This window comes from Acipenser ruthenus, chromosome 10, assembly GCF_902713425.1.
Source record: "Acipenser ruthenus chromosome 10, fAciRut3.2 maternal haplotype, whole genome shotgun sequence".
Taxonomy (NCBI): domain Eukaryota; kingdom Metazoa; phylum Chordata; class Actinopteri; order Acipenseriformes; family Acipenseridae; genus Acipenser; species Acipenser ruthenus.
Genome location: NC_081198.1, coordinates 17,393,251 through 17,679,244, shown reverse-complemented (window position 1 = coordinate 17,679,244; position 285,994 = coordinate 17,393,251). Strand labels below are relative to the sequence as shown.

At 38.2% G+C, this 285,994-nt stretch overlaps 9 protein-coding genes and 1 long non-coding RNA gene across 11 annotated transcripts; 7 read left to right on the top strand and 3 right to left on the bottom strand.

The window, feature by feature from the left end:
* Positions 1–7,305: 7,305 nt before the first annotated feature.
* Positions 7,306–10,191, bottom strand: LOC117404194 (CCN family member 1-like). Its single transcript, XM_034006982.3, has 5 exons — positions 9,934–10,191; positions 9,435–9,648; positions 8,762–9,115; positions 8,429–8,631; positions 7,306–8,309 (listed from the first exon to the last, which is right to left on the bottom strand). Exons 1-5 carry the CDS (start codon positions 9,979–9,981, stop codon positions 8,007–8,009), a joined length of 1,122 nt encoding a protein of 373 aa, XP_033862873.1. The 5' UTR covers positions 9,982–10,191; the 3' UTR covers positions 7,306–8,006.
* A 10,253-nt stretch (positions 10,192–20,444) lies between these two features.
* ddah1 (dimethylarginine dimethylaminohydrolase 1) lies at positions 20,445–85,076 on the top strand. The gene is made up of 6 exons (XM_034021250.3): positions 20,445–20,928; positions 66,817–66,916; positions 68,744–68,817; positions 69,956–70,075; positions 78,076–78,219; positions 82,092–85,076. The coding sequence occupies exons 1-6, from the start codon at positions 20,635–20,637 to the stop codon at positions 82,206–82,208; spliced, it is 849 nt and encodes a 282-aa protein (XP_033877141.1). The 5' UTR covers positions 20,445–20,634; the 3' UTR covers positions 82,209–85,076.
* Positions 85,077–87,702: 2,626 nt separating this feature from the next.
* On the top strand, positions 87,703–93,387 carry LOC117404703 (B-cell lymphoma/leukemia 10-like). The gene is made up of 3 exons (XM_034007619.3): positions 87,703–88,444; positions 90,185–90,473; positions 91,045–93,387. Exons 1-3 carry the CDS (start codon positions 88,394–88,396, stop codon positions 91,422–91,424), a joined length of 720 nt encoding a protein of 239 aa, XP_033863510.2. The 5' UTR covers positions 87,703–88,393; the 3' UTR covers positions 91,425–93,387.
* Positions 93,388–93,782: 395 nt separating this feature from the next.
* c10h1orf52 (chromosome 10 C1orf52 homolog) lies at positions 93,783–97,907 on the top strand. Its single transcript, XM_034005608.3, has 3 exons — positions 93,783–94,369; positions 95,525–95,729; positions 96,329–97,907. The coding sequence occupies exons 1-3, from the start codon at positions 94,088–94,090 to the stop codon at positions 96,484–96,486; spliced, it is 645 nt and encodes a 214-aa protein (XP_033861499.1). The 5' UTR covers positions 93,783–94,087; the 3' UTR covers positions 96,487–97,907.
* Positions 97,908–116,054: 18,147 nt separating this feature from the next.
* On the bottom strand, positions 116,055–118,954 carry LOC131738143 (uncharacterized). Its single transcript, XR_009329674.1, has 2 exons — positions 118,656–118,954; positions 116,055–117,401 (listed from the first exon to the last, which is right to left on the bottom strand). It is a non-coding gene; the product is annotated as an uncharacterized LOC131738143 (long non-coding RNA).
* Positions 118,955–118,976: 22 nt separating this feature from the next.
* syde2 (synapse defective 1, Rho GTPase, homolog 2 (C. elegans)) lies at positions 118,977–161,063 on the top strand. 2 transcript variants are annotated; one of them, XM_059031898.1, is made up of 7 exons: positions 118,977–119,340; positions 128,415–129,128; positions 136,531–137,627; positions 147,286–147,412; positions 155,333–155,514; positions 157,386–157,617; positions 160,481–161,063. In XM_059031898.1, exons 1-7 carry the CDS (start codon positions 119,208–119,210, stop codon positions 161,005–161,007), a joined length of 3,012 nt encoding a protein of 1,003 aa, XP_058887881.1. In that variant the 5' UTR covers positions 118,977–119,207; the 3' UTR covers positions 161,008–161,063. The 2 variants fall into 2 exon arrangements, with proteins under 2 accessions (XP_058887881.1, XP_058887880.1); XM_059031897.1 differs by having other exon boundaries at positions 118,977–121,398.
* Positions 161,064–172,361: 11,298 nt separating this feature from the next.
* dnai3 (dynein axonemal intermediate chain 3) lies at positions 172,362–207,382 on the bottom strand. Its single transcript, XM_033999700.3, has 23 exons — positions 207,108–207,382; positions 203,091–203,247; positions 202,444–202,494; positions 196,583–196,767; positions 195,774–195,878; positions 194,638–194,784; positions 194,023–194,222; positions 193,489–193,605; positions 192,295–192,485; positions 191,835–191,959; positions 191,345–191,434; positions 191,079–191,171; positions 185,858–185,980; positions 183,963–184,036; positions 183,558–183,708; positions 183,316–183,412; positions 181,812–181,939; positions 181,592–181,655; positions 180,234–180,364; positions 178,133–178,337; positions 177,364–177,455; positions 173,852–173,974; positions 172,362–172,921 (listed from the first exon to the last, which is right to left on the bottom strand). Exons 2-23 carry the CDS (start codon positions 203,209–203,211, stop codon positions 172,778–172,780), a joined length of 2,757 nt encoding a protein of 918 aa, XP_033855591.3. The 5' UTR covers positions 203,212–203,247; positions 207,108–207,382; the 3' UTR covers positions 172,362–172,777.
* A 1,566-nt stretch (positions 207,383–208,948) lies between these two features.
* Positions 208,949–222,789, top strand: LOC117404088 (mucolipin-3). Its single transcript, XM_034006796.3, has 14 exons — positions 208,949–209,172; positions 210,209–210,438; positions 210,980–211,153; positions 213,439–213,592; positions 214,179–214,263; positions 214,863–214,959; positions 215,234–215,333; positions 215,455–215,567; positions 216,401–216,550; positions 216,853–216,954; positions 217,046–217,168; positions 219,781–219,987; positions 221,380–221,510; positions 222,470–222,789. The coding sequence occupies exons 1-14, from the start codon at positions 209,094–209,096 to the stop codon at positions 222,501–222,503; spliced, it is 1,779 nt and encodes a 592-aa protein (XP_033862687.1). The 5' UTR covers positions 208,949–209,093; the 3' UTR covers positions 222,504–222,789.
* Positions 222,790–226,611: 3,822 nt separating this feature from the next.
* mcoln2 (mucolipin TRP cation channel 2) lies at positions 226,612–247,708 on the top strand. Its single transcript, XM_034003898.3, has 14 exons — positions 226,612–226,732; positions 229,681–229,837; positions 230,534–230,707; positions 231,119–231,272; positions 232,215–232,305; positions 232,410–232,506; positions 233,776–233,875; positions 234,544–234,656; positions 234,961–235,110; positions 235,865–235,966; positions 236,054–236,176; positions 237,415–237,621; positions 237,947–238,071; positions 245,727–247,708. The coding sequence occupies exons 1-14, from the start codon at positions 226,686–226,688 to the stop codon at positions 245,761–245,763; spliced, it is 1,677 nt and encodes a 558-aa protein (XP_033859789.1). The 5' UTR covers positions 226,612–226,685; the 3' UTR covers positions 245,764–247,708.
* A 20,096-nt stretch (positions 247,709–267,804) lies between these two features.
* LOC131738142 (lysophosphatidic acid receptor 3-like) lies at positions 267,805–282,170 on the top strand. The gene is made up of 3 exons (XM_059031895.1): positions 267,805–268,088; positions 269,694–270,450; positions 281,215–282,170. The coding sequence occupies exons 2-3, from the start codon at positions 269,715–269,717 to the stop codon at positions 281,523–281,525; spliced, it is 1,047 nt and encodes a 348-aa protein (XP_058887878.1). The 5' UTR covers positions 267,805–268,088; positions 269,694–269,714; the 3' UTR covers positions 281,526–282,170.
* Positions 282,171–285,994: the final 3,824 nt, after the last annotated feature.

Sequence of the window (285,994 nt, the reverse complement as noted above, 5' to 3'; positions counted from 1 at the left end):
ATGTTCTTCCTTCTCATTTACAGAATATTCTCAAAGTCCTGTATCATTACTTTGTTTTAATTTTATTTGGGTGCGATTTTTCTGCTTCCACGCTATAACACTTTAAATTCACTTCTTGTGTGCTGCTTTATTGGGAACCCCCTGGGCTCCTACATAAAACAGAGTCCTAAAATATGCTGCATGGCAAGTGAAGTCAGTCTGGATAAATTAGCGTTTCCTTAAAGTGAAAATAAAGTCTGGAAACTTTGTGTGAATGTTATTATATTAAGGAAAAATCTGTCTCCAAAAAACAATATTTTCCGATATTTTCTGTGTTCAAGGTACACCCAGTTAGCAGGAAAATGCATAGCTAACAGAAAATTGTGTGGGCTGGAAATAACATTTATTTTGAACTAACCTGTTTCAAAACCATGTGTGTAGCAATGGTGGTGGGTGTCTTTTGCTGCTACATTTGACAGTTTTCCTGAAAACTAGTATTAACAAAAGCACTGTTTTATCACCACGTAAATATATGCTTTTATGGGGCTGTCACATTTAGTTGAATACAAAATGTTTTTTTTTTTTTTTTTTTTTTTTTACAGAATTAGTCTTTGTAATACATTTTGATTGGCTGTGTCTCTGAGCGTAAACAGTCTTGCGTGCATAATTTTTGATTGCTGCTTTAAAACAAAATAAGCTTGACCACAGTTAGGATTTGTGGTCTGCGTAAATATACAAGAGAAGCAATAACAGGTATTGTGGCACGCAAGGTTCCCTTGAGAAGTGCACTGCTGTGTGTGTGCTAAACCAAGGATTATTCAGTGCGTAATGGAAAGGCAAGGAAGCTGTAGTTTAAGCGCTGCTGTGCGGTTTAATAAACAAAAAAAAATCAAAAAGTTGAACAAAACACTACTGCTCACAGAGCAAAAGTAAAAGGTCAAACAAAAACAAATCTTGTACACAATAAACAATTACAAAATAACCGGCACAAGGGCCAAAACAAAAGGTTTAAACAAAATCCCAAAAACATAGCCTGGGCATGAGCCTTCACTACAGTTTTTCCAAGAAATAAACACAACTCAAATAAACACATTCAATTAGCTCCAGCCACATTCTCACATGTATTTTGGCCCATCCCTACCAACCATCACCAAATCACCACAAAAGAATATTATTATTTACAGGCAGGGCGCTCCCCGGCCACAATATGTGTAAGTATCAAGTCAGTCCACACCTGCAACAGTGTGCCATTACATAACGTGATGGGTGAGCCATGACAACAAAACTGGAGTAGCCAACTGTGTGATATACCCCAGAAGAGTCAAAAGGAAGCAGTAACGACAGAAGCTGTGTGACTGATATATTTTCACAGTAAGTTGTGACCGTGACCATGAGTGTGGTGTGAATGTGACTTTCTCGTTTGGAACAGTGGTTCTCAGTGGTTGGTTTGTTTGTTTGTTTGTTTGTTTGTTTTAGTTTTTTTAACCTAACCCAAATATGTCCTTCAGAACTACATGATTCAGGCCATAGAAAATAGAATTTCATTGAATGTATTTGTTGCAGTTGTTCTTTTTCCACTGGATATGATTAAAACAATAGGACAAGCGTTCAAGATTTTAATACAAATGCATATTGGATAGACATCATTGTGTGATTTGTCAATAAATTAATAGATTTTTCATGTACAATTTTCATTCTCTGGTTGTTGGTGTATGATAATGCAGTATCAACAAAAGATGTTAAAGCTCTACAATTGACAACCACAGACAATTGGTGCACACCCACACATTTTTTTCAGTGAAGTTATTTTTGTTTCTATATTTTTTCTTTTGGTGCTAGTTTAATAACTATAGTTTTATATTAATTTCTTTTGTATTTATCTAAGAAAATGTGTCTTTGCTTCAAAAATAGGGCTCTAAATGTGGTGTTGACATTCCGCACAACTATTCTGAAAAAGTATGGAAGTTGCATGAAATGCTAAATGTCTGTTGACAAAACAGACGAGTCCCGCCTGCTGTGGACTCCGAATATTATTATTATTATTATTATTTATTTCTTAGCAGACGCCCTTATCCAGGGCGACTTACACTTGTTACAAGATATCACATTATTTTTACATACAATTACATTATTTTTTATTTATTTTTTTTTACACATTATTTTTACATACAATTACCCATTTATACAGTTGTGTTTTTACTGGAGCAATCTAGGTAAAGTACCTTGCTCAAGGGAACAGCAGCAGTGTCCCCGATCAGGGATTGAACCAACGACCCTCCCGTCAAGAGTCCAGAGCTCTAACCACTACTCCACACTGCTGCCCCGAATAGCCATGTGAAGTCTTGCGTTCAGTTTTTCACTCCCTCCAGCAATGCTGAGCAGTCTCCCTAGCAGTAATGCAAATGATGTCCCTAATGTAGTGTAGACCAATGTTAACATGCTTTGGATTACCAATAAGCATCATTCAAGTAACCTCAAAATCATGCAACCTCTCCTTAGATCTGCATCTATTGCACTCGAAACAGTTCTGAAGATGTTCTCGCTTAGCAAACAGGATCTTTTCATTTTTCCTAGTTGGCATCCATTTTTTAATGCACCATATTTCAATAATACAAATTTCATTTTCTGTCGCCACTTTTTATAGACCCTTTTTTTATTTTGATTCTTGCATGTGAAGACCTAATACTACTGCCCTAATACTACTGCCTGGAAGCAGCATGCACAATAAGTGTGGGTGTGTGTTTTTTTTTTTTTTTTACAAAAGACGATGTGTTACTGTAAAGGCTATTGCTATGGCTGCTGGGATTAGTGCAGTATAGGTGGAGGCTGTAATTTGTAGTTCTGGGTCGTTTACACTCAGTAGGCCCGTTCAATTGCTTTCAGGTCAGACAGGCACGTCACTGTGGGACCAACACACAGGCTGAGAAGAGCTATCCACCTTTCCAAAAGCTCAGCTCCCAACAGACTTCCATCTGTTTCTGAAGCTGAAGTCAATTCTCAGGGGACAAGATGTCTCAAATTCAAAAGTCTGTCAGAGCCTGGCAGACTTAGAAGCCACAGTGAAGCTTGGGGTCAAAAACTGGCTGCATGGCTGGTATGTAATGCATTGAAACTCACATGGGAATTGGTTGCTAGTGTTTATTCTGGTTACTTATTTACGCACTGTTGCATCATGAAAAGCATGTCATACATTTGTATTATTTTATTATAATTTGAACAAATGTAGACATGGCAGTATTGGTGACTGTATGCCGTATGAACAGGGCTGTCAAACTCATTTACTGGAGGGCTGCAGTGTCTTCTGGCTTTCGTTCCACCCAAGCTCTCAATTACTTTTGATCTAATTATTTGATTAATTGGACAAATGTTACACTTCTTTCCATGCCTCACAATGTTTTATAGGTAGTGTATATTGAAAGTGCATTTTTTAAATCATAAACTGTAAAAGACCTTGAAAAAATATGACATATGTCCAATTAAACAAATAATTAGATCAATGATGTTGAGAGTTTAAGTTGGAATGAAAACCAGAAGTTTGACCCCCCTGGGTTAGAGCCTATAAGAAGATATTTAGGGAATGAGAAATTTAGGGTAAAACCAGACGATAATGTTTGAAGATTTGAGCAATAAGCGTTCTGTCCCCTCACCAGAGGCCAGCCAAGTCAATTTTGTATAATTTTCCTTTCATTAATCCCATCTCATCAATTCCACTTGTGTAAGTTTTTGGATATTGAAAGACTGTGCTGGGGAATTGCATCATTGCTTACATCTGAAAGCCATGGTGTGTGATGCACATGGCTGCGCCCTTTAACTTGTTGAACTCTAACACCAACTGCAGGGTTCCACACCCTCGCAGAAGCTTGGCCGGAGCAGAGGGGATTACATCACTGCCTTGTTAATGTTTTTGCGATGGAAACACTGATTGATTGCATTGCACAACAAGGAGAGATTGTTAGTACGATTTTTCTATTATATATGATTTACAGACTATAGGCAGGGCTGTAAAATATATATGAAATACAAACAATAATTATACAGATGCCAGTTTAGAATGTGTTTGAGTTGTTTAGCTGTCAAATAGAGGTTGACTTGCTGTATGATCCTTCTAACAGTGAGTGGCAGGTTAATAGCTATTGAGCTGTAATTTCCCATGAGAAATGTTGTCTATTTATTACAGTACATATACAGCCAGAATAATTTTTAGTTGGGTGTATATTTGTTCAAACTTTGTGAGCCTCTTGATTATGACTGGTGAAGGGTATTGGAAAGGAATACATTTTCAACATGTAGCTGATTCAGGGGCTGGTAAACGGCAAAAGGTAGTAATTTGAGGACCCTTGGCTTTCCCAGTGCAGTTACTGAACTGCAGGCAGTACATGCCCATCATAAAAGGACAAATTGAGCTGTCATAAGTCACAGTTATGGTTCATACTGATTTAAATGTGTTTCAGCAAAGTAATCTTGAAGATTGATTTGAACTGTTCTGCTTTCACTCTCAAGGGGAGGGTAAACGTAGATGACGTTCTGTAGAAAGCCTTGGGGTCTCAGTTTACTGTATGTATAAAAAAAAAAAAACAGGCAGTGGTTTTAGTCAAACAAAATCTGAGAGCTATGCTCAAAACAGAAGTGTTAAGCCTGGGGTATGCGGTGGCTACATTGTTGAGAAATGGCAATGGAAGCATTATTAAGCATCCTTGTGTGGGAAGTTCCATACTGTTCGTTCTGTTACAGGTGGTTTTCAGTATAACTAAACCTTTTCACTCCCTGGGCAATAAGCTCTGGGCATATCAATGATACTGATCTTTTTCACATTCCCTACGGTTATGTTGCCGGGAATGCTTTGTTTTTGTTCACAAAAACTCACGTTTCCAGTTATTATTATTATTATTATTGTTATTATTTTTATGATTGTTATTATATACATTGCTTAATCAAACATACACTGTGACTCTGTTTAATTATCTTCAAATAACATTTTGGTATCTATGTGTCATTCAACAATATGATTTAAATTGCTGTTCTTTTTTAGGACAAGTTGAAAGACCAGCATTGTTAGCCAGCATTAATCATAACATGCACATTTTTCAAAGACCACAAGAGGGCTCAGTGAATCAGCGCTTCTCTGCAAGACAGAACAACCATGTTCAGGATACCTGCAGGCATAATATGTACTCTAAATAAAACTTCTGTAAAGTAATCACCAAGACAACAGTTTTAAAAAAAAAAAGATAATTGCAGAAGCCTCCAGTCTGTAGTAATGATGACTGTGACTTGGCTTCTGTTTGTTTTCTAAATGTTTTCCAGTTTTTTAGGTGAAAGTTAAAGCTGAAATCTGGGAACTGCATCTTGTGTCACTGCTGCACCATGGGCAATGCATAAACAATGCACTTACTTCCAGGAGGTAGTCAGCAGATTTTGTAATTGTACAAATATCAGACATAATTATTTTTTAATAATTACTTCCATTGCTGGCTAGGTCTCACTTTGCTGTTTATCTGTAGGCAGGATGTCAGAAAAGCTCATTGGAAACAGGTGACACCCAGTAAAACTAAACTGAAGATAAGGAAATATTTTATAGTCAGTATAGCTTTTACCAGCATCTGCTCCAAAATATTTTTGTCATGCGAGCGAGCGGTATGCATTATGTAGAACCTCTGTAGCCTTTTGCAAGGATGAGCCCTGTTGACCTGGCTTATAAAGGTTTATGCGTCTGTTTTGATACAGCTCAGCAGGAATAAAAGTACTTAAGTGTCCGTGCATTTTTAGAACGAGCCCAACTTTTGAAGTGAACATCATGTTGGTCTGAAATATTTTCCAACATCTGCTGCCCATCAGGTTATCTGCGTTCCAAGCCACTTGAACATTCCAGAGTGGTTCCATTACCTGGATCAAAACTCCTCCTGTATTAGAACACTTGATCATGAAGCAGGGAGGAATTTCAATCTGCAGCTAATCTTAACTTCAAACCAACAAGCATTGGCTTCCTAAAGTCACAGTTCTTCATTACATATTTCAGGGTATTTGTAGAAATAGGATTAAGTCAACTTGTCATCCCCTCCCAAAACCTAGGAGGAAATAAGATTACAATTGCTTACTTTTGGCTTAAAACCCCAGCTAAAGCTAAAATATCTTCTGATGCGTCATCGCTAATGCCTTTACAGTATTTTTATTTGTCCGTTTTAATAGTCGCACAGTTATGGCAGGCATCTAGCCTCTAAACCCCGCTCAGACCAATTTGCTCACTTCTTATTGATACTCTCTGTATAATAGGATAATGCAATTTAATTATGAAAGTAGCTTTTGTTTGGCTTTCAGTCCTCATTGAAAAAGTACTTGAAATTCCCGGCATACCTCCCCACTTATGACCATGTTTACTTTTAATCACTGGGTTATTAGGATTAGTGAAAAGCATTGCTTCAACTGATTTGCTGAAAGCAAGCTACCTCCTTGAAACTAGGAAGGCATTCTTTTCACACAACTTCATTTTTTTATTTTTTTTTTAAAGCTTGCAAGCAGATGGGAGTGTGGAAACGACTCGAAGTTGTATAAGAACTGAGAAGCCTTGCACTTCAATTTATTACCCCTTTTTGGGACACAGTTAAGGCATGCCACATGTTAGTTAAATTGCACCTTCTCTTAACGACAGAAAGCACATTCTCTGTTAACAAAAGTTTGTTTTAGCTGGGCCCCTTGTTTTATTGTGATCTGATATACATTATGAATTGTGTCTGTTTTTCACTTTGGAAAGTGCAAAAGTTATTATTATTATTATTATTATTATTATTATTATTATTATTATTATTATTATTATTTGTTTATTTAGCAGACGCCTTTATCCAAGGCAACTTACAGAGACTAGGGTGTGTGAACTATGCATCAGCTGCAGAGTCACTTACAACTACGTCTCACCCGAAAGACGGAGCACAAGGAGGTTAAGTGACTTGCTCAGGGTCACACAATGAGTCAGTGGCTGAGGTGGGATTTGAACCGGGGACCTCCTGATACACCGAAAGTCTTTTTTTTTGGGGGAGGGGGGGTCCTTTCATCAGGATATCAGGACATCTGAAATGAATAAGGAATAACTTGGGACCAACTTAATGTGTTTTAATATTAATGAAACGGGAAAATAAATGATCTGGAAGCGTGACATGTCTACTGTGTTTAAATGTAAGGTGTTACGTAACTTAGTAAAATAATAGTCTGATTGGATTATTTGGTTTAGTTCCCATTTACTTTGTTACCAAGTACAAACCTGTAATTCAAACCTGACTTTGAATTCCTTATCAAAGCATACTCAAGTAAGTCATACATTGCAAAAAAGGAGACTTTAGTTTCATAAATAAATTCTTTTATTTATAACATATAAAATTAAATCCTTTTGACAATTTATTCCAGTATGACATTTAATATCAAATAAAAGTAGCTACATTTTGATAAATAAGAAACATTCATTCATTATTTACAAGTCTTATCTCTGCTTTCTCTTTCAATGCTCTTGTGGAAGAGTTGTTTGATAGCTGCCACATACGTGAACACATGTGCTCACACTGGGAAGGAATGGGACCACTGACTTGTGTCACATAAGTTCAGTGTGGTTTCTTTCTCAGGTTACAAAACATAGTACAAACATTTAAGTTATAAAAAATGATCTACAGTTTGGGTCATGTGTTAGACTTACAGAACAAATATATACATAATTTTATAATATTAACAACTTTTTTTTTTTATAGACATACAATGCTTCTGAACGAAGCTATAAAAAAAACAATGCTCCAGTATTATGAAGCGGTTATTTAAAAACAAAAAAAAAAATAACAATGCTGTCATATTCTCCAGCTTACACAGTGCACTTCATTCAGTCCTCATATTTAGTTCTTAATTCCGTGGGAATTTAGTTTGAAAGGAGACTGCATACAATTGTCTGTTTTGTATTTATTTAATGTTTTAGTCCCTTCTGTTAGGTCTCCTCCGCTTCAATGGACGTGTTGTTTTTTTTTAGGTTTGTTTGTTTTATGATCCTGCTGAACTCAGTCTAGAAACTTGTGGATGTCATTGTTCAGTCTGTAGAAGGGGTAGGAGGCTTCATTAGTGTGAGGGCAGTTGTGGTTGCATTTGCAGGACTGAATCATCATGACGCTCTTGCTGAAGGTCTCGCCATCCTCGCAGCGGAACCTGACCTTTACAGTCCTTGTCTGCTGGGGGCTGCAGCATCTCCCATCCACGCAGGAACCACAGTACTTAGGACGGTACTTCTTCAGACTCGAACACCCTGCATAAGTGAACTTCACTGCTTGCCTTGATTTCTTGGTTCTGGTGCATTTCTTTCCTTTCTGTTAAAAAAAAAAGATAAAGAAAAATCTGTTAGTTGTAAAATACAAATTTTTTCTGTTCTTTTTGCTGAAATCTGATTTCTTTCTTAAAATCCTAAATTGATTCTGACTCTACATACCTTTAAATTGGCATATGCTGGTTGACTGCACGGGCGAACTTCACAGATGCGAGTCTCCTTCACCAGCTTGCATTCGCTGTTGTCATTGGTGACTCTGGTGGAGATACCAGTCCCGCAAGTCTTGGAGCACTGGGACCAGGCTGTTGTTTGAACGATGCACTTCTGACTTTCAAACATGTGACCTTGAGGCTGCACTCTGAATGCTGGAAAACACAAATAAGAAAAAAAAAATCTTAGAAATGTGTAACCATCACAATATTTGCATGCCTCTTCCTTGTAATAAACAAGCACCTTAATAAAAGTTGCATGCAAAACTGTGCTTTATGTACCTACCAGGTAGGGACTTGAGGCCACCTTGGACCAGCGCAATCAGCTCATTTTTGTTGGTTAGTTCACTTTCTGAAACGTCCATGCCCATTTCTTTGCTGAAGATCTTATCTAGCTGGTCTGTGGAATCGGTTTCTTTGTCTTCATCGCAAACCCATTCTTCACAGCACTTTCCAGGCACCTTTACCAGCCTTGGATTTGCACAGCCCAGGTTAGGCAGGGAAAGCTCCTGGGGGCAAAGAGGGATGCAGCCCACAGCTCCATCGATACACGTGCACTGGTGCTTGCAGTTTGGCTGAAAACTCTCTCCGTTCTGGTAAATCTTGCTGTTGTACTCACAGGGTCTACCCTCAGATCTGGCTGTTAAGAGGAATAAAGAAAGCATGTTATTGCTAAATTCTTATATAACCCAGTAGTTTTAGGTGTTCAGCTTTTTGTCCTGTTCACCAAAATGTATTGGAAAATGTCTGCAGCTCCCTGGAGAGGCAGGGGGAGTGAACAAGGAATCACTTTTAGTTGAGTTTCGACTCTGAATAACATTCCAGACCGCTGAAATCACATGCCTTTCTGCCAAAGCTAAGAACAACACGCAATAACCATACATGGTCTAGAGATTGCTGAACTTTTGAGCTAGACTGACTTTTAAAACAATATTAGTAAACTGGAAACTGCAGCTTACCTCGACAGATGCCCCTTTGAGCACCAAAGCTGGCTCCGAAGTTGCACTCGAGTCCCTTGGTGTGGTCACACGGCTCCGTTTTTCTGCAATCTTCATTGAGTTGTCGGGCACAGACTTTACAGCAACCACATCCGTCCAGCACTAGGCTGACTCCAGGGGCGCACTTGGGTACCTCCAGGGGACACTGGCATTCAAATGGGCAGAATGAAATTACCTGTGGTCAAAACAGGAAAAGAACAAAAGTTAGTGAATTCAAATCCCGATCAAAAAGCACTGATTTGTTTAAAATTAGTTGTTTAGATACGTTTTTAATTAAATCGATCGAGTTTAAATCTTCTTTCATCCACATGCTTTTGTCCTTGTATGCAACTATAAACACGTTTTGTATGGGTTAGCAGTAATCCAAAATCCAAGCACTCCGATATAGATATTTAAAGATGTGTGGATACACCACTAGCCATAAACACAACAAAAAAATAAAACTCGCTGTCAAACTTACCACATTCAAGCATCCAAAAGTAATCACGGCGAGTGATAAAATGAACATGTTGACCTTTTTGTTTTTGCTGTTAGAAAGTAACAAAAAAGGTTTCTGTTCTTTCTCTTTTTAGCGAGGTGGCTTCAAAATAAAAAGCTCAGGTTGCTCGCTTCTTCTCTAATCAGTCTCACTGATAGTAGTAGTGGTAATAGTATTTAACTACTTTAAGAATTAGTTCTAGTTGCAGTTGATGTTGCAGTCTGATGAAACTGCTCTGCTCAAGTCCTTATATACTGTAGTGCAGCGCGTGCCCTCCAGTGACGTCGGTTTTGGCTGAGTTGCACAGTTCCGAAAGTATTTCAGGAATGTTTCTTGGCGCGTTTTCCATCCTAGTGAAGCACCTCCCTGTCTAACTTTTTTTTCTAAAATATTTTTTCCTCCTCAAATTAACTTCTCTCAATTCTTCCTTAAGTATAAGACGTAATACAGGTACCAGTTAGCCTTTAACATTTATGTTTCGCATAAGAGACAATGATGTTGTCACTGTGCTGAAGTATTTTACAACAAATTATGTAACTTTTATATGGTAAAGTATATATTATGTGTGCTGTATTGCTCTTTATTGATTTGTTCTTACTGAAACTGAACTGGCTTTCTGGGTTATGTCTGTTTTTTCTTAATGAATGTATTTCTTTTTGTGTAAAAGTTCATTTCTATTGGCATAAAAAGTGGTTGCATGATATATGCAAGGCAATGCTTGGGAAATCAAAATAATTTGCTATTTCCAAACGTTAGACGTCCAGGGTCATGTTGACTCCAAACAGAGAAGAAGCTATTCATTGTGATGTATGTTTCTTGTGAATCCATGACTTATTCGCCGACTTCCTCTGCAAGAAGACCCCCCCCCCCCCCCCCCCCCCCCCCCGTAATTATAACGTGCGGTATATAGTCATTAAGCCAGTCAACCACCACGTTTCTATGTTTTCTTATAAATTATAAATAATACGCTTACATCACACTTGTTTTATTTATTTATTTTTTATTTATTTATTGTAATTAAAAACCAATTATTGCAATTGCCTATGTTTACATTTAAAAGTAGCTACTGTAATTCAAGGGTGGGGCAATACAAACTAATGTTCTATTCGCATATTCTATACCAAATAATAATTCTACACGTTTATAATACTGGAGGTATAGAAAGAAACAACGTATTCACAAAAGAAACACTTTCAAATTCTTAAATATTTTCCAGCAGGGGCCTTGGAAATAAAGAGAAGTTTACAAGTTCTATTTTTGGCTCCTTTCCTCTTTATTCCATTGTGCTAAGCGATTCCAGATGGAGACTCAGACTCCAGACGTAACAATATTGCCATATTTGGTATGGCAGTAGCCTGCATTATTAACATATTTCTACTTCTGTTAGCCAACCACAAAGCATTCCTGACAGCTTAAAGGGTTGTTAAATATGTTCCCCATAAAGGAAATTCTTTCGCGTTCCTTTGGTTAATTTGGTTTTCACGCAATCTGCCCATCACAATCTAAAAAAAAAAGCAAAAAAAACAGTATGGTCCCATTTTCCATATAAATTGTTGGTTTGGGGAGAAAAACTAAACAAAACAAAGTACAGTAGTATAGTCTACTAGATTAATGTCAAATAAGTGACTTTCCATATAAGAATTCGCAATCCTGATAAGAACAGAATACTTTTCTCCAGGATTTGAACTAGAAGGATGACGTTTTCCAAAAAATATGTTTGTATTTAATCCCGGGTTCCAGGAGTATTGTGCGTTTGAGAGATACTAAACTACATTTTTGCAGTCGGCATCATTCAATGTAGTATATAGTCGGCTGTAATGACGCAAACTAGGGTTTGAAGGATTAAATGAGCGGAAGATCTTTTTTTTTCAGGCGTCAGTTTTACGCCTGATGGTAAGCGATTGATGCAAAGTATCACGGTAGATGCTTCAGAAGGGGTCAAAGGGTGAAGCGTATGGGTATCACTGGTGAGTTTATTTATTTGTTTCCAATTTTTTATATTTTTATTTTAATTCTCTTTTATGATTGTAATTAATTGTGTTGATATACAGTTTAATAAACCGCTAGTTATCATAACTGCTAATTTAATACCACTTTCTAACGTATGCTTTTGCATTGAAGCAATGTTAAAATCAATTTGCTGAATGTTCGTTGATGTTGCTACTGTTTTATTAAATGGTAGTACTATTATTATCCTCAACAGTTTGAAAGTAAATACGGTTTAGGAGTGTTTTCAGTTTTACAGAACTTTGTTTTTCTAACTTCCCGGAGAGAACACTAGATGGTGTTGTACAATGAGTAACGTTTTGAAGTATTTTGTATTAATAAACCGCTTTTAGTAAACTGCTATAGTTTTCATTGACCCACATTTAGTGTGGCGCTAATTGGTTAACGATATTGTGGCATTGTAATACAATACAGCAGCCCCTTGTAATGAAGACCTGTGAATGGTGATTTTGATTAGGAAACCAAAAAGAGTAAAAACAGAAAGTAAACACACTGCCCCCCAATGCTTGTTGGCATGCAATTTAAGACTTGTGGACCATAGCGACTTTAAGCTTTAATTAAATCCTTCATGCTTGCAAGTTTCGCCAGCTATGCAAACAGCTTAATAAATTGTCTGTCAAGGGGATTGTGCTTTGTTTTACAGTAAGTGCAGGAAATGTCAGTGGGTGCTGCCTGGTTACTGTATATTTCAATTATAGCCTGTCGTTTAGATGATAGAATTCTTGGTTTGTGCAATGCTGTTTAATAAAGCTATTACAGGCAGGTTAGTGACTGTCAGTAGTAAACATTCTGATACTTCACAGAATAGCAATCCTGACTTTAAATGATGCCAACTGTTACAGGAAGCATATTTAAGATATGGATCGCAAAGGAATATGTAATCCTTTATACATAAAATAGACCCCTTGCCCGTTTTATAAAATTATATGGCAAGGCAATGTATTCAAAATGTAAAGGTGTATGTTTGGTTGTGCTGTATTTTGACTGCAGTTTGTAATTAGCAGTTAGTTGATTCACAAATACAGAAATGCAAGAACATGTATTCCTCGGTACAGATATGAATGAGTTTGCAGTTGTTAGGTGGGCACTGTATTACCTTTCCTCTGCCTTGCCTCTGTGGATTACCTTTAAACTGTTCTTTAATGGGCTGGTATATACAGCATGATGTCTTCTGGCTAAAGCAGTAAATAATATAGGTACAGTAGAACCGTTTGTCCAGACCCATTTATCCCCTTTATCGGAACACCCAAATACATTGTATTGCCATTTCTAATATATAATACAGGGCAATTCAAGGCTTGTATTAGGGGTCATTGCTTACAGCTTTTTTCTATGACTAACCATTTTAATAAAACAATTGCCAGACGTTCTCAGGAAGCTGACTGTTTGGTTAAAGTACAATGATGTCTGTTTGACACAGTGCTTAAATTCCTTATTTTCCAGATGAATGCATGCTTTAAAAACAGTCCTGGTATTGTAGTCAGCACAGGGTAAATGGAATAAACTTCATTATTGTGCCGCGATCAAAAAACATTGCATATTCAGGAAACATTACAAGTCTTGGAAGGAGTTTTTCAATGCGGTAATGGCAAGAATAATATTTTCCTGGCACATTCCTGCTGAATCCCAATAGAGCACTTCTTTTCCATGTCAGACATTGGAGCACATATCCACTGCACTTTATAGTCCTCTTACATTATTATTGTATTAACTAAGCATAGTTTCCTAATACAATAAAGTAGGTCTCTTTCTTGCTTGGCGCGCACAAGTTTACATTGCCCTTGTGTCGATGACTTCGTTTCTAAGGAGAGAACTATGGAAAGCGTAATTATTCCTATGAAACTGAGAACATTTTTGACTATTTGCTCCCGTTCAGCTTGATGCTGCTAGCTTTAAAGCAAGTTCTCTTATACTGGTGAATCATTACAGAGCCTTTTCATTTTTCACAATGTATTCTTCAAGACAGCAGGACAAGAAAATTAAGATATGCCTCTGGTCAAGCCTGTCGGGAGAAATGTGGGGCCCCGGTAATTCATGTAATTTGTCCCCCTCACCCCTTTCATCAGCACTGCCTCTGGTGCTTTATGTACATGGCTTGTATACTAATTGAAAGTATGATGTCATTATAGATTTGGAAGAAAAGTTGGTATCATTGCTACATAAAGGCTTGGCTTATACCAAAGCCTCTCAATCAAAGTTTCAAATAAATCATAGGGTTAGCTAAAATTCCAAACCTTTTTGCAAGCATTCAGTTTAGACATTAAAGAGTAAGTACTATATCTTCAAATTTGTTCCACTGTCTTTTCATGATGTTTGCATTTTGATATAATTTGTGTAGAGTTTTGATCTGAGTCAGTAGCTGCTCTTCAGTTCCAGTTACCAGCCATAAACATGTGTAGCGCAGGCTAGACCAACCATTGCACCCTATAGTAGTAAGAGCCAGCGCCATCTAGTGCACAGATACAATGTATTGGGAGCAATGCAAAAGCAGACTTGATCCACAGTACTTGTTCACTAGAAGGTGCTGGCTCTTTGGCGGAACTAGTCTGTGTTACTCGAACTTGATTGGTAGCATAAGCTGAAGAGGAGCTTGTCAGAGCATATTAGCCCAAATAAAAAGTAAAACACACACACGCAGAAATACAATTCTTAAGTAATTGAAATAAGAGCCACTCCAAACGGTTGCAAACAGAAAGACGGCTTTCAATTATAAACTGTTCAGTTTTAATGCAGATGTTCACATGCATGCACATTACATAGACTTTTTAAATGTGTAATTTAAAATGTATTGTTCAATTTCCATTGCTTGAAGTTCTAAATGTCTATGAATTTTAAGTAATGCTGTATCTAAGAGAATGTAATTTAATTTTACTTACAGTGCTCATAAACACACTAATTATTTCCATTGCTAATTGGTCGCCTCACCATAACAGACCCCAAAACTGTTAGTACTATCTGCATTGCTGGTGTTTATAAAGGATTACTGGTACCTAAGTCGTACGTATTTTAAAGACCTTATTAAAACTGTTGAATAACCAGCAAGTAAAAGCCAATCTTTTGAAAGTGACTGACACATATCCTGTTAAAGGGATTGAGTTTTCCCTGTGAATTCACCAGCTGTCACGGGACAACAACATTTTAGTTTTCAGCCAGAACAGTGACTTTTTTGTTGTGGCATTAACTGGGTATATATGGAGGCTCCAGTCTGAGTATGCAGGGGTCTCAAAAACAATCCTGGTGGGTACCGGCAGCCAGCTGGCTTGGGAAGTCTGAAGTCTGAAGTGCCAGGATGCAGCATTACTCTCACACCTCCCTACTGTGATTGGAGGGACCCATGGGTGGACAAACAAATATTGCCTAATAGCATTGGAGTGGCTTCCTAAAAGCAACAATTCTCTAGAAAGCAGATGGAGGTTTCCTGAAAAAGTAACTTTAAGGGAAAGGAGTTAAAGAAAATAAATAAATAAAGTGCTTTGGTGCAGAAAAAAAAGATAACACGATCTGGAAGCTTCCTTGATGAAAAGTGTTTTACTGTATATCACGAAGTCACATGAATGTAGGGTCGTATATTATGTCTGCTGTCTATATTAACTATAGATATTTTAGTTTACTCTCAATTTGCTAATGTACTGTGACAGGCTGTGTGAATCAGTGTTTCAAGCCTCTAGATACAATAGCAAGCTAATAGTTTTACTCTGAATGGAAAATACGAGTTACACTTGTGGAAAATACTACTTATCCAGCTCCTAAGTTGCCAATACTATTCACTTTGACATCTTTTTAACACTCCAGTTGTGTTGGGATCACTTCGATTAAAGCCAGATTACACACTTCCTAGGAGATGCTGTCGACTCTCGCTTTTGATCAAGAACCAGATCATATTAAGGTGAACATGCCTTGATGAGACAGATACATTCCAAGACTGTATTTGAAAGAAACAAAGAAGATAAACCTTAGGATATGCTGGTTAACCAGGCTGTAACCTTACACTCTTAGAAGCTTTAGAGAATACCTGCTTTTTCACTACTCCTATGTACAATAAAGACTCTTTTTACAAATGCTTCTGTTATCTGAATCTGAACAGCCCTCAGGTAACTGGTCTTGATGTGTGCAAGTGATACAGAAAAGATCTAACCAGCCTGTATTTAGACTGTCCATTACATTTTACAATTAAAAAGTTTTGAAACCACCATTTTGCTGTCAGAACTTCTTATGAAATATGCTTCTATTTATATGAAATATACTTTATTGTGTGTGTAGTAAGTTTGTATTAGACTGTATTTATGCAGAAGTGCAGTTGGCCAATCGGAAGTAGGCTTTAACCACCAACCGTTTTAGTCCTAGTTGGCTGGCTAGAACAGCAACATAAATACGCTGTCATTGGCAAAGTCTAATGCTATGGCCAAAAGTTTTGCATCACCCTATATAATTAACTAATTTTGCACCATAATGTGGAATGAAACCTACTGAATAATGTTGCGTTAACATATTGAATTGCATACCACTTTGTAGTTTTCAATATATTTAATGAAAAACGGACAAATTAAAAAATGTGACACTTTGAAATAACACAAAGTACTGTACTACAATTTTGGCTTCCGGTAGACTTTTGCAATACCATTTATGAGATTTCTTTGATTACATGATGTAAAATAAAAGATACAATTATGTTCATGTAGTGCTTTTTTTTTTTTTAAATCTCAATCCTAAAATTCTAGGTGATGCAAAACTTTTGGCCATGGCACATTTATAATACAGGTTTTAAGGGAACAGTATGCAGAATTTGGACGATTCCTGATGCAAACTGAAACACAGGAGCCACATTCTAGCTGTACATTTAGCTCGAATGTATGAATTGTGACTAATCTGTCAATGATCTTGATGTGTGTTTTTGGTTTCAAGGCATTTGCTAAACAGCTCCTGGACTGTACACTAAAGAGCTGTTGCAGTATTTGCCTGGCAAGTGTGCAAGACTGCTTCATTTTGGCTCGATGTGGAATTTCAATTTCAATCAGTTTAAGTGGAAACAATAAACAATAATGGCTAGTTTGTCAGAATGCAGACAAGCTACGAAGTAAATCTCAAAATGAATCCTGCTGCATTTTAATTAAATTAGGAAGTTGGGAAGACCAATGCCTGGACATTCTGGTAGGACACTGAGAGACTCAAACATCCAGACAGTTAAATAGGCCTCTGCTGTGTTACAGAGGTCTCGCCGAAATTAAAAGAGAAGGAAACATGTGTTAATGCTTGATTGGTATCCACAATGAGGCCTGGAATAATTCACTGCAAAACACCTGCAAACAAAGAGACTGTTTCACACTTTGTTTTTCCCAGTTGTGGAATGGAGGGTAGTGCAGCAAATCTTTTAAATTGACATACCATTGCCAAATGTTTTGAAGACATTCCACACAGTAAACAGTTTGAATTTCTGTAAACATAGCCTTTAGTAAAATTGCACACACTGTTGACGAAACAAATGCAGAGCCACACCTGCTGTGGAATTCTGTGACTTGCATTCATGCTCTTTCATAAATCTGGCCTGTCTCTATTATGTTAGCCATGCGAATGACATGGTCTGAATCTGTGCAGCAGGGTGGATCTGAAAAGATTAGCAGATTACAAAGAAAGCATAGCTCTAGTACATTGCCATTGAAAAACATAGGTAATAAAAAACATAGTTAATAAAAAATACAAAACTGAAGCACACCTGTCCAGAAACAAAAACACACCTGGCCTTGGCATGCAGTGTACCAGCCAGATGCTAACAGGAAGATGTGCTCAGTTAATAATTTAAAGTTTTTCTTCCTTTGTGAAGAAGCTCTGATGTGAGCAGATGGTTTTGAGTTGTTGATGTAGATTATTAGCTCTTCAGCACACCAGATGTCTACAATAGGCTTCCAATAATCTTCAGTTAACATAGGAATTCTACAACAGCCAAGAGAGAAGAAAGCAAGAGAAATGTCAAGAAAAAAAAAATACAGTTCTGAATAAAAATGTTTGTTTAGTGATTCAATTTCAAGTGTATGTGCTTGACCCAAAGGGGATCCTATTAAGAGAATCAAATAACTGTTTAAATAAACTGAGATAATGAACTTTCCCCATTAACAATAACGTGTGATTGAGGGTCTAAATTAATCCACTGTAGACACAAAAAGGCAGCACAATCAAGGAGATTAGAAACATCCCCATTGACCTACACATCATTAAGGGATAGAAGAAGGCCATGTTGGGTTTGGGCAGAAGAACTGAGAAAGACCACTACATACTGTCCACAACGCCACCTTTTAACAGACAGTAATAAAAAGAACACTAAAAGGACTAAATGTCTCAGCCAGAAAAACACATCGGGGAAGAACAAGACAAAATTCTGAAAGCACATTCTAAGCCACCACAACGTCTGATCGGGCTGTTCCTGGTTATCCCTACATTTCTATTAAGATATTGATTCAAAGCATGTATGCAGAAGTATAAAAAGATATGTGTGCCAAAAAAGAGGACAGAATGCAGAAGACTAAGGAATGTGCAGAACACTGAATATCATTGGAAATTTATGAGTGAATCGGAAACAAAAAAAGGAAAAAGAAGCAGCCCCTCTGAAAGAACTCTGGAATGTTCTTCAAGTTGCCAGCCTGGAGGAATGTTCCACAGTCATGCATAGTTTTGAAAACATGAATGACAGTCTTCCATAAAAGACACAAGCGAAGAGGGGCAAGACACAGAACTAACTAGCTTTAGATTATTATAAAGAAAATGTTTTTTTCTCTTCATAAATGTGTGCTAAATACATGTTTAATGAATGTGTAACAAACTTGTTAAAATACAAAATGATTAATTATTGTAAATGTTCAATTATGCATAACTCAAAGATGCATTTTATGTTGTACTTAGTTAAATTAAACTTTGTTACATTAAAGAAAATAAATACTGGCTAGTACAGGAATATAAACATTCATACTGAAACTACTATGGGCAAATGTTTCAACATTTGCCAACCAGTCTGGGCAGCAGTGTGGAGTACATGCATGTCTCAAGTAACCAGTGTTAGCATTTTATATTATTTTTATTATAAAAATCACTTGAACTGCATTCACACTAGTACACTTTCAACAACTTTAACAACCAGTACTGGGCTGAAGGTATGTGTGACGACAGAGATAAGCCGCAGTGTGGTTAGGGCTCTGGACTCTTGACCAGAGGGTCGTGGGTTCAATCCCAGGTGGGGGACACTGCTGTAACCTTGAGCAAGGTACTTTACCTAGATTGCTCCAGTAAAAACCTAACTGTATAAATGGGTAATTGTATGTAAAAATAATGTGTAAAAGATAATGTAATTGTATGTAAAAATAATGTAATTGTATGTAAAAATAATGTGATATCTTGTATCAATTGTAAGTCGCCCTGGATAAGGGCGTCTGCTAAGAAATAAATAATAATAATAATAATAACACATTTTCCTTGTCATAACATTACATTGAAAAAGAAAGTTAAGGTGTGTTGACAACATTTTTTTTTTCGTACATACATAAACAGCTGCATTTTATTATTTTATGAGTCTATATATATATATATACCCCTGCATAACCCTTGCCGTGCTATAAATAACTGGTATGTGTAAACGTGGCTCATCCATGTAAACTGATAAGTAGATGTTGCCAACCAGTCTGGAAAAACAAAATCATGGTTGATGAGTTAAATCTTGCAGTTTTGTAACTGGTTTCTGCAGAAATGACAGTCCTACCCTGAAAATTTCAATTCAGTTCCAGATTTTGCTAACATTTACACACACGTGCAGGTGGTATTTCAGTATTTCAAGTTGTTCACATTCTGCCCATATACTGTGGATGAAAGTGCCATTTATTTTTCTTATTAATCATATCTTAGTTTAAAACTACCATGCCCAGTCATACTGAGGCCTGAGCATTCATTTTTTCCCAGCATTTTGTTATTGTTGATTTAAACTGTACAGTAGACCTGTTAAAGAAGTACTGCGCAGCACGCTCTTCTGGTATCGGTGCTATCGAATACTGACTGAACTGTGATATTTTCACATAAGTATTCCATTGCATTGCATTGTCACGTGTTTATAATCCAAACTTAGTGCGCCTTCAAAAACAAAGTCAAACAGATAGTATTAACAGGCGCGTTGAACTTCAGTATTCGCAGATAGTTGATTTGCGGAAGAATCTGCACACTTAAGTCTGTGAAGTGGCAACACGAATCACTATAATACCAAATTCATGCCAATAAAATCAATGTTATTTATTACAGGAAGTACAGGCAAAAAAAAAAAAAAAAAAAAACAGTGCAAAAAAATAAATAAAAATAATGACATTACAAATGAAATCTACGTCCATCCAGAGAACATCCAGCATCCACAAGCCGTCTGTACTGTGCTATTATTTGCACCTATGTAACGAAGTTTAAACCTGTGGGCCATGATTTAAAAGCATTTATTTTTCAACTGACTGGTTGTGCAGATCAATTACATTTGAGACAAGTGCTCACGTGACAGTTTGTTAGTAGGCGTCACTAGCCTAGCGCTCTCGTGCATGTTGATCTGGTCGTCTTGCTGTGTGTCAGTTTGCAAATTAAAGACACGAATCAACTAAAGCAAAAGGCAGCTAACGGTAGTTTTTTCTTTAATTTCCGAAGTACAATTCAGAATAGATAAACATGGCTGAGTTGATGGCGGGTTTCGGAGCGTTCACCCACGCTCTTGTTCGGGGTATCGCTTCATCCTTACCCAAAGAAGCGCTGAGGATGAGCAGTGCGGAGGTGGACCTGGCCCGGGCTCAGCATCAGCACGAGATGTATGTTGGGGTGCTGAAGCACAAACTCGGACTGCAAGTGATCGAACTGCCCGCGGACGACAGCTTGCCAGACTGCGTGTTTGTAGAGGACGCTGCCGTGGTATGTGGAGACACTGCTCTCATCACTAGACCTGGGGCACCCAGTAGGAGAAACGAGGTAATGTTTTTATTATAATGACAAATAAAAAGGAGTGTTAGAACGGTAGATAATGCGTGCATGGGAAACCACGCATTTTAATTAAAATGTGTTATTAAATTAAAAGTGTAGGTTTTAAACTTTTAGATATTTTGTCTAGATTGTAAACGAAGGTCTGTTATGCATGTGAACTGCTAGGAGGAGTTTGCAAAATTACCTGCTTAAAATGTGAACTTAATGTGTTTATTATAGTTATTTTTATATAGATCACTTATTATTCGTTATTATGGCAACGGTCTGTTAATCAGCAACATGTAACGCCCAATTCCAAACAAAGGTGTGTCTGGGGTCACACTCAGCAAGCCAGTATCAACCAATACAGCCATATTTCGTCATGTTAATGATCAAACTGGCTACTCAGGGAAAGACGAGATAAGAGAGGCTTAAACACTTGGCTTATTATTTATTTCTTAGCAGAGGCCCTTATCCAGGGCGACTTACAATTGTTACAAGATATCACATTATTTTTACATACAATTACCCATTTATACAGTTGGGTTTTTACTGGAGCAATCTAGGTAAAGTACCTTGCTCAAGGTTACAGCAGTGTCCCCCACCTGGGATTGAACCCACGACCCTCCGGTCAAGAGTCCAGAGCCCTAACCACACTGCGGCTTATCTCTGTCGTCACACATACCTTCAGCCCAGTACTGGTTATTAAAGTTGTTGAAAGTGTACTAGTGTGAATGCAGTTCAAGTGATTTTTATAATAAAAATAATATAAAATGCTAACACTGGTTACTTGAGACATGCATGTAGAAACATTCTCTACTTCTACCGTCCAGTTATTATTATTATTATTATTATTATTATTATTATTATTATTATTATTATTATTTATTTCTTAGCAGATGCCCTTATCCAGGGCGACTTAGTCGTAAACAAAAATACATTTCAAGAATCACAGTACAAGTAATAATACAATTAAGAGCAAGATAAATACAATGACTTTGGTTCTAGCAAGTACAAGTATGACAAAATGTTGTAACTGTAAACGTCTATTTCGTTCCTAAAGTATAGTTTTGTAAAACATTTTAAAATATTAGATCTTTTTTTTTAAAGTTAAACAATACTTTGAATAGAAACAGAGAATATGTAGTAAATTGTTCATTACACAGTGTTTCTCCATTCAATTAATTAGTTTCCTGCATTTCACCAGCAGCAGTTGCTTCTTATCACGGTTTTTAATTTTAAATTTTTAGGAAATAGCAACATTATAATATCCAATAATGTGTACTTGACGGAATATTGATCTATATGTGAAGAATTACTTTTTCATACATATATTGAGATATTGTCCTGTGTTCAACGGTAGTTAAATCTGATGTTTATACCAGCATAAACCCTGTACTATAATCTTGTTACTTTAACATATATTGAACAACTCTAGTCAAACATGTCGATAAGATGACTTGACAGCATGTACATTACAGCATGCTTGCTAGTTATGCTGTTAAGTCTCATTTCTAATTAAATATGTGGAGGGGCCAGAACAACTTGGTAAAAGTATAAGTTACAGTAATGGTCCTTTTTATCGCCCGCTGGGCCGCACTTACATTGTTTCATGTATGTTGAGAACCACTTCTCCAGTTGTCCTGAAGCTTGGTATTTAGTTTAAGCTGTTGAGAGTGTCAGATTCTGGGCACGTTGTGTCTGAAGGAGGATGGGTTGAAAAGGTAGCTGGAATCTAATGGCTGACTAAGCTATTGTGGGAGCATTGCTTCACACATTTTACTTGAAAGGCCAAAGCATTTTTCTTTTGTTTTCTTGTCATGATTTATCCAAGACATGCTGATGAAGAGCCTGACACCCTGGGATCCTTCAAGAAGCTGCTTGATGAGATTCTGGGATGAATAAGCTACTAACAACCAAACAAGCAAGATGGGCCGAATGGCCTCCTCTCGTTTGTAAACTTTCTTATGTTATTAATGTATATAGCGTCATATTGTGCAAAGGCATTTTACAGTAGAATACAAAATGTGTAGCCACAATAGAATGCTAGAAAAAAGACTAGTGTTTAATACGAATGGAAACAGGATAGTTTCACAGAGAAAATGCAGCATGGTTGTAGTAACGACCTCCCAGTGTCAAAGTCTGAGCATCTGAAAATCTAAGCAGCCACCTGGGAAATCAAAGCATTCTTAAGGAATCAGTAATAACATGTAGGTGTGATGAGGGTGATATTTTGATTAACCTAATATAAAAACCAGTGCACGCAAACACACACACACACACACAGAGGGCTCTAATCGTGTAATAATCACACACTACCTGAACAGTTAAAAGTATTTGTATAAAATGGAGAGTTTATTGGATGATAGCTAAATGCAATCCAAAATCTGTATGGGAGGCTAGTTAAGTGTTGTGAAGATTGGTGCAAAGTCAAGACAGTTATCGTGTTCACCATAATGAGTGTGACAGACAGACAGACAGACAGACAGACGGATGGATTGGTACAATCAGTGCATAAGGGTTTCATTCAGTGCATGCAATAAACAAATGTGGAGCAATATATATTTGTTATTTAATTAACATACCATAGTGGTATAAGAACCTCCAGCTATATACACTTTATATTTAAGTATATAAAATGCATAGATGGGTTTGTAGTTAATTTTAGGATTACAGTAGAACTTCCGAGTTACGAACCCCTTGGGAATGGAGGTTGTTCGTAAGTCTGAAATGCCCGTAACTCTGAAAATTAGTTTTCAATTGTTTTAATAAATGTGTACACCTGCTATCTACACCCTCAATCTGAAGAATAATACAGGGATACAGCACAGTAATACAATAATCATATTGTTATGGTTCTAAAGTCTTTAAAACATTATTATACATGGAAATAAGGCTAAATTTAAGTTACCATTGAAATCGTAACTGTAGACATAGCGCTTGTTTTTTTCTTGACCCAAGCAGAGGGCTTCTGTACTCTGAGTCTCAGCATAATGTAACGTGTTCAGAGTTTCTATCAAGATGGATGTACAATTATGTTTTATTTGGTCTGTCAAGCGGTGAATGTTAAATAATACAAATACACTTGGTAACAGTCCAGTCCTGCCAGTATAAATGATTACAGTTATTGGGCATTTTTTTTTCCTTTCAAATTAAAATAATTAATTGTAGTTCTAATTGTAGGTTTATGCACAAGATTGCTGTAGATTAGAAGTGAGTGTTAAAATATCTAAATAGAGAGTGTTGCTTTTCTTTTAAGGAGTTTGAATTTGTATGGCAGCAAAGGATTTTAAAACCCTCCCTTAAAGCAGCAGGCTTTATAACAGTTAAAGCTGACTTCAAATTATTTGTGCTACATTGCCTCTGCACGTTCATATTTCTTAAGCCAGTGGGAGAGAGAACTGAAACTACATTTCTGTTACATGCCAAGGTGCAAAGTTTAAATGAATTCACACTTCAATTTAGTTTTGCATTTACAAATGTACCAGTACCAGTTCCCAGTTCCCTGGATGTTTCTCCCCTTGATTGGAATGGCTGTAACTTTTCAGGTAATTTCAGTCAGTGAAGGTTAACTTCATTAGCATTCACTGCTGTGTAGTGAAGATGAAGGCCATTTCAAAATTACTTTTTGATTAGTAAATGAATACTAATGCATTTATAGTATATTTAACTTGGATCAATGTATGCATTTGGTCTTCAAGGTATTGACTGGGGAGTAAGAACGATGATATATTAATTTTGTTATCATTAAGAAGCAACAGTCTTCTGTACTGAAACCATTGTCCTTGTTTATGCCACAGGCTGGCTCATTTTATGTTAGTCTGTTGACATTTTGAATTAGGCAGCTGAGGGGAGTAGAGCCTGCTGCTTTGCACATGTGATCTTTGGACTGTAGGCTAATGTCTAATAGTGGCTCATAACAGGGGGTTATTTGTGTTGGTCAATTAATGTAGATCGGTGGTTTTCAAACTTTTTAGGCCCCGTACCCCTTTCCAAAAAATCTAGTCTATCGCGTACCCCCATCTGTCATAATATATCGATGAAAACTGAAAAAAAGGTATTTTCTAATTACTAGGCTTAAGTACTTATTGTTGTTAACTGAAATTATATATGTGTATATATATATATATATATATATATAAAAATAAAAATGCTTACCTACCAATGGACGTGCCTGCTTTTTATCACAGATTTCAGTAAAACTGCACCCTGATTAGTAAACAATGCAGCTACACAAGGGTATGTTGTTCTGTATTTTAAAATGAATGAATAGGACATCAAGTTACAAAATAATTTGAAGCTACAAAAGCTAAATTTGATGAAAGTAGAAAGGCGACACTTATATCATGCAGTCAAAAATGACTTTTAGCAAAATGCTTCCATGTTAGTTTTTAACTAACATGGAAGCATTTTGACATATAGCATCTAGAAAGTTTACATTCTAGAGGTAAGAGAAATCCCCATTAAAACTCTGGTCGTAGATGTGCACTGCATGAGCCTGAAGTTTTACATAAAAATTAGTCTTTTTTTCTTTCCTACAGTACACCATATATTGTACTACCTAGTTCCACCTAATTGAAAGCATCACACTATGATCACATTGTTCTGCTTGGTTTGTTTCATTCCATTTACAGTACAGTATGTCTTCTACTGCAGAGCCCAGCAAACCGAAGAACACTTATTTCTAGCCCTGATAATGGTGACAAAAGTAATACATCAAGCTTAATTGTATTCAGATAGAATTAATACTTGATTTTGAAAATGCATTGGTTTGCACTCTCCACTCACTTACAGTACTGCACGGTGGCTGTAGGACAGGGTGGTCTACTTTTTCGTCCAACTGTTTGATCTTTTGTATTGTATTTTTTTTAATTGTATCTTCAGGTTTGGCAAGGGCTGCATGTAAATAGCATGCTTATTGTATCCTGTAGAGATGTAAACACAAAATGGAGACTGGTATTGAGAGGCTGAATTCACAAGATCTGGACCATGTGAATTATATTAACTTATTGAATGCTCAGTTTTGCTTACAGTCGGTTATGAAACAGATAACTAGCCTTTATGATATTCACTTATGTTTTAAGCTGGTGACAACCTTATAACAATTGTGAATGAAGCAGACCTTGTCTGGCAGTATTTTCTGGTGTAAAGAAGTAGCAAATACATGTATGTCAAGACCAATACACAACATCATTTAAATATGTTTTTTTGAAAATGTCAGAAACAAAGAAAAAACTTGATCTAGAAAGAATTGCAGTGATGCTCAATCAGGAATTCTTACAGTAATGTGCAAGGTTTGTCCCAGCTCTGGACACAAAGCTTGTACATACAAGCTGACCAGGAAAAAACAAACAAATTGTCGACTCTTGGCTGGTTACAGATTTGATCTTCATTAACCGTTTCCTTTTTTATCCCATTATCCTTGGCAGTATCTACTGATAGACTGCTTGGGTGGAGACTTTATGATTACTTTGCATTACAGTCTGCAGTACAGATTTGTTATTTGTTTTTTAAAGGGAAAACATTACAAAAGTTTAAATGTATTGATTCTGATCAGCAGAGAAATCCATTAACCTTTTTCACACGTGAGCATAATTTACTGTTGATAAGTCGTATTACCTTATGCCAACAGGCCCTGAGGAAAAACAAAAACGCATTGAAATATTTATTTTAAAAATCGAAGCCAGATGGACAGTAACTCAACTATGGTATTGCTGATCCTCTCCATTCTGTACTATTTAATGACATATGCATGGGCAAAGGCTAATGTAATCAATGCAATTAAACACTTTCAACAGTAAGCAAGCCTTGCAAGGAATTGCTGAATCATAAAGTTCTTTCTAGCTTGTTTTATACCATTTGTAATGATTTAATCTCTTGCCCCTTCACGCTGGCTAAATATTTTCGTCCTCAAGATGCATGTTCTCTTGTAATATTACAGGTGGACAATTCTGTAAATCTGCATGTTCTGGGGAGTGCCATCCTGTAGGCAGTGTCTCCCAGTAGCTCCTGAATAGCAGCTACTCATTGAATAGTGGCTGGCTACTCTCCAATTACAACTGACTGGCACTTCCTATGATTGACTTGTCTTGTGCCTGTGCCTGCCATCTCTTCATGGTCCAGCAATGGCACCTCATTGACTGTTGACTGTCATATCTCATTGATTAGTGCCTGGCTTCTGATCTTTAACTGGCCATTAACTAGTGAATTGCACATCTTATTGGCTACTGACTGGCCTTTCTATTGACTACTAAAAAAGCATCATTGCTATTGACTGGCATATCCGTATATTCATGGCTGGCATTGACTGGCTGGCATTTCTCATTGACTAGCGACTGGCATCTCTAATCATCAAAAGATCTTCCAAAACTACTCAAACTCCCTGGGTGGCCAGATTCAGAAGTCCTTGCGTGTTTGCTTGATCATCCTTCAAAAGCAAAGAAAATGTTCCGGTACATTTATTTTGTTATTCAGCCAACAGTAACCCCCTTATGAGTCTAAATGATAGGGAAATACTTTTCCATTTAATGCTGCTTAAAAATGCATCCCCTGTAACTACAGTATGCTATTATGCCAGACAAATAGTTTTCCATTTAGTTTTACTTAAACAATTTATCAGCTGCTTGATCTGGTACACTGCACATATGAACCATTAATCATGACTTGCAGACAGGCCCAATCAGGACAAGCAATTGTAATCCCCTGTTTAACAATCAAGTTACATTGAGTGACTCAATACTTGAAAATTCACCATGCAGGTTGTTACTTGGAGGTTTTAGCTATTATTGTGGTCATAGAGACACCTGATTTTAATAGGACAAACAGATCACAAGCATAGGAGTTTCCTAAACTGATTGTATTACAAACCATACCAGTGGCTTTTGAAGTATGTAAACCACAGGCCAGCCTCATACCATGTACTTCAAAGAAGCAAACTGAATAACTAAAGTGCTACCTGCTTGAAATGAACAGGAAATGTAGGTGTGTATTCCACTATTCTCATTTTTATCCTAATCAAATCAGATAATTCTCATATGCTGTAACACATTAAAGAATAAATGAACACACTCAGAGCGGGTGTCACAGATCCTCAGCCTTGTCATTTCTAGCCGGCGGCTAAATTGCCTTCTACTTTGCCAGATGAGCTGCCTAAAATAGTTATTTAAAAATGTTTACAGTGCTCGTATGTTCCCGTGAATAGTATTCAAAATGTTTATTTTCTTCCGGTAAAATAGCGCAATTGCCCAAATTCACTACGTATGTAAGTCGAGTAAAACATTACTTCTATGAGGGCATTTCGTTTCTGGAGTTATGTTTCCATGGACACCGTGAATCGCGATGGACCAATAGGTTTCAAGCTTACAAGCGATTGTTGGTGATGAAGGCCGAACTGTACAATCATATACCCGAGCCAGTAACTGTACAGCAGTTACGAAATTGTATAAAAAAATGTTTTAAAACAAACAACCTACGTTTTCTATGTAAGATTGTCTTTTTTACTTGAAGTGTATGAAATACAGTGAGTAAAATGTCTTATGCAGTGACTTAGAAGATCGATCTGAAACCTTGCATAGACAGTTCATTCAGGAAACGATATTTGCATTGCACAATTAATATTTTTGTGCTTTCTTTTGCTGGTTCAGTCTTTTATTAAACGAAAAATATCACTATGAGCTACAAGATGTACCGGTCAGATCTTTTGCTGCATAATCAGTTGTTGTAAAACTGTGGTCAAGTAATAATATTGACTGTTTACACACAACATGTATATACAGTTAAAAAGTACACACACACAAGAACACACACATGCACGTACAAATAGGCATAAACACATACTGTGATTGCACGGTTTTGTAATTATTTTTCATAGACACATATAAGTAACACACTTGAATCCCTTTAAATCTGGATGCCTAAAATCATAAAAAATGAACAAAGTTATACATTTTGGCTCCCTATTAGGCACATATTTAGGCCCAGGATATTCAGTTTTAGACCCCTGCAAAACCCTGAAATTCGTTTTGGTGGGGTAAAGTGTACCCTCCACCCAGGCTGGCTGGAGAACCCCCATAGCCCCCTGCCTTCTACTTAGGATTTCTAGCCTCCTACTATTAATGAAAATGAAAAGACTGGATCCCGATTAGCACTAATCTTGGACTACCTTACCTACAGTAACAATAGGCCTGGGAAAGCAGCGCTTATGACATGTGAAATGGGTTAATTTATTCCACATTTAAATGCTGTTGTAAGTGTTATACAAAAACATATTGTTTTCTCTTTGAATTTATCCTTGGTATTGAAGATACAGATTCATTATGCCACTGGCCTTTCTTCAATATTGAACAACAAATCTAATTTACCATACAGACATCTTTACCAGACGATGAAAACAGTATCACTACACATCAGAAATAGAACAATGGACCAGGTTTTTCTCCCCTCCATCTGGATGAATATAAAACCTAAATTGCTACTGAAGCAACATTAACATTGGGAATCCTCACAATCACACACATTTGGTAAATATGCCCTATTCTGTCTAAAATGTTCTGTCTAAGGGGGCTGTGTGGTCCAGTGGTTAAAGAAAAGGGCTTGTAACCAGGAGGTCCCCGGTTCAAATCCCACCTCAGCCACTGACTCATTGTGTGACCCTGAGCAAGTCACTTCACCTCCTTGTGCTCCGTCTTTCGGGTGAGACGTAGTTGTAAGTGACTCTGCAGCTGATGCATAGTTCACACACCCTAGTATCTGTAAGTCGCCTTGGATAAAGGCGTCTGCTAAATAAACTAATAATAATAAACCAGCACTAGCATTTGTGTCTGGTACAGAGCTTTCTCTTACGTGCTTTGCTGATGTGGTGTAATTATACAAGTGCAATCTCCCTGCCATTCACTTTCATTGGGATTCCAAATCCAGTTACTCGGCAATAACACTACCCAGTATAGTTGAAGCATCAGTGACTGAAACTTCTACCTTGCTTGTGTACAAAATATCATCTTCTCACACTCTTTATGCATCCAGTAGGGATTTAGAGTCAGATCTGTGTTATACCCTGACAAAAAAAAATAGCTATGGATTCTGTCTTTGCAAATGCTGGAGAAACTTTGAAAATTAGTGTTTAATAGTTATAGATGAATAATTTTTTTTTTTTTGAAAATCGGTTGAATTTTTTCTTTCAACATACTGTTCAGGTCATAGTATTTAATTCCATGCAGAGAGATGCTGGCCATTACGGTAGTTACTGTAGACTTAACAGGAACGGCACTTGGTGTCGCTTGTCATTAGCTACGCTTAACACACGGCTTGTTTGCTTGAGGTTATTCTGTCGTATCTTCTTTTGTTTTTATTTTTTAAGGTAATACGCACATTGGAAAAGGTGAAGAAGTGACATGTTGATTGCTGTTCTTAAAATATAAAACAGTGAGAAATGGCCATCAAATTACACTGGAAAAGTGTGATTGGCAGTTCAGCAGGTACTCTCCAAGGAACAGATTCATGAATGCAGCAGTTGGCTGTGGTTGAAATGATTTAGCTTGGAGCTGACAGGCGGTGTCTTAATGCTGGCATGAGTCTTTGTTAAAAGGTGCAGACAGCCCATCTCCTGCTCGAGTGTTCAATCAGCTTGAGGATGAGGTGAGCCATTTTAGAAGAGTGATGAGCTTCTCCAGGAGATATTGCAATACGCTTTGAAGGAGTACAATCCAGCATTCTCTACCCTCTTATTTGGACTCGCAACATTTTCACTGGCCGTCCTTTTTATGTGTTGAAGATATACTTTCATTTGGTGATTTTTTTATTAGGTGACCATGTTCATTGTATAACATTCTATAGCAGAACTGGATGATACAAAATGGCACTAGAAATATATCCATTTAGAAATATATCCACCACAAACAAAAGCATGGTTGCGCTGAGCCACCAAGTGTCCCGTAGAGCTGGGTTTAACCACCATTGATAATGTGCTTGTATGCTGCCAGGCAGGCATGTGTAACCTTGGCTTGTCTATGGCCATAGGCACTTTAGTGTGGGCTGTGCTGCACACCAAAGTGCGTCAGTCTAGTATAATCGATTTAGACTTCACCAGTTCCAAATAAATTTTCCCAGCGATAACACTACATGGTATAGTATGGATAAATAAACTCCAGGAAGGGCCTTGTTAACAGCATAGTGACAGTTACCCGACATGAAAATCCAGGACCACATTTTTAATTAAAAAAATGTAACACTTCATGGCTTACCTACAGACAGTAGTATATCTTGGAATAAACCATATAATTTCAATACATTTATAAAATAAATAGTGTCGCCAGTTGATATCAGTAGCTGGTGTATTCTGTTTTTTTTATTTATTTGGAATCGGCAATTATTTTGTTATCCGAAACGTGTGCCGTCAGCCGTCCGCTTCTTTTCACTCTGCAGGCCCATCATGCAGCCACCTCAGAGCTACAGCATCGGAGGACCACGCAGCTCTGGGGCAACTTACAGGCAGGCCTGCAGGCGCCTGGCCAGACTACAGGGGTCACTGGTGTGCGGTGAGCATAGACACACTGGCCGACCGAAGCCCTCCCCACCCGGGCAGCATTTGGCCAATTGTGCGCTGCCCCCTGGGAGCTCCCGTCCACGGTCAGCAATTGAATAGCCTGGTCTCAAGCCGGTGACCTACAGGCTATAGGGCGCATCTGGTGCTCCACGCGGAGTGCCTTTACCGGATGTGCCACAGGAGCCTCCAGCTGGTGAATTCTAGCATTACCTGTATACTAATAGACCATTATATATTATGTTTACAATGTCTACAGAAGCTATATTTAGGCAGGCTATCAGAACACTTACTATAGATGATATAATGCTGTATGTTTAGGTCCCACAAGATTTAATATCTTGCTGTACAATAAATTGTGATATCCATCATTGTAACAGGTAAATGCTGTGCCAAAGTAAATCAAAGTAGTTTTCCTTCTAAGGCTTCTCTAAGTGGATTTTAGGCAGTTTGTTCTTCCAGGTTTGTGGTTTGGGCAGATACTGCATATTGCACCTCAGACCTGCATGGCCTGTTCTTGTATATGATGGTAGGTTTGGGTCTATATGAAATTATATTCACACAGTTCCTAATAATAATGATGATAAGTGTCTCCCATTATCACACTGACACTGTTATCTGCTCTGTTATTGAATGGTATTTTGTCATATACTTGTACTTGCTAGAACCGAAGTCATTGTATTTTATCTTGCTCTTAATTGTATTAATACTTGTACTGTGATTCTTGAAATGTATTTTTGTTTACGACTGTAAGTCGCCCTGGATAAGGGAGTCTGCTAAGAAATAAATAATAATAATAATTAGCAACCTTGGTGGAGCCCAAGGGTTAAACTACTGTATACTGTGTTCCACTACCTGCTAAGGGTCAATTCACTAATTTATTCCCTCATTAGAAGTTTCATTCCACTGTCCTGCCCAGAGTAGACAGGGCAGTTGAAATGTGGTATTCCATGTGTGTTTTTTTCTGTGGTTATATTTTTACAAATATGGTAATATCAATCAGTAGCATACAATACATAATCCCCAGCCAAGGATACAAATCACACCATCACTATGAAAAAGTAGGTCACCACAGTATTAGCTTAATCTTACAGCATGTAACAAATGGCCATGCATAGTTTCATAAAAACAGGCAAGTGCTTTCTAAGATATATGACCTCCATTAGCTTGGACAATCAGGTGGCAGTAGTACTGTGAAAAAACACTTCACATTCACCTAAATGCATTATATTTTAGTGCCGTATTTTATTATTTTTTTTACAGAAATTACATTGCAAACTCAATTGATTTGCCCTGTAATTTATTTGGAGGTAAGTTTAAAAGAGCAACATTTTAGTAAAGGTGTTGGGTAGCTGGTAGTAAACAAGTCTTGTAATAAGCAGTTTGATACTAAAACAGCAATCAATGAATGAGAAAGATACCAAAGCTGCAGAGGTACAAGTGTTAAGACTGCAAAGAACAGGACTTAGCCTGGAAAATGGATTGCGTTGTAATGTAAATGTGTCCCGGAGGATATAGGGTGACTGGGAATGTTGAAGCTCCTCCTGCCCGTGCAATATCCGGGCCCCAGTATAGTGCTCAGAGGCCAGGTATCCGGTCGTGTCTGGGTAAGGTGCGTACACTTGATCCGCCGCAGCTGAAAATGATATATTTAATTGGCATGTAAGGAATAGAAGAGAAATAACATTTTATACTGTCTCATTTATCAGCCCCCGAAGGCCATACAGGCCAAACAAAGATGTTATTTGGTTGTCAAGAGTTTGGTTCTTCATAATGCTTACATGTCAACAAGTGTTCATACCAGTGAGACCCCTGCTGAAAAACCTTGGGATTGATGAAAAACCTTAACCTAGACCACTAGATTTTGTTTTGGAGGGGAGGGAGGGGGAGGGTGCTGGTGACGGATCAAGATTTTTGCACATGGCTGACAGCTATGCCACCTAGACTTAAGGGCTATGCACACTGGGAGCGACACGAATACAGCACGAGTACATAAAAAAAAAAACACAACTGTAGCTAGTCATGAAAAGAAAATATTGTCTGCTTTTGCTCCTTTTGTGGAGACGAAAATAAAATAAATAAAACAAAGAAATAGTCTGGGTACATGTCACAAAAGACGACCGGAGTGGGCGGCGTCAGACCAGAAACAGGAAGTAACACACAACAGACAGAGACAGTGAGGTTGGTGAAGCTGAGCACTTGGTTGTGCTCAGCATTTAATAAACAAAATAAGAGAACACAAAAACACAGGACACGGCACTTTTTGCAAGGATAATATTACAAACATTTTAAAAAAATAGAAAAGCATAGAACAACTTACTCAAACAGGAGCAGTTTTGATATGTATGTCAATAAAGATGTATTAATTTGTATTTAAGTTTGTCAGGGATGGGGTTAATTCCATTCCTGACAAATCCAGAATGTGGCTGGATCTTGATAGAATAATTGATCATCAATCAAGTCCCAGCCACATGATATAAAAGAGAGTCCAAATCCTTTGTTTGTTGGAGGAGTTTGAAAAGAGACGTTCAGCAAAGACTAATGCCGAGCCTGAACACAGATAAGAAATACACTGTGATAACATTGCTTGGGTGTCTTTGGTTTGTTGTGTTTTGTTTAACTCTTTATTTTGGCCCTTGGCTCCTTGTACCTTGTTTATTTGATAATAAACATGCCCTTTCACAAGATCCCTGAGACTGTTCAGTCTTATACTGCAGGATGGGTTAATCAACTGTAAACTCCTAGGCATGAACACTGCCGCATGTTAAATGTATTCTGTTGTCAATGTTGATTACTGCAGACTACAGGGATTATGTGATCAATTCTGCAGTCCATTACCTCGACAGTTGTATTAGTATAAGTATTCATACAGACAGCTTTATTATCCCCTGGTAACTTTGTGTACCGCTGGTAAAACTCTGGGGACAGTTTGCCCAAGACCAAAAGGAGATCATCTAAAAGCCAAGTGTCCTTGGACAGCAACTTTTAGGAAAGTCTCTATGGTGGAAATGTACACTGTATAGCACATATACAGTGTAGAGTAAACAAATTGGGACAGTAGAAGAATGAAAGTGCTGCAGGATTGGCTGTGTGGTCCAGTGGTTAAAGAAAAGGGCTTGTAACCGGAGGCTGTGTGGTCCAGTGGTTAAAGAAAAGGGCTTGTAACCAGGAGGTCCCTGGTTCAAATTCCACCTCAGCCACTGACTCATTGTGTGACCCTGAGCAAGTCACTTAACCTCCTTGTGCACCGTCTTTCGTGTGAGATGTAGTTGTAAGTGACTCTGCAGCTGATGCATAGTTCACACACCCTAGTCTCTGTAAGTCGCCTTGGATAAAGGCGTCTGCTAAATAAACAAATAATAATAATAATAATTTCAATAGTGGCGGTCCTACACATTGAATATTAACAAAGGGCCATGCTACTGTACCTCATTGCTATGGTGTAAACAGCAAGCACAACTATTCGGTCCCAGCTCATTCCTCAGGGTGGTTCTCTTCGTGGCCTCTGTCATACAGTAATACCAGAAGACATCCTGTTTTTAACTGGTTAAAGCTTATTGTATTATCAAAAGCTCATTGTTTTCAATATTCCGCCTGTGAAGTCTTTGATATTGCGTCATACTAGTGCTCAGTAGTATAGGCTGTACAGTAGAATGCTTATCTAAGAACATTTTGTTTCAGCGTTAAGCCAGGGTGAGGCCTTGACATGAGAACAGTACGTGGGTGTTTTTTCATGGAACTCCTATAATCAAAGTGAACGAGAAGACGTGTCCAATAATCTGGTTGCTTTCTTGTAACTGTATTTATCTCATAGCTTAGTTTTCAAATAGGTGAGGTACAAGACAAAAAAAATTGCAAGGTGAGGGGAAATGCAGCTCTCCAGAGCATGTTTTTGATGAAGTATTTCATTGGCAAGGGGATCGGAAAAAAGATTTCAGCACTTTATTTTCTGTGACAAATGCAGTACTTTTTTTTCTTGTGGAAGCATTAATCCATCAAATTGATATTTGAGTGAAGAACTGCAGAGTGTTTATGAAATGATGAAATTCCAGACATGAAAGGAAGTGCCCCAGTTTTTACAGAATAGAAAAGGAATCTGCACTTTCTATTTTGAGAGCTCCAATGAAAGATGGAAACTGTTTAGATTTGTAAGCATTCTTTTCTTTGCGGTTGGAAAAACCATTTTATATTTACTTTGGAAGACAGGTACTTGAATTACCCCTGGAGCAGATTCACAGCAGGAAGGATGATGCACATTTTAAAGATACTCCCAGATAAAAAACACTGTCTCTGTGTCTGTGTGCATCTCTAAAGAGTTATATAAGGGGTACATTAACTGGGCTCTTTTAAACTTGACACCCCGATTCCATATCTTTTAAGATAATGGTCTTAAATGTTAAATTTAAAGGATTTTAAAACATAAAGTATTTTAAATGTGTCTATTTATAATGGTCGAGCTATTTAAAGAATTTTTTTTTTCCCAAAGTATTTATGACTAAAATACAGTTTGATATTCATGAAAACCAACCACAGTCCTTCTGCCTAGAACAGTTTCATCTTTATGGGATGAAATTGGAAGGGTTCAGGGGGAATAAAACTGTTGTGCCTGGAGGGGATGTAAACAAACAAGACAGCCAACAAAGTCTGCTACTCTGCACTAAGAGGACTAAGAACTATGGAGGAATAAAAAAAAAAAAAAATCATCATACTTTCTAATTTTGAAGTTTAACCATACTGTAGTATTATTTCAGTTAAAACTAATAGTTTCATTTAGCTGTCTCATGCATTCCATATAGCCATATACATGATGTTGATTTAGGATTATATAGGAGGCTGTGTGGTCCAGTGGTTAAAGAAAAGGGCTTGTAACCAGGAGGTCCCCAAATCCTGGTTCAAATGCAAACGGTTGTCATGCTGATGCACTGGGGAGACCGCACTGTGGTTGATCCCCGGAGCCAACATCGCAGCCATTGTGTGTGCTGGTGCGCTGGGGAGGCAAAATAAGCTGATCCCTGGAGCCAGCATTACACTTCAGCCATCAACACCAGGCAGAAGGATAGCTACATCATTATTTCTAAGCTTAAAGATTTATCCAGATGCAAAGATGATTTCCTCTAGTGTGGCTACTGTCGGAACCGGATAAATGCAGAAACTCTGTTTATTTCTTAACTCCAAACATCCGTAATCTGGTCCTCAATTGCTTGAGTCTTCGGTTTCCTAGCACTTGAAACTAAGGGTTGCATTCTTTCTTGTTCTGCTAGTCCATCACTTACAGTGGTGACAGATGCAGTAGTAAAAGGAACAGATTAGTGTGTTTCATGTAGGACACTTGTTGCTTGTTTGACCCACTCATCCCGCTGGCTCATATCATAGTTCTGAATAGATCATAAATATAGGCAAAGGATTTTAATCAACAAGCCGTGAAGACCAGCACTGCCTCAAAAGGAATGAAAAATGTACCCCAAATGCAATCCATTACAGACTTACTGGGATAGATAGGTGTAGTTTTTTCTCCATTGGTGTCTGTGCAGTGTACTACTTATCTTGGCTGTCACCATTGTGTATTAATAACAGAGTACTGTACCAATAATACAGTCTCCCAGTGAAATAGGGTTGCCTTGGTGCCCACATCCGATTTAGCAGTTATTTCATGGTTTGTTTGTAGTAATTTTGACTGCTAGGATAACCACTGATTTCATTGCCAAGAACAGTTCCTTTGAGAAATGTAGCCACCCCCTTCCAGTGACAGTAACAGCAGAGATGTGAACTCTTGACTTGCTGTAGAGGGTGGGCGTGCTGCTGTGTCCCTGACAGTCAGTCCCCTGCCTCAGCCCTGCAGTCATGTCAGCCATCTGGTTTCTGAATCGACAGTGTGCAGGCAGAGTTTATTTATGGTCTCAGTGTTCAGCAGTGTAATGATTTCCAGTATGAGGAAGTTCTGGAATGATAATGACAAAAACATTCCTGTTTATCTCCCAGTATACAGTACTTATTATACACATTGAATTTGTTACATTTAGTTTTAAACCCACTTTGGTTTTTAATCCAATTTCTGGTGGTGTTGAAATGATTATATTTCAAATTAACTAATATATATTGTGGCAGAGTAGGGGGAGGATGTGGGCAGGGCAATGGCCCTGCACACTAAAAGATGTGTGTTTTGTGGTTGCCGACGCACAGCCACAGGTGAAGGTAATTGTTAAATTGGTATGGTGTGATTTGTTTTATTGAAAGTGTAGCCAGGTGGTAATGGAATGATTGGGTGTCATTCCCCCTGGTCACACCCTATAAAAAGAACCAAGAATGAACGTTTGGTGTGGGTTGTGTAGGGGAGTGTAGGGGGAGCAGAGAAGGAGAGTAACGTTGAAAAGCGTGAGAAAGGTACCATGATAGCTGCACTTGGGTGCTGTTTTTTGTGTGTTTAAGAGTTCTTTGTGTAGTTTTTTTGTTCAAACTGTTATTTTGTTCCTGTGTGTTTGATTTTGTTTGTAAATAATAAGTGCGCAAAAGTGCTTAACTGGAGTTACTGTGCCTGGGTTGCTATTTCTGCCCCTGGCCAGCCTTGACCACCAGTCATTTTACCACTTATGTATGTATGTATGTGTATATATATATATATATATATGGACCCCCCTCCCAAAAAAAAAAAAAGATACTATTCTTGTAGTTGGTACCACATCACTAACGCTTAGCAACCAGCGGTTGGGGTGAAAGCAATCTATGGTAACCTATGGCATCCTATAAAGCCTATGGCAATTACAGCAGTTTGTGAACAGAAGAGTAGCCTATTATATATTTAATTCAAGCGACAACAACAAAATAAATAACAATAATAATAATAATTTAAAAATCCACTTGAGACATGTACAATTACATGGACAGACTGTCAAATGTCGCTAAGGAAAGATATGCAAATAAAATAATTAACTGTATTTCTTCACATTTTTTGTCTATATTATCTCAACTTGAAAATAATTGATGGTATACATAAGTTTATATAATATGTGAGCCAATTAGATTGTTTATACTCCCTCTCTGTTTATATAGGCTGTATGTTATTGACATCCAAATATCACATCAAGATATACGAGTCAGTCACAAATATTTCAGGTACAAATACACACATCAATTAACATGGTAAATATCCAAGGTGACTCACAGGGTTTATCAAGCACTATAATACAATCTACATTTAAAAATATATAATTTGGTGGTCTGATTTTCGAGTGATTTTTATTTTACCAAATTTGGGTGAATGTTTATAAAAAAATCGGGTAAGATTATTTAATAAGAAAATTTGGGTGTAATTATATAATGAAGAAAGAAAGAAAGAATAAATTAAATATTTGGGTACAAATTGGGTTTTATTCAGAAAGAAATAAACATATCTAAATGCTTAAGCACGAAGTGCAGCAAGAAAAAACAACCAAACAACCAAACAAAAACAATACCAGCTTTAACTACGGTAGCTTTTTAAAAACGAATTCCCAGACACAAAAGGCTTGGACCCCAACGGGTTCGTTATAGCGAGGGTGGACTGTAAAAGAAGTAGCAAATCAATATAAATGATTCACTGTAGTTCCTTTTAAAGTAAACTATTAATTTTGCTCTGTCAGAAAGGAGACATCAGGTTAATTCAGTTAACTTATGAGACGCATAGAAACTTAAGTTCTTACAATTTGGTGTCCTGAGTTCAAGTAATAAGTACAACTGTTTTTACTGTAGGTTTACTGTAGCAGATAAAGGGCCAAATACATATAGCATGTAATCCAGGGCAGTATTTTCTGAAGACAAAAATAAACTGGTAATGATATAAACTAAGCCTGAAGTTTTGTAACATTACCAGTTGTTGTTTTTTAATGTTTTAATTTTTAATTAATGGAAAAATCAGATTTAATAGTTTATGGACGTGTAGTTTTAACTCAAATTCGGGCAGACTAAACTAGACGGACAGTTCCTGTGGAGCAGTGGGATGCCTCGGATTCCATTTTTAGACCCCAGAGGGAAACTGCCCTCTCAAGGCAGCCAGATCAAGATCCGGAAACTCTTTACATTCCCATCTGCAGTCACCTGCTGGGCTTCTGACTTGGAGCAACTGAGCGTTCAGGGTAAATGCATCCAGACTGCACAGCACATGCTGCATGTGATGAGCAGTCAGCATGGCAGCTTTTTAAAAAGCACAGCATTTAAGAAACGTTGCCTTATATGCCCATGTGATGTATCACCAGATCTATACATGCCCTAGATTTCTTGTCCACCTGGCTTTTTCTAACAGCCCTTTACCAGGTGTCTGATGGAAATAATAATAGAGGGTTTGCTGTTTATGTGCAGTGGGTCAGATTAGCCCATTTGCCCACTTCATTGTATCTCATGTCATTTGAGTGAAGTTTGTGATGCAGAGATGCTGCCACATAGCAAATATAATCCCATATCTTCTAATTTACGTGGTGAGATCAAACCAGCACAGATCTTGCCGTGTTTACCTATATTCCACAAAACCACATGTGCAGTCAGCCTGAAGTGCTGCTAGATCATATAGACCAGTGGTGGCCAATACATGGATCGTGATTTTTGGTGGATCTCGGGGCAAATCAGAACAAGCACTAACACATACAACAGTTTTTGTTACGGCTGGTGGGGAGACTTCTGTGTTGTCCAGTAGCACAGATGAAAATATCCCGACAGTTTCTGCACATGAGACTAAAAAAATGCTTGTGCAAACGTACATTTTTAATTTAGGCGCACGTGTGCGACTAGAAATTCTTAAAGGTTGACTATAAAAAATAAATGTGATTTTTTTTTTTTTCTTCAGCTGAAAGTATATTAAAAAAAAAAAACACACAGTTGGAGCTAAACTCTCATAGCTCAAATCATAATGTATTCTGGGAATGTAGTTTATTGGTGTCCATTGCCCACTGTTAAGCACACATTAAAAACTACAAATCCCATACCCTGCCAATTTCACTGATTTATCAGTGCGATGGCTACTTGTTTTCAGACAGTTTGAAAATTTGTCAAACCAAGAGGAAAATAACAAATTATTTTCATGTGATTGGAGAGGTTTCAAAAGAAAACCGCGATGAACAAAATACAGATATGTCGGTGTCTTTACAAGAAATGAGCAATGAAGGTATGTCAGAAGATGAAATCGAACAGGGAACTTCGAGAAGGGCTGTTAATTACAGCGTGTTCACAGTTGACGGAGAGTAGCAAAAGAACATACAAGTTCAACCAACAGTGGCTAAAAGATTTTCCCTGGCTAAGTTTGACAGTGTTTAAAAGTAATCCATGTTTTGCACATTTTGTCAAGATGCAGAGGAACTGATGGCAGGCAAGACTGCATTTTTAACAGGGAGCCAGAAATTTAAACGTTAAAATCTATTAAACACAGTGCTTCAAAACGGCACGCAATGTGCGGAGAGGCAAACATCCAGAAACGTCAGCCAGACCATCCCACTACCATAAACAGGTAAGTAGCACATTCTGAGGAAGATGCTGCCAGCCAGTTAAAAATCATATAAGTTGGGGAAAAAAAGTTCTCCATTATAATTTTGTTGATGCAAAAGTATAGAACTGCACAAGTGTTATGTAAGAAAGGAAGGAAAAAAAGATTTGTAGATATTCAACAATAAATTTGAGCAAAATTGTATTTTTTTTGTGTGCCCCTAAATTTTTCAGTGCGTGCCTACATTTTTTAACTTAGGCAGACATGTGCCTAAAAAAAAGTTAGCGTAGAGCCCTGCCTACACCAGGTTTCAAGACTCAGATGAAAAATGCTGGTAAGTTTCTGTTTTATTACTACCTATGCTTAATATTAAAAATACTTTGATTGTGCGTTTGTTACGTTTTTGTTGTGGGTGTTTTATTACGTATTAGAAAACGATTGAGTGCGAACAGCCAATCAGCTTCCAGATCTAGTGGGCTTCTATTTTGCATAGATGCCCGCTGGAACGTTGAAGTACTTAACTGTGAATTCAATTTTAAATCAGTCCGCTCATAAATACCGGCTTTTTCCCTTAACATTCTAATCTACAACTAATCTGATAACCATAAAAAGCTACTTAAACATCCTTTCTGACGCTGGTCTAGAGACAAGAGAAATCATGTCTATGACAGGACACCCTCCCTCAAAAATTGCAAACCCTGCTTCAGTTATTTTCGCAACCGCCAATCCACTCCCTGCCAGTGACTTACAATTGTTACAAAATATCACAGTACAAAGTATCACATTTATAAAATATCACATTACAGAATATCGTAATACAAATAAGCAGTTATGAAAGTATTGCAAAACATTTACGTGAAGACAACATTTCACACTTAAATAACGAATGAAAAAACAACTTAAAATTACTTGAAAGAAACTAGAATTGCTTGACCGTTCTCCATTCTGCAAGTGCAGTACTCTTCAGTTTTGGATATAAATCAATTGATATTTATAATTCTAATAGTAATTCTAATTGAGAATTCATTTCCATGACAGTCCCAAGCAGAAGGTCAATTATCGACAAGTAATGACAGCTGCAAGTTAATTCATGCTATTTATTATAAACCATATTGTACTTTTAGGTTGTAGTTTGTAGTGGATAACTTTTAAGTTGTAGTTCCCGTTTAGTGTGAGTTTTGGAGCACATCTGCCTCAGGGTAATCGAGGGGTTGATTTGAGGGGTGTTTAAACACAACAATATTGCCGGTTCAGTGCCGCTGTTTACCCCCATTTACATAGAAGGCGGATATTCTCCCGTTAACATAATTTGCTAGTGTTCGGTACCGTGATCAAAACAATGATGCTTTTTGGTACCTGCTGTGGTATGCATGATATTTTTCACTATACTTTCTAAATATCACAATAGACTGTTGTCACATAAATCACAATGAACCTGTCCTTTGGGGGCTCGGCCACTCGCGTTGTTGTGAACTTTTATCTTGTGGTGGTTGTCTTTCAGTGATTTTAATTTAGCCATCACTTGCTTTTTATTACGCACAACACAGCGTGTCATTAACTTTTCTACTATTGTGGAATGCACAGTTCCATCAAGTCGTGCATTTATCTCTTCTTCTGCTCAGATGATCAAAACCTCCCTTACTACTTTTTTGGACCAATTACTGCCTCAGTCACTTGCCATTTTGTTGGATTTATTTCTTCAATCAACACGTGGCGGAACAGGAAATTGGGTTTACTTGGGAAAAATGCGGCAAAATGCAGTGTCAGTGGCAGCATTGCAGTTTACATTGAGAAAAAGCCGTTTCAGTACCGCCACAGAGCTCTCTCAACCACCTCGAAAGGTGGTTCAGTTCCGGCATAAAGTGTGACTGCTTTTTACCGACATTTTCCATGTGTACTGAAAGTGATACCGCATCAGTGCCAGCACAGACACAGCAATTTGCTTCTGTGTAAACATGCCTTTTAGTGAACCCCTGTCTATCGGAAATTCATAAAACTCTTATCTGCCTTTGAGCCCTCTTGATTAAATTAGACATGAGTCAAGACTTGAATTCACATAACCGAGATGTCACCTCCTTGCAGTGACGTCACAGCATTTCAGTGGTTACCCTCTGACAGGAACAACAAAAAAAAAAGAAACCGTAACGTCAAGCTCATTGCTGGCTGCAGATCAGGCGCAGGCCTTGGCAGAGACTGTTGCCGCTGAGCCGGCAGCTGCTGCAGCTCTCGGTCTAGTGGGCTTCCCTACATGGGAAAAGAGTCTATAGGAAATACCTGCCCCCCTCCCACACCCGGACACGCACATGTATATAAACAAACAGTGCTGAGTCAGTCACAATAGCCACAGTTGTCTACTGTAGCTATAGTCTCACTACTTAACAATCCTCCCCTTATTTGGGTAACCCAGAGATGACAAAATCTTTAAGGTAGTTTTATTTTGTGTAGATGCATTCGTTGATGTATTAATTTTAACTATACTAAATGTTGTTTTACAGGGGTTGGACAAAAAAGTTAGAAACACTTTTGTGCACATGTAATCCGTGGCATTTTATGCCTGTTATTATTAGTTTGTAAAAGCTGACACTTTCATATCTGGGAATATCTGTTCCTATTACTGTACATAGATAAATGAAACAGAAGTAATGGTAACACTAATTGAGATTTGGTAATGTTAAGCTTTAGTTTGAGGTGGTGTAATTAATACATAGTACAGACTGTGAGCTCCTTTACAGTACGCTGTTGTGCACTTTGTTAGTCTTGGACATCCGGAAGCATTTTCTGTTCCAGAAATTACATTAGTCATTTTTTCTGGGGCTTGCTGAGCTTGGCAGTACATTAGTTTCAGTAGGATTTTCCAGTCCCAGCTGCTTATAATAACGCAGAGGAATCCAAACTTTGAAAGCGTTGTTTTGGAAAAAATAGTCCACTAGCTGAAAAAAATATGTGCAGAGGCGCAGGTTCACATTGCTATCATCTGATGTCCTTATATGGTAAAATAGTTAGTCAGTAACTTAGTAAGTATGTGCATCTTTTATAGTATAACAGATAATCTAGTATTTCTACTGGGAATCACATCATCTATTTTGCAGGGAATTTTAAGATAAATAAATAATAAAAAATAAATAAAAGCTACAAATTTAGCTGGATAAGTACCCATTTTTTGATAAGGGATTCAGACTGGATAACTAAGAAAACACTCACGTGAATTATGTGCTAGTAAATGTGCAGTATTGTATAATGGACCTGTTGTGATTTTAGCACAGATAGTCCCATGCTTTATCGGTCTCACCAGGTCTGGACACTGCATCTCAGCTATATACCTGAAGCAAAAGGAGTGGCTGGAACACCTGCAGGCTCTCCATAACGTCTGCCTGTCGGATCTTGAACTTGCTGTGCTATATATAGCTACAGCACAGACAGGCAACAATCTGTGGCCAACTGAAACTTCTGTGGAGAAACATGGCCTTTACAACTTTGCCGTTATTTGCTGCAGCTGTCTAGGGAATAGGGGGATTCATTCATACGCATTAGTATAATAGCACAGTATGTGCACTTGAGTCCTATGCATTTACCGACATCCTCAATATTAATTATTCTTTATAAAATACTTAAACTACAACTCGTTCCATGGAAGTGATATAAACCCTTAGGGAGAATATTGTAAAGTAATGAAATGGAATAAAGAGAGGACACACAAAGGTTCTAAGTGGGTAATGCAGAAAGAATCAATGCGTGAGGGATGACATAAATACTAAGTTACTTTTTTGAGTTCCCCACAGAAACCTTAGTGTTTTTTGTTTGTCCCGCTGTGACAGGTGGCTTGCAGTGTGCAGGTGTAGTTGGTGCAGTGCTCAGGACTAATACACACAAGACAGTAAAAGTTCAATAAAGCTCCTTTATTTGGCTGGGTTGCGTGTCAACAACACTTAAATAATAAGCACGGGCGTTATGCAGCAATGTGTATCGATCCGTGTGAAACCAGGGTTTCAGTCCTGAAACAATAAGACACTAATAACTAACACACAACACAGACGCGGTCACTTCTCCAGATAGTGGGTGCTCTTGTGCAGGTGTGGTGAAGGACAACAGTTTGTGAAACAGTAGTGCAGTGTAGTCCGGGTTTGGTGCTGGCTTGTAGTGACAGCTCCCACTTAGTGTTTAGCCATCTAACAATGAAATGCCAAAACAGTTAATACAACAAAACAAACAAAACACGAAACACTCACGATAATAAATTACTTCTGTCTCCTATACGGGTCCTTTCAACCACATCAAAGGAACAGATTACATCGTCACATCCCCTATTATACCTTCAGTCACGCCCTCTGCGATAGCTAGTTCAATCACGTCTCCTCCAACCCATGACTGACACTTCACGTACCGCATTAGGGCGATGACTTCTGGCATTGTGACTCCGCCCCCTTCCTGGATGGCTGGCTTCCAACTGACCCTGGAATGAACTGCCAAACCATCCAGTCCGGGGCACATTGTTCCTGCTACACAGCGCCCTCACAGGTCAGGAGGGAGATTGTTGACTAAGATTCATTCGCTGTCTGTCACACCCTGTCTGTCTGTCACACCCTGTCACAACGAGGTCCTATTGGAGTATTTCCGGTATTGGAATCTGTCACTAGCAGTCGTGAATGCGAGTGTTTTGCAATATTACTGTTGCGCTGTAAGACAGACCTACCTTGGTGCAGAAAAAAAACATATTCAGACAAAATCTTTACAAAAGATGAGAAATTGTGACATCGAAGGCACAAGGACCTATTTTCCGATAAATATATACCGTAAAAACCGGTGTATAAGTCGCCCCCCCCTTTTTGAGACAACAATTTCAGGAAAAAGCCTATAGGTCACACCGGTGGTCGATCCCCCTTTTTAGGACCTCCTAAAAATACCAAGAAAATAGACTTATACAAAGGTTTTTACAGTATTTGATCAGGGTCCCTGGCACGGATAATTTGAATGCATCTTTTTTCTTAATTTATCTTTTTCTTCACATTTTTCAATTTAGTTTTTTTTTGGTTGCTTTTAGTACCTTTTGTATATATGGCCATAATTCCTTTATTATCTAATTTGTTAAACAAAAAAAATCCAAAAAAATCCATGTTCTCTACATGTTGAGGTTTTGTTGTACAGTACACTGTCCGATTTGAGCAGGCCATGCTAAGAGAAATTTTTAAACAATAAATGTTATTTTCTTTAAAAGCATCTTTTTCTGTGTTTTTTTTTTGTTATCTGTACTAAACAGGGTGAGTCTCAGACTATTTAACTTTTTTTTATGGAAGCCTAGTGTGTGCACATTCATTTCATGTATGACATGTACAGTACCTGTAACCTTTACAGTTAGAGTTATAGCCACAAATCTAACAACCATAAACATCAGGCGAAAATAGCTTGGACCCTAAATTAAATGAATGCTTTGGTCGTGTCCTGTTTTTAAAAACGCAAAACAACCCTGACCCTTGGGGTGTAGGAGATTTATAAGGCTGTCAACACAAGTGGTGTTTTGCTGACAGATGACAGGAGCCTGGCAGCCTTTGCCAGCTTGTCTTTTACTTTGCGCTGTCCCTCCACCACTGCGGGTCACCATGCTTGGCAGGCTGGCAGCGACTTTTCAAGCAATATGACAGTGCAAAGGGTGCTGAAGTAAAAGTGGGCGAGCTTTGAACAGCACAACCTTGGCTTCAAGCTCTCTTATTTACAGCTGGCTTAGTTACATCTCTCTTCTTAGCACAAGCCTGACCCTGATTATTTTAAGGGTCACAAACTGTATTGAATTCATTACTTTTAAAAGACACCGTTTATTTGTAGAATACTTATAGAAGTCGCTGTTCGTTGATAAGGGATTCAGACTGGATAACTAAGAAGACACTCATGTGCCAAACATTCAAGTTTAGTACACTGTAATAAAAAAGGAATACAAATTAAGTTTCTTTGGATTTTTTGTGTCACATAATCGACATGGGTGTATCTTTCAGAACAAGCTTCAATGGGGTGAGGTTGGATGGAAATAACGGCTCTGTCCATGAAGTTACTTTTGTAATACATACTAAAAAAAATAATTATATTTTAGTGTCTTAATTGAAGATGAAACAGTAGGAAAGCAAAACATTGAAAAGGTAAATCAATCTACTGCCCTGTGTCCGAGCCACTTCTCTGTACTCGACTTCCAAAGATAATTCTGTGGAAATGCTGTCCCGTTTCTCCCTCTGTGGGCAGCGTGTGGACAGAGCCCAGCATGTACCTCCACATATCATGAGCAAACCTGACCACCAGTCTGCAAGAATAAGACTGTTCACAAAAACATCTTCATCTGGTCTGGCATTGCTCCTTGTGCTTGTCCAGGTCTTAAACATTGGTAATGCTGAGTTATTCTGCCAACTTGCACACTGCCTTTATTCTTCAGTAAACGCTTCAGTATCACAGTAAGAAGTCTGATCTTTAGTGTGAACTTAATTTGTGCGCTTGCTATTGTGGAACTGCTCATTTAAAACATGTGTTGTATATTAGTCTTGCAATATTGTACCTATTTTTTTAATTAGTTTCCATGGCTCATGGTAACCGCCTATCTGTTTTACCTGTATCATTGATATTGTATTAATTTACTCAGGGATTCTGCACACATTGTCACACACTGTGTACATGAACTTATGTTATGTCGGGGCATTGCTTGCCTCGCTCTTAATACTCTGTAAATAGAAGCAAATTGGGATTTTTCTTCCCTTCAGCGGTTGATGGCTTTAATTAAACGTTGTTGTTTTTTTCCACATACACCCTACACTGTATGAGTCATGTTTAAAATGATTGTCAACTTGGTTGGCTGATAAATGAAAGGAATATGCATAAGAAGAAAACAAAACATTATTTTTGTCATTGTTCCCTTTCCTGGGAAAATTCCTCAGTGAAAACGTATTGTAATTAGTTAATTTCCACCAGCCAGCACAGTATTGTTTCTGTTTCCTGTCTCCCCTTTTGTGAATGTACACAGATGACAACAATTATGGTATGCGCATTTTATAAACCACACATAGAAAGTGCCAAGGCACTCTGTTATATAATAGCCCAGGAGCCAATGGGGCAAAAGGCTTAACTCTTTAAAGACCAAGCTTTTGACCTGTTGTCATCCTTTTGTTCCATTGATTTCATTGATGAATCCATCTTTTGATGGTAGACTGCTGAAAAAAAAAACTGAACCTCAAATAACAAACATATTTCATAGCAAATTTGTGAAAACCTCCAGATGCAGCTGAATCAGCTACACTGTACTTTGAACCAGTACACAGTTATTACTTAAAGGGAGATCTTCAGTATTCTGTACATGCCCTTCCATTCATTGTATGCCGTGCTTACTAAATATTCAAGCAAACATTGGTTCAGAAAACATGCTTCCCCACCTCAAAAAACTAAATTAGTTTAGTTTAAATAGTTAGTAGTAATGAACTAAGTACAATCATACATACTACACATACTGTAATATTGTATTAAACAGTAATACATTATATACTAGTAAAATGTAGATGGTATAAAATATCCATTCTTTTAACTAGTTCTCCTGTACTCTTCTACTATAGATGATCTCTTAATTCAGGTGACCAGTTTGAGTGGTCTGATAAGTGCAACTAATTAAAAAAAGCATACTGTACTGTTAAAGTCACTTGTCAAGGCAGATGAATGACGACAGGACTGCAGTACATTAAGGAAACATTTAAATAATTATTGTGGCATATCTTAATATCCGCATCCTTAAATAACAATAACACGGGAGACAACGGCTGCTCTGAACTTTTGAATTATTAATTTGATGTACAAAATGCATTCCACCTCACAAAATGCGATGAAATGCCTTCATCTGGGAAGAGAAATGTGTGGCATGGAGGACTAATGTCTTAGTGCGCTGACCTTGGAGAGCAGAGTTCATGGAATGAGGCTGAAGTGGCTGGCTGTGCAAGGGAGTTCAGTTGGCTTCAGCACTCTTTTCTGAGTGATTCTCCTTGTCACAACTGTTCTCTACAGCTATTTTCCTATTGGCTGCCTAAAGAGAGAAGCTGGGCATGCACCTTGTGCTGAAGAATGCAAAGAATTTGAAGAATGGGCCATTTTTAAAGAGGGCTTTGACAGCTATGTGTTGTCAAACAACTGTTGCCTTAAAATAATGGCATTTTTGTAAAACCTGTGTAGACTTTCTCTGAATTCATTTCCAAATTCACTATTTTTTGTTCAGGGCAAGTGAGAAAACATTGACCTACCTTATTGCATCTTAAACAAGAGCTAGACAACTGTCTGGCTTTCCTTAAGGTGCTAAGAGGAGTTCACACCAGTGCAAAAACATTTGTGCTAATGCTTCAGTCTGCTGACATTTAGCCAAGTATAACAAATGTTGAAAAATAACAACTCAAACTGCTCAAGCGTGTTCTGCGTCAGATTACATTTTCATGGTCATTTTTCTTTTCCCAGTCCCCCTTATCTGTAACGATGTCTGCAATCATTATGTGTGGTTCTTTTTGCAGTAATGTTTTACTGTTTGATACAGCCTGCTAAGTTGCTGTGGCATGAGTTATCAGTTCTGGTTGCCAGCCACATGTTCACTAGATGACATTGGTATTTTGGCTAATGTAGCCTGTGTTACACATTTCTACAGTATGGTTTGCAACTAGAACTAGAGCAGCTTCTGAACTTGGGCCAAAGAACCTTAGCACAGACCACATGAAAAAATAAAAAATCCACAATGTCATTGTTATTGGAGTAATTCCAATAAGAAACGCTCTGAATGAGACAGTTAAAACAAACAAACAAACAAACAAAAAAAGAATTATGAAATTGTAACTTGAAGCTTATTTCCATGTAATGTGCACACTTAGTTTTCTGAATTTGTAAATGCAAAATGTTGTAATTGCAAACCAATGCAGTCCAGCTGTCAGTATAATTAGGAACAAAACACTTTTGATTGTGTTTCAATTTCAATTGATCAAATCCATATCCAGCACTGTTGTTCAAAGGTCATGTTTTGCTATTAAATGAAGACTAAAGTTTTACAAAGTGGCGTATAAAATATTGTGAAGTGTTTGGGTAGAATTAAGGCACTGGGCCTTAATACCTCAGAGGCAGTAACCCGCTGAGGAATGGACACATATCCTTCCATTTAAAAATGTATTATTTTTTGTTAATTTAGTAGTCGCCAATTGATTTTTTTTTACCCCATTTTTCTCCCAATTTGAAATAGCCAATTATATTATTTTAGGCTCAACTCACTGCTACCACCCCTGCGCTGACTCGGGAATGGCGAAGACGAACACACGCTGTCCTCTGAAATGTGTGCCGTCAGCCGACCGCACGTTGAGCTGAGGACACCCTGTCCGACCTAAGCCCTCCCCAACTGTGCTCAGCCAGTTGTGCACCGCCCCTTGGGAGCTCTTGTCCACGGTTGGCAGTGGAATAGCCTGGACTTGAACCAGTGACCCCCAGGCTATAGGGTGCATCCTGCACTCCACACGGAGCGCCTTTACCGGATACGCCGCTCGGGAGCCCTGTTCCTTCCATATATTTTTTTTTTTTGTCTTTCTGCAATTTGGTAACCTCTTTTCCTGTATGACGAGACTGAGACTAACAGTAATGTGGTTTTTGGAACCCATTCAAGCAGAGATGCTTGGTATTCCCATGAGAGTCTGGAAAGAGTATGTTTCCATTACAGTTTGTCTAGAAGTGAAGCTGCTTCATTATTTCTGTAGAGAGGCCCTGGCAGGTTTGGAAACGTAGCTCTGTTAAGTAGGTGAACGCTTCAGCAGCAAGTCACTAGGAAATGACTGGGGAAAAAAATGTATTTTCTTTGAAAGCTTTTTTTGTTGACAGTTTGTAGGTGAACGGATATTGGGAAAGATGAATTATCGAGTCACAGGGAGAGAGCACTGGTGAACTATATTTGGCATGTGTTTAAACACTAGAGATTTCTATCTACATTCTTCTAAAATAAATCTTCAAATAGCATTGAGAAGAATTTATCCAAGAGTGGATTTATTTTTAGATTGGATTATTCTTCCAGATTGTTACATAGCATTGTATCAACATCTGCAAAAGAGCTCCAGAAAATGCACTAGAAACTCTCCTTTGCCTTTGCTTTAGGGATCCATTTTGAAGTGGGTGTTATTTAAGAGTTCTTGATTTTGATTATTTTCCAGAACAGAAAATGGAGGTAGACAAGGTCCTTTCAAAAGGGAGGGGAGGATAGTTTGTTTACATTGGGATACTCGTTGCATAATGAGTAGGGAGATTAGCCAGCACTGGAAGGAGAGACCAGGCCTGAATGCAAGATTTCACTTGCCAATAGAATGGTACGCACTGTTATTAAAGCAAATGATTCAGAGAAATGTTTTCTTTTAATTGCACTAAAAGGAACAGGTGATGATTTCACATTTCATGCAAGCACAGCTAATGTATTTACATCGCAGGAAGATAAGTTGTAACAGCACAGCTTCCATTAGCTCAAGGCCCATAGAGCCACCATCTATTACCAAAGCTCTTTACATTTTAATGAGGTTGGCCTGAAATACATAATCTGAGGTACTTAACCGGCAAACAACATCATTAATTTAGAAGCAATCAAGAATATTTCACTATATTTAAAAGAAACAATAGTTTTCTAATTTGACATTTCAAAATACTTGGACAGCCTGATTTTTTAACATAATTTCCATTTACTATAAAATATCTTGCCACAGTTTCTGGGAAAGCCCTTATAAAATCAGTGTTTAGGGCCATTACTGTAGCTAAATTCAGCATTTCATTTCAAGAATGGTGACCTCTTTCTGTATTTTTTTAATCACAAAACAGTGGATTCATAGTTCACTTGCCAAGATGACAAGATTCTGCCAAAATTAAAACTCCAAGTAAGGCTACTGATTTTTCACGATTGCGGAATCACGGACGGAATCGCGGAATTAGGCAGTGGGAACGGAATTTGCATTTTGAGAATGGAATTCTGCTTTGCAACTGCACAAATAAAAAAAAAAAAAAACGCTGTTATTCTCCTATAAAAAATAATGGATTGCTTTGAAAACTACACTACCCAGAAGCCCAGCGATGACGCTTGTATAAAACATTTTTGTATGTTTATTTGGATCATTGGAGAACGAGAAAACAGGTGGTTTTGTGAGCGTTACGCTGATGGACTGTCTGTCTCTGTTGCGGCACTGCCTGTGTGCTGTGCGAGTCAAGTTGTTTAAAAAAGCAACTAGTTGTTTTGTGAGAGTTCTATTCTGTGAAATAATGTTGGAGTTGTATATACAGAAAAGTGAAAAGTACCTGAAAAAAAGATCGTCCACTCCCCCGATTTAAATAAACTTAATTGAATTTATGTTTTCATTTATTTAGTTATTATCGCAAATCTGTTACTCCGTCACCCGCTCAACACAAGGAAACGACACGGTGGTTGAGGTGAAACCTTTAGTTTTATAACTTCTTATTTCTAATTTATCATTAACTCCTTAATAATACTACGTACTGATTTTTAGTGTTTTTACTCGTGTTGCTATAACATGGCTCTTTCTACTCTAGCTACTGTAGTAAGAACAGAAAATTGTGAAAATTGTAGAAACGGGGAAAAATAAAGAATTGGTCATTTTGAAAAATGGAATTTGCCGTTCCCAGGAATGGAAAATCAGGAGCCCTAGACTCCTACTTCCTGTGTTGAAATTTAACTTTTCATGCCTGTGGGAAAAGCCTAACCCTGAAGTGCGAGGCCGTGTGCCGTGCCGTGTCAGGATGTGTACTGTTGCACTGCTAATTAATAATACCCAGAGTCAATATTGTATAATAAAATAGGGAGTGGGAGGTATATGTTTAGTTTTGAGTTCGGTAATGTACTTCTCCATTGGTGGGGATGTTGTACATGTAAAAAAAAAAAAAAAAATTCTCACTGGCTTGCCATCTTGGATTTGGCTCCTGACTTCAGCTGATTAACAAGTAGATACCATTACTTTACTAGCTATAAAGCAAGCCCATCCACATAACAGGGAACAATTAGGTTCACAAGGTTTAAGATTTGATCAATCAAAACCACAAACACTAAGGACTGGTGACAGGGCAGAATTAAACAAGCATAGCAAGTTATCTGCAGCAGGCTTCAACTTAAATCAAGGAAAAGCAGTAAAACAGTGGGTCAGATTTAGACAAATAAAGCTCTTGAACCTCTGATGAAGACATCAGTTTTGAGTTACATGCTGTGTGTATATTGTAATCAAGCTGTATCATTAACTTTGTTTATTTAGTTTGAAACGCAGCGTATTTTAAAGTTGAGGTGTCGTGAGTAGTCTCCTGCCATGCTTTGGTTTAATCAATTGTAGATCTGTCCGGTAATCCATAATTATTTCCCTAAGATGTTTTGTTTTAAATATCAAAAGCAAAGGCAGATGTTGGCTAATCTAAATGCTAGACCATGATCCATCTCTTATACAACTGGTAGTGAATATGCTACCCATGCAGATGTTCTATTTCCTGACAAAGGAAGTTACTTAAGTTACTTATGGACTTAAAAAATACTCCATCACACTTCCAGTTTGACACTTTGTAACCTTACCCTAGATCAGGGGTCGGCAAGCTTTTTGTGCAAGAGAGCCGAACTGAATGGAAATTTAGAGCAAGTGGTCTGCAAAGAGCCAATCAAACACACAATGTATGTACTTAAGTGCAGGAAAAAACGAATTGAAATTGATTATTGCACTTACAATGTCTGCTGCTGCATCGTTTTGCTCATTTCTTTGAAGTCCGGTTCATAGCTGGTCAAATTTAGCTTCTTGCAAGCATTCAGGCTTTCTTCTGTTAACCTTCAGCGCAAATTGTTTTTCATGTGATTCAAGTGGGAGAATGCCTGTTTGTACATATAGGTGGAGCCAAACATCATAAAGAGAACAAAACTGACATTATGCATTCAGCTAAAACAAGAGTTATCAAGGGAATCTAGTTGCCACAATGACATCTGTGACTAATTTAGCTAAATAAAGGCTTGTGTTGGTTTTGGTTTGGCAGGGATGGAATAGTATCAACCACTGTATTCTGTGGGCTGGTGTATCGCTGTGGCTGGTCTTCACACAGCTAGGCCTGCAGCATGTTTTGGCATCACTGCTGATAAAAGTATTTTAGGAAAAGGCCAAGATGACCTTGAAGGAGTTTACTAATGTGTCAGGACAGTTTCTGAGTAAATTTGCGTGCTCGTTTTTGCTCAGGTGTGGCCCCTAATACCCCTTCTCCACTGGCACACCCGACCCTTGAGGGCTCGGTACGGTACATGTACGGGTGCTTCTCCACTGGCTATTTGTCAAGCCGAGCAAGAACCAAACCGTGAAACTCCAGCTTCACAAGACGAGCCGAGCCAGGGGCAGGGTTAAGGATTTTCGTCATTACATTGCATCAGTCAGTGCACTCCACAAAGAAAAACAATAAACATGGCGGGCAGCGAGTGTGATGAGAGAAAAGTACAGCCTTGGGACGCTGAGGAAGTGCAGGCTCTAGTTTCTCTGTGGGCAGATAGAAGTGTTCAGGAAGATCTGGAGTCGTGCATCTGAAATTAGAAAGTTTATGCCCAAATTTCTGACGATTTGAAGCAAATGGACATAAACCACAGTTACGGTACACTTCACTCACACACTCAAAAACACAAACTTCTACCAAATTTCTCATCCTTGACCTTTATTATATTAATATAAAAAATTTTCTAAATTCTAAAATTATTTACAAAAATATAGTTAAACAAAATATAGCTGTACCATACATACAACAACGGCTCTCGTTGCACTCATGCAGCTTTTTTTGTTAAGCACCCAAACAAAAAACTAAAAAACAACAACTATCCTTAAATGGGATATCTTTGGCAAATCATATTTTTAAAACCACCTTTTTTCCCCTTCAACAGAAGTAATTGACCTTTAGTAGTCGATATAATCAGTAAAATGTATGGATTATAAAGACATTCCTAAATATATTTACAAAATATAGTGATACAAGATACAGCTGTACCGTTGGTCTATTAATTTTTGAACACCATTTGTTTGCACATATTTTGGCAAACTGAGTTTATTAATAGCAATAATTAATAACAACTGTCTTTCGTCGCATGTGACGTCAGTAGCACATCTCGGCTCTGAAGTGGAAAAACAACCCAGGCTCTCCTTAACCGCACCGTGAGGGCTCGGGTGTACAGTGGAAAAGAGGCATAAGGTTTGAAAACCCGTCTTCTGTACCATTTTCAAAGCCCCCCTTGTGCAATGATATGTTTTCTTAAGCGTATCAAAGTACAAAAGATGGCTTAATAAAGCTGTGCTCTCTTTGGCTCCTGTTGGAGTCCCCCATGTTTTATTTCTCTTTCTTCAGCCAGTACTCAATGTAGCACGTGTGCTAATCCTGCTTTGCTGAAGCTGTGTGACAGGTGTGTGTGTTATGAAAAGCAACATACTGTGTGGTCTGAGAAACCAGCTTCCCAACATTTCGCAACAGTGTGTCTAGCATACCTTCCTCAAGGAAGTTTGTATTTAGATGCAAACTGTCAAAGTATTTCAAGATGGTCTGATGGTACAGGTATGTCAACTGTTTTCAGCTTCGTCTCATTTAATTCTTTGTCTACCCACACTCACATGCCTGGGTCTGTTGGTTCAAGTTCATCCCAAGTGGTCCTAATTTAGAGTTGGTGAATGAGGATGTCAAGATTGGTGTGAAGTGGCAAACCAGAGAGTTGGGGGGGCTGTACAATTGTTCTTGTTTTTTCCCATTGCATGTATTGCTTTATTTTGCTTTTAATACCCACTCTCCATGCAATCATAATACCCCCCTTGGCTTTTTTTATGTTTGAATGTATTGTTGGCTAATGCACCACTGAGGTCCCTTGGCATATTTATGGAGCCTGCACGGTTTGTGGTAGAATGGAGGCACATTCTTCATGGTAATATAGTCTAAGTTAATGGAAGTAAGTACTTTCTTTTTCCTATAGTGGAATGACACTGATATGTGTATTAGTTTTACTCTGGTACACAGTAGAGGAAAGTCTGGCTGTTGGCAGGAGGCCAACGCAAGGAGGGTGAGGAAAGCTTGTGTTTTGTAATCGGCAGTGGAGGCTTTTTTATTACTTTATTTATCATTTTATTACTGATGTAGTATTTAAGGTAGGGTTTCCGTCTTCTAACTTGTTGCTGTTTTGGTTCCTCAAAACAACACTCATAATAAGTAGGGGTGAGATGATACACTAAGTTCACGATACGCGTATTTTTTTTATTTTTTATTAAGCAATTTATTACATTCTACAAGTATTTGTTATAAGGGCAGCCAAAGGTTTCACAAAGCCAGTCAGTATGATATTCATAGAGGTGTATATAAAGCATGTGTATACAGTCACTCATCAGCACACTCATTCCAGCATGCATAATGAGTTGGGCACGTTAATAATTTTGCAGTATGAAGAGAGAGTCATACAAATGTCAGAATTCAATAAAACCACGAATAGCAAACAATAACAAAACAAAAACAAAAAAGGTTGATAGAAAAACTAACTATATGGTGATAAAGCAGTACATGTAAAAATAATGGGATGATGCAATACATGTGGACACCACTGTAAGCAAGGAAGCAAACAAACAAATAAATAAAGGTGGTACGCACAGTCACACTCCTGATCTTGTCCTATTAAACTTCAAAGTATGCTGTGGTAGACGCGTTTCCTGTGTGACGTTTTTGAAGTGTATCATCAGAATTGGCATGTAGGGATACACATTTTTTTTGTTCCTAGTGTCTAGCCGTATTCAAATACAAGGCTCAGACTGATTTGATTGCCCCATGGCTTATTATTGCCGTGAGCTATCCCGGAAGAGAGATCTCGTCGACATTAGAGCAGTCTGGCACATCAGGGTTTAAAAAGAAAAGACCACAAATGTAAGTACAACAGAGACAAGGTAACAAACAAACTTTTCTTTTTTGTGCAAAGTAACTGTAATATTATTACTCCCATTAAAAATCGAACTTGTTATATTACCTTGTTATTGACAAAAGTAATATTATTACAGCAACACGTTACTTAAGTAGCGAGTTAGCCCAACTCTGTCGAACACCATAGTGATGTATAGAGGGTGGACAATAAGGCAGGCACAGTACTCTAGGTGGACAACTGGGGCCCCCTTTTTCCCCAACATGTTGGATATTACACCACCTAACACCTGACTTGATAACCATTCTATAAGAATATAAGAAAATACTCCCCCTTTAAGAGCCAAGGCACAATTACAGCATTTCAGTTCTGGTGGCAATGTGGTTTATGTCCAAGTCACATTAGAAGTAAATGAAAGCACTGTTAAATTCTATTTTATTTGCACAGCCCTGCCATCTCGCGCCTGGTTTCTGTTTCACTAGTGGGCTCTTACTTTCAGAATACAAGGACTCAAATAAGTATTGAACTTCCCCTGCTAGTTTACGGTGCTGTACCAGTGGGACGTTTGCCCCTCTTACCCCAGTCAGACAATTTGCTTAAAATATCTTGCTGTCAAAATAATAGTGAATCGTTCACTTTTCAAAACTATGAAAATCATTACAAAGGATCCATTCCCTGGTTAGAAAATGGGTTACATCAGGAGGAGTGCATACTGGAGATAGTGCTTATAAAATCAAGCCAAGACTGGAGCCATGTGTGGATTTCTAATGGAGCATAATGTGACACGATAAGAGCTGCCAGTATTATTATCATTAATATGATTATTATTATTGCTGCAGACTTTACTGTGGGAACCTTCAACCGGCGCTCTACCAATTGTGCGCCGACCCTGGAACTCCCGTCCGGCAGAGGAATAGCCAGGCCTCGAACCGACGACCTCCAGGCTATAGGGCGCTACTCAACGCGGAGTGCCTTTATCGGATGCGCCACTCGGGATCCACATGACATCTGATTTTTAACTACCTAAATCTTCCAGTACGCTTGGCATGCAACTGATAGCATTGCTGGCTTGCTGGCTTTCAAGTGTCTTTGTAAATGCATCATGTTTTCTCATGGCTGTGGGGTTTTCCTGGGAGTTCAATTAGAAATCCCTGGCACCTTTTCTGCCTTGCCATTGTTTTTACACGCTGCCAGCAGGTGGATTGATGTGATGAGCTGCACACAAAGAACTGATTTACACATCTTCAGTTTGCAGGAGGCAGGACAGATCGACTCTGTCTGGAGGCACAGCTTCTTGTTCAAAATGTTGCTACATTGATAAATATCTTGTGGTATAGCATCAGAACAATGTTGCAGGTAGAGTTGTGTGGATGTACTTTGCCTTTTAAAATGAGAAACCCAGCTGGCAGACGTATTCTGGTAAACAAGTTTTCTTTATGAATCCCATGAGCACCAGTATAAACCACATCTACATTCTTCCTGAGGTTGCTCCTCCATGGAATTCTCTCCCATTCCCCGTCTTGATTTCAACACATCGCTTTCTGAACACACACGCTCTATATCTTCTCTGGTATTTAAGTGTAGACGTAACCACAGATTTGGTCAGGAATTTCACTTTTTAGAGGTGAACTGTATATTGAAAGGTTTCTTCAACATTTTCTATTCAATCGTTAGACCTGTTTGACATCTCTCTCATAAAGTATCTGTTCCATTCAAAATGATTTGGAAATACTTACCAGCAACCACATTTGTTCTTGTGTTTAAATATTACCAGGTACATATAGTTAAAGCAAAGGTCTTTCCAGGTGTGTCTTTTGATTTTCTAAAGTGATTACTACAGTTAAAATAGCTCACACAAGGTTTAATCTTTTATGAAATCATGTTAGATCTTTGCTTCAGTGACTGTTTGAACGATTTTCTTTAGGGCTACCAGGGAAACTGTAAGTCCACTCACCAGTTGCCTGTTACCATAATGGGTCTAAATCTGTGCAACATTACAGTTAATATACCACCTTTGGAATTCACCTTAGGTCACATGAAAAATGAGTTATCACATTGGCCTTCAGTGGACAGGAACCGCTTAAAACATATAGAACAAATGAAGATACTAGAAGCGTGTCTAAAACAGCAAATCACACTAGTGTGCGCTCACAAAAGCTAAGATTATTTATCGTGTTTTAAAAGAAACTGTTTGATACAATCTGCAATTGTGTGTGTTTAGTTCCTCCAAACCAGTTTGTACACACATTCTCTGATCAATTCAACAAATTGTTCACAGGATCAGCGCCACTGCTGCCCAGATGGGTGTTAAGAGCCATGTAATTAAACTGGGCAGCAGAAAATAACTTTAATTCAGCTCGAGAGAACATGGATAGAGCTTTATTTTAAAAAGCCAACAATCGAAAAAACAGACCGTTAAATCAAGAAAGAGTGTGAGAGAGAAAGAACTGCTAACTAGGGATAGAGGAAGTTGCGATTTAATGCAAAAACTGATTTAAGATATATAATTGACTTCATTATTGTCCTCTAGTTCAAAAGTAATAACAGTCTGTCATAGAAACAAACATCTGTACAAGAAAACATATACCAACTGTAGGGTACAGCAGACCTGGGGTCAGTTATAATTATAATTGCCATTACAGCAGCATTGTTTGCTGAAATTGTAATTACAATGTTATTTTGTCAATTACAATGAGTTAAAGTTATGCTGCAGTAATTACAATTATACTTACAATTGCACTAAAAAGTTACATAACTAGCTCCACACATTGGCATGCTTACTCTGTTTTTTCTACCAAGCAGTAGTCACAGGTACAAATACAGAAACATCCCACATGGCGTTTTTTCAAACAAACAGGGTCATTAAAAGTGGTTGACGAGAAGAATGTTCGCTCAATGTAAAACCCAACGTGGAACTGTGAATGATTAAGCTTGGAAAAGTGTGGAATTGAACTGGAATTGATCAGTTATCTGGTAATTACAATTACGCAGGTGTGCCTAGGTTTAATTACAATGACATTGTAATTGCAATTAATTACACAATTGCAGTTGTAATTGAGCCCTGGTCTGGGATACAGTATGTGCACTGCAAGGCTGGACGGATTGTGAGGATTGCTTTCAGAAGTCAGGCTCCTGGTGATGTTTTTGCGGTTCAGCAGTGCACCACTGTCCCCATGGGGTTCCTGTTGAGTTATAGCAGGAAAGGGTTCTGGAAGATTTAAACCTAGAGAGAGTGAGGATGTTGTTGTTATTTGATATTTGCTCATTTGTTGTTTGTTATTTTACTATCACCCAGGGAATATAGTGGAGGCACCTTTCAATCCATACATCTTGAACTGCCCATCCAATTGTGAATAGGCATTTCTAAATTCTTCAGCATTCATCCAGGTAACCTTCAGCTGTTTGTTTTTTGTTTTTTTTTCAGAATCTCAGCCATGGTTACCTTGTTTTGCATGAGTTAGGACTTCTGGATAGTCTAATTAAGGATATGTTTAGAATGGAATTTTCTGAAACTTTGCATGGACACTTAATTAACTGTTTATATTTTTGGAACGGCTTGTCTGTTTGGGATGAAATTGTCCATTAGCAATAAGATAGGAGTCTATCCCACATGATGTGAAGAGATTTAGCGGGCCAATCAACACTTTAGGTGTTCAGGCACCCTGTACCATAAAGAAGCTTGCCTTTTTAAAGTCAGAGACAGCACAGTTACAACATTAGCATCCAGACAGCTGTGAAGAATGCATCTTTGTTGTAGCTTCTGTGAAGTATTGAAAGTCATCACTGTAGGTTAGCACAGTGTCGCAAGTTGGGTTTGCTGCAGCAACCTGTCATCGATTGTAGAGAAAGCTATTTATTTGTATGAATAGACAGTTCAATAGATGGTTATAATAGTTAATCATCCCCCAAGGAGGATACATGTCCCAGCACACAGGAATACAGTGGAGACATTTGTATGAGGGTATGTCATACTTCGATTTTTAGCATCTATCATGCTTTAGTTTTTAGGTGTCAATTATCTGTTTATCATGCTGTGATAAACTTGGGTAGTTTGGTGAGTTTCAGAATCTGGAGATAAAAGAAGGATGTAAAACATGCTGTTACTGTACACTTACAGAACATTTATACACACATCATATGGATGGAGGTAATTGGGATCTATTTTTTCAAAGATGCTTGTAGTTCTGATTTTGTTTTTAGAGATACTGCTACTTCTGGTATTATGTACTGTACAGATTCCCCTTTTTGTAAGAATATAACTTGATAGTACTGTAATCTAATACTATAAAAGGCATTGTTCGACTACAGCTTTACACCTGAACAGCACACATTATACAGGATGGGTAACACTTCCTCTTCGCACACTGTATTTAAGCATGACCACAATAAATGGATTATATCGAAGTAATACAGTTTTGTGGTGATCCTGCAGTTTATGCAGAAGTGAAAGGCAGATAAAGTCCATTTTAATGCAATTGGGTAGTAAAGCAGCATTACCAGGTAAACTTCGGCTGAGCTTATTTTACCAGGTATTCTTCTTCTTGTGTAGATTCAGTTTGCATATGATTTTCTGTTTCAGTCATCACATCCTGGTGACTATTTAAAACTCACAATGTAAAGCACCTCTGTGGTGCATGTCTAATCTCATGTGGTGCAGGTGTACCAGCAGTACTGAGAGATGTTACTGAAACCACAAGGCGGTACAGGCTTCTGGGCTGTAAAAAGTCAAGAGTAACCTTTGTAAACAAGCAGACATGATAAACAAAGTTATTCCAAAAAAACAAGAAAATCACAGTAGTCAAGTTAACTGTGATATTTCAGACATGTGCCAAACTTCTTTAAAAGTTTCTATGATGCAGTTAAAGATTTTTTTAAATAGGGCAGGTGTAGTATTACATGACTCAGCCATTGTCATTGAGTTTCTTTCTTAAAGGAATGCAGAAAGTATCCCCCCCCCCCCAAGCTATAGCAACATTAAACCACTTTTTATATACTAAAATAGTGTAATTAAATGATTGAGACAGCTCTGCTCTAAACTTAATGCATGGTTTCACTTTGATCATATCTGCACGGAGGGGATAGCTTTAGTTACACTGAATTCCATACAGAAAGCAGAGTGGCAGCCACATTGTGGGCTCTGCAAGTGAAACCTGATAGCCCTTTGTTGAGACATCGGAATGTGAGTGTGTGGCATGGTTTGGATGCTTTATCTGGAAGAGGTTTCTTTTAGCAATTTGATGCAATATTATTCATTCAGGGTTCTATAAAAGCCTTGGTTAGATTGCCTGTTCTGCTTGCTTTCCCATCTATTCAGGAATGAACAAAATGTGAGGTTGGCTTTCAACAGGCTTCATGAATTTTAAATGCTTTTCAGATTCAAAATGGGACACACAGCGTGTGGTCAGTGTAAGACAAGTATCTGGCAGCCAGTGCAGGTATTATGGGATATTAGGTGTCTCGGAGGTAATGAATGCTTTGCTTATCCAGGTGCATTCTTGGCCCATGGTGCATGTCCAGACAAAATAGAGTGTGTTTCTCAGTCCAACATGTAACAATTGATCGTTTTGTAATTGTATGCAGAAAGTATTCAGAAAGGTTCTTTCTCAGCATGCTTGTGCAAGAATTGCATTTCATGTCATCATCTTTATCAGTGTAAATCTGTGCTGGTATTTCATGACTGGTCTAATTATTATACCTGTAGACTTTTCAAAAGCTGGTTTCCAAACTGATTTGTTTGCAATTTTCCATGGCATTAGAAGTGTTAAAGTCTAACAGCAGCTTTTAACCTTTTACTAAAGATATGTCCTAAGCTGATGTATTGCCATTTCCCATTTCAATAGAATAAATGACAGTGATGTGGACCCTTTTAGATGATTCAGTATTCCTCATTCATGTATTTGACCCCTGTTGCTCCACACTGCTGCAACTCACATACTGACTCAAGAGGACTGAAGATCAATGGGAAACCTCAGTTTCCGCTGTCTAATCCATCACCTCTTAAGCAGCAGATGTTGCCAAGCTACTGGCCACTGGAGGTGAGAGTTAAGCCTGACCATGAGGGTCCCCCTGACCATGAGGGTCTCCCTGACCATGAGGGTCTGCCATAGTTAGAAACCAGCACCAGTAAAAAAAATCCTGGCCTGTGGAAATGCAATGGCCAGTACAGTACACCTATGGGTCTCCAGCCATATTTGCTAGCACTGTATAGGAGAGCAAGGAGAGCAATTTTAGATATTTTAACTATTAGTGCAGCCAGGCCCTGCAAGATCTTCTTTGATTCTGTGCCAGCTAGCCTTTACTCATTACTTTTGTAACTAAGATATTTGGGGAAATGATTTTGGTTCGCACTAGATGGCACCATATTGAGCATTTTAATTCACATCGTTTCATTTCTGTGTATACTTCTAATTGACTGACTGGTGGTCAAGTGCACATGAAGGCCATTGTGGTGTTGCTGTGTATGTCTCAGATATGTGGCTTAGTTTACTGTATATGCATTCCTGTAGTTGATTGTGGATCTTGCCCTGACAGTGATAACTTCTGGCCCTGTGCATCTGACACATGGGTCTCATCAGGATTTCCTAATCATCTTTATCCAAGGTAACAATTTTACATAAAGTACAGCAAGTTTATCAAATATGTGCTGAAAATGTTGTTCTGGACAACCCCAAATATTACCTAGGAAAGAGTCACAGTAGAGGTAGTAGCAGAGGTGGTAGGTCTTTTTACCTGCAGTGTAAATAAAAATTACTACAGTTTCCAGCAAAGAAACTATGTTTTTTATTCTTGAAAGTATAATAAAATGTGTTTGTTTGCAAGTGAACCACAATTTGAATCTCTTGCAAGTGAAATAGGTATGAAAGTGCTCTAAATGACACGTGCCTGCCTGAGGTCCATTGGTTAGTAGAGGGTATTGTATCTTACAGGATCGGATACGACAGGTTCTGCTGTACTTAATAAAGCAATGGTTTATTTACTTTTTCAACTTTTCGTGTAATGAGTCTAGATATGTGTATTGGTGCTTCCTGTTACCCATTCAAGTGCTTTAAAAATTGCCTTGCTGATTGGAGCAGTATTGTACTCCATACAGTACAGTACTTCCTACAGTACTTCCTGCGCAATCATGCATGTCTGTGGATTCACAGTTCATAACCAGATTTAACAGATAAATGTATAAATTAAAACCCAATGTTTTTTTGGCAAATTGCTTATGTAAATATATGACTTGGACAATTCACCTCCAGAGGAAAACTGCAATGGCTATTCCCAGCACACCAGTGGTTGTTTTTTTGTGAACCTTGATGGTATGGACCAGTTGCATTGCAGTATGTCATTGGAGATATTGTGATAATGATGTAACTGTTGCTAATCCAGAAGATTTAATCTGAAGACTGAAGATGTGAAAGCAAAGGACCCTGCATTCTGCATGGTGGGGCAGTGCACTGGTTCGCATTGACTGATGAAACGCCTGTGATTGTGCTTTAGGAACAAAATAGCTTCCCCCCTAAGTATTCTATTTCCATTTGATTTGTACCAGGCAGATAGTATTACGGAAAGACAGCAGCACTTTCATTACTTAATGAAGAAAACATCTCCATTGTAAGCTGCTGTAATAGAGTACGTGAAGGGTAAGCCTGAAGTTCTTCACACAGGTGCTGTTATCTGTCATTGTGCCAGAGAGCAGAACTGGGGCCCAGGACATAATAGTCTTCCAGCCCAGCCTTCCAGAGCAGCAGCTTCTCTCCCACATCATTAACACAGGAGAGACTGGATTTCAGGGGTAGAGGCTTTTCTGTCTGGGTGAAAATGTGGTATTTCTGTTTGGCAAAAACAGCAGTTCACCTGAATGAATTCATGGCTTGGCTCGTTGTGTTGAAAAGAAACAGAGGTCTGGAAGTAACTGACTCTTTTAAATGTCTGTTTTATATGCATTAGATCACTGACTGGTGTTCAAAGAATTTCTTTGGGAAAACTAGGGAGTCATTTTAGGAATGAGCTGAAATATTTTATCTTCTGTCAGTGAAAGCACTGCACTACCTAATGTTTAATTAATTTTCCTAAGGCTTCAAGAAAGCCAAATGCAGATTTATAATATCCTCTGCAGAGCTCTGAAAGGCATTGAGGGAGATTGAGTGGGGTGAGGATGGAGAGCTTTGTCTTGAAAATGTGTCTGTAAATCTTCAACACTTGAAGTTTCTTTTATATTTGTTAATTGTTTTGTATTTCTTTAACCTCCACTGGTCTTACAATGGAGCCAAAAGCTAATCAACCTAGCCCATTAACAATCTTTAAACATGATGAACGTTATGATACACTACAGTATATCTTGTTGTACCTTGCATTTTGCTTAAAGAAATCAGGGTTCTCCCCTGGCCTTTTCAGCCGTGTGGGCCGTCCGGCAAAGTGGCTGTCACCGCCCGGCTGAAAAAACCGATCCGCCAGTCTTGCAGATGCTACTGTGCCTTTAACAATAAGGATTGATTGGGCTTCTAGCAGACTAGATCTGTTGTGCGTTGCTGGGTGAAAAAAAAAATCTTTGAACCACATGACAGCTGTGTTACGTCTTGCGTCTTGGCTGTAACATTTAACTAATCGGAGAGTTGAAGGGGCGTGTTTTCTGTGTTTAGCACTTCGAGAGGCTAAAATGACTGCTAAACAAATAACCAATTATTTTCAAAGCAAAAATAGTGACAATGAATGTAGGGGGTCAAAATAAGTCAGCAATAGGCGCAATCCACTGCCTAATACTATATTTGCACCAGCTACTTTATTAAAGAAAATATTAAGATTATTTTCAGGTATTATCATTCAGTCCATTTTTTGTCGTATTATTGTACTGTAAGGTGTATATAGTACATAATAGCTGTACATATGCACCAAAAAAAAGCGCGTTTTCCTTTTGTTATGATATCGTAAAAATATGTACCCAGGTGCTTGTGAGAGATATTGGGGGTTCATGCATAGAGGATGTACGCCTTTAAGAAGAAATGCGTGATGGGATATCAGCTGAACACTCGTTAGCGGATATACAAATGCTTAAGTGCAGAGGTGCTGGATTATTACATTCCGGTTTCATGCAACAGTTATGATGGTGACCAAATGTGTGCAAGTACTGTTGTGTACAAAAAAAAAAAAAAATAAATAAATTGTTAAAATTAACAGTTGCATTCAAAAAATGTAGAACAGTGAAAAACAAAATTTGACGTGCATTAACAAAATGCCCTGAAAACTTAACATAAAGAAAACAATTTAAATTGAAGCAATAAGCTCAATAATTAAGCTTAAAAGGAAATGAAAAGGTTACCATGTTTTTTTGTTTTTTTTTTGTGAACTCCAATAACCTACGTTATCTTTCCCCAGTCAAATCGCATAGTGCCTAAATAAGCACGGTTATTTTACCATAATAAAAAACAGTAATGACAGTAAAAACAGTAATTATATATTTAAGGTAAGGCTAGTTTATTTTTCCGTTAAATGTGCTCCCGGCTGTAATGTTCTGCTGCCCGGCTGTACAGAATTCCTGGGGAGAACCCTGGAAATGTACAAGTTTGTGGTTATTTTGGACACTCTCCATATTTATATTTAATGCATACAAGGTTTTAAAAGGTAGGGCATTCGCAATACCAACATGTTAAATAATATACTGTATGTAACATAAACTAAATCTGTGCCTTACTTAGCAACATTAGCATATTGACTGGTTAAGTGTTGGTTTAATCCTAGAACTGGACCTGTTTCCTAAGGAGGTCAGATAATGAATTCTGTTCCCATGATCATAAGTAAATACTAACAAGGTACAGACAACATCCATTGCTATTAAATTCTAATGGGACTAGTTTCTGACAGGTGGAATTGTGTTTACATTAAGCCGCTGTACTGTAGGTCATATTAATTTAAGTCTGCAAGTCACTCTATATTCCTAACAACCTCTGATGAAGGGTCCCCCATTTTTTTTGCTTTGGTGGAGTTATCTGTCTGTGTTTCACAATCTGAAATGTCATGTTGTTACAGACTGAAGCAGTGAGAAAAGCCCTGAATGACCTTGGCCTCAATATAGTGGATATGGCTGATGATACCGCCACGCTGGACGGTGGAGATGTGCTGTTCACAGGTAAGTACTTTTAGTCATGCCACTTTTTTTTCTTTTACAGAATGTTTATGCACTTTTCAAATTATACTACAGCTCAAAACTGTGTCCTCTTTATATCCCAATTCTTTCACTTCCTCAGCCTTCGAAATGGGGACAGATCCTTCATGAATGAGATGTTCTGTCTATCCAATCTATTCAAATAGAATAGGAGTAGTGATTGTGGACATTTTAACACTCCCTTCTACACAGACTCCTGCTAATTCAGACCCCGGCAGTCAAAACCTGTAAATGACCTATAATCCAAACCACACTATTAAAATAAAGTGCATGCTGATAGCAGCTGAAGAAACCAAATGTCACTGTCAATCTCATATTGTTGAGTAAAAACCTTCACAGCTGTCTCCAGACCACGTTTCCACTGCCTTTCCCAGGTATAGCTCAGCTGGCCGGGAATATATGCAAGCAAGCAAAGTTGAACTATCACCCTTCCTTAAATGCGCTTTATTTGCTCTTATCTGCCCCCTATTTTACTGCATTTAATCCTTTACTTCAGAATACTGTAATCTGCCAAGTGTTTAATCTGTAGTATTTTGTATTTAATCATATCCTGATGTAACTATCACTTATCTGCTGTATTATTGAATTGTATTTTGTCACACTTGTACTTTGCTTGAACAAAAGTCATTGTATTTATCTTGCTCTTATTGTATTACTTGTATTTTAACACTTTAAATGTATTTGCTTACGATTGTAAATCGCCCTGGATAAGGGTGTCTGCTAAGAAATAAATAATAATAATAATAATAATAATAATAATAATAATAATAATAATAATAATAATAACAATAATGAACAAAGTCGAACAAACATTTGTGGCTGTTTTTATTTTCAGTCTTTGCACAGCTGTCAGTAGTCTTAATTAAGTATTAATGAGGTTTCATCACACAATAAGAGAAAAGCTGTGTTCAACAGTTTGCCCCTTTAGCACACGCCTGCTGATTTTGACGTACTTCCGTATAGCACAGTTTAGCCACATTGGGTGAGGTGCGATATGAAACTGTACTGTCTGATGCTCAGCTATACCTCAGCTACACCTCTCCCAGACCGTCCAGTTTAGCTATACCTGTGGAAAAGCAGAGGAAACGAGGCATAGAACATTAAACAAAGACCAGGAATTTTTATTACAGAACAGGGTCCAGTCCTAACTGGTTCAAATTAGCCAGAATCTACTGTATTTTAAAAACAAAAAGCAAATTCCTGTTTGCATCAGCTTTAGACTGCACTGTGATTGGTCCTGGCTAGCCTAAGGGTGTCTGCCTGCTCTTTTTATTATGTTTTTATAATGGCTGTAAAGGTCAGCCTAAAAAGATTTCTATTAGGATTTATAGGGAGCCAGTAGCCCTAGAATCTCATTGCCCATTGTTTGGTACCTCCACATGTTTCATTACTCTGTGGTGGGGAATGGTTTTCCTCTGGGGCAGTGCTAAGGTTTACTGTTCCACAGATGTATTAGTGATCTGGGTTACTGTGCAGAGCTGTTTTAATTAAAAATTTAAAAAAAAAAAACCTGCATACGAGTTGATTGTTTGGTTGTGAATTACAATAAATCATTCATAGCACAGCGTGTGGAACTTATTAATACACATACATAATTCACGTCTAGTCATACTGCTAGATGTATTGACTGCTTAATGAACTGCACCAACACGTTTCCTCATAGGTTTAGTTTACTGATGTGTGACTCACAGTATCATAGCAACTGAATCTATTCTGTTTTAATTGTCTAGTCAGTACATTCTCTGCCAATTCGCACATGGTCATCTGGTGGTGATTTTCATTTTAATGTAGGTAGAGAATTCTTTGTGGGCTTGTCGAAAAGGACAAATCAGCGCGGTGCAGAAATTCTTGCGGATACTTTCAAGGTCAGTGACAACATTTAAATGATCCAACCTGCAATATAGGCACCACATTTTTTGTGCGTAATGCACAGTACTGGCACAAATTATGGAAACAACAAATGATTTACAGCAAGCCTAGGGAGGATTGCATTGTCCATTTTTCCTCTGAAATCCTTTACTTACTAAGTATCCCAGAATAGATAACTGGGGATGGGGAGTTTGTAGCCGGATAACTTTACTCAGACTACTTGCTCGCTAATTATCTTCTTATCCCTGAATAGATAAATGGTCTCCTCTTTAAAAATATGCTAAGGATTTTAATGAGCAATCTGTCTCACAAGTTCAATGGTACCCTAAATATGATTCATTTACTAACAATGCTGAATGACTGGGTGGAGCATTTGTTCGCTATCTTACCCAAAAAAGGATTTTCCTGAGTGGTCACTGCCCAGACAATGTAGTGTTGTCCTTAACAGTCCTTAGCCAGTAACCTTTTCTCTTAAACGTAAAAATAAGAGAGAATGTCATACCCAATTATTCTGCATTGTGGGAGAGAATGTTCATTTAAAATCTATTGCATATTTTCAAAGAGGAGACGATTTTCTATTCAGGGATACCAAGATATTTAGTGAGAAAGTAGTCTGAGTGAAGTTATCCGGCAACATATTTTCCATCCGCAGTTGTAGAGAACATTTCGGTGTACCATTCTACTTGACATGTCTTGCTCATTATAATATGTAGCATATTTAAGAGGGGATGATTATTTTTTCAGGGATACCAATCAAGGATCTGAGTGATCATCATATACTGCTGCCAAAACCTTGTATTGTCAGTGTATGTATTATTGAAGGCCCAGCTAATGTATGTAGTAATTGTGATTTAGAAAAAGATGCACATTACAGTATGTTCTGTTTTAGTTATTACACAGTCTCAATCCTGATGAGTTTTCCAGTATTAACTTACTGCACTAAAAAAAGCTTGCAAAGAAATTGCAATGGCACTTTGCTGTTACAGTAAGTGGATATAAATATTTTTTTTTTATTTCTAAACAGGAAAATGTATTTTTTGTATAAAATATGTACTTCAGTCTGTCTGTTTTGTAATATAACAGCTTGGTGAAAATGTTTTGTAGTTTCTTTATTTGATCTTGTTTTGGTTTCAGGACTATGCTGTCTCAACAGTCCCTGTCTGTGACAATTTGCATCTGAAGAGTTTCTGTAGCATGGCTGGCCCAGGACTGATCGCTATTGGCTCCAGTGAACCTGCACAGAAAGCCCTGAAGGTACTGCATTCTAACAGTTCTGATTAACAAACATGCCAACTGAATTTTTATCTGAACCAACAATCATGAATATAATGTGCATGTTATTGCTTTTTACACACTAGCAGAATGACATTTGAATGTCAAAATGTTAAACAGTTTATTATGTTTTGTTCAGTATGTAGCCTTTATGATTAGCTAAAGCCGTCTGACCTGAATAATATATTAGTGCTGGGTATTTGCAGTGTGCTGGCACTGCTTCAGGTTATGCATATTTCATGTTTATAATTCAGATATTTGTCAATTTCTAGGATATACCAGCACTAGGCAGCTCTATATGCGAGGTGAAGAATTTGAATTGTGTTGTGCTTACTGCCATACTGTGGTATGCTATCCCCTCCCACTCAGCTGAGTTAATACAAAAGGGGCAGGAAACCCTATTCATTGAAAAATACAGAACAGGGATGGAAATAAGACTCCTATTGCATGGTGTTCAGGCTTTTCCATTGCCGACCGTGGACGGGAGTTCCCGGGGGGCAGCGCAAAATTGTCTGAGCACTGCCCGGGTGGGGAGGGCTTAGGTCGGCCAGGGTGTCCTCAGCTCACCGCACACCAGTGCCGCCTGTAGACTGGCCGGACGCCTGCGGGCTTGCCTGTAAGCTGCCCGAGAGCTGCGTGGTCCTCCGATGCTGTAGCTCTGAGGTGGCTGTATGGCAGGCCTGCAGAGTGAATAGAAGCGGACAGCTGACGGCACACGTTTCAGAGGACGCGTGTGTCTGTCTTCGTCTCTCCGGAGTCAGCGAAGGGGGTGGCAGCGGTGAGCCGGGTTGAAATAAAAAATTATTGGGCTTTCCAAATTGGGGAGAAAATGGGAACACATAATTGCCAATTCTAAATAAAAAAAAATAAAAAAAAGTTGTTACATTTGTTCCAGGTGGTATTTCTTTCTGATGTATTTGTTACATTCACTAGATGCAGAACATTGCAAGAGAACATGTTAATGGTTACACTCTGGTGTACCAGCTGTACTTAGACATTTTTCAGAACTCTACAGAGACCACAGAAGGCTTGCGAGTACTGAAACAGAAAATGACATACAAAGTAATTCTATACATGAAGAAGAACACATAAGGTAAAATAACTGATGTTTCACACACGTACCAAGTCCCTCTTTAAGAGACACTATTGAAAAAATAAGGGAGGTGTTGTGGATCAATGAAAATATGACTGTGTTGAGCTCCAAGGTTCTTAACCTAGTATAATTATTTGAAATCTTAGTATCATGTATTGCTTGATAGTGCTTGGGTTATACAGAAACACCCAAAAGTTTAAAAACTGTACTGGCAGGTGTTGGCTTGAAGTTTGGGCCTGGTTGTGAATCAGTACAGTACTTGATGGGAAACCAGTCAAACCAGGTATGCCTCCAAAGTGACAGTTCATGCCCTGTGAGACTACCGGAATGGGATAGACTTTAGAATTCCAGCTGAAAAAGGAGGACAAAATAAATACATTTTGTTCTGTAGACCTTTGTCCCACTTTTTAAAGGCGCAAGTGAAGTCACTCACTCATAAAGTAAATACAGTATATGCAAACTGTGAAAAAGAAGTCCCAGTGATGATGGCAATTCTTTTGATCTTGACAATGACATCACTCTGCTCATTTAGCTAGCTCAATAATGCACATAGCATTAGACTGATTAGACTTGCTTTTACCAAAGTCCAAATACCTGCTGTGTTACTCATACCAGACAGGCCTCCCGCTGGTATAGAAATCTGATAAGCTTCAATGAAACAATAAAGAATGGCCTAATAGAAAGTGAGAACAGCTGGATAGTGACGATGATAGCAATCGTGTGGTTGTTCTTATTTAAGTTGATAACAGTTCATATCAGAGGCCAGAAAACTCTCCATTCACATTCTAAAAAACAGCCTGTGAGCATTAGTAACAAACCTGAGACCAATCACCACAAGCTGATTGTAGTATCTGTAGCACCATGTGGAAAACAAGGAAAAAAGGGACAAAAACGACATTAGCAGAAATACAATGTACATTCTATTCAATCATTGACATTTCATAGCAAAAAGACTCTCGGATTGGAGAATTTCCAAGATTACTGTTTGGTTTGGCAAATACTGACGATCTCTTGAAATTCAGGTTATGTTTGCTTTATGTATGTAATTCCTGTAATAATAAAATAACACAATGATGGGAGAAAATTGCATTCAGGTCTCTCCATTCTTGCAGTGTAAACAAGAAAGGTGTTTTCCACTGTTTCAATACCAAAACTGTTTCAGCCAAGTTGTTGTTTTTTTTTCTTTTTTTATAAAGAAGACTCAGTATGAAAAAACTATTTTCTAGAGACTGGACAATAATTGGTTGAAATCGCCATCTGAAGGGAGATTTTTCAGTGGCATGTTACATACAATTTGAATAATGTTACCAAGAACTTCACAGTACAGTTTACAATTATCCTAGGATTACATTTTAACTATCCTTGTAGTGGTGCCAAATAACAAAACAACTGTTGTCATTGTTATTTGATATTTTTTAAAGGATTTTAATGTAATCCTAGGTGTAATTGCACTGTATACGATGTGTATCTGATGCAGGAGATGATGTACTGTCGGCTGTCTCTTTAATATACCAATGCTTTTAGGTGGCATATCTTTTGTATTCATCTCAGGTCTAAAACAAAAAAATGTTTTTAAATATCCTTCAGATATCCTTCTGAAAAAATATCATCACACATGCAGCAAGGGTTAAGATCACAATGGGTCTTGTGAACTGCTGTCTGTTACAAGCAGGAACTGTGTTTCTGAATCTTTGCTGCCCCTGAAGGTAATAAGGTAATAAGCAAGAAAAGAGGCAGCCCTCGCTGTCGGTAAAAGGCTGTCCCTGCAGAGAATGACCTGCACGATAACAATGCAAGTTTGTGCAATGTAACATTGTGTCTGCCAATGCTGGAAGTGCCCAGGGGAAAAGGGTTCAGAATCATGTAGCCTTTATCAGTCACGGCATTTTATAATCGTCATGTTTGTTTATATTTCCAAAGGAAGCCAGTGTACAGTAAGTAGAGGGCTTTCTCGGAAAAAGGACTGTTTATAGCAATGGTATTGCTTAGTGTATAAAGGGTATGACCCTGGCTACCATTGCCAGTTTGTGAAAATAGTTTGTTAGTTCTCCTGTAAAGGCTGGGACAGACGTACGCGGCGTGATGCCATTGGCTATCAGGCGACATTGTACTGCCAGTATCGCTGGCAATTTTATTGAATGGTGCTGTACAGACCTGAGCGATATAATACAGCAGTATCGCAGTGTCGCTGAGCGGTGCCGCTCAAATCCAATCCAGAGCAATTTTTGCAATTTGCTGGGCTGTACCGTTTGTGAATTAACGTCATGGTGACAACACGTGCTTGACAGGAAAAATCACGAATGACAAACTGTTGTCTATGGAGGTGTCCAAGCACCCTGAAGTATTTGATCCCTCCCATATTTCCTACAAGGATGCGGCGATGAAAGCAAACATCTGGGAAGCCATTGGAGCAACAACTGGACAGTCAGGTCAGTATTTTATACATCACTCTTGATAAGCATCCTTCCTGTAGCCTATTTAGTAAACACTAAACATAAATCGCTGTTCCCTCACAGTATCAAATGATACCGTTATCACTTTTTGCCTTTTTTTTTTTAAATCATTTCTGTAGTTCACTACTATTTTTACTAAATAACTGGCTGAGACGGTAAAAAGATACATTTGTTATCACTTTAGTAATAGCAGGCTACTTGCTGTCAGCAGCGTAAGTTTTCTTTGCCATATAGGTGACAGAAAAACAACTTTGATATAAAATACAAGTGTTTTTATTTCGTAGATTATATGGGGGGGCATTGCAACTATGACCAAAAGTTTTGCATCACCCTATAGAATGAACTGATTTTCTTCATAAAGTCAAATGAACCCTGCTGAATAATGTTGGCATACTGAATTACACACCGCTTTGAAGTTTTTCATATACTTAACGAAAAACTGACAAATTGAAAAATGTGGCATTTCGAAATCTAACATGAAATACTGTACTGCTATTATGACTTCCCGTAGCCACTTGCGATATAATATTGTAGTTTCTTTGATTTACATGGTAAATAAATCTTTTTTTTTTTTTTTTTTTTTAAAGAATGTCTCAATCCTAACATTGTATGTGATGCAACTTTTGGCCATAGCTGTTCATTTATATTCGAATACACAGCCTACTGTGTGGTATTGCCAGCTACCATTCCATTTTTTTACAGTGTTGTAGCAGAAAGCGTATTGCATACCACTCGTGTGTGCCCTGTTGAGGGCTAGCAGTATCGCACTGCAAAAATGCCCAGTTGTGCCATGCCGTTCCGCATATGTGTGTTCCGCCTTTTAGTCTTCAATATCAGACTAATGAAAATCCCAGGATGGTGATGGGTATATCCTAATATACAGAACGTTTGTCATTTTGGGCTTGCCAGGACTAAGGTGGTGGATTCAATCAAATACGGCATCAGCTGCATTTATTTTCTGTAGCCTTGAAAGTATTACTAATGTATGGAAATAGAAACGTACATGATGGAAGTGCAAAACCAAACAATCATGCATATCTGACGCTTACTGTGCAATACCATGCGTATAGTCCAAATGAAATAGGATATGCAAACTGACAGCATCTGCCTGAAATTCTCTCTTAAAGAATTGTTGCAGGGTTGAAGATCGGGATAATTATCCCTGCAAAGACTTGGAATGGTCTGTCTAAGTGCATGACTCAGCTCTTAGAAAAACATTTTTGTGGCGCACTTACCAATTATTACAGTGCATCTCACTGGCTTGCAGTGTTCTTGGATCAGATACAGTATAGGCAGCTAAATGAATATTGCATTAATCAGGATTAGCTGTGAAACTGTCACACCCTCACACTTTTAAATCACACACTGTAAAGTTGGTGTCATTTCTGGTTTGTAGAAAGAAAGCAGAAAAGTAATAAAGTTTTGAAAAGGATACAACCTTACTTTAATGATCATGCGAATTGAAGGGACTAACAAACCAAAGTGTCCCAAGTTCCATTTCCAACTTTCACAGATCAAACGTATACAAGGGATAATGGCAGTTCTAGGGCAGCTACAATGGCAAGCCTCTGGTAAAAAGGCATTAAGTATGTGAGTTCATATTTTGACACACTGGTCATCCACTGTAGTACCATGGTAACATACATCAGTGTTAGGGATGCACCAGTCGTTCTATTACCTGCATTGGTCAGAGCACTCTGTCATGGGTGTGGCGGCTCACTGTATGAAGTGCAATCAATACTGTCTTTGTACATTTTGTTTGTTGTCGCAAAAAAGCTAGATTCTCAAAGCTATTTACTCCAAATCGTCATGAGCACAATTTTTTTCTGATTGTAAAAAAACACCAATTTAAACGAATAATAAATTAATTAATACTATATTCAAGACCCTGAATTAAAAGTGTTATGCGTTTATTTCTGGGTTTGGAACTTTATTGGGTGTGTTTCCCCCTTCTTATTGTTTATTTAGGTGCTTCAGAAAATATTTCCATATAAAGCTTTTTTGAATGTGAGCTTTTCTGTATTATTTCTAATAGTGCACTAGTTTTTCATGGTAACTGCAGTATTTCATGTTTACAGTGTTAAACAGAAGTGCAATACTAATAATGCTATAGAATTTGTAAAAAGCAGACGTTAAGTTTGAAAACCCAGATTTATAAAATGTAGATTTTAGTGTAGTGTAACCTCCTACCACTGAGAGGCATCAGGGCTTGTACATACTTCAAGTTCAACAAGTCACATGACAGTTCTGGCAGAATGTGTAACCAATCAAAATACACACAACAGGTAAAATGTTTGTTTTCAGTGTAAATCTTAAATCATTTTTTGAGTACACAGAAATTCTAGTTTTACAATTGTATTAAAAATAATAATAATAATAATAATAATAATAATAATAATAATAATAATAATTGCAGTAAAAATTTGCTTTCACAATCAGTGTCTGCTAATTATTGATATGGAGTACCGGTAATCAAAGTCGACCCAGATCACAATCCATGCATCCCTGTGTTCTATATATTAAGACCACTGTGCCATATGTCTTGCTGGAAATGCTGTGTTCTGCTTGGGTTTACACACAAAATACCCCAAAGGCATTTTTCTGTATGGCTATTCATTAAGCAGTACCTCACTTTTTGAAATGCTTTTATCAATCTGACAAGGCTCCAACAATATGGCATTTAAGGATGTTTGTTTTTCATAGGGAGAAACTAAACCCCCACTAAAACCCCACTCTCTAGCTGAGGCTGGAGTAGCAGCAGAATCACACATACTGTGCCTACAGTCTCTTGGTGTCACTTAACTCATTGTCAGGGTTCAGTTTGTCATCCTCGCTGGTGGTACAGTATATCACATGGTGTATGAAGGTAGAGTCAGACACTTCAGTACAATATTAGTAAATTGCAGTAGTTATTAGCGGAGATCTTTACTGATTAGACTAACAGTACCAGACTTTAGTAAGACTTTTATCTTCGATTGCCATCAGTACTGTATCTCTCTAGCCCTTGAAGTCACCCAGGCGTCACCAGGAAGCTTGAAGCTCCTGTTAAGCATGTTTGCATACACTGGGACATTGGGTGACTCTGTGGAACATACACTGCTGGTTTCACAGACCCTGAGTAGCACTGATCTTGGACAATGAAAGTTAATATTGAACCTAGCTGACAGAGATTGAATCACAGACATTGAGTCCCTTTGTGTCTACCGGTTTAAGTATTCTGGAGAGGGTGGGTTGGGACATGGTTGTTCTCAGTTTATACGAGTGCCACTGCCCTGTGAGGTTATAAGAAGTCTAGTGACTCAGTGCAGCTCTGTCTGCTGGGTTGAGAGACTTGATAGCACACCGTGATAAGTCACATTTGTTCCATGCAATTACTTTACTATTTCCTGGCTTCCAGCAAGGTCACTCATATTTTCCTCCTGTCTAAAAACATATATATTGGAAAGAATAATAGTCCCAGACTGCAGTGAATTAAAGCAATTGATATATGCTAAGTCGTGATCTACGATACCACACACTGGCACCTGTCAGAACCTTTGTAATAAAGAGAAAGTAGTTTGGTATATGAAAGTCTTCCTTCATAGCACAGCTTTAATAAAATTTGAAGCAAAAATGACTTGCTGTTTGCCCGACATGAAAAGCCTCTTGTAAGACAACAGATTCATCCTATTCATCATAACCAAGCTCTCACTGTGTTTTTATTGTTTGAAGTTGATAGCATGACTGTACAGGTTGACATCACTTAATTGAAATGTACTAGTTAATTGAACTGTCTAATTAACAGTGTGTCTTTAAATGGTAAGAATGCAAATATTTTTAGTAAAAGTAAAGATACAGTAATTCGATATCACAATGGGAAAATAGATGAAGCTAATGAAATATTACTTTGCAGGTTTCACATTTTCCTATATTAAAGATGCACCTGTTTTTTTTCAGAGCAATTCATTAACCAGCATTGATCTCTTTAGTTATCGTACTTTTGATTTGGTATGCCTAGTAACCCAGTCTTCCAAAACATACAGGGATGAACATACCCATTGTCAAGACAATGAAAACAAGTGAGTCACAGCGGTTGGTTTCTGAGATAAGCGTGGACAAGTTGCAATGGCAACTAACGCTTATATATAGCTTCCTTACGAAAACCCCAAATTTTCAGAATTTCTGCAACCTCCACCTCCCAGAAGCCTATGAAACGTAACACTTTTTTTAGTCTTCATTAAAGGATTTCTCCTCAGGTAAGTATTGGTTGTAATGAGTATGTGTGTGTGTGTGCTGTGGTCTTTTGGTTAGGATCAGACGTGAGTTCCAAAACTAATCAGAATTTTTTTCACAGGCAATAAATATAGAAGTTAACATATTCATTCCTAAAAGGGCGCTTTCAGTCAAAGTAAATAAGCTTTCATGTAATGGTATGCAAATCCTTTGTGTTTTGACAGATCATGCAGCAGATGAGCGACCATCGCTATGACAAGCTGACAATACCAGACGACGCAGCAGCAAACTGTATCTATTTAAACATCCCAAACAAAGGCCATGTTGTCCTGCACCGCACACCGGAAGAGTATCCTGAAAGTGCAAAGGTGAGTGTTAGAAGAAGCAGTTTGTAAGGTATCGTTTTGTTCTGGGTGAGTTGCTTACTTGTGTAGCCCATGCCCTGCATGCATAGTGCTCCTACGCTACACCAAGGTAGACCATCACAAGCACCCATTGACTTCAGAAATGAATACTAAACAAAAATCTAACTAGAGCACGGCTGCTCAACCCTGGTCCTGGAGGGCCGATGTCCCTCCCGGTTTTTGTTCCAACTGTACCCTAAATTGTTTAATTGGATCAATTAAGTGCTTATAAGAAGCTTACTTGGTCCAATTAATCAATTTAGTGTACAGTTAGAACACAAACCAGGAGGGACAGCAGCCCTCCAGGACCAGGGTTCAGTTAGCCATGAGCTAGAGTCTGGTTCTGGCTATTACTCAACAAACAAATCCCTGCAAAATATTTTTTTTATATTAAAACTAAACCTCAAAGATAAATTAGACAGCACCAGAAAGTAACAGTCAGTAACACTTATTTTTTAAACACACACAAAGTTCTGTAACACTTTAGACGTGGTTGATTATTATTGTTTTTTGTTGTTTTTTGTTTTTTTAAATACAACCATTTGGGAACATCCCATTTTGACAGTTTACAGTTTGTATATAATATATTATGAAACAATAATGCAGAACAATTAGCACTCCATAGAGTTTGTCCAGGTAGACTTCCTTTCTGTTTCCATTATCTCTTGGCCCGAGTTCTGAGAGGACAGACATCAGGTGATTTATCCTGTAGAGGAATGGGCTTTATGAACTGTTGAAAATTCACTTGAAACAGTAAATGTGTGCAATGCTAAAATATTCCCACAACAAGAACGGGGTAGAGACATGAAAGGATAGCATCTGTTAAGCGTATAAACAATTTTGATTTGTACATTGTGGGGGTGAATTTTAACCAGAGATGTTTGAGATTTTTTGTGATCCACACGGGGGTTTTGTAACTGCTGTTTCAGGAAGTGCGCTGCCTAGAAATTGGTCATCAGTGATAACGGGAAACATTGCAGTGGCTGAGCAGGCAGGCGTTTTTAAATACTAAATCATTTTAGCCTCTGCTTTCCCGACATCTTACGTGGGTTAAGCCCTTCATAAAATATGTATGCTTTATATTTTGTCATATTAATATTACTGACTTCAGCTTTGTTTATAGTTAGTGGAGTAGTCAGTGTAACAGTATGCAATCTGCATTGCTTAACTATTTGTCCATTATTGAGTCATCTATCTTGGTTTCCGGTGCCGTAAATGATTCACTACAAAGTCTTGAGCTTCAGTGCTCCTTCACTATAACGCTGTAGGGGGAGGCATCATTCATAGACTGCTCCATATGGGTTCCTGCTTTAGAATGAGCATGCAAGTGAAATGGCATTGGGGGGGGCGAAATGGAAGCAATGACCATACATCCTTAAACCCCTTTCACTGCCGTACACTCTCATACTTGCCCACATTTTTAACCCTTTGGTAGCCAGGCTTTCAGCAGATATTGTGACTGAGTTCACCCACAGATCTGTACTCCATATGGAGGCTGTGTGGTCCAGTGGTTAAAGAAAAGGGCTTGTAAGGAGGTCCCCGGTTCAAATCCCACCTCAGCCACTGACTCCTTGTGTGACCCTGAGCAAGTCACTTAACCTCCTTGTGCTCCGTCTTTCGGGTGAGACGTAATTGTAAGTGACTCTGCAGCTGATGCATAGTTCACACACCCTAGTCTGTAAGTCGCCTTGGATAACGGTGTCTGCTTAATAAACAAATAATAATAATAATAATAATATGATAGCAGCTGTCTTGGGCCTAACATGTTCAAGGTACCTCAAGCTCTAGTTGTGCCTCTCCAGCACACTGTCTGATTTCACCATCTCCAAGGCAGACAATCCCCCATTCATTCACTGAAACCCATGCATTCTTAAAACAAGTTAAAGTCCATCTGGATCTAAAACTGTAGTACAGATGGCTAGCATATTTGTAAGTAGTGCACGAGTGCACTGAGCAGCAGAACTGCCACTGTATTTTTGTTATCGAAAGCAGCCTTGTGATTTTAGAGTTTAATGTCACGTGAAACACAGATTAAACTCCCCCTAGCAAAAGCAAATGAAACCAATGTGTATCCCATGAACTCTGTTGGACCACCAGAGACTTGTTTTGTGTTCATCTATCCCCTGTTCATAGTTAAGTTTACTGTATTATGTTACTTGATGTGAGCAGTTATCTGGGTGCCTCAACACATTCGCACCCCAGAAGAGTACTTTTGGGAAATACCAGAAAAAAATGGGCAATCATTTTTTGGGGAAGTATAAAAACAGACCAGATAAACACACGATATTTGGTCGTCTAGAAAAAAATAATAATCTAAAAACACACACTGAAGAATCCCCTAAATATGAGCTTTATTCAGTTACAGAATTACAAAGTGATATAGGGCTATTTCTGTACATCAGTGCAGAAGAAAAAAGTGGCTCTTGAGAAACATGGCAAAATGGACATATTTGAGTATGGAGTGCCTGGGGGATGAAAAACCTGACCGCATTAACATGGCTTACAGTTTTTCTTTAAGCAAGAGATGTCTATAAGATTTATATTCAGGCTTCATGCCAAACATTCTACCCAGAAATCTCTTGATTATTTTTGATTTTTTACAAAAAAAATAAAAACATAACATATTAAGCAACAGGATATTTATTGTTTTTGTTTGTTTGTTTTAACAGTGAAGGGTTAACTACATATAGCATTTAACAAGGAATGTTGGGGCTTTGTAATACTATATAGAATGAATACATTTTAACAGTAACAAGGTTCCAATTGGAAATACAGACCGCAGTATATAAAGCAATAGTATACAATTGATTTAGTAACGTTATGATCGTGGATCAAAAAGTTTCCACTTCAAAGGTTTTTTTTCGGTCAAAGTGGTGTAATCAGAATGTTGTTAAAATAAGAACAGGGCTTTATTGCATAACCTAACTGGAATTTCCAAAGCTACAGAGTATGTGGCTGTCCTGGAAAAGCACAGCTAGATTGAAGTGTTCTGGCTTGGAACGGCTGTTGGAAAACACAGTAGAAGGGCCATAAAATGACCATTTGTATTACTAGTTTTTTATTTTATTTTTTTTACCCCTGTTTTCTCCCTATTTGGAATGCCCAATTATTACTTTTATCCCTGTTCACCACTGCAACTCCCACACCGACTCGGAAAACGGCGGCAGACACACGTGTCCCCCGAAATGTGTCCTGCCAAGCCGTCTTTTTTCACGCTGCTGGTCTACAGCGAAGCCACCAGACCCATAGTGCCGGAGGACAACACAGATCTGAGTGGCTTCTACAGCAGACCCGCAGGCGCCTTATCGGCCACAGGAGTCGCTGGTGCGCGGTGAACCGAGGATTACCCTGCCGACCTGAACCCTCCCCACCCGGGCAGCGCTCGGCCAAGTGCGCCGCTCCCTGGGAACTCCCTGCCACGATCGGTCATGGCATAACCTAGACTCGAACCAGAGATCTCCAGGCTATAGGGCGCATCCTGCACTCCACGAGGAGCGCCTTACTGGATGCACCACTTGGGAGCCCCTGTAGGGAACTTTCTAATGACAAACACATTTGGATAAATTGATTGGTACTGTCTACATAAGAAAATATGATTGTTAATGATCAAGTATCACAAGACAAACCTTTCAATTAATATGGTGGTGCATGTGTACCAATAGCAAATCTACTTTGCATTGTGTAATCAAATATCAGTATCATTATAGAAATACAGATTTCATGAAAACAGAATAACACTTTGGAGCCTGGTTCATTTAAATCTTTAAAATCTGTGTATGATTTGATTTTTGGTGTAATTTAAAAAGGTGGACTGTTGAACTTTTCTTTTTTCCCAGGTATTTGAGAAATTGAAGGAGTACATGCTGATTCCCGTAGCTCTCACAGAAACCGCGAAGGTAGATGGAGCTCTCACCTGCTCATCTATTCTCATCAACAAACAACGTGAAATCTGACACACAGCGAAAGAAGTTCCTGCAAAATGGCAAAAAATTAAAAATGATGTTTGGTACTTGAACTTGTGCCTATTAAGTGACCCCTGTGCTTTTAAACTAGTCTGTCACTGTGCTACTGACCCCTGTTTACAGTCCTTAAATTCAAGTAGTGATGTCTAGATACCCAGAGATTAGGATGGCTTGATTGCTGATGTATCTGTTTTTAATGTATTCCTGCCTTTTGAGGTTTTAAAGAAATAATTGTTATGCATTTCCTGACTGACTTGCTCACATAGTCATGTGTCTGCAGCACACCACCATCCTGACTGAAACATGCACACATATAAGGGACTAATGTCCCTAAGGGCTCTGTGAATACAACCAAACTCATGGCTTAGGTGTGGGCTAACCAGGCCTTCAGAGGTGAAAGGCTAGTGAATTGACATGTGGTGCCACATTGCCTGTAATAGTTAGTCAGTGAGGATGACAATACCTTGAATTCTAACACCTACATCTTGAAGAGCTCAGCCTGTCAGCTGAGTGATGCTCCGGCAACAGTCAATTTGTTTAAAAACAGTACAGTGTAATAATGTAATGTAACAGAGCAATTAACAAAATGTAACGAAAAACAAAGTTATACACCCTAAATACAATATTGGCCTAAATGTTAATGCCAACTAGCACTTCATAATATATAGTGTTGGGCGATACCAAAAATGTGAATCAGGATACGATACCAATTGATGTATCACGATACTCGATACTGTCAAGATACTATTAATTACATAAAGTCCCCTAGAACAGAAAGTAATGTAGTAAGCAAAGGGAAGTGAGTAAAAACACCCAAACGTGTCCCTGGTTTATTGTCCACTCTTAACACATAAATCAAACAGCGCGTACAAGACATGCAACACAAAAGTTATATCAGAATGTCCAAAATCAGATGTCATTTCAGTTTCCCAGCCACTGCATCAATATTCAGTACATGAAAAAGCTCACAGTTCATTAATGTATTGAAAAATAAAATACATATTCTGATGAAAACAAAATAATTCAAGTGCATCTAATTAAACAATTTGCAGACCAGTGTTTTAAAAAATGCACACTTGAATAAATGTACATTACTTAAGTGATAGTGCCTGTCGATGAAGGCTCTACCGTGTGGTAGTTGACCACCACTGGGGTTTTGTGCTCAAGTCAAGGCTAACTACCACACGGTAGAGCCTTTATCGAGAGGGCACTCGCTATTAGAAAACAATTTTTCTCATTATTTTCTTTAAAACCACTTTTGGCTTTTGTCGTTGCAAAGTGTTGATTGGCTGGTTTTGGTGGATAATAAAATACATTTGGACCAATTGTGTATTATTTTAGTATTGGCTTCCAATCAAAATGAAAATGCTGCCACTTGCGGGGAATGGTTTTAAATGCGATGCTGTGACATAGCAGCGGTCTAGTAGAAGCCTGCTAGAGCATGTGCTCCATTTATTTAAATAACACCTGGCAAAATTAGTAGGGATTTTGGTAGGCATTATGTAAATTATCATTTTTTTGTTTAGTTTTTCTTTTTTAAATAAATACATTTAAAAATGCTTAGCTCTTCAAAACAATGTTTATTAAATAAATAATTGTTTAACTAATAATATTAAAATATAATATTAGGTTTTTTTTTTGTTGTTGCTTTAATAGGTTAACCACACTTTTGTATGTGGGATGCATTTGCACCTCTTTCTGCCTTACTGCTGACAAAGGGTTAATTTACAAGAGCTGTCATTTGTATTTGAATCGAGTGTTGTTTTTAGCTTGATCTGAAGACCTCATTTTATTTACTGTTTGAATATACATTATTGATATGAGGGGGGGTTACTGACTGCATTATTGAATGAGCTCTTACTTAAATACTACTATACTTCCAACAATGTTGTGGAGTTGTGTTTTTTCACAAGCAATCTGTTAAGCATCCGCAGTTTTAAAGCATGTGCATGTCAAATCATTGCAGTATTGTCTCCACTATACTACCGCGGCGCAGTTAATGGCCCGATGCAGGTATCGTGATATATGGGTACTGGTATATCACCCAACACTATTACAGCTGAGTTCTTCCATTCAGGATGCAAGACATCATTGTGTTGAGACATGGAAAGAATTTCATTGGAAGAATTAGTTTACTATAAATAAGCCAACTTTGTTTTATTCCTCTGCACATTTTTGGTCGAATTTATGACAATGATTTCATACAGTCTGGCACTGCTGGAACAACAACATTAAAACCATAACTTGTGACATAAGCTATATTTCATTCACAAGGCACTTGGCAGTAGAAAGAAATGATACCACAGATTGGACTCTATCCAACCTAAAACTCACACTGTAAAATATTGAACAGATGTCAGAGGGTTTGGGTCACAGAGCATCAGATAGGACAGCCGGCCCCACGTAGCATCCCTGCTTGTCAATAAACACTTCTACTTACTTCAAAATGTTTTGTGTGCATGATAATCAAGATTTGGCTGCAGAATCTAAAGACCCTGCAGGAAATACTAAAATGTGAATCCTTACAATGTTTGTTTTGAGATATATGAAAATGAAAAGAAAGACTTATTTCCGCTGGTTGATTAGGTAAAGGTACTTGGTTTTTGATTCCCTCCTGCAAAAATGCATTCAATTGCATATGCTTGCATGCACACACACTAGATAGCACTCCACCACCATGCTGGAGTTTTGAAGACACACACATTAGCTGAGAATGTGTAAGAAGTGTAGGAACATGTTTTCATTAGATCTTCCTCAGGATTACTTTGTTTTGTGCCAAAGACTTTAGAGCATTTGTATGTGTCAGGGAGATTTATTTGTCCATTTTAAATTCTGAGTTAAATAAACTATTATCCAGTGGCTAATTTGTTGTGTGTTTTTTTGTTGTTGTACAGCCTGCATTCTAGTTACAGGGGTTGAACATGTATTCTGTAATATATGAAAGCTGCATCTCCCAGTTACAAATCACAGCAGAGCAAGACATTTGTTGTGTTTATTTTGAGCAGCCATGCTTCCCAAAATGTACACAGAATGCAACTTCAACCATTTGAATTATCAGCCTCCTAAAGTGAAATCTTATCACCCAACCTTCAGGGTACTAAATTGATTCTGATTAAAAAGTACAGAGCATTCCCACAGTGACAGCATGAACATGAACCAGGATTAAACACATACAACTTGTGTCATACTGCCATCTAGTGGTTAAAAATAAAAATTCAGTGGCTACACTGTGTGAGGCAGGGCATGCCTAAAGAAAATCAATTTTATGGAATTATTTTTTGGCTTGTGATCTAAATAAATCCTCATATTCTTTTCTTCTAAATGATCTGCTGCTGTAACTTTGTAACACCAAATAGCTGGCAGGTTTGCAGCTTTGAGAGGAATCAGATTCCCTTTCAAGTAATGTGTTCAAAATGGGAGTAAACTTCTTACCCTCTCTACAACAGTTGAGGGGCTGTAGCACACACATATACTATACATAACAGTTTATTAGAGAGCAGATTAGAGAATAAATCAGATGAGGAAACAAGTAAGTGAGCATTAAGTAAGTGAGCCGCTCGGAGCAGCTTGTGAAATAACCTACTTAAAAGTTTTGCTCCCTCTGAGCAGCTCAGCTGCAGAGCAGATTTCATCCATGATCCGAGTGTGCAAAAAAAAAATCTCGCTCTGAGCCACTCAGTTACTTAACATATACAAAGTCTCCCTCAACATGGTGAGGCACTGACTACAGTCAGGCGCACAGGGCCAGCGAGCACACCTCAGCCCTGACCTCCACACCCGCTGCTGAATGGCCCTCTCAAGCTGCGAGTGCTGACGATGCTCCGTTGTGATCTGATGGAACAATTATGTTGCAAATAAAGAAAAAAATGAACATTTCACGCATAGCATGTGCTTTATGTGTCCCTGACTCTTAAAGACTGAATCACTATTCCAGGTTACGATTTGGCATTTAACTGGTGCATAAAGCTGTCATATGTGTCAGATACATGTGTTCATGTGCCAAAGCAGGTTGCCAAAAGGTTCAGATAAAGAATACCACAGATGGAGTACTTTGGCAGTAGTAATTAATCTGACTTACTGCTACTTTCACTTTAGTTTTTATGTCACAGCACAGTAAATTTGTATTTTATTAGGATTTCCTGTGCCATTTGGCACCTGAAGCAGAAGAATAAAAATCATAAGGGCTTAAAGGCCCTAAACATTCTTGCAAGTTTCATGTTTTGCAACCTGCACAACCTGTAAGTATTTTTAAAGTTCACTTCCTGTGCAGTAGATATGACCTATTCCTACTGCACAGGAAGTGAATGTATAGGGTTGGATCATACCAGTGTAATAGAAGGTAGTGAAATACAGAGATGGTGTTGCATATATCAGTAAAATACAGTTACATTATTATTATTTATTTCTTAGCAGACACCCTTATCCAGGGTGACTTACAATTGTTACAAGATATCACATTATTTTTACTTACAATTACGCATTTATACAGTGTGGTTTTTACTGGAGCAATCTAGGTAAAGTACCTTGCTCAAGGGTACAGCAGCAGTGTCCCACACCTGGGATTAAACCCACAACCCTCTGGTCAAGAGTCCAGAGCCCTAACCACTACTCCACACTGCTGCCCCTATAAATTATGATTTATAGATTGATTCTGTTTTAGCTGTAGCACAGATATGTATTATAATATCAAATCTTGATATTTCCTTTATTTTTTTCTTTATAAAGAAATATAAAACATGTATTTTAAATTCTTTTTTTTAATCGAATTTTGAGCTTTTCTAGTTTAAAGAAATTCTCAGTTTGCTCACCTTAATTTCAAGCAACTGTTACTGTTTCACTTCCTAGGGAAAACAAAAATGTGGTGTCAATTATTTCAGGTGAAATGCCTAGTAAAGTACAAACAGAACTATTTAACCTAGTAGAACACAATATATTCGATTTTTAAAGGAAAATACAAAATACGGGCAGCAGTGTGGAGTAGTGGTTAGGGCTCTGGACTCTTGACCTGTGGGTCGTGGGTTCAATCCCTGGTAGGGGACACTGCTGCTGTACCCTTGAGCAAGGTACTTTACCTAGATTGCTCCAGTAAAAACCCAACTGTATAAAAGGGTAATTGTATGTAAAAATAATGTGATATCTTGTAACAATTGTAAGTCGCCCTGGATAAGGGCGTCGGCTAAGAAATAAATAATAATAATAATAATATATGTTTGCCATAACATTAGTGCTTTCAGAACTGGACATTTGAGACTTATAGCACATTGTGGAATAGTTCTGTTAGTTGCAACCACTTCAAGGTTTTGTATTCAGGTATCTTTGTTAAAGGTTTGGCATTTGTTATTCTCTAACTTTCTGGGAAGTTTACGCCCATCACTGAAGTGCAGTTTCATGAATGTGGAACAATCTTTGTACGGGTCATTGATCTCCCTCTGGTGGCTGATTAGTGGTATGACCGATCATTTCACTTTTAAATACCACTCTGTAGGTCCAGCAGTTCAAGCCCTTCCCTGGTTAGTGTGAGGTGAGCTCATGTGATTATACTGAATGGAATGTGTTCAGTTGCATCCTCCAGGTAACACCAAAACATGTACATTAAAAAAAAGAAAAAACATATTGAAAATAGCAACGTTGAAAAAGGAAGCGATATCTATACTAAGTATACATGAGTTGAAAACTAAACCATTTGAAGAGATGTTGTATGGTCATGTAAAAATCCCAGAATACACTAGTCAAGTGTCTAGAATAAGCTAGGCGTATACATTGGGTGGCGTTTTAAAATTGAGACATTTCTGACAGTCAAAAAAAAACTGTGACAGTAAAACAGTAACTGTGCTCATTGTCGCCGCCGGTTTGTAGTACCCGCCTGAACAAAGGAAATCGTGACTTCTCATTTTCGTCATTGTTTGAAGAGGGAAGTCTGCGTTTTTTCTGATTGGACACAGTTGAACCATTTATGAACTTTCAATCTTGAAAGGAAAGAAATTTATTTTACCGTGTGCTGTAACACCAAGGAATTTCTTCTCCGAATAATTTATCGGTACACGTATTCTTTTGTGGTCAAAGACCACTGCGGTACCTGTACGGAGGAGTTTTGAGGTGAGACTCGGAGTTCACTGTCGTGTCGAGTAGGTGTTGCTGTGTCTCTACTAACCCCGGAAACCTACATACACTATACAATGGATGTACCCCAACTTACTGAAGACGAAATGGCTGAAGTAAAAAAGGAAGTAAGTACAAATAATAATAATAAAAAAAACAAAATTAATATCTGCTAGAGGGTGGATTATTAATTGTGTGGTCAAGGATAATGCCAGTATATAGCACCATACATACCCTGTAAAGTAACTGCATGCTAAATACGTGAAAGAGGGGCACTGTATGACTTGCTGGAAGTTTTTATACTACATTTAGGTAAGGAAATAAAGAAATGAAAGTAAAATAATGTTGTTTGCATTGTACAGAACCTGTATCAGTGCACTGTAACCCTAAGCCAACGTGTTCCATTGACCCCCATTCTTATCTAACGATGCCTAAATTGTATATTTTAGTACAAATTGCACAGTGAAACAGCCTTAATGTCGTCACTGTAACGTGTAAATGGTCTTTATGAAAACAGGAACTCACCAGAATGTGTTATAGCAGAAAATAAGAATTTGCATGTACAAAAAAAGGAACATCACACAACATAACACGTATTACTACTGTACCACTTACAAGCTACCACAAATGCACATCATTTCAGAACAATTCTGGAATTCAAAGTAATTGTGGCCCATTTCATACAGCATGTGTTTTAGCTCTCAAGACAGAAGGGAGATGAAGGGCATAGGGTTTGAGACCCACTTTAATCCAAACCTGTATATTCATTATTATTATTGAAAATAATTTGCTTTTACATGTACACATAATACAAAACAACTGAAGTATGCTTACCAGCCATATATAGATTGCCAGAACTTACCTTTTTCTCATGCATGTAAAAACAAGGTGATGGATTGCTGGTGACACACCCAACCATAGACTCATTCCTGACATTCAACACAATAGGCCCAGGGGGATCTGTAGACAATGTTAAGTGATATTCATTCAGCATTCATTTTCCATCTCTTCCTAGCAATTTAACCATGTTAGTCTTAGTAATCAATTGACTACTGTGCATTTATTTAACAATTTATTTATTTATTCAATTGGAAAATTAATCAACTAAAACAATAATGAGTCACATCATAGAAATGATTTAAATCTCAATATTACAAATGATTTTTAATTAAAAAAAACACAGCTTTATCTGTAAGTTTTTTATAATTTCCAAAGATTTTAAAAGTGTGTTTTTATATATATATATATATATATATATATATATATATATATATATGTGTGTGTGTGTGTATATATGTATATGTATGGTGGTTGATGCTGTATGTTTACCTTTTAACTGTTATTTTATCATTTATATACTGTATACTTAATGTATTAATGGACAGTGAAACAGTTCAACACCAACTATTGCCCACTATGTTTTATTTTTCACAAAACAAGTGCACATTTTCAGCAAGAAGCAACAAGTATGTATTTTTACCATAGGAGCCAAAGCTGTGAGACAGATGTTACTGATTCACAATCTGAAAGGTCTCCTCCTTGGATCAATGTTCATGAATATTAAAACCACAATGCTGATGGAGATGCCCTATAAATAAATACACAGTAATATCCTTGTACTGTATTTACAGTAAATGGTTATTGTTTATCAAGCTCTGTTTATTTTTATACAGCACAGTTTTATCACATTCAGTACTTTTGCAGGCTCAGCTAATGCCACAAACCGCAGCGCTTTTGTCAGCTCAAACTAATAGCAGTCCTACCATGTGCATGTTCTTTTTGTGTGTCTTGATATGTCAAGCTATTTTTACTGAAGGCATTCAGGAGTGTGCATTTTGCATGAAAGAACTTGTCTGTTTCGTGTGCAGGCTCTAGAACGATTGAGACCATATCTGTGTGATACAATCATGGCTGAAAGACATTTTGATTACCTGCGTGCCAAGAAGATCCTCACCAGAGAGGACACAGAGGAGATCAGCTGCAGAAACACAGGTAAAAAGAGGACTGGAAAGCTGCTTGACTATCTGGCGGAGAACCCAAGGGGTCTGGACACTCTGATTGAATCCATCCAGCGTGGGAGAATCCAGAATTTCATCATCACTAAGATCACTGATGAAGTACAGAAGGTCAGAAATGAAAGACTGGAAAGCATGAAAGGTACTGAAGTATTCTCCTGTCTTGAAACCTAACACTCAATGTTATAAGGTTTCATTTGAAACACAGCCTGTTGTTTGTCTGGTTCAGAGGCCCTGGTTTGCCCTAATCCTAGACTACCTACTCAAAGATTAATGCAAATCAGGGTCTGTGAAACCAGCCAATTTAAAAAAAAATCTTTTTCAAAACCGGTGTTATTCAATTCTGCATTACTAAAGCAATGAACAACATTTGGTAAGCAATAAACTGTCCAAATAACAAGAAAGCAAATGAACAATGAACTGAATGAATTCAGTGGCTTATGAGTTTAATTTAACATTTACTGAATGGCAAAAAATGTAGGCAGAAGTGTGTTTTACTGTCAGCTTTTGTTTTTCAATCAACATGATTCAGGAATATATATATATATGTTCAATTGTGTATTTTGTTTTTACATATCAGTCTACATTAATGCATTAAAGAGCAGTAGCAGTAGTAGAGGGGAACATTGAAGAAAGCTGTGACTTAAGGGACTTAGTGCAAATCTTTAAAACAGAATTGTGGGCTTAGTCTTGTTCTGTGTTCTGTTTTGCAGTCAGAGCCACCAGCTGCATGCCACCCAAGTGTATGGGTGCAACAAACAACCTCTCCGGAACATTTTCGTATGATTCCAACTATGAGAAAGGAAGAGATTCCACCTTGCTGTTCCATCCTGAAGGGGAATGGAGTCCTGGCACATCCACTGCTGTTTGCTCAATTAATTTGCAATATGGATCCATGTTGGAAAAGGGAACTACAGTAACCAGTAGCAGTGTGTCTTCCACGCTTCCAAAGCCTGGAGACCCGGGGGCCCCAGCGCTCCCTGATGAACTGCAGCCAGAGCCCGAGGGGACCTGTCGAAGCACCAGCAGTGATGCACAGTTTCAGCCACTTCGCTCGAGGTCTGTGTCATCATCACAGCCTCACTTTTCCTAGGAAGAAATGATAACCTCTTTTCTCTCTGAATTTAGGGTGGTTGTTGGGATTCTGATGTATAAATAACCTGTACAGTACCTTGAAAAACTAAGAAATCAAGCTTTGGATTACATTTGGATTACATTATGGTACCACTATCCTTTTAGGTGCTTTTAAAAAGTACCAATTTCAAAACAAACAATAACTGTAATAAAGATAACTGGTTGAAGGCATATACTGCTGTTGTTGTATAATTACACAGAGTTATCATAATTCTTTGGTACTTTTTAAATACTGCTTTTTAAGTGGCGCTATAAATGAATCCCAGTCAAGTTAATAAACATTTCCCCTTATACCTTCATAACCCGATGAATTTACCTCATCACACATTATTCTTTTTGTGGTGCAAGAACCTGTGTTATCTGACCAAAATGAATTCAAGGTCCAAGCACTAAAAAGACTACAGTATCTTGCATGATTATAAATGAAAATACCAACAACCATTGAGACAAAGGAGGACAATAAACTCATGCAATATATCACAGGAATATTTAGTCTGCCCAATACAAGTGAAAATCTGTGTCCCTGACTCTTAAAGACTGAATCACTATTCCAGATTACGATTTGGCATTTAACTGGTGCATAAAGCTGTCATATGTGTCAGATACATGTGTTCATGTGCCAAAGCAGGTTGCCAAAAGGTTCAGATAAAGAATACCACAGATGGAGTACTTTGGCAGTAGTAATTAATCTGACTTACTGCTACTTTCACTTTAGTTATTATGTCACAGCACAGTAAATTTGTATTTTATTAGGATTTCCTGTGCCATTTGGCACCCGAAGCAGAAGAATAAAAATCATAAGGGCTTAAAGGCCCTAAACATTCTTGCAAGTTTCATGTTTTGCAACCTGCACAACCTGTAAGTATTTTTAAAGTTCACTTCCTGTGCAGTAGATATGACCTATTCCTACTGCACAGGAAGTGAATGTATAGGGTTGGATCATACCAGTGTAATAGAAGGTAGTGAAATACAGAAATTATGTTGCATATCACATCAGTAAAATACAGTTACATTATTATGATTTATAGATTGATTCTGTTCTAATTGTAGCACAGATATGCATTATAATATCAAATCTTGATATTTCCTTTATGTTTTTTTTTTCTTTTCAAAGAAATAAAAACATGTATTTTCTGGTTCTTCATATCGAGGGTTAAAAAAAGCTAACTTTGGCCAATGTATAGCATTCTAAGAAATATATTTAAAATCAGACATGTAAATGTTGATTCATCATATATCTTCTAAAGCAATTATTTCTTTAATGTTTAGGTTTCTTTATATTTAAGATTTGATTGATTAAAACTAGCTTTTGCTTTTCCACTCTGCAGGAAACAGTCATTATTTGAATTGCCTTTATAGTATTTTTACTGGCTGAATAATGTATTAATTTACATTTAGGGTTAGTTTCTGGTGTTAATACACTGCGCAGTCTATATTTTATTAAAGCTATTAAAAAATGTTCAAAGCAGAGAAAAATATATTAGAAATAAAAATAAGAATTATTCTTAGTTTACAGTTAAAAATCTTCTATGTTATTTACCCATTAAGTGCTGCTAGCATACCTAACAGTGTACACTTCTGAGGTACATCACTGTGTGTAGGTTTACAGTCCATATATGAAGAGACATCCTTAAAGCATTTTTATATCTATCATTATATAATCCTACAAGAGTTCTGACATTTGCAGAAATTTGCATTGGGGTGTGAACTTGTTTGTGGATTCTGTTCACTGTCAAAAGTGAATACAGTTAAACCTCTATTTATGGTTGCCTGACGTTCAGAACTAAATGGTCAGTAACCTGTGCTTATTTTTCACTAAACCGAATGCAAGTGAACATCTATTTAACATCTTGTAAAGCTGTCTGTTCTGTGCTTGGGACATGCTTACCTGCATGTATTATAATAAATATATTATTAATTGAAGAAAATGACTTTGTGTATTTTCTTAAGAAACATCGGCACTCACTTTTAAATCAACATCATTGATATTGTTAACAAAAGTATGTTTCAGTTTCACTTCAGGTCTTATGGTCTGGTACTAAGACCACTTTTTTTTAGAGGTGATGGAATTTTATTTACCAATTTGGTAAGATAAATATTCTTATAAAATACATTTTATAAATACAGTTGTATTGCATTCGTTGTATTATATATTATTTCAGCGGTGGCCAAAGCCGCAAGCGCCTCCCATTAACAAATGGCTGACCTAGCCGTTCTGCTTTGGTAGTATGGCACCACTGTACTTGCGGAATGGGATAATCATTGCAATATTGCAAACTAAGGGAACTGGATGGGGTAAAATATGCAGTAAGCCCGTCAGAATTATTAGACAATAGACTCTGGGAAACATTCCAATATTTTGCATATGTTTAATAAAAAATAAAAATAGTGACGTGATGGTGGAATATGTCAAGAACCCCTCAATGAAAAACGCGGTCTGAACACTTTTGATCCCGCAGCCACACCGTCCAGGGGTTGGAGTTGAGGAGCTCACGTGACCTCCGCGAGTCCTGTTTGTAATGAAATCCTGGCGATGGAGTGATGTCGGTGTGAATTTATACTGGTACTACACCTATTAAATAATAAGCGAAGCAGCGTCTGCGTCTGTCTATCATTTTCAAAATGGCTGAGAAAAACCAGGACCCGCTGAGCTATTTTGCAGGTTATGGCAGCAGCTCTGAGTCAGAAAGCAGCGATTCCGAGGAGGAAAGTAAGACTTCGGTGAGAAATAAGAACAGCAATACCGCTGGAGGCGCACAAGGGAATAAACCACCTGCCGGTGGATCCGCCGCTTTACCTAAACCGGACGAACTGTTTAAATCTGTGTCCAAACCTTCCTTCTTGTACAATCCACTCAACAAGCAAATAGACTGGGAACGACACACCGTGAAAGCGCCGGAAGAAGTAAGGAATATTTATTTCGAAGTCTATCTGTCCGGCTACTTTATTTTAAATGGGCTGTATGAACTGTTGGTTTATTTATGGTGGTACGTACAGTATGTACAAGAAGAAATCATAATTCAACAAAACTTTTTGTTTTTAAGTCCAGCCAAATTGATCATTTGAGTAGACAAGTCATACGTAAATGAAGTGCTTTGTGATTATGGTAATGATTAGGGCTGGTGACGAAAGTTGCGTCCAACCAATCGGGACATGGATGCCAATGACGTATTATGTTTAAGATGATAATGATGATGATTATAGATTAATGTGAAATAATGAACTTCGTATCATAGGGTTTAATTTAGTCAATTCAAATATAATGATGAGGTTCTGCTTTGCTGTGTAGCTCAAAATAGTTATCTACTGTATTTGTATTGCAGCTTTGAAATACAAACATATACATATAAGGACTGAATTAACTTCATACCGTTTTAAAAATCATGCATAAAGGAATGTACAGATACAGTACTTGATGGACGTGGAGCATATTTGTTGTATCCACAAAAGATCAAGATTTTTGGTCTGCGGTCAGCATGACATCTTGACAAACCTTAACTAAAAAAACTCCCCCACACACATTAATTATTTTTTATTATTATTTATTTCTTAGCAGACATCTTAGCAGACTTCTCAGCATGACATCTTGACAAACCTTAACTAAAAAACCTTAACTTACAGTCGTAAACAAAAATAAATTTCAAGAATCACAGTACAAGTAATAATACGATTAGGAGCAAGATAAAAATACAATGACTTTGGTTCTCGCAAGTACAAGTATGACAAAATAACATTCAATAACAGAGCAGATAACAGTGTCAGTGATAGTTACATCAGGATATAATTAAATACAAAATACTACAGATTAAATAACACTTGACAGATTACAGTACTCTAAAGTACAGGATTAAATGCAGTAAAATAGGGGGCAGATAAGAGCAAGTAAAGTGCATTTAAGGAAGAGTGATAAGTGTCCAGAGGGGGAAAAAAAAGAGGTAAATGTGTAGTAGCCTCCAGATACCTGAATGTAATGACTTTTGCAGAGAGTACACTTGTCATTACACATTTCACTGTACACATTAAAAAAGCTAATTGCCATTCTTCTATTTAAATGAACAGCCAGCAAAGGAATTTAAAGTATGGAAGACCAATGCTGTGCCCCCACCAGAGTCATACACCACAGAACAGAAGAAAAGTGCGCCCCCAGGAATGGACATGGCAATCAAGTGGTCCAACATGTACGAGGACAATGGGGATGATGCCCCACAGCCTGCAGGGGAGCAGGCCCGGTTTCTACCTCCAGATGAAGAGCCCTCTGAATCAGGTACTGTATATGAAACAGTGCACACATACCATGCTGACATTCCTTTCTCCATTCATAAAAGTGATATAAAAAGCTTTGATAAGCACCGCTCCTAAGTGTTCATTTGAATTAGTTGAACACGGTTTCAGACAGTGATAATGAAATGATACACAGTATAACACGACAGGGTGTATGTCGTTGTGAGATAGCAGCGCACCTTGGGTGTGTTAATGTCCCACAACAACACATACCCTGAAGTGCCATGATGTGGTTATATAATGACTATGAGGTCATTTGAAATGACAAAAAAGTAAAACAAACAAAAATTGGTTTTAAGGGAGCATGACATTGCATAGCCCAGTGGTTGTCAAACCTTTTGGACTCTTGTCTGTGGTACTTGATGCCTCGCTCTACCCACCAGTCAGATGCACAGTGCCATCTAGAAACTTCGACATACCAGGAGGTGTCAGCAGTAAGATTTGCTTTAAGTTAATATATATGGTTAAGATATGAATAGGAGGATGATCCTTTCCATGTATAATTATAGTGCTGTCTTCAGCAGCTGTACTGTACATAAACACACATGTATTTTGCTATCGTTGTTGTTTTGTTTGTTTAAGATGATGATGACAAAGATGAGCCTTCGTCTGCTAAGAAGCGGAAAGTGGAAACCTTTCAGCAGAAGGAGAAAAGAAAACGTGAAGCAGGACAAGCCAGCACAGAGCAGAGCTTTGTAGAGGAGGAGAAAAGGGTTCTCAGACAAAATTTTAATTCTTAGCGCTTGGAGACCAACAGGACTTTAGCCTGAGAGCGTGGGCACGTGTTGACCTGCCTGTGAGGCTAACTGCAGGCTTACATTTAATTTTGTAAGTGTTCTTACAGTACGTAGATGAGAAACATACAAGGACTGCATGCTGTATTTGCACACATTGTTACAAGAGAAGCCTTTTTACTATACGCACCTTTATGTTGTAAAAAATAACTTTTTTTTTTTTTTTTTTTTTAAATAGAGGAGAAGTTTAATGTAATATTGTTGATTACTGCACGATTGACCATGAAACAGGCACAACAAATACTTTGGGGTTTTGTATCAAGAAGTAGAACTTGGTTCCTTTCAACTACTTCCAACTTAAAGGAGCTAACACAATAATTCCAGTAAATCTTACCTGATATGAACAATCCCTTCCTTGGTCTCACATTTCACTATTATAATACCTATTAAATTTAATTTTTTCGTAGCCATTAACGAACAATAATTTGCTTACTGCTTTTGTACATTTCTGTGGTGTGGCGGATGCAGACATTCAAAAACATAAGACATACTGTAGGTAATTGGTTATATATAGGTGCCTTTCACGTAGGAAAATGTGAAGCCTATCAAGTGATGGAAATTCACACTTGTGAAATTCATAATAGAGTGTAAGAAGTCATGAATTCATTGTGTTGTACAGCAAGCTGTCTCTGCAGTGTTTCCACCCCCAACATTGTACTGTATACTGCATCTATATGAGTTTTTCTGAATCTTGTAGCACAGAATACTGATGTACTGTAACATTAGAGGATTTGGTTTCACTTTCAGAGGTTGTATTTGTATTCTGCTGGGGCTCTCTGTGTTTTTTCCAGTTCAGACATGGTCATTGTTTCCTTCTTTTTATATGCATTACATTGTTGATTAATCAGTTGTATTTCAGATCCCATCACTAAATAACACATTTTATAACACAAGTGTTTTGGAATTCCCCGTCACATTTAATCAGATTCCATGGCTGATGCCAAGTTTGCTCTTAATAAAAAATAAACTAAAAAAATAAAACTAGCGAAAACAAGGCAATACAATTATGTAACTGTTCCCACCTGTATCTAAGTTGCTTTTTGTGAGGTCAGGAATAATTGGGTATACGTTTTGTATAGTTTTGAGTCAGTGTTGTACTTTTGATAAGCAAAGCAAATTCTATGTATCTATAGTTCAGCTACCACAGACAGGGCTGTCCTCTGACTGATCCACAAATTGGTCAGATGTTTTTATTTTCCCAATGGTGACAGGTAGCACATTTACCTTGTAATTTATTTACAAACCAGTGATTCCAGGATTTCACATTATATATAATATAATATCATACCCCAGAAGCCAGAATGACACCTTGATATGTTTGCACTCCCTTGTGACTGTCTGGCTGTGGGGTGAGATGATTTATATAATTGTTTTTTCTTTACAGTACTAAAAACATGCAGTACATGTATAGTGTTTCTCTCTAAGTGCAAGTAGCTGAAGTGTTTTTATCTGATATAGTCATTAGGTTTCTGTGTCGTGAACAGCAGTACAACACCATGGTTATTTGGCTGTCCTTGCATTCTTTCTCTGAATGCTTAGCAGTATCTGCTAAGTAATAGTAAGGCTGAATCTCCCTCAAGATGTGGTGATCTTATTGGAACAGGTAAGAAGAATCCAGTCTTTCCTGGGGTATCATCACTGTGTAAATACACCATTTGCAGCCAAAACTTGGCTGTGCAGCATGTTTCCAAAGGAATAAATTCATTTTTGAAAAATGCCTGTTATGTTACCTATAGTGCAAGAAGAAAAATCTGCTTGAGTTGTAGCTTAACATGGAGTTATACTAATTCAATGTTGCATTTCCTTCATGTAATATTGCATGCATTGTTTTAGTACATAGTTCATCGGCTTTAGCTGTAACATTGCTTATCAGACTTGCCTTGAATACAAAGTTCCAAATGCTTAAATGTTACCACTGACTTATGACTCAATAAACCATGTTAAAAAAAATATTGTCAGTTCTTAATTACTTTAGTCAGCCGTGTATTCTTTTTTTATATTTTATTTTTGCTTAATATTAGAAAATAATGATAGTGTAGACTGCAGTATTACATCACAATGGAGCTCATGTATTAGGGCTTTAGGTTAACAGCAGGTATATTTTTTAAAGCACTAGCTGTATTTATAATAAATTCCACTAGGTGATGCTAGAGATCCTTTTGCAGACCACTGCAATGGTACATAAAGCACAGTGACAAGTTGTGCTGTGTGTCTTCCTATTTAAATGGTCATCAAGGATTAGTAACACATTTTTCACATGTTTCCCTCTCCTGAATTTATAATCAAAATGTAATGTTCATGAAGCAATGCTCTGTTTGCTTAGGGCACTGCTGATCTTCTATCAGAGATTCATCTAACTTTATATGTTATATTTACTGTGTCTGTGAACTGGGGGGAGTATTGTAAAGTTAGAAGTTTTTGCTGATAAAGCTACAGATCCCCATGGTTCAGAGAGCCCAAGGGTGTGTAAAGTGTGTTTAAAATGTATCCTTGCAAGGGTGAAATGTATATATGTTTTAAACAAGTTCTATACATTTAGACTAGGACTGTACAGGTATTGTCAACCATCTGTATTTCTGTATACAAACAGACTGTAACTAATCCTGCATGGCCGCTGTAATCCTTAACTAACAACAATTAAACTGGGTTTAGCACATGCAAAATCAAAAAGGGCAGGGTGACATTTGTAGTAATGATGCTGGAGGAATGTGGAGAATCCCATGGGTTTCAATCTCACTGAAAGATCAAGTCATGGAGGCAATCACAACCTACCACATTTTGCCAAAGCCAAAACCCCATTACAAACACATACTTATTGTAGTTCGGCAAACCCAATAGACTTTTTGCTTTTGGGGGAAAAATAACCTTCTTTTCTGGTAGGTTATGGATGAGTAATATAAAGCTTGGAAGTGTGAATGTTCTCTAAAAACAAACGCTTTCAAGTTATTTATGCCAATTGTTCGCTTTTGTTATTGTCCTTAGGGACAATAACAAAAAAACAAATGCAATTTGGGAAATAACCGCGGTTGCCTAGGCTATTTCCTAATATAAACTTTTATATTTTAAATCATAGGCCAAAAGACAGTGTTTCATGTTGCATGTGCTACTGCAAAACTACATTGTGTACATGCAGCTGTCGACTGTAGAAGGATGCAAGTAGAATCTTGTAGAACCAGGCATACTGCTTTGTAGAATTAGCACTTTGTATCCCCAGCTCTATACTGAGCAGTACAGTCTGTCAAAGCCAGTTCAAGGGGTTGCTTTGTACCTGATCCAAAACATAACATGTCTGAATGCTCTTTATTGTTGTTCTGTAAATCAAACTAAATGCAGCTGTGGGTGATTGGTTTGATTGCTGGGTCTTTTTTTAAAGCTTGTATGACAGGACACTTTAGATTTTTGTAAATTATACTGTGATCATCTACATTTTGCTAACATTTAATTTCTTACCTGTTTAATATCATATTGTGATGAAAGATACACAAGTGATCACCACTGGTGTAAATAACTAAAAGTATGTAAAGAATATATTCTGTGGAGAACAAAAAGTCTGCGAACAGCAGGCTATACTATGTAAGCATGTGGAAAAAGAAACACCACCAATGAATTATTCTTTCAGAAAACAAATTGGTGCACTGGAGCCCCAAAAGCCTTTTTTTTTTTTAAGTTTCAGACTGAGTTTTGTCATCCTTATTGCAGTATGAATTGGATTATTGTTGAGTAGGAACGGAAGCCAGATCTCGTATTCCCACACGCTGCCAACCCGCCATATCTGTGCTTATTGAGCAGTATTGACAGGCAGGACTTGACGGAAGGCTTCAGGGTCTCTTGGCTGGAAAGATGCAAAGGATTAATTGAAAAAACTAGAAGGAACTTTATGACTTCATCCTGTATTAAGTAATAATGTTAGATTAAGACTTTTGTTGGCACTTTATTTTACACAACACAAGTCGTTGGGCATGTTTACAAAGTTATTAAAGACCATCAGGGTTTTTTTTTTTTTTTTAAAGAAAGTACTGCAAGTTGAAAGCTAATAATATAATGCCACAAACCCTTTCCAATAGAACCTATTGGCTTTGCAGCGGCCGTAAAATAATTCTGTGTGAATTAGAAACAACGTATTTGAAGTCCTATATCATATGCAATTGTAGTGATTGTGCCTGGAGCAGTCCAGGCTGGTTCCTGAGTCATATACAGCAAGGCTCTGTAGAGAGGCTGGGAAACCTGTAGTTTTCAGAAGAAGCCAGATAGAATGCAAACAACAAATGATGTTGTGCATGCATGCGTGCGTGCGTGCGTGTTAACATGAAATCAATCAATATATTCATATACCCCAAAAAAACACAAATTAGTTAAAGCAGTATAACAACTTCAAAGTACCAGTAGTTCTTTATCTTTGAAAATATTTCTTCATACTGTAAATGTAACCTTATCACAAAAGCAGATCTCTAAATTGAGAACTGTGTTTTATAGTTTAGGAAATAATGTGTCAAGCTGTTTGGGGTTTTGTTATCTGTCAAAACAGGTACTACAGTAAGTCTATACAACAGGTGAGTGTTGTTTTTCTTTTATCTATAGTGCTATCAAATAATAAGCAAAGATCATTGCACGTCCTGAAATAGTTACGTTCAGACTCGTAGTAACTGTGTAGCGATAATGAGAGGATTCCTTTGCTATCTCTCATCAGACTAACAGATGAAATACAGGTAAATATGCATTTGATAAAATTCTTGTATATGCCGAATCTGCCTGGCCTCGTCCAAATTGCATTCCACCAGTATAAAGGCGGTGATCTTATCTTTATTTATAAATCTAAGTTTTTGTTCTGCCTTTTACACTTCCCAAATATTACTGTATACAATTAGATCTGCTGGTGTATTTATCACTGGCAGGTATCTGTTAAGACGAGGGCATGCCCATCCTTGCTTCCCAAAAGTCTTCAATAGAAATGCATTGGTTTAGAAGTTTTCATTTCTTAATCTACTACTCTATTTGTTCTCAAATCCAGCTTCCCCTCCTGCTTTGTTTCTTTTTTTTTCCGTCTCTGGTCCAATGTGGCTAACATAACAAGTAAAGAAACCAAGTAAACACCAATGTATTTTATGAAACAAGTGGGGAGGGGGAGGAAAGACCAAGTACCTTCAAATGTTATTTTAATATATTTTGTACAATACCTCATTATTTGATGGTGTTTGTAATCATTCTGACTGGCCCTGGTTCTATAGCTGCACTATTTAATCATTATCACTGTGGCAGGGTGAAAGCCCTGCAGATGTAAATAGTGTGTGGAGGAATGTAAGGTTGGCAGGGATGGGGTTAAATTTATCCCTATCAACATACAGGTGTGGCCATTCCCCAGTTAGGTAATTGAGTGCTAATTGGGGAATGGGTACCTGTATAAAAGGGGAGAAATTGTTCGTTTGTGGAGAAGGAGTTAGGTGAGTGGAATTGTAAAGGCCTGGTCACACGGGCGACTTTTGTCGACGGCAACAAGACGAACACATTTGTTGCCTGGGTGTTGCCTTGCAGTTTGCGGTGGTCACACGAGAGACAAGCATGCGGTCGACAAGCTGGCAACACACAGGCAACAACGTAATGCAACCCAATCATAATGCATGTTTTTGTCACGAGACCTATGATGCAAATGAAGATTTCGATATAAAACTATTAATTACACCAAACCCGTAGTTCCTTCTTAATTAGATAAAAAGGTGTTCATTAGTAGAATCATTTAGTCAGTAGGCCTACATATTTAATATGCCAAACATTGTTCTTATTGTATGACTTATATTGTAACACTTGAATGTATTTGTATTTGCTTGCGATTGTAAGTCGCCCTGGATAAGGGCGTCTGCTAAGAAATAAATAATAATAATAATAATAATAATAAATATATCGATATTCATTATCCTAAACAATGTTTTTAATTCTGTACTTTTAATTCTAGTAATGGTACTACATTCATCCGACTTTGTAGTATACTGTAGTCTAAACCAAGCTTCTAAACCAAGCAATGATACTTGCAATCTTAGCAGTGTCTCACGAAGATCATTTCAACCGATACAGTATTTTGATAATGGGTTTGAAGGAAACTCAACGACGCCTAGAAGTTTCAATATCTCAATTAAAATCTGCAGCACGATAGTTTACTTTTTCTCAAAGTAGTTATTTTTAAGTTATTTACAGTATTTTTTTTAGGTAAGTGAATAAATATTTTTTTGTACAAACTCCACGTTAATACTCATTCATCGGAAGCTTACTTAACATCAAATAACATACGTTTTTAGCATAAACTACATTTTAATGGTTTTGCTATTTTATTTGTCCCGTGCCAAAATAAACCACTCACCTCTACTCTTAACTAATAGCCTGTATCTGGTAAATATATTTGTATTTTAAGCAATATAACCGATCATTCTCTAATTGTGTTTACCACCAGCTGAAGAAAGTACTTTATTTATTTTACACAATACCATTTTTATAACAAACTGCTGCACCACGTTGTTTTGAGCAAATTATAGATCTTAATAATAGAATAACTCATACTGTGGTATATATTGTGCAACTTTAGGGTTCTTTTAAAGTTTTTAAAAGTCTTTAAAAAAAATACATAAAATTGCTATGCCTTTTTTCAGCTTTTTTGTGTAGTAAAATATGAAATGCGAAAGTTCAAATCATTGTGTGAAAGGAAGTGTTTGACAGCGCCTGGATACACAATCATTACACAACAGAAGCACATCGGTGGTGGGAATGCAAAGGGTCTTGTGCAGGGCTAGTTGTTTTAATATACATATATATATATATATATATATATATATATATATATATATATATATATATATATATATAAAAGTTCCCCCTTCATCAGGGCCCCCCTTCAGGGCATTGGGCCCAGGGGAAATTTCCCCGTCCTCCCCTACCTCTTGGTGTGCCTGATTGGGGGTTAATGTAGGAATGACAGACATACTGCATAAATTAATTTGAAATAAAACATTTTAAAATATGCTACACGTGTATTTTATTATTGTAAGATAAATGTATTCTGTCTGACATTATGGTCTATCCTTATTATCATGTGACACTACAATCAAATTTGATTGACTGGTATTGAAAGCGTTGCCCTCCTGTTGCCTGAAAAATATAACGTCGTCCAAAGTGTGTCGGTGTGTTGCTGGGGTGTTGACCAGAGTGGTCACAGGATGCGACAAGCCGACAGCACCGGTCACCCCGTTGTTGCCGTCGACAAAAGTTGCCCGTGTGACGTGGCCTTTACTGTAGCTGTGTTGTGTTAGTGGATAGTGAAGGCGAATGGGCAGTATACATTGCATTGTTTGTGTAAACCTTTTGTTGTGGCCCTCGTGTCTTTTTGTTTGTGTTTGCTTATTAAACGTGCGCAATTGTGCTTGAACTGCAGCGTACGGCCATATTAAGGGAAACGCGAAACATATATTCAAATTACAATTGAAGCTACGTTCTCTTTAATAGTGGATGGTTTGCAGTTTGCTGACTGTTTCTAAATGTTTTTCAAGACTTCCTGAAACTACGCGCTGTACTGTTCCATTATCTTCCATCCCAGCTGGCTGCCTATCCTTTCAGACTGTATCTCAGACTTTAGGAGTAATAAAAGAATAGGGGCGAGCGTGCACAGCCGAAAGACAAGAGATCTTGATTGTTTTGTCAGTGACTTTCAGTAGCAGACTGGTACTTACTGGGATACAAACAAAGATACACAGCCGTGTTTACCTTTTAATGGTTGCCAAGTATTCCGGGGGAAAGTGCTGCCGGTATGGGTTGTTTGGAATGCTTCGAAGCAGCTGAGGGGCTCCGCAATGGGGACTTCGCTAGCACTCACACGCGATCGATGGGCTCTCTTTGCTTATGACAGATGTTCTCTTGAGCAGTAAGCCACACTGCATACAATGCAAAACAGATGTTATGAAATGCTGTTTTCCGGTGTCCATTGAGATTGTTCGAAACTGTATTCAGTTTAAAAGCCGTTCTTGTTTGCTAACTGTTAACAACTAGCCGATTAACACGTTTGTTTTTTAAGGTCTAGTTGGCAGTCAATTATTTATAATAAGAAATACCCATTACAATAAAATGTGTAATACAACAACAAACAACCAGTAAAACATGGTAACACTTTATACATTTATAAACATGGTATCAACTTTAGAATTATTTTATTTCTAATTATTTCTAATAAGATAAATAACGACTTAACAAATACAGTTTGTGACAGTATTGTTTTTTTTGTTACAAAAGTAATCTTACAGATAATATATATATATATATATATATATATATATTAAAGGAAAAAGGAGACTGTCAAAACTTTCTTCAGGGAAAACAAACTGCAGTAGAGACTAGTATAGCTTTGTATATGCAGCTTAACCCTGGACTGCAGCTATTCCAACTGGGGTTTGTCAGTTCTTAGAGGTTAAATGTCAGCTCCCAGTAGTTGGAGGGAGTCCTTCCTTTAATAAGAGGCACTGCTGGGTGTTGGTGTCTCTAATATGCCTCACTAGCCCTTCTGGGTCAATACCAGCTCAGTGTTAGGGAGCAGTGTGCAAACCAAGGTCCTCCCGTGTAGACATTAAATATTCCATTACACTCTTTAAAGTCACCTCTGTTCCCTTATCAAGCCAGTTTTAACCAGACACCCACAAGCAAAAGATGTTGCGAAGCTACTAGTCTCTGGAGCGCAGTGTTCAGCCTGACCAGTAGAGGTGACTGTGAGGCCGGCGATCGAACCCAGGATGATTTTCTTACCAAGAACTTTTTCCAGTTCTTCTTGTTTATATTGTAGACTAGGATAAGCTCTGCTGGTCCATATTAAAAGAGAAGTACAACAATGGTTTAGCTTTTATTTGGATCTGTTGGATATATATATTTCTTGTATCTCCTGTTCATACTAACTTCTAAATATATGTGTATTTCAATAATACAGGAATCAGTCATTACGTTTTATCCTTGCTAGAAAACGTTGTGGGTTAACGATGAATTGTGTATTTATCTAAACATTTCAACACAAGGGCAAGTCACAGAGATGTTAACATCCCATTCGGATAAGATTGTACACCGGAATATCAAACAGCCATAAAAACAGATTTCAAATAGAACTGTGCTGTTATTGCTGGGATATTTGGCCCTGTGTAAAATCCCAGCAGTACGTATGTACTGCTTTCTAACTGGATATCTTGTCTGTATCTACAGTGAAACCCCAATACAGGTTGTCATCAATTAGATGCCTTGATAACACATTGCAATAACCAGGCAACATTCATTTTGTATTATTTAATATTACTATAACCCTTTCCTTGATTGGAACCTTCCTTGGTTGTTATTGAAACTCAAACACTAGCTGAGCTGACTGTAGCCTGCATAACGTTCTCACACTAATGTAAACAATCAATACAAAGATCTACAATTGGAACTGCACATCTCCACAGTGTTAAAACAATCTGTTAAATTATGTAAAAATGTTTACGAATTTGTACATTTTATTAGTATTTCAAGCATACCTACTTGAATGTCATTGAACAGAATTATAATTCCATGCAACATTCTTGCTGTACTTTGTTTTTATGGAAGAAGATCTCATTGACAGGTGATAAGTAAAAGTATCTCATTGCCTGTTTGTTTTATTTTGTATCTGTTATTTTGAAGAACGTGTTTATACAAATTAGCAGGTGATTCTAAAGAGAGATGCCTGTTTGGTTTAAACAACACAGTATACCGTGGCAGCAGGAGGGGAAAAACATGTTTTTTGGCCACTGCATTTTTGAAAGTGATCCAGTCTCTTAATTTATGACCACAGAGAAGCAGCATGTCATAGGCATAAATTCTTCTCCTGGCAGTATTGAAAAAGGGAAGAGCCATTAACTTGTGAGATTCAATACACAATGGGATTGTTCATGAGGCAAATGCAAACAGCTGCACTGTTACCCGCGCACACTGAGCAGGGAGAGCTGTTTGAACAGGAGCCAGCGAAACAGATGTGATTCCTTCAGCATCACAAAGAGGAAACACATGGCAAGTGGGATGCAAAAAAAAAAGTTCTCTTTTCATCAGGGGTTTGGAGAACTTGGGGGACAGAATGATAAAACATGCTTACTGCAACAGCGATGGGGCATGAAACCCTCAATGCTCCCAGGTTTCAGGAGTTTTGCCATTTTTGGTGTGGTACAATATTGTTTATTTTTTTTAAGTGATTTATGTCCAACCTTCTATTTTTTTGTATTGATCACAGACCTTACAAAAGTTTACCACAGTCATTGTGTAGTTCTCTCCTGTGTTTCCTATAGTTTGCCATGGTTTGCCATGTTTATTAATATGCTTTGCTATTCCGCTTACCTATGCTTTACTTTATTTTCACTATGCTTACACTATGGTAAACCAATTGAGTAGCCTGTTTCCAATCGACCTCCCTGCTTCTTCAAAACGTACACATTAGTAAGGTTGATTCACAAGTAATAGGTAAAATACAGGCATTAAAGGTAATCTTATTTTTTATTCCCCAAATATTTTGGCTTTAAAGGATTTTACCATACTAAATCACTTTGCATGGCAATGTTGCAGTTTACTTTTTGAATGTTTATGATCTGCATTCATGGTGCTTTTCTATGGTTAATCGTGTTTTTTACGATGCATTATCACTGATTATCATGCTTGATTGTGCTCTGTCATGCTAAATGCTGATGAATGTGATCACAACAGCTAATTCAATGCTTTCACTTTATGCAAAGTCAAAGTGGACACTGAAATAATCTACAGCAGTGGTTCTCAGTCCTGGTCCTGGGGGACCACTGCCCTGCTGGTTTTTGTTCCAACTGAGCTCACAATTACTTAATTGAACCCTCAATTGAAATAATAATTTGACTTTTTCAATTGTGTAGCTTATAAGAAATTGGAGATTTCAAGTTCCTTATACAATTTTATACTTAACTTGAAATCTCCATCTGTTTAAAATAATTTAAGAGCTCAGATTAGGCAAATTATTAGTTCACTTAGGGTTCAATTAAGTAATTAGGAGCTCAGTTGGAACAAATACCAGCAGGGCAGTGATCCCCCAGGACCAGGATTGAGAACCACTGCCCTACAGTACACTTGAATGTACCTCATAGAATAGGTAGCCCCCTAAGTGGACTGCTATCTGAGTTTCCACAGGGAGACACCAGTGCTTGCTGTAGTTATATTATAAAAAGTTAAAAACTGTGTTTAGGAAGGAATTTCCCCTTTTTCTGTAACTACACTGCTAGAAAACCCCTCAGTCTGTGGTAGAAAGGGTTGTGATCATGCTGTGGCAGCAAGTAGCACAGCTCCAGCAGTCTTCTGGGAATGTACCGCTGTTTGTTAGCTGTGTGTAGACCAAACAGTGTGCGTGAGGCTATATGCTTTTCTTTTTTTTTTTCTTTCAAGGCCTGCAGGCTTTGACCTGTAAATAGATGCCCAGACAACGACTGATCTGCCACCCAGGCACGCAAAGGCGTCAAGTCTAAATGTGTCCAAAGTAATAACAGATGCTTCTCTCAACAGCTCCTATGATAATCCATGTTATCAACTACTCTTTGTGAATCTGAACAAATACAAACCACTGAAGAATAATGTTTAAAGGAAGTGTAACATAGATTTACTAGTTGGGCAAGAGAAAGAGATGAATAGTGGGAGGTTGATGTATAAATGAAATAGTGTGATGGATATATTAACTGTTCTGTACACTACGAACTGTAAATATTTTGAGTACTTTCCATGGTGGCACCTTTTATCTCAACACACCCTCTTATCAGATGAACATGTTCTCTATGAGGAGAATAAGGTCATATTTCCATCTGCACCTTGAATCCAGTCTCTCAAAGTCAATATTGTCCCAGTATCAAACTGGGGCTGTATTTGTAATGCCCGGTTGCAGATTGGATTGTAGCCACAATCCAATCTGCAACCGGGCATTACAAATAAAAGATCACCCGTATGTATCAAATTTGTGTACAATGACTATTTATAAATTTATTTACCAACCTCCAATATTTCCCTGACAGTACAATGTTTTCACACCCCTCATTTTATGTTTATATATAGTGTATATATTTTTTTTTTCTCTCACATCCTTCATGTTGGGCACGTATTCAGTAACTTCCCTCACTGAGTTTGAGCCTAACTGGAGCTGACAAGAGTCCCGGTTGAAATCAATGTGGTCTTGATCTGCTGCTGATGGAAATGAATGAGTCTGACTTTAAACCATTTCAAGGCAGTCCCAGTGGCAGAAGGGAACCTAAGTTTACGGGAGCTGTCTGGCCTTCAAACCCCTTACAGAAAAGTTACCATTCAGAATATAATCATTATTGTGTATTTGCTCTTTATCAGTAATGGAAACACAGCATAGCTGTAGTGCCACTGCTTTGCCATTGATTACCATTTTTTCTAAAGGAAACTAATCTTCCTGATTTCTGCAGCTAAGGTGAAGTTCTGTCTTCAAGGCAATGGTTGTCACTTAGAAAGTTGTCACAGTTTTACAAGAGTGGTCAAGTGGAATGGAATTAGTAATTCAGGACCAAAGGGTACGCTTCATCCCCCTGTTCATATCGTTTGTTTGTTTATTTTTTACTTAAACAATTTCCTATCTGGACATTCATCTCATAATTGACAAAGCAGTTTGAGAAAGTAATTTAAAACCGGAACAGGCTTGGACTTTAAGAAAAGGTGTACTGGTGTGTAAACATCTATATAGATAAAAGGTCAGCTCAAATCCTAATTTACAAAACAAGACCTAAAGCTGTTTTTGTTGGGTAAGTTCTTAGTTGTCTCTGCAACATAGTGTCCAGGACAACATGGTAATTTGGTTGGTTTAGATTAAATTGTGCAGTGAAATGTGAAGGTAGACTAGTGTTTTTTGGGTTTTTTTTAACCTCATTGGATTTTTAAAAGCCAATATCTAAATACAGCTTTGTCAAGGAATTCCAGTGACTTTTATAACAAATTAAATTGAATGAACTTGCTGGCATTCTCCCAGCCTGGTTTCTTTTAAAATTATTTATTTGCCTTTTTGAGTTAGGAGGGGGTGGTGGAGGAAAGGGATTCAGTTTTGTTATTAAATAGCAGAACAGTCCTACTGTATAAAGTCTCCAACATATTTATCTGGTAATCATATACATGAGAAGAATACAGGAACAGTATGATAGGTCATTTATACATAATAACCCTTTTACAACTTGGTTACCATGGTTTGCTGTGATTTTAATGCTATTTACCATACTTCTCTAGGCTTTACAATATTACCTGTGCTTTGTGATGCTTTCTCTATGCTTTATTAGACTTTTACTATGGTTTTATGAGGGGAAGCAGTGCTTGGGATAAAATCCATCAAAAGCTTATATATGCAATACATAATTTTAATAAATATAATGTTTGGGTTTTGCATAAGAGGGGAATTCAGTTATTGCACAAATGGATTTATGTGCACTTACTGTATGTAGTTAATCAGAAAACTGCATTCAGCTAAAAGCTTTTCAATTTTGCTTTGTAAATACCTGAGGATTGACTTGTGCTGAAAACACTGTGCGCTTCCTATGAGTTCAGGTAACAGGACCCTAAAGCAGGCAAGCTTTTCATTAGCTGTTTATCCACAAATCTCAATTAGGCTTGTGTCAGTCAGAGCAGAGCATGCAGCACCTCTGGCTGGAGGCTTGAGGTAAGATGAGTTTTCAAACTACCAGGCCCTGCATTCCAGCCTCCCTCTATTGGGCTTTGTTACTCATCTTCACAGTCATGCGTGGCTAATTAGCCATAAGGAGCCATGTTATATAAACAGTATTAGTCATCTGATATTTCATACGGTTTGATTAGGTGAAATAAAATCCTTAGGAATAAGTCCGTAAGTAATTAAGTTTTGTGATTGAAATTTACTGGTCAGTGAACAGAACCCAAATTGTTCCTCTGGGTAACACGATCATCTTGCTGTATGCCTTTTAACACCTTTATCTCAATGTATATCCAAATATGCAGGCAAAGCTTTTACTCCAGTCTTGGAAAGGAGAAAAACAAGGACATGATATCTGAGCTGTCTTATTAAAATTAGTAACCTCAGAAATTCCACCAATCAGGAAGCTCCACACTGTAGATGACTGCAGAACATTTAGGTAGAATGTCTAAATTAGAGATTTCAAAAATTGTAAAAAAAAACAAAAAAGGCACTCTTTACCAGTTTCTGAATGTAATAAACCCATGATTAATAGGCATTACCTTATAGTGCAATTACGGTCAGCAGTACTGCCCTTGAATCAGGGTTTACTGTTCAGTCTCTGTAAGTAGGTTTGTATCATTAACATGGTCTTTTTAATAAAGACTGGAGGAAAAGTTCTGGAAATGTTCTCCATGCTCCTCTTTTTCAGTTTCTACAACAGCAATTACTTCTATCCAGCTCTCGGATCTGGCACTTTTAGTCTTGGGAGCAACATGAGTCAGCCATTGTTTGTCATTGCCTGTAAAGCTGTGGTCAGCAAATGGTGCCAGGATTTCTTAAAGGTATTATAATGGTATTTTCCCGTAAGGCAAAACCTGTCTGCCTTTGAAAAAAGGGTTGTCCATTAGTAAGTAGTTAGTGGATAACGATGTAAATACCTTACACTGTACCTTGGTACTAAGGCCCCTTTAGAATGAGAGGTCTTGGTATCCTTATGCAACAATGGCTCATATTCACAAAACTCATGCTTTGATAAAATAAATAAGGTTAAAGCGCTTTAAAAAAACAGACTATTGGTTTATATTTGAAAACCAGACCAGACCAAGGTGTCATTGCCTGAATGAATCTGTTTCCAAACAGACCAGACCCACCAGATTCATTTTATGCATGGTCTGCGGGGAAGGACAAACTATAATGTTCAGATAATACCTTATTGTTGCCAGTCTGGCCATTGGGAAATAAATTTCACAAGCTTATTTAGTATTTCTAAGATACTGAAATGCACCAGTATGATTTGTGTCTATAAACACTAGGTACATGTGTTTTGAGGCTCCAGCAACATGCATACAAAAATCAATGTAAGGACCAGTCATGCTTAGAATAATGGAATTCAAAATGTGGCTGAGACAATTCACAACTTACCCAAATATTGTTTACTGACTGAGGAAATAGAGGGTTATGCTTTGAATGAAGAGCTGCTTTGACATCTATATACACGTTTTTGGTGGTGGAGTTTGCACTGGCCTTGGGTTAAATCTAGTTTAGATCACTGGGACTGAGTTGAAAGAAATTTTAAATCAGACTCGTTCATTTCCATCAGCAGCAGATCGAGATCAAATCAGTTTCAGATGGGGCTCCAGTTCGGATGGCGATAAAATAAAATCCACAGGCTGAACATGAAAACGGACTATATTGTAGTCAGGGAAATATTGGAAGGTGAATTCATTAATTATAGAAAAGCATTAAATGTCTGGTTGAAGATTGTATTGTAGACTGCAGATGGAGATGTCTGCAGCCCAAGTTTGATATTAGGACAAGATGAAATTGAGTTTTATAGACTGGTTTCATGGTGCAGATGGAAATGTGGCATTAGTGGATTATAGTACTGTAACAGCACAAAACACATCAATGCAAAGCACAGTAGGTGACTGGTATTCCAATGTGATACCTGTCTTAGCAGTCATCATGATGTATACATACCCCACAGTCATTCTGCATTGGTAGCAAATGGATAACAGCATACTAAAAAAATGAATCTGCCTATTATTGAAGAGGGGGTGATGATTAATTACTAAAATGATTGATAAAGATAAACATGTGCACCTGAATGTTATAAAACTGATCCACCCCAAGCACCACAAATAAGGAGTGGTTGGAAACAGTAATGGTATCCATGTAGAAATATATAAATTTGATTATTTTTGGTCTGTCTGAAGCTTACGCTTTGAAACCTATTTGAAAGCATATCTTTGTGCTGTCCACCTTTCTTGAGATTGCGTTGTTGTCGTGTGGCTTTTTGTTGAAACTATTTTGATTGACAGAAATATGACACCTTTGATCTGAATTTGTAACCCTCAGCTTGTGTTTTTGGAGATTTCCCCAGGGGTTACCTATTCTCTGCTAGAATTACAGTGTTTGAGTTCTTAGTACAAATTTCACCCCCTAGGAACAATGAGATTACTTAAACATATCTTTAGTTGGTTGGCTAGAGCTACCCAATGTACTTGTAACAAGGATACAATAATTCTCTTCAGACCAATTAGTAAACTTCCCACCAAGGTTAATACAAAGCCATTGTACCTTACATTCAGCACTTTTATATCCTTATTTGTTACTGCCCTGCTAATGTATCTTGAAACATCACAAGACCCTTATATTTTCTCTAGTTATTAGTCTCTGCTAGGTCATGCTTTAAAGTGACAGTGTCCCACAATCCCAAGGAGCTGCTGTCGAAGGCTTGCCTAAATGTATATTCATATCCCGAGTTAAAGTATAAAAAAAGCAAAATGGTGAAGATGGTAAGAAAATGCATTATCTTTGGTTCTCCTTTGATGTGCTAATTGAACCACTGTAGGGTATTGCAGTTTGGAAAACTACAAAGTGATTTTATGAAACTGATTCCCATGGATGGATTTTTTTTTGTGTGAAATGTGCTTTGATCTAAACAAAAAAAAGAAAGTTGCAGAGAAGGCCCGTACAAAGGTTTAGGAATTCGAAAAGGTAAAATGTTCTCGTAGCTTTCAGCACTAATTCAGCAGTAGTAGAACTCTTGAAAAAACTCTGTGCCTGCCTTTAGTTTATTTTAGTGTTGTAAAAACCACATTAAGACTACTTTGTCCCATTGTGGGGTATTTGTTTGTTGCCCACTCCTTGCTCAAAGCGATTCCATTCAAGTTTGGTGAAATTGGTTTTCAGCTTGTTGGAAAGGTGTTGATTTAAATGATGGGTCTACTTACTAGTCTACAAGTTTCATTAACATGCCTGAACAGAGTAAGGCTACAATTATGTGCTAACATATGCTTTTACTTACAACAAGCAAGCATTCTCTGGAAAAAAGTTCATACTTATTACTGTCATTTGCAAACTTTCGCACATGAAGCCATTTGAAACTTTTATAAATATGAATGAATACATGCTGGGCATACAAATTGCATATGTGCTCACCCTGTGTTTAGACTTTAGACATTTTTGTGCTACATAACTTGCATTCACATTTACTTAAAATGTAACAAGATATTTCCTTTCAAAACCTGTGAAGCTCTATAGACTCTTTAAAAGTATAATTTGAGAACGGTTATTAACTTAATTTAGAAATTAATTTCTGGAGAAAAGAATATAAAGACTATTATCTTACAGTGCAACACTTTTAAAAAGGGGTAAGAACTCCAATGTAGTTTAATCAGAATTAAAATATGCTTATTGAATTCCAATGAAGCGTCGTTATTCTCATATGAACAGTCCTAATTTCAGCTCTGGTTTAGGGATGTTGAGTTCCGTTTATTTTCCTAAACATTTAAACTTTAGAATTGAACACATTTAACCATTTAAATGCATTAGGTATGTTTGTAATGTGTCTGAAAACAATTGAATGCCGCTATTGCTGAATGCACTACAACGCTGATGTGTAAGACTACTTGAGCACTAGAGTGTGTATGGAAAAGACTGAATTAGCTTACATTGTACATTGTATCCTACTGTGTAAAATGCAGTTTAAACTCTAAATCATTAATCTCCTTACTTTGATTCCTACCTTACAGCGGAGCAGTTGCTTGCTGGTATATTAATTAAGTAGGACAACAAAAAGGAAATACAATACAATAAATGAGGAATACAACTGGAACATTAATATGTCTTGCAATTCATTCTTAATTTAAAAGAAAATCGGTAACCATATTTGAGTGCCCCCCCAAAATCTTGACCTGAGATATCTCATCTTATTAACAATGTAAAACTTAAAATTGAAAATAACTTATTTGGACTTAAAGGGCTAATGGTATGGTCCTCTTCTACTATTTCTGCTCAGATGGATATCTGCCATGCTTACAAAATATTCCAGAAAGAATTACTTCTGAAAAGACTCCCCCAGACTGATTAGCATTTCACTGTGCCAGAGCCTGTGCCACACTCCTTACTCCCCCACTGTCAGTCTTGAGAAGTCTTTTTATAAGCAATTGCTGCTGGTATGTGTTAGTAAGCATGGCAGAAACAACAATAGAGACCACTCCTAATATGAGAATAAAGAAAAATGATAATATCGAGTATTCTTTTAAAAGGAAGTGAAATAAAAACACGCTTTGATAACTGTGACTGATCAGTTGTACCTGAGCAGATGTCAGCTTTACTAACTGGAAACAATTTTTTAAAGAGATTACAAATCAAACCTTTTTCACAGACACCAGTACTTATATTCTTGTACTCTGTCATTTCCTAAGAGGGAATTTTCTTGGCTTTTATTGTGAAGTGCAACCATGAATACACTTTGTACTGAATATGTGCCTTTTTGTAATTGCAAAAAAACAAAAGGAAAAATAATAATAATAATGAAATAAACACTAATATACCTGCGACTCGTACAAAAGGTTATGCTGTGAATTTACTACTACTTAAATAATATATATTAGATGTTATAGCTTCCACCAAACTACAATACATTTTTAAGCTATTCATTGGTTTGGTGTTACTCCCCTATTTTCATTCTGATGGTTTCTGTTTGTATTGTAAGGGTCTCAATCAGGCATAAAATGCTTGACGTTAATGATACAGCAACTACAGCACTTCTTAAACTGAATACAGTACAATTAGAGCCAGCTAAGGAGCAAAACGTACTTCTATTGTGACAAACCCACTGACGGGCAAAATGCATGTTATTTTTTGTGACCTGCATAACAGTTTTTTTTTGTGCTTAGCACAAATAACGTGGTTTATCTATATATAGCTATATATAATCAATTTCCACCAATACAATTTTTTTTATTCCTGTATGTAATGAAGCTAGAAACAAGAAGACAAAATCAGGCTACTAAACACCTGCTCCTGTGCAGACATCACGTTTTTGGGAAAAGAAAAACACAATGTTAAGCATTACAAATCTAACTTAAAAGAACTAACAGAACCTAGTAAGTCAGGATGTTATTTTAGGGCTCCTATTCCAAGTGGGTCTTGTTAGTTTTGGGAGATTAGCAGGTTGTTTTTTCTTTTTAAGGCTGAGAGACTGGAAGAAAATCTTGATGAATCTCAATCAAATTCTAAAACTTTCTAAATGTTAACAGATATGAATGATTCACTCTTGTCTGTACTTAAGTTCAGTGAATGCTTGTACCCAGTGGTACAATTGAATGTGCATGGGGGATGGTTCTACCTTATTTTAATAAATTGAGAATTACCCAAACAATTGGAAATGGTCACATTGGTCTGGTATGGAATGCTGGGTGCAGGCCAGGTGTCCTGAGGTAGAGCTGTTTTTGGGTGCTTAGAATTCCAGAATAAATCAACAATAGCACTGAGTGGTTGGCTTTAAGCCCCTTTTGACCTGACTTCTGTCTAATCAGGTTACATGTTTCTTTTTGTCTTTTCTTTTTTTTTTTTTTTAATATGTCCTGAAATGACCTGAAAACTCACTATACCTCACTGCCAGAAGCTAAACAAGATATTCTTACACAACATAAACAACATCTTCTCTAGCTAAAATGCTACAAAATAATAAAAAAATAAAAGTACTTCAATAATACCCACTTTTAAGCAATTAAGGAAGATTTTACACCAGCACATCTTAGATGTAATGTTGGTAGAAGTAGCATAAGCATAATCAAAAGCATAGAAACACAAACAAGAAAAGATTCCCCTCTTAAACAGTTATATAAAGACACTTCTAGTAATCAGCTATTTTGGATCAAGTTTCCTTTAGTACTGCTGGAAATATACATGGTGCTGGTTCTTACTACTTTAAAAGACACCGACTGATATACCCTACAATACAGATGTCTATGGCAGGCGACTAGAACTGAAGAGTAGTTTCTGAACTCATTGTCAAGCACAGTAAACAAGCTACATATTGAGTAATTGCAATAAGAAGCACTCACAATGATAGTAAACATTATAAAAAGATAAGGGGGGTGGGTTAGTTCATCAGAAACGTGCTGCCTTTTGTAAAAGCAGTAATCCCGGTTTATCAATTTACTATTTTCTTTCTTGGTTTCGAACAACACCTTTCATTGTGACAGGAATATCTTGGTTCTTTGCTAGTTTTGTTGTTGCTTTATTTGTGCCCAAATGAAAGGTGAACAAAACATTTACTACCTGTACTACTCCCTAATGCATCTCCTCACTGTAAGATCACTGCAAAATGCTGTACAAATCCCATCCCATTTCAATATAATTTGTATGCAGTACTGTGGCACTGGAGTCCATATATATATATTTCACTGGGCGTGAGCTGGGGGGGAAGGATAAGGCAGAAGAAGCAGCAAGGAGCAGTTAGTAGGACAGAATGTGGTTACTGACTGAGGGCAACGCTGTCGCACATCCCAGGGGCAGAGGACCCAGCAACCGAAACAGGATAGAAAAGAGGTCACCGACTGGGGCCGACGCTGTCGACATCCCAGGGGCGGAGGACCCGGCAACCGAAACAGGATAGAAAAGAGGTCACCGACTGGGGCCGACGCTGTCGACATCCCAGGGGCGGAGGACCCGGCAACCGAAACAGGATAGAAAAGAGGTCACCGACTGGGGCCGACGCTGTCGACATCCCAGGGGCGGAGGACCCGGCAACCGAAAACACATATGAGGGTTATGACTTGGAAAGCCGCCCCTCGGGAGGAGATGAGAGAGGTACCCAGCATCTGAGGCTTCTGTAAGGGGTGCTCGTAAAACCCCTCATTGGCTGAGACATCACGCTGCCTGGGACCTGAAAATAAGGACAAAGCATTGAGGTTAGTATAGGACTCGGCACGAGTGACCACGTCCTGAAGAAAGGCAGAATAGAAGAGAGTCTCGAGTGAGATGAGCGCAGGAGCTGCGACAGGACAGAGTTTGGCCGGGGGTCCGCTCTGACTCACGCGGTGAGAACCCCTGAAGGTAATGGAGGCGGCTGTCTAGCCCTGAGGTCGGGGAAGTGAGCCTCACTTGCCCCTCAGAGATGACCGATGCGAAGGCATGTAGAAGGTGGAGGAGGGGAGGAGGAGGAAAACGAAACACTAGACAGAAAAGGTGCAGGTGATCAGGTCTTAAATAGTAAATAGATACTAATTAACGGGAGATTAGAAAATTGAAAGATTAGAAGATTAGCGGCCCCCCCAGCTCCACGCCCCCCGAACCTCGCAAGCTAACATTATATATATATATATATATATATATATATATATATATATATATATATTATATAGATCTTAAAATAAGAGTCACAGTAAGAGACACTTGTCCAATTGGGATAAAAAAAAGATGGCACAGAATACTGGGACATATTGCATGACTTCTCCACAATTGTTGATTAAATAATTAAATGTTCTTCCTTGTTTGTGGTTATTCTACATTACTGAGTCTTTTCACAGTCATTTGATTGACTGAGCAATTTAATTCGTACCTGCTGTACTGTAGAAGTCGTGTTAGTAAATATCTAACACTGGTTAACCATCAAGAAATACAATCACTGAATTTGTTTAAGTGTGCCTGCCTCCTTGACTTAACACGCCATAACCTGCTAAACCCTAGTGCCAAGCGTGCGGTGATTTAAATTATTGGATTGTATCTCACCACAAGAGAAATACAGCTATTCATATTGTTTGCCTTAACATGACAGAATTTCCTAAACCCACTATGACTGGCATGCAGGCTTAATTATAAAACTTCTCAATCTGCCTGCTTGGCTACCGTTTGCTTTGGCATCTCTTAAGGACAGCCCCAAGAGCTGTTCATTAACTCGAGCTCTGAAGTGAAACTCCTCGCTACTCTGTACAATCTCTCGTCTGTTTATCGGGTGCACCAGGGTCTCGCAATGAGAAGATGCAGTCCCAACAACCACGCTCTCACGTAACAAACTGACCCCTGAATCACTGCTTAGGATACAAATAATGAACTACAATTGAAAATAAAATGCACGACGATATGGAAGGCTCACAAATGTGTCCAATTCCCAGGCACAAAATCGAGATCATGCACATACCTCAGTAACAGCCAGTATTATTTAAATACAATAATCAAATCCGTGGGATCTGGCACCCGCAATATTCTGTAAATACAAACGTCAAAGAGGTGTAATGACATAAAGTGCAGTGCAGATTCTTCAATGAACTCTTTGGAACAAACTGAGCCCTCTCAGAATCCAATGGAATTCTGTTACGTATTGCTTCTCACTCTACTGCTGCAGCTACAGTACCTAAACTGTGAATCCTAAAAATAGCACAGCACCCACTTAGCAATATGTAGATTCCAAGCACATATATACACCGGAAGAGAAGTGTTTGGAAAGCAAAGCAGAGCCTGCGCAATACTGCTGTTCCCTTTGACCCCCACTGAAAATATTCCAAGTATTTGATGAGCTGCAAAGCGAGAGAGGGTGCAAGTGAGCGAGCGAGAGCTGCAGAGCCACAGAGTTGAAGAATGGAGAGGTGCACGGAGAGTCAGGGAACTTTGATCGGGAGAAACGTCATCCTAACTTCTTTCAACTCGGCAGAGAGCACCCACTAAAACTGGAGAAACACAGGGTCGAAAAGGAATGGCCGATCCTCTGCGGAGGACATTACTAGCAAAACTTCGGGGGAAGAAATCCAAGAAAGGGACGCCAGCTGGGGGATTCAGCGTGGCTGCTGCGGCTGCTGCTGCTGCTGCTAATGGTGGTAATCGTGAAGGTAAAGAAAAAGTTTTGCAGCTGCAGCAGGGAGACGAGCAACAAGAGCAGGCTAGGGTGGTCAGTAGTGCTGGAAGTGTGAGTGTTTTGCAAAACACCATGTGGGTTAAAGATAGTTGTTTAAATGGTGATTTTGATGTTAAGAGGGAGGTCAGTTTGTTACGTGAGAGCGTGGTTGTTGGGACTGCATCTTCTCATTGCGAGACCCTGGTGCACCCGATAAACAGACGAGGGATTGTACAGAGCAGCGAGGAGTTTCACTTCAGAGCTCGAGTTAATGAACAGCTCTTGGGGCTGTCCTTAGATGCCCAAGCAAACGGTAGCCAAGCAGGCAGATTGAGAAGTTTTAATGAGCAGGATCCCAGTTTCAAGAGACTAGCGATACCGGGGTCATTGGACGGACCAGAGGGACAGAAACAGATTCCCCGACAGTATTCCGGAGACTCGATCGGATTTGGGATTTGTGAAAATCGCGGTTTACTACTAGGAAGGGATTCTTCAGATGCGGTGTCAGCTATTGCTAGTAAGAGTTTGACAGGTGTCCAATATCTTGTTTCTGAGAATAAAAATATGGGTAATGAAAAAGATAATGTGACCCGCGGGGACGAGACGGATTTTCCCCAGCAATCTGATTACGATTTTGGATTCATGGGGGATTGTATTAAGAGAACAGAGTCAAACTTCCCTGCTGATTTTAACATAAACCACGAAACAGATGTGCAAGTAAATGAGACACAAATGTACCGCTTTGCTGCACCAGCTCAGTGCTTGAGACTTGCCACCGGTACATTGGAAGAGAGCTCATTGATCAAAAACACAGAACGTTATGTCAGTGGCTTGACATATTCCAGAGAATACAGAGCCGTTAATTTGCAAAATCCAGCATTTTTCCCAATTGATTTAGAGAATTTAGTCCCCAGCCTTGCTCACCAGAACTACACAAGTTTAGAACCAAGGGAGGGAATCCAACGACACAATTCAATAGACAGTGAAGATGATGATTATTATGATAACGAAACCCTACAGTGCTATGAACCTGAAATTAAAAACGATCAAATAAATAATAATAATAATACCTCGAAGGATATCCCCATTTCCAGTTTAGTCACTTGTGAAACTGGAGACGATTTCGGTAAAGGTGCAAACGAGGAGACCGACAGGCTGAGGACTCAGCTAAACGAAGCATATTATTTGCTTATAAACGCAATGCAAGACATCAGCAACGACAACCAGCCAGGTAACAGTGGGTTTTGCGATGACCTGAGCACGCCGAGTTGTCATTCACAAGATAGTGTTTGCACACACTCTTCTGCCAGGGCTTTAGATAGTGATGCATGGTCTTCTGGAGACAGTCCTCCACATGTATCCGATACCGATTCTTTGCTTGTGAATCACTCAGAAATCTGCAATGCCTCTGCTAAACGGAAAGTAGTCAGCAAAAGCGTTGAAAACATATCGGTTGTTACAACAAGGCTACTGCTATTGCAGAGGTCAGCTAGTGCTGGAGATATCAAATACGCCACAGAGCATGCTTTACGTAGTACACATGATTTTAAAAACAATACCTGCCAGGTTCCCAATGATACACAAGATGGTGATACTGAAATGCACTACTTGGTTCCAGAAAACAGCTACGCTAAGCGCCTGTCCTCTTATGATGGCTTAAGTAGCGACGATTTATTGCAAGAATACGGGGACAACTTGCTGCTGAATGTGAGCAGTGGTTCTGTGACAAGTTCCACAGGCTCAAGCGATACCGTTGAAGCCATGGACAGCAAAATAGACGATTGTAACGAGGGTCAGGTGAATTCTGCAAAGCCACTCGGGGTGACGGTCAACAAGATGCAGCAGTGGATGCACAAAGGTCGCTTGCTCTCCTCAGAAATGAAACAGCGCATCACCGGCTCTACTCTTCGGGGCAGAGGGTCTTCGAGGTCGCTCCGAGGTCAGGCTGTCAAGAAAGAAAAAGTTTCAAAGACGTCGTCACCGGACCCTCCGTCATCGGGAGGGCAAGGAAGCAACCACCCTGGTCCTAGCAGCCAGAGAATCCTGCAGACAGGTAGGCACGTTGCCGTGGCAACTGGATCCATTCTTCCTTGGGCCTTCTTCTCACTGAACTATTTTCAGCAAAGCATCCTGCTGGCGACTGACATCCTTCTGGACCCGAAGCAGAGATGGAATAACTCGCCTCTTTGCTTTTCTCGTGGGTCTCTAACACTGGTGGAGGGTCTTGCTGTTATTAACTGGCCGAGGGGGGTTATTTAAATGAACCTGGTGTAGAAGTAAGAAGGTGGCGGGAGTCTGATTTGACAGTATTAGCAGGTGTTAAGTACTAACGTCCTTTTCTGTGCATGTTTGCAATCACATCAGTTCTGTAAATCAATATAGTGTATACCAATGAATTATTTGGATGTCTGTTATTTTACCACATGTATTGGTAAGTATATGGAAGCCAGTTGATTATTTTGGTTAGATTATGTACCAGTTTCAAAGATGTTGACTTAGTTAATGGTATGTGGGCATAGATGCAGCCACGCTGTTTACCTGGTGCGCAAAAACGGGCCTATGTAAAACTGGACTGCATTCTTTCGAACTCAAGAAACGTTATGTTTGAGACATTGCCGTAACCCTAACCTTAATTAAGATTAGGGGTTGGGTTTATAAATCTTAAACTCAGTATTCGAGTTCTCTGAGCTGGCCCGTCTTTCTGCACCTATGCCTGCATTTGTTCAGTTTCTGAAGGTCTGGCAACAAGTGTAAATAATTACAAAGTAGCAGCCTTTGCAACAAAGTGTTTAAACACTATCTAAAGCAGGAAGCATACATTCCAAAGATGCCTAACTGATCATTTGAGCCAGCTGAGGGTAATCCCAAGCTTTTCGTGCAGTTAAACCCTTTGCTAAGAAGTTGATAAAAAAAAACCAACAAAAAAAAACAAACAACATACTAATAATGTTTTGTTTTTTTTCCTTAGGAAGTTTAATTAGTTTTATTTATTTATTTGTATTATTATTCCTAGGTTTTCTTTTAAAATATATATTAAGAAATCGACCTGGTAATGAGAGTATACAGGAATGTTATGAGTAAACACGTGTTATTTACAGTTTCAGCAGATTACAAAATAATACCCAGCCAACTTTGGCATGGTTATTTAGTAGTTTGCTGTAAGGGTTTTTGTTTTAAAGGTGGTTTGTCTTTGTGGAATACGACCTGAATACCCCTGCTTTAAAATCAGACTTTTCCCCATTTAGGCCTGAGTTTAGCTCCTTTTAAACATTACACATTATAGCTAGACCTTTTTCTGTACAGTATATATTTTTTATTCAGTAACTTAAAAGTGATAATTTATTTGGTACTTTTTATTTTGTTATACAGTGCAAACTTAAGTGTACAACTCAAATCTAATAAATACATAAAAATGAGAAAAAAAAACCCCACTACATTTATATTTTAATAAATATTCTAAAATGTATTTGACCAAACAGAAAGCTTACTGTAGATCTGACAGTGTCAATGTTAAATGTGTCTTGATTTTGTGGTGGTGTTGATGGGATAGTGCGCTGTAGGTTAAATCCTTCAAAACATACCTGTCAGGAAGTGTGCTGTCTGCGCTCCAGTGCAAAGTTTAAATGTAAAATAATAATAATACATGTGAAGGTGTACATTCTGTGTTGTAAAACGTCTACGTTTGCTTAGTAATTCTGTTATCATCATGTAATAATTCAAATGACAATTATGGTTCTAAGACAACAATAGTTTAATTTTTTTTTTTTTTTTGAGTGGTTCATTCAAGGCTGTTTATTAGTCCAGAGTGAACAACTGCTGACATCGCTGGCAGATTTGCGGCTGGGTTTTATTTTGTTTGCACGTCGATCAGTGCAGCTATGGTTTCCCACAACTCTTCTATGAAGCTACTCTGCGGGGAAGCACCCTACCGGTTCATTCTGCTGACCGCCACTCTTTGCTCCAGGGGCATTTGAACTCCACAGACATTAGTAGGGGCTAAGAGAGAATGAAACTTAAAAAACTAAACAAGAACTAGTAACATGTGACCTTGTTTCCCAGTGACTGTAATGAAACACTTTATTTTCCAGGGGAATGTTTTAAAATAGCACACCTATTGCTTAATTTGTTTGTGCCATGGCATTATGCTCTTTAAAATGAATGCAGGATGTTGCTGATCTATATTCTGGGCCAAGTGACAGATTCTCACATCACAGCTTGGCGCTTTTGCTAATTATAATATATAGTTAAATCATTCAGCCAACCAGTTGCCATATTCTTGATGTTGGTTTTCCGAACACTATGCACACCAATTTTCATAATCTAGTGTAGATGCCGTTGTTTAGATTTCACTAATGGCAGACTAAGTCATGTTGAGAGGTCTGTGTATGTTTTATTGAGTTGGATTTTCCTGAGCAAATATCTTGGAGGTTGTTCTGCTGAAAACTGTTTAAATTTAGGAAACAAAAAAATTTAATTTTTGGCTAAAGTTAAGTTTTTGTGTACAGCACAGCTGCCTGTATGTAGGCTTTCTATGCAGTGTTGACATAAAACAGGTCACAGTGTTTAAACAAAATGGTGGAAAGACTTGCTAGATTAAAGCTAGAGAAAATGTTTCTATATTATTTGAATAACTTCCATTTTCCTTTAAAGTGCAGCATTAGTTCTTTTAAAACACATACAAAATTGTTCTAGTTAAGTTTATCCCTGTCTTTTTTTTTCTACCATGTGTTCGATGAGTAACAATTCAGTCTCCAGGCTGCCGTGACAGTGGTAAATGCTTTTGTGGGTTATCATGTTCAATTGAATTACAGTCTGTGTGAATTATCTATTACTGTATATAATTATTAATGAACACTAATAATTAGAAATAATGATTATAATAATGATAATTAGCCTATATTTGGCAGAGGGAGGAGTGTGACACTGTTTTTTTTTATAATTGCATAAGTTCCTGTTTTTATTTTTGTTATTGTTTAAGAAAACTATTACTATAAAGTAAAATATGATGCTTTAATATTTAGTTATTCATTTATTATTATTTTTTATAGAAACTTAGGTACTTTCCAAGTTTGCAAGATACATTTCTCTTGAATAAATGAAGCAGTATTTTGAGTAATCTTTAAAATGTTTTTTGTGATTTACATATCTCCTTTTAACATAGTTGTTTTGTTTGTTTAAGTAAATATGCACATAGATCGGACTGTAGCTAGTCCAATTATGTTGGATTGCTTATTTTATATACTTTGAGGCTTGAAGAGCCAGAAACCTGACATAAAGAAGTGCGTGAAGGATATCAGATACGTGGCATTTTCTGTAGTCTACCTTGTAACTGTTGGGTTTGCTGGGAAATGGAATGAAAATGCTGCAGTGACGAGCTGTCAAATTAACTGCGTCGTCAGGGTTGCATTGAGAGGAATTGATAGCTTTAGGCTCGGATTCCAGACATAAGAAAGGTCTCTTCAGTTTTTGGAAGAGGGTCATTTGAGAGCCAAGCTTTTTGTGTGTTGTACCTGGGGGTCAATAAAACTCACAGAATATTTTGGTTTAAATTAAATTTATAGAAGCCAGCAGTGGGCCAGCATCCTGGAGGGTTTTAACCACTTTCATTTAAAGACTTTTTTGTAATATAAAGTTTGTTCATAGCAGGTGACAGAATACAAAAAAAAAGATTCATGCATGACAGACAATTTCAATTGGTTTTCTTTTAATTCTAAAGAACAATGGGGTATGGCTTAAAAAGGCATATTTGCTTTTGTTCTTGTTGAAATGGTTGCAATAGTTGACTTGGGAGGCAAAATATTTTTTCTTTTAATTGAGCTTGGTGTTCTACAGTTTTGTAGAGAAATCGTATTGGAATTAACTTGGATTTGAGTGTGAATACAGAATTAAATACAAATAAAATTGTACTTCCCTTGAACATTAACTTTGCTGCAAAGCTGACACTATTTATTTTAACAGCATAGGTGCCAAGGGCGATTTGTTAATTTATAGGGTACAGGAAATTCACAATTGACGCCCTGTCTTATATAGTGAATTTGATTGGGTGATGAGTCAAGTCGAGACACGTATCTGCTAGTGTTTACTGAATGCAGCCTTTTGCTATGTAGCACTGTTTTTTTTTTTTTTGTTGGGTCTTGTTTATGTGATAGATTTATGAATGCTGGTGTTTAAAAAAAAAAAAAAATAATAATAATAATGTTAATGAAAGACATTGTAGTAATATACAATGCTGTTACATATCATGTTTATTGAGATTCGTTCCCTCTAAGGCTAATATATATATATATATATATATATATATATATATTAGTGGTGCAGTTGGCAACGTAATTTCCTATTCGATTATCGTATAGGTATTTATCAACGATAATCAATGCATTGATGTTTTATTATTATTATTATTATTATTATTATTATTATTATTTTAAACAATTAGATCTAGGTTTACGATATGTAGCTGTATGTTTTCTAAGTCTAGATCTGTAAGCTGGCAGTGTTTAGACATTATATATGAATAGTAGACTAAGCTGGTGTCTGGGATAACCAGGAGGGCTTTGAAATGTTTTCTTACAGTAAATTAAAAACATTCCTCTCTGACACCAGCATAAAATAAGCAAGACTATAGTTTTGAATATGAGTAGATACAGTGCAAGGGTGAGCTCATGTGTCCCAGTGTGTGATCTAAAAATCACCTTTCAAAAGACACCTTGTGACATTTCCTTTTACTCTTGAAAAATAATGTTATTTGTTGCAGCCCGTGTCTACTTATTGGATCATTAAAGTTTGTGTTTAAACTATTGGTAAAATAATACAATAATTTGCAGTTTGCTTAATTAATGGGGTAGATACTGTGAGTAAAACAAAAAATCGTCTCGTTTTTGGAAAGGAAGCATGGCTAGTCATATCGTAAAATGTCATCAAAAACAATTGCACGTACTGTCCTGTGCATTTTTGTGTACAGGGTGCTGGTACTGAACATTCAGAGATGCATCTTATCGGCGCCATCACATTGCGAAAATGGAGAACTAGCCAGTAAATATGTGGTGCAGTCCTGGAATGCAGAGTGTGTGTGAGCATGCAGCCATGTGTATTATGAAAGACCCTTTTAAAGGCATGCGCTTCCCAGAGGAAGATGCTGTGCTGTTAATGTGCTGTGTAAGGCTCCATAAATCAATGTAGAAATGTATTTAATGCTGCTAGAGCTGAGTTACAATGGTTAAGCAAGAAGTTCATAAATTATTTTAGTCTTCAATATTTGTTCTTTCAGAAAGTCCCATTTTTTTTTGTTATTGTTTAAGAAAACTATTACTATAAAGTAAAATATGATGCTTTAATGATAATATAAACTGGGCATAGAAAATATATTGAGCATAGTTAGTGGGCACAATATCAGCAGATCAATTTCAGTTATATTTTTGTATAACTTGTCATTCTGTAATTTATGCTAGTTTTGTTATTTTGGTGCAGACTTATTTGGTGACTGAAATGAAAATGTTCCAAAAAACCCAAATTCTATGAGGATCCTGAATTTGAATGAATAAAGGAACCAATACCTTTTATAGTATGCATGTCTATTGGCTTACCAGTGCAGGCGTCAACAGATTTTTGCTTTGAAGCAACGCTGTAGTAAAGGGATAAAGGGAAAAGGATTACGTTGTTAAAAATGTTCCACTGTAATGAGAAATAGCTGGGTATGCTATTCTGAAACACATGTGAGCATACTAACACAGCATATACGTCTTGGTTGTTCCAGCTTTCATGCCAACATTTTCACTCTATGTAGTGTTTAACATCAGTACTTAAGTTTGTTTGGATCCCTTCATGTCTTATGCATTGTGCACTTGAGCAGAGTTTTACTGCACGCAAATGTTCTCTTAGTTTGCAAGCATTTAAATCACCCACAGGTAATACATTGGCTAGCTGTGCCAAGTGATTACAGCTAGTAATTAAAGTTTATGTTGGGGTGAGAAATTGCTTGTAAAAGGCAACAGACAGACATGAGTAAGTTGCATTTTTGTGTATGTTCTAATTGTATGTTACCTGGTGATGTCGTACCATGTCCTTCTAATTGTCTGCTGGTAGTCCCGGACTAAAGTGCGGCTAGTGGTGTGGAAATTCCCTAAGTAGTCAAAACAGAGTATATTGCTTTAGACTGTTTTCATTTCAGACATTGTGGTACCCTACCCCGGTATGTTTTCTGAGACATTAGTATTTTTGGTACAGAATGCCTGCTGACTGAATGGAATTAATCCTAAACAAATTCAGCATTAAAAACCAAGTCAGATTAAACTAAAGCATTGTTTTGTGTGGTTTATCGGTATACAAGTTGGGCCCTATGTGCTCAACTTATTTTGAATGTTGTACCAGAAGTAACAATATATTTGCTATTGTATGTGTGCAGCGTGTAGATGTGTCTCTAGTTGATAGTAGTGTTCAGGCTTTTCATAGTGTTCGGTACCTTTTAGTGTTCAGAGTGGCTTGAAGATACTGCAGCTGTATGATCACATGCTTGGGATAGCAGTCATTGCTTTTATATAAAAGGTGTCATTGTTTGTCATTTCTTACCCTCTTTACTAAGTGAAAATGTTGCAGATAGTGCATTTATTTAGTATTTATAGAAATGGTAACATCTACAGTATACTGCACCTTTTTTGTATTCTTGACTTAAGAATGCATGTTTTGCTAAGTTTGTCAGTTTTTTTGTTTTAATTGAAATTGGTTTTGTAGTGTTTTTGTATAGTATACAGTCTTAAAGTGTGGTCTATAAAATGTTTTATTATTTATTTTTAATAGAATTTAGATATCTGTATTTATTTATTTGCCACTTACTGCATTTGGAGAATCTGTTCTGCATCCTTAGGGATTTCAATGTTTTATGCTTTTATTTAAATAATTATGAAAAAAATATATACTGGGTATTACATGCTACAAGAACAGCATTACTTTTTTTTTTTTTAATAAATAAAATATAAATAGACAGTGCATACTGTCCTGTAGCTTTTAACACTTTGGTACCATTTGAAGTGAAACTCTTTCGTTGAGACTCACCCCTCCATTTCTCCTTTCCAGACCTAATTGAGAATGTGCGCAGCTCGAGCGTGGGACACAGGGAGCAAAGAGTGATCAAGTATAACGAGGCCAACAAGCTCAGGCCCCCTGTCAACAGCATCACCGTGTCGAAGAAGCGCAACTGGCTGGAGCAGAGCTCCCACAAACCCCAGTCTCACGAGGAGTGCGCCACTGCCACGGAGGACGATTGTGGTCACGTGGCCAATCCATCTAGCCCTGAAAACCCACGGCAGAGTGGGACCAATGCCACACTGCCAGCAGGACAGGGGGTTCAGACTGTGCACATCACTATGAGCCCCACGCTTACCTGTCTACGCATGGTAGACCCCGCTGAGGAAAACGACGCAGACGATGAAGGAGACATTTGGTACAACCCCATCCCAGAGGACGAGGAGCCTGAGCTGCCCCAGGGGCTTTGTCCTGCTGCTAGGTGTAAAAACTCACAAGCTCTCCATACCGTGGTCCCAGTCAGTAGCCCGAGCAAACTGAGCAACGGAGACTCGGTTAAGGGGCTGGGGTCCATCACGGCTGGTAGCTCCCCAAGCTCCTCTCAGATTCTGAGGGACTGTCAGGCTGTTCCAACCAGCCAGGTGAATCTTGCAAATTCCGTACATTCCACTGAGCGTTTGCAGCTGCACAGGCAGATGTTTGCGTGCAAACCAGGGAGAGGGGCGGCAATAGAAGAGAATCCAGCTCCCAAGCCCAGCGCTGCAGGTAAGTGCTTTGTTACTTCAAACGAGCAATTGGGGGGGAAAAAAAAAAAATATATATATATATACATATATATATATATATATATATATATATATAGATATAGATATAGATATACACAGGTACTAAACATTTTGACAGATCTACAGATCAACCTATAATTAGGACTTCTGATAGCCCAACACAGTGGCACACAGAAGTCTGTGAGGTGTTATGCAACTTTAATAGGAAATGATTGAGTTTTCAGGGGTAGGTGGGTGTCTGGCTGGTTCTTGTTTGTTGTGGACAGTGGGACAGCAATGCAGGGAGGATATACAGCAGCAGCAGCAGCAGAGAAGATTATCTGCATTGCATTTACATATCTTGTTCTAGGAGCCAGGCAGCCACATCTATAAATATTCTCTGTTCATGCAGTGGCACTCTAGGGATGTAATATCACAGAAGCATAAACCTTTAATCATTGAAAAAACTTGGTGGGACTAGTCTTCATTGGTTGTATTTCTTTCCTTAATTTCAGTGTAATTTAGACTGGCAGTAGTACTGTTTTCTTATATAGTAAGTTAAACAAGTACCATGGCATAGCACATATCACACTTGAAACAGTAAACTATGTGAGAGACAAATGCTGCTTAAACTATGTTTAAAAAGGTGCATGTCTGCAGTACATTAGTGTTCGTACAGTATCTAGGCAATATATGCTTTTGTTGACTTTGCTTTTAAAACTCGGCATTAAAGATAGTGTGTTATGGTATACTGTGTTTCCAGCGTTGCCATAGTGACCAGTTGGTTTGGTGAGTAGTTTAGTGGTAAGGGCACCAGACACGCTGGGCAGATGCAAGTAGACTGAAAGCCCATCTCCGGCACTCTGGGTGTTCGTTCTTTGTCCCTTGTACTGTGAATGGGAGATCTGGTGACCGTCTTGTGTGAATTAACAAATGCTGTCAGCTTTGCTAAGCAGCCTGCAGTTCATGAGTGCTTCAAGGCTAAAGATGGATCATTAATTGTGTTGATGTTCTCCATGCTGCACATGATGCAATCTGTTTTTATTTAATCTGGATTGCTGGGCATGCAAAACTGGATTTTGTGTGTTGAGCATTTAAACGCTACAATAAATTCAGAAATTACATAAACTAAGGACATCAAGATTTATCAGAAGTCTATAGCTTCCATCTGATATTGATCATAACCCTATCCCTTTGTTCAAAAGGCTAATCTATTAGAATCCAAGATACAAATCATCTCTTTTAATAACCCTTTCTGCTGTGTGTTTTGATGTTTAACAGCTCTTTATGCACAATAAAATATATAATCCTTTTATTAGTTTAAATGTTAATCTGAGGGAATTCATCCTGAAGAATTACTGAGCCTTGCTCAGGTGGATTTAGTTGCCTTGTTGGAAAAATATCTCACACCTTCACATGCAAAGGCAAACATAAACCCAGTATGTTTGTCAGAAAAAAGCAGTAATGCTTAGTATTAACTTATTGTTTACATTTTCCCTTTGTCTTTGTTCTTTGAGTCGATCGTGTGAAACTGGAAACCACCGGTGGTTCATAGTGTTGCTTGAATAAATGCAAGGTAATTGTTGTGTATTCTGTGCTTTACAATCTAATTTGTCAAAACCTGCCTCTTCTGCTTCATCAGAGTGAGTGGCCTGCTTGGGAGATACAGCAGACCCTGCTGTTAAGTAATTAGTCTTCTGTCACATTGATGAAACTAGATTGGCTCACTCCAGCTTATATAAACTAGTTAAGATATCGACAATTGCTCTGAATCTAATTTGGATCTAATTTGAACTGACATCCGATCTAAATGAGACTGCTGCATTTACAGAAGAGTTTCCCTTTCATTTGATTGGAGGATAAGGGATGGTTACCTCTTTCTATTCTGAGCTAAGCTAATGAACCTCTATGAAGAACCTCTATGAAGTCCTCCATCACCTTTACTGCTCCCTACTGCATTGATGCCCAGTAAAGTCACCTTTTGTTTAATAACATGGCTTGTTATAAATATCTTCTGGTATAGGGACATGCAGAATGAGGCTGGAAAGTAAGGTTGCCATGCTTTAGATGTTTTTGTAAATATGTACACTGAGTAAAATGCATGTGCACTGATTGGCCAAACAATTACAGAATGGCCTTAATGGTGGGTAGGACTATGTAGCTCCAACCAAGGGTTGCCCACTTGGTCCCCAGAAAAATTGTGGAAATTGCACTTTTGTTAAACAACACAAAATATTTATGGATATCTGTCTTTAATTGTTGTGGTGAGAGGCAGGTCTTATAATACCCATAGACAATATACAGCTATGGCCAACATTTTTGGACCTAGAATTTTAGGATTGAGAATAACTAAAGATGTTTTATTTAACGATTTAGCAATGTGTATTGTTTGTGATTAGACATTACCTTGGTTTTTACTTGAGGGTGGTCCCTTATCAAAGGATTTTGCGAGCCTTTGTACTGGACAATGTTTCTCTAGTTTTACTCAGATTTTAAGAATGTACAGTACTTTCATGAGAGAACACCTTTCATTCAAAGCTAGCATACATTGGTCATTTACCCAAGTACAAAGCAGATAATAGTAAAAATAGTTTTTATTGCCAACATCCCTTAAAGACGCTATGAGAATTATACAATAAGAACAAACTGAATCAGAAAATTATTTTAAAACAAAAACAATTTTGGGGATGCAGTGTAAGACCACAATTGTATATTTAATTCACAGCAGTGTCATGTGGTAGATAGTTTTGGAATTGACAACAAAGGAATCAGCAGGGCCACAGGAATCTGGTACAAATGGCTGGGTTCACTAAAAGAGACATTGTGTTTTTTAAATGTTTGCAAAGAAAGAGGTGGTGAACTTTTAATCTTCTTGTGTAAATGCCTACTGCAGTCATGGAGATTTTTAAGATTGAGATATTTATATGGGGTCTTGTTGAACAAAACAGACAGTAAGAAACATACGTTGCACCGTTGAGAAGAGAATGTGGCCAATGCGATGCATGATTTTTAATCTCTACATTGTTAAACACAAAACAGCAGCTCTACCATGCAAGTGAGGGGCACACATGTGGAAACAAATTCTGTATAATGTATGCTGGTCAGGTAACCTACACTTTAAAAAAGTGTACACCTAGTACAGCTGGCATTTGGAGGAGACACTGAATTATGAATGATGATACAGCTGGTCCAGTTTCATGGCTTTTAGGCTAAACCAGTAAGTCATAGTTGTAGACGATAACCTGATTTGGACTGACTGCTGGAATGAAGCGACATACAAGGCTACATTGGCAGTTCTGCAAAGTTCTGGCACTGGCCTGCCACTTGCAAACTGCCATCTTTTTCATAAATTAATACGTCTCCTTTTGTCAGTTTCGTCAAATACCCGATAGAGCACAAATTCTGCTGGATATGTAGGCTTGGATTCAGAGGTTCCTTATGGTTTGCAATGACTTGGGTTGGCTTACCATCAAAAGGAGGAACTTCTTCAAATGTTTACAAAACAGTGCCCATCCCTACAATATACACTGTACATCAGCAGTAGCTATTTTATTTGAGTTCTCCAGGTCTAAAAGACATGGTTAAGACACGTCTGAGCTGTTTTTGTTATTTGAACAAAGACGCTGCTTTTTGCTGGATTGACCTGCTTCCCTTGAACATTTCTTACAAGTGCTCTCAAGAAGGGAGTATTTTTATAATTCTGTGTTATGGGTTAATGTTATTTAACCTGTTCAAGGGAATTCCTGCCTCTCATGTGTCTAAGGGAGCGAAAAACCAAGATTCTAATCCTCTGAATCTGTAGAAAGGTCAGTGCATTTAAATACAGATTTATTTACTTTTTAAGTTTGCAGGCCCAACTCTTAAAAGCAAATGGGATGCTTTTCTGCACAAATTCCAGGGGTTTACGTCTGCGTGACAGCAAACGAAGAGGCATCAGTAGCTGTCTGTGGGCTGCCTTAATAGGAGCAATCGGCTGTAAATGCCAGTTGGTGAAATATCAGAAGTGTCATGAGCAGGTTGCTTCCTGGGGGAAGTCAGAGGCTCCACATTGGGTGAGGGGGAGGGGGTTCAGGAATGACACTGCTTAACTTGAAGGTGTTGGCCAGCAGTTTTAGACGAGGGAATGTTTCACCCTTGGATTTACTTTGAAATAATGCAAGAGTGCTAGCAATGAGCAACAAGATTTCAGAAGAAATATTTCTGATGGGGTCCGAGTGACTGGAGAACCTTGGTGTTACATCTTATTGGAGTTCATTACCTCTGGAGTCTATTAAATTGATCCAAACAAAGCTTTAAAAAATCAGTTTGTGTTTGAATCAGTTGAATAGAACCCTCTATGGGAAATACGTATTGTGAGGCATGTGCACATTCCCCAAAGATGATGATGATGATGATTATTATTATTATTATTATTATTATTATTATTATTATTATTATTATTAATAATTATAATAAGTCATTTAGCAGATGCTTTTATCCAAAGCGACTTGCAGAAACTAGGGGGTGAACTATGCATTACAACTGCTGCTGCAGAGTCGCTTACAATAGGACCTTGGTTTTACATCTTGTCTGAAAGACAGGATAAGCATGATTCATTACCAAAAAAAAATATACAATGGAGGAAACATAAACCATCGATGCAGCTTCAAAATCTAGTTTCCAGTCTTCTGAGATGTTTTACAGGACTAGTTACTAGACTATAGGGAATAACAGTGTGTGACAGGGTCTCACGTCACGTGTGTGGATAGCCTCGTTTACAAAGTACAGAGAGACAACTGGGGGTGGAGTTGAAACGGAGGCACAGGCGCGCAGGATTTATTAATACAAACAGAAAAGAAAGTAAAAGGTGGTCGTGTGACGTTACCAGCCATGGTAACGCACAGAGGACACATACAGCAAGCTGTACAAAAGGCAAAATAAAACACAGTACAAAAACTACAAATAAAAGGTGCCCCAGAGGGCGAGCGCTAGGCTTATAAACGAGGCGTCCCGCTCCAGGAACCGGCTACACTACATAACCCTCGCTATACATCACACGGGATCACAATCCCCTAACTAACCTACTCATGAGCCAGTATTCATACAATGACTCGTGCTGCTTCATACGGCCTTGGCTGGGCATTGCCTTCACAAGCACCGCTTGCAGTCTCAGGGTTGCGTAGCTGTCGTTCCTGCAGAACGGACCCTCTCCTCCCGAGTATACGCCGTTCCCCTCTGGCATGGCGTTGCAGTCACCCCGAACCATCTCCCGCGGATGCTTTTAAACTGACGGACACTCGGTCAAGACCCGCCCACCTGCTGATTGAGGTCCAGCATAGCCAATCACTTGCTGCCCTTCCCCTCAACCAAACCTAGCAGGCAGCAAGTCTCAATCGAGCGCCCGTCTGGAAACAATAAATGTAATTAAACAAATCAACTCCACAACGACATACAATAAACCAATTTTCCCCATACAAATGATATCAACACTACAGTGCTTTGCACGATATACTGTTAAACAATTGTTCAACGTGATATTTACAATGTTGGAAAAACAAAATACCATACACTGTTGATGATACATATGCAATGTAGGCTGACAACATTTTCCATGTTGCCCCACACAGTGTATAACAGCCTACGGAGAACTCTGGACAAAGTGTGATCCTCTGTCCTAAAGACTGTATGAATGATCTTTGGTTTTACCTGGCTAAACAAAAACACTTTTTAAGTTATTTTATTTATTTTTTACTATGAAAATATTACATTAAATATGCCGTATTTTGTCACAGTTTATTTTTAAAACTCCCATCAACCAAAAAATAAAAAAACAGACGTTCAGCAAGTCACTACTTGCCATGTTCTACAATGTATACCATGTAAAACGCTTTTCCTGTGAAAAGGGATTTTGTTTGTGGAGGCTCTTGATGGATCCATCCTCATAGCTACCTCTCTCCCTGTATTTTTACTGCATTGGGGGGGCGGGGGGCATGATTAATGAAAAGGTTGTAAACATGGCTCTGATTATGATGGAATGCTGCAGGACAGCCCACTAACAGGACTGTATAGTGATCTGCAGTACAAGTGGAGTCTTTGTCCGCTTTTATCAAATGCAGCATTTCTAACAAGTTTCATGCCAGAAAAGCACAGCAAGCATTCTGAAAATAGTGCTTCCCCTGTTATGAAACTGTGCCACTGCTTTTCTGCAAATAGTAAATAGAAGTGCTGTTTGTTTTAATAGGGCTGCGTAAGAGTGACACAAACTAAAACGGTATGCTTGCAATAAAGAATCGCTTGTCTTTGTTCCTTTTTCATTTGCTGCGGTAACGATGTAAATCGGCAGTATACTTTCGTCAGACTTTGATTCTGCATTGGAAATGTTACTATGTTTTTTGTTGTACAAGAGAAACGGCAACAAGAAACTGTTGAGTTTAATTTGTCACACCTAAACTTATATTAGGCAAATGACAACGAGAAAAAGCTTGCTGAAAAACCTGGCTCTGGCTGCTTTACTGTAAGTGTTAGTTTTTCATTCTCGATAATCTTAGTTTGAGTTTTGTCTCTGTAGAAAGTAACATATGGGCATTATTTGTGTTGTAGCACTCCTATAGGATAGCAGCTGCTGTTTTTGTTTACTTAACCGTAACACAAGTGCTTGCCAGTGACACTGATACTGGCACCAAATCCATGAATCCTAACCCCCAGCCCCTACAAATATCAACACAGGTATTGGATTCATACTAAGATGGATCCTCAGACTAAACACAAAACCCCAACAGAAGCCACATCAGACACTGAACATTTCCTGTACCTGTGCACGTAACCACACACTTGTTATCATTGGTGCCTTTTATTAAAAAGAACAGTGTTTCCCTTTCAGTTCTAGCACAGGAAAGACAAGTGGTACTGTAGTGGTATAAGAATGTGGGATAAAGGTTATTGTCCTGAGTTACAGAGAAATTTACATTCATGTTGATCAAATTTATGCTAACTTGGTTTGAATTAGGAAGCATGTCATGAGAGAGCAATATCCTGCTACAATAGCTGGGTGATTTTCAGTACCCTGCATTCTTGTTTACCTTTGTGCCTCAGAAAATGTATTTTATGTCGTTCATTGACTGTTGAGCTTTTTCTCTGAATGTAGTCCTTCTTTAAGGGTAACTGTATGAACCCAAATCTGGTAAGTAGCAGCAAGGGCCAAATACACAGTAACAGTTGGTGTCAGTTTACCAGTAGAGTAAGTGCTTTCTGCTTGATTGCACAGTGGGAGTGGTCTGCACAAATGTTGTTCCTAGCCACATGTCCCCTTTCTTTTAGTCTTTTAAGTCTACAATTTTTACAGTTCAATAAATATCCCTCCGTCTCCTTGTGGAAGTCTTCTATTTTATGCTTGTGCCTAAAAACAATTCTTTGTGTTTCTCCAGTTACCGGCCCTACAGACGGTACCTACAAGTCAGACCCGGGGTTTTCACCCCCTTCCAGCCCAAACCCCTTGAAGAAGGGAGGCTCCATCAACTGGTCCTTTCCAGACAAGATTAAATCCCCCAGAACTGTTAGGAAACTATCAATGAAAATGAAGAAACTGCCGGAGCTCAGTAGGAAGCTGAGTGTGAAAGGGACCTCAAGTAGCAGCCACCCTGAGCCCCGACCAGCCTCTCCCAAAAGCAATGGGAGCAGCAGCGGGACAGATTCTGCTCAGGGTCCGCCACTGTCTCCAGGGAACAGCACGGCAGCCAGCAGGAATGTCATCTCTCGCTACCACCTGGACAGTAGTGTATCCACCCAGCACAGCTACAAGAAGAAGAATGACACAGAAGGCTCCAAGTCGGCTAGTAAGGGGGGCTACCTGAGTGATGGTGACTCCCCGGAACTGGTGGCCAAATCGGGCAGCAAAGTTGGTAAAAGCAAAGAGCCGCCTACCAACAATCACAAAGTCCATGTCACAGAAATTGACATTGATGCCTTCCGGCACTATAGCTTTGCCGACAAGCCTAAATGCTTGCAGTATATATCTGGACTCATGAGCGTGCACTTCTATGGAGCTGAGGACCTGAAGCCCCCAAGAATCGACTCCAGAGAAGTCTACTGTGCCATTCAGGTGGACTCAGTCAATAAAGCCCGGACTGCTTTGCTGACTTGCAAGACTACGTTTTTGGACATGGACCACACATTTAACATTGAACTAGAGAACGCCCAGCACTTGAAGCTGGTGGTCTTTAGCTGGGAGCCCACGCCCAGGAGGAACAGGGTCTGCTGCCACGGGACAGTGGTGCTACCCACACTCTTCAGGGTCACCAGGACCCACCAACTGGCTGTGAAACTGGAGCCAAGGGGGAAGATCTATGTGAAGCTCAACCTGATGGAGCAGTGGCAGAACTCCCTGGACAGTCTCGGCAGGGAGCGGGAGCCCGCGGTGTTTGGTGTGGAGGCCTGGAAGCTGGTGGAGAAGGAGAATGCTGGGATCATGGTGCCCCTGCTGATTGAGAAGTGCATCACGGAGATTGAGAATCGAGGCTGTCAGGTAAGCTTTTTCCAGCAGCTGGGCTCGAGGAGAAAACTCTTGGGTTTTATCTTAGCTAGCCCAAAGAAAATCGAGGTCTTGGGTGTCTCTTGTTTTTTTTTTGTGAAGCCTTCTCACCATACCTTTTTAATGTAATGCTCAGGATTAATTCTGATATGAAGTTATGTCATTTTTTATATATATAGATGCTCAACACCATACTTTGTTATTTAACTTCCAGATGGAGAGTGATGTACAAGTCTAACACCAAGCTGTATATTTAAAATAATTCCACATTCACAGTGTTATTGGAATAAAGTTTCAACTAACAAATGTAATCTAACAGCTACCAATCCAAACAGAATGTAAACATTTGAACTTATTCCAGCTGTATTTCTGACCAGGTCATACTGTATGCCGGGACCCCTCACAGGGTACTTTGTTGCCTTTATGACATGCCCCTCTTGCTGTGCTCCATCCTTTTGAGTTTTGTTTGCCAAGACTTTGTGCGCCAGTCATCTCTACTATTGACAGAACAGCCTTCCTGACAGTTTTCTTGTTCAGACTGATTTTTAGTAGCCAGTAAAATGCTTGCTTCCCTATTGTATTGTTAAACAAGTTGTACCTTTTTAATATGATTTACACACAGCACTGTCCATTTTCCATAATTTGATTTAAAAAAATCTTTTAGACTGTGACATACATTCATGTACAGTAAGATACTGAATGGCACAGCATGTCATCTGTCAAAAAACTGGATATTAAGCAGTAGAGGTGGCACTTGAAGCGAACCGTTTCTCATTGTTCCATTCCTGGCTGGTTTCTTCACCTCGCTGCCTACAGTAGCTGTTTACCCTGCCAGCCTTCTCCTTGTTAATGCCTTTTAGCAACGTGACGGATAAAACTTTGGACACTTCAGTCTGTACCTGTGACACTGGTAGTGTGAGCTACAGTACAGAATCTACTTATCTAGGTGTCCACTGACTCTTTTCTGTGAACATTTCTCTTACAGTACTTAGACTCTATGAAATAACCAGCAGTTCTTGTGCAGGTGGAAGTCATGTTATCTACTGGGAAAAAATATCTCCTCTTTACTGCCTATGTATAGTTCCTACCAGGTAGAAGACTAATATTACTAATATTGAAAAAGACTAATATTGAAAAAAATAAGTGATAGGAAGACGGAGAGTATGTATCCATGCCAACTATAAAATGTTATTCTTCATTCAAGAACCACATGCTGATCTACAATGAGCTATGTTGTGATATTGGTTCTGTATCATGGTACATACGATGCATACAGTACTTCTATTCCGATACGATATATCATGAAAAGAACGTACGCTATGAATTGTTACACCCCTACTAATGAAGTCTGTGTTGCTGGAGTCACTTTACCACCAGCATGAGACTCCAGTCCTCACTTATCCTAATTAGAATCAGGATGCTGGTAATTAAACTGTCTGGCCGGTTTGCATGTGCTGTCCTTAACTCTGTTGCCATGGGCTCCATTTAGTCTATAAAGTAAATTTATCAGCCACAAGCTGAGGGCCAAACCTTTAATCCTGCCTGCACTCTGTGTTAATTAGAAATACATGGAAACCGAAATTGAAGACAAAGTGGAGTGGTGTAGACACAGGATATTATTAAACCAGTATGAGGTCCGTCTTGCAGCTCCCAGATTCCATACTCTCATGTCAAACCTTAATCCCCACATCTGCCTTAGGCAATTATGTTGGCTCATGTCTGAAAACCTGGATAAGACAGATACTTAATATAGCTAGTCCTGCATATCCATCAGTCTTTTATTTCAAGGTTGTATCTATAATGTCCTTCCATTTAAAAGCATGTTCCTGGAGTTCATCCAAATATCGCTTGGCTTTCTGATTTCCAGTTTGCTCCTCACGTACATTTTTTAAATACGTCTCTTGCATTGTTGAAACGCTTCACAAATTTGTATTGCCATTTATAAAGCGTGTTGTTTAATAATGATAGTGTCAACTGCCTGGTAAGGGCCATGGGCAAAAATGGGCAATAAGCGAGGGTGGTGTTATAGTGAGGGTCAAAAAAACAAAACAAAACAAAAAACACACACACACACAGCCTACTATGTTTGCAGTAAATTCAGACGTTTTATTTTTTTAGTTATACAATTACAGTATCTGCAGGCCATTTTAATAAAACATTAGTCTTTTTTTTAAACTACAGTACTAGTTCTTAACACAACAATAGGTCTACTAGTGACATTTTATCATCTTTTCCATTCTGTATAAAACATACTTGGTTACTTTTGAGAAACAGTTTATACTTAAAATAAAATAAAAGATAAACACTAGTGTTAAAATCACCCAAACAACAGTTCCATAAAAACAAGTGTGTACCATTTTTTTTTTTTTTACTGTACTGGTCATTTGAACTTCACTGTAAGCCTGCTGAATATCCCCCATTGAACGATTCCATCTATTTATTTTACAAAGCAATTTAAGCTCAACGGCATTCTTTTTTTAAGCATTTAAAAAAAAAGTTTAATATGTTTACAAAACTGCAGCTTTAGTTTAAGTGAGCCTTCATTTGTGCAAAACTTGCACGTAAACAAACAAATCTCTTACCGTACTTTTTATTTAACATTTACTGTGGTTTATAAAAGTCACTTATTTTAGACTGTGTCAAGCCTTTTTCAGGTTAAACAAATCGAGGTAAGCCATTTGTTTTTATTCATTAGAATGTCGCAGATTGTCCTTCAATGAACAGTATATGCCTCACTTATGCGAGAAAACATTTGCAATGTCTTGCTGACTTGCCTTCTTATTTTCAGATGCATACATGCAGGTTTTTTTCTTTTGCTGTGGTGTTAAATGTAGGGTTGTCTCGCCATTTTGCTTTAGGAGCGAGAGTGTTGATGACATTGGTATGACCGTTCAGTTAACAACAAACTAGGAAAGCGAGTCAAAGGTTAACTGCATAACTTTGTTGTTTTAATTGGCCATGATTATTTCGCTGGCGCTACAATGAGGGAAACTACAGTGCTTATACTTACGTTTGCTTGGCTGGGGAAGTTGGCGGGTGGCGGACAGCAGAGTGGCGATATAACAGATAAAAATAGCTCTGTTTTATACTGGTGACATTTGTTCAGAGAGAATAGCTGGCGGTATGCGAGGGTGGCGTTATGAAGGGGGGCGGTATAACGCGGGACAACAGTAAATAATAATTCAGGAATGTGTTTTAAATGCATTGGAATAGACAGTAGTAGAATACAAGTGTTTGCTTGTTAAACCTTCAACATGCGTGACTGCTTTATGGTGGCAGTTTGTCAGCAGTCCATCATTTCCATGTTAATATTGAAAAACCCTCAGGTCAATGATTTAGGCCATCAAGGTAGTGTGCGGGCAGGATTTCTTGTTTTTCACTGGAGCATTGCACATTGATATCTGTGTTTTCAATACTAAATGCACGGCCGAAGCAACACATAGGTCTTCTGGCAGCTACACAGCTTCAGGAACTAGGATTTCTGTCAGCACAGGAAATCTTTCTTTTAAATAAACACAGGAATCGCCAATTGCTTCCTGTGGATGGTACACATTGCCATAAAATAGATGGATTGTGCAGCTCTATGGATCACGTAACAGAAGAGAGATAGCTGTTAGCGAGTCTGACTGTGCCCTGGCTGGTTGCTTTACAGCTCTGAGTTGTGCTTAGTTCAGCAGATTTTTGACAGGTCCTGTTGCATCACTTGCATTGGGGTGTTAGGTGGGTGTTATCAGTGTGAGCTCAGTGATAACGCCTAGCTGAAAATAAACCATGCATTAAAAGTGCAGTTTGCTCAATCATGCTGTGTTTTTATCCAGATGAACTGGATAGACCCCAGGTCTCGGGTGCAGTTGAACTGGATAGACCTCAGGTCTCGGGTGCAGTTGGACTGGATAGACCCCAGGTCTCGGGTGCAGTTGAACTGGATAGACCCCAGGTCTCGGGTGCAGTTGAACTGGCCCATTTGGAAATATTTATTAGAACTCAAGGTCTGGTTAAGGTCTGCTGAAATACACACACATGGACTCATGAATCATAGTCCCGGATTTTCAACATCTGTTTTAAGATCCTATGAAAATGTGTGTTATATGTATTGTTCATTGCTATAACTTTATAGTGGCTGTTATAAAGAGATTGTAGAAATACTACAGTTCCTATTTCAAGTAGGATTTGTGTAAAAATCCAGGATTCTCTTCCATGAACATAAATCTAAATGATATACTGTTTTAATAAGAGTATGAATCGCAGAAAACGAAAGACAGATAAAACAGGGAATAAAACAATCATGGTCCAGTGGTTAAAGAAAAGGGCTTGTAACCAGGAGGTCCCAGGTTCAAATCCTACCTCAGCCAATGACTCATTGTGTGACCCTGAGCAAGTCACTTAACCTCCTTGTGCTCCGTCTTTCGGGTGAGACGTAGTTGTAAGTGACTCTGCAGCTGATGCATAGTTCACACACCCTAGTAAGTCACCTTGGATAAAGGCTTCTGCTAAATAAACAAATAATAATAATAAGGTGTTTCTGTAGGTAAAAATGTCAACATAATCTGAAATAGCATTTAAATCACTCAACAATCTGTCACTAAGAATTACAGAACAATTGGCAAATATACTGTGGTATTTAGTCAGAGAACAGAACAAAGAAAACTCTGAAGTAAGCAGTAGCTGTAACACTTTATTCAAAAGCCATCTGAGAAATCACCACGTAAGTCTCACTCAGCATGTAATATATACAATTCAACTTAATATCGCCTTAAAACTGACTAGTGAAAGGGGCTCCTGAGTGGCGCATCCAGTAAAGGTGCTCCACGTGGTGTGCAGGATGTGCCCTATAGTCTGGACGTCGCGAGTTAGAATCCAGGCTATTCCTTTGCCGACTCAATTGGCCGAGCGCCGCCCGGGTGGAGGGAGGGTTAGGTCAGCAAGGGTGTCCTTGGCTCACCGCACACCAGCGACCCCTGTAGTCTGTCCGGGCGCCTGCGGGCTTGCCCGAGAGCTGCGTTGTTCTCCGACGCTGTAGCTCTTGGGTGGCTGCATGGTGAGTCCGCAGTGTGAAAAAAAGCGGTAGGCTGACGGCACACGCTTCGGAGGACAGCGTGTGTTCATCTTTGCCCTCCCGAGTCAGTGCAGGGGTGGTAACGGTGAGCTGAGCCTAAAAATAATTGGCCATTTAGAATTGGGGATAAATTAATAAAAAATAATTGGCAACGACTAAATTAAAAAAAAAAAAAAAAAGCGAAAAAAAAAATGACTAGTGAGTATGCAATATTTAAATTAGACACAACAGATACATCTCACCACTACCCTCCGATTTCAGAAACATATTTAAAACAAAATTAAAATCTCTCCTGCTCTCTGCTGACACAACCGTTGGGCTTTTAAACAAGGTCGGGTTCGGCATAGAATTCTATTGTGCTCGCCGAGGACGGGAAGGACTGCTGCACTGCGCAAACTGACACGAAAGTCGTTTAGGGAAATTATGCCGGCAAATAAAAAAGTACAAAATATATATTTTTTTTTTCAGTGGAAGGATACATAATACATTTCTAATTTTTTTCCTTAAAAGAGCTAGTTTGTGTAATTATTTAAAAAAAAAAAAAAAATTGTAGCCATTTTATAAGCGAAATAACCCTCTCCAGGGCGTGTGGTAAGATTGTCTTACCGCACACCCTGTCATGGGTTATTTCTTACGTAGCAGGAGCAGTTACGTTATTTATAGGTCAGTGTATTTACTGTTTTAGGAGCCATAGTTTCACAAAGAATGCCTGCTGGTTCAATGTTTCCCTTACAATGTGACCCTAACAGTGGGGAACGTATACTGTACTAGTTATTTTTAACTTGTAATCCAGGAAGTGTTCAGTCTTTCATAAAAGGTGAATTCATTTCCTTAATAGTTTACTTAATAGAGAAAAGCATGTCTTGCACATAGTACATTTACACTTCCTGCCCTTCTATATTTGTTTTCCTTAAATGGCCAAGCTATTTCAAGCCTACTATGATCCTATCGCAGTCCAGAAAACATTTCTTTCATGCGGTCTGCCATTTGATGGTTTCTATAAACCCTTGCTCATTGTTTTTTACTTGTTGCTTCTGTATCTTTTTTGGGACTAATGCAGTGATCAGAAGGCTCTATAAAGATGTTACTGGCCACAGCCGTGTGGTGTACAGTGTAGAAGAAGGCCTCTTGTCCTCAAGTGCACCTTTGAAAACAAGACATTGAACAGATAACACCCCAAGCTAAACAAAGGCCCTTCTTGATTGCAGAGTTTCCTGTTGATGTAATAAGTGCTGTGCGCTTTGAGAACTTGGCGTGACTAGTGTAGAGCGTTACAGTAAACAAATCTGCATTGTTTTATTTTAATGTTCTGGTAAATCGTATGCCCTCTTCAAGTCAGGGTTGTGTTCAAGGGGAGCAGGCATGTACAGAGAAAGGTATTTCTGAAAGATAAACCAGCCTTGCCAAATAATACATTTTTTATTGTGAGTAAAAAAATATCCTGGGATATTTATCAAAGAAACTACTGTTTGCATTATTAATTATTTGAAGCACTACTGTACATGTGGTTTTATACAGCTGGACATTTGCATTGATAAGACCACAGAGGTTTTGTGAATGACCAGAACACATATTTTTATATAGGGCTTCATTTTGTCAGTGTTTATTCATTTTATTTTTCGGTGCTTATTTTGAGCTATTTTGTAGAGTTTTATGCAAATCGTTTTTTGTTTTTTTTCGGGGCTTTTGAAATTGGTGTTTTCAGTTACTTTCCAAAATGCTTGGCAGTTTTTTTTTTTTGTTACAATATGTATAGTAACTTGACAGTACTTGCACACTTTCTTTCCTTTGCTGTCTTCTACAAATGAAATCCTTATAGTCATGGGCACATTCTTCTGAGGTTTTTGCATTTTTTTTACATTTCGACACAATTTATAATCCTGTTTAAATCCTCCGTATGTTAACTGTAATACAGCTTTAAATCCCGCTTGTAATCTTGTTTTAAATCTCGCAAACGGAGTCTCCAGTAGAAATGTAGGAATGTGCTGTCGCTCAGTAGTTGGGGCGGGTTTAAAGTATTCAGAACGAATCACTGCACTGAAACTACCACTTCATCAAGGAATGTTGTCATTTTATTAAACCTGGCTGAATAAACCCATATAATATCATGGAGCTGAAATTGATCATTCACACTATGGTACAGTTCACAAGTCAGGCTACAAATATAACCTCTTTTTGTTTCACATTAACTTCTATATGCAACAAAATTATATAAAAACGTATAATATGGAAATCGGGATATTCCTATATCCCTAGCAACACTGTAGCACTTACGTGATTCATTTACGTGAATGCTAGATTTAGATTTTAAAAAATAAAATAATGCTGGATATATGGGGGCTTCATAATATGTAACAGTTATTTAGTTAGTATTTGTTAGACATTTGAAAGCTGTTTCAGTTAATGGCAGCTTTCAAGACAGTGCTTTTGGTATTGCATCAAAGGGAGCTGTAATATTAATTTATAAGCACACCCGTAATAAAAAAAAAAACAGATAAAGGTGAAAAGTGCAGACTACATACAAATCTTAACCATATGTGGTTAAAGCTGTTTGTTGTGTTAATTAGTAATACATATTGTAGTAGCACAACGTGTGATTTGTAGAAGTGAGCTTTTGCAAGAACTGCGTAACTGAATTTTGTTTGCGGTCCACCTGGATTTTACTCACACACAGCAAGTGGTCTGCGGATTTAGAGCATAGGTGTCAAACTCCATTTTTAACAAGGGCCTGTATTATGTTTGACTGGTAATATTGCGTGATTTATTTTTACCGTTTTTACTTGTATGGTTTTTGAGGATGGTCTTTCATGGCTAGTCAGTAAATGAAAAACCTTTCCAAAGAGACAGTAGCAATATGTAATGTGTTTAATTCTCTAATTGTAATGGGGGTAGGGGGTAGGGGGTGGGGGATGGGGGGTGCAAGCAGCCCAGGGGGACGAGCTCATAGCCCTGGCATTAGAAAACAGAAACTCTCATCAACCATCTAGGATGCCCTGGAGCCCAAGTGGTGTCTGCAGATAAAACTACACAGGGCCTTTTTGCTACACCTAATTTTGCTTAAATGTTTAAGTGTTGCCAAAATATGCTTGCCAACTATTTCAGTACAGTGTAAGGCTAATGATATTTGTCTTTGTAGGTTAGTCATTCACAAGTGTTTCATGGCATTGGGCCAGGGGAGTAATACAAATTAGAAGCAATACGTACAGTATATCAGTAAGTTAACTTTTCACTGTCGATATATCGTTCTCCAATAAAGCAGACGCCTCGAGTTATCTACATTATGAAAGGGTAAAAAAACCCCGCAGCAATACATGTGGAGCTGTGGATTACTGTGTAACATTGCTTTAAAAACTATTATGCATATTAAATTGATTGCATCTGTTTATGCATATAGTAATTACAAAATATATCGTATATATTTTTTTTTACCTTATTCGTTTGTACCAGTTGGGGGTCAAAGCAAAATCCACCCCAGAAAACAGTTGTTTAAATCCATAACAAGTCAGAGTAACAATCAAGAGAAAAAAATAATAATAATTTTTAAAAAGTTATCACTGTCCACAGCAGTTTTGTCCATGGCTTATATTTTAATTGTGTTAAGGAACATGATAGTGTCCACATTTTGTTTTAATTTAATTGATGACTGGCACTTGCTTACAATCTGCCCAGCATTATTGAATACATGCTCACTAGGGAGTGACGTTGCCAGGATGCTTAATACTTCTGACCAAAGATATTTTTGGAACTATCTTGGTTGTTTTTCTTCATTTTGGGTAGTTCAGATGAATAAATGCATATTTTGTTTGATGTTTTGTAGGGTGCCATCTCATTAAATGGTCACGCAGATTAGCTGTGTTACCGGAGTATCCCAAACATTACTTTATTTACTTTACTTTCTCGTCGTCTTTCTCTTACTTTAGAAAATAATTGCCAAAAATTGGAGGGCATTGTATTTGCAGCTCAGTCGATACAGTATTTAATTCTAACACAACGTTCTGAACTTGCTCTGTTACTTTGAAGACTCCTGCACAGATCCAAGCCCATCAGTAAACACTCACAGGGGGCAGGGCAGGGGGGAGAAGGTGCCGATTCCAAATTTAATAAAAAATAAAAACTTTCCTTTGCTTAAACCTTTTACACAAAAACGATGCACAGGCTTGACTATCGATAGTCTTGGTAAATCGATGCATCGCCTCAGCCTTATATATCAGTATCACAGCAGGCCTAGTGTTGTTTTCTGTATCAAGTAATTGTACAAAGTGTTGTTTGTATTGTGACCATATTTTTACACGCAACACTGTACCTGCATGGATTACATTATTTAATTACAGTATATGGCCGAACCCGTCCATGCCTTTGTATTAGAAAACGTGTTCAGTTTACACAATAGAGCCCAGCCTGCCAGAAATGCTATAGATCCCCCGGGCTGGGATACTGTAGCACTGGTAAGTCAGGTAGAATGCTGAGAATAAGTAGGTCAATCACTGGAGCTTTTTCATGGTGAAAGGGGCCGAGTGCTTTCACTAGCTGTGATGTACGAGTAGACAGACGTGAATTGACTTGCATCCCTGTGTCTCTCTTGGGCTTTGTTGGCAGGTTGTTGGATTGTACCGCCTGTGTGGTTCAGCGGCAGTGAAGAAGGAGCTCCGCGAGGCCTTCGAGAGGGACAGCAAGGCCGTGGAGCTCTCTGAAAACCAGTATCCCGACATCAACGTCATCACAGGTATGGCAAGGCTTCCATTGGACTCCTGGCCTTTTTGTCAAACCTTTCCACAAAGACAATTGGGTGTAAACTGGACCCAAAATCAGTTATGATTCTTGGTAGCATTGAAAGTTGACACACTAAGTTTTATTGCTTGTTGATGATAGTCTACCAAGTCATTTAGACCAAAGCCTTCATCAGTAGGGATGCGGACCGGACCAGGTTCAGTGAGTGGTCCTATCCAAATCTTTGGAAGTCTGGTACAGGTCCAGTACACCTTAAGGAAGTCCGGTACAGAGCGTGGACTGGTTGTGGCCGTCCATTGCACAAACACTGGGCCCGCAAGCTTTTTTTCTTGCCGTTTTAAAAAGCTTGGAACTAATGCAGTGAAGGAAACATGCGCAATGTATAAAACACTGCATACTCCTAAGATCTAAAGCATTAACATTTTAAAAACCTCTACAGTAAAAAAAATAATACACCCAAAGCCAAATCCCACAGAGGCCTTAATGAGAAGTTACAACATACAACATACAACAGAACAATCAACATATGGATTTTGTTTGTTGTCATGTAATAACCCGAGCCTGTGAACATGTCATATGATCTTTTAAATTCTCTTTCCCATGCAACAGTATATTTTTTTTTTTTTTTTTTTTTGTAAATTTTGTCGTCGCCAATTATTTTACCCCGGTTTTCACTCCAATTTAGCATGCACAATTATTATCTGTATCCTCGGCTCACCGCTCGCAACCCCCCCGCCGACTCGGGAAGCGGAGGCTGGGACACGCGTCCTCCAAAACGTGCTCCTGCCAAGCCGTCATTTTTCGCACTGCAGATCCTCAGCAATGCCACCAGACCTATAGTGCCGGAGGACAACACAGATCTGGCGGCTCCACTGCAGAGCCACAGGTGCCCTTTCGGGCGCAGGGGTCGCTGATGCGTGGTGAGCCGTGGTTCCCCTGCCGACCTAAGCCCTCCCTCCCCGGGCAGCGCTCAGCCAATTGTGCGCTGCCCCCTAGGAACTCCCGGTCACGGTCGGCTGTGACATAGCCTGGATTCGAACCTGCGATCTCCAGGCTATAGGGCACATCCTGCACTCTGCGCGGAGCGCTTTTACTGGATGCGCCACTCGGGAGCCTGCAAGGGACAGTATTTTAATAAGCTGTTCTCTATCAAGAAAATGAACAGGATAGAATAGCATTCAAAATAGCAGAACATTAAAATGTCAGTAAATAGAAACCCTGAGAGATTGGCATTTTCTCTTTTCGAATAGAAAAGCAGGTCCTAAATTAGGTAATTGCCTCTTAGCAGGTTCAATTAACTATTTTATTGGACTGGAATGGATCTTGAGGGCCAGATTTGACTATCACTGGACTAGAGGAACATTTTTAACATTCTAGCAAGCTTGACTCAGTAAGTTTAAAAAAAAAAAAAAAAGAATTGGCTGTATTCTTTAATTAAGTATTTTGGTTATAAATATCATGCAATATAATACTGTTTATATAGCACATTTTAAATAATAAAACATGCCTAGGTGCTTTACAAAGTAATTACATTTATACTGTATAGATAGAATAGCTTTACAACAAAAAAATACAATGTAAACAATTTTGAATAGGGTACCCCCAACTGAAAACTGAGAAAAGAACAATCGCAATAAAAAAACTTTTAAAAGTATATTAAATATGTTACATAATATATGTTAAATAGTTTCCAAAATGTACTGGCAACCCCTGGGCAACCTTTATGGACTCCCCTTTTACACAGACCTAAAGTTACCTTCTGCAGGTAGTTGTCCGATTATAAACAACAGAGTTTAACAGGCTCAATATTGGTACATGTGTCAGACTGTAGGTAATATAGCTGTACATTTTCTGTTCTTTTTGGCCAACAAAGACTGCTTCAAAGTAAACACCAAAGAGGAAGATGGGAGTTCTCTCAATAGTAAGGATGGTAACTAACAATGAGTTATTAAACCAGAGAAATTCAGGTCACTCATCACACGTCATTCTTTCATAAAAACACTAAACCGGGGCTGAATATTCTGTGTATTACAACAGTGAAAATGTTGGTATATTCTGTTACAAGACCAATTAAATAATAAAAACAGTACACACCTTTTCCATTAATTGTAGAATTTTATACCCCTTCCAATGGTGCCATTCAATGTGTTTTCTTGAATTTGTCAAACCTTCGCCTCCTTTTTTAACTGAACAGTGACAAACAATGCAATGGAAAATGCCTTTCTCTTCACCTGAGCGAAGGAAGTAAAAGTCATAAATAGGAGCACTGTATTTTACTGGAGACGTTTGCTTTAGTGACCATTGCTCCTGAGTGACATGACCTGTCTCACAAGAACCTGTCTCATTTTCTGCCGTTCTGAAAAGTTATACTAAAACTTGAGTGTGGTGTTACGCAGAGAGATAAACACGTGTGCCTGTAAAGTCATGTGTCAGATTACCACTCCGGCAGTGTGACAGACACCTGAAGCGTCTCGTTAGACTGATATGATAAACAGAGTCCTGAGCCACTAATCAAACTTTGGGAGCCTGATCTGGGATTTACGGCCGCCCTGACCACTTCAGTAGAGAAAAAACAGTATGAAAAGCTGATGTTGAAGTCTAATCTGATACTGGGAGCTAGTGGAACTTATTGTGTGTATCAGCTATAAATTAGTGTACATGTGTATTGTGATATCCTAACCCAGCCTTTGTAATTTACAAATGATTGCAACAGACTGGCAAACCAACATGTAGTTAAAGCTATTCTCAAATATAAAAGAACTACAGTAGTTCAAAATAACCACAGGGACTGTCCTTATAGCACACTATTCTGACTTGTAAAGGTGGCACTTTTTCCAAGTGCCAGTGATTGCGCAGGTCAGGTGTTCAGCTGTGCATTTTCTAACCCATGCAAATGGATCACACATTGAAATCATGTTAGACATTCCAGTTGGGTCCTTAAATTAGAAGCCAATAGGATCCAAAGGAGCACAACACTGTTGGATAGTTGTGATTTTCCAATACTCAGACAGATGGGAAGATCTGTATTTAACATGACGAATCCTGACCTCCAAAAAAGGCTGGCAACGATGGGCCATAGTTGCTGGCCCGCTTGTTGGTGTTGGGAAGAGGTCCACAGTTATGATCTGCATTAATTTGCATGTCAGAGTAAAGCACACAGTTAACAGTTGAGCGGGCCTGAAAAATGACCGAGCATTGAAGTGGATTGGGGGTTTTGTTTGCTGTCTAAAATTTGTTCTTTAGGGCGAGTTGCTTATAGCAAGGGGGGCCGGTGACAGGGAAGCAGCAGTACTCCGGCAGGCAGAATAGAGCAGCTAAAAGCAGGGAAAATAACTACAGGCTAATTTAATAATGGAAAGAGCCAAAGGGGTCAAAGTTTAGTCCAGAGCTTCTAAAGCATGTGCAGTCGTAAGAGTTTTGTTTATGCGCCCTAGAAAATAGTTGATGTGAAGTAAAGCAATGCAATTTCTTCTGTAAACATGGCTGTTCCAGTGATGTTCTAATAAAAGTAAAAACTCTTCAAAGCACAGTTTTGCTCTCGAAGACCTGTTGTATCTGTTAAAGAGCTTCAGTTTTAATTGGAGCAGGGAGATGTGCAACTAAGGTTAACCATAACCTGACCTGGGCTGTGTTAATCAGCTCTGTGATGGGCCTGGGTTCATTTAATTGGCTTTTTTTTCTTGCATACATTCCATCGGACGTCAGTGTAAAGGTCACGGTTTGGATTGGCTGTTTTGTAGGCACTACATTTTGGAAGTCCATGCTTAACTGTTGAGTTTGAAGGTGAACGTTTTGGAACACAACAATGTGCTACTGGTAATAGAGGAGTAAGGATCATTTCATTTTAAAGTGGAATCTACAGTCACGCATGTAGTTTTTATAATTCCTTCAGCTTGCACTTACTTTAATTATTTGTATTTAGAATCAGGGTGAAATTTACATTGGAATGTTTTCAAGGCCCTTGTGACTACTACAGGTCTAAATTTGAATATTTCATATTTTGTTAAGCTTGTGTCTGTTGAGGACAAAACTTGGTTGACAATTTCTGCATGGTAGGCTAATTAAATGTAGCACTGGACTTTTGTGTAAAATATGTATACCAGGCAACAGGGTACTTTTGTAGTGAACATGTTTGAATTTAAATACCAAATGACTGTTAGGCAAAAAAGTTTAATTTAAACATGCACTGACAGCTTTAACCAGGGTGTAAATGTCAGCTTTGAAGCAGGGGTAAGACTTGCTTTAACTCTGCCATACTTAACACCCTCTGTAGATGTACATAATGACTGTAACCTATATCAGCAGTTCACAGCTTTACAACGGGACAGTGCAAAGAGGGCCAGCTGTTGTAACTTGCTTCTTGTCTTGTTTTAGACCTCTGGGGGTTCATTTTGGAGGGTTCGAGAGTTTAGATCATATCAAGGTGTAGATTTATCTCTGTATACAGCTAACATTTAGAAACCCTGTTGGATAAAAATAACTATATCTTGCGCTGAGAACATGTTGCTTTGTTAAAGCTGTAAAGCCATTTTTTAAATCTGGAAATAATTTGACTGGTTCAGTGTTTCAAAGACCGAAGGGTGCAAAAGAGGCGCTCAGCTATTCACCGGCCCCAGGATACAGCAGTCTTGCACGGTAGACTTTTAAAGTTTGTAACAAGTCCCACTTTGTTGCAGAACAAACACAGATGGTATTTCACTCATGCTTTGGGGGATTAGCAGAACATTCAGTAGGCCAGGAGGCACTTGGGGTTTTAGGAGATGTGTGTGTGTGTGTGTGTGTGTGTTTGACAGTGTCACAGCTTTGTACTTGTGCGTCTGCTATCCTAGGATCCTGCCTCCCCAGATTCCTGCCTCAGTTGCTTAATTAAGGTGTTCCATTTTTACAAGCAGCAAAGGGAAGGCTGGGGTCTGGCTTCAGGCGAGTGGTGCCAAAGCCAAGGTTAGATGAAAATAGTGTAATAGAAAAATCTTATACAATCAGTGAAACATGCTTTTTAGGAAATCAGACAGATAAAGCACAGGAAAAGGAAAAGAAAAGGTCAAGATTGCTTTTTTTCAGCAGAAGCCTTATTCAGGAAATACCTGTGGAAAGAAAAAAAAAAGTTGGAGAACTTCTCAAGAAGATAGTTTTGTTTGCTCTGGGTTGTCTTGAGTTAAGTCCGCCATAAACATTTCTTGAACTATTTTCCCAGATGTCAAATGGATTTAAGAAGAGGAAAATTCTAGCACTTGTGAATTAACTGATATTAGACAATAATGTGGTACAAGTACAGTAAATTCCATGTTTTTTGCCCTTTAAAATAAGTACTGGACAAATTAAGCGCATGATTACTTGGTTTTAATTTATTGTTTTACCTCGATGCCCTTAAAGCACTGCATTGGAGCTGAGGCTCTGCTTTTGATTAGGATTGAATTCAGTTGTAGACAAAGAGTTTGTCATGTTTAAAGCAGGGCAAACACAAGGCTAAATCATTCCTGGTTAATGATTAACTTTTTCATAAAGCCAGTTTTATATGTGGGTGTTCTAGTGTTATCAGTCTGGCAGAGCGTGTTTGTTTATATTAGAAGTGGTTGGAGAGCGTGGGTTTATGAACTCTGGAATATAATTTTTTTTGACAAACCTGTGAAACAAAAAAATGTTTCATATTGTTGTTGAAAGTAAATAATGTTTTTTTGTTGTTGTTTTTTTTTTTTATTAAAATCATTAGGTTTGGAAGCCAGTTGATGATATCAGCCACTGAATTTACTGCAGTCTGTGTCCCCCAGCAATTTCCGAACTTGAAATTTGTAGACTTTATAGTCCAGAATGCTATTTGCCAACACAAAGCTTTATTGCAAATACAGACTTTATCACATTCATTGGAGATCTAGAAATAAATCCTTGTGCAGTTTTTTAGAAATGTGAACTCTGCACATTCAACTTAAGGATTCAAAAGAATCAATTACAAAAGTATTGGTTGAGCGTGCATGTAAATGTCCATAGAGTCTCTGTAGTTAGACGGTGTATCAGTAACAGGAAGAGATATCATGCTGCACACAGGGAGTCCTGAATGCTCAGTGGCGCACAGCAGGCTCCCGTTCGGTGTTCTGTTTGGTTAATATTCTTTATTAAACATCAGTGGAGTATCTTTTGTGCTTTGTGACATGTTTGAACAGCTGCTTGCTCTTGAGCAGTCACGCATGTTATTGTTCCTTCACTGGAAACAACTGTTTGGGAGACACTAATGAACCAAGCAATATTAGCAATAGTAAACAAGTACATATTCCTGCACCTGTAACATAATATTTCTGTTCTCTCAAGAACAAGCAAACAGTGCTGTAGTGTGTCTGTTTAAAGAGCAGATATTAACGCACCAAACCATATAGAATCGTACAGATTTGGTGACCCCTAACTACTGAATGAGACATTTTGAAAAACATTCGACCATGACCCATCCCAGAATGAGTTTTTGGAAAAGCAAAATAAACTTTGTGCGTGCCGTTGTTCAAATCCCAGGCCAGTCCTTCCAGTGGAGAAGTGTTTGTTTGTTTATAGATTCACTAGCCAGAGTTTAATTGTGACTATTTTTAAAGGTTGTTTGTTCTGCTTTTAACTAACACATGTGACACGTATGCAATGTTGTGATATCTGACAACTTAACTTAAATTCAAGGTTAGGGAAAGATATTTACAAAAATAAATATTAATACAATGATCACTCTTCCTTAATTAGTGTAAGCTGGATTATGAGGAGATACTTGTATTCACAGTTTTCTCTTAGGCAGCTGGAAGCAAGAGGTCCTGTCAGTCACAATATTCAGGACATGTTTTCAAAGTGAGCCTCTCTTTTTGATGGCTTGTTAATTGAGCATTACTGGGATCCTCCTGTGATGCCTTTGTGTGTTACATGACTTCATTAGTGCCGAACAGCCGCAGGCTAGCTAAATCCAAATTGCAGATCTGTTAGGTGGAGAATTCAATGGGCATTTTGAAAACTGAGATCTGTTTGTACACAAAAGGATTTTCTTTTTTTGACTGAAATACCTTGGCAGCTTTTTAGAAAAGCGAGAGAGAAAGAAATGGCGTGCATTTTTGCTGGGATCAGGGGAGGTGGTGTTGGTGTCAGGTGTTTCCCTCTTATTGTCTGTGCTGGGCAGTCTGAGTAGCAGGTGAAAACGACAGTGTTTCCAGACACAGCCTTTAGTTTCAGCTGCTGGCACTTCGCCTCCCGTTCTAATCACATATCACACGAGACACTCTAACTCTGGAATAAAAGAGGGGGTTAATTTTTTTTTCGTAGGTCATGAAATATGAGAGCATTCAAGATTTATATAGTTTTAAAAAAGTAGCTCACCAAATTTAAACTTTTGACAGCTGTGAAAATGAAAACCAAAATGCAGACCATGGAGTACTGAGTGGTGTAAGTTTCAACTGTCTGGTTAAATGATACAGTAACCCCCACCTTGCCACTCTGCAGGTCTTCATCTAAACACTCTGGACTGTTTAAAGGAAGCTGTACATGTGTGACATGTCCTAGAATGAATAAACAAACTAAACAGAGCACTACTTCTTTCATGTTGTTGGGTATAACGTTGTCTTCAAGCAAGATGTTGTTTTTCAAGGAAGAAGAAATCTAAATATTAACCCCAGATTCCACAAATAAATCAGTTTGACGATCAACAAACTGAAAAACTGTATTGAAGTGTTTTTTTTTTTTTTTTTACCTTTGTACAATAGGAGGAAACATACCACTTACAGCGCTTTTCAGATTTTCTGATGGAGTGTTTAAAAAGAAGGGTGTGTTATAAACCCCCTAGAATCTAAAGAGGTCTAGGATCAACGGGCAGTCACAATTCTGTTAATAAGGCTTGTTTGTGTTACATCTGAAAAAAGCATTCATTCCCTGAAATGCCATTGTCTGTTGTTTTTTTAAGGTGTTCTCAAGGACTATTTGAGAGAGCTGCCGTTTCCCCTGATAACAAAACAGTTGTACGAAGCTGTGCTGGATGCCATGATTAAGAGACCTCTCAGGATTGGCCCCAATGGGTGTGAAAATGAACAGTGTGACTCGGAATACACAGTCAGTCTCTTGGAGCACTTGCCCGAAGTGGAGAAGGTAAACACTTGCATGACATTTTGGATTGGTGAGGGAGAGAGTTCTTTGTGACAGCTTAACAAAAGTCAAGCATAAAAAGGTTTGCCCTCTCTTGAGAGAGAAATGACCTTCCTCTCTGCTCAGAATCCAGGCCTGGTAAACACCAGGCTCTTGGCTGGGAAACGGTTAATAACTACAAGCACCTGTTCTCCATTTTAATTTGTTTGAAAGGTCTACATTTGAAAAGCCTCTTTCTGCAGGAATGTTAATGAGCAAACCTGGTCTCTAACCCGAGACCTGTAAAAACAATAATATGTTGACTTTTCCATGGCATTTAGTATACTTTTAAAACTAAATTCATAAAGTATTTTAAACTAAATGTATTTTTTTTATTTTATTTTGGTATTTAAAAAACAAAAAACAAACCAACCAAAAAACATTGCAATTGTTATGTTTTTTTTTTTTTTAATTTATTTTGTATTAATATCATGTGTTGGTGTTTGACTCACTGGAGTGTACAGTAAGATTACCAGCCAGAGAGCTGAAAGGCCCAACAGTTAGGTTTCCATGGTTATAAATTCACGTGAATTGGCATGTGGCTTCTGCAAATCTTGAAAAAGTTAATGGTGTACCTTAAGTGACCAATTAATATCCTTCCACCACGTTCTTTCCACTTCAGGGCATTTGTGCTTGGTTTACTGCTTCCATTATGTAAAGTAATCTGAATAAATATATTTAAAGACTCACATTCCAAGCTATGTTGTATTGCAGCTCTCAAGCACGCTCAGTATTAGGTCATTAAAGCATTTTATTTGGTGGGTTTATGCACCAGAGGGAAGTGAATTTGTTTTTGTTTCTTTAATGTTGATTAGCTGTAGCAGTAGGGACAATAACATTATCATGCAGCTGAGCAGGGGTAATCCCTTCAAACTGACTGCCGGCATCCAAGGTATTCCTCTCCTTTTTAAAGCGAGACAACGGGTTATCCACACTAACAGGAAAGTTCTGGACTGTCGGATATGGTTCAGGAACTCGAATGAATGATGGCAGCACTCAATGGCGTGATATTGTGCGGTGTCCACACTTGCACACAGAAAAGTCCATTTAATTTCCATCATAATGGATTGAAGCGCTTATGAGCTGAAGCAGACCCGGTCCATCTGGTTAGCAGCTCAGTTTTCTTACTGCAAGCACTTGGCCTTATCATTGTTTTTTTTTTTTTTGGTTCTCTGACATTCCTTGGATGCTTGTGATTATCACAGTTGACTTTGATTGAGGGGACGCAGCTGCTGACAGATATAAATATGCATTCATTACAGCTTTCAAAAGTGCCAAAAGCAACATTCACTAGCTAATGGGGAGTATGTTGATGGGAAATACCAGGTATGCATTTATAGCTGAATGTGATTTGCTGCCTGATGAACTTCTCCAAAGATACTGTACAACACATCTCCTCTATTCTCTTCTTTCTCTGATCCCAACCTCAAACAGTGACTATGAAAACAGTGAACTAAATTATTACAGTAAAACCTTGTTAAAACACAAGGCTCCACTATAAGGCTACATTTTGAGTGTTCCGTTTTAATTAGTGTTTGCCTTTATAATACTCTAGTAACTGATAGCTCCCTCTTTTAAAAACGAGCAAAAACACTATACAGGGCCTTATTTATAAACCCTAAAAACAAATCTGTAAATGAGGCACAAGTTTTAATATTTTCTTCAAGGTTCAAGAGCGCTTTGAAACGTGAGAATAAACTCTTTTGAAAACATTTGTGGAAGGTTTCATCAGATAAAGTTTATGAATAGGGCCCACAGTACTGTATGTGGTTTGCACCAGTAAACCTTTGACTTAGTTTTTTTTTGTATTATTATTTATTGTTTTTAAATCTCAGGTTACTTTGAGGATGCTGCTGGATCACCTGAAGCGAGTGGCGTCCTACCATGAAGTAAACAAGATGAACTGCCAGAACCTGGCTGTGTGTTTTGGGCCAGTTTTGCTCAGCCAGCGACAGGAGGCTTCTCACCATAGTAACAGAGTGTTCATTGACTCTGAGGAGCTGGCCAGCGCTCTCGACTTCAAGAAACACATTGAGGTGCTGCATTACCTTCTCCAGCTCTGGCCAGGTAAAGACAACATCAAATATCGGCAAAATGAAAAGAAGCTTGGTTATAAAAGACAAACATTTTAACTTTTAACCTGAAGGCTTTGTTAGTTCAATGCTGTTGGGGATTTCTATTTTGCGTGGGTTTATTTTTAAGTGAGGTGATGACAGATAATTTCATTTCACCACGAGCCTGGCACTGAAACCATATACTAGGCTAATTACTTTTTTCAGCTTCATTAGTTCATTAAACTTTTCTTTGACAAAGGGACTGAATCTGTGTATATTTCCACAGAATTTAGCATTCATGTGTGGGATATATGCAAACCCTTACTGTTTCTTCTTTTTTCTACATTCTTCGTGAAAAGCAGTTTCCCTTGGGTCCCAGTAATGAATGTAGCCCTTCAGTCGTAATTGCTTGCAGACCACAAAAAGGCAATTTGGTGTTTCTGTGGGAAAATAGGACACGTAATTCCTGTAAATCCCAATGGGCTTGTAGAAAGGAACCTTTTGAAAAAAGGTTCAGTTATTTTGCTTCATAACCCCAAATAAAAATAATGCCACTGTGAAGGACGATCATTTCTTTTTAATCTCTGCCATCATTGAAATGGGTGCTATTTGTAGACATGCTTCAAGGGTGAGGGATTTTGTGTAATGGTGTGTATTTCAGTTATTATAGCTCTCAATTATTATTTATTTAGCCTTCTGGAAGGTTGCTGTGGGTTAGAAAGACTGTGAATCACACATTTCAAAACACGAACTTGACAAGGGCATGTGCTTGAGATAGAAGCCTCCTGATGATTACTATTTAGCGTTAGGACATGAAGCCTAGGATTTTTACCTGCAGACACTCCTAAATTAGTATCCCTGCAGTTGCCCATGTGTTAATTGCTCCCAAAAATATACATTGATCTCAAACATCAAAGACAGACAACAGTCCCAAAACATAGAGTTCGAAAGGGATGTAGAGTTTTTAAGCTTCCCACGTGATGGGAGCTTCAATGAGTTTGCAGATCTGCTGCTGCTGCTTCTTGCTAATGTCTAAGGGAGCTCTGTGACGGCTTTGTTTTTTTGGGGAGGGGAAATGTCTTCACACAAGGAGTGGTCGATATGACGTCGTTGGACACGGACTACAGTTCAGGGGCTGTGCACGTGTATACAGGGCCAAAGCCAGCTTAGGTCCAAGTTGTAAGAGTAAACACACTCATTGTTTTAATAGCCATATCGGTGATACAGACCACGCACTTTGACATTGTGTCTTTATATCTGGTAGAAAAAAAAAAAAAAACCCTTTCTGCATGAAAACAAATATTTTGTAAACTAAGAAAGGAACACATTAGCAGCTACCCTCCTATAATCTATAAAATGAAACATTAATAATTAACCTTGTATATTAAGTGAACAATTGTTTGTTACAGTAAATGATTAACTTGTGGTGTTTAATACAGTGTTTGTATGTTAATGACAAAAAAGCTCTTTTGTTGAGAGCAGAACCTTGGAAGGAGTAAAGACAACAACAGCTTCACATCTGAAAAACACGAACTCTGCAATAAAACAGCCATGGCTTTTAGTGCACTGGCCTTGACTGTTGTGTAAGTGATATATTTAGCTGGGTTGTTGGCAGTCTTTGAGACAGATGCACATATTGTTTTAATGGAGGAGTGTAAAGCTTGTTATCATTAACCCTCTGGTCTAGGCATAGCAGCAACTGGAAGGGATTTGTTTGTCAATAGGAGATGCCATGAATAGCCTGTTCTTAATCAAACATGGCAAGTGTGTGTGTGTGTTTGGGCCTGTGTGTGTATCTTGTCTTTTTAATGGGGTTGCCTCATTCAGTTGAGGGGAACCTGTTGTTATTTCGATTAGTTAGATATTAATAATAACCTTTCACATCCATTGTCATTAATCCAGCAGAATATCATTCTATAACTGGCAAAACTTTTTCGCTTTAATTTTACTTAAATTCTAGCCCGTGTATTTGTACACACCCAAAAGGCAAATAACAAACATATACAGTCCCTGGAAAGTAATTTACAACAGATTATTCAGTGGTGAATTTTAATATTACAGATATTGCCGGTATGTTTGTGAAACCAATGTGTGCAATTGATTCAGTAAACCCTTTGTACCATTCACTATAGGATGCAGGTAACAATGGAGAAAAGCATTAGTGGATGAAACACATAGTGTAAGGAGAAGTGCAGGTAACTGGGTACCAGGTCTGTGTGAGTGTTCAAACTGAAGTGAGCTTGTTGAGTCAACCCAATAATGCATTGGATTGCTTTAAATAATGGCAGTGAAATGAAACTGCACTGAACTGAGTTGTTAAGTGGGGTGGCTGTGCTTGTTCGTTTGTTTTTCACAGGAATGGAGTCATTGACCTAAAAACGCTGCAGTGCTGAGCATGTTTTCCTTTTGGCATTTAACCAAGATTTTAACTGTATCTGCTTGCAAATGCAGAAAGCAGATTGAAAGTCATGACTGCCCGCCTACACTGTAGTGTATGCAAAATGTGGTTACAGTACAACCATAATAATAATAAGCACCCAATCATAAATTCTATGTTGAACACTCACAAATCTAAAGTAGACAAAACATTTCACTAATGATTAAACACATGAACTCATTAGACAAAACATTTGAGCTACATTTACAGTAACAGATTCTACTTGTTTAAACCTATGGTTGTAGTGATTTGCAGTTTTGTTTGAACAGTAAACTCTTCATATGGAGGGTATTTGGTGAATGTGTTTGAAATTGCTGGCATGCTTTTTAATGCACGGACGGCTTTGTTCACTGAACCTCAGATTAACACTTAGCAACACCTTGTTCAGTTTTCTAAACTGAGAACTTTGTAAACATTTGCCATTATCCTTCTCTTTCAGTGGTAGATTCACGCACCAAAGACTGGCCTGCGAGCCACACATCTGCTGAGCAGCCCGCTAACGCGCTCTGTCTGCGGAGGAGGCAGCGGCCACGGCCTTGTATGCTGGACTTGAGCAGCGTTGAGATGGCCGGGGTATTGAGGCCCAGACAGGGGAGGCTGGACAGTTCCAGTAACCGCTACGCCAGGGACTGGAGCACAATGGGAGAAAGTTACTTCCAGCCCCTGAAGGAAAACGCTGCTGCCGACGAGGCCGATTACGATGACGTCCCTTCTGAAGATCCTGAAAGCGAGGAGGAAGCTGAGGAGGAAGGGGGATCCAAGATGGAAGGACTTTCTGACCACATTCTGACACCTCTGAAATCAATATCCAAAGAACACACTTACCAGGCCTACATGGAAATCCAGGAGATCAACCCCGCTCTTAACCACCCTGTGAACCTCAAAGACCTGCAGGAAAGCATTGACACTTTGATCGGTAACTTAGAGAGGGAACTCAACAAAAACAAACTGAACGTTGGGTATTGAAAAAAAAATAGCAGCCCTGCAGGCCTATTGTGAACAGTTTGTGTGCTTTTAAAAAAAAAAAAAAAAAAAAAAAAAAAATATATATATATATATATATATATATATATATATATATATTACTGTGTTTCCTATTGACATTGCACTTCTGGGTACCAGACATTTGTTTTTGTCTATCTGGGGTTGTCTGACCAATTTGTAGGCATTCCATGACATTTTTTCTTTTTTCTTCTTATTAGAAGAATCCATTGACCCTTAGGGGTGTAAAGGTGCCTTAATTGTGTCAAGGTGGTACTGTGGACAGTGTGCAGATCTTTGTATTAAGGTACATTTTAAAATGTAATCCAATGCACTTATGAAGCAGATGTTTGGAGGGTGAATCTATTAAAGGAGGTATTAGCCATCTTCTCTCTACAAATGTTCTGCAAGGACAGGACTCCTTCATCTTGTGACCTAATGTTGTTTAATGTTTTCCTCATTGAGAATGTTTGAGATGCTGCTTGGCCGGTGTGGTAGTTTTTATTTTTTTTGTGTAGCGGGGCAGCAAAAGAATGAGGTAGAATTGTTTCTACTGGTTTCACACTTTGGGGGTGGGGGTGGAGGTGGGGGTGGGGGTGGGGGGGGGGGAGTATAATTTAAAATCCCATATCTTTAATATGCATTAGCATGGCTGCTATAAAATATTCTTCTACAGCTTAGGATTGGTACAAAAAGAAGAAATTCTAGCAGTATCTCTGTAACTGTATTTAAATTCAAAGATCCAAATGTTATAGTGTTCTAACCCAGTATATTTTTGATAAAGTGTGAACTCAAGCTGTTTTTAGTGATGTACCCACCTGTAAGCCAAACACTAAAAGAAAACTGCCTGGGAAATTATTTTTTTTATTTTATTTTTTTTTAAATAAAGGCTGTGAGGAAGATGCATCATCCTACCATGACTGAACGAACCCATATGCATTTCAGAAAGTACAGTTTAACTATCCAGGGTCCACTATTATCAGTATTTAACAAGAAAACAAAAGAAAAAACGGGTGTGTGTTGGGTTTTTGTTTCTTTTTTTCCCTTAAGTTTGGTCAATACTTTTAGCAACCTGTTTTAATTTTTATTATATTGTATGTTTAATTAATATTCCTTTTAATGTTTATCTTTTCTATACAATTAGTATTTAATGGATTGCATTTTGTAATGTGTTAATTGTTTTTTTTTTTTTTTTGTCAGTTACCTTTACATGTCTTCATGTAAACGGTGTCATGCTTTACAATTATTAAGCAGAAGTGTTTAATTTGGTTGTAAAACGTAAACGTTTATTTAAATGGTTTTATTCACAGAAAGGCTGTTTTTTTCTATATGAATATCAGGCACGCCTCTGTTTATTAAAGCTATTTTTGTGTCAAATTGAAATGTATATGATAATTAGCTGCAAATGGTGTTATTTATTCACCACCTCAGTTTTCAGATGCAGTGTATTGTAAGCACAACATTATCCTGGATACTTGCTTTCAGTCTGGCAACAGAAGTTCTCTCAATCCAGGTGGTTTGTGCATGATATAGTATGTTTGTCATGATATAGTATGTTTGTCTTGGTTGATCTGGTATAAACCTGAAGTTTTATGTCTTAACAAGAACAATTCCTAGTGTTGTGCTTTCAAGTATGTAATATAGTCTTATATAGGATTTTAATCTCAATTACCAGAGCTTTTCCTTATGTGGTCTGATCTGTGCTACAGTATATGATACAAGAATACATAGTGTATGGCTTCCATAAACATAGAAGACCTGCACTCAGGTTTAGTTTGTTTAAATACACAACATGGTTATCACAGGCTTGACCATAGTGTGTGTGTGTGTGTGTGTGTGTGTGTGTGTGTGTGTGTCTATATATATATATATATATATAGATACAGACACACACACTCACACACACAGTATGGTCAAGCCTGTGATTATATATATATAATCTCTGTGCAGCTTTTGTTTCTCTTTGTAAGTGTTTATCATGTATAATGTGAGTAGGTTCAGTTGTGTTAGTTTTGATTTATGTACATTCCTCACAGCAGCTTATTATAATAACATTTTAAAAAACACCTTGTTAATGTGGAGGTAAATAGGCTGTAATGTATATCTTGGTGTATGTATGTATATATGTGTGTGTGTGTGTGTGTGTATGTATATATATACACACACACACACCAAGATTAGTTTTATTTCTTGTGTTTTGTAATATTGTTTTTGCAGTATCTGTTATGTAAAATGCAGAATGTGACTAAATTGTCACTAAACATTAAAATGTTACTTTATATTGATCTGAATAAATTTGTATTGTCACATTAAAGTATATATTTTACAAGTATATCATGTGTTGCTTTAAATTTTTTTTTTGTGGTGTGGTAGATTTAAAAACATTCACACTCATCGAAGAAGAAAAAAAGGTCCTTTCAGCGTACATTCGGTGGTACGTTTTATATCCTTGTACTTACTGTATGTGCTGTCTGAAAATCCATTCGAAAATATAAGGTATTTGGATGTTACTCCTGTGAAATTTTACTGGAATCATGGATTTGAAGCCATCATATATATTTCCAAAGATGAATTGACAGTGTTGCTGTTTGGCATGCTGAGGTACTTTGAAACTCAATTTTGAATTGTGATTGTTCTGAACTCTGTACTACCTTGTCTTCGTGTCTGTAATTCTGTTTGAAACTATAAGCCTATCACTTTTACTGATGGAGGGTGTGTGTGTTCCCCTTCCCCCAGGCTGTAAAGGTTTCTCTTTCATCCACTGCTGAGGATTAATCAGCTCCTGGAGTCATTACTTCATTACTTCTCCCCTTTCCAAAAGACACAGTGGATCGTATTTTTTTCTTCTGTTGGAGAGCCAAATATTCTCACTGATGCACTTGGAGTGTGTGCCAACCTTATGAAATAATTATCTGGTAACTTGTCTTTTTATGTATTTTGATATCTAAAGCCCTGAAACAGGTGGCTGGTTCTTTCATGTGGTCAAATTGCCCCTTCAAAACCCGACAAGATCTGGATACAGCTGTTGGTGCAGGTGAATAAGTTACCCCCCACAGCAACAAATACGCTGTCCAGACAGTCGTAAAAGACACCTCAGCAGGCCTGCTTCTTCTTGTGCCATGAAAACAAAGTTTATTGGTGTAAGTTAAACTCAAAAACAGTAATGTGAATTACATTTTTAAATGAGATTGCTTAAAATTGAAACCTGTGTGAACAGTCCAATCACAGGTGTATTGCTTTGGTCTTCAATGTCTCCTGTGATGTGGCTAGTTTGTATTGAGTAGGATCTTAGTCTCTGGTAGCTCTAATTGATGTGTTTCATTAATCTCTGAAAACAGGAGAGACTCCAGATGTATATATTACCCTGACAGATCCCTTCTCTTTATGTTGAGCATTTTTAAATTCCTATAAACCAATTGCCGCACCCACTCCTTATTGTATGCCTGTATGATTTTAAACCTGTTTGTTAAAATTCGAAATGTCACCAGAAAGTTTTTCTGTGGAATTGAATCATACTTCCCCCAATGGATATAGACTTTCCAATGAAGGCTTTAGCTGTAATGTTTGTCTGTGTGACTTTTTTAAAACCCTGCACTCTCTTCCAGTTTCTGCTACTGTTTGAGCCTGGCCCTTTGCATTATCCACCAATGAGTTGACTGCTTTCTGAACCTGTATTTAGGGAGCTCCCGAGTGGCGCATCCGGTAAAGGATCCAGGATGTGTCCTAGCCTTCAGTGAGGGAAACCATTCTCCAGGAGCACTGTGCTGTGATCCTCCTCCCTCTTCTCGCAGGTTATTCAGGTCTCTGGATGAATGATTTGTAAAGCCTTCTTTGGAGAGAAGGTTTCTTATTAAATACATGGCTGCTTTCACAGAGCCTGGTTTTCACTAATCTTGGACTACCTTACCTAAGATAATATTAGGTAGAGGTAAAGGGGTCCTTGAAAGCAGCAGACAGCCCTGCAGCCAGGCTGCTGGTGGTACAGTAACTGCCACTTAGGCACAGTGTTTCAACAACAACACATAGCTCAAGATATTTTTGTGAAAGATAACTTAGTAGAATTAACAGACCAATCCTTCTTCACTGTGACCACCACTCAACATTGCCTTTCTCTTGGTGTGTTTTACACAATGTGTGGGTCAATTGCCATTGTGATGCTGCTGCTGTTGTTTTTTAGGTGGCTGTGTAGGTAAAGGCCTTTTAAATTGCTTAATGAATTACTGTACAGTGAGAGCAGTGGGAAAAACCAAACCCACAGCTCTCTGAAAACTAAAAGAGCAACTCTCTCAATGTATATAACAGAAATGTGCTGCTTGCTTGTCTCAGCTGATCCAACACAAGGGAAAATGAAGGTACCTACATTGACAAGTTAGGTTAACCTAAACAAGTTTATGTTTTCAGAAAGTTGGTTTGCATTTTATTTCAAGAACTAAGAAACACTAGAACTCTTTCAGACCCCTGCAAATCTGTTGGTATCCCCTTTGAAGTGGCTTGGGTCTACTGTAACCCCCTAAGGCCGTTACTATAATACAGTGTGATTAGAAAGTAAGTTTACCACATCGACACACTATATTATTGTTATGGTAAACTTACTTTGTAATCACCCTGTATTACTTAACAAAACAAAGATGAGAAATTTTATGAAGAATAATAGCTGGTACAATATTACTGCAATACATGGAGATGGAGAATTTGACATTACATTGAGAGGAACGTTAGTTTCTCGCACCAAGGTATCAGCAAGAATCAGCGAGAACTGCCAGATTCTCTATACAGCAAGGATGAGGAACGCACTTATTGTGATATCTATATATCATTTACATTAAATTATTTATTTCTGTTTTAAAAAGGAACATTTGCCTGCAAAAAATATCTTTTTTATATAATATATAGAAAAATGACTGCCATGTGTGGGATTTGAACTTATAACCTTCAGTTTGCAAGTGTGTTTTGTTACTGTCAGTGCTACATGATTAGTTGAGAAAACACGCATTATTTTGAAAAATGAAGTCGGTCAGATCGGCACATAGTTTGAAGATTTTTCGAGTCATTCATCATCATTATCATTCTGAGATTCTTTCCTGTCTGGTTTTCTGAGAATTAGCTATGCTGAAGGATAGTCTATGTATTTGGTAAAAGTAAAACCAATAATAAATAAATATATTAATAAATATTGAAATACATGAATACATAAATCAATGTAGACGTTTCTTTCTTTCTTTATCTATCTTGATATTTTTATTTTTCACTATCATATAAACACTGCCATTTAATACTGTATGAAACGAAAATAAATACACAACAGTTCTTGTTCAATTGTATATTAGTGAAGATTTTTGTACTGGTTGTCATGCTTTCATATATTTTTACTTTAAAATTAAAAAAAATATATTGTAACGACCTGGACAATTGTTTTGTTGCAGGACCTGTTGTCTGTTCAGTTGATCTCGTCTGTCTTTTATATGTTACATGTATCGTAAGGGGAACGGGTCATGTCGTTAGTTAGCATGGGAAGGGGGAGTGAATGAATGAGCGGGGAGAATGTGTGTTGCTGTTTTCGGGGGTTTCAGAGCATGGATGTGACTGGAAACGACGGGAGGTTATATAATAAGGGGGTGCATGAGCCTGGGCGCTGGAGACAGTCCAGCGCTGAACTTGAATGAGAAACTGTGGGTGCGACTGAGCGAGCGCGTGAGCTGTGACCAGAGAGAATATGCAGTGCAAGTGCCAAAACTAAAACGTAGGGCAGAATGTGAACCCTAACTAGTCATACTTTCACTCCAACTACATAACCACTATGCCTCACCCATTGAAATCTTAACCCTTACAACAAACTAGGCTCCTATTTACATTTACCCTATCCAAACGGCAATATATTGCCTCAATATAGGTTGAACAATTTTGCTATTCCCGTAATGTGTGTGTGTTATTAAACATTAAGTGAAAAAAAGAAGTGATATCTTCATTGGAAATGTGAAAAAAGCGGATCAAACTTGCATCAAAACACAAGCCAAGTTAATAGAAACAATTGGGGCAACCTTGACCCCCACCACTTCTACAGTTGTGCCTATTTGCTTGGTGCAGGGCAAGGTTGCCCCAATGAATTATTGAGACTTGGCTTGTGTTTTTGATATCTCCACTTTAAATGGCTGGGTACTTTTGATAACTTGGTGTTTTTTTCACATTTCCAATATATTTTTAGTTCAGATACAGGACATTTCCAAACACAAAGTTTTCTCTTTAGAAAAGACACCGACCTACTCGTTACAAAAGATTACCAACCTAATTGAGAAGACATTATTTGTAGCACAAACAAGCGTTATATTTCTGCTTGGCTGAGAAAGTATAAGTTGGTTTGCTTGTGATGTGGTTGAGACTCCCCTTAAACTTTTCTGTTTTACTGTTTCAGAAATATTTTCTTCAAAAAAAGATAATTGTGTTGTAGCACTGAATCTCTTTGTATAAAAGAAGTACACCTGTACAAGCTTAAACGATTTGAAGGAAGAAGCGTCTCTGGCATTTCTGTTACATCTCTAATCTGTATTTAAATAGGTTTCCGCAACTGTGCTTTTGGTTGGTTAGAAACATTAAGCTGACATTTGAGTTTTTCAGATTTTGAAGGTAATATTCCTTTTTTTATTTAGGCTCCTACTGGCAACACATCTGAGAGTTGAGATGTGAATTGTAGCCAATCCCTGACACAATAATGACAGACATCCTCTGTGTGACATTATCCAGAACTGGTGGGAATGCAGGACTCAGATAATTATCTTAACCCTCAACCACTGCCAAAAACGGAATATAGTAAATTCTCGTTAATACGAATTTCAAGGGACCAGCAATGTGTCTTATCTGTAATTCATATTATCAGGAATCTAAAGCCAAATGCATACTGTCCGTTTTTATTGAAGTAACAGCAACAGTATAATAAAATTTCAATTACAGATCAATGAAATGTACTGTACATTTAAAAGTACTGTGCGTTTTATTGAAAATATGGCTGTAAGTTAACTTTAAAAAAAGTATACATTACAAATGAACTGCACTTGAAACCTGCATGTCAAATTCTGATCACAGGCAAATACCAAAAGCAACTCATCCTCAACATCAGGTATTGAACAAATTGGAAACGCTGACGCTTGCATCCAGTTTGCTATTCATAAGCCTGTATTATTGTATCTTGGTTTTTTAGAATGGTCGTGGGAATGTTGAAATCTGTACCAGCATCTTTCGTTCTCTTGTACAGTAGTAGTGCATTATCCACCGCTTTTAACACCCCCACTTTCGTCTGCAAGGATAGTGCACGTTTCTGCGTGAGCACTAACTATGGCAACTCAAAATGCATCAGATCGGTAGTCGCCAAACAGTAAAATGCAGCACAGAGGCGACAATGTGAAAGTTAATACATTTCCCAATATGGTTTACACTCAGGTGTTCCAACTGGGGAGTTTAGTTTTATTCACATTTTTCTTCCCTGGGAGGGTTCGAAAATAATTTGCACAAATTCGTGTTGGGAAGTGAATTAATTTCAGAAGTCATTTACAATAAGCAACTGCTAGATTGTTCCTGGACCTCGTACTCTCTGGAAATTTGTCTAATTCGAGTTTGTCAAGAGAATTGACTGTATTTCATTTTTGTACTATCGTTGGCTCTAAAAGTTAACTGTTTAATGCTGTGCTGCAATTGAGCATTAGATGCACCATTGTTTTCTATTTTTTTGTTTCTATTCCCACATTTAAAAAAACAACAACATTGACACAATTTTAAGCCTCATATCGTAAGAAACATAGCATAGTTTTACATCGTCATTCAGAGCGGTGGTTTTTTTTTTTTTTATGTGTTGGCAATATCAATGCAGCAACTGTCCCAAGTTTTATTCTTGTAAGGGTTTCACTGGCACTTTGGCGTGGTGTTGCCTGCACAGTGAAGGAAGACTCACAACCTGTTTTGTTAACACTCACGTTAATGTGTCTTTGAGAGTGACTAACTAACCTCCTGATGTAGTTTAGAGTCTGTATTGATTACTACCAGAGTAATTTTGCCCTGCATTGGTGTGCGTAAAAATGTTGTTTCTTTATTGTTGAGCAGGCCAGTGATTACACCTGATAGAGCTAGTAGATTAAGGGCCATTTTTGCACAGGTTTGCTTCACGATTTCAGAAGTTTGCAATACTGTTACTGTTTCAGAACTAGAAAATAACAACTCATAGTTTAACAGGAATCGCTTAAATTAAAGTTATGTGCAAAGACTTTATACATTTTGAAAAAAAGGAAATCAGAATAATTCGATTTAATGGTTAGCGAGACGTTACACTTTATAAAACTCCCAAATTCTTCATTCTGTTCTAGAATCTCCAAAGAATATAACATTATACCAAGGCCAGCTTTTTCTTTAAGAAAAATTTGCTGCATTTAGATTCTATTGGGACGTTTTGTTTCAATACATCACCCTCACATTTAAAAAACTTTTGTTTTCCAAATGACTAGGCAGCAGCAGTGAATGCCTTTTAACTAAGCGGAACATGTGCAGTGTGTATGGGGGTTCTACATAACACACCCCTCTCAAGTGATTTACACATTTGCCCACCGCCTGTTAAGTTTTTCCCGGCTCCCCTCACCCACTGAGCAGAAAGAAACTGCACAATGCCCATGTAATAGATGAATTAGACAAGCTGATTCACACTCCCTTCTGCCCAGCACCTGCTTTCATTTGTTTCCAAGACAGGGGCAACCTATAGGGTGTGTATTTATACAAGAATGCTGCTTTTGAACAAATGGTACCCATTCCCCTGTGCCAAACACAAGAGATTTAAATGAAGCAATCAGCTGAAGTATGCTGCCGAAATGCCTTGAGTACTGACTGAAGTGATATCTGGATGGCTCACATTTCAACAAGAGAAAAGAAAACATTATTCACATGATGTAAGAAGCTACAGTCAAAACGATTTCATTTCAAATGTTTATGTTTTAGTTTGGGGGCAAAAAAAAAAAAAAAAAAAAAAGTTATTGCTTTTAGAAAAAGCATCATTGCCTTTGCCCTCATTGTTTAAAATGCTCATTTCCATACAGTGTGCAAATCTATTTTCATTTTAGTCTGTGGAGAAGTTGAAATTGTATTTAGTTCCATATATTGTATATTTTCTTTTTGTGCTGCACTGTATAACCTTGATAATGAATTGTTTAGTTACATTTGGTGAAGTTAACTTGAGAAAATGTATCGACATACTGCAATATTTGCACATCAGTAGTGTACCAGGTGCTGTTTACCTATGTTACATGAACAGTGTAATTAAACCGCAGCTAAGTTTTAAGCACCTTGGGAATATGGGTTACATCATTATTTCATTCATCCAGTTCAAGCAGTGTTAGAACAGCCAGTACAGTGTACAATTTGGGAGAAAACACAGAGTTAAAAAAAGTTTTCTGTGCTCAATCCCATGTGCCTCTTTTGTTTCACATTCTGCTAGTGCCTTGACCATATGGACGTCTGTTTCAGCAAAATCTATGACCCTCAAACAGGCTTGTGAGTCATGGAAAGAGTGACGTCACCAGTATAGTGTTTAATCTGCCCGGCTCTGATCCATTTAATTTCCGCTTGACAGACTCTACTAAGTTACATGGCATCTGACCTAGGCAGGGAAACCTGGCAACAGGCAGGAACTCTGCATAATGTATGAGCTCAAACTGAGAGAGGGTGCACAGATCTGCATTAATGTTACCTTAATGTTGTTGTACATTAATGCAGGCCACCATTTCTAGTTTTAAATCATTCACGTATTTGTTAGGAGAGGTGCAGTTGTAAGATTCCTCTAGTTTGTTGTTGTCCTTGGTGATTGCTTCTGATTTAAGCAGACAATATATTTAGCAAATGAGAGGTGTGAGGGGACAACCCTTCTTCATGTGACAAGGTGTCCAATGTGCTAATGCTAATCTGTACCTCTCTAGATACCCAGGGGCAGGAACCAGCTGCCTCACTTTAATGGTAAAAGTTTATTATCTTTGTAATTATTTGTGTCTTTACTGTGCTTGTGAAAAGCCATTACAATGTAATAACACTCTTGTTATCAGGATATTTTGTGGATTAATAACTATCCATGGACCTTCATTTTGTTATTATATAGTTTCAATAGTTTTTTTTTTCTTCATGTTTTTTATTTAAATTTGTATTGCTTCATGCAACTGTTACTGTCAATTTTAAATGAAGCAGAAGAACAAAAGCATCCTTAAAATAATGAAACACTATTGGGCTGTTTTTATTATGGGTAAATTGATTATTGTAGATGACATTCTTACTATGTATATATTAAAAAGGACAGGCATACATATTTTGGTATGTAAAACAAAAATAAAGAAATATCTTCCTAAAATATATATAAAATAATAAAAGTGTTCTTGCCTATTTTTATGTGTTAATAACTTGTCGTTCCTTCGTATTTTCAGACTGAAGGGAAATCAACTATAACTGTAGGCCTTGGGAGCTGCTGTGAATGAAGAGCGCTATCTGTATACTGTTAACAAGGCAACAGGCTGACTTTGAAGTATAGCTGCTCCTACAAGCAGGATGACAGAGCCTGTTTGTAAAGACTATAGATTTTCTAGCCAGTATGTGGGAACCTAAGAACCATCAATGGAACTTGTGTGCAGTAAAGTCTAAGGCATTTGAGTGGGAGATTGTCTGCTTCAAAACCACCTCTTTTGGATACCCCACCGACAGTATCAGCTTAATCATTTGGATCTTTGGCAGGTGTGGAATTCTTAAGGTTTTAAACAAGCCTCAATTAATTCCAGTAGAATCGACACTGTACCCTTATTTAGTTCAACTACATTTTTCAAATATTGTCATTATTATTATTGTAATAATTAACTTTTGCTTGATTTGTTTCCTATGGGATACACTGTAGACATTTGTTTTAAAGCTCACATTTAGTGTTTTGCTTGCCAACATTTTTTCCATTTTAAATCCAAATAACTTTGTTAATTGTAAGCTCAAGATGCCAGAGGACACAACTAGGTGGCTAAGACAGAACTATCCAGCAGCTTCATTAATTGATAGTAAACCCATTAGAATGGATTCATTGAAAACCTGTGATAATCAAAAGTTTATGTCAAACAAGAACACCATGGAATTTGGAGTAGTGGTTTAATCTTGACAGATAAAGAGAACCACCATGTATTTTCTATTTCATATAATCCAGTTATACTGTATGTGTTCACATATTACAATATAACATCTATTATAGATTACTAAACCAGGATATTTTGTACAATAAAATGTAAATATATTGAAACGTATGTCATTGTATTATTATAGAAAAATCGTTAAAATAAAACAATAACAAAAACGCTATAATATTTATTTATTTAGCTGTGAGATGACCACAACCTTTCCGTTTTAAAAGAATGTAAGACAGACCAGAGCGAATAACAGTACATTTCTTTGTTGTAGTTCTTAAAACAACATTTTTAACATCACCTTTTGAACTTATATACAGGGCGATTAGAAAGTTTACCACATAGCACAAAATATCATTGATGTGGTAAACTTACTTTCTAATCACCCTGTACATATGGTTTGTACCTATCTATCTATCTATCTCTCTCTCTATATATATATACAATTCTGTATTTTTATTTATTGGAATATGTTCAGACCTGGAAGACTATATTGTGAACAACAAAGTATTTATTTATTTATTTGTATCTCATATCTAAAATACTGTGATTCATACAGCAGACTTGGCATGACATCAGTGTTGTCAGACCCCAGGCAGTGGAGTATCCTCAGCCGGCTTTATCAAACCCATATCAGACAGAATGTGTTTCTCCAGTTTCAGGTACTCCCTGAACTCCTGCTGAACCTCTTCTTCCATCTGCTCTGCTGTCTTTTCATGAACAATCTCCTGCAAGACACAAGCTTCTAGTCTGAATGGACGCCAGTGTACAAACCAAATTGACTTCTTATAAATCTCTAGCATGGGTTAGTCCTGTCTTCTGATCATTTTGTACTGCAGCTACAAAGACTGCTCTTATAATGCAAATTCTAGATATTACGTTGTTTCTACAGGCATCAAGAGTAATACAATAAGATCTTCCAGCTTTCACTTTTACTCTTCTGATTTTTGGATGCCATAGTAAAAAAAAAAATACAAATACTAAACAGAAATAACAAAGTATGTTGGTTTTTGCAGGCTCACAAAAAGAAAAGATTCAAGAAATAAAAAAAACACAGTAATATACACATCTCTGAAAATGCTGCTTACTAATAAATCATTTTTGGTTCCTGCTGTTCAACTTAAATGAATATATTTCTCCTTTCTAGCTGTACCAAGAATTTACAATGGAGAAGAAATACTTTATAAGGCTGAGAATTTCTGTGGTCTGGCATTGCCTGATAGGAGACCATCGCAACTCAATTGTAATTGCATACTACCTATTCTTGCTATCCTTAGATGAGCAATATGAGCAATGTGATCAAATTTAACTTTTCAGTTTCTGGTAACAACTACTGCAAATTAGATTTTAGTTGTATAGTAAAAATACCAAGCATAGGGCATCCCATATGAAAAATAAAGTACTGCACGATTCAAAATGGCATATTAAATATATTAAAATACATTATATGTATTTTCAAAATATGTATGTGTATGGGATATTTCCTTAAATAAAGTTACTAAAGTACAATTATCACAGCTGCATTGTTTGAATAGAAAATGCAATCTGTGTTGGCTGATAGAGGTTCTGCTCTCTCCTGAATACCAGATTAGATCTGACAGGTAGAAATGACTTCTTTAAATTAAAATGCAACATAAACCCATAACAGCATCACTTACAGACAGTCTTCTCTGCTCCTCCGCATCCATGTCTCTTTTCTCCTGTTCTCTGAATTCTCTCCGTTTCTCAGAATAATTCAGATGTTTAACTTCCCTCTCAAAGTAATTGGTAACACTTAGTTTCTGAAGAATAAATACAAAAAAAGAAATGAATAAATTCACAGCTTGTTGAACAATGTTGAACCTTATTCTGGGGTATTATTTAGCATACAAGAAAAACACAGGGCTTTGTTAATAATGAATGTGTGCGCCCTTAAAGGAGCGATAACCAGTGCACAGGAACCTTTCAGTCTTCTATGCCTATACATTTCTCATTGACACGTTTGTCAAAATTTGAACTAGTTTATTTTATTTATTTATTTTTTTTAAAAATAATTTTTATTAATTCTCGATTTTCTCCCAATTTTTTGGAATGTCCAATTATTATTCAACCTAACTTGGGAGAGCCATCCATTTCTTTCACATCCATCAGCCATCCACTTTTTTTCACTCTGCAAACCCGCCGTGCAGCTATCTGAGAACTTACAGTGTCGGAGGACCACGCAGTTCAGAATTGCGTACAGGCAGGCCTGCATACGCCCGGCCAGTCACAGGGGTCGCTGGTGTGTGGTGCGCCAAGGACTCACCAGCTGACCTAACCCCTCCCCGCCAGGGCAGTGCTTGGCCAATTGTGCGTCGCCCGTTGGTAACTCCCATCCACGGTACATACAGTATCTTACAATTGAGCGTTTTAAAATATATATTGATGAATCCAGCAACATGACAGTAAAGTAAATTGAAGTGAATTCTTTGGCCCTGTCCACATTATGCCTTTAAACCTGCTTAAAAGTGCTAAATACGGTTTGCGTTTACACTACGCAACGTTTAATACCGTACTCGAGAACCAGACTCGAGACCACCTCGGGGGGGTAGTCTCGAGTCTGGTTCTAAATTAGATCGCATCCGGTAGAGCGGTTTGTCAGAAGTGTGGACGCTATAATACCAAACTATATTTTTTGTGTATCCTCTAATATCCCAAAATGCTTACTGTTATGCTTTGGCACGTGGACATAGCAAATACAGTACTCCATATTTGCCGGGTTGTAAACATAAAATACAGTGCATGTTGGGATAATAGCATATTAACACTAGAACCGCCATGCGGGTCAGTTTGACCCATTTTGCATTTCAAATGTTAATTACTCTTCTGTTGTAAATCGTATGTGTGTGTCCGTTTTTGACTTTTCCTAAATATATAAATTAAAAATCGTGACGGCGTTTGATAGCCAGAATCGGAAAAATTATAAAGTTAAAAACAGTTCTACCTAGAACCGCCATGTGGGTCAATGTGACCCATGCATTACAATACTGTCTTTTTTTAATATAACGTAAGATATTCTATTTTTTTTGCAAATGCAGCAAACAAGACACGCCTCCTCCTAGCACACATGTTTTTTTATTTTATTTATTTCAAGCCTTTCTTTGTTTGTAGCCTGACTATGAGACGGAGATTGCTATGATTGTGGATTTGTCAAGATGCAAACTCAGTGAAAGCCTAGTTGATTATTTTTCAATGTACCTGGGAGACAACAATCCTTCGTTTTGTTCCACAAATGCAGCTGGTAATATATCAGGAGGAAATATTTAATCTTGAAAGTAGTCATTTTGATTGGAATACGGCAAGCTGCACTCAGATGCATACAGCAAACTGAAATGACAGGTAGAATAACAACTTGTGCCTAATAAGAAACGTGTGTTATATATTCTTTTTTTATATTACTTTTAGAAAAAAAAAACATTTTGTTTTTACAGGTTTGTATGTACCAGTTTACATGTGTTTACACAACAGTGTTCAATGGAACTGCGTCTGTGTTTACAACACAGCTCCTGGATGCAGGCACAGTCAGCTGGCAGATGCGTACACTCCTCCATAGAGTACAATGCAGCCATCATACTGGAAGTAGTGTTATATTTTCTTTTTATGTAGTATTAGAAACAATGATTTCAGTTTTATAGTTTTGTGTGTACATATACCCGTTTACACCTGTACACGGGTATATGTACATACCTGTTTCTTTTAAAATGTATATTTTATTATATTTTTCCACTGTTTGTAGTTGTGCTGTATATGCACTCATTCTAAAAATAAAGCCTTATGTTTAATTTTCCATTTAAATACAGTGTTTCTGCGATGCAAATATTAGATATGATGTTCATGAATAACATTTTTCAGTTGTATCTGATAGTATGTCTTTCATTTTCATAACGAAGCAGTTTAAAAATGTATGGGTCAAAGTGACCCATGTGGCGGTTCTAGGTAGTTAAAAAATATGGCGGTTCTAGTGTTAAGTTCCACAGTTCACTGCGCTACTTGGAACTGTAACCGGACTATTTTAATAGTGTTTGTAGACATTAAGCCCGACTAAACATGAAATGGTACTTCAGTGTGGATGCTTTGAGCTGGATTAATTAAAACGTTTTTGAGTATGGTTCTCGAGATCGGTTATGTAGTGTGGACAGGGCCTTTAAAGCAAGTTAAGAGAATTAGGATCAATTACAAGAAACAGATTTAGAAAAAAACAATGTCAACTGGTATCTTTTAAGATGTGAAACTGGCAGTTTTGTTAAATGTACTTTTTATGGTGTGACGCAGCCATTAATTATTATAATTATTTAAAAAATTGGATTATTATATCTACAGTGTATACCATTGTTTTCTTACTGTTCATGGTATATTTTATTCCAAAATTGGGTAGTTGTTTATTTAAAAAATTGTTAATACACGAATCTGTGTTGCAAACAGACATATTGGTACCCCCTATAGGAAAGACTGACCCATTTCTCACACTTAACTTTTATATTTAGCAGCCGAACATTTTAATTTCCCAGTTCAATTGGTTTATTCTGCCTTTGTTGATTTAGTGTATTCAATGCTTAATTCTCCAGTGTCTTGAATGGCACAGTGTGGAAATCAGAAAACAGGCCTGCAGGTTACACAGGTGACTCTTTTAGGCAGGGTGGTTCCTACATGACGTTTATAAAACAGACCCAGTTGTGGCTGCAACAATTACAAATCATAGCCTACAGGGGTAGTTACAGGGCAATTCTAAGCTAACTACCAATAGGGGCTGTTCAAAGCTGAATGTAAAGCTTCAGAAATTCCACTTTAAGGTACAGTACTACTTACAGTACATGACTCACTGGTTTTTGTTTATAAAAAAACATTGACCAAGTAAAATACTTAATTCAGTGTTTAATGTGGAGTCTGCAGTCTAATAAATGATTAGGTTCTTGAAACAACTGGTACCATTATTTTTTTTTTTAAATAAAAAAAGTGCATTGCCTGTCAGTATAGTACATTTCATTATTCTGTGCAGTATGTGTGGAAACTCCTATCACGATCCTATTGCAGTAAAATTCTTTATGTCTAAGTGTATGAGCTGGAACAAACTGAACGACTGACATTTTGTAGGGCAGTGTTGCTTAGGGCACTTGTAATAACGTTACTAAATAGCAGGATCTTGGTTACTCACTTCGTTACTTGAAGGGTGACGGAGCGTCCATGGAATCTCTAAAATATGCAGCGTGCCAAACTCATCAGACACAGCCAGAAGGTGTTGCTTGGCTAAACAGAAAATATTGTAATGGACAACAATAAAACTATAGTTGATCAGTCTACAATCATACATTTTGGCTAAATAATCTGATGGGCTTGATTATAGTAAAACCTTTATGAACGTATCTTTTCGGAAGATGTTATGTATCGGATGCCTAAGATGTACTACTTTCCAATATAAAGTGAGAGATTTCAGGGTAGTCCAGCTTCAAGAGTGATAGTTTATTTTTACTTCTGATATTCCATCTTTTAGATTCCCGTGGATAAAATATCTTTGTTTAAAAATTAGAGATACTTTATAAAATTTATAAAAGCCAGATTTAGAAAGCTTTGAGTTATGTCTTGAAATATTTTTTTTTTATTCAATTCATAAAACTTTGCAAATACCCAACAATCAACTATAAATTTGGTTCAAAACAGAAGACTGCTTCACAAAAGCTTCTTGTCGAAATGTTTTGTTCACTTTTTTTCTTATTACTGTGTATCCTATGATTGTGTCTTTACAGTTATACGGATGAATCATGTATATTAAAGTAGATATAAAAAACAAAAATATGATGGATTCTCTAAGTTGGGCAAGGGGTTCCAGAGGCTAGTAGGGTAGTGAAGTAAATCCTTATCAAACAGCTGATCGAAGTGTAATATGACTTCAATGTAAAAAAATGGAAAGTTATCTTTGTACCTACATGACACGATCCAGGGCTTGATGCAAGTTATCTGTCCGGTGGAGATGTTTTGTGTTTGTGAAGGCTCATGGGTTTTCTCCAGCAGGTCCCAGATATCGATGTTCCCATCCTCCTTCCCGATGAAGAAGACTCCGGGTCTGGACAGGGACCAGTGCCCCACAGTACATTTCTTCTGGGAAGCACTGGACTGAAGGATGGGACCGTTCTAAACACACAATACAAATGCCAGAATATGCCATACTGTATATCAAACAGTTCTGCGGTATAGAACAAACAATAAGAACTATGAAGCATTGCACATTATTGTTTTCAAAGCAGAAAGGGACATGCAGCCGGTTTTTAGCCTATGGTAGTGCATAAAAATGATCACTTGATGCATGTCTTCTCATGTCTGTCAACTTATTGAAGATACCCACAAAGGAGATATTGTGTCAGGTTGTGCTGTTCATATGCAAACATCTCAATGTTTTTAAACACCTAAATCATAAACCTATTATCAATTTTCATAATCCCTTTGGAGGTAATTTATCATTTTTGACAGAGAAGTCTAGCAGAGGTAAATCACTTGGTTGCTTATTAAATATCAAGTTGTGAATAAATGTCATTGTGGCAAGTCATTCCATGCCTAGAATTGTTGTGGTTTATATGCATTGGATTATGCCTAAAGTGTGTTGAAAAAAACATAGAAGTCATTTTCACAGAATGAACACAACCTATTTAGAGATTAAGCGTGGGGGAATGTAAGAATGTCCACAGCTTTTGTGGTTATGATTAAGAAACATATCCACTCTAACTGTGTATGAAAACGTGTTATAAAGTACATGCAATAGAGCATTTAAATGCAAGAATGGAAACCTTTGTTCTTGAACTTCTGTTGACTGAGGTTCATCTCCTATTCGTTTTTTTTGTTTTTTTGTTAAGGTAAGGTTCAGGGCATGTCAAAATTACGCACATGTATATAAAGTAAAAGGAAACAGTGGTTTAGTTACAAACCTTTCCCAGTTAATATGGCTTGAACATCAATAACAGGCAAGACAGATCATGCGAATACAGAAGAGATGCCCACTTTAAATAACACAGGTTTTTAAAACACAGAGCACACCTTTATCAGCTTCCCTTTGCACTGTGCTTGACTCACAACAGTGGAAGCTAGTCAAAACTGGTTACTTTGTAAAACATATTTATAACTGCTAACATTTTATTGAGCTCCTTTCACCCTGTTTACAATGTGTGGTGGTGGTCACCCTGTCACATACAGTATATGCTAGTTTATTCTGCAGCACAGGCCACCTAATAAAGGGCAGCAGTGTGGAGTAGTGGTCAGGGCTCTGGACTCTTGACCGGAGGGTCGTGGGTTCAATCCCTGGTAGGGGACACTGCTGCTGTACCCTTGAGCAAGGTATTTTACTTAGATTGCTCCAGTAAAAACCCAACTGTATAAATGGGTAATTGTATGTAAAAAAAATAATGTGATATTTGTATAATGTGAAATAATGTATAATGTGATATCTTGTAACAATTGTAAGTCGCCCTGGATAAGGGCGTCTGCTAAGAAATAACTAATAATAATAATATGAGGGTCACACCCTCAAATGCTTTTACTACCAGTATCACAGATGTAGGTTAAAGTGTTAGTGCACAGATCTTGAATGTCATGTGCATTACCTACTGTTACAGATTTCTTTTAACACAGTTTATTTCAGAAATACAGGTTTTATAAAGCACATGCATATAATATAATTTAAAAAAAATTACAAATCAGAATATTACAATTTATGACAATGTAAAATGATAAAGCAAAATCTTTTATAGGACAGTTCCAGCAAGCAAAAAAACAACTTGATGCCATTTTTTCAAACTTGTGTCCTGCACGATTTAGAAATGCTATCAAGTTGGAAATTAACTGGACAAAATTGAAAATAAAGTATTAGACATTTTCACAAAGTTCTTATTTTTGGAAGGGTCCTGTGCGTCAAGAAAATGTTTTGTTCGGCCATAAATCATAAAATAAAACTGGCAGAGGTTTTATTTGCAGTTTAGATGGCAAAACAGCAATCAGTTCTGATATGGGTGAGAACTGTAAATATCAACAAGAACTTACCATCACCCCTTCTTTCCAAATGGCAAAAGTCCAGCCTCCTACTGTTAGGACAATGTCTTTGAAAAAAGGGGATCTCTTCACTGTGGTGACTAAACCATCATGTATTACGAAACAATGAGAAGGTTTAGAACCTGAAATGAATAATAGTTATTTGAACAGGTACCCCAATCAATGGAACACAAAAGTTAGTTAGATGTGTCTGTGGCATGGTAAAGAAAAAAATAATTTAGTTAAACGTCGGAGGTGGCTGGGTGGTACAGATAAATCTGATCTGGTTTACTTTACTAGGGAAATTTATTTTGTTGTTAAAATTTAAATTTATTTGGGAGCCACATGTTTCTTATAAATGGCTCCCAAGCAAGTTTATTTTCGTAAATATGTAGAATAGAATATCTAATATTCTGTATTTCTATGGAGGGAATTTGGGAGCTGATTCTTCAGACTTCAAGGGAATACATCTTGTAAATTACTGTTCAAACCCCATTCTGCATGGATTGTTCATCATAAATCTGAGAACTTTCAAAGGTCTCTCTCTGATAGATTTTCCTGACAGTTCTGAGGTTTGATTTGTCATGATACAACTCTCCACCTTTACTTCTTTACAACAGTGCCAAACAAGAACGTTTTTAAGAACTTTAATTGCAATTATCGCATTTTAAAGTAAAGGGTGTTTGTCTGCACTGTTGCATGTGCTGTTCATTTAGCCTTTATTTTCTAGCTCTGCACACTAGATTTTTTTTTTTTTTAAATCAGTGCTGTTTTGAGGGTAACCTCAAGGCTTGCTGCTCAAAGAAAACCACAAATGTTTAGACAAACCTGATCCAAGTTGAAATGAACGGTTATTGTTTCCAAATCAAAACGTTATCTGTTTGTTAAGTATTTACAGCAATCATTAGGTATATATATATACACATAACCATGTCTAAGGTGAGGTTGAAGGGTTTATTTTCAAAGTCCTTTTTTCATGTGCCTGCAGTTTAAAAGAGCATTCTCAATGGGCTGGAAACTATATTTCTGCATGACAAGATGCAACATGTTTATCTATATAATACTATTGTTTTTCAGTAGATTCTGAAACCTACCCACACTGTGTAAAAAAAATACAGTTGGTTTATTATATGAAATCCAAATGGTGTTTTCTACAGGGCAAAGATGTTGAAATACAACATGGGATTTACATATTTTAAAACGCGGCACATTGTTTCATAAAAAATCTCCAGACCGATATACAAATTACTGGTGTTCAATATATATGAAGTAATATAGATCCATTCAAACAATTAAATAAATAGTTCAGGAAAAACCTTCATCAGATGTGTATTGAGGACGCAAATAAGGCTGCTAACGGGATGACTTACTGGTTAGTTTTCCGGAATCACTGTCTTTTTCCATTTTAAAGTCTGAGTACACCAGGTCTCCATCCTAAATAAATACAAGATGTTTTCAAGTCAGGGGTTCCATAACAAAGCAAAAAAAAAAAAAAAAAACAACAACAACAACAAAATACAAGAAAATAGAATTAATACAAATCCGTTTGTGGAAAATGAACTTACGAGATGAAAATCTATATTAACTTACTTCTGTTCCAACAAAGAATGTGGTGCTGATATCCTCTTGTGTCTTGAGGTTTTTTGCAGAAGGCACCCTCAGCATCCTGTAATCAAATCCTCCATCTGGCTTTTCCAGTTTTGCAGCACGAGATTTATCTGCAAAGATCAGAGAAGAGACTGTGAAACTGGATGCTTTTTAAAGCCTGCCTGTAGTTTCTTTAGGTGAAATTTGGACTAATTTCCAATGTTTTCAACATGCAACCTGTTTAATGAGAAAAACAATGACTAAGTGTTGTGTAGTCCAGGTAAAAAAAAACGAATAAGTTCCTCTGTCAGGGGTCTCTAGGGCATCTATAAGGCTCTTTGTTCAAAAAGAGGGCCAGCTCTGGTATATGGTATGTTTTATGATTTAAATATATTTTACGGTTTAAATACATCATTTGATTTCCTGTTTGACATCACCAGTCTGTTTCAAAGCTCTTTTCAAAATGGCTGCTCTAGTGCACTGATAGTGTAAGGATTATTGTCCACTTGTCAAACAGGTAACACAGCAATACCAATCCATGATGTGGTACAGAAAAGCCAGCACTTATGGATTTGCAAAACTGTATACATAAAGATGTGAAGTTTTCCTATTTCTACGGGTATCTATTAAACCAAGAGATAATATGAGTATCAGCAGTAACTTGATCAGTGAAAGCTGCAGACTCTATAAACAGGAACACTTGTTGTGTACATGCAGTTTTATATTATGATGCACTGTGTTGGATCTCCAACCATATGAATTTATTAAAAATGATCTGCGGTCAGAGCCTGGGATAAAGACGCTGTTGTGAAGGGAAGAAGTGGAACTATTGTTGATTCACTTTTTTCTTACTAAGCAATAGCCTAACACCATTACCTGTCTGATTGGAAGGAATTGTCTCATCAATACAGTCGCCTGGGATAGGAAGTCACACAGTATGTTCGCTTGTGCTAAAACCTAATAATCTATATGTTGATTACTTTTGCTTATCCTTTAAGATGCTATAAAATGAGCACTGGAAGAAACGGTTTGTGAATATGGTATAAAGTTAGATTGCTTCCACATATCTGGCTAGATTCTCAAAGCTTTCTATTTTAAATTGTCATTACACTTTTTTTTTTTGTTTCAGACAGGTAAAACACAACCAATTGCTATGTGTTTCTTTAAACAGTAAATTGCAACACAAGAGGCTAATTAAATACATATGTAAACCATAAACACATAACTTTTTCTAATTCTTATTATTTGCTTAATCACATGCATGAAACTGAAGCTAGTTCTGCACTGTTGATCTGTGTGCTTACTGACCCCAGAAAAGCCACAGACAGGTGTTGACAGCCTCCCCAGTCATATTCTATTCAATGGTTTGAGGTGCACAGAGAGGTCAGGGGATTTATGAAGAGAAGACTTTAAACCTTGAACCTTGTTCAACGTTGCTGCTTGTGTGGTTCTGTTTGTCTTATATTATCCATGCTTTAAGAAACACTATACTTTCACAGTTACTTACCGGTAATGCCATGTAGCCGTCCTTCTTGAAAAATATCTTTCAGGCTCACTTTTAAAGCGCTGTACTCTCCACTTGTTTCAATCCTAGGGAGACCCACCTGGTTACAGAATTAACAAGTTGTTTATATAGTATATTGGTCACAGTGTGACCTTTTCTTTTTTTGTTCAAGATTAAGGCACGCTGTTTGCTGTTGGGACTAATTTTAGTTCGATGTTACAGAAGTGTAAGCAGACATTAAATACCCTAATTAGAGGCTTCCAGGTGAGATCAAGGTGTTTGAAAGTATTTGGAATTCCTTGGGGATTCTGAAGGTGTTTTTCCTCTGATTTCTTTCGGTCCGTCATTGCTTGGGTAGCAGTGTTTGGTGGCCGGATATCCCAGAAATAGACTGAGCTAAAAAAAAAAAAAAAATTATATATATATATATATATATATATATATATATATATATATATATATATATATACTTGAAATGAGGTACAGAGGATGGGAAATGTATATGTGCATGTATATAGTCATAGTATTATTTTAGTTCACAAAGACCAACGGAAGAATACATGATGTAAGATTTGCAGAAGTCTTCAATATTTGTTTTACATCACAAAAAAAGGTGAGAAAGAGAAGACTTTAAGAGGAGGGTACAATACCAGTCAGGAGCACATGAAATAATCTGGACACAAATTCCATTTTTGTTTTCCAAGGGGATTCCTTGTCTTGAAATCTAACAGAAAAAAAACAAAAGTAGCCCAATAGAGTCATTTAGTCCCATTTTTATCTGAATATAAAACACTGTTTGGTACAGAACTGACAGTAACATTTTATATCTAAAAACGTTCAAGTCTTTGAAGTTATGAAAGTTTTAAAGTTTAAACAGTAAACCAAAACAAAAATACTAAACTGCACAGTATTTTACTAAGCGTTTTGTATTATGAGTATTGGTTTTACATTTTTTCAAAAACTTTCCCCATTCATAGTATATTGATCTTTTGTAAACCACTGACATTAAATACTGTACTGTAAAAAAAAAAAAAAGAAAAAAGTATAATACAAAAAGTCTGCTTTTTTATTGAATGTTTGATCTATTAAATGTAGATCTACAGCCATATTGGTGAGGGAAGGATTGCTCCCAGTACTGAGTTTATTATTAGTACTTTATTTTATTAACAACTATAAGTAGAAAAGAATTGTGGGGATGAGGGTATTTTAGTGATAGCATGATAACCTTTGGCCAAACTGGCCTATAAAACGACTTGTCACAAACGCTGAGCAATTAAAGAAAATTAGAATTGTCATAATCTAGGTATACTTGACAGTTAAACACAAATCCATTTAATTTATTTCCTTTCTTTAATTTGGCATAGCGATAAGACATTCTAGGAGAATATTTTGATTATTTCTGTAAAAAAAGCTGTTTGGGACAAATTGAATGTGTGTAACATACTACCACTTGCTAGCAAGCCTTTATCCAAATATACATTGATTTTTTTGTGTTTAATCTCTATGGGTAAAACTGATTATTCAAGATAAAACACAGTTTACCCCTAGCCTGTAGCTGTAAAACAATAACCCTTTCTTTCTCACCCCCACCCCCAGATGTAAAAGCATCAGCAGCCCACATAATTTAACATTGCATGGCACCTGGCTTAGCAATGTTACTGCAGATGAACTTAATAGCCTTGGTTCCTTTGACCTCTTATGTTGGGAGGTCCATAATGAATCTGAACTCAGCCTCTTAGGACCCTATCTCCCTAATAGCCAGATGTCTTTATATATCTTAAAGAAATACGACTTTGACCTTTGACTTCCAAAACATCTCAGTGCGATGGCATTTCTTTTTCTTTGGATATGATGCGGTATCTACTGAACGTGAACTAGCCATTTGGGGACGAGCCAACTTCAAACTGTTTCTACATTTTAATTGACATAAACTGGTGCAGCTTGTTGCCATAAAAAATAAAAAAATCCAGAACTTAAATGGTAAAACTATAATTACAGTATAGGATCAGTTTGGACAACCTATATCACACCAGGTTAAGCTACAGATGGATTTTATTAAAACATTTTACAGCACTAGCGACCCTTCTTGGATTGCATCACAATCTGTTTCTTGGGGTACTCCTGGGAGATAGGTGGTTGATTCAATCCAGAGGGATTCCCTGGCACTGTAAATGATCCAATAATATCCAGCTGTGGCTTATCCTAGCAGCATAGAAGTTGATCACATTGACCCATTTACTCAAGTAAGCAAATAGTTTGACTAATGCCTTAATCAGTATAACCACAGAATTAGGGTGTGTTTTAATCAGAACATTTTTAGTAACACTAAAAGAAACTACAGTATGTTTCTGTCAGAAAACGTGTATCCAAACAGCGATCTCCTAAAACATGTTTTTTACTCTTTGTATCACCCCAGTTTGTTTTTAGCACCACAAACAAGCATGAAGCCATGTCTCCACTACTTCCAGCCTAGAGCCATTATCTGCACAAGAGATCTACGGGTTGCGTGAGAAGAAAAAGGAGAGGCATCGAAATCCTTACTTACCTCATAGTAGTCTGGCAGCCATTGTACATCACTAATTGGTGCTTTGTGCCCATGCTCTATGGAGGAGACAGCACAGTAGCGCACAATAGGAGTTTTCTTCACATTTTTATCCTCAAACCCTGGCTGCAAATTCACACACAAGAGAATTCCAGTAAGATTACCTGTTCATTTAAAATTAGAGGCTCATGGTTGGCTGACTCTAATTTTCATCTCATTAGTCATCATTTACACTAAATCACATGTATGTTTAAAAAAAATTAAAAAAACACTTCAAAAAGGCAGTTATTTATTTTCACTTAAATATCTAGCAATACATGCACTTGCATTTATAACGTTTAGGGCTAAATTCTCAAAGCTATTTACTCCAAATCGTCATTAGCACATTTTTTTCAGGAAGGAGAAACGCATCCAAACCAGATATAAAGACTTTTTAAACTTGTAAGTAATCATAAGCTGTTTCTTATACCTTTTAGAATTGTACTGGTGTCTTTTCTAACCCTTAATGTTTTTTGTATATGATAATTATCAAAATAATTTTAACTTCTGCCATTTCAAGGATATCCAGTTTCTAACGAGTGAAAATGTATTTTACATTACATCAGGCTGCAGACCTAACAGTAGGCTTGTGACAAATAGATGTACTTCAAGTTTACAACAGCTTTTCTAATCGTAATATTTTGTCAGTATTTTTGTTTTGTTTGTGCTAGTGATACAGGGTCACCTTTGAAACGCATGCTATTTAATGTGCATTTGGATTACATCAAAGAGGCTATCTGCCTTGTAGATTGGTAAAAAGATTCTGGATTTATTATTAGTGTTAAATCATTTGTACTTTTAAATCTATTATGTAAAAGTCCAGGAGGTCAAAGGTTGTCATCAGCAGTTTTGTTCAATAAACAAATCAACACCAATCTATGCAATTTGAAATGTAACCAGGAAATCTATTAAAACAGTGCAATTTTAATAATCTAATTAGTTTTGATTACTTTTAAATATGTATCTGTTTATGTAGGACTACTGCCTTTTGCCAGGACCCTCATAAATTAGATAAATATGTCAAGGGTTCACTTCTGATATAATAAAATATTAAATATTAGATAAATAATTAGAAACCTGCATCTCCAAAAATAGTAATACTGTATATTAAGAACCATTTGGGCAATATACAATGCCCATTTATATCACTAATTAGGTATGCGGTACACATACATACTTATTGAAGATTGGCAATTTCATGTCTAACATTTCAAAACCATTAATTTCTCTATTTCTGATTTACACCAGAATCTCCAGATTCTTTCACTGTTTGCACAAACTGATCTCATTAATGTCTCAATATCACACTATTACATCTCTCAGGGTTTTGTATTACTTACTAGTTAACACTTCCTTCCTGCCCAGACTTCAAAGAACTTTGCATGAATAACGGGAACAAAATCTTAGCATTGGATACTCCTAATGATGGTACAGAGATAGTAATGAAAGTCTAGAGGATAATTTTTGGAAGAGAATGGCTATAAACAGACTGGATGGGCTCTGGTAGTTGACATACCACGCCATGGCAGCACACAGCACATAAACAGTGTGGTAAGGATGCCCTACAGTACACACACTGTACTGAAAAAACAACATATATGGTACAGTAAAAGTCAGAATATTGGCAAATCTCAAGATTTACTGGTAAATGTCGACATTTATGAGTAAAATGGCTTGGATAAATTAAGTGCTGTGATTGGCTTAACAAGATCACATGACTGTGTGGTAAGAATTGTCTTACCGCGCGGCTATGACATTATAGACCAACTTACTTACCTGATCTATTAATATTACTACACCTTAATAGTAACAATTATCTAAACAGTGTTTCTGTAGGTAAAAATTTCAACATACAACTGAAACAGCATTTAAATCACCCAACAAACAATGTTTTTTTCATCTCTGTCACTAAGAATTACAGTAAAAATGGCAAATATACTGTGGTATTCAGTCAGAGAACAGAACAAAGAAAACTCTGAGGTAAGCAGTAGCAGTAACACTTTATTCAAAAGCCATCTGAGAAATCACCACGCAAGTCTCACTCAGCATGTAATATATATGCAGCAGCGGCATCTACTTATTAAACTAAATATCGCCTTATAAAACTGACTAGTGAGTATGCAATGTTTAAATTAGACACAACACATACATCTACCCTCCGATTTCAGAAACATATTTAAAACAAAATTAAAATCTCTCCTGCTCTCTTCTGACACAACCGTTGGGCTTTTAAACAAGATCGAGTTCGGCATAGAATTCTATTGTTCTCGCCGCGGATGGGAAATCTGAAATTATTCGTCAGCTTCTCTTGAAGACCGCAAATTAAGTTCCTCTAGTTTATCTGTTTTACTAACAATATTTATTGTAAGTTTATATTTAAGGCTATGACACACATGTGTAAGTTTATATTTAAGATTTTGGCACAGTCATTTTTAGTACATTTCCCAGGCGAGGTGCGGCACAAAACCAAGAATTCACGGAAAGATCACCAATAATGTAGTTTTTGCTACATCAACATACACAAGAGCTTTTAAATAGTACACCAAAAACAATAATATAAAGACTATTGCTTTTGACTACTGACCAGTTTAAATGTTACTTTAGAGCACAAAACTTATAGTACATACTTCAAACCGACATCATTTCTGCTCAGAGCCCTATGCGACAAGTCGGAATTACATCATTTACAGTCTTGTGAACTGCGTCTTTTCTGTACAGCCTTAACAGATCGTCAAACCTTTAACCTGATATTCTAAAATAATTAAAATATCTCTCACTGTCACATACCCACATCTCTCTAATTAGGCTTCCAAGCTGGCTTGGGAAGCCTATTGTTATTGTAAAGATTATTATTTTTTTCTTTTTTATTACTGTCGTTTTTCCTCCCAAAACTTTAAACTGCTCCTGTTCGCACGTGGTGTAACCAATCAACATGAAACTTGTCAGGTATCTTGTATAGATTACAGTCCAGATGCAAAAAAATTGCGCTCCTGCATCAACCAAGATGGCAGCCTGATGCATTTTTAGGAAAAACCTTTCAAAATCTTCTTCTTGATAGGCGTCATCCTGGGGACAATGGAATTCAAATATGGCAAAATGGTGTTCTTTCGTAAAACAAGATGGTCGCCAGACCTACGTTTTGTTCTTAAATTTAAAACCGCTTCAGTTGAACACGGTTTAGTTGATTAACTCCAAAGTTCACAAGTATCATCCCTGTGTCAATACAACTGACTTTTTCAAAAATGGTGTTTGTGCGTAAACCAAGATGACTGCCTGACAAATTTCTTTAAAAACATTTTCAAAATCTTCTTCTTGGGAGCCGGTGAACCGATTGATCTGAAACATTGCATATGTCATCAACAACAAAACCTGCTTCAAGTTGCGAAGCATAAGTTGCAGCGATAAATTTTAATATCAAAATGGCTGCCAGCAAATTCACTGAAACATGCCCCTAACATCAAACTGCTTCTGTTTGAAACTGTTTAACCAACTAACTCTGAACTTGGTAGGCATCAACCTGGGGACAATGGAATTCAAATAGGGAAAAATTGTCTTCTTTTGTAAAACAAGATGGCCGCCAGACCTACATTTTCTTCTTCAATTTAAAACCGCTTCAGTTGAAAAATGGTTTATTTGATTAACTCCAAAGTTGACAAGCATCATCCCTGTGTCAATACAATTGACTTTTTCAAAAGTGGTGTTTGTGCATAAACCAAGATGGCCACCTGACACATTTCTTTAAAAACCTTTCAAAATCTTCGGTCAAATGTAAAATGAGCTTATAACTCCTTACAGTGTGTAGATAGGCTCATGGTTACTATGATGTTTAAAGTTGTAAAGCATCGTGAGATAATGAACTAAAGCAGTATTTTGAATTGAAACTGCTCCATAAAACTGATCTGTTGCTGACACTTGTGCTGCAATGCTACAGCTTGCCAAAATGTCCAACTGGTACTGAGCTTGGAAGCTGTAAAACTGCCTGGCAGTTCTAGTTAATGTTTGAAATTCTCCCTTTTCAGGTTCTCTTCTGTTGGTTGAGAGGACGGATGTACCAACGCCGTGGCTTTAGATTTTTTTTAAGCCTCTTGTATAAGAGGTACAAACTCAGCACATGTATGAACGAGACTTTGGAGTTTTCCACAATTCTGAAACAGCATGTTGCAAAGAAAACCTCTAAATCAGTAAACTTCTGTTGTCTGATGCATTTGTTCTTCTGTCTTTACAGAAAACAGTTCACTCACAATTTTCTTGTATTTTAGCTGTCACACATTTACATGCTTGCTCGCTCAGCTATCTCATTCGCTGACCTACATAGCTACACGTAAATGCTGCGTGCATACACAACCAAACAATTTACAGATACTTGTAGATTTGTATTTTCAATGCATGACATACAGCATTTTTAAAAGGAAATAAAGGAAGCGCTTAATCAAATGTGTTTTTACATCCATTTCCAAGATTTCAAATTCATGATTTCCGTGACCTCCATGACCTCTGTGACAAAATCACAGCCTTACTTATATTCAATACTGCATCTCTGGCTACTTAGTGTTGAAAATGAATTCTACTGTCAAACCTCACAGACCACATGTAGTTGTTATGTAACACCACAGATTGAAGATGGAAGATTATTGCAACCAGATATATTCCATTGGTACAACAGGCTTTCCGTTTTAGTATCTGCTAATAGATATCTTGTTCGGCACTTATTTAACACAAAATTAAAAGCTTTTTTTTTCTTCTTCAGTATGTACCTACTTTGTTTTATATTGTTATATTTTGTCCAAATAATTCATGAAACATGTAGAACTGTCTTGGTATCTGCACAATTTTATTTTTACAAAATGTAAAATGTACATAAACTACATGGTTGTTCTATTGATTTTATGGCTATGGCTGCTGTCACTGGCAAACACTGAATTTACAATCTAGCCCAGTGAAGTGAGATCAGACGTGTTTTGTGTGCTGTAGAAAACAGTGAAGGGTTGTGTTTAACTATTTTAAGGTGCTTATTTAAAAGGCAGGTGATCAGTGTAAACTGAACATAAAACATACCCAGTGTATATTCAGTTGTGTTGCCATGTGGCACAGATGTTGTCCATGTGTGCCTAGCTGTAATTAAATTCTCCATTCCTTGTGCTTGCACACATTTGCTTTTTAATTGAATGATTTATCAGGTACTTACTAATGCATTTACGGCAGCAGGAGTGTGCTTTGCTCCTCCAGTCCTTGTGCTTTGTAAACGCTCTGCATATGCGGAAATGTCCCATAACACAACCTTAAAAAAAGAAAACAATTACAAAGTATAACATTTTCTTTGGGATTAAACATCTTTAATTTTGTAGTTTGTGTTTTCAATCAACTTCCTGGAGGAACAAAAAGCTACAGTATAATTTTAAAATTATTCAGGAATTACCAGAATATATATATATTGAAAAGGAAAATCAGCACCTGTCCATTAATGCAGCCACCAACAATGATGTTCGGATCACTAGGACAGAACTCAAAGCAGCAGATATCATCGGGACATTCCATCAGCAACTGCAGAGTAGAATACAGGCAGTTAGCATGAAGGTTTTAAAGAATGCATTGCTAAAAATGAGGGGAACCTCTCTGCCATTCACTTTTATTGGGATTGCAAATCCTGTGGTAACACGACATGATCCAGTTTGGATAAACACATGTCATGAAGGGTGCAAAGCCTGTCGTCAAGCCGGATGACACGTTTACAGTGAACTATGGGCTCTGAAGAGGCACCATAGGGACCAATCAGACCAATATTAAATCTTATTTAATTTTATACATCATCAATAACAAGCTTCCCGGCAGCCCCTTGTTATCAGGCCCCATATAAAATGCATGTACAGAGTTTGTACACATGTCAGTGGCAGATTATGTCTAAACTGTGCAAGTTTTAAAATCAGAAAACTGAATACAATACCTGAGGATGTATGGGATCAGAAAAGCTCCAGATGAGAATCAGCGAAGGGGTCATGACTAGTTTAGCAGAGAGATTAATCCTGTCTTCAAAGGAAAGTCTTTCTGATATAGCAACAGCTATTATGCCTGGAGTACGGAATTACAATAGAAAACCCATCGTATTACTGTCAGGTAGTAAAAAGGAACACAGACATTTGTAACCTGCATCAAACAAAATACATACAGTGCTTATATTGTGTTTACGTGCAGGTTGGTTGATGGGATAATACAGTTATATAAACTTGATGTCCTGTGCATACAGTAATGTATCAGTAATGAATAACATTTTAACAATCTATTATTTGTAAAACTAAATATACACGTTATTGCCAGTTCACAATGTGGCCCATGTTTTAACATGACCTAGTGTTCAATGGTCCAGGAATACATTTTGCTAATACAGCTGCTACCTCATGCAATACCATAGATAGTTGGGTGCCAGTTAATGCAGCTGACTGCCTTGTCTTTGCTGTAATACAGGTCTGTGAAGGACTGGTACTCTTTCAGATGAGTGTCTGTCTTTCCACCGAATGTACTCTCATCCTCCCTCAGAGCTTTCCAGTCATCAAAGAATGCATCCATTATTTCATTCTGCTGGACAGCTATTTCAAATCTGTTTGGCAAACAGAAAGGCATATGTAACACAGAGCGTGTTTCACAGGGCATAAAGATTGATATTTATTGGTTATGGGAAGAATGGTGCTTTAAATATTGCACACTGTGGTTTTATGCAGATTTATGACACTGGCTTTAAATCTAATTTATTGGAGAGATCTATAATGTTTCCTTTATATATAAGAAATAAATAATATATATATATATATATATATATATATTATTATTTATTTCTTAGCAGACGCCCTTATCCAGGGCAACTTACAATTTTTACAAGATATCACATTATACATTATTTCACATTATACAGGTATCACATTATTTTTACATACAATTACCCATTTATACAGTTGTTTGTTTTTTTTTTTTACTGGAGCAATCTAGGTAAAGTACCTTGCTCAAGGGTACAACAGCAGTGTCCCCCACTGGGGATTGAACCCACAACCCTCTGATCAAGAGTCCAGAGCCCTAACCACTACTCCACACTGCTGCCCAGATTTATATATAATTTCTTATTTAGAGAAAAGGGGAACTTAGAAACTACAAAAATCTTTGGTTTGCAACATGTATAGCACATTGTAAATTCAGCGCTAGACTGAGCAAACATCAAGTGGCTTTATGTTAGACACTTTGATATTGCAGAATATTGTAAATTGTTGTATCATTGTGGTTGGCTCATGTTGCATTTTTTCTATCAATTATTCATTAATTCAATTCACAATTCTGTGTCCACATCTCTGAATTGACCATGCATGAAATGTAGCAGTCTGGCTGCTGGGAGATGTACTATGACATCATATTAAACCTGTTAATATTAACTGGCAAAGACCAGCCATATTGTTAATAACTGTGACCTTTCTATTTAGTTGGTTTTGCCTTAACCCATAGAAGCTGGGAAAATCATGCAATCCAAAGTGATACTATTTCTTAATAGCATCCCTGCTGAAACCCCTAGTTATTGATTACAGAATATAATTTGCTTAAAACAGTTCGACTGTTACCTTAAAGCTACAGAGTTAATGAAATCTTTAAGGCTTTGAGAATTCATGAAGTTCTCTTTTTCTTCATCAGTGAACTCCCTGGGCACATACTGGGTGCAAGCATTCCGTGGGTATTTCCTGAAAGATGATGGAGGCATACAGAATGGCAATTAACCCTTGTGCAGTACTGGCTTGTCACAGTGGGTGGTTGAAACAGTATCGTCTTTTTAGAAAAGCAAAAATCAAACAAACAAAATGTTTTAATGGATGGTTGAATAAGTCCTGCATAGGAAAATGTAAGAGGGAGTTTAACAGGTTATTACAGTCAAGTGGATGGGTTCTTTAATAATGACAACGTACACAAGGTCTTTGTTTCGTGTCTCTTTCAAATAACTGGTGGTAACATTAAAAAAGAAGAATCTGCTCATGCACTGTTGGTTGCTGATCTTTAGGGAGAGAATTCTTATTTGTTACATCCAGACAACCTCAAAAACCATGGCAACGTGGTCTTTAAATGGCAGTGCCTTTTTAAACACATATTGTTTTCCTACATACCATTTCGTCTGTGTGCTGGTCTCCTGCAGCTGTGGAACCGCCTGTATCCCAGTGTCCATCTCCATTTTTGTAACACAGAAGCTTTTGTCTGGGTAGGAGGTACATTCTATGTAGCCATCCCTCGCCACTGAAGCATTGCGATCAGTAAACATCACCGGAGCCCCAAATTCTCTACGTTTTCGGGAGATCTTATATCTGTGCTGCAAGGTGGTTTAATTTGAAAATGTTACACAAAGAAACAGATATTCCGAGAGATGATCTGCTGCTTTAAAATTGGCATATCTTTCAGTTGCTCTACAAACAAGTCTGTATCACCCGGTACATCCATGCCACAGACCTTCTTGCCGCACACGTATATGTAAAAAATGTAGGTGCGACATATGCATCCTCGCGAGTGATAAGTGAAATCTCTTAAATCTCTCTTAAAATTCAAAATGCACAAAATGCAAATGGACATGTTCTGCATGAAGCTCATACAGTTCCTGTTATACCCAATTATATTAAAAGACAAGTTACCTATGTTTATATGGTTCACTACATTCAAAATGAGCAGTATGGAAGCTTTCAATTCAGAAGCAGCTCAGTTAACAGTTTCAATTGTGATATTCCAGTCACCTTGCATCTGGAGTCTTTCACCGATTCCTCTTCAATGTCAAGATCGCTGCCCAGAGACTCCCATGGTTTGGGTTCTGGTGTTTTGTATACAAATGTTTCCATCAAGTCTTCTTCCTCAACTCCCTCCTCCTCTGATGGTTCCGGGGGCTGTGTTATATCAACACAATCACACACAGTACAGTTTAACAAGGCTATAGAACAATACAACAGGTAAACACTTATTTCCTTCAGACCACACCCACCTCTTATTTAGATCAATCATTATTGCGGATACACACACAAAAAAACAGATGTTTAACACTGGCCAAACCTCTGATGCTTCTTTGAATGGGATTTAAATCATGTACACAACACCATACCGTTTAGCCCTTAGGATCTTACAGAGAAACCTGTTGTGCACTGAATATTGCAGTGTATGCAACATGTCATTTTTTGTTCCCGCCTAATGCATTGGAGCAACTGGATCCTCTTATAAAAGTCAGCGTCTAGCAAAATAATGTACTATAAAACGAAATTCTACATCAATTTAGTAGTCACCAATTATTGTTTGTATTTTCTTCCAATCCAATTATTTTTAGGCTCAGCTCACCACTACCAGCCCCGCGCTGACTCGGGAGCGGCGAAGACGAACACACGTTGTCCTCCGAAGCGTGTGCCATCAGCCAACCACTTCTTTTCACACTGCAGACTCACCATGCAGCCACCTCAAAGCTACAGAGTCGGAGGACAACGCAGCTCTGGGCAGTTTACAGGCAAGCCCGCAGGCGCCAGGCCAGATTACAGGGGTCGCTGGTGCGTGGTGAGCCAAGGACACCCAGGCGGTGCTCGGCCAATTTTGCGCTGCCTCCTGGGAGCTCCCATCCATGGTTGGCAGTGGAATAGCCTGGACTTGAACCGGCGACGTCCAGGCTATAGGGCGCATCCTGCACTCCACACAGAGCACCTTTTCCGGATGCACCACTCGGGAGCCCCTGCTTTTATTTAATTAAAAACATCTTTAAAAAAAAAGTAACATCACAGCAGGTGTTTTCATGAACAGGATGCCAAAATAAAGTATAGACCATTAAAGTTTTGAACAAGGGGAATATAAACAACTTTTTCCCTTAAACACTATGAATAGTGACAAATTGCCTTACGTGTAAAATCCTTTCCTTTGTGTCTTCTGTTCCTACAAGGTAGAAACTCTGTCCATATTTAAAGTCTCTATCAAACACAAGTAAAAGCTCCTCCCCAGGATAGTTCTGTACGAAACACAAGGTACAGCAGTGAGCACATTAAATACATCAAGTGAGAAATAGAGTGCTGTAGTCTGTGCAACAAAAATGTATCTTCACGTGAACGCGTGTAGAAAAGAGGTGCGTGAGTGAAATTGAAAATCTAATTTTAATTAAAAATGAAGTCCCTTATAAAATTATTGAATAGTACAAAAATGGTGTATTGTAGTTTACCAATGTGGTTACATATCTGAAAACATGATAAAAGCCCCAATACAGAATTGCGTGTTCTATGTGTTTCAGAGAGAAATCGAATATGCCTGATTAGACTGCAAAATCAAAGGTGGACTAAACACTTGAGGACACAAGTAAAGCAACAGAGGAGGGCTATCTCGTACCACCCCTATCGCCTGACACTGCAGAATGTCTACGTATGTTACCACTAGAACTATTCTAAGGCAAGGCTTTAACAGTGGCTTCTGTTGGAAAAGAAACAAAAGAAAATCTCAGCTAGCCTGGGCATTTTCATTAGGCGAAAAAAGCTAAACCACCCGCTGTCTAGTTTGGATCACCGTTACAAGCAGATGAAAGCAAATTAAACAGGAGGGGGTGTTAATTTTATCCAATCATAAAACAGGAGAAAAAGAAAAGAAAAAAAATGACCAAAAGGTTGTCAGAGAAGAGCCCTGTCGATATGTGTTTCATGTGGTTTAATGAAAGATTATACCCACCATAACCACCTGCTTGACCGGGTAGAAATCAGAGACAGCAGCCCTCATCTTCATATCATTCAGGATCTCTTCCTTTTTGATGATTTTGTGCAGGTTGTCCTGTGTGAGATCCTCATCTGCCCTGCACTGAAACAGTTCTTGGGTCTTGGAGGTAAGAACCAGCGGGAAGATATCATCAGGTGGACCTTAAAAAAGGGACATTTGAGAGAGTGTGGACAGTCTGACCAGCACGTTGTCCTTATCTTATCCTTGTGACACAAGCTGTATTGCAGTTGAGGTGAAAGGGCTGAAATCCATTCAACAGCAGAAACTCTTTAAATCGTCAGAATGTAAAACCTCAACACTTTCCTTAATCCTTTATGTAGTAACTAGAGGGCATGAATAGAGATTTTAAAAAAGGCTCCTTAGTTGTTCACCACAAACACATCGTTATGGTTGTCATAAGAGGCCCACAGTCTTTTTTTTTAGTTTTAAAGGCATTTAGAGGAGCGTTAACCAAGGTTTCAGAATTTTTCCTACACATGCACTAGCTCTTTGCTTGTATTGTACAGTATACTTCAATTTGGAGTATGTAGATGTATTTTAAAGAAAACGCTGCAGATGGAAAGTTGGTAATGAACATACCTAATGACCTCTAACTCACTTCACTGGTCTAGGTGCAAGCATGTGACCTGCAGCAAACATACTAGGGTGCAGCAGTTTACCTGTATTGTTGTATTGGAAACATCCCAAATTAAAAACAAATCATATCCCATATCATATGACAAATCGAGAACAAGACTTATTCTTAGAAGTACCAAAAGGCTTTTTTTTTTTGGTGAGAAAATAACTCTGTGCTGACCTTTATTTTAAAATCAGACATCTGCTTTGCTCTACAAACCTCGGACAGCCATCTTGGAAAAATGTGAAAAATGTTTATATGGTTTACAGATGTGCTTCCTTTAAACTTAGAAAAGATAAAGTCTTCCTATACAGTCTTGCTAATGTACACACCACCATTTGTAATTACAGTTCACATTCCACTGGTGGCCTCTTCAAAGCATTGCAACAAGGGCACTGAACACCAACTTCAGATTCAATAACTTGTGTGGGGCCACCTTTCCAACTTAAGAAATAAAATATATGATAATATATTATATGGTTGAGTTGTCTAATCATACCCCAGTTAACATTCAATAAATGGATGAAAAAATTTGAGAATCATTTTAAATAATCTGGTAACGTTTATCTTAATAAACACTTTTTTGGAAATTAATCGGTTGCACAAAGTGACAATTAATATTTTTTAGATTGACTGAAAGGGGATCTAATGTATGTGTTGTGTGTATGTGGGAGGAGGGTGGTCCTTCCTGCTGATCTGAAGTTAGAAACTTACATTCAATTCTGAGAAAAAAAGAGGCTGTGATACAATTCACATAGACTCACTTGTCACCAGCTCTATTGCACTTTATTTAGTCCAAATTCAACTGGAAAAGTTGCAAGTTAAAAATAAATATCTCCAGCGAGTCATTCTTTAAAAAATTGCTTAACAACACTAGTGGGGAAAGTAATATCTAGAAGTATACTTAAAATATTTTCCCAGTAACATTACCCTAGCCAGTGAATGACTAGTACCTTGAAATATTTGCTTGAAAAAATAACAAATCTGCAGACAGACTGCAATAGCTGGGAGTTAAAGAAATATTCATAGCAGAAGCCATATGTTTTTAATTTCTGCTATAGTTTACAGAAACAGTTTACACCTGTTTTCTTTCCAGACACCTCAAATTATCCTCAGGATTCATTTTATCACTTGCATGTGATTCATGCTGGTACCAAGCACTCTCAGAGTAGCCATTTTCTATAACACTGTAAATACCATAATCCTTATTGGATAGTACTTTCACATACTAAATCCAAATCAAGAAATACCATTACGCACTACTAACTACTAGTCCTTCACCACTTGATAGCTGGATTTCAATCTGGCTTACTGGATGAAGTGAGATTGGTGGTATGATTAGCAAATGTGCAAATGGTTCAGTAAAGTACATTCTACTCTTCTCGTTCACAAAGCAAGGCAGTGGGATAGGTCAGGACTTCAATCACAAAATGCTAATAAGAATACAAGATGATGACCCACATGCATTGAGGCACATTTTCAAAGGACTGACAAGTTGCTTAAAAGTGACACTAATAATGAAGGTTCTACAATACTTTTCTTGGGGTTTCCTGAGGGCTGAAATAATATATGTCACCTAAAAGCTCAGGATTCTCCCCACCGAAACCAAGAATCTTATTTAGCATATATATTGCAATATGCTCCTCAGATCTGTAAAGGCTTACCTTGAGGCTTAGTCTCTTAAGTGCCTACAGCACTATGACAGCTTTGTGAAGAACCTGCAAGCTAACTGTTTAAGTAGTGGTGTTTGCTTCACAAGCCACTATGCAACTTGATATAGGCATGTCATTTACTACATTTACTTTTTTAATGTATTTTGTTATTCTAAAAACTGCTTGAAATGATCCACTGACACTCCTGTCACACAAATTAATGTCCAAGAGATAACAATTCCATAAAGAGCCTGTATCACATACTGCTCAATGTACAGTAACAGCATTTTTAAATATAGTAATATTTAAAGAAAGTCTTTCTCAGTGTCTTCAATCTTCAACACTGAGGGCATTAATAAAAACTTCAAGTCGAAACATTGTATACCTTTCTGATACTGAGGTACCAGCAATTTGGATACGTTTGATTTTAAATGGTTAAATAAATAGAAAACATATTCTAAACTACCCAAATCTTCCATTATATTCAATCAAAACACTGCCTGAAAGAAAAGGATGTCCATAATCTGCAAAAAACATTTCTGAGAAATGACTTCAGTAGCTACTCCTGTGGATTCAACTTTCATTCACTAACTGCTACAGTACCATTAAAAGTATAACATGGTAAATCTCATGTTCTTGCCAAGAAAAAGAACCAGACAATGGAAGTGGTAAGTGTGCGATTTGCTGAACCACAAAGATAAATACACAAAAATGAGAGGAAGTAGGATTTTTCAAAGCAAACACTATAGCATTTGAAATGACTTCTGCGATGAAGAGAATCCAAGTCAAACAAGTAGACAGCCAGGACACATTAGCATACATTATTATTTTATTAAAAGGGATTTTCTAGTGGGTGTTCATAGTTACGCAGGCTAACACTACGAGTGATGAGTGGTGTTTACTGGAGTGTTTGTGCTTTATGCCATCACAATGTATCAATAAGTCTTTCCTTGTTATGGCTGTATATGGGAATGATGGTGCTTTCTTTTCATGAAATTTATAATTAAAGTTCGGGAGGAGGGTCAGACACCAAACTCTGCGTCATCAAATTGAATCATTCAATTTACACATTAGCTAATTAAGATTGTTAGCACTATAAATACCCTCTTCACTTATCTCTCAGTTGCGTTTCGATTTCATCGTAACCCACCCCCTCCCCATCTCCACCTTTCTTAATAACAATTTCTATGTTTTATCAATGGGGGTCTCAGCCTCGTCCAGTCTGCCAGGCAGCGAACCTTCAAACCAAGTTAGGTTTGATGCCAAATGAATGTGTATATACAGAATACTTCTCTAAAATCGCATACTCTGCATTCTCCACAATAAATATTTGTACTAAAACATTTTGTGATTGGTGTTTGTCCCGAACTACTGAATTACTGTTGGCTGGGGAGGGACATTCTACATTAGTCAAATCATAATAAGCTCCTTGGCAATCACAAAACAAAGCACTAGTATATAATTGAATATGTTGTGTGGAGGTGTCTCAATTGATATGTCTTCTTGTGCATTTACAATAACTTATTGTTCATCACATAGACCCAGGAACTACTACTTAGTTCCTGGGTCCATGTGATGTCCTACAGTAAACAGGTAGCATATCTGCAACATACCCCTTTGTATAATAGGTACAGTCAAGCCAGCACCACCTGTACAGGACCACCCATCTTAATTTCCATGTATATAAGACCACCTGTCTAAACATTTAGACCTCTGTTGGAGGCTGTGTGGTCCAGTGGTTAAAGAAACAGGCTTGTAACCAGGAGGTCCCTGCTTCAAATCCCACCTCAACCACTGACTCATTGTGTGACCCTGAGCAAGTCACTTAACCTCCTTATGCGCCGTCTTTTGGGTGAGATGTAGTTGTAAGTGACTCTGCATCTGATGCATAGCTCACACACCCTAGTCTCTGTAAGTTGCCTTGGATAAAGGCGTCTGCTAAATAAACAAATAATAATTATAAGCAGTTTTCACTGTACTAGTATAATACACAAATATAAAAGGTATATTAAAAAAAATACTGTAATAATAAATCAAACTAGCATTTGTTTCTGTAGTTTGTATGGACAGTAAAAAAAGTACATTTTATACCATCACAAATGTAATATTAAAACAACAAAAAATGTGGATAAACTTAAACAAGTATTTAAGTTATGTGCTTAAATGTCTGGGAAAGCCTTTGTGATGATTATAAGATTCTTTCAGTGAAAACCCATAATTAAGGCAGAGGGTTTCACACTGTCCATTGTGCTGCTAGCAATTAGAGTCTGTATTAAAACACATTTTTAGCTTATTCATTATTCATAGGATCTCATGGGGATAAGCAGACATACAGTATCAGAACAAAAATATCTTTCTGCAGACTGGCAGAAACTCATAGGGTGGTTGGCATATTTATTTCACACATGTGGTAACAATTTAGATTTCCCATATCAAAGGTTTAAACTGGAAAATACACCAGAAAAAAAATAAAAATGAAACAGAATAATTAGAGATAAAATGCCTACAACTATTCACATAAACAGCACATACATATTGTGGTCTTTTTCTTTTTAAACCCAGTACATGCCTGTATGATGCATAATAATACAGTATACACACGCAGTATAGACACACTGTGACAATACAGGACTCTTGCCAGTGCTGCCAGCACACTCTAAATCTCCATGCAGTGCCATTGTGAAATGCTAAATTCTGGAGATCCAATTCGGCAAGTACATATTTGGAGAGTGTGGCCCCCCCTATCCATTCGGAAACAGATGATCAGATTTAAAATGCTGACCTGGACAAGGTCCCAGGCTTTACATTATTCAGACAGAAATGGCACAGTGGGTTAATCCACTATCCTTTCACCTCTGGAAGCCTGGGTTACAATCTGGATTAGGTTACATGATAAAAGGCTTTAGTGGTCTCAATTTACCCCGCAGTGGACAGCATTACATATCACAACATCACACTCAAAGGTATGATTTGATAGACAGGACCGAGATCTAACCCCTTTTTTTAATCATGGACAATTAAAAATGAATAATGTAATGCTGTTTTTTTTGTTTAGCTGTACAAAAGGAAAGCATTCTGTGTAAAGCATTGGCATAGATTGCAGTGAAGACCTGGCATGTACTGACAAAGGAGACTGCAATGTACCCTTTACCTGGAACACATGGTTTGCTCTTAATAGAAAAACAGCTTCATGCAGTATGTGTTCTAAATCACTGAAGCTGTGTACGATTGTGTGTCTGTGCTAGATCTGGACAGTCATGTGTCATTCTGAAAACTTGAAACCTTATTGGTTAAAAAATCTAGTGGAACAAAATGCCACTTACATTGAACAAAAACCATAAAAACAAAACAAAATAGTTAACATTAACCTCAAGTGGTTGTTAAAGGGATCAGATTGGATTTAAGTCTGCAATTGTAGACCTTATAGACAGCCACTATATAGTACATGAAGTTAACTCAGAATCAGAATATTTGTATGGACATATGACAAATGAACACTTTATTAGGAACTAAAGTTTAAGAAAATAAAGTAAGCTGATCATTTTTACCTGACTCGGTAGCACTCCCAGTTGGTGTAGTTGGTGTGTCTTCTTTTTTAGCTAAAAAGTCCAAACAAAAATGAACATCTCAATATTTAAAGAAATATTTTTGCTAGTACTTCCTATTACTATAATCCCCAACCCCCCCCCCCCCCCCCGACCTTTGAAACATTGCTGTTTAGTTAACATAATAAATACTTAAACAAATAAATACAATTTTAAAACAATGGTGGCAGAATATTTCAGGGTAGGTTGAAAACAGCATCAGCAACTCTATTGTAGCAAATCCATTTGTAAAGTAATATTTCAACAGTCCTCAGTCTAAAGAAATGTGACCTTCTCTTGAATGTCTGAACAACTTCCCAAGCATACACACGCTCTCATACAGCTCCTGTAGTACGGACAAAGGTCTTTGACTCTGTGGCCTTGCGTAGAAAGATGGTACTTGAGCCAGGATGATGAGGCATAACTAATATGAGCTTTAAACATTTCCATGGTCAGACATCACTTTACAGCAAGGACAACAGGGGGGTTGTATTTATCAGGGTATTATAACCAGTGCAGTTAGAAGCACTAAGCCATTCACTGAACTGTATGTAAAGTTTAGATGACTGGACACATTGAATACAGAACCAAAGTGATATGTCTGTTCACACCTGGTGTCGTCTTAGTTTTTCCCTTGAAACTTTTTTGAGAGCTGGTTGCGCTGGCTGTACTTTTACGTCTCTTTGTGGCATCTTTTTCAGAAGTGATCTTCTTATGAGGCTTATCTGACATCTTCTGAAGGATTTTGTAACCCACCTGTAAAAAGTTCTAAGAGACAATGTGAGAACAACACAAACATGTGAGAACAACACAAACATTGCTCACGTGTTGTCTGAGATTAGATGTTTTAATTTACAGGTTATCTGGACTACAAATAGATACACATTTATTTAACATTTAATGCATGACAAGAAAAAACCTGCTTTGCCTAATTGTATGTTTGAGGGCAAACATGTTCTGAAACTGAAACATGCAATTAGCCACAGGCACAACAGGTCTCTGAAGGTGTGTGGTTTTATACAGCTCTTAATTACTTGCTTCTACAATGGTTTCCACCTTGTCAGAGGAGGTGCAAAGTTTTTGGAGGGTCAGCAATTGCCCAAGTACAAGGCAAAATCCTTACATCTCATTATAATGTTTCCGCCTCTTAGTATTCCAGATCCCCGCCGAATTCCATGTTCTTTTCTTCATTTGAATACATTTGAATATCATTTAAATGGATTAATGATGGCAAAGTGCTAATTTGATAGTTGGTGCAGAACGCCAGATGAAAACCATTCTTACATACGCCGCATGTTTAGTGACCGCTAAAATCCCACTTGGCTGACATGGTTTTTGGCAGCAATATGGGTGTTTTACAGCCGCACTTATCCTTACATTGGCCCCAGAGTGTGCTAAAATCCCATTCCAATTTGTTATTTATAATTAGTTTCAGCTACTGACATATAAACAATAAAGCTACTGACATATAAATAAAGCTATAAACAATATTTAAATACACTGTGCTGCTGGACAAACTGTTAATGCTAGACAATTGTAGACTAACTATTGGTAAATTAATGAAATGCATATAGCACCATCTTGTGGAAATCAGAGTTATAACAATCTATATTAATTATTATTTATTTCTTAGCAAACACCCTTATTCAGGGCGAGTTACAATTGTTACAAGTTATCACATTATTTTTTTACATACAATTACCCATGTATACAGTTGGGTTTTTACTGGAGCAATCTATGTAAAGTACCTTGCTCAAGGGTACAGCAGCAGTGTCCCCACCTGGGATTGAACCAACGACCCTCCAGTCAAGAGTTCAGAGCCCTAACCACTACTCCACACTGCTGCCCACCTAATGGAAGGTCTTTAGGTTCCCAGTAATATCAGGTTAGAAAATAAAAATTGATCATGTGGGATGAAAATGAAACACATTCATTTTAAGGAAAGTTGTAGGTACAATTATCAGAACTTATCAGAACTACTATTTGTTGCAATTGCAAATGCTGATCTTCTAGCTGACACTGGGTAGTGTGGACACAACACAGCCGTAAAGTCTGTCCCACTGTACCTGAAAACAAGCCAAAGATCAAGCTCTCTTAGGACTAAAGCAGATACAGATCCATACACTGTGTCTGTGAGAATTCATCATGCCAATGATAGTTTCACACATGCTGTAGAAACACATTTATTTTATGTGACTTATTGAGAACTGAGTCTGCCACACACATTTCAAAAGCCCTACATTTTTCACAGGTGTGGACAAAACCAGCTGCTGAGAAGAACTGTGTAGATGAAGAAATGAATACCACAGTCTCTCACTGTTTGCCAACATTTGTGACCTCCATAAATGTGTACGGAGAACAAATGCTGTGAACAATACTCCAAATATGTATAATGAATTTATCAAATCAGCAATAACAGCTTTTTACTTCTGGTCAATAAGGGTCAAGCAAATTAGGCCCTAGTGACATTACAAAACTGTATTAAGTCGTTCAGTATAGTATTTATGCAAAGCTATTTAGTGCTGCAGTAGTAAACAAATAATAATAATAATAATAATAATAATAATAATAATAATAATAATAATAATAATAATAATAATCTGTGATAAGCCAAACAGTAATTCGCTATTACAAGTGAATTTAGTTGCCGTTGACTGTTTTACTATTTTTAATCATCTATAGTGTTTTTTTTTTATTTTATTTCCTATAATTCAATCAATGTTACGTCACTATTTCAAATACATTAACTCTATGAATGTGAGCTTGTCTGAAAAATGCATGAATAATAAGGGATATTATGACATTTAAAATAATGTTGGCATTCAGTACCTTCCCTTAAGGTCTTATAATAACCATGACAACCATGATTTACGTATTTCTTTCTGCTTCTCGTTACAGTGCTGTTACAAACCTTATTGTTTTGCTTGTTGAAAAGTTTTATTTTCACTTTGACTTCGGTGAAGCCATTTTTTTTTTATTCCACACACTAAAAATTCAAGTAATTTGTTAATAATGCTGTACATATTTGATGTGAATTGAGTGAAAGTGAAAATAACAGAAAAATGCCAAGGAGGTTGTGAGAGTGGTGTAAGGTAAGACTGATTTATTTATTTATTTATTTAAAACTTCATCAAGTACCGGTGTACACCTTTTCAAAGGGTAAGTTTAATCCATTTAGCATCAAGATACAAGCAAAATATTACACCTCAGTACAAAACAAAGAATAATATGCTTACTGTTTTTATAGTCTCAAAACTACGTAATCTATGGGTTCCTGATTTAAGCAAATACTTTCATGATTTTAAAAAAAATGATTTCCTTATCTACAGCAATTGTATGGCTAAATGAATCATAATCGCAGTTTATTTAAAACTTTGCTATTAACTGGTTTGTTTTTAACCTACCAGTATACTTTCCTAATATCAGAAATCAAAATGTGAAGACTGACAAAGTAATATCAATAATACTAATTCCTAAATGTTTAAGAATACAGCGCCATCGTGTGGGAAAGACAAGAATGGTGTATGCATTGCTACAAATAATACAGTCAGTTTATATTTCAGCAAAAAAGTCCACACACACACACACACACACACACACACACACACACACACACACACACACACACACACACACACACACACACAAAGTTCTAAACTTTTCGACCAGGATTGCCGAATTTAAGCACAGGCAGCTGTCTACATATTCCAATATAAATATCGACGGTACCAATATCCACAGCCTGGAAAAAGAGGCAGTGACTGTAATTCAGTTGAAATTCAAATTAGACTGAATTGTGTAGAGCCCTGTTTTCGTTCTTAGTTACTACCAAGATTGGGCCACAAACTTAACACCGCTGCTTGCAGCTTGGGGTAACATTCCAAGGTTAGTGTTCAGTACACGCAGAAATAGCTAATACAATTGTAGCCAAAATGTGCCAGGTTATGGGTTAAAGGTAGAGGGCAAAGTGTTTAAAATTGTATTGTTATCTTACCCATGTGCCATGCATGTTATTTGGTTTCCAATTTGCATCCTGCTTCTGTTTTTCATCACATTACATCTTTTAATTTTTTTTTTTTTTTTTTTTTTAAACGTTAAGATCAGTAAGGTTCCTAGCCACAGTCTTAGCTGCTAAATATGGATACCATATTCAGCCATACAACTTGGAATTATTGTATTATCAACTGTGTTGTGCTGGTTGAGGTCATGACTGCAGCTAACAACATACATTGTGCCAGGAGTTTTTTTTTTTTGTAATTTTTTTTTAATATAACATAATATTAAATATGGAATATTTTTTAATCCCTTGCCATTCTACCTTTAATACATTTGCTTTCACCACTGAATTCCCAGCTGAAGTATATAAAGTGATATTAATTGTTAGTTTATCCTTGTTTTATTTTACGATGCATCTCCTACATTGTTTGTTCTGAAACACAATGCCTCTTTCTGCTTTTCTTTAAAACATGCACACTTCATTCATTTCGACATGTCTATGGGATTAAATGTTATCTCCAAAATGAACTCTCAAAATAAACCTTTAGAAAACTTGTATTGATTACATTCATTGACAACTAAAAATGAACGGCTTTTTTGGAAACCACAAATTAAAGAAAATAAATACCGACCTGTTATGAAGTCCTCTTGCTGCACTTAACAAAGATAATAGTTATATTTTATTATTACTAATTTATAAACTATCAGATTCATGTATTTTCTCTATTCCTCGAATTCAGTAAAACAGCTTCCGGCGTCGTTGGGGTTGCTAGGAGAAACCAAAACGTTTCCGCTTGATGGACAACTTGAAAAGCATCTTGGTATTTAGCGTTAAGCTTTAGAGCCCGCCCTTATTTAAAGACACATCAACCGATTTATCAATATCTGAAGGGAATTGATTTAATAACATTCGCCTACAAAACGATGGATACCTGTATGGTAGGGATATAATATCAACACGCACAATGTGTTGGATTTCACCAGCAAGCAATCAATTACATTTTTATAGTCAGCTGTGATTAATTACTAAATTAAACTGTTCAGACTACAACCCATCTCAGACTCGCTTTTTATTTGATCAATCTCGTCTTGTCATCTGCATAGCAACAAAAAAAAAATGAAATGAAACACTGTTTGACGGTGACATTTTTCAGATGTTTGTTGATCTTCCCAGTCAGTTTCTCAATTTAAAATAGCTCAGAAAAATATAAGAACAATTCATGAAAATGTAGCAATCTCGGTTTCTGCAGGCAGGCGCATCACAGAGGGCGAGGCAGTCCACACACAGGCGGAGGACGGGCGCGAACCCGCGTCCTCTCGCACTAAAGCACAGCGCCGGTACAAAAGAGCCGGTTATTTTGTACAGCGGTATCGGCGCTATGCTTTAGTGCAAAAGGTCTCGGGTTCGCGCCCGCCCTCCGCCTCTGTGTGTGTTGTCTCGTCCTGTGTGACGCGCCTGCCTGCAGAAACCGAGATCGCTACAAAAACAAATATGGAAAGTATGACATTGAAAAAAAATCCCTGTCCTTAATGAGTCACCATACAATGTGTATCAATTGCACACACTTATTTAGTCCTGTATGCCTTTGTGAAAGAGGAATAAGTAGAAATATGTACATTTCTATTTTTAAGTAAATCAAGCAGGTCTTTCATCCAGTGAAATCTAAAAAGGTTGTCAAATTCACCTGACTGGACACAGTGTTTTTAGAAAGGCAAACCATTAAAGAACCGGTTTGTCTGTTCAGACTTTCCTTGAACCAATCTCAAACCGATCTGAGCCCCACTCCGCAGCAGGTCTGCGTTGAACTGATCTCAGAACAATCCGTTAATCTGAAGGTCTTCCTCTCGTTCACAAATGTTCTTATGTTCTTATAACCACAGCTTTAAATAATAATAATAATAATAATAATAATAATAATAATAATAATAATAATAAAAGAATTAAATAAATAAATCCAGAACGGGTTTACTAGAAGGGGGTTGGTTGCTGTCAACTGCAACTAACACTGATTCTTGTTCTAAAGATATGCTACCATCTGGTAATAAAAAAAAAAAAAAAATGTTTTCAATTAAGAGGAGTCCACAGCATTCATCGTGTGGTATTATATACTGTACTTGTCACAATGCAACACTCAGGTTTCTAGTTGACCTTGGCTTTGGGCTACACATCATTGAAAATCAGTCATTAAACCTCATTCAGGGATCCAGTTAATCTCACAGTGCCTCTGCAGCGCCTGTCTGATACTGCAAGATGACTGGTAAAGCCGCAGCAGATGAGCTGTGTGTTTGTCACATGACGACGGTTTGTCAAGACATCCAGCTGTCAAAAAACAGGAGACATTGCCGGTGCCTTTAGCTTCTCCAAATTAAATTCATATTGGACCTTGCCAACTTTGCGTCGTCAAGCAGGAATTATCAAATTGAGGGACAATGAGGATTTAATTGTTCATTTCACACACATACACCGGTGGGTATTTGTGCATGATTAGGGTACATGCACCAGGGTATTGTTTTATTTATGCATGCCGCGCCGTACCTGTATGGTTATATAGCGAAGGCAGTACAGTTTAATGTAGGACTGAATTCATTGGTAACTGGAGAAGAGGCAATGCCAGAATATGGAGGATAGAGGTCGAGGACCGGACTGCGAAATGCAGTTTGTTTTTAATTATTGTTCTGGCGCAGACATGAAATCAGGTAAGTGAACGATTTTCGAGTTTGCATAATGTCTGAGTGCATCTTTGTTGCTTTAATGAGATTCTGGGCTCAATAAGCTACTAACAACCAAACGAGCAAGATGGGCTGAATGGCCTCTTCTCGTTTGTAAACTTTCTTATGTTCTTATGTATTGCATATTATTTGGTTAGCATAAGCCAATTACCAAAACACTTTATCAAAGTTGCGAACGTCAGTGATGTATTTTGACGTCACAAAGCGTGTAAACTTCTACCATTCTTTTTTCATATACTTTATTGAACTATAGAGAGAGACGCGTTTGTAGATCCTTTTTTTTATTATTACTGTTTTTTTTTTCAGTTTTCTAAATGGGTATTAAAACGACTACTAGACACGGACTACCTTACTGACTAAACTGATCCTGGTTGTAGCGTTACCAATAATAAATAATGCAAAAGGGTTGATTACAAATGTGGGTATTTGAAACTGGCGACAAGATGGGATTGCAGACTTCATTGGAATGAGGCAATTTAAAACAGGGTCTACCACAAGACTAGAGATCATTAGCAGTGCATTACAAGTTTCCAATCTCACAGACCTTGCACTAATCCAGGACTACCTAAAGCAATCTCATCTAGGTAGTCCAAGATTAGTACTAATCGAGGTCTGGAAACAGCAGGTATAGTTTGGCATGTGTAAAGTAAGCATACAAATGAGGGTTGGAGTTGATGTGAAGCTCAGTAAGATGGTACAATTTAACCCTTAAGAAGTGCATGCATTATTTATATGGTTGTGAATTATGCAAGCTGTGTTATTTTGTGAAAACAAAATACTCTCATAAAAACCTTCTTTGCATTTTATAAAATCTAAGAAAATAGTACTTCTTTATACAGTAGTGGAGGGAGAAAGTGGGGGTTATTTTAGCTTTTAACAATATGATGCCACCTCCCAGCATCATTCAATTCTATATGTCATCTGAAGGTGGTGTTCATTCAGTCCGAGGTCTGCATAATACAATAATGCCATGTTAATAACCATAATCTGTTATGCTTATTAGAGATGGCGAATTCGGAGCCATGTGTGAACTGTTGTAATACGGTTGATGAGGGCTCCAGCAATGCCAACAGTCCCGAGAAGATTGAGTGTCATGATCCAGATGCTGAAGATAACTTTAGGAGGAAACTCAAATTCTTTTTCATGAACCCTTGTGAGAAATTCAGAGCTCGTGGTCGAAAGCCATGGAAGCTTGGACTCCAAATCCTTAAGATTGCTATCATTACAATCCAGGTAAGCTCTTGTTGCAATGTAAGAACAGCAAAATCTCAGGACCTTAGAAGGTGGGCAGACCGTGAACAAAAAGAGGGTGGGAAGGAGACCCTTTTGAATCCTAAACTGCTGATGATGGAAACTGACACCCCCTTCAATCCGATAATGTATGAAGGCCACGTAGTCAGAGGAACCCCTAGAGAGTACTGGCAATGACCCCATGGATGAAGACATGTTCACAGGCTGCATGAGCTAAAAGTGACTGAAGGTTTTAAAACTGAAACCGTGACTAATCGTATTCCCCTGCCTAGTTTATTACAGGTGAAAGATTAAAAGAGGAGTGCGTAGCTGTAGTTACACTCCCTGTTCAGCAGCTATTAGGATACAGTCCTATGTGAATATGCACACCAGAGTGAAAATAGTCTACAAAATAATTACAGGAACATTGTTTTGCTGATGGCATAGTTTTTAAAGCTTTGGTTATAAGCCATTGTACCAATTTAATCCTTCTGAAAAACTATAATGGGATAATTTCTCAGATTTTTTTCTTTTTTTCTTCCAGTTAGTATCATTTGGGCTGAGTAACCAAATGGTGGTTGCTTTTAAAGAGGAGAACTTAATGGCATTTAAGCATCTCTTTCTAAAAGGATATAGGCCTACAGACAAATCGGACGACAACTACGCGGTCTACACGCAGAGTGATGTTTATGACCATGTCTCCTTTGCAGTTGAGCAGGTATGTTAAAAATATAATCTGTGCATCGGGTGTGCGAAAAGATCAGTGAGTGCAGAATACAAAAGTGAGTGGCAGAGATTCCACTTATTTAATGCAATTATACATTTCAGCTGTATCTTGAAAGGTTACACATTTAATAGGTGGTAAGATGGTAACTTGTGATTGTGGAGGGGGCGGTAATCTAGACAATGGGAAATCCTAAAACTATCTGATGTTCCACACTTGTAGGGATGCTACAAAACCGTTTGTGATTCATTATTGTGTCACCAGCAACTGGAACATGGGGCCCAAGTCATGTGGTTGGAAAACCTTTTTGTCTCGCCATACCATGCTTCCCCCTCAATGTTTTCAACCAACATGGGTGGATAATGAGATATAAATGAGTCATTTAGCAGTCCCAACCTCGAGTCTTGGTGGGTGAACTATGCATTAGTGTGTTTTTTTGGTTTTTGTTATTTTTCTGACAAATTAAGATAGCCCATTTGGGTAAACAAAGTAACACATTGTTCCAGGAACTATTTCTTGCTTAAAGTGAATTGGCAATGCACACCAACTTTCTACTTTCCTACTTATGTGTTTTGTATATTCCAACATTTGTATTCCTGCAGTTGGTGTTTTTAGTTCTGGATGAACAAGAACAGATAATACAGAAAACACAATTAATTGTCATACTATGCCGCTATGATCTGCCGCCTTTAAATAGTGGTGCTCTATCCTTTTGCCCAGCTCATTATCTTGTGCATTATATACTAGGTATGTGTTCCTCAGTGATGCTCCACATGAGAAATTATGCTACTTGAAACAGTGTATCATGTTACACCGCATTTCTCAATGAGGTTTTTACAATTTTTTTTTTTTTTTTTTTTTTACTGTGTAGATCCAATACATAGCATTATACAGTAGGCTAACAACCATGTAACATAGCCAGAAACTGCAGTGCTGTTTGTGTAGAGGGAAAAGACTGCCGCTTCAATTGAATTGTCTGTAAATGCCATTTAAAGTAATGTGCTTCATGAAAACTAACACCTCTGAATAATTGGGTTCATTCCTGGTTAGGCGATGCTCACAGTAAATTGTATCCTTATGCCTTTTGCACAGTACTGCACCTATCATGTGGAAGGTTTTCAGGGGTCACTCATTTTATAACATGATTCTGTACAATTTAAAAATACCAGTGTTATGTAACCATTTGATTGGCCTTTATTGCTTCTAGTTCAAACTGCATAATCATAGACCTGTATTTTACTGTAAAACAATCTTGCATCATAAAGATGGACTAAAGTCTACTGTAGTTTTCCATCCCATTACTTTTATGAAGTACACTGGAGCAAACAAGCTACAAATTGTGAGCCGGTGCTAAATAAAGTAGTAAATCCACAATTTCCCCCACTTTATCATGCAATTGGTGAGCTGAAACAATATTTATAGTGGGGTGCTGAAAGCCATTGAACACAACTGTAACCCCTGTATATGATGGAAGCCATGCATTTGCTTGCTGCTGTTAAACCTTTTAATAAAACAAATCAACACCTGTATCTTTTAAGGATTTAAAAAATCTTTACCAGTCCTTGCTACAATATTTCCAAGATGCTTACCGTACAACGTGTGGCGCAAACAAATCAAAGCAGCGTGTACTGTTATGATCCTCTTAAATACTGAAGTTTAGAAATTGTTATTTGTAAAAACACGTTGAAACAGTTGTATTTTATTTGCAGGACAGTCGGGAAAACTTCAGCAGTTGACTTGTGCTCCGGTGTCATGCTGATTTGTTTCATGAGGGAATGGACCTCTAGAATGCCACTGTGTCCGTCTGTTTTTAGTATTGCTCTACAAAGCAGCACCCCCAGTTAGCGGCATTTCTGACAAGCTGTTTTGAGCAGGTGGTGCCGCTGAAGAATTTACTAACTTTTTGGGGGACTTTTTCAATAAGCGTTTCAGTACACACTCGCGTCTAATGCATTCCAACTACAAATCGACTCTCATGAGATTGCAACCGCGTGATTTATAAAATGTCCCACCCTTGTTGACAGTCTGTGCTGATTGGTCTGTTATCGTTTGTTCCAAAGCAATGTGAAAAGATTTACCAAACTAGCCGAATTTCTCCTTGCACCTACAGGTGCACAGCGCCCCTGTGCTGCCGCACCCCCAACACCCCTAGTTCCCATGTCCCTGCATGTAATGTTCATCTATATATATCTTTCAATGGTGGTATTTCCTTAGCTGTAGGCTCAAGGAGTTGGTTTATTGCTGTATTAGCATTAGCTACTTTTTTTGTCTTTGTGCAGTTCCTGAAGCTCCCTAATATATCTGTTGGCAATCATGCGTACGAATGGAATGGCACAGAATACACAGCCCTGGCACTCTGCCAGGAGTTCTATAAGAAAAGCAGTATTTCCCCTCGAAATGACAGCTTTGACATTGACCCCAAAGTTGAAACCGGTAAGTAGGAATGAAGGCTAAATCTCCTGAGTCTTATTGGTTGATATTGTGACCATATTGTAACAACTAATGTGGTGTAATTAAGTGGGCTTAACTAATGCTATGTCCAGAGCTTAAACATGCTATTTATAACCTTGTAACTGTACCAGGCAACCATGTTTTTGTTTAAAAGTAACCAGACTAGTGTGGTGTAAACCACAAGCTTTGGAACAAATTGGTTTAATCAGAGAGCTGGTTCTGTGTGTTTTTTGCAAAACCAAGTTTGACTTTTTTTGATGCCTCTGTGGCTTGGTTATTTGCATTGTTTAGTGCCGCGCAACAGCATTCACTGCATGATCTGTAGAGGCCAGTGGTCTGTGGAAAATATTGTGTAGAGGTTTCCATGACCCACCAAAACCTGAACACTAGACTTCCAGTAAATGTCGTCTAGTGGGATGAGTTCCATTTCCAAACCACAAGGCTGCGGTTCTCTTCTTAACCCACAAGTTTAATAATAAAACAAATGATTTAATAATAAAACAAATCTGATGTACTGTAAACACAAGGTTCTAAAACAAAAACATGCTGCCTTTTGTCTTCTGAACAGAGTGCTTTGAAATAAAACCAATGCTTCTTCGCATAGATGATGGACCAATACATTGGAAGTTAAATTTGACTGTGGATTTCTCTAGGTAAGAGTTTTGAAATCGCTTGCTTTATTTATTTATTTATTTATTTATTTATTTAAAAATTTAGTCGTCGCCAATTTTTACCCCGGTTTTCTCCCCAATTTAGTATGCCCAATTATTATCTGTATCCTCGGCTCACCGCTCGCAACCCCCCCGCCAACTCAGGAAACGGCGGCTGGAACACGCGTCCTCCGAAACGTGCTCCTGCCAAGCCGTCATTTTTCGCACTGCAGATCCACAGCAATGCCACCAGACCTATAGTGCCGGAGGACAACACAGATCTGGCGGCTCCACTGCAGAGCCACAGGCGTCCTATTGGGCGCAGGGGTCGCTGATGCGCGGTGAGCCGTGGTTCCCCTGCCGACCTAAGCCCTCCCTACCTGGGCAGCGCTCAGCCAATTGTGTGCCGCCCCCTAGGAACTCCCAGTCACGGTCGGCTGTGACATAGCCTGGATTCGAACCTGCAATCTCCAGGCTATAGGGCACATCCTGCATGGAGCGCCTTTACTGGATGCGCCACTCGGGAGCCCCTTTTATTTATTTTTAAAACTGCACTAAAGTGAATTTGTGAACCATTTTGTTTCACGTAATTTCTTTTCCAGACTTTTGTCCATAAATATTTACTTCACACTAAAGGCGATTAATCTGCAGACAGTCCGTCACCATGAGCTTCCTGACTGCTATGATTTCCATGTTGCAGTAAGTACAGTAGCTTCAATACTATAGACACTAAAATAAGTACTGTATCAGTGTGCAGGTATGTGTTGGTCCTACTACAATATGACTGTTAAAGGGCAAAACTTAAATGGTATTTGGTTGTATTCAGACCAATAAATCTCATGTATTTCATTCCAGGACCTTGTGGTCATGTATTGGTACAGATTCATTATGCTTTGTTCCATCTGTTGAGGACATGAACTTATCTGTCAATGCTAGTGTTTCAAAAACAAATGTCGTCTTTTTTTTATTACAGATCACTTTTAACAACAAAGCTCACAGTGGAAGGGTTAAGATCAGCCTTGACAATGAAGTGGCCATCAACGAATGTAAAGACTGGGATATTGCCAGATCTGGTAAGGACGGATCACTTCTGCAAGGGTTTTTAAATTGCATAACTGAACATTTCTATTAGAAAATCAGCAGATTGCCCAGCAGATGGCACATCAGTTCCTGAGATTTCTTTTCTCCCAACAGTACAAAAGAATGCCCCCTATCTTTTGATGTTCGATGCCTTTATCATTGTGTCCTGTTTGATCTCCTTGATCCTATGCACCCGTTCGGTCATAAATGGAATACAGTTGCAGTATGTAAGTACTGATCTAGGAGGTGTGGGGAGCTGAAGATCCTCGGTATATTCTGCACCTTTCATCCACCTAACTGGATCCATTCAATAGGATGGACTTTCAGTAGTTTGAAAGCTTTCAGATTTAGATCTTGTATTTTAACAGAATAAACATCCCAGTACATTTTAGTGTTATGTTTGGTTCACAGCCAGACAGAAAGTAAGTTGGTTTTGTGCTTTATTGACTGGTGTCCAGACTCCTTTTGGGTGCTGCTGAGATCGCCTTCTAAACTTTGTACATAGTGCTGCTTTCTCCCAGATCAAGCTGTAATCCTCTAATTGCAGAGTCAAACTTTGTTCCACCGTTTCCCTTGTCTTTTATGGTGTTTGCAAACATTGAGTTCTCCAGCTGCTTTATTTGGCTTTAAACTTGTTTTGTTTTTGTCTGGAGATGTATTTGTCTCATTCAAATCATGTGATAAAATTGCCTTTCAACTTGAATGAACCCGCTTACTCCGCCTCTCTAATAGAGGAGTTCAAAGGTTACACGGCCACATGGTAGTTAGCATTTTCCAGCACAGAGTCAAAAACAGATAGAGGAAAATGAAAGCTCAATATTGGCAGCACAGAGCCACTAAACACAACTCCTAAAAAGGCAAGGGAAAAGGTGAAAACTAAATAAAATGACACTTGAACACATTTTTTATATTTTATCAGAAAGATGATATAGGGAGGATTTGGACAATTCAAGCTTCACTTGCAGATATTCTTTGTCGTGTAGAATCCAATTCTGTAAGAGTGTACAGATTGCACAGCAGCTCTTTTAAAATGTGTGTTTTTTAAATCGCTGTATTCCAGGAATACACCACTTTTTTCTTGAGCCGCTACAGCAAGCCGGTGCCCTGGTCTGATCGTATGGAGTTTGTGAATGGATGGTATATCCTGATTATAGTGAGTGACATGCTCACCATCATTGGATCAATTCTGAAGATTGAAATCCAAGCCAAGGTTAGGGAAAGCTGATGAAACATTGTAATACATGTGAATGCAAGTTCAACTGCATTTTATGAATGTGGGGTGGTGGGGTGGTGGGGTGGTGGGGTGGGGGGGGGGGGGGATTTCTGAGAAGGGTTCGGACAGAATCAATAAAGCCTTTATAATCAGTTTCTTATTAGCATGTTTTCATTATCACTGTCCCATTCTAGACAGCACTACACATAAAATAAAACAAATGAATATAGTATGAATTAAGTTCTCTCTGTTACAACCTTCACTGCTACAAATGTATTCAACGATGTAATTACTTTCAGAACTTAACCAGTTATGATGTCTGCAGCATCCTGTTGGGAACCTCCACGATGCTTGTCTGGATCGGGGTCATTCGATATCTGGGTTTCTTCCAAAAGTACAACGTAAGGAATTGGCTTCCTTTTGTATTTAACGGTTGGCATTGTCCACACTATCACTGTGTGTTTTCTTAAGCTGTACCCTTTACTCTTGCAGCTTCTTATATTAACACTGCGAGCAGCCTTTCCAAATGTGATTAGATTCTGGTGCTGTGCTTCAATGATTTACCTGGGCTATTGCTTTTGTGGATGGATTGTATTGGGACCATATCATGAAAAGGTAAGGATTTTGTTTTCTTGTATCTAAAACAGTTTATAGACATTGAGGAACATGTTATGCAAAATTATCTTCTAAAATGCACAAGAATAGCCGATCCTGTAATGAGAGAGTTACAGAAATCTGTCAAGATGGGAATTGGATGATCTCAGACCCTCTAGTTTAATGAAGGGTGGCACTGTTGGGGGGGAAAAAGTTACTCATGAACTAGTGACTTCATAAGTGTTGACAGCTTAATTTTTAAATTGGGTTGTAGTAACATTGAGAAGTTTCTCTTAATAGTGTTCACTAGCACTGCTCTTTGTGCTGGTTACCAGACCATGCCTTTTCACAGTTACAGCTTGTTCAAAATGCAGCGGTGCTTGGTAAAAAAATAAATAAGTGACCACATAACTCCCGTGCTGGCTTCTCTACACTGGCTTCCAGTAAGATATAAAATTGATTTATAAGATCTACTTCTGACTTACAAAACACTACATGGCCTGGCACCTGATTTATCTAAAAGTGCTTTTGTCCCTATGTATACCTAGACATGCTTTAATGTCAGCTGATTCTGGTCTTCTGTCCCTCCCAAAGATGAAGACAAAAAGGAAAGGAGAAAGAGCTTTGTTACAATGCTCCCAGATTGTAGAATAAACTGGCATTAGAGAGTCCCTTACTATTTTTAAATAGACTTAAAAACTCCCTTTTATTTTTTTTGACTAGCATTTTATACAAAATGTTAAATATTTTATTTGATTATTTATCTACTAATATTGATGTTGTGTGTGTGTGGGTTGGGGTGTTTCTTTTTATTTTTTATTTTTTATTTTTTTATTTTTAAACACTAGAAGCCCTGTGGGGAGTCATTTTGGCGTTTTTTAGTTTTAAAATGTAATTCTCCAGTCGTGTAACACATATGGGACTGCGCGTTCATGTACCTTTCTGTCAGTATGTATTGAATATTCTCACAAAGCATGAAATGCGGGAGTGTAGAAATAAAGGAGATATATTACATTATACCTAAAAGCCCCGGGAGCAGTCGCATTGATGGCTCCACAGAAAACAATTGTATACTGATTATACAGAACAGTATTCTACTTTTATTATTTTTATTTACCAGTCCGCAATGTGTTTAGCTGTAATTATATAGTCTCTACTCTCTGCCCTTTTGAAAGGCAGGCGCCTGCTTGCCAGCTGCGCTGCTTTGGTCTGTCGATTCACGTCGGGACTAGTGAAAATAAATACCAGAGACTGTGGTGTTTTACAATGCAACAAAATATGGAGTTGATGTTTTGAATCAGATGGCACGGAAGTATTCCGTGAAAGCTGGCTCCCGACGGTGGTCTGTTCAGGTGTTTTACAATGTATTGGACCTAGCAGCCATCAACTCCTGGGTACTTTACAAGGAATGCAAAGAGAAGAATTTACCAAGGAGAGAATATATTTTACAGTTAGTACAGGAACTTCGCAAGAAGCATTTGGAACAGAGGGAGACTGCCAGGCGTGTACCCACAGCTGAAGCTGGCAACCCCGCTGAGAGCTGCAAGAGATGCTAATGCCAGGTTGGCAAGTGCAATAAAAATAAAACTTTGGGCAGCTGTGCCCTGTGCAAAAAGGCGGTGTGGAGAAGCACTTTATCTGTGTTGATTGTGAACAGACTTAGACTCAAGGTAAAGGAATACCCTTTTGTCAGAGAAAGAAATTACTCTTTTATAACTTGTGCTGTGTGCTTCTGTAAAATGTTTATTTATCTACGTTGTTCATTTGCTTTTGCTCATCTGATAATAAACTGATTGCTGTTGAAAAATTAAATGTATTGCTATCGTTTCAGTTTTATAAATATGTGTTGTAAACCGATGTGTTCAGATGTTTATTTACATTTTCTTGTTTTGATTTGTAAAAAATGTTCATATATGCATGCATGCTTCGGTTGTTCAGATGATGATTTGAGACGTACTTAATTTAAATTTTTTTTTTTTTGCATCAGCCTGTTTCTCGGTTCGTTCTACTATTTACAGTGTTTTGAATACAGCCGTCGGAAAGACTGCAGCGGGGCTTCTAGATATGAATATATCTCCAGTCCTTCTAGTGTTAATTTTATTGTATTTTTGTTGACTTGTAAAGTGCTTTGAGATTCTGTTGTATAAAATGTTCTATATAAATAAATACATTTACTTGCTTGCTAGTAACCACTCAAGAGTTTTAGTGTCTCAAATACATTCTTCCACTAAAATATAATTCCTTGCCCTTTTATTTTTCCACTGTAGGATCGCTTTCTGTGCACTCTGAAAAACCTTCTTTCTTGTCAGTCTGGTTTATTTACAGCAATCTGTAGTTGCTGTGCAGAGTTTGCAGAGATGTGCTGTGACAGTGGCTTGGAATTTTCCCTTAAGTTGTGTTGAAAATACCCCTTAATTTAAGTTAAATATCCCAGTTTAGTTCCTTTACCTGCTAGATATATTGTAACCTACATTTATTTTCTATATGCAATGAGTAACATGAAGTAACACTTCTGTTTTTCTTTTGTTGGGCTTGGCTGAAACTAGACTAAACTAGAATGTTATCGGACTTGGGTCCCTAGTTCACAGAATGCTCTGCTTGACTGCAATTTTCCGAAATGTGTGTTTTACCAGTTCAGAACCTTCAACACCGTCACAGAGTGCCTCTTCTCCTTGATCAACGGAGATGACATGTTCCCGACGTTTAAAGGCATGCAGCAGAAAAGCTACCTGGTTTGGCTCTTCAGCAGGCTCTACCTGTATTCTTTCATCAGTCTCTTTATCTACATGGTGCTCAGCCTTTTTATTGCACTCATCACTGACACCTATGAAACTATTAAGGTAGGTTATTACACCAAGCTAAATGGTTTTAAATGGCTGTAGTTCACTGATCATGCATTGCATCCCCCTGCTGTAGAGACAAAGAGCAGTCCTTGTGCACTAAACCATAATGTTTATTGTGCTAAACCCAACCAAGGTTGTCAGAAACTGCAAATGTTTCTAAAACGTCAATTTTAAAGCAGGTTTAATAAATGTGTCTACCACCAACTTTTTTTATTTAAATCAAGTACTGTAATTCATATAGCCTTAATGCCCAACCAAATGAAGCCTGTTTCATTTGACCTGAACAGTTCTTGGTATACAGGTAAAAATGTAAGTGACTGTGAATGAGTGATTTGCAGTGCTCAGGGGTACAGGTGATGTTGGTGCTTCAACAAGCAGACCGTTAAATAAGGCTGGCTCTACCCAACAATGGGTATTGCCAGCATAAACAAAAAGGGCTGCAGTCCCGAAATAATTCAAACAGACACAAAAACGCCATCTCCTGACTGTGTGCTCTTTGTGCAGGTGCGGTGCTCTCAGCAGTGGTGTGTGTGTGTGTGTGTGTATATATATATATATATATATATATATATATATATAAAATTATACAGGTCCAGGCTTAGCGCTGGCTTCTTGCTGCAGGTCCTGCCTTTGTACTAGCTATCTGACAAAAGAAAAACGCAGACAGTTCATCAAACAGGAAAACACTCCACTCGCGTTTCCACCTAGCTTTGTTTCCTTCCATTTAACCACAACAAAGGAACAGATTACGTTGTCACGTCCCCCTAAAGTACCCTAAGTCCCGCCCCCTCAGATAGCTAGTTGTCATGTCTCCTCCAATTCATGACTGACACTTTACTTACTAGGGTGGTGACTCCTGGTACAGTGACGCTGCCCCTGGAATGAACTGCCCAACCATTCAGTATGAGGTGAACAGTTCCTGTTGTACAGATTCATTCACTCTGTCACAGTGACCCATGATAAAAATGGAGGAGACTTAATCAACTTGCTGTGCTCCTCTACCACTAAAACTGAATTCAGTTCAGGAATCTTCCAGGGGACCTCGACCTCTAGAAGGTTCTCATGTTTGCCCTAGATTAACCCAGAGGCGTCAACTGAGAAGTGAAACGGTTCACTAAAAAGCTGAATCAGTCAAGTTTGGTTTCGCTCGTATCTCTATCTATCTCCGTTAACACACACACACACAACCTTGCTCCATTGCAGTCCATGCCAGCTGCTATGAAGAGCATGCCAAAGTTATTGCCAGAAGAAATTGCTAAACATTTAAAATGTTTTTGACACCTAGTCCTCAATTAGTGTGGTGTTTTACATTTACTCACGCAATGGCTTCAATCAGCCACAAGATAATATTGTCAAAACACTATTCAACATTTTGTCTTTTTCTCCCAGCAATACCAGCGGGATGGTTTTCCAGAGACAGAGCTGCATTCGTTTATGGCAGCATGTAAAGATTTGCCAAACTCTGGCAGATACAGGATTAAGGGGGAGTCTCACACAGCAATCTTCTGCTGCTGTAATCGGTGAGTGCAGAATATAGAGCACGCAATGGCTTTCAATAGCAACTTTTCTTTTTTCTTATTTACCGCAACCTTCTGCCTACAAATTGGTGTCAGTTATAAGCCTGCTACCAGAAAACGCATGAATAATATTGAGCTACAATTAGTTTTGTGATGACCTAACTTCAGTAAAGCTGTTGAATCGGTCTACTAAACAACTTTGTCAAAAATTGTCAGCTTTACAATTTAGATTTGATCCGATATTAATCACAATGGATGGTGGTAAAAGTATCTGCCCTAGTTGGAATGCCAGTTGGCATACTAGTCAGTTTCTAATTGTATTTCAAGGAGTACTCCAGGCATTTCCACAGTAAAGGGGTTATAGTCCTGCACAATCCTGTAATTTATTAATCCACTACCTTCTACCATTCTATAAATGCATGGTCAAGAACATCGTTGACTAAAGTGAACTTTAGTACTGTGTTTATCCCTGCAGCTGCACAGTGAGGCTGTGTTTTGACAAATCTGTTATCTGTATGGTGTGTGGGTTTTTTTTTGTGTGTGTGTGTTTTGTGTTTATGCCTTTCAACAATGTTCCTGTGTTGACAGATTGTAATGTAACTGTGTAGCATTAATAAAGTGTAACTTTTATAAATGCATCTTTTTGCACTGTACAATATAGTTATCTGTAGGAGGCTTGGTGGCCCAGTGGTTCAAGACAAGGGCTTGATACCAGGAAGTTCCCAGCTCAGCCACTGACTGTCTGTGTGACCCTGAGCAAGTCACTTAACCTCATTGTGCTCAGTCCTTTGGATGAAATGTAAAACAAACAAGGTCCTATTGCAGCAGTTGTTGATGCATAGTTCACTCCCTAGTCTGTCGCTTTGGGTAAAAATGTCTACAAAATGGCTAACTAATAATTTTGTATATGGATTTTATGATTCAGCAGTTTTCTGAGTGGTGTGTTTTTTTTTTTTTTCTAGGTATGATGAATCTGAAGAGAACTTGGCAGACTAGAAAAAATGTAATGTGGAATATCTCCTATACTGTTGGTTATAATAGGAGAGTTTATTTACAGTACTATTTAATACAATGTAAGTGACATATGAATGTGCAATAACTTACTGTCACTTTACTCTTGGAATAAAAGAGGACTTCCTGTTAGTATTTGAGAATGCTGGAGGTTAGAAACTGATCAAATCTGATCATAATAATACTATAAGAATGAAACACTTAATCTATACATTTTAATGCTTGTGTCCTTTGTCACATTGATAAAAGCAATAAAGTTTAAAGCAATAAATGGTATGTCTGTTTTTATATGAACTAAATGCATTGGGGTGATATCTATTTTCTATCGTGTGACTGGTGGATTGGAATAACATTCAGTGTGCATTCATAACTGTCATCTATGCTTCATTAAAATATGCTGTAATGTCAGACACACAAGCTCTGTTGCAGAGACTTTGGGGAGGGGGTCCTTTTTCACGTGTTCGTTGGAAAGTTAGCTGCTGGTGTAATTTGTGGTGAAACGATTCAGCCACCCATAAGGGTGCGTGCAGCAGAGAGGGGAGGCATCAAGTAACGACACCCAAGTCTTTCGTATCCAAAGTTTAGCATTATATTTTCTGATTGAGGTTATGGATGAAATGGACAACTGGGGAAAGGGGTTTGAAAATGGCCACTGCAGCAGCCTAAATATGTTGTGTATTGGTTGCAAGAAACACGTTGGTGTGAAATTTGCCATTGAATCTTGTACTCTGAGGCTTAAACTCTGCGTTCTTATTGATTTTCTCCCCTGGTGTGGATGCATGTCACTGGTACATACTTCACCAGTTAAGACAGTAATTTGTTAGGACATTTTGTTGGCATGTTATTGAGAGGATGAAGAAATATGATAGTTATCTGTGTATACACAGCATAAAACCAGGTTTGATTTGAGATCAGTTGATTTTAAATGGGACGTTACCAAGCAAAAATCAGCCCATATGAATGGGTGAGTAGGTATCTACTAGTCTACTAACAGAAATCCTGCTACGATGTCAACACGAAATGTGTTGCATGTAAGTGTAAAAAGTGGTCAAAGATACTGGATTGAATGGGCTAACAGTGATTAAAACACAGATTAACTATGAGGCACACAGATATAGAGAACATGTTTGAATTCCTAAAAAATGATTTCTTGTAGGAAATCTATGTGCTGAGTTACCCTTATGTGTGCTTTTTACTGCATATAATTAATTCTATCAATATTTTGCCTGAAGACATTACATTTTTTTTGTTTTGTTTCAAAGAAATATATATACACATACTGTGTGTGTGTGTGTGTGTGTGTTTTCTAGGGTTTTTATGCAAAAACCAATGAGGTTTGTCTTTGCTAAAGTTCACAAAACAAATTTCAACGTAGTCATCTTTTTCAGACCAAAAAAATTGGTTAAGAACAAATATGTAAGTAGATAAGTCTTAAAAATGCATTACACTGAAATTTTACCTTTGACCTTTTTGATCTCAGAATGCATATAAACTGACCCAATCTTAATCAATTGTTAGTAATTTACACATCTTAAATAGTAAATAATGAGAAAACCCTTAGCCCTAACTTAACTGTCTCAGTTAGTGGTACACGGTGGTAAAGAGGAGTCCTCTATTTGGGTGATGATATAATGTGTTTGAAAGCTACAGGAAAGCACACCAAGCTGATCAAAAGTGGCGGGAAATAACTTGTGCAGACCACAGCGAGAGATAAGGCAGCACTACATTAAAGAACTCACACATTCATACAACCAGGGGCCTATTGCACAAAAGTGGTTTAAAAAAGCCAGGTTTACTTTAAGTTATCTGGTTTGAGTTAACAGGATATAATAGAGCAGGCTAACTGTTGCAAAAACGTAGACTGAGTTTAAATTAATCTAGATAACTCAAGAAGGATTAATGTTTCTATCTATGCTGTGGTGGAACCAACTGTTTGAGTGTGTTGTCATGGTAATCTTTAATAACGGTCAACCGAAAAAATGGAGAAGGAAAGGGCGACTTTTTTTTTAACTGCTTCACAGCAAACATTTTTAGTTTTAACGTATTATAATGTTAAAGTTTTTTTTTAACAAAAAAAAAAAAAAACACCGCAACTGCCAATAAAGCCAGGGTAGCAGCCTGGCAAAGTGTAGCTGACGCTGTTAACGCGTAAGTATACAGTCGTATCCCGAGTACACAAGCACAAATCCCTTGACTTTATTGTTTATATTATATACTATTTATATTTATATTATATCCCGCTGTATTTTGATTAATAGAAAATTAGGTATGGTCATAATTTATAGACATAATATCTGGCAGCAACTTTTTCAGTGCAAGGTACTGCTTTAGGATTTTCGGCATCGCCTGCTGACAGTACTGTACAAAAATGTTTCACAGGCCATAAATCGTAGAGCTATGCAGAGAACCTGTATATGAGGAAGGGCTCTGCTCCATCGGGTTGGTTGCTCAAGGGAGGGTCTGAGGAGATCCGCCAGATACAGGACACCATCCCTAGAGAAGCGGTATCGCTCGTATAGGGTGGAGTCTGGATTATTAATCTGATCCTGGCGATCACTGAACACCCTTCCCCACGAAAATCCCTTTTTATAGCACCAACATCTACCACTCTTGGTATAAAAGGTGACGCAATTTATTTATTTATTTATTTTCAGTTTTAAAAGTCAGGATTAATCTTTGTTAACCCAGGAGCGCAAAGAAACGCGGACCAGTAAGGTACCTTATTACTGATTAGGCTAGATTTAATCATTTAACTCCGTATTTCTTGACGTTTGTTAATTTGATAATCGGACTCAAATTCAGACTATGGCCGGGTGCCCCCCTGAGTTGTAGCCTTATGTAAATGAGGTTTAGAAGAATTCTTATGCAATACAAAACCACGTTACCTGACTACTTTTAACCTCCTTGCCCCCCCCCCCCCCCGGCACCAGAATTGATTCTGTGGACGCTCACGGGTACTTTTGATAGTGTGCCTTGTCCACTTACCGGTAACCAATTTCCACGGCTACTGTGAAAATCAGTTCAATTCAAGCAATAAAACTAGTAAGGACTGACTACATCAAAAGGTCATTTCAAAAGTAATGAACAGAAATATCTGGCTGTGTTCATGGACTCACAGATTAACTACATGGTTTTTACAAAGTATCTGTACACTTAAATAATTTATGTGTAAAGCAGAAATATGTGTGAAAGGCGTCACTGTGAACCATAAGCAACACGAGGGAAGATGAGAAAAAGAACTGCACACTCTTTATTTTAGGCTCCATCCTAAATGTACTAAATGTTCCAATGGTCTGTTTTTTAAAAGTATGGCAAAATATATAAATCAAGTGATAAATACATTTAAAAATCAAACTACAGTGCTCCCCCTTTATAAGGCAGCCCGTTATACTGCGGAACATAAGGCGGTATCATTGCTCCCATGTGCCCCATAATGCCTACACTAACATTCTCGTTGGCGCAACACAAATAGCAAGGTCTCTTTACTATGGCTCCCGACTACAGCGTTATAAAGGGGGAGAACTGTACTTTCAGTGAAGTACAGAACCTTTAACTAAATGTAAGCTTGGCTACTGCAACTTTTTGAGACAGATATTATACAATATAGCTTTATATTGAATTATTTAGTATCTTGCATATAAATAAGCAATATCAAAGAATGGATCTATCATTTAAAATCAATAACACGTATGAAATATTACATGCTGTATATTATTTTTCTTTATCATATATAGTACTTGTATAGGGAAAATATATAAGCACAAATAATATATGATAATACAGTATATTAAAAATATGTGAACCGTTACTTCAATATATATTTCCTTGGGGCAGGTGTCTGTAAATTACAGTACAGTATAGACATGTATTGATCTGTAACATAAAATAAATAGTAAATACGTGTACATTTCAATAACTGATCTACAAATTCTGTTCTACACATTCTGCATGATGCGCAACTGGCACCTACAATGAGCTGTGATCGTACTTCATTATTCTTCTGTTCTGCGAGCTGGTGTTTCCGGCTTTCCACGTGATGATAGACAGTATGCTAACTAGTTGATTGCTCAATGGTTTAGTAACCCCGCTTTGACATTTGGACCTGCTGCATGCTGCCTGCTGCCTGCCGAAGTTCTTGGTCTTGCACAGTAGTAATCTACACTCAGGATGGACACTGTTGTTACATATAGTTCTAAAACAGACGATTCAGTAAGGTGAGTATGTATTTCTTTTATTATGTTCTCAATATTATCAACGTAAAAGTAACCCGTTATTCTGAACTAGTTTGAACACTGAAAACGAAACCTACTTCGCTGTTTCCAATAAATGGTATTTAAATACATGAAGAATTGTAATTTACTCATGACCAGGGTGATTATTATCATTACATGGATAAATACAATGTATATGCACAAGTATATGGAAAACTACAAAGCGATATATAAATTCAAAAATAGTTAATTCTGACTATAAGCCTAGGGTGGTGCAAAACCTTTGGCCATAGCTGTATGTAATGTGAATTTTGAATATAGGCTATTGTATTGTGACACAGAACTCCGCTTCGGGGTCTTCTGTTTGTTTTGTAGAAAATACAGATGTGTTCATTTAAATGACTGTAAAAAACTAAAAAACTAAAGAAACTAAACTAATTTATTGATGTTAGTCATGGGTCAGCTTTTGGAGAGGGAAGAGGGGGGCAAAACACGAGAAGACACGCGTTTTTTTTGTTTTTTTTTTAAAAACAGTAACTATTCGGATTTGTTATTTTGAAATCAGAATGTGGCAAATTCTGTCATGGCATTAGGTTACTAACAGCAGTCTGAGGCATGCACTGTATGTTTCAGATCACAGTAAATTAATGCCTTATTGTGTTAGAGAGAAAGCAAATGTAAATTGATTTGGTCTCAGTATCTTATCTCATATTAATTAGACTAGAAAAAAAGAACAGAAAGTACATAATTTGGTAGAACCAAAAGCGAATTGAAAATGAAGTTAGTGTATGCACTGTAACGTTTCCATAATTAATATATTACACCACACCAAAAATGAATTTTGATGTTGTTACGTACATGTCAGCATGCCTTAATTTAATTCTTGGCAAGCAATAATACTAGGAAGGACTGACTGAAAGAGTGCAATTATACAGGAAGGGGTAATTTGAAAAAGAATTCACAGAAATGGTAGGCTTCCTGAAACAAATTGTCTGTCAGAATCAAACCATTTGTGCGAAATCCTGAAAGATGTGTGAAAGGCACATTGCAGTGTACATACACAACACGAAGCAAGATAAGGAAAAGACGGATAGCACTGTCATTATTTTACTGCCGCTCTACAGCATATTGGTATTGAGAAGAAATACAAGAAAGTAGGTCTACTTTATCATGGCTATACGTTGTTATTACTGTTGTGGACCATTACTGATAACATTAAGGCTTTTGGTGCGTGTGTCTAATAAGATGTGTATGGAAGCGTCCTAGTGCCAATTAAAAAACAAACAAACAAATAAATAAAAAGTACTATGTAGGAGATATAATGTCCTACGTAGGAGACATTTTATTTGGTTTTGTTTTTTTAATTGGCACTAGGACGCTTTCATAGATGTGTTACATGACCTTAATATGTATATTAATGTCTCTGCAGAGTTAGAAAATAGTTCACAGCAGTGACATATAAACCATGTATACTGTGCAGGATGACTCATTCTGGATTTATACTGTAAAATCTATGAAACTACGTGGACTTAATGAAACATTAGCTCTTAATCCAGATCTCTAAAAATGTTAAATGTTTTAAAAATTAGATATTAATCTTTGTATGCCAACTTGAATCTTAAAGTTCTCTGGGGTTGAGAATTGCATTCTAATATCTTCCAATCTTTAGTATTGAATAATTGTTATGTATATAACAATTATTCAATACTGTATGGATAAGCAATGGATTCTAAAACCATTTTAATTTAATGAATGCTATGATGGGTGAACTGTGTGTTGAAATGCGTTGTGTTTTGTCACTTTTTGTTTTAATAAATAATAAAGGTTTTTTAAAACACATTGTAAGAGGAATCTGATACATATAATTATTAGAGGTCAAGTCTAAAGAAGAGGAGATTTTTCAGTGTGCGACCAACCTGGTCTCTATGAACATCATCGACCAAAGTATACATGGTTCATATGTCATTGCTGGTAACTATTTGTAATCATTGATGTGGTAAACTTACAGGAACTATAGGAAAAGTATCATGCGTGCTGCAAAAGAAACAGTAACACGACTACTCCTGCAGGTGTATCTACAGCAGGATAAATAAGAAGCAACTGTTATAAAACAAAATCTCCTATGCAAATGTGAGGTCTGAATCATATCAATGTTTCCTCTGCAGATGTGGAGGGGTGGACTAGTGTATAATTACTATGCTGAGCCGTTGGTCTTTCACACAGAAAGCTCATGTTTTATCAGGATAAAGTACTCTGGAGATTCATGCATACAGTGCATGACTCATCCCACATACTGTACAGACACCCATTTTGTTGCTGAATCATACACACAGCTGGTGTTTACTGTGCACAATAACATTTATCACCATGTTGTGTTGTCATTGGCAATGTCTGTTGTAGGCAGGAGACATAACATTCAAATGGACCTTTTTAACTAATACATTTTAGAATTTTAGAGGCACTAGAACAGAACATTTTTCAGAAACATTTATGCTAGAATATCAGTCTTCAGCGAATGTCGATTAGAGGCAGGGTTTGAAACATTGACACTTGAAACTTCATTAATCATGCTTCACGGGCTACTTTATATGATGTATATTTTACTTTCATTCATTTGTTTATTATGTGTGTTCTGCTTGTATCTGTATTGTAGTTTCTTCTTACATCACAACTTGTCGTGGTTACTAAATACTCTAGGAAAAAAGTGCTTCTGAAAAGGCTTCTCAAGGCTTTTCTGAAACAAGGTGGGGAGGTATTTCAGTGTTACCCATGGGCTTCAGTGCAATGCGCAACATTAATATGCTTCCCCACCTTACTTCAGAAAAACAGCTGCGTTTCCAAGTTTTATTAAATAGCAACAACAGAGAACGAACGGATACAGAACACACATCAAAGCATATCAGACTGGTAAGAAATATTATATGAGGAAAATGTGCTTTGTCGTTGTGCAGGATTGATACCAGGGTTGAAGTAGCCAGTGAAGAAGAGGAGCTGAGGGAGGACTTGACATTTTATTTTATGAGCCCTTGTCAGAAATACAAGGCAAGAGGTCTGCTTCCATGGAAATTAGGGGTGCAGATTTTAAAAATTGCCATGGTTACAACACAGGTATGGATTTATTTATTTTAGTCAAATATCTAGCCATGAATGCAAAGCGAAGGTTGAAATTTATCAAGCTGCAGAACTTTTTATCAGAGCTGTTAAAAGGAAACCTTGCGATCTTGGCATTTATATTACATTGTCAGCTGCTTTACAAAAGTTATATTGTAGGAAGGGAGTATAGCCACATTGAAACTTGTGAAACAGTGATGTTATGCTTTATATAACATAGAAAGCATTTGGTGTATTCACAATACACCTTCATACCACGCTGTATAAACTGCTTACAGTGCCCCAGAGCCATCTGCAGTGTTTATATGTACAACGTTACTTTACCTTTGCTGTATCCTGTGCTGTACATATCACAATAACTTGTTTTCAGTAGGTAAATAAACTCGGGATTTCGCCACATGGTTGATCTAAATCAGGGTTTTATCTAAACGATGATATAGGTAGCGGTGCCTCAATCCAAATTGGATATGCTTTGTTCCTGCTGAGACTCTGCTGTTGCTGGTTGTATATCCTACTGCACTTTGATTTTGAAAGAGGCAATATCATTTTGTTTACATTGTTTTAGGGGCCTTATTTATTGCTCCCAAAACTGGTAGGCTTGCTATGGACAACATTAACCACCATGGGGGTTTCATCTGTAAAGTCTGAAGTAAAAAATCACTCTAACCGTATAACTGGTATATTTTCTTGAAGCTTGTTGTTTTCGGCCTGAACAACCAGCTTGTTGTTTCCTACAAGGAAGAGAACGGCATGGCCTTCAAGCACTTGTTTATAAAAGGATATACAGGCACCGATGAAGACGACTACAGCCGCTCTGTGTACACCCAGCAAGATGTTTATGACAGCATGCTTTTTGTAATTGATCAAGTAAGTATTTATGTGGCTAATAGGATAAGGGGTGACTCCGGTGTAGTTAACTGGTAGAGTAGGTTTAGTAAACAAAGCATGTTTAAAAGTGAATACATAAACAACAACAAAATACAGTCTAATGTGTGTGTGCTAGCAGAGATAAAATGTAATGAAGGGCACTGGCACTGTAGAGTATAAAGAGTTTTAGTCAAGGCAATGCTGTGCGTTGCTGTAAGTCCACTAGCACCCCCTAGTGGTTTGTGGTTTACAGTTGACTGTATGGCCTGTACTGTATGTCTTATAGCTTTGTGTAGTTCAAAAGAGCTGAATGAATGTGTAATTAGTACAATACAGCACTGTGTCGTTTCTGTTTACAGTAACAATGAAGCATCTACTGTCTTCCATTCCTTGTTCTTTTTTTTTTTTTAGTACACGCATTTAATGAATCTCACAGTGTCACCACTCAGTTATGCCCAAGGCAAGAATGATACAGGCGCTTTAAAAATCTGCAAACATCAGTACAAGAGAGGACATGTTTGGCCTTCAAATGAGACTTTTTATATAGACCCAAACATAGAAACAGGTAAGAAGAACGATCAATATTAATCTGCTTCCTCTGAGAGGGTATGACAGGTGTAGCATCCATAACTACATCCATGGGTCATCATCACTAAATGACTGTAACAGTAAAGAAAATATATTTTGAAAAAATAGAATAATCTTTATTTATTTATTTGGCAAACACCTTTATCCAAGGTGACAGGTGTTACAGGGCAGTAAAGGGTTACAATGTAAGCTTAATATTTAAATCCAGTGTAGTTTGCAGTAAGTGCAAATAATACTACTAAAATACAATATGAACTAGGATGAACATGTTAAGATTGCAAGTTATATCTACAATGACATGGTAGTACAATAGTGCAAGGATTGTGCATTAGCTGAGGATCCAGTAACGTGGTGCGTAGGTCAGGCATGTCCAGTGCATGATGGGAGCAGTAGAGCAGGAGATCTACAAATGCAGTCTAAACGGGTGGGTCTTCAGGAAGCGGTTGAAGGTGTTGCGAGATGGAGCAGTCCTGAAGTTCTCTGATAGCTGGTTCCACCACAGAGGGGCTTGTGACCCCAACTGACAAGAGCAAGTATCGCTCACTTGAAGCGGTCTTAACAGAAATGATAGCCAGGCTACATAGAAGGCTTACTGATGCTCTCCACTACTGGACTACGGCCTGGATTGTCCACTTTCTCATATTAATAAATGTAATTGAGGAGTAAAAAGAAACTATGAAGCAGGCATGATTACAGGAAGTGTAATTACAGCATCATTTTTTAACTTACTAAATTAAATAAGTCATGCATTAATATTACAGTGCAGATGAAATTGGGGCCCTCATAGTTTAATTAACAATAATATTAAATTACACATGGTTTCCCATAATGTCACAAGGTAGAATCTGTGCCACCGTGTTTCAGTTAAAATGTTAAAGTTGTTTATAATTCTCACTTGACACGCCGTGTTTTATTGTAGAGTGCTTAACCGTAGAGACAAGTAGAAGACATCCTTTCCAAACGGATTGGAAAACTGTCAATGAAACTTTTTTCAACCTGGACTTTTACAGGTAAAACAAACCCCTTTATTCAGCTGATGATGTATTGTTTAACCATTGTTTAAAAGCAAGAAAAGAAAAATACCCTAACTCATGTCACCCCCCTTCCACTTTAGACTTGTCACTGTGGATATAACTTTTCAGCTAAAAGGAATTGACCTTCAAACAATCCGCTCGCTGGAATTACCTGACTGTTACGAATTCTTTATCACAGTGAGTGGGATTTTTATAAGATGTTTTTATTTTTTTTTGGTACTGTACTACACTACAGTACACTATATTGCATTTATAATCCAGGTAAAACAGTGGATTTGAAGAAAAAAAACATAAATCATGTTATGGGCAAAAACTGATTTGTTATTTTATTAAATATCCTCATGCCAATAAAGTAGTCCCATTTATAACTCTGAACTACACACTAAATTAAGTTGAGTAAATTAATTAAAACATCCGTATTTTTTATTATTGTTCACATTGCCATTGAAAAGATACACCAGGGGGCGGAGTTGAGACGGCACTGAGTTATTTTTTTTCCATTTCACTAACAGTGCAGTCGTGAGGAATAAAAATAAATTCAACGACATCTGTAATTTGTTCAACATCAGTAATTTGTTCAAGGTCTATGTCAGAGGGGTGGATAATGTGCAGAAGTGTCTTTTTGTGGTTTTTTTTCAGCGTTTACAAACTGCTAAAAATACATTATTTGAAGTGACAAAGTCGGGGTGAGTGATTATAAAGACAGCAATTTAAAAAACAAAAAGATTTTTGTTATTTTTTTCTATTTTGCTATAATCCAGTTCATTTAATTGTTCTTCATCCATTACTTTTGGGATTTTTTTGCTGGTAATTGGTCACTCAGTTTTATAGCTTTACTATACATCAGCTGTAAACAATATGGCTACCGTTACTTCAAATTCTGTGAAGCAGCGCAGTGATTTCTAATAATGTGTGGAGGTATCCATCCAATATACGGACATCTGAAACCTTGCTCGACCAATCACATTGCTTGTTTCAAGTTCCATTGGCAGCCCTGGATTATAAATATATATATATAACTTATCCCTGACTATCTGTATGTATTTGTCATCAGCAAATGCAAATCTAAGAATATGTTCTCAGCAAATAGGAATACTGCTTAAACTTCACTGCAGAATAAAAATTCTGAAAGGCCTACTTTGACAAGTGTTGTCCGGTACTGGATACGGTGGTGATGTGGTTTAGTGGAACACCACATAGCTCAGATACTGGCTATTACATTTAAAATAGGCACAGAATGTGTTAAAACACTTTGAGGCACAGGCTTGTGGTATAAACTACCAATTCTGATGTGTGTTGATAAACATACAGTATGAGATTTAATTAAATTCAGTAATAATTATAAAGAAAAATCCATTAGACATTTTACAGTTTATTTTTTAAACAGTTTGCACATCTGTAACCATTTATGATTTTAAAAGGTTTTGATGAAATATTGTTTTACAGATCACATTTAACAACCAAGGCCACAGTGGAATAGTTAAAATCTACTTCGATAATGATGCTTTTATCAGTGAATGCAACGGCTGGCACATAGGAGGATCCAGTGAGTATTATTTAACAACCTTTGCTTTCAAAATGTGGCCCACAAAACAGGAATGGTTGAAAACATTTCCAAAATGTTAATGTACATTTTATATGCTGCTATGCTTTGTATTGTCTTATGTTCAGTGTAAAGGCAAGCGTGTGGAAAGTTACTAATAAGGACACATTCTCTATTTGGGTATGATATATGGATGTTCTCTATGTCTTTCACTCTTCCTGTGTTTTGTAGTAATACACTGTCTTATAAGCAGGGTGTGTGTCAAATGTATGCATTATGAGGATGGTTATTAGAAGTACCCAGATGATATCAAAGCTGTAATGGAGAAAAGTTACAAAAATAAATAATTGTTGAAGAATGATGTAACTACAGGTTAGGTAAGGCTGGTATATAGATCCTTTGTTAGACGAGAGAAGAAATAAAGAAATTGGTAATTATGCTCATGAATGCCTTTTTTGTATTCATGCTGATAAGTTTAATAACTCATTAGTATTAAACTGACTAATTGTTGTAGTGAGTGAATTATTGTGGTTTAATCCACGAGCTGAGGTGAGTATGTGAGAGAGCTGTACATGCAGGCAGATAGAAGTGATGGATCTATACAAAAAGCAGTTTATCGGATTTTGTCCTTAACGCTTTATCAGCCTTTGCATTTGTTTTTTCTCTTTCAGCACAGAAAAACACACACTATCTTCTGATTTTTGATGGGTTTGTCATTCTGACCTGTTTAGTTTCCATGGTGCTTTGCACTCGATCCATCGTCCTTGCAATCAGATTGCTGCGGGTAAGACTTCTTCAGGAATAACCCCTACAAGTCTGAAGTGTGATTCAGATCCATCTATACTGTCAAACCTCCTCACCGTCTAATATTTAGCAATACTAAAAATAATGAATAGACAAATCTGCATAGCAATAGCTTGAGCACTTTTTACTATATGCATCATGCTGTATTTAGTACTGTGCATTTTCAACAAAGTGAGTGAGAATAGAGAGGTTGACTTGGAACAAGAATTGTAAAACAATGTTGCACAGTACTGCATATGTCTTACTAGTTCTTGTATAAGAGTCTTTCTTCTTGTTTCACACAGAGGTTTGACAGATTCTTTCATGAGAACTACAAGCGCAGAGCATCCCAATCAGATAAGAAGGAGTTTTTAAACAGATGGTACATTGTGGTTATCATTAGTGATATCATGACAATAGTGGGGTCTATACTGAAAATGGAAATACAGGCAAAGGTAAGAAATGTCTTATTTGACTTATCGTTTTCAATACTTGCCAGATGTATTTTTAGGAAGAGGAATTTTGCTTTTTACAAAATCTGTATTATGTACTATATAGAAATATGGCAAGAGAAACTTACAGGGACTGTGAATAACTGCTTGTGTATCTGTGCATGTCCAGCTCTTATTAGCCCTGTGTGGAATGGAACCCTTTGGATTAGATTTTAATGCTCATAATGTACATTATTCTATATTACACTGTTTATATTTCTCTTTCAATACATCACTGAAATCAAACTGTTGTCCAGTTTACATGTTATTTACACTGGGAATTTTTTTTATCTTAAATTGATTTAAATATTGGATTTGACACATTAATATGGCCTATGGTTTATTAAAGGAATTTTCTTTTGCTAATTTATGAAAACTGTATGTATTATTTGGATGGTGACTGTGATCATTTTTATACAGCTTGTAAAATGCTCTCTCTATATATTATTAAACAGTCTATATTTGAGCATTCAATAGTACCCATATTGCAACCCCACAATAAACAAAATGGCAGATCAACCATAGCATCACAGATTTCTCTAGATGAATAATTTATGATAAGATATTGACCACAGTTTTCACATTGTAGTGAGCAATAAACTGTCTGTCATTTTAACAACCCTTGAAGTTTTTTCCCTCAACTTCAGTCAACATATATATCATGTATCATCTATATTTATATATAAGTGTTTGTTCTGTGTGATTGTGTTTCCTGCAGAGCCTCACAAGCTATGATATCTGCAGCATTTTTCTAGGAACCTCTACCTTGCTTGTTTGGGTTGGAGTTATCAGATATCTGGGGTACTTTGAGAAATACAACGTAAGAAACTCTCTATTAAATGTTTCATTGTGGAAGAATAATCTGTGTTGTAATAATATTTCATATTAAAAAATCCTTTGTTCACAGGTCCTCATTTTAACAATGAGAGCAGCATTACCCAAGGTCCTGCGTTTTTGTTGCTGTGCAGGAATGATCTACCTGGGATACACCTTCTGTGGGTGGATTGTACTTGGACCCTATCACGAGAAGGTAAAGCATGCATTCAGTTTTACAGAGACTAGCCTGTTCTCACTATTAATGTTTAGCGAAAGGATGTCACAGTTCAATTTCTTCCATCCATAACTATTAAACATAATACTTTTAATTTCTTAACTGTTTAATATCCATTTCCCAGGCTGCTTCACATTGAACCTCACAACACACCTGGGGGCAAGCGGTAACAATGGTCTTACCACACACCCTGCTGTGGGTTATTGCTTGCACCGAGGCTAGCTGATGAAATCACAAAAAAAGTTTAATAAAAGTAACAGATGCAGAGAATAGGGCTTTGTGTTTACATAATTGCACACACTATTTCTGCATCTTGTTAAAATCAAGATTACAGTCTTGTCTTGTATAATCACACTTCATAGCAGTTGCCAGCAGTTAATTCAGATGGAGCTTGAAATGGGTGTGCTTGATTATAGGTTGCACTGAAATGTGGTTTAAACTGCAGATTGAGAAAGTCTACAACAATGCCTTGTAAATTCCACAAGAGGACAGTGTTGCAACAAAACCATGCTAAAACCCACCAACTAACTCTAATTCAAACAGTAAATGGGCAGATACCTCTGCCCTTGTTTGTTTCATAAACATGCGTGGAATTATCTGTTCTAGGATATCAAGGTTAATGATGAGGTGTGGAGAGAAATGTCATTCGGTTTGCAGAGGGTGTTTCTTTGATTTAGTCATTTTTGGAATTCATTTACAGAGTTAGCTGACTGGTACATTACATTACAGCTAGTTATCACTGAATGGTATAGTTTTTTTACAGGTATGCAATGAATTCCAAAATAGCTATGAAAAATGCTGCAGAACAAAATAAATCAAGTAGATGAAAGATGAGATCCTCAGAGATGAAAGTAAGCGAAGCAATTTTTGGAACTCAAACAGCTTCCTGTTAAAAAAGGGCTTGAAGTTGTGCATGTGAAGGAGTAAGGAAGACTGTTGAAGGTTCATTGCTTGTTTTTATACATTTTTATTTCATTATAAAATACAACTAAAGAACCAAAAGACCATTGACATAAGAAAAGGGGAGGGGGACCAATGATAATATTGCTGTTGCTAATTAGCGGTAAGAAATTGATTTTCAAGCCCTGATTAGCACTGCTTTAACTTCCCTTATTGAGGATTGAATGTTTTCTACAGAGGCTATTTAACAACCAAACCTTTACTACTAGGACTACCACTACTAATACCCCTTGAATTCTTTTGTCTTTACTGTCCAGTTTGAAGACCTGAACAGAGTGTCAGAATGCCTCTTCTCACTGGTCAATGGGGATGACATGTTCGCCACGTTCGCACAAATCCGGAAGAAAAGCACCCTGGTGTGGCACTTCAGCCGAGTCTACTTGTACTCATTCATTGCACTTTTTATTTACATGGTGCTCAGCCTCTTCATTGCACTTATCACAGATTCATATGAAACGATTAAGGTACGTCCCTCCCTCTCAATAGTAATGTTCATTCATGTAAGACTATCTGATGTGTGTAAAGGGGGTGTCACTATTTATATATCCAAAAAATATAGAGTTACACATCATCACATGCTGCTACAACTGCTTAAATAATGTACCTGTAATTTTTTATTTCATTGTTAACATCTTTTTACACATAACTTTAAAGTCTGCTTCAAAGCTGTTTTCAAAATGCCCGCTCTAGTGCATTGGGTTTGAGATCTGTCCTCTAAAGCACTGCAGGAAGTGATTCAAGCCTAGCCATAAAATATCTTTTAATCCGTCCATTTCTTTCTTTGCATAGAAATACCAACAGAATGGCTTCCCAATGACAGATCTCCACAGATTTATAAAAGAATGCAAGGATTTCCCCTCCGACAGCTGCAGAGAAGAAGAAACGAATAATTCCTTTGTATTCTGCTGTAAAAGGTATAATCTTTGTCATCAACTGCAAATGATCGCTTTCGTCCTCATGAGGTTAGCTGCTTGTGGCTTACAAAATAAAGTTAGAGGTTAAAAGAATGCAGGCACACCCTGGGATGTGCTGATTATAGAGAAGTGCACTGGGAAAAAAGACTAACTCTAAACTTTGAAAGAACTGCTATGATCCTAGCACACACAACCAAATATTCAGTGACCTTAAAGGGAATATTTGTAGATCTGATCGTTTAATAAAAAGTTTATCATCATTGCGAGTAACTTTTCTCTTACTCTGATGCATTGCACTGCTTTTTGGGTGCAGTTAGAACATTAAATCGATAATACATCCCCCTGCCCATGCACAGTAAATACATTTTTAACCTCAGAACCTTGGCGGACTTGGTGCGGCCAACATAAATGACCACACCATAGAGTTAAGAAAAAAAAAAAACTTGTTGTAAGGTTATTTCAACGTTACCTCTAGCAATTGTTTCTCCACTCGGGAGCCCCTTCATATTACATTCCTATTAACTTACATGAAGGGGCATTTTTCTGCACCATTTACGGGAAGCGACAAATGCAGACCATATTCTTAACCACATTCCTTACCTTTGTATGCTATTTGCAATCATTCAGAGGTTCTGCTCCACTTGTTTCTACACTATACCATGCAGGTGGGGCCATGAAACATCACAGTGTCACATGACTTATATAGAATAATGGAACCACAGGCAGTGACCTAATAAGAATACACATGTAAGATCAAAGCCAGGTATTTAGTAAGTATAGAAAATAAACAAATCCTCATTCAGAAATGCAGTGGGAAGAACCCAAACATAAAAGGAAAAATAAGACTATGTATTCTTGTGTTTTGATCTTGGTTATCCTCCAGTTTTGTATAAAAGTAGTTATTACCTTACCGGCTGGTTCATAGAACCTGATAGGCATTAATATGAGACTATTTCATGTTAGGTGAGAAGTCGGAGTCCATGACACCAGCTGTTTCTCTCACAGCAATGTACTTTGAGCCGGAATCTGCTTGCCTTGCTGCTGATGATATCTTTAAAAGTTTAGAAATTGACCACAAGAACACAAGACTGATACAAATGTTGTTATTTGAGGGTTAAGCCAAGCTGATTGTGAGAAGGAGTCCAGCGTTGTTTGACACAGTTTGTATTGGTGCTAAGAGGCTGTGGCGGGGGGCCACGCCCCTGTGCATATTTTTTGTGTTTTATGTTGTATGTGGCTTGTTAATGTTGGTTTAAATGTTTTGGTGCACGGGATATAATGTCTAATTGAGTCCCAGCACAGCTGTATATATAGATGCACCAGCACAGTACTTGTTTGTGAGTGTTTTGTTTGTCTATTTGTTTTGGCTAACACACCATTTGTTTTGTTTTGTTTTGTGTTTAAACCTTTTATTTTATTTAATAAATACACGCATCAGCGCGTTTCATACCCCAGTGCTGTCTGTGTCTGTCTTCTTCCGGATCTGTGACGTCATCACACACGCCAACCTGCCACACCATGTTTCTTAGAAGTAGGGATACAGCGCCACCGTCACAGGCCAGGAGAGAGACAGCACTGCGGGTACACCTTTTTTATATCTCTAGATTTTTTTGTTGTGTTAGTGAAGAAGGGAGATGGACCCTGTGATCCGGCCGTGGGACCCCATCCGGTGGGTACAGAGGGAGTACTCCACTGCGGAGCAGGAGGATGAGGAGTAGTGTGCCGTCGCTATGGGCATGAGGAAGAAAGCTGCCCGGAGGTTGACCGGGACACAGACGAGAAGAGGGATGAACCCGAAGTCCCGTTGTGTCCAACACCCAAGTGGGAGGAGCCAGTGCAGCCAGCATCCAGAAGGGGGAAGCATGAGCGTCCAGCGCCGAAAAGTGAGGAGCACGAGCGTCCAGTGCCCAGAAGTGAGGAGCAGGAGCGTCCAGTGCCCAGAAGGGTGGAGCATGAGCATCCAGCGCCCAGAGGGGGGAGCACGAGCGTCCAGCGCCCAGAGGGGGGAGCATGAGCATCCAGCGCCCAGAGGGGGGAGCACGAGCATCCAGCGCCCAGAAGGGAGGACCACGAGCGTTTACAGCCCAAGCGGGGTAAGCCCGTGTCTCCAGTGCAAGTGGAAGAAGCCCCGCTATCTCCACCACCAGAGGTAGACTACCTGCAGTTCCCGCTGCCACCAACAGAGGAAGACTGCCTGCAGTTCCTGCTGCCACCAGCAGAGGAAGATTGCCTGCTGTTCCCGCCTCCACCGGCAGAAGAAGATTCCCTGCTGTTCCCACCGCTACCAGCAGAGGAAGATTGCCTGCTGTTTTCACCTCCACCACCAGAGGGAGACTACCTGCAGCTCCCACCTCCACCACCAGGGGAGGACTATCTGCTGCTCCCACCCGCACCGCCTGGGGTTGCCCGTCCCGCACCGCCTGGGGTTGCCCATCCCACACCGCCTGGGGTTGCTTGCAAGCTATTGCCCGGAGATGCCTGCCCTGGAGGTCATTTGCTGCTGACCTCCAGGGATTTTCTAGGGCTGGAGGAGCCAGCCGGGGAGCCGTTAATGTCCCCACTGATAGCATTTCCATGGTCAGCTGGGAAGCTGACAGCACTGCCACTGTCAGCCAGTCCGTGGCCCGGAGCACTGCTTATGGGCTGTGTAACAGAGGGAGACCTGTACTGACTCTTCTGATGTGTTCAAAGTGCTGTAGGAAGAGGGCAGCAGCCCGTCAATATTCACCTGTCAGTCATGGCAGTGACACGGAGAAGTGGGAGAGTGGGTGTGCGGGCTTTCCTTCTCTCTGAATGGTTGAAAGGTGGGTCTTGGTGGGGATTGCTGGCCCTATAAAATAACATTCTGCTGTTCCCTCATGTCTTCCCTTTTGAAAAAAAGACGTGCGGACGCACTGGTCCGGATCTAAGACACGGCCGGGGAGGAAAACCCCAAAAGAAACGAGACAAAAGAAAGCAAGCAGGGTTAGCAGACTGAGGGAGCGGTGAGGGTAGGACGGAGACCCGGACCGTGCGGGTAGCGACGGTCGGGGTGAAGCTGCCGAGTGCAGCACCTTTTATTTGTAGTTTTTGATTACTGTGTTTTATTTTCCTTTTTCTTTTCTCCTTTTGCTTAGTCTTTTGTTTGAGCACCTGCGAGTGCGCCTGTACTACGGAACGGTACCGCCTCTGGTATCTCTGTGGCTCTGCATATCATTGCTGATAGGCAGACCACAGACAACAGCGCCCTCTGCGGGCCAAAAAGTGGAACTGCCCCACCAATAATAAAACTGGGCACCTGTGCGGTGTTTTCAAGTTCACTTGTGTCTCCCTTGTGTCAGTGAATTACCCACCACCCTTCTACAGGCCCATTGAAGCCTTCTTTCCTGGCCCAGAACTATTGCCGAGACTTTTGGGACTTTAAGGAGGGAGGTGGCCTTTGAGGCCATGAGTGATGCTCACAAGTGCCCCGCCCCTGTGCATATTTTTATGTTTTATGTTGTATGTGGCGTGTTAATGTTGGTGTAAATGTATTGGTGCACAGGATATAATATGGGGCTATGTAGCACAAGTGTTGTTAAAATGTATATTTGTATTTAGGCACAGGGATTGCACAATCACTTCACGTGCAGATACAATGTGTATTAGTATGTGGGCACAGGGATTGCACAAATGAGTTCACATGCTGGGATTCAAGTGAATGATTAATTAGTAATTGACTCCCAGCACAGCTGTATATATAGATGCACGGATCACTCACTTGGGGTTGGGTGTTCGGTGAGTGGAGAACGGGAGAGCGAGAGGCATACTGCAGCCATATGCTGCTGGAGATGAAAAACCATCTGGTGTGGCCGAAGACTCCCTTGGGAATAACATGTGGCAGGTTTCCATGTTTCTGGGAAATGCCTTGTTGTTTGTTAGTCTTCATTTATCTTTGGGAGGGTCTGTCTGCATGTGGGAAAATGAGTCAAGGATGTCCCTAAAACATTTGGATATGCAGTAAATACTAAAGATAAGAGTCTCTTCATCTACAGCAACACATGTAAAATCAAGGCATTCCTTATAGTTTTTAGGTTCAGATCTCCTTTTCTTAGAACAACTCATCACCCCTCAAGTGTCATGTTACCAAATATCAGGGGAAATTGAATATGTTTGTTGGTGCACCAACAACCAATAATGGCAGTGCCACATTTTGTATTTAAGTACAACATGTTTTGTTTGTTTTTGGTCCCTTTTTATAGGATCAGCTGTATGTAAAAACAATAAAATACACCGGCCTTCGAAACCTGCAAGGTCTCTTCTGTAGGTTCGTTGCTTCACTTTGTTTAACAAGAAAAGGGTGCAGTTCTGCGTTTTCAGTAATTTTGCTTGGCCAGTTTTACTTGTCAAGCTAGAAAGATGAAGTAATAATGGATTGCAAACCAGGTTACAAGCAATAAGATGACATAATGGAATTATTTGGCAGGCTTTGCGATTCTGAGTCACACTTGAAATAATTCAGATCACTAAAGTCTTTGTTATGTTGCTGAAGGTAGTAGGAGAAGTTTATTTACATGTACCTGCATTTCTGTTTAAAACCATAATCTGCTTTGTTCCAAATTTGTTATGGTGGTTAATTAAATGTCCTTCTAATAATCCCTGTAAAGTAGTGGTGGGCAGCCCGCGGGCTGCTTGCGTCCCACAATGCATCTACCTGCTCTCTCGTCCAGCCAAAAAAAGAAAAAAAAACCCTTGGCTCGCGATGCATCTATCCAAAAAAAAAAATCCTTAAGAACAAAAGTGAGTTAATGCTCTCTTCCATTAATTAATATAAAATCAAAACATAAACATACACTGTTTCTTTAAAAAGTGTATAATTTACTGTGTTAACAGAGTGCTGTTGCACGGTATGACGTTTTAGTTTGCGCGAGAGTTTTGTTGCTGATTAACCCCGCCACTTTAGTTGAACACTTCTCTGTGGTAATAATTATAGTTTTAAAGAAAGGAGAAAGAAGAAAAAAGAAATGGATTGATTTGTTACTGGGTTTGGTGGAAAAGATGGTGGAGAGCCGAGTTCACCTGTTGCTTCAAAAAGCAAAAGATTGGCGATGAAGGTAGGACTGTTCAAGAGAGCTGGGAGTTGGATTTTTTGTTACCAACCACAAGGGGAAGCCATTTTGCCTCATTTGCAAGGAAGCACTGTCAGTTTGAAAATGGTTAAATATTCATATACACTAGGAAACTCGCCATTCTGCCTATGAAGCAAAGTTTCTCTCAGGACCTGCCCTACACACTCGGCAGCTTGCAGTGCTTAAGAGTGGCCTTGCTTCACAACAGCTGGTGCTTAAAAGTGCCATGTCGCAAAGTAATGTGCAAAGCCCTTCTCAGGGAGAATTAAAAAGAGTGCTTTATCAAGTCTTGAGGGATTTTATTCGAGGAGTTCAAAAACCGAAAGGAGATTCTCAAGCATATAAGAAGTCTGCATCTCAGCAGATGCACAGTTTGTCGCAGAGTCAATGATATTTCAGACGAATTGGCCAGTCAACTTGTTTGTATACTTCATTCAAGTGAGACGTTTAATGTAGCTCTAGACGAGTCGAATGACAACAGCGATGTTGCTCAACTTTGCATGTGGATTCGATGAGTGGACAGTAAGTTAAATATAACGGAGGAATGTCTGGACCTGGTCGGATTACACGAGCGTACACAAAGGACTGACTTTTTCGAAGCATTTTTGAATTTTTTTAGAACCCATGCTTTGCCACTAGAGAAACTAGTTTCTGTCACAACAGATGGCTGTCCTATGGTGGGAGTAAATAATGGATTTGTGACATTGTTGAGATCTCACAGACGTAAATTGTTTGGGGTGCATTGCATGAGGCTCTCTGTGCAAAGCTAGACAAGGGAGATAGCTGTGATGGATATTGTGATGGATAAGTGGTGCATATTGTTAATTTTATATGAGCGCGACCATTGCAACACCGGCAGCTTATCGAAATTCTGAATCTACTGGATACTGAATATAGGGAGCTCATCTTACACGCTGAAGTGCGTTGGCTAAGCAGAGGAAAGGTACTGGAACATTTCACCGCACTACTCCCATCTGTCCGTTTCTTATTCAGTGTTCCCGTGTAAAGGCCGAACTTGACGACGAACAGTGGGTGCTGGATTTGGCATTTCTCACTGATATCACTGGTTATGTCAACACGCTAAACTCAGCTAAGCTGGGGAAAAATCACCTCCTACCTCCCCTAATTGCCAGCGTCAGGAAATTGATGCCACAGATGCAGTTAATGTCAGCTCAGCTGCAGTCTCATGATTTCACACATTTCCCCCATCTTAAAGAAGCTCTGATGCCGGTGAGACAGAGTATGACGCAGGCATGCTTACTGGACTGGAGGAGTGTTTTGAAAAACGGTTTTCATCACTGAATGAGCTGAAGCCATTCATGTCATTGCTTACAAACCTGTTCGGATTTGACTTTGCTAACAGTGGAACTGTGTGCCAGAGGCTTGGGCTTGACAAGAAGCACTGGATGAAGATGTCATCAACCAGCTGACGAAAGAGGGCATTCCCCAACTATGGCAAACCTTTCCAGGCCCTGTTCTCTGATTTTGATCTGCAAAGCTGTTGTCAATTTTTCGTTCAGCCGAATGCTTTCTAAGTCTGTAATCAGTGTGCCCAAAATTGTAGTATTGCATGTATGATTATTAACTCCTGTATTGCATGTATGATTATTAAGAAGTATGGCAGTCATACTTTTTTGTAATTTTTGTTTATGCTGTAAAATTAACATACTGTGAAGATGAATGCAGTTTGGAGACCCCACTGTGAGAAGGCAAGTGCACAAGCCAATGGCAAAACCCTGTTCTGGGGTTTCTCACAAGACCAATCGGTGAGAAGTGCCCTTGACAGCCTGCAGAAATGAGCGCTGAATCAAGCCAATGAGGAGCCCGTTTGCATCATTAAGTATGAGGAGAGCTTTTCAAGGAGGGAAAATGTCACTATACAAACGTGTCGCAGTAAAACAAGTCATTGTCTCGCAGAATGTGTCAAGAGGAAATGTAGAGACTGGGATTTAGGACAATCTGCCACAGCTGAGTTTTATTAGGGCATTTTAACGTGAATTGAGCTGGATTGCATCAACCATTTATTTATAGGGATTATCCTGGGATAACCATGGATAGGTGCTTCATGCAATCCAGGGTGATTCCCAGTGCTATAATCCAGCTGTGGCTAATCTCTGTTTGGTATTGGTTGATCAAATCAGCTCCCTAGTACCTTATCCACACTACCCAAAAATGGGCCAGCAGTACGCATTGAAACCTTGTGATTGCCATTCACGTTATTCATAATCACATTTTGAACAGGTGGTGGCAGTGCATTATTTAGGTAGCATGAAAAGGTTATAGTTGTATAAATAACTTTCAATTTAAGATTTTGAACTATATTCACAAATAATGTGCCCCTGTCCTAAATTAACACCATTTTTTTCTTAAAAGAAAACAAGACATTTTAAGTTAAAAAGCTTCAAATAAACTGAGAAGTGTAATTTAAGAGGTCTTTCTTTCACTTTAGTAACTTCTTCCGAGTTCTGAAGCAGCTGTTTGTTTCCCGTTTTTGACCCTTTGTGTTCATTTAGAACAGGAAGTACAGAGTGTGTGTTTAATTAAGGTATGTTTGTTCTATCTTCACAGACAGGAAAGTGATGATAACTTATTGCTCATTCATTGACACAAGGCCATGGCAATAAACCTGAAGCACCCGAGAACCACAGGGCAAAAAAGAAATAAAAAACTTGAAGTTGAATGCAGTTCGGAGACCCCACTGTGAGAAAGAGCTTCCTAATTAACTATGGAATTAAAACCAAGAATGGACAAGGAACCGAACCCTCTGCCGTCCTGCTGATGCATATCCATTGAGGAAGGGAGAGAATGTATTAATGGCTGCAACTGCTTGTAGCTGTAGATTTTTGTTTAGTGTAATACTTTAGGAGATTAATGAGTTAGTCCATTTTAAACATTTACCACACAACCCTAACACAGGCCTTGGCAAGCCCATGCCATTATAAATGGACCACAGTTGTTTTTCATATACAATGTTTGGTGCAAATACAATTATAAGGTAAACACGATGGAGATCTAAAAAGGATTTTTTTGGCCTGAACTGCATCTTTGTCACAGTACAAGATTGCCACGTGTTAAATGACTTCATCTTGCCTTTGCCTGAATTGAGATGGCAGGTTCCATAAGGAGCCTGTATACAATTGTTGTATACACATTTTAAACAATTATGTTATAAAAGTTATACAAAGAATGAGTATTGTTTACCTGGGAACACGCTAATGTGACCATGTGCGCTGTGGTGTATCTGAACCCTTTTATGAGCTTATACCTTGACCAGCTGACTGTACATCTAATGCATCTTTTATTTATAAAGCGTAATCACTGTTTGTAATACAAAACGTAACATGTGATGCAAAAATAGGTTTGTTATTGAAATTATTACCAATTGTACAAATATTTTGCCTGCAGTGATGTGCTTTGTACATTGTATTAGTGTTACACATTTACGGGTTACACATTTAGGGGTTATACATTGACATGAATGAAAGACATTTCTCCAAGTTGCTTTGGACACTCATTCAATGGTGTTTGTCTTCTATATCATTTTGAAATATAAATAGACAATGAGTTCATTGATATCAGTCCCTGTGGACATTAGACCGTATCACAAAACCTAAAACAGCTCCTAATGTGGCACAATTCAAAGGGAGGTTGTGTGGAACATGATGGCTGTCTGGCTGTAGTCAGCCACAATTTCCTCACCTTTAGTGAGCTTTTTTTTATCAGTTGATAAAAAAAAAACAAAACTAAAAACACATTTTTTTTTCATCAGTAAATACAATATAAAATGAGCTCTTCAGAATGGGGTTCTGTTTTTTAGGGCGAGTGTATCCCCACATAAGGTAGAAATCAGAAAGGAAATCTGGACTTGGGAATCAGTGATGTTGAAGATGAATGGTATAGCTTGTACAACAAACCAACTGAGGTTTACTATTTAACCACATATGGACAGAATTCACAGAACGGCAGTACATTCACTCTTTATCATGTAGTTTCACGGCACCCATTTTAAAAAAAAACTGCTTTTGTCTGGCCACCTGAGTTATCAGATGCCCTTTACAGTATCTACAATAAACAGTATTTAATGTGATTAAACACACTGAGCAATTAGTATCCACTTGTGGTGCTTTCTACACATTGCATTTCCAATGATTATTCTGTGCAAACGTCATTTATCACCAATCAGGAAAACAATAGTAAACTATATTATGAATACATCTGTATTAAACTGATACCCTATGACTGTGCGTGCTATGTTTACTTTGCTATTGGGTTTGGCAATGTTGTTGAGTATGGGATTTCAATATCCACGCCCTGCATAACCCTAACCCTTTGCATTGGTGAGGTGCTGTACAGGCATCGCACACACAAGATAAAGAAGCCGATTGCTTACTGTAGTTTAGGTAACTTTCTTGTTTAAAAGCTGCTGTTGACTACTAAATGTGGTGAGTTTACTGTGAACTGTATTATGATGTCCTGTACTAGCATGTATTGTTCCACTCTTGTGTGATTGGGTTACACAATGTTCCTTTGTATTGCTGCTGTCACATTCTTCAGGAATCTATGACCGCCGAGCACCACGGGGGAGTGTGCATTGCTTTGTGAGAATGTGTAGACTTTCTTGGGAGATGTTATTTTCTATACAGCTACGGCCAAAGGTTTTGCATCACCTAAAATCTTAGGATTGAGACATAATTTTAAAAAAAAACAAACAAACACAAATAAAAACTACATTAACATAATTTTGATCTTTTATGTAACACCGGGTAATCAAATAAACTACAAAATGATATCGCAAAAGTCTACCAGGAGCCATAATAGTAGTACAGTATGTTAAATTTCAGAAAATGTTACATTTTAAAATTGTCAGTTTTTCTGGAAAACTACAAAGCGGAAAACACCAAACACCAAAATGACACCGGAGAATGCTACTTACTTTGTATTCACTTAGCATGGTCATGGTGCAGTTTACTGTATTTTGTGGCAATAGGTAAAGATCACACTGTAATTCCCATGTGATGTCTGGGTATGTAATAATTTAATTTGTTATTGTGGCAAAGTGGTTAGTAGTGCACAGGTGTAGAGGTGATGCAGTGCTTAATGACACCAGTCCAACAGTTCCAGTGGTGAAAATGAAGCTTTATTTAGAGTTTTAAATAATAACACTGACTATACACAACAATCTGTATAGTCAGCAAAACCACAGGGTTCAGTCCCGGAATAATAATAACAAACACACACTTTAAGACACCTACACGTTCACCAGTCCAACAGTGAGTGCTCCGGATGCAAGTGGTGTGAATGTGAAACAAGTGCTTTACAGTGGTACAGTGCAGTCCGGGTTTAATGCTGGCTTGACAGCGACAGCTCCTGGTTCTTTAGCCGTCTACAATGACAAACGACACATTTAAATAGACAGACAGTGCAACACTAAACACTCTTTATTCCTCACGGTCAGTCCGTAACCATAACGGAGGAACAGATCATTGGGTCCACTTCCCCTAAATACCCTCCGTCATGCCCTCTTTCGGTGGCGCGGCCAATCATGTCTCCTCCAATCCGTGACTGACACATTGCCTACCGCATTAAGGCGTTGGGTTCTGGTATCGTGGTCCCGCCCCCTTCCTGGATGGCCGGCTTCCGACTGACCCTGGAATGAACTGCCAAACCATCCATTACGGGGCACTCTGCTCCGGTTATACAATGGGAGATTGTTGATTAGGATTAACTTGCTCTGTCAGAGTTACATATAGTCTGTATAAGTTAGAATGTAAGGTGTGAATGCCATACCATAGTTTTTGAACAGTTTCTATTTCCAATGGTAAATCTGCACAGGTAATGTTACCTTGCTAAGTATTTTTGTCTTATTCTGTACTACTGTACTGTACTTTCCCAATGATATACAGAAGGGAACTATAATAACCTCATATTTATAGGGTGGTTGTATAAACAGCATTTCAGCCACAGCGTTTGAGACATTTCCAAAAATGGCAGCAGAAAGGAGTAGTTGTTAGGGCTCTGGACTCCTGACCGGAGGGTCATGGGTTCAATCCCTGGGGGGGGGGGGGGGGGGGGGGCGACACTGCTGTTGTACCCTTGAGCAAGGTACTTTACCTAGATTGCTCCAGTAAAAACCCAACTGTATAAATGAGTAATTGTATGTAAAAATAATGTGATATCTTGTAATAATTGTAAGTCACCCTGGATAAGGGCGTCTGCTAAAAAAAAAAGATACAACAACAAAAAAAAAACACCCCTTTGGGTGGGGCATTGAAATGTGTCTGCTGCTTTAGTTTACAAGACGCCACCCCAGAGAACTGCTGTGAAACCTGTGCAAAGAGCAAAAAGAATAATAAATCAATGAATAATGAATGGATAATAAATCCATTCAAAGGAGACCTAGAGGAAAGTCCCCAGTCCTGCTGGTTTGAATCATTGTTGCTGGCAGACAATGCAGTTATATGTGTAGTTCCCGTTACAGATCGTTGTGTTGTTTCCTGTGCATACTTTCAGTCAGGACCACTCATATACTCACAACACTTTATTAGAGAGTAAAACCAGTTGACATAAGGATGTATCACAGCATTTTGAACTGTCTTTAGCCTGTTTCAGGGTATTTGGTGCTGTCTCAAAATGTTGATTGACATCTCTCATTTGGCAGGGAAGCTGTTGACTGCCAACCCAAGTGGTAAGGCCAGAAAAGAGGTGGAGGTTGGGGAGGAGGAGGTGAGTTAAATTGCATGGTACAGACCACAGAGATATTGTAGGCAAGTTTGAATTTCCCTGACTCGAATGTGGGAGTTATAGCTGCCTAGTCCAATGTCTGCTTGACTTTCAGTGTTTTTTTGCTGGTGTATTTAGTTTCCTGCCTGAAACTTTGAAAAACTTTACAATCCATGTAGCAAAAACACCATTTAAAAATGCATATGGCATTAATAATGTGAGGCAGAATTGGAAACCAATCATATACGTTACCAGTTTAACCAGTTAAACAGGTCTCTCTGCCAATGCCCCCCTGTCGTTTCTTTGTTTGGTTGCTTACCTGGCATTATGGATTCGACTCCTCGATCTGCAAGTCCCATTTCTGTTCCTGAGAGCCCGGCCTCTCCAGTTCGACCTAGCCACAAGAGATCGTCTCAGCTGCCTCTCTGACACACCTGCACCAATAAAAAATATCAATCCTGGACAATTCCTCGGCTTCTGTATACTCTGTTCTCCGCCGCAATTTTGGAGCAATTCAATATCAGAGTTAACTGGTGCATCTTAGACAATTAACTATTTTGTCGCCACTTCGCCAGCCTGAAAGCTTATACCTGTCTGGTTTGTAGCTCCGGTTTCCACGAGACTAGCCTTTGTCCCCTTTCAGCCCAGTCTGCTTTAACTCAGCAAATGCATTCCCACGGTTCGCCAGCAGTTCCAACCTGTAATCCTCTCACAGTTTTCTGTTACCTCGTCAGTCCCGGATACCACATAATCCATCACTGCTTATTTACCCAGCCCAATCTAACAACAAACGAGGGAGGAAGGTTCTCTTTTCTGCCAGGAAACAAATCTGCAATAACTTTAATGAGAACATCTGTTCATATTTCCCCTGTACTTTTCTCCACATCTGCAGTTTCTGCAGCGATAGCCACAGCAAAAGCGTTTGTCCCAGACGGGACCGCACTGTGTCTGTGCAGAAATGATTAGGTCTCCTGTCTACCCAGATTAATCCAGTAGCGCTGGCTGTCGGTCTTATTGACCACCTAGATAGAGTTTTCGTAAGTTATATTTAGGGCTTCTGATTTTCGGTTTTAACCGATAAAACCTGATAAAAAAATGAAATCGGTGGATAGTCAATAAACACCGGAAAACACAAAACAAAAAACTTTACCCTATTCCCATTCCCATTAAAAATAAAACCTACTACAAAAATAATAATAAATACATTTCCCAGTGCTGCTGAGCAATGTCCCGTCTTCCTGACTTGCATCTATCATTGATTCGTTCTGAATACTTTAAACCCGCCCCAACTACTGAGTGACAGCACATTCCTACATTTCTATTGGAGACTCCGCTTGCGAGATTTAAAATGAGATCACAATCAGGATGGAGGCTTGTTAGCGGGATTTCAAGCTGTATTGCAGTTGAGATACGGAGGATTTAAAACAGAATTGTGGCAAAATGTACAAAAATGCCTGCACACAAAAACCCCAGAAGAATGTGCCCGTGACCATAGGGATTTCATTGTGGGGACAGCAATAGAAAGAAGGTACAACTTAAATGTGCAAGTACTGTCGAGTTACTACTATACATATTTTGACAGAAAAAAATAAACTGCTCAAGCATTTTGGAAAGTAACCGAAAACACTAATTTTCCGAAAAAAAACGATTTACATAAAACTCGAAAATAGCTAAAAATAAGCACCAAAAAATACAATTAATAAAACGCAAAAAACAGAAGCCCTAGTTATATTATTTCAGGACTCAATGATGGCTTACCCACTGGTATTTTAACTCCTCCCTCTGTTCCCCACATAAGATCTGCTCTAAACGATCTTTTGCTCAAGAAAGGTGGCATTCTTACATCAAATTTTGCTCCCTATCACATTCACTCTTTACTTCTGAATCTTCCATCATAGAATTCATTACATATTGCTTCACAAAACACACTCTCTCTCTCTCCACCATACGCCGATACTTGTCAGGTCTACAGTTCCACACTTGTTTGCTCAGAATCAATATCCCTCCCCCATCATCTCTTCCTCGGATACAAATGCTGCTCCATGGGATTCAACAGTCTTCTTCCAAACCTTCATCTTCCAAGTTGCCTATTACAAAGGAAATCCATGATCACCACCCTACGTTCAAGCTGCTTTTCTCCATACAAAGATGCCCTTTTGGAAGCAATATTTGTTTCGGCCTTCTGTGGGTTTCTACAATGTGGCAAAATTACCTGCAGGAACCAGTCATTCTTCGGACTTCTGCATAGGAGATCTCCATCGTCATTCTCAGGTCATGTACTCTTTACATTTAAAACATTCAAAATCAGACTGGGAAAAGAAAGGTGTGTATGTTCATTTATCAAAAACTCATCATATTATTTGTCCTGTCTCTGCTCATTTCAGCTATCTGTCAATGCGTCCGACAGCCAGCAATCAGGATCCCCTGTTTCTCACACCAGAAGGGAAAGTCGTGTCCAGGAACTGGTTCTGTGACCACCTTCATCTGTGTCTCCTTTGTGCTGGTCTTGCTCCCGACAACTGCTCTGGACATTCGTTCAGGATCGGCACTGCAAATTCTGCTGCTTCCAGGAACATTACTCCACACCTAATCAAGGCTATGGGGAGATGGACTTCAGACGCATATGAACTCTACGGGCAGCAGTGTGGAGTAGTGGTTAGGGCTCTGGACTCTTGACCGGAGGGTCATGGGTTCAATCCCCGGTGGGGACACTGCTGCTGTATCCTTGAGCAAGGTACTTTACCTAGATTGCTCCAGTAAAAACCCAACTGTATAAATGGGTAATTGTATGTAAAAATAATGTGATATCTTGTAAGTCGCCCTGGATAAGGGCGTCTGCTAAGAAATGAATTATTATTATTATTATTCGAAAGAATGTCTCTGACTTATTATAACAATAAACTATGTGACTAATTTTGAAGTATTGAAGTGTCATTTTAGAACCCGGAGGAAGGGTAACCCTGGGCCACGGATTCCCTAAGGTTTCCCCCTATCTTTAGGTGAGAAGGGTTTTTTTTCTTACCTGAGCGCTGGATGGTTTAGATCTGCAAGGTGGGGGAGGCTTAGGTGGCCTCGTTCTTTTGGGGGAAGGTGACCGGAGTGGCACCTACATTAATTGTAAAATACATATCATGCTGTCAGTATAGGGCAATGTCATAGTTCCTTGAACCATCATGCACTATTACAAGCAAGATCTCTATCTCATCTTGCATTGCTGCCATGCTGGATGATTGGTCAAGTGCATTGTTAATTTACAACGTGCTATCAAGGGACTTTCCCCAGCTTGTCTCCCTATGCAATCAAATGGCTCCCGAGTGGCGCATCCAGTAAAGGCGCTCCGCGCGGAGTGCAGGATATAGCCTGGAGATCGCAGGTTCGAATCCAGGCTATGTCACAGCCAACCGTAACCGGGAGTTCCTAGGGGGCGGCGCACAATTGGCTGAGCGCTGCCCGGGTAGGGAGGGAAAAAACAATATGGGTTTAAATACATTACTTATCCATGCCCAAAATATCATGTTCTGACACACATACATTTTACAAGGTTTTAAATTTTTCAGAGCATCGTTTATCTTATAACACGACATAACCAGCTTTATCAATTATATATGTTAGCTAACACTTACCTGTCTGTATGCCTTATAAAATCCTTTGGTCAAAGGGCTGGGTTGCTTCACAAAATCATGTCCTACAGATTATTTCAATGGGATTTATTTGAGAAAAAAAAACTGAAACACATTTAAAGGACTTCATGATACTGGCTATTATTGTCTCCACATTTTCTGCAGAACAGAACATTAGGTTAGTAAGTGGGACTAAACATACTCAAACCCTGAAAGAGCAAAAGATTAAAAAAAAAATCTGAGACTGTATTGCATGAAATTAAAATACGTAAATTCAATATATATTGAGGAATTTGTGTATCTGATTTGATGGGTGCGATTGTGAAATATACAACAATCTTATAAATGTGTCATGCAGTAATAATCAGGTAAAACATACTATAGCAAGTAAAACAAGGTTAAAGAACAAAGACGTACTGTAAAATCAAAGCATATTGCAAGATAGCAAAAAGCATGCCAAAATCAAGGTCGTTTTGCTGGTTACTAGCTGGTTAAAAAACAGTGAATTTAGAGATCACTTTTTGTCATTCAATTGTTTTCAACACACATTAATTGTATGGTCAACCAGTAATTGTTTGCTCCAATTAACAACTCTTGTTCGTAACCATCTACTGGAATTTTCAGCATGGATAAGTGAAACTCCTAGCTCCTGTGAAGGAAAAAAACAAAAAACAAAAAAACAGTATACTTAAATGTGAGCCAGAACAGATGAGAACATGATACTGTCCTATCTTACAAGTGCAATGAAGCTTCCCAACAGCCAGTGTTAACAGATCTAGAGGTTTTATGTTTCTGCTCAGGGCACTCTAGAGGTAAGAAATTGGCTTTTTGGGGGGGTTGAGTTTTTTTTTATTTTTTTATTTTTTTTAAAAGGTACATTTTTAATTTTAGCGGATTTTCTTGAGGGTTTTTTTCTGTCTGAAACAAGCTTTTTTTTCATAATGTGCAAGTCCTTCCTTTACTAAGATGGCGGGTATTTGGTGACATCATGCCTGTTGGCAGCCACGACCTCTGACCTTCTATAGCTTTTCTCCAGAGTAGATTTACTTTATCTGCCACAACATTACAAGATCACTTTATGTGCAGTAGGTCAGGTCTGTGCTACAATGAATTGAGTGAGGGGCACAGGTGGGGCCCTAGTACTGGTTGCAGAGAAAGTTAATTTAGTTGTAATAGAGCCAGAAAGCGCTGGTACTTTTTTCTAAAGGGAAAACATTGACTTGACTTAAGAATCTTTCCCAATTTGTTATAAAAATGCTTATATGGCGCCCGACTGGTCTCATTTCGGTGCCAGGGCACCAATGAAGCGATCTATTTTCCATGGGGAAATCGAATTAGTCTTTCTGTTGAATAGGCACTAGGAACAAAAAAAATCAGTGTCTGATTCCCTACACACCAGTTTTGATGGTACACTCCAAATTGGAGTCTCTGATAACTGGCGCATATTTGAAATGTTTGTAAGTCAGGTCACACATGCAGATTTTCCCTCCAGAGCTAGAAGTTTTACGTTTCTGCTCAGGGCAATCTGGAGGTAACGGTAACGGGTAAACGGGCAGATGTTTTTTTAAAGATATAATTTCCTGTCTGAAAACATTTTGTTCCCTAATGTTTATTCATAATGTGCAAGTCCTTCCTTTACTAAGATGGTGGATGTGCAGAGGTTTAAGAAATATACACGTACAGTGCATTCCAATTAATTGCATACATGATCATTGCATATTCCTGTTAACTTTTTAAAAAAGTGTAGCACATTTCTTATGAAAATGCACAGGCAGTAGATACCCGTGCCTCACAGTTTATGCATTTAACCAAACCAATAACATACATATTTATTTAACCAGAATAAGGAACACATGTTTTCAGAACAATTTTATGTAATTAAATACAATTAAATGTATTACACTGTATATGTTACTGATAATTGCTATGCATGTGTATTCATGTAAATGTGCTTTATTTTGCTCTTATCTGCCCCCTATTTTACTGCATTTAATCCTGTACTTCAGAATACTGTAATCTGCCAAGTGTTTAACCTGTAGTACTTTGTATTTAATCATATCCTGATGTAACTATCACTATTTAATCATATCCTGATGTAACTATCACTATTATCTGCTGTATTATTGAATTGTGGTTTGTCACACTTGTGCTTTGCTTGAACAAAAGTTATTGTATTTCTTGCTCTTATTGTATTACTTGTATTGTAACACTTGAAATGTATTTGCTTACGATTGTAAGTCGCCCTGGATAAGAGGGTCTGCTAAGAAATAAATAATAATAATTAACAAGAATCTACTGTAATAGGACTTAATATGATGTACTTCTAATATTATTTAAAGCTGGATTTCAGTGCTACTTGTATTATTTGTCTTTTACTAAATTCAGTATATATTGAACATTTCACCAGCCTAATTGTTTGTGTTTACAATTAGAAAAACAGGAACTTCAGCCCTCATACTAAATTACACTAGTAACACAATTTTTGTTCCTGGGTAGTAGTGTTATTTCCTAATTGCTTATGCCTCAAAAGTATAGAAAATGGCTATTATTCCCCACAAACTTTGCTTTTGTGACCAGGAGTGATATTTTGAAATTTACCTATTTCCAATGAGAAAACGGGCGAATTCAGAAAAAAACATATGAATCCAAATTAACATGTATTTATACTAAAGTAATACAAAAATGACTACAAAAGATTTAGAAGTGAGTAGTTTTTCGAGATTTACGATTATACTGTAAATCACTTTCACAAATCAGCCCCCAAATGTAGTCTCCCATCATGTTCTCGTTATACTGTCCTTCATTGACAGCTCATCCAGGAGCCTCAAAGCCGTGCTGCTCCATAATGGTAACAAGTACCCGTCTCTTCCCTTGGCTCACTCGGTGCACCTCAAAGAGGATTACAACAGTATCAAGACCTTGCTGGACGCCTTGAAGTATGATGAGTACGGCTGGGACCCCCGGAAGGTGCTGATGCCACCACTGCACATCAAATTGGACCTTATGAAACAATTTGTCAGAGCTCTAGATAAGGAGTCGGCAGCCTTCAAGTACCTTCAAGACTTCTTCCCTAAGCTGTCTGAGGCAAAGGTCAAAGCCGGTGTCTTCGTCGGACCACAGATAAAGAAGATCCTGGAATGCAATGAATTCCCCAAGAAGCTCACTAGTAAGGAGAAAGCGGCTTGGAACAGCTTTGTCGCAGTGGTTCGGGGCTTCCTGGGCAATCACAAGGCCGAAAACTATGTGGAGCTGGTTGAGACTCTGGTGAAGAACTACGGCACAATGGGCTGTAGGATGTCCCTCAAAGTCCATATCCTTGATTCTCATCTTGATGAATTCAAGGAGAACATGGGAGCGTACTCGGAGGAGCAAGGCGAGCGCTTCCACCAGGATATACTGGACTTTGAACGCTGCTACCAAGGACAGTATAACGAGAACATGATGGGAGACTACATTTGGGGGCTGATTCGTGAAAGTGATTTACAGTATAATCGTAAATCTCGAAAAACTACTCACTTCTAAATCTTTTGTAGTCATGTTTGTATTACTTTAGTATAAATACATGTTAATTTGGATTTATATGTTGCTTTTTTCTGACTTTATGTGAACGAAAAGACACAAATTCACCCGTTTCCTCATTGGAAATAGGTAAATTTCAAAATATCACTGTCCTGGTCACAAAAGCAAAGTTTGTGGGGAATAATAGCCATTTTCTATACTTTTGAGGCATAAGCAATTAGGAAATAACACTTACTACCCAGGAACCAAAAAAAAAAAAAAAATTGTTACACAGTGTTATTTTTGTCCTAGAGGTATTAGTGTAAATTCTAAAGGTTTTCTTGCATTCATCTAGACAGTGTTTTTTTGGGGGGTGGGTGGTGGGTCTGGCAACACTGCATACATGTCCCACCAACTTGTCTGATTTTATTCAGTTGTCCTTGTGATGCAATGAAGAGAACATTAGGAACGTATATTACATACTACAGTATTACTTTAAGAAGACTAACGATTTTTTCAGTAAAAATGCTGACAAAGAAGACTTCAAAAGTGCATCCTATGACTGTGGCCATAAACAAGGGTTTAAAGCTGCTTTACATATCGGTCAGTGCAGAGACCCAGGGTTTGGAATGAACGACTGACCTTGCTTTTAAGATTTAATATATTACAAAAGCATAAATAAGTGCTACACATTTATTTAAAATAAAAAGTGGTAAATAATGTTAAGTAATGTAAGTGGTAAGTAATGTTATTAACTATTTCATGGGGCGGGAGCCAGGGCTGCGAGAGGAAGGGAGTGTTTTTTGCAACTTAGGATTGGAGACTTGGCCCTAGACAGGGGAGAAAGAAAAGGATGGGGCGGAGAGTCCTACTGGAACTCTAGGTCGTGGAAGTGAGACTTGCTATCCCTCCCAAAAGATGGACTCTGCTGAACCCGCACCTGTGAAGACAAACAAAGACAGCTTGCCAATGTATAACATAAAAGCAAGAAGAGACCAACATTGACAAACAAAATAACTAAAATAGATGGTTAATGGAACAAGCTATGTGTCGGCCATCCGCTTGGCAGAGAGGACAAAAACCCTTCTATTAAGGGGAAAACCTCTGGTGGCCCTGGCAGAGAGGGCGCCCCCCACTCCGGGCATGTTAGCTATAGACTGGTGAGTGATATCAGATGGCAGCAATCGGATGTAGGAGTTAACTGCTGAAGGGGACCAATGCCCATGATCTTGATCAGGTGATGGCTGATGCGGGCTCTGGCTGCTGAAGAGGCTGCACCAATCCTGAAGGAGTGTGTGATGTAGAACTGGGGAGAAAGACCTGCTCTGGTGACGAGAGCGGAGAGGTGGGAAGAGAACCAGTGTCTGGTAATGATGCTTTTGGATCAATCAATGAAGAGGGGGTCTAAGGAACTGAAAGGTATTTTAATAGATATGAACTTAGTTAGAGGAGAAAGGGCAGACAGGAGAGTCTACCTTTGATATTTGGATGAATTGACCTTGGCGGAGTTGGTCTGTCTTGGATGCTCTCAGGAACAGGATGTAATGTAGATCTGTAACTAGAGAGAGGTCGCAGGAGCGGATGCCTATGGCTGGGAAACTAGATGAGGGGACTGCGAATTCTGAACTTCTCAAAAATCCAAAAGGCGGCGGTTAGGCACACCGCTTCCATGACGATGTCGTCGAATGGATTGAAAACACCCTGACCTGAGAATTGATATCAGGATATTGAGGATATCGGTGGTTATGGGGAGTCTGGAAGGAGATTCAGGGGGGAGGCTCTTGCTGATTCCTCGGAGTGCCAGGCGCACTGCTGTGATGGAGAGAAGGGTCGGCGAGTGGATGGACATGCTGAGGAAGTGGAATTGAATTCCTGAAATGTAGGTTTTTATAGAGGTTGGAGATGAATGCAGTGTGTCCCGAGCATGAATGATGAGAGCTATGATCCAGTTTTAATTAAAGGGTGTGCGGGATATCCTGTTCTGAGTGCAGAAGGTGGAGAAAGTTGCCCCAAGTCTGTTGCGTAAGGGGAAAGAGTGGCTGGAGAGAGGGCTGCTAACATATAGGATCTTGCCGATAGGAGGAGGCTGGAGAGGGTTGGTTTAATTGAAGATGAGCTGCTGGAATGGTGGGATTTGGAGGGGCTGCTGCTGGAACAAAGCTGTGGAACTTGGCTACCTGTAGGGAGGGAGGGATGAATGGGCATGACTTTAAAAGCATCTGAAATATCCGCTTTTCTGAGCCATGCGGCGTGGCCTGCTGCTTTAATGGATTTAATAGATTTAATTAGCGTCGGAAACTGTAATGTAATGCAGGGAGAACTGATTGTGGGGAATTAGCACTGAGACTAAGTGGAACTCGTGGTGGAAAGATCGATTAGGTGCTTTTTTCCCCGATATTTTGCGGGTTGCTATTCGATGGGGCTAATCCTGGAGACAGGGAATGGTGGAGCTGGGAAGGGGCCGGCCATGAATCCTTTGACCATCTCGGCTTAAATTAGAGACTTGCTGATTCTGGACTCTGAGGAAGCAGAACGAAGATTTTTGCATGTGAATGGGACAGAGGGCAGATTAGAAAGGTCAGTGGAGAAACCAGACTGCAGGTCGTCAATTACATAAGTAATGAATTGCCTATCTGGGATGTTGATGGGGGTGCAGACTGGAAAAGTGCTGATTGTCATTTGGCTGGGCAGGTGGTCTTGGAATACGCGTCCCCGCAAAAGCTGCAAACATGCAGGAACCTGCAGAATGGGGTGGAACAGACTGAAACATTGAAATTATTGCAAACTTGCCTGGTTACAGAAATTGGCACATCAGAGGCGGAAGGAGGAACTGCAATGATGGTGGAGTGATTGTCTATACCATCTAGACGAGTGTTGATTGCAGACAAAGTGTTTGCAAACGGCTGCATAAACTGCTTCATGTCGTTCATAATTTGATGCAGGTCTGCCATACCATCTTCAGCTGTAGGTAGCTGCTGGGTTTCTGCTATACTTGCAGGTGGCTCTGGGCTGGTGACGTATGCATTTGACGCTGCTGCTGAGCGAGCAGGGGCAGGGTGGCGAGTGGAAAAAATGGGCTTTGCTGAGACACTTTGCTGAGACTCAGACAAAAGTAAAAATTATGCGGTCCGATTGCTTCCAGGTAGAATTTGGATGTCCTTATCAACTAATGCTTTTAATAGTCTGGTGATGGGCCAGTCCTTAAAGAAAAGCTGGGCAGGGAAGGGATCCTGTCGTTTTGGAACTCACTGGGTCAGGGGCGGAAACAAAGGAAGAAGGTAGCGCAGGAGGTATCGGGATGTTCCATGGATTCTTGGGGTCGGAAGAAGAAGAGGTAGATAAATCCATGTTCAGTGTTGGGTCCGGTCTTCGTTCGATCAGTCAAGGTGTAACAAACCCAATCCTTAAGCAACGTCCAATAACTAGTATTTTGTGACGGAATTACAAGTAAACTACCCTGAACAATATAAACTCTCCAAAGCAGTAGTATTGCGCGACAGAACCAAGAAAAATTGCTGGGTAAGGCAGGATTGTTTACAACACATAGAAAATATTAAGAAAATTAAATCAGAAGACAGCACCAGAATTCACATAGCAGATGTTATTGAATATGTGTGGAATATTATACTTGTCAACAGAGGTATCAAACATTTGGTGTACATAAGTTTATCAGACAGCATTTGGACCATTCACAAATGTTCAGCAGAGGCCACATTAATACTAATCATATAGGACAGATCAAGCGTTTAGTAAATGTACAGCCTAACATGCCCATGTTGATTAAAGTGCTTATCACAGAGTCCATCAGGCAGTCCTTATAGAAAACAAATGTCCATGAAACAACCACAAGCAATACTTTAAAAGTCCCAAGCTGTTATATCAGGTCCATATTGAGAATACAGGTTAAGCTAGAACAGTTTAAACACAAAACAAAAAAAAACAACAAAAAAACAAAATGAGACTTCTATGCGAGGTGCTCGTTAAACCCCGATCGATAAACCAAAAATGATTATAATCCCAAACAGTCAGAACAAAACAGATAATCCAGCAGTGGAAAAATAAGATTCCTCCCCATCAGGGGATCTCACCCAGTTCTTCCTTGGTCCTGTCGAGTTTGGCGTTTCCAACCAGGTAAGGAGACAAAAAGTGATGATTTTGGTTAATAAATGGATTAGTCACCGTTGTTGCTCTTAGGATAAAAAATAAACAATTTGAATGATGTAGATAATTTCCATTGGGCAGGAGATTAGATAACTGGTTACTTTCCAACTGGCAGATTAGAAAAAATACACTGTTTCTAACAACCAACCGATCATTGCTTCCCGATCTCTCTTTTATAGACAGCAACCTTCTGCAAAAAACCCTGCTCTTTCCTCCAAACACTCTGCATCCACACAAAGCCACACCCAAAAAGGAACCACCCCCTTCCCAGGAAGTAATAGCCATATTTAAAGAGCTCCCAATTAAGATACTTAGACAATGATAAGCTCAATAAGCCCTTTGCCAAGGCAATTAGCAACACCTGACTAATTAGAACTTCCATGTGGAAATTTAGGAAAAGATCATTCAGTTAAAACATGAGAGACCAGTGCAGAGATAAACCCCTTACCAAAAACTGACAGTAAATTGATATAGCTTCACCTAAGTTTTACCTTATGAATCTGAAAGGCCCACTAGAAACGAGGACAAAATTACTTATTTAGCAATTGAATAGAGAATTAACTTAACCTGGCCAGGTATTCTGATACTCAATTAAGAGCAGCAGGCAGCAAATTAGTGCTACAAAGGTAGTCGTGCTGCAAGGTCAAAGCCAAATCAGGAAGTCGTACGAAAAAGAATCAAAGCCGGATCAGGTAGTCAAAGGGTCAGGAGTCAAAAATGTAACCAGGGAAGTCAGACAAGGCAAGGTTTCATTCACGATAATCAATGTAATATTCTCTCTCTCTCTCTCTCTTTGTCTTTTTCTTTTTCTCTCTCTATACGGGAAAAAAACAAATGCAAGAGAAAGAGCTGAGCTGTGACTGGGTTTATTATTATTATTATTATTTATTTCTTAGCAGACGCCCTTATCCAGGGCGACTTACAATCGTAAGCAAATACATTTCAAGTGTTACAATACAAGTAATACAATAAGAGCAAGAAATACAATAACTTTTGTTCAAGCAAAGTACAAGTGTGACAAACCACAATTCAATAATACAGCAGATAATAGTGATAGTTACATCAGGATATGATTAAATAGTGATAGTTACATCAGGATGTGATTAAATACAAAGTACTACAGGTTAAACACTTGGCAGATTACAGTATTCTGAAGTACAGGATTAAATGCAGTAAAATAGGGGGCAGATAAGAGCAAAATAAAGCACATTTACATGAAGGGTGATAGTGTCCCAGGATACAAACAGAGGAGTTCTACAGGTGCTGTTTGAAGAGGTGAGTCTTAAGGAGGCGCCGGAATGTGGTCAGGGACTGGGCAGTCCTGACATCTGTAGGAAGGTCATTCCAGCACTGCGGAGCAAGGGTGGAGAAGGAGCGGGCTCTGGAGGCAGGGGAGCGTAGCGGAGGTAGAGCTAGTCTTCTAGTGCAGGCGGAGAGGTCGAGTGGAGGTGTAGGGAGAGATGAGGGTCTGGAGGTAGCTGCGTGCAGTCTGGTCAAGGCATCAGAGGCAGGAACACGTTTGGAGACGGGCAAGACGGTTGTTGTGATGGGTGTTTTCCTATTGTTAAACAGAGGTACATTTAGCATTAATTTATAGTGCAGCTGGCAACAAGGGAAAGACCTTGTGACAGCCTGGAGAGACAGCTGACAGGAGGAAAGAGACCCCATTGGGGCTGGTAAGGGTTAGCTACCCTTGTCGGCAGTATCTAGCTCTGTGTTTACAGGATGCTGGAGACACCCGCCCAAGGCTTCTAAGAAATTAAAGAGAAAAATACCCCTAGAGTCTGCGAGAGCGGGGGCGGAAGATGACTCAACGTTGGACAACACGGTTAACGACTTAGGAACGGAAACGGATATGAGTATGGAGAGTACTTCACAAAAGACTAGTTCAAGATCTGCAGTTAACAAAGACATGGAACTCCAGGTTTGTGTCTGCGGCTGGAGCAAGGCGACAACGGTCAGGGGTTTGAAGATTCATCAAGGAAGAATGAAATGCTTGAGGGAGAAGGGACAAGGGCCTCGCATTGATCAGTACTTCATACGAAGTCAGTCAAGTCAGTCGAATGAAATCCAGCGACAGGAAGCAAACCACAGTTCGCAGGATATCAGCACCCCTGTCATAGATGTGAGGAGGACTTGCATGGACACAGTTAGTGATGAACCTAATGATCCTTGTGAACCCGGTCAGACAAACCAGCATAAGAGAGAAAAGAACCTCAACGGGCACAAGCCTGGAGTTAAATGGCCAAGAGCTTGTGAGAAAACTGCATGGGACACAGTAAACACAGATCTCTGCGTTGCATTGGAAAGATTAAGTGGAACAGTTGAAAAGAAGCTGGATAAATTTGGGGACATCATCTACGCATATGGAAGTGAGAGGTTTGGAGTTGAAAAAAGGAAGGAAAAAGTACAAACTATTCCTGGAAAGTCTAGACGGCAGCAGGAGATTGAACGCTTAGTTAGAGAAAGGAGACAGCTGAGGAACCAATGGAGAAGAGCAGAACAAAGTCAGAAGGAGGGACTCAATCTCTTACAAAGGGTCATAAAAGATAAGCTTGCAACATTGCGCAGAGCTGAGCGCCTACGGAAACGCTACAAAAAGAAGGAGCGTGCGAGAGCTAACTTTTATAAAGACCCATTCAAATTTGTAAAGAAGTTATTCACCAGTGAGAAGAATGGCACACTAAAAGCATCTAAGGTTGAGCTGGAGAGATATTTGGAGGAAACACATACAGATTCAAAAAGGCAGGAGCCTATGTCAATTCCGTCAGACATCCCACCTATCAATCCACCAGAATACCAAATGGAGGACTGTGCACCTAAGTGGAAAGAAATAGAGCAAGCTGTGAAAAAAGCAAGGGCTTCATCATCTCCAGGGCCTAATGGAGTTCCATACAGAGTGTACAAGAGTGCTTCAGGAGTTCTACGAATTCTGTCGAAATTGATGAAAGTGGCATGGGAAAAACAGGTTGTACCAAGAGCATGGCGCCGAGCAGGTGGAGTCTTTATACCTAAAAAAAAAAGATTCTACAAGCATCAGTCAGTTTCGTCCCATTTCCCTATTAAACGTAGAAGGCAAGATTTTCTTCAGCATTATTGCTCAGAGATTGTCAGCTTACCTATTAAAGAACTGCTTCATTGACACTTCAATACAAAAAGCCATGGCAATGGAAGTAATCATTAGGGCATCAAAATGGGTAGTAGGAGGAGAGCGCTTGGCTTCTGGAATGCGACTACCACCAATTCGAGCATACATGGATGACATGACAACCATGACTACAACAGTAGCCTGCACTAATCGATTATTGGGCAAATTAACCAATAACATTGAATGGGCACGAATGCAATTCAAGCCCACTAAATCAAGGAGCATCTCTATAATTAAAGGCAAAGTAGTAGATAAAACATTCTTCATTAATGGTGAGGCAATACCAACAGTGTCTGAGAAGCCAGTGAAGAGTCTTGGGAGATGGTACGACGGGGATCTAAAGGACACAGTTCGTGTGGGAGAAGTTAGACAACAAGCAGTGGAAGGGTTGAAGAGCATAGACAGCTGCGCTCTACCAGGTAAACTAAAACTCTGGTGCTTTCAGTTTGGTCTACTGCCGAGGTTGCTGTGGCCACTGACTGTGTATGAGGTTTCTTTGACAACAGTAGAGAAGCTGGAAGCTTTAATCAGTTCATACATCAGGAAATGGTTGGGAGTTCCACGCTGCCTCAGCAGAGTGGGACTTTATGGTAAAGGAATACTGCAGCTACCAGTCTCTGCTCTAACCGAGGAGTTTAAGTGCGCCAAGGTCAGACTGGAAATGACATTAGTAGAGTCACGCGATAAATGTGTAAGGGAGGCAGCACCTGTGTTGAAAACTGGAAGAAAGTGGGCGGCAAAGAAAGCTGTGGAAGATGCAAAGGCTGCCCTTCAAATTGGTGATATCATGGGGCAAGTTCAGCATGGAAGAGGGGGTCTTGGTTTCAGTTCAGCTCCTCCTACATGGCACAAGGCAGCCCCAGCTCAAAGGAGGAAGCTGGTAGTCAACGAGGTGCAAAAGCAGGAGGAGAGGATGAGGTGTATAAAGGCCATTTCCCAGGCCAAGCAGGGAGAATGGATGAGATGGGAGAGTGTGGAACAACGCAAGATTGGCTGGCAAGACCTATGGTCAATGGAACAGAGCAGGATCAGTTTCCTCATCAGGTCAACATATGATGTTCTCCCATCACCACAGAACCTAAACCTCTGGGTAGGAGAGGATCCCTCATGTCCTTTGTGTTCATCACCTGCAACATTAAGGCACATTTTGACAGGATGTAAGGTGGCTCTTAGCCAAGGACGGTTTACTTGGCGCCATGACCAGGTGCTGCGATGTTTGGCCTTAGCATTGGAAGACAAGCGTAACATGACCAATAAGTTGTCACCTGTTCCATCAAAACATTACACACAAAAGACAACATTCCTCCGCCCAGGAGAGCAACCACCAAGAAAAGGTGTTAAAACCAATCCTCGCCCAGGACAACTGGAAGCTGCTAGAGACTGGAAAATGCTGGCAGATGTTGGTCAACGGCTTATTTTTCCACCTGAGATTGCCACCACTAACCTTTGACCAGATATTGTCTTGTGGTCTGGATCAGCACGCTTTGTTCACCTGGTAGAGTTAACAGTGCCATGGGAGGATGCTGTAGATGAGGCGTATGAGAGGAAGAAACTGCGGTATGCTCAACTAGCCACTGAAGCGGAACAGCGAGGATGGAGAGTTCGGGTTTACCCAGTGGAAGTGGGTTGTCGAGGATTTGTGGCACACTCTACAACCCGGTTTCTCAGAGACGTCGGATTCAGTGGCCAAGAGTTGCGTCGCACAGTGAAGAACTTATCTGAAGCAGCAGAGAGGAGCAGCAACTGGCTGTGGTTGAGACGGAAAGATTCTGGCTGGGGATCTCAAGCACAATAGAAAGAAAGAAACGCTGATGTACAGGTAAGTAAGCTGGGCTGAGTTGAGTGGGGGACGGAGGGGGGTGATGCTGGGATGCCAGAATCACCGTCGAGCCCTCTTGAGGTGTCGTGGGCTAGTCGACGAAACACTGAGGATGGAAGGTGCCCACTTGAAAACCCCAGAGATGTACCCTACTTAGCTCAATCCAGACGGTTGTCATGCTGATGCACTGGGGAGGCCGCACTGTGGTTGATCCCCGGAGCCAGCATCGCAGCCGTTGTGTGTGCTGATGGGCCAGGGAGGCAAAATAAGCTGATCCCTGGAGCCAGCATTACACTTCAGCCATTAACACCAGACAGAAGGATATCTACATCATCATATGGAAGGAAACGTAAATGGATGGAGACACATATGGATCACATTAGTTTACTGTAAAGCTACGTCTTAGTTGGTGCTTATCTTGACGAGAGCCGAGTTCAAATCAGCATGAAGTTTTAACATCTACTCTCGTGTAATGGAAATCATTATTTTTTTGCAAACAATCAATTACTCTAAAAACAAGAGAAAAAAATCACAACTAACAATACAAAATGAGAAGTCCACCGCAAAGTTGCACGTGTAAAAAAATGTACTAGACCCACTGTATTGCATATGATAAATATTCACAAACTATTTCCTTAAAGGTGGAAAAATATGATCAATTACATTAACAACGATGTAAATGACTGAAAAATATAATACATTAAACTACAAAATACAAAAAGACCATACTATTTTCTTAATGGTGGAACAATATGATAAATTACATGTAAAAGACTAGAAAATATGATAAATTCAATTTAAAATGATGTAAAAGACCGAAAACAACATAACGTACCAGATTTGAATGGGCACTTTTCCTTCTTATCAGAAGTTTACATTGTTTAGGCACGCGAAAGCAAACACAGTAGGCTAAGCTGCGTACCACTTTTTACCGGGTACCTGAAAATACCATTACACCAGTACTTTCAGATTTAAGATTGAGATTTAGGACTAGACCACTGTGTTGTGCCAGTCAGTGAATATACAATCTGGAAAATGAAGAACAGAAAAAATTTATAGAAAAAAACCAAAAACCACATGAATGTTATTTTGCTTATGAGGGGGTGTCATTATTGTTTTCTAGCTTATTACAATTTAGCCACGGCGTGCCAATTGGATTAATTTATAGGTTTAAGAATTATACAACATGCAGTAGATTCCAGTTTGAGCAATAACACAATGCATTTAACCAGAATATACAATTATGAGGAACAGATATGTACATTTTCATTAAAAAAAAGGTATTTATAATTGTATATAATTATCAGGTATACAATTAAATGTACCTGTAATTGACTGTATATGCTGCTGATAATTGCACAAAAGCTTTAGGCACACGGGCTATGTAATTAACTAAAATCTACTGTAATATGATTTAACATGACGTGCTTCGTATTATTTAAAGTTGGGTTTCAATGCTACTTGGATGAATGATCTACCTGCATGAATTCATTATATATTGAACATTTCACAATGCTAATTGTGTGTTTGCAATTGGAAAAAACAGGAACTCTGACACTAATACTGAATACTAAAAAAAAAAATTATTCTCACTTCGCAAGACACATTTTTTTCTAGAGGTATTATTATGACGTGCAACACTGCATACAAAATAGGCTGTTTTAAGAGTAATGTTAACGTAGCCTGACATACAGTACGACTGCGCCCACGCTGGCGTTGTCTTGCCAAAGTTATTTTTCTTCTCTGCCTCCTTCCTTACAGAGTTGACAAAGAAAGAGCTACCTCTTTGCTTCAGAGAAATGGAACTAAGCCAAGAGTTCGACGTACTGTGTAAGAGACAGGCAGAAGGCTGGAGAGTTGAATGTCTTATTTTATAAAGCTGAATCGGGGAACCATTGATCCATATAGATCCTATAAATAAACAGAAGTCGGGCACAATACATTTAAAGGAATTTAGACTATCGGTAGGTAAAGACGACTTTTTCGATTGTGTTTGTGTTAAAAATGGACTTACATAGACAATGTTTACCTTTTTCTAATTTTAATATAATAAATGTAGATTTTATTGAACTGTTTGTTTAGATTTTTTAAAAAGGAAACTAAGCCAGCATAACGGCTGTTAAATTGCATGTTTAGTTACCAAGTACGCCTTTCCAAGCTGTTCAAATCTTACATTTTAACCTCAGTGAATCGACAAACTGCTGCTTCTTGTGTTTATTTGTGTTTTATTTTGTATTAAGGGGTTTAGAACAAATGACTTACTACTTTTAAAAATTAACGCGGTATTTCGAGCGAAATGCATATTTAACAGGGTGGCGCAGGTAAAGGTGTTCAATTTTGCGTTCCTGTTTCATTCAATTCGGAACCTGCCAGAGACTCGTTTTTTTGTTAATATGACATCATAACCCGTTGTCATTTATGGTTTAAGCAATCTCAACAAATCTATCATAGTACATTAGCAACGTGTACTATGCTTTTTTTTCCCCCATGGATAGGGTATTGTATGCATTTATGAATGCCTTACCATTGTGTAACATACTTCTTTGTGGTTTACCATACAGTACTGTAATTTACCGTGCTAAAACGTATTAGTTTTATTAGTATGAATTCAATAGTTCACCAATACTAATACCAATAATCTTTCTGTCAGCAAATATATAAGGTGACCATATTTCTCTGTGTTCAGCGAGACAGTTTGGGATAGTTAAGGCTTTTCAACTCACAACCCAATGCATTCTGGTACGTTTTACCTGTCTCAGGTACCATTCTTTCCTTTAAGAGAAGCAGGACTACGCTTACCAGAATGCATTGGGTTGTGAGTTGAAAAGCCTGAACTATCTATCCCAAACTGTCCTGCTGAACACGGAGCCATATGGTCACCTTACTAATATATAACTGTTGATGCTAATTTTAATAAAAACATACATATTAGGTACTTGTAATAGATGTTGTTAACCACATTTCCTGAAGGGTATTTAGAAATGCTATGTACTTTTAATAATGCATACAAATCATGTGTGGGTGCTGTAAGTGATTACACATTGTGCTCCAAACCATTTAGAACAAGCTTGCATGCAGAATGTATGTGCCATATTTTGTACATTATGTATGTTTTGAAACAGTGTGTCCTGAAACTATGCCAACCACACATTTGTGTTTAATATACCAAAAATAAATAGAAATACCATCCATGACATAGTCAATAAGGATTAGGGCCAGGATAGCACTGAATCCATGTGAGAAGTTTACCCTCATTTAGAAGGGCTTTTGCGATTATTGCACAATGATCACTGCCTCTAATGTGGTGAATGTGGCTAAGTTAGGTCACATCTACAGAGTAGTGAAAAGCATACATTTAACAAAAAAAAAAATCATAATAGTTCTGCATATGTCACCTTAATGTGCCATTGTCTAGTTCATGACACTGTTTAATTTTACAACAATTGTTAATATAAAATGGTATCAATATCTTTTAACAGATACGTAACAATAATTTGGCCTACTGATATTCTGTGTGCAGTTTGAGCAATAACATTGTATTGTCTTGTCTGGATCATCTTACTCCACAGGAAAGCTAAAAGGCAGCCATCATGAACGAGTGTCACTATGAAGAGAAGATGGAATTCTTCTACAACCACAGCAACAGCAAGACTGAAGATGATTGGTCGGGGGCCAGACTCATCATTATTCTGGTTTTTGGTTCGATATTCTGCTTCTTTATTTTCCTGTCAAATGCAATGGTCATAGCGGCAGTGATCACCAACAAGCGATTCCACTTTCCCTACTATTACCTACTTGCTAATTTAGCGGCGTCAGACTTTTTTGCCGGAATAGCCTATGTGTACCTTATGTTCAACACGGGGCCCGTCTCCAAAACACTCACCGTGCACCGCTGGTTTCTGCGGCAGGGTCTACTGGACACAAGCCTCTCAGCCTCCTTGGCAAACCTGCTGGTCATTGCTCTGGAACGTTACATTTCCGTAATGAAAATGACGGTGCACAGCAACCTCACAAAACGCAGAGTGACTGTCTTAATTATCATGGTGTGGGCAGTTTCCATTTTCATGGGCGCGGTGCCCAGTTTGGGGTGGAACTGCATCTGTAGCCTTAACGACTGCTCGATACTGGCACCCATTTATAGTCGCAGTTACCTGGTTTTCTGGTCGGTCTCCAACCTTTTGGTCTTTTTTATCATGGTGGTCGTGTACATGAGGATCTATATATATGTGAAGAAGAAAATTATCGTCCTGTCGCCTCACACCAAAGGCTCTATAAGTCGCAAGAGAACCCCTATGAAGCTCATAAAGACGGTGATGACAGTTCTAGGTGAGCTGGACCAATTATTTACATTTTTTATGAAGGTGGGGGGGGGCTTAAAGTTGTACTTTACACTGTAATATTTACATTTTCAGAGTATGTCATTCAATATTGGTTATGTCCAGTTTTTTGTATACAGTGCTCCCTCGCTATAACGCAGGTCTCGGGGAACACACAATATGAGTGTTGTAACCGAAGAGCGTTATAAACGGGGGAGGGGTTGGGGGGTGCCGCGGGACACATAACAACACACATCTGACAAATACAAAATAAAATAACTCACTCTCTATAATGCCCATATAGTGAAGTAAAAATGTAATGAATTAACCATGCATAAGCACCATGTAATCAACGCTATTTAAAAAAAAGGTAACATTCCCAGTCGTAGATCATTTTAATTAGCTGTTTTTAAACTAAAAATAGCCTAGCTAAACAGCGGTCAGTTCAGTTCGAAGCGACAGACAAGCAAACCAAGTGCGAGAGGGAGAGCGGGTCGTGAGAGGGGAAGAGGGAATGGGCTCGCCCCAGGTTCGGCGGAGTGGGGCTGAAGCAAAGCTGAAGTGTCTCGTCTCCCGGAGAAAGATGCAGCTCCTCTCGCAGCAAAAAAAGTAAATACATTAGGAAAGATAACCACGTAATAGGCCTAATATTTATTTAGTTATAAAACGAATGCTGAATAAGATGTCTGTTATAAAGTGCCAGCGCAGCTTTTCTTCAGTTCAGATACTGTATCAAAAGGGAGAGACAGAAACGGAAGTTAGACTGAGAAGTTGTTTATAGTTTGAACAACACCGGTACTGTATTTACTGTAGAAATATTGCGTGAATCACTAGTAACAATGAACAGTCCCTATTGGCAGAGGTTCCTTTTTATCAAGCCCACTAGCTGCCTGAGAATCTCACAGGATCAATCATTCTCTCGCAGCTTGTTACCTTGACTCAGACAGGGTGCAGATCCCTAATGCAGCTGACTCAAATCCCACTGAGTCAGTGCCGGTTTTCCCCTTTTACACCACACTTAATAACTAGGGTCCTTTTTCAGCGGCTACTGAAAAGACCCCTAAATGCTGAAACACTATATTGAGGTGGTTTTAAAATTGATGACTGTGGTACTGTGCATGTATCATTTTGAAAGGAAGGTTCAAGGTTGTCTGAACAGCTAGTAAGTCAGTTGGTGCTATGTGTTTATGTGGCACATACACTTTTATTGTGTGTTGCTGTGGGCATATTATTATCAGAACTCAAAAGTCACATTATAAAGTTCCAGCGCAGAATACACAGTAAATAAACATAATAAAGGGCCATTAACAATTGTCCTATTCTCAATGGAGCGGTTGCCATTGAAAAATACAAATAAGTCTCACCTTTTTTCACATTATTTTGGTAGTACCTTTCCGGGAATTTGGGTTTCCATGTAGTTTTCTTTTAGGGAGAGAAATTCTCCTTTCTAAATGCAAACAACCTCATTAAATACGGGAGGGCATATTTAAAAGTGTCTGTCTGCGTTCTAATTTGGCCTCTCGTGCAGCTTTCTTAAACTGGGTTTCCACAAGGCTTTTAGTTTGGGTTGAAGCACTGCAAGTGCAGTCTGCCTCACTTGGACACAAACAAGTTTAATAAAAAAAAGCAAAGGACACAACACAAAAAAAACCAAGACAACACAAAACCCCAATACAAAAAAACAAACAACATGGACGGAATCACAGAATTCAGAGAAAAAAATGGAAAAAATAAATCCAAAAAATTCAAAATAATAAAACAGATTTTATAGGGCCCTACAAATACCAGCATTCCATAAGAAAGCGCTGTGTACTATCTATGTATTATTTGCTAAAAAATTTTTGACTGCATATATCTATTTATTATAAACCTATTATACATGTACATATATAACAAGTTTTCCTACAGAACTGTAGCTTCAGCAGTTCTGATCCTTACAGAAGTCAGAGCACTTTAGGTTAATGATAAAAAAATGATCCAGTCAAAATCTTAAGTACAGTACATTTTCAAAACACTGGTAGTAAAGGCTACCCTACTCACCCTCATTTCCCACTGCGTAATATTCTATAATAATAAATAAACAAATTAGTGGAACAAACAGTTTTTTTTTTCTTTTTCATGTTTTTGTTCTTCAAAAACAAATCTTGCTCACTGAATTGAAAGTTTAAGAGATTTTACTTTACCTGTATAGATGGTCGCTCAAGCCTGGTGCAGTCGGTCGCTCGCAGCAATAATACAGAAGACCACTTGGCCAGAATTCCCAACTATACTAATTTAATACATTTTGGGGTACAAACATGCCTTTTTTTGTCCTTGGTAGGTACCCATGATAGATGCTACTTAAGGCTAGTGTACAATGAATTGCATTTTACTGTTAAGAGACAGAAAAGTCTAGGCTTAAAGCAAACAGCTATCCGATGACCAAACATAACTGTCCGATGATGAAAAAAATATCTTTCTGTGCTTAGCAGAGGGCTTTGCTTATTTATTTATTTATTTATTTATTTATGTATTTATTTATGTATTTAGTTATTTCAGAGGGCTGCATTTTTTTAATACGTAGTATCTTCAGTATTTTTTTATAACATTGCTTATAAAAATACTAAACTATAAAGTACTATCATTTTATGTCAAATAGTAATAATTTGAAACATTTAATAAATGGTGTTGCATGCAAAGAAAATACTGAATGAAGAGGTGTCTAAACCCCTCGTACTTCATGCTTATTTTTTCCTATTTGGTCAAAGAAGCTTGCCAGGGCTACTTCCAGCAGATCTCCGTTGTTAATAAAGAATTGCTTGGTACAACCTTCAGGTATAGTAGAAACTTGTGTGAGGTTAGATCAGAAACGGGATCTTCACTACTGAAGTTTCGTGAATATAAAGTATGGCTTTCTGACATGTTTTAGCATGAGAAGGCGATTTACCCACCCTTTTAAATCATGCCATGCTTTGGCCACGCATGGAATGTGTGCGATGTGTGCTACGTCATATTCTCAAGGAGGCTGTGCTGACCAGTGGTTAAAGAAATGGGCTTGTAACCAGGAGGTCCCCGGTTCAAATCCCACCTCAGCCACTGACTCATTGTGTGACCCTGAGAAAGTCACTTAACCTTGTGCTCTGTCTTTCGGGTGAGACGTAGTTGTAAGTGACTCTGCAGCTGATGCACAGTTCACACACCTTAGTCTCTGTAAGTCGCCTTGGATAAAGGTGTCTGCTAAATAATAAACAAATGACAATAGAGAGAGAATCAGGAGTTTCTAAACTGCATGGAAACCTAGCCTGTGACTGCCTACTGGTAGATCTTTAAAACAATATATAACATTACTGTTCATTATTGTCTTAAAGTGGCTTTGCTGGTATTTTGGTACCATGTGGTCACTTTTATTAACACTTTGTTGATGCTTATTAGAAAAGTGAGCCAGATTTCTCAAGGTCTTTAGAACAAAGTGCAGTGTGTTAATATCTTCGCAATGGTAGAGAGTAGAGTGATGTCCTTTGGAACACTTTGAGACATTGTCTCTTTTAAATCTTAAAGCAGTCTTTCAATAGGATTAGTATTTTAAAAGATACATTGGGCATCAAGAAATTCATTTCTGCTGTTAACAATGCTACTGACTTCATTTCCTACGGTGGTTAGAATTTGATTAGATTTGTAGTTTCACAGTTCTGTATTTTAATGTTGTTTTTTGTTCCGTGTACATTTAAGTGTTTGAAAGGTGGTGGTTTTCCATTAGGTCTGCTGAGAAAGACAGGTGCCCATCACAGAAGGCGCTGTGTGAGAATGCTCTCTTGAGGCCGGCCTCATGTAAAGCATTTCAGGCCATCGTGGTGTGGATTTATTCAGAGAAGCTGCTTGGCGCCTCTCTCTCTCTCCCTCTCTCTCTCTCTCTCTCTCTCTCTCTCTCTCTTTCTCTCTCTCTCTCTGACATCATTGTTTAGTGGAACTTTTCCTTGTTAAAGGTGTACGGTTCCATTTCTTCTTAAAAATAATGTCAGTCTTCTTCAGGTAACTTCCTGAATAAGTGTGTTATTCAGGAACAAAGCAAATCCAAAGACAGTACAGGATGCAATCACAACAATACTCTAAGCAAACTTACAAGTCTCAGCAGGTGGAATCTTGAGCAACAAAGCTATAGGTAAACCTACAGGTCTTGACAGGTGGTATTCGAACAATGAAATACCTTTTACAAGCATTAATATACTTATTACTGCCCACTGGGAGTGGAACTCCACCTAGAGGGAGTGGAAATCTCCTACTTTCACCAATGAACAGAGTCAGACCCTTTTTACTGGAGGCGAGCCATCAGGCGCCCCGTGATGCAGCACCAAAGCACACCACCTTTAATTGAAGTTTGTGGTTTAGAAGCAGTTTTAGCTGGGTTGATTGTGGTTTGCACATATGATAAAAATCAGCTTAAGTAGAAACAGCTCATACATTAACAAGGGTCATCCGCCCAAGGTCACAACTGCTCTCTGAGTCATAAAAACCAGTTTATGGTCATGATTCTCAGACATGGATGTATTTCAGGCCAGACAAGAATTCAAAAAGCCTTAAACACAGGAAAATCACAGAATACTCAGAGATTCAATGATTCTTCACTTCTTTACCATTTAAAGGGGCACATAAAATTATTACTGTTGGAAAGCATGGAATTTGAACGTTTTAATGCAATATAAGATATATGTATTCTTTTTTCAGGCTCGTACACTGTTGGTCTTTTACAGAAGATTGACGGATAAACTGATAAGATACGAGATTCTAAGAATGCATTGAAATTCCAACGACGGAGACTGTTGGAACATAACAAAAGAATAGCAAGTTACTAGAACTTTGGACAAAAATGTGTACCTTAAGTCTGTTTTAATGAGAGATTGGCTCAGGAAGCATGCACTATGTTTGGAAACTGCTGATTGATTAAAGGAACTGAGACATCCGAGTTTAACATGCTGTGCTAATCTGATTATCTGACTTCCTAGCATGTGGTTTGGTAAATTTACATATCAAAACGACTAACTGCAATTTACCCTTGCATAAACAACACCTTTCCTTGCATAACACTTGTAGTCACGTTTTTACACAAACATCAAACAAACCTGTTACACACGACACTTCGCTATGGGAACTGTCCCTTAGGCGCTGGACAAATGGAAGGTGGGGGGGGGGGGGGGTGCTGGGGGTGCTAAGGAACGGATCCTCATTTCTATAAAATGCAACCTGTAACTTTAAATAGGAGAGAAGAAAATCTTCACTGTGCTTGGTGTAAGGTTTTCCCACATCTACATAACAAACTAAGATGGACAAACCATTTAATTAAAGAACTCTGTGTAGTCTTTTGACTTCAGAATCAATCTTGCACAATGCATACGGGTGGCGGCATGATATCTCTGACCTCAGAAGACTGCACTGCCATGGACGGGATGCTGGAAACAGGCTGCGTGATCTCCTCGCTGCAGGCTGCGAGCTGCTGCGTGTATTATTAGCAGAGAAGACATGGCAAACTCCCAGCCTGCTGTAATGGCCAACTACTTACATCTGTTTGAGGGAAAGAGAATTTGTCGCAGCACTTTTCTTTCCCTACCTTTTTGTTTTTATTACTTCAATTACAATTTATATTAAACCTTACAAAGGTTTTAAATGTCTTACCTCACATCTTCATGCTTAAACTATAACAAGTTTTAATGACATATATATTTTTTTATAAATAATTACTCAATACCAGTGCAATAAATACCTATAAATGAAACAAGTCTATACCATTAGCAAACTATATCTAGGTCTGTCTGAATTTCCACTAGGTAGTGAAATGTATAAAATCTCATGTCCTGTAGTGGAATACATGGAGTGGTTTACAAGCGTTTTTTTATTCTGCGGGCCATTTGAAACCAGCAGACGTCACCACTCTGGGAAGCCTTGGATAACATACATTGAAATATGAGGTATTAGGCACTGCCAACATTTAAACAGCATGCCCAGCTGGATAAAATGAGCTTAATAAAGGGTATTTCTTACAGAGGTGTTATATAGTGAGCACTGGAGACTCAAATGCTCCAACCGTGACTCTGTGTTTTTCCAATCCTTGTTTTGTTTTTAAGACTGTCTGCATATGCGGCACATTGACCTTTGTGTGGTGGCTTTGTGACTGCCCTGAGGTCAAAGTTGAGACCGTTAAACCCATTTCAACCAGATTTGAGAGGTCTCCAGAGGTGAAAGGCAAGTGGCTTCTTAACACAGACTGCTTTCATGGAAACAGGCTCAGGTCTTTTTAGATAGTACTGTAGCCGCCTTGGCTTAGATCAGCAACTGCACGGGTAAGGAAAACACATGCAGTTAGATGCCAACCCGGTGGTTATTATCTGGAAAATTCCAGTGTTCCATTTGAATTCAACATTTTTTTAAAAAGCAAAAAAGGGATGCCGTTTGCACATTGTTGAGAAATGAGCTTGAAAAACTATCGAGAGGTAGCAACCCTAGGTGAGGGACTGCGAAGGTCTGCACCCAGAGTCTCCAAGGAGACCTCAAAGATAATAGATGGTCCTTCAGCATATCTGTTTACTACTGTACAGTATACAGGTTTCCTGTATTGAAACACTCCCATTTTGTTCAAAGTGAAGCATGTTTGGTTTCCTCCAGTTGATTGTGTGACCTAATCTGATCACAGACAATGCACACTGGTTCTCTAGGGTAGCACAATAGGCATTATGCTTGAATGAGACTTTATCAAATGATGTTCACTGGTAATACAGTGTCTTTACAATGACAATGCAATGGTACTGCACTAAGAAACAATGGTAGCTCATGAGCAATGGGTATAATGGTACCACTTTTAACCTAATTATTTAATTAATAAATACTATCCGTATTAGTAAAATAAGTTGATGCGCAAGCACAAGAAATGTGCAAGGCTCAGAAATCACAGGGATTGTGCAGGTTTATGCGAGCAAGAAATTCTTATCCTTGCTTTTTACTTGGTCTCTTGCACAGCCTCATTGATCCCATGTGTTGTTTTTTTTTTTGTTAGCATGGGCATGCACGTTACACATTACAGTGTATTCTGCTGCATTGAACTGTAATCACAACATCTTACAGTATTTATAAAAATCAATAATGTGCTGAACCACAGAACATGCATCAGTGCAAACTTTGCTTCATATGTCAAATAAAAAAGTACAATAAATAAGTAAGCTTTAAATACTATGTTAGTATTTTAAACAGTTTTTTGGTTGAAGTTGAAAGGGGGTTCTACCAAAATATAGCAGCATTAATTAGTCTCCCAGAGTGTATATTTGAGTGGTGCAGAAATTTGGAAGAATGAAGGCCTTTGTTAAATGAAACTTCTTTTGTGCCAACAGATAGGGATATTATGGAGGAGCTGGCTATTCTGGTACATTATAAACCACAGTACAGGTATCTTTGTTATATTTCACTCAAGGGCACTGTTTATACAGCCAATGTGACGGGTGCTAAGTGAAAGGAGTTTTTTTTTTTTCACATAGGCCTATTTATTCTCCAGAAATTACATGTGTGTGTGTATCGCTTTAAGAATGGACAGCTGTCGCACGAATGACGATGATGTTTTGAGTTGTGACAGGAAACGCTGTATATTGTAATATTGTATATTGTAATGGGTTTCCCCTAAAAATGTTCTTTAAATATTTCAGTCAGTTTGTTGTTGACAGAACAGAATGTGTTCACATTTACTGTCAGATGCAATATAGAGGTTGTATAAAGCCTGTGACTTTAAGCTGATTTTATCTTCACAGTTTAGTTATTTTCTTGCCATTAATAACCAATGACTTAATAACACATCCATGCGTTATCATATATAGTAGTTATAGAAACTCATTTCTGTAGTTAACTTAATTTTGTGGTGTGTTTTTCTGTTTTGCATTATTTAAACAAGTGAATTAAATTCAGTATGTTGCCATGGGGCAAAGCTCTGAGGCCCTCCAACCGGAACAGGAGAACTCCAGCTAACTTTGATTGCTAGTTATTTAGTTTCACTTTTAAAACAGCTTTTATATGTCAGACCTCCAGGTGCAAATCATCAAACCATTATGACTACAAAAAGTAATCAGGCCTCTTGAGCTTCCATAAACACATGCCTCAAATATTCCTGCGATAAGCTTGTCAAAAACATTTCGCAATGAACTGATGAATTGATGGTGTTGTGTGGTTATTGAAGGAACACAGTAGGATCAGAATTTCAAAATGAACTCCACACTCACAATCAGGTTCCAAGCAGACCCCTCGGGACACCTTCTGAATGCACTACGTTCAATTATCTACCAGGCAATGGCAGATTGGGGTCAATTACAATTGTCTCAGTCACATAACAGCCTAATCATAGCTTAGCATGTCCATGAAGACAGACCATTTTCCCCCCTCCGGCAACATTCCCAAGGGTAGAAAATAAAGAGGAACACATCTAACCAGAACATTCAATACACCTGCAGTACATACTGGCTACTGCAGATAGAACATAAACATTGCAGACACACACTGAAGTGACTTTTGCAGGAGTCATTCTGTCATTGCTCATATCGTAAAAAAGGCAGATTGTGAATGAGTCTTAAACTCTTTGGTTGTTATTGGCATGGTAAAGCAAAAAGCAGCTTGGAGGAACAGGAAACTGGGCATGCTGTTACATGAAAATCCCTGCTGTTATTGATACCGCTGCAATAACTGAACTGAGCACTTGGTTTTTGTCTCAACTTGTTTCCACACAGACAGAGCTATAATATTGTGCCTGAATACCTGACAGACTTTAAACATGTAGCTTTCAAATCGGATGCAGGGGTGGTAATAAGACTCCTATTGCATAGCAGTTTCACCCATTCCAGGTTTTAAAATTAGCCTGATTAGCCCCAGTGTAGATATAACAAGTGCAGGTGTGTCTTAATAAACTCCTAGTAAAACCAGGAATGGATCAAACTGCTATGCAAGTACCTTTAAGTAAAAAAAATTTTCTGCTAGAGCTTTCTTCAATGTACTCAGTACGCCTTAGAATTCTGATTCGGTGTTTTGAAGTTCTGTACATGTAAAGAAACTCTAAGATGCCAACCATACAGAATGTGAAAACACTATTTGCTCATTGGGCTTGTTGTTTCTTTAAAACACAAGACCCTCTTCACCAAATGAAGACATTTTCAAAGCACTGTTTAACCTCAGAGAATGTTTATTAGAAAATGACTTTGTGTCTTGAAAACAGCTCTTACAGAGATGTGGCTAGGGCCCACAGTCAGTTGACTTCAAATTAAATAACATAGTAAAACTAGAAAAATAAACTAAAAACTTAAACTGATGATTCTTTTCATTGTTAATGTTCTTGTAATCGTAGCTCTGCCTAGAATTCCAAATTGACAAAAACACCATTTACAGTAAATTATTTTATTTGTGTGAAAATATATTGAGACATAACACGTTGTATTCAGCATGCCAAGAACAGGTACCATGTGCAGAAGGCAAGCTGTTCCAAGAGCAACACAACAGGCCAGTCTGATACCTTGGAGGAGTGTCTGCTAACTATACTGGCAGTTAAACAATGTGCAGTTAGTGAATGCAGACAATGTACAGAATTATTAAATGCGGGTGTATTTAACCTGAGCTGGTGTGTTTCCAAGAAGCTGCCCTTTGTACACTTTGTGAGGGTTTTACTCACATTAAACAATGCTGGGTGTGTTTTGTACTACATTTCTTCTTTTGTGGTGTTTTGTGCTGCGGGTGTTTTGAATGTCCTGTTAGGGGTTGGTGTGTGTAGGAGCACTGCAGGTTATAATACAGTAGTATTCTTTGTTGTTTTTTTGTTCCCTTTTAACATAAAAAAATATGTATAAAACACAGGCTTTAGATTGTAACATCCCAAGTTTATACTGAACCCACATGACAGACCATGTACTGTAGCGTGTGAGGACACATTGCTGTTATTGCACTGTAAAGGGGTCAGGGTTACACCTTACAATACTGGCCACACATTTCTTTGAATGCTAATAGATACAAATTCATTATGAATCTGTGACCATGTTAAAGTCTTCACAACTAGAAAATGTAATTACGAAATAACTACAAAACATGAACTCCTGTATGTAACTGTAGGAGTAATACAGTAGACTAATACAAACCAGTTGGTAACAGAACCTGTTCACATTAGTGATATGTTCAGAGTACTGATTGTAATCTGTACCGTAAGAAAAATGCCCTGTCAAGTTTTGTTTTTGTTACTTTCATCAAAGAATCAGATAACCCATTGAATAAGAAATACAAACTGCTAGAAATGTTATACACCTCACAGAATTATGATATGGATGTTGGTTTCTACTGCTGCTGTTGGCTTGCATTTCATTAGGATAGAGTCATTCAGTTTAATTAGTCCCTCAACATTTTCCACCAGTTACCCTAATGGGCATAAACTCCACTTTATCCCACTGCCCGTTTGTACGAACGATTTCTTTGTGCTGATAAGAGGTTCTACTATATCATATTACAATGTGGAATTTGGATCTATAAAATAGGTTCTACTATGTCATATTAGAATGTGGAATTTGTGTCTATCAAAGAGGTTCTACTATATCATATTAGAATGTGGAATTCGGCTCTATAAAAGAGGTTCTACTATGTCATATTAGAATGTGGACTTCGGATCTATAAAATGAGAGCAAGGGCGTGGTTAACATGTTACGGCAGATTTTACACCCTATTATTATTATTATTATTATTATTATTATTATTATTATTATTATTATTAATAGTAATATTATGATGATGTCTCCTCTAGGTGTTTTTGTAATCTGTTGGACTCCTGGGCTGGTTGTTCTCCTGCTTGACGGTCTACACTGCTCCAGCTGTGGGTTGCTGGATGTGAAGCAGTGGTTCCTGCAGCTGGCCATGCTGAACTCCATCATCAATCCCATCATTTACTCCTACAAGGACGAAGAGATGCGCAACACCTTCCGGAACATGATCAGCTGTGGGAGAAACAGAGGAAGGATTTCCAGAACCAGCTCCAGAGCGCTGAGCTGCAGCATTGAGCCCAGTCGTAATACTGAGGAAAGTTCGATTTCTTTTCACAAGGAGGTCAAGGCGTGAATGCAGTACCGGGACTCAGGACCTTATTTGTTGCTGGATAGCAAAGGATCCTAGACATCAAGAAGTGCTGGCTTATTCAATATCAACTGTCTTTAGAAAAGCAGGAGGTGTCGGGCATTCTCAAAACTGCAAGTGGAAATTGAAAACCATGGATTGTGCATGATTGCTCAAGCACAGTGCCCAGAGGACAGCCTGAGTGGTGTTTACTGCAGCTAGCCAGCCCCCTGGTGGTGCTTCTGACTGTACTATATTATTGTGTGGGGAGGGATGTTTGAGTCATGATTTGGGTGAAACTGATGTACTTTTAAATGCAGGTTTCATTGGCACATTGGGTGCACAGCTGTTGGGCCACAAAAAATACCTGAAGGTAATGGTGACTACAATGTCACTGCATGCCCCTACAAGTTCCAAGCCAGTTTCTTCCTAGTTCATTACAATTAACAGCCAATCAGCGATTCAGACTTCCTGTATTTATGTTTATTAGAAAACATATGTGAAATTGAACCCCTAAAGCTTTTTATTTTATTTTTTAGTATAAAAAGCTCAACGCATTGTTTCATCTTAGATTTTTCTATATAGATTTAAGAGCAATTGTGTGTGGTGCTGATTTTTGACACTGTAGTCTAATAAATCATTGAGATAGTATACATGTTCCTACATTTGAATGGCTTTGAAAAAAAAAAATAGACAAACTATTTGCCTTGCTGTAGTATACAATTTAGAAAAGTCTGTGTGTGTGTGTGTGTATATATATATATATATATGTAACACGGCCTCACTCACGGTCGTTCGTTTGCCCCTATAAATGAGCACTAACTAAACAAACAGCGGAACCTACTCTAATAAGCTAAGCTGTTTACCGGCTGAAAAACACACAGAAAAAGCACACACTGTACCTTTTTCATTGATGCGCACACGCGCAGCAGCCCTGAAGGAACTACCTTTTCTCTTTAAATACCCTTCACCTGGCTCTAATTTACAATGACAGCCAGGTGCAGGTGATAATTAACCATTAAATAAATTACTAAACAATACACGTTTTTGGCAGGGAGGATATTAACCCCTCCCCTGCCTTGTTACAATATACATATATATATTTAACTTCAAATGAAGTGCTTTTATTATTTGTTTCAATTGTGACAGTTTTTTTTTTCTTCGAATCTGTTAATTATTTTGATATACTGCAAGTAACCTTTAATTAATAACAGCACATACAATTAACTTTCTATTCATTGTGTATAAAAGATTATTGATGTTAAAATAATAATCATTCCAGTGATGGTTAATAATGCAATAGATCAATCAATCAATCAATCTTTATTTTATATAGCGCCTTTCATAGTGGACCACCATCACAAAGCGCTTTACAAGATGCAGTTGCAAAAACAATGCATAATACATTAAGTACAGTAAAAAAAACAAAACATGTATTTAATACCAAAAGACATATAAAATATGTGTTATTGGTTATCAAGAGTTCTATTTTTCAGTTAATGCAACTAATCAAATTAAATATTAGGAACTTTTTTTCTTTTTTTCTTTTTTTTATCAGATATATTGTAAGTAACCTACAATTGTCAGCCATTGGGGGAAAAAAAGGAATAATTGACTTTTTATAATGTTATTTTGTGTCCAAAGTAAATGTTGAAATGAAGGTTGTAGGGTTTTCAACAGAACACATGACTTTCTTCTGCTGCCTGCTGTTTTGTACCGAATCCTACACTATATCTTTCTACTTAACTGGGATTGTTCTGCTGTCTTTAATCTCTTATCCGTGCTCAGGAGGAATCGGTGCCAACAGGTGAGTTTTATTTGATACAGGGCTCTGTTAAAATTTTGACACTGAATTTCATTGTCAACGATTAAGCCACTTATTAAGCAATTCTTTTTTGTAGTTTTTTTTTGGGGGGGGGGATTTTGAATTTTTGGTGCTTATATTTTATTACTATTGAATGAACAATACATTGTCATTATTTCTTTAGAGTTTTGTACTTCACTAAGTGACTGAATTTCAGAATGGTCATTTCTATAGAAATAAATGAGTGTGTTTGGTAAGGTGCCTCTGCTTGCATAAATGGACCCCTTAGCTTTAAGAATTGCTGTCAAGATTTTCAAAGTGGCACTGGGGACGTCAGTTAAAAAAAAAACTAAAAACAGCCAAGGTGGGCTGAACTGCTCCCTACCCCCTAACAGCCCTTAAGGTCCTTCCAGGGCATGTTTGAGGGCGTTGTGGGATTGACACTGAACCCAGAGTAGATCAGCACAATAAAGATACCATTCCTGGAAGAAACACGGATACCGTTACTTCCTTGTCTTGTCTTTCTTATTCTTGTATTTTATTTGGAAAATAAAACTGTGATTGGTGGAAATGGGTAGAAATAGATTTTGCTTAGGCTTTAAGGTAAATTCTCGTACATGTTAGAGTCTGCATGCACACCTGATATAAGGTAGACTTGAACTTGCTTGTTCCAGGCTGAAGAAATCCTTAGCAAAAATCAGTATATTTTTTAAATTTTGTTACAAAACTAATGAGTCCAAGGCCCAGCTTCCATCCTCTAGAGCATTGGCAAGAGCTCCAAGGCACCGCTATAAAGGCCACTGCAGTGAATGCAGAGAAAGAGGGTGATTTTCAGGTGTAATAATTCGGTTTTATGCATTTAAGATTAAGTCAGGGCTTTGGCTTTAGAATCACTCGTAGCTAAGGTAAAACAACAGAGACAGCCATAAATATTGTGATTCACTGTACAATATAGTAATATTAATTGTTAACAACATCTGCTAATAAAAAAACAAGACCTGTAAATACATGACAACCTGTAAACCTGTTTAACCATTTTGATATGAACTCATTTCCCCAAATGAGTCACATTTGCACTGTCCCTTTGTTCGATTTGTCAATTGAATCAAATTCTACTGTGGGATTTTTATATTTTGTCAGTCTGTATTTTATGTTTGAGAGATTGTATTGTTGGTCAAAGCACTTAACCAACAAAACATCAAGGTCGACATAACAGTTTCCCGATACCCTTTTTTCCTAGCATGGAGAAAACATTATTTTCATATCTTCTATAACCAAACTTAGGGAATAGTTACCAAGTGAATCAAGAGTACCATAACAGGGTGGTGTTGGGGTTTTAATTCACATGCCCTATAAATATAATTGGATTTGGAGAATAATACAACAGTAGTTTTACAAACATATCACACCTATTGCCAATGTACACACCTACTGTATATATTCAGTATACTAGTATACATTTAAAGCTTACCCATATTTAGTTATGGTTCAGTAGATAATTTCTCTTTTGGCAGTAATGTAATGATTAAATTTTAAAAAATTAAAAAAAAATTAGCAGACGCCCTTATCCAGGGCGACTTACAATTTTATTTATTTATTTTTTTTTACATACAATTACCCATTTATACAGTTGGGTTTTTACTGGAGCAATCTAGGTAAAGTACCTTGCTCAAGGGTACAGCAGCAGTGTCCCCTACCAGGGATTGAACCCACGACCCTCCGGTCAAGAGTCCAGAGCCCTAACCACTACTCCACACTGCTGCCCAATGATGTTAAATGCCATACTGTATCACTGGTAATTTCCAAGGGGAGCGTGTGAGCTGGGGTGTGGGTATCCACAGACAGACAGGGAGACAAGGACATGGGGATTGAAATGCAGAGTTAGCACCCAGGATTTACTTACAATAGAAAAGAGATCAAGTGACACTACCTACAATGGTAGATCACGGGTTATCATGCACTGCATGAAGAAAAGGTAAAGCAACAAACCAAGCACTGGGAAAAAAAAACTGCTAAAATGAAAGTTGCCATTAAGACGGCTTAGCACTACTCCCATTATACAGGGAGGGCCCACTGACTGACACACCCCTATTTAAACGAGTGCGATTTTAAAATCCCCTAAACTAATCTTTTTTGTCTCAATCACGACACTGGTTCCACACACGGTGGTCAGTGGCTTGTACTCACAGCTAGCAAGGTTTTTGTTTCCTTCCATAGAAACGATCGTCATGCTCTGGCTCATCAGCCCCAAGGGTGTGTCTGTGTCTACCTTTTATAGTGAGACTCTCCTCTGCGACACACCCCACTGTCAGCCAATCCCCAGCTGTCTTCCCTGCAACCAAACTCAGCAGGCAGCACATCTCAGGCAAGAGAGTGGCTCTCTCCTGTAGACCCTCGCATGAACCCAAGAAGCCAGTGACAGGATGCTGTCCCTGTTATTATTGCAATTGCAAAGATGATAAGGGATATACATTTTAACCAATCAACTTGTGAGTTTTTATAATGAATAACAACTGTTAACCATGAAAACACATAGGTAAACAGCAGTATTATGTTGCCTTTTTAATCCTTAAACCACCCAACACATAAATCAATAATCCTTCCAACCCCCCCCCCCCCCCATCTTAAATATCCTACTGTAATTATTTCTATAAGATTCGTTAATTAAACA

Bases quoted from the DNA above. Each gene is read 5' to 3' on its own strand.
- LOC117404194 (XM_034006982.3), bottom strand. From the start codon at position 9,981: ATGTTCATTTTATCACTCGCCGTGATTACTTTTGGATGCTTGAATGTG. The intron at 9,116-9,434 runs GTAAGCTGCAGT...TCCTCTTAACAG, and splicing joins TCAAAGGGGCATCTGTCGAG to CCAGATCTGAGGGTAGACCC. The intron at 8,632-8,761 runs GTAGGTACATAA...TGTGTTTTCCAG, and splicing joins TGGCCTCAAGTCCCTACCTG to CATTCAGAGTGCAGCCTCAA.
- ddah1 (XM_034021250.3), top strand. From the start codon at position 20,635: ATGGCTGAGTTGATGGCGGGTTTCGGAGCGTTCACCCACGCTCTTGTT. The intron at 68,818-69,955 runs GTCAGTGACAAC...TTTTGGTTTCAG, and splicing joins TTCTTGCGGATACTTTCAAG to GACTATGCTGTCTCAACAGT. The intron at 70,076-78,075 runs GTACTGCATTCT...GTGTTTTGACAG, and splicing joins CTGCACAGAAAGCCCTGAAG to ATCATGCAGCAGATGAGCGA.
- LOC117404703 (XM_034007619.3), top strand. From the start codon at position 88,394: ATGGATGTACCCCAACTTACTGAAGACGAAATGGCTGAAGTAAAAAAG. The intron at 88,445-90,184 runs GTAAGTACAAAT...TTTCGTGTGCAG, and splicing joins TGGCTGAAGTAAAAAAGGAA to GCTCTAGAACGATTGAGACC. The intron at 90,474-91,044 runs GTACTGAAGTAT...TCTGTTTTGCAG, and splicing joins AAGACTGGAAAGCATGAAAG to TCAGAGCCACCAGCTGCATG.
- c10h1orf52 (XM_034005608.3), top strand. From the start codon at position 94,088: ATGGCTGAGAAAAACCAGGACCCGCTGAGCTATTTTGCAGGTTATGGC. The intron at 94,370-95,524 runs GTAAGGAATATT...TTAAATGAACAG, and splicing joins CCGTGAAAGCGCCGGAAGAA to CCAGCAAAGGAATTTAAAGT. The intron at 95,730-96,328 runs GTACTGTATATG...TGTTTGTTTAAG, and splicing joins TGAAGAGCCCTCTGAATCAG to ATGATGATGACAAAGATGAG.
- syde2 (XM_059031897.1), top strand. From the start codon at position 119,208: ATGGCCGATCCTCTGCGGAGGACATTACTAGCAAAACTTCGGGGGAAG. The intron at 129,129-136,530 runs GTAAGTGCTTTG...GTGTTTCTCCAG, and splicing joins TCCCAAGCCCAGCGCTGCAG to TTACCGGCCCTACAGACGGT. The intron at 155,515-157,385 runs GTAAACACTTGC...TTTAAATCTCAG, and splicing joins ACTTGCCCGAAGTGGAGAAG to GTTACTTTGAGGATGCTGCT.
- dnai3 (XM_033999700.3), bottom strand. From the start codon at position 203,211: ATGTCAGATAAGCCTCATAAGAAGATCACTTCTGAAAAAGATGCCACA. The intron at 180,365-181,591 runs GTAAGTCATCCC...TATTCATTTCAG, and splicing joins TGATTCCGGAAAACTAACCA to GTTCTAAACCTTCTCATTGT. The intron at 178,338-180,233 runs GTAAGTTCTTGT...TTGTGTGTTTAG, and splicing joins TTTGGAAAGAAGGGGTGATG to AACGGTCCCATCCTTCAGTC.
- LOC117404088 (XM_034006796.3), top strand. From the start codon at position 209,094: ATGGAGGATAGAGGTCGAGGACCGGACTGCGAAATGCAGTTTGTTTTT. The intron at 211,154-213,438 runs GTATGTTAAAAA...GTCTTTGTGCAG, and splicing joins TCTCCTTTGCAGTTGAGCAG to TTCCTGAAGCTCCCTAATAT. The intron at 215,334-215,454 runs GTAAGGACGGAT...TTCTCCCAACAG, and splicing joins CTGGGATATTGCCAGATCTG to TACAAAAGAATGCCCCCTAT.
- mcoln2 (XM_034003898.3), top strand. From the start codon at position 226,686: ATGGACACTGTTGTTACATATAGTTCTAAAACAGACGATTCAGTAAG. The intron at 232,507-233,775 runs GTGAGTGGGATT...ATTGTTTTACAG, and splicing joins GTTACGAATTCTTTATCACA to ATCACATTTAACAACCAAGG. The intron at 234,657-234,960 runs GTAAGACTTCTT...TGTTTCACACAG, and splicing joins TTGCAATCAGATTGCTGCGG to AGGTTTGACAGATTCTTTCA.
- LOC131738142 (XM_059031895.1), top strand. From the start codon at position 269,715: ATGAACGAGTGTCACTATGAAGAGAAGATGGAATTCTTCTACAACCAC. The intron at 270,451-281,214 runs GTGAGCTGGACC...TGTCTCCTCTAG, and splicing joins GACGGTGATGACAGTTCTAG to GTGTTTTTGTAATCTGTTGG.